Raw genomic sequence first — 287,652 nt, forward strand, 5'->3', positions numbered from 1 at the left:
AATGATAAACAAAAAAAAAATGATGATACAATAATGATGTTTTTTTTTTTTTTTTTTTACCCCCAGGCACTCGCTTCCTTCTCTTTAAAGGCTAATTCAAAAGAATTTGTAAACACAGAGTGGAAAGTGTGTGTGCTTACATGGGCTGCAGGAAACAAAATGTGACATGATATATAGGACTTGGGGGCACTGGTGGGTGAAAAGCTGGACGTGAGCCAACAGTGTGCGCTCACAGCCCAGAAGGCCAACTGCTTCCTGGGCCTCATCAAAAGAAGCATGGCCAGCAGATCCAGAGAGGGGATTCTGCCCCTCTACTCTGCTCTGGTGAGACCCCACCTGGAGTACTGTGTCCAGCTCTGGAGCCCTCACCACAAGAAGGACATGGACCTGTTGGAGCGGGGCCAGGGATGATCTGAGGGCTGGAGCCCCTCTGCTGTGAGGACAGGCTGAGAGAGCTGGTGGGGGTTCAGCCTGGAGAAGAGAAGGCTCCGGGGAGACCTTCCAGCCCCTTCCAGTCCCTGAAGGGGGCCTACAGGAAGGATGGGGAGGGGCTGTTGGCAAGGGCATGTAGCGATAGGACGAGGGGCAATGGTTTTAAACTAGAGCAGGGTGGGTTGAGATGAGACATGAGGAAGAAGTTCTTTCCACTGAGGGTGGTGATCCCCTGGCCCAGGTTGCCCAGAGAGGTGGTGGAGGCCCCATCCCTGGAGACATTCAAGGCCAGGCTGGATGAGGCTCTGAGCAACCTGATCTAGTTGAAGATGCCCCTGCTGACTGCAGGGGGGTTGGACTAGATGGCCTTTAGAGGTCCCTTCCAACCCAACACATTCTATCATTCTATGATAAAACCTACTTAAAATCTCCACTGCTGTGGGCAGGAGGTATCGGAAGCGCACACACCACTCACCCTCCAAGCAGGGCTGGAGGGGCTGGTGCGGCTCCTTGTCCCCAAGAGTGCCATGCTGAAAACAAAACCCATGGAGGAGCAGCCCAGGAGAACGGGGCGCAGGGTGAGTGCCAGCTGGAGTCCTGCTGCTTGAGGAGGACTCATGAGACTTCGCCTTGGACCCAAATGTCCACAGCCCACATCCCCATCCCAGGTGCAATGCCCATCAGAGGGTACAGTGGGGCACCATCCATCCCACAGCAGGGATGCGCTGCGGGGCTGAGCAATGCTCTTCCACAAGGAGAACAGGCAGCCCTTGCCCGTGTCCCTCCCAAACAGCAAATTCTTTGTGCTTCACTCCATCCTGCCTGGCTGTTATAGTTTGAGGAACCCACAACAATTTATTGTCGTTCAGACAATTATTCTTTCCCCGATGAGCCCTCCCCACCCGGGAAGGGGAATCAGAGAAAACAGGGAAACTGGAGGACTGAAATATAAACAGATTTAATAGAATACGACTAAATACTTAACACTAGAGAACCACTATTGATCCTGGTACCAATATAAAATAGACAAGGACTGTACCCAGCCCATTCCACCACCAGAAGCTGTGCACTCCCCGCTGTGGCTTCAGGAGGAAGGGAAGGGCTCAGGGCTCTGGCACCGGGGCAAGGAGTTCTCAGGATCCCAGATATCAAGGGAGAGAGAAAGAGAACTCCTCAGCAAACTTTCTCATTTCTATTGAATGTGCCGTTCATGGTATGAAATAACCCCGTTGGCAGCTTGGGGCAAGTGCTCCTCCTCGTCCCCGCACCTGGGGAGCTCGGAAACACTGAGACCTTGAAACCCGCACACCATAGCTGGCAATAAAGTAAATAGAGTCTTCTAAAAGTGCAGTTTTCCCAAGGATTGGAAGAGACCTTACTGAAAAGTAAAATTACCGAAAGAGAAATGAGTCCTGTGTTGCTCAAACCAGGCCACTGCCCGAGAGGCCGGGGCAGCACGCGAGCTGCCAGCCGCTCATGGTTATATCGCTGCTGCTTGCAATCCTTTTTTTTTCTTTTAATCTTCTTTTTCATTCCCCTCCGCTCTCGCCCCTCACCCCCCGTGGTTTAAAGTTTTCAAATGAAAATATGCGAGTTGTGACTTGCGGGTAGCGAGTCGGGGCTTGCGAGGAAAGCCGGGAGGGAGGAGGGAGGAAAAGAAAGAGCGGTCTGCTCCGAGTGCCAGCAATTGTTTTTATCCTTTCCAGATGAAGGAAAAAGATCATGTTATTTGTTCGGCGTAAAGTTCCAGATTTTCAGGAATGAAATCTGAGAGCAATATGTCAACAGTCTGTCTTGAGAGCCGGGGTGGATGGCGGCCTTTGTGCTCCCAAACACCAGCGGGGCCGGTACGCTCGGCTGCGAAAAAAAAAGGCTCCATTCTCACACTCTGAAGTGGTGGCATTAGATATCAGCAAGATAATGGGCCCAGGGCCTAGCCCTGTTTCTGCTCCCAACCCAACGGCCCCAGGCAGCTGGCTTTGATGTGCTCATTTATTTGCCTTTTCTTTTCACAGATGATATTTTTGACCGATATTGCGGTTTGGGCATAGATTGGGGAGAAAGCCGGGGCAAAAAAATGAAAGTCATTTTATTGCAAGAGTTGATCAGGAGGGAGGGAAAAGGCCAAAAAAAAAAAAAAGGGGAAAAAAATCAGCCATTTGTTAGCCTGCGGGTCGATGTTTCCTGCTGTAAATCAGCCAGGACCCGTGGTCTCGCAGCCGGAGGGAGATCCCGCATCCGCCAGGGCGAACCTGGAGGTGCTGGGGGCTGTAGAACCTGCCACCCCCCAGTATTTGCACTTGAATCCCAGGGGAAAAGCAGGGAGATAGCAGGGTCAGGGAGGTGGCCAGTGGCGAGATTCAGCCGGGGCTGATTGATGTGCGGGGCGGCATGGGTGGTCCCGTGCCACGGGTCCGGGAGCGTGCCCCACACGAGATGGGGACGGTGGGAGCAGCCACTGCCCCTTTGATGTGCTGCCCCAGCTGTCCTTGTCGCAAAGGGATGCGTGGCCAGGCTGGCCATCCTGCACGCTCCTGTCCCCTGGAAATCCAGCCCGTGAGTTGGGAGAGCCCATGGCCCCCAGCCACAGCCAGGACAGGATGGAGGAAAAAAAAAAAGGAAAAGGAAAAGGAAAAGGAAAAGGAAAAGGAAAAGGAAAAGGAAAAGGAAAAGGAAAAGGAAAAGGAAAAGGAAAAGGAAAAGGAAAAGGAAAAAGAAAAAGGGAAAGGAAAAGAAAAAAGAAAAAGAAAAAGAAAAAGAAAAAGAAAAAGAAAAAGAAAAAGAAAAAGAAAAAGAGAAGGGAAAAAGAGAAGGGAAAGAGAGAGGGAAGGGGAAGGGGAAGGGGAAGGGAAGGGAAGGGAAGGGAAGGGAAGGGAAGGGAAGGGAAGGGAAGGGAAGGGAAGGGAAGGGAAGGGAAGGGAAGGAAAGGCAAAAAAAGAGAAAAGAAAAGAAAAGAAAAGAAAAGAAAAGAAAAGAAAAGAAAAGAAAAGAAAAGAAAAGAAAAGAAAAGAAAAGAAAAGAAAAGAAAAGAAAAGAAAAGAAAAGAAAAGAAAAGAAAAGAAAAGAAAAGAAAAGAAAAGAAAAGAAAAGAAAAGAAAAGAGAAAAGAAAAGGAAAAGAACTTTTCTTGCCTCCTCTTTCCACTTCCCAGAGCCCATGCAGGAGCAGAGCTCAGCATCCCTGGTGCAGAGGCTGGGAGCCCCCGGATGAGCAGTGCAGGCTGGGCACCCCCACATCCCTGTCCCCCGGGAGTAACCTGAGAGGTGATGGGTCTGTGAAAGAGCACCTGCGCATCCCTCCGCTGGGGGACATGGCATCCCCATGGCGGTTACTGCCACGATTTGAATCCCTTTGGCTCCACCTCGGTCCAAAACGGCGGGTCCAGGGATGTCACCTCTGTGCTGCGCTCATGCCTCGCCTCTGAGACTGCCCGCATGCAGAACCCGCTCTCCTCCCATCCTCCCAGCACAGCCAGCCCCCCTGGAGCCCGCCGGACGGATGCTCAGCCACAGGCTCTTGTACAAGGGGGAAAAAAACACAACCAACCCATTCAGCAGGTTTTGGTATTAATAACCAAGCAAACGTTCCCCGTGGAAAATTTCATTCTGACTCACAGCATCCTTGTTTTGGTTGAGAAAGCGAAGCATCAGGTAGCTGTGTGCTCGCTCCTCTTCTTCCACACAGGTCTGAAAATAACTGGCAGCGGTGCTGAGCTCTCGCAATTCAGGTTTCACAATACTTAATGTCAGTGCCCAGCACTTGGAATTGTTGTCTCAGCTCTTTAAAGAGTTGGTTCTTTGTATTTTTTTCCAAGTCCCACGGCTGTAGTGGGAAAACTGAAAACTCACACCCAAAACATGTAAAACCAGATGGCAGGAATGGAACTCCAAATCAATTATTTCTTAATTTAAAAATTCTTTTTAATTTAATTCGGTTTCTAAGGCAGGCCTGGCTGCCTTGGAGCCCCATTCACCAGCTCATACGCTGCTGGGATGACGATACCGTGACATTTACAATGACACTGGCTCCTATGGGTGGTTTTTTCCAGAGCCTGTAAGCCGGCACACATGTTCCAGAGACCGGAGGCAGCCTGCTCCCAAAACAGGCTTGCCGAAGGTGAGGTGAAGCCAGGCAGCTTCCCCAGCCACCTTTCCTGCCTCGGCACTCGCCCGTTGTTTGGAGCTATGAGCCGTTTTCCCCCCGGAAAGATGCCCTCTGTGATAGGAACGCTGGGGCTGGGGGATGGTCTCAGCCCCCAACAGAAGCGGGCTTCAAAAGGAAAAAACATCTAGCCCTGCTCAGGGTGGCACTTCCTAAGTGGAGAAAATATAAAAATGAAGGTTTTGGTTCATTCATTGGAAAGCAATGTTGGTGCGGACCTGCCCAGGGCCCCGCAGAGAGGAGGAGGCTGATGGGAAAGAGAGGGCTGAAACACGACGGGGGGTGAAGCATTAGCACCTTCCGCGCTGGGTGAGCACCTCGGTGCTCATCACACTCGGGAAAGGGAGCAAATTATTTTTTATTTAACACTTTGGCTAACCGTGACCACTTGGGGACGGAGCACCACAAACTGCGCAAATCCCTTGGCCAAACGCTCCCCGGGGACGAGCAGCACTCATGGTGGAAACCCCCCCCAAAAGGGGCAGAGCAGGTTTGGCTGGGCTGGAAGCAGCATCCCCTCATCCCTCCGCCGGGCACCAGCCACCCTCCGAAAAACACGCTGGCAATGGCTCACTCTGACCTTTCCTTGCACCCCAAGTAGCAGCGATTTTATTGCCTGAGCCGCGGCTGCCCCTGCTTGCGCAGCCGCCTCTCCCTTGGGCGATAACGGAGACAACGTGGGGGGTTCGGGAGCACGTCCCTCACAGGCAGCCCAGAGCCCGGCCAGGCGTTCCCCCGCAGCCCCGCAAACCATCCACACGCCCATCCCATGCTGTCGGGAACAAAATCAAGAGCAAACAGCAGAGCATTAACCAAAATGCCATGTGAGGCCTGTGTAAAAGAGGCGGTAAAAGCTGTCTAAACAGCGGTCCCAGAATCCACTTATCCCGGAGTCATTGGACTGAGGACTATGAGTTACTCCTTTAGAGATTGCATTAGCAGGTCAAGGTCACGATGACCAGGGGCTCCTGCCAGACAGTTGCCAGAGGTGGAGTCTGGCAGCCCGTCAGGCAGCGGGATCAAGCAGTCTCCTTGAAAATAATTAAATGATCTGTATCTTGCCTAAAACGATCATCCTTTAAAGGCTGTAAAAAAACCTTTCAGGCGAGTGGCGCAGGAAGCGCAACAAGGTTTGAGTGATCACGCAGGATGAGCTACAGAGCAGTTATTGGTGGTGGTGGTATTATTATTATTATTATTACTATTACTATTAGCAGTAGTAGTGTTATAATTGTGGTCACCACATACCAGGCCTCCCTTCCTCCCCAGGAGTGAGTGACCGTTGTGGCGGTCTCAGCAGAGGGAAGTGACACCGATGCCATCTGACAGCCAGGCACAGAGCAGCTCGGGCCCCCCCCCTTTCCCTCGGCCTCGCACCCTGCCTGCACCCTGTGCCGAGACCCCCCCAGCCCGCTCCCACTTCTCTTTCCCCCCCCTGCTCTGCCCCACAAAACCAGGGACATCAGCCCGTGCCGCCTGCGGCGGCCGTTGTCATCTTCCCGCTGTGTCTGTCACCTGCACCCCCTGAGCGGTGGCCCCACAGGGGGACGAGTTAGCCCCCAACTTCAGTGGGCTCTGCCGTTTGTCCCTGGGAAAGGCATAAATTATTAGTGGTGAAATCCTTCAGCAGCAACAGCACGAGGGGAAGCGGGCGGGCTGGCAATAGTTTCCCCTTGAGCACGACCGCAGAGCTGGAGCTGGGCCTCCGCTTCTCTGCCTTCTTTTTTTTTTCTTTTTTGTTTTGTGTGTCCCCCCCCCCCTTTTCTTTTGCCCTTTTATTTTTAACCTTTTTTTTTTTTCCCCCCCGCCGCGGTTGCACATTCGCTGTCTGTCGGGCGGTTTCCGTAAACGCGGCACAGCTTAGATAATACTAAATAAAGCAGCATGCAAATCCCATCCCCGCATTCGCAGTCCGCAGACATGCAGTGTTTAGAAGGTGCAAGAGCCACGTCTCTATTTATTCTTTCACCAGCAAATAGGCGGCTGCTAAACATTGGTCTCCAAGCTGTGAGACGCAGCTACCCCACGCAGCTCGGAGGATTTTTCTTCCCAAAGCAGCCTTTCTTTATGGACCCCTGGACTGATCCAGCCCCCCAGCAGCATCACTGTGGGCTGGAGCAGAGGCTGGAGCCGTGGCTTTCCTCTCCCCCATGCCTTTCAAAGGGATGGTACCTCTGCCATGGCTTACAAAGGGGGGGTCACCACTTCCTACCCCAGGCCTTGGTCTCCCTTGCTCTCTGCAGGAGCATCTGGAGGTGGTGAGAGGGCAAGGACAGCCCCCTACTCCCCCACCAGTGCCCCAGCTTCACAGGAGACGGTGGTTCCTCCCCACGTGAGTGACCCTCCACACGTTCCCACACAACTACAGCCAGGCCAGGAAGCAGCAGCAGCTGTGGGCAGGGGACAATTTATGGAGGTGCCAGCTACCAAAAAGCCAACCGCTGGGCTTGAGCTCCCACAGGCAAATCATAGAATCCTAGAATGTGCTGGGTTGGAAGGGACCTCTAAAGGCCATCTAGTCCAACCCCCCTGCAGTCAGCAGGGACATCTTCAACTAGATCAGGTTGCTCAGAGCCTCATCCAGCCTGGCCTTGAATGTCTCCAGGGATGGGGCCTCCACCACCTCTCTGGGCAACCTGGGCCAGGGGATCACCACCCTCAGTGGAAAGAACTTCTTCCTAATGTCTCATCTAAACCCACCCTGCTCTAGTTTAAAACCATTGCCCCTCGTCCTATCGCTACATGCCCTTGCCAACAGCCCCTCCCCAGCTTTCCTGCAGGCCCCCTTCAGGGACTGGAAGGGGCTCGAAGGTCTCCCCAGAGCCTTCTCCAGGCTGAACCCCCCCAACTCTCTCAGCCTGCGCTCACAGCAGAGGGGCTCCAGCCCTCGGATCATCTTCGTGGCCTCCTCTGGCCCCGCTCCAACAGGTCCATGTCCTGTGGGAAGGTGTAGCCAGCAACGGTGCGGACCAGCCCAGCCGCCTCTTCCAAATGGGCGAGCGGGAGTTAGCCGGTGCCGGCGGCAGGAGAGCGTGACTCTGACGGAGACACTCACCCCTCCCTGCAAGGGTTTTTCTCACACCTCTAACCAAAAAAGGCTCTAGTGTGGCTCTTACTGCAAGGTGTGAACCAGCCTCCTGGAGACGGAGGGTTTCCACCGTGCCGGGCTGGAGCGCGGGGCGTCGGGCAGGCGGGCTGGCCGCGGCAGGCAACGCAGCAGAGCGTCTGGGGCAGCACCGAAATCCTCCCACTGCTGCGATGGAGGTACGGCCAAAGGCACTTGTCGCCTATCCAGAAGTCACGTGGCTCTGTGCTTTGCGATAGGAAAATATGCAAGAAGTGGGATTGAAAAGCGAAGGTTCCTGTATTTCCAGGTTTAGGAAAGATTTCTGTTTTTCCAGGCTCCGTAACTACAACAGAGCGCCCACAGACCCCCTGCAAAGCACCCACAGCTCCCCCCTGGCTGCCAGGCTCCCCGCACCTTCACCGCTGAGCGGGCGCCGCAGCGCCCTGCCCCACACCTCGCCACTCTGCCAAGTGACACTGGAGTCAGATCCTGTCCCAGGATGTTGCATCCCAAGCCCACGCAGCAGACACTGCCCCTCAATCCGGTGCCACGGGGGAGCGGGACAAGGATCACGGCATACCTGGGCCCTTAGCGCCCAAATGCGTCAGGCCGTGCCCCCGTGCCTCTGCGTCACTGGCTCCCCAAAACAAGGCCAGGTGGCTGGCGGCCATCGCAGGCCTCCACCACCCTGTCATCCTTCCCTTGCTGTAAGTTGATAAGAGGCAGCAATTAAGGAAAGAGCTCCTGGCCACAGGCACAGAGCGACCCCCTCGCTGCCATCAGTCATTCATTACCAAACCCGCAGACTCTGACCCTCTCTGCAATTATCCAGGCTAATTAGCGCCTTGGCCAGATAGCATCTCCCTGCTCCGTGCTTCCCAGCCTGGTCCTCCCAGCCGCCAGCATCTGCTGGAAGCGCTGGCAAGGGCTTCCATGAGCCACTTTGGTTGCAGCGCCCAGCCTGGGCTTGCTCCAATGTGCAGCAAGTCCTTTGCTGGGGACTGCACGTCACGCAGGCTGGGGATACTGGTGTGAAAGCTCTTCTTCCCTTCCCCTCCTGCTTTATCAGCCTTCCCAGGGGCAGAACAGCGAAGAACCGGCTGGTCGTGTGTTCGGCCCACGCCAACCTGCAGCAAGGGTCCTGCTAGAAGGGCTGCAAGGAAGCAAGAACTTGTTGGACTGGAAATAGCATCCTTCTCCTCTGACACTGTTGTAGGAGGTGGTGCAGGGCAAAGCCGGCCCTGACGCCTCTGTGGCACTGCCACAGTGAAGTGACTGCACTGGCTACCAGACAAAGTGCCTGCGCTGGCTACCACGCTCCGGGGATGTTTCTCACACACACATTGACAGGCAATAGCGGTGACTCACGCCATGGGTCTGGCACCCTGGGCCAAATCCTGGATCCTTCTGCAGGTTTCAGCTCAACATTATGAGTCACTTACTTATGCCACCATCCTCCCTTTACTTGTTTTTCTTTTCTGGAAAACATTGTTTTTCCTTCAAATGGGAACAAATACACCCAATACCGGGAATTTTGCTAGACAGAGTCCAGATGACAAGTTCTCAGAAAACGCGGTCAGCTGCTGAGATTCAGCTTCGAGAGACATCATCCAACGTTAACCATAAACAACGGGGGCAACAAAAATGTCTGGCAGATCTTGAAGTGACACGAGATGCCTGCATTCCACAACAAACCCCTTTCACACCACGGGAAAGGTCACCACTTTAATCCACTTCTGGGCAGAATGTACACACACGTCATTCTTCTTAACATCTGTAATTAAACAGCCTCTTGCTTTGCTATCCAGCCCGTGTTTATTTTCCCGTTTGCGAACATGGTGGATGGTAATATAATATGACACTGAGGGGATGCAGGCTGCTACAGGCGGGCTTTCCACTTCTTTTTAGCGATTTGCCTGCAAAGGGATGGATGCAAAGGGGTGGTTGTGCTGCTTGGATCCAGCAGTGACTTCCTTTCTGGATGTGCAGCATCTTTGCGCGCTGAAATAATGCCAGCAAAGAAGACAGCGAAAGCAAACAGAAACGGCTGACAAACTCGTTGCAAGTTGGCGAGGTCTCTGCTGGGTTCCTACGAAGGAGGTGACAGCCACCAAACTGGGAGGTTGAGGCTAGGTCGATACTTCTGCTATGGAAAAGTCTGATTTTCAGCACTGGGAAATGTGCCGGAACATTCAGGAGAAGCTTTCTGCGTCCCTGCGGCCACCAAGAAGCATCTGAAATAACCCTGAACGGTCCCTAATGGGGCCCTTCCTTTCCCATGAAGCGCTCCCGGGTACCAGCGCCAGCTCCCACCCCACCGCCCAGGAGGAAAAACCCCTCAGCAGCAAGCATGGGTTGTTTTTTTTTTTCCCCCAAACCTTTTGGGCAGCAGGGCTGGCACACGCTTCGCCGGGAGCCTCGCCGGGAGCTGGGCACGATGGCTTTTGCGGGAAGAGCGTTAGGTGTCGGGAAGGGTTGTGGGATACGGCGCTTTGCAGCCCAGAGGCATGGATGTGTACTTCAGATCCTAGCATGCTCTCAGCAAAACAACACCAAGATGTTTATTTTCAAAAGGATACAATGTTTGACAAAATAAACTATATTTGATTAATAGTGACTGCTTTTCTGGGTTGGTTTTTTTTTTTTTGAAGGCAGTAAATTTGCTGACTGTATAAACATGCCAGGGCCGCTTCATCTGCCTGTATCAAAATTTCAGTTACCTCATCTCTGGGGAATGTCCTTCGGTAACATTTTGACAAGCTTATTTAGGGGGTTGTTTGTGGATTTGGGTTGAGGCTTTTTTTCCCCACTTTTACTTCTTAGTGAAGTCTCCCATGAAGAAGCTGCAGGCTGGAGACGAACAAAACCCACCACTTGTCTTCACATGGAGAGTTTCACCATGTCCCGAATAGAAAACCCAAATTCCCACACTGAGGACCAGCGAGCATCTTCCAATGTGATGGTTTCACCTCATTCCCCTCCGGCTGCGGATTTCATCCCCCTGACACCTCCATACCTGGCTCCTTGCTCAAGCAACAACTGCAGCACAAGGCGGATTTGTGAACTGGCTGATGGCCAGCTGAGTCACCCCCGGCTGCGGAGCCCACACTGAAAAAATCCCTGGATTTCTGGGAACGGACACCTGCTTCTGGGGCGCGTGGCTCGTGACCTGGTAAAGCTTTAGCAGCGTTTGTCGATCATTAAGCTGCGGTGCTGCTGGCAAGGTCAGGGAAATTCCCACCGAGGCACCCAAGTCCTTGGGAACCAAATGGTATTTCTGAGCTGCTTTAGCTCAAGTGAGCTAGAGAGCCAGCGGGCTTGGCCGTGGCTGGTTCCACCACCGAGCTACGTGCTCCGAGGTGGGAAAGAGGTGTCTCAACAGCACACGTGGCTCCGTTTGGAGCATTTCGAGGTCTTTCTGTGGTTTCCTGTGCTTTACTTTAGAGACTGATGCAACGTCTTGGGTCTGGTCCCCACCAGCAGCCCGCTCGTCCCCCTGCTTCCCGCGCCTCTTCCACCCCAGGACTGCTCCCCGCCACCGCCTTCCACGGGGCTGCGAAGGTATCACCATGGACCCGCAGCTGCTGAGGAAACAGGGCAGGAGGCAGTGCGAGGCACTCACCTCCTCCCCATCCGACACAGCGGTCCCCAGAGTGCCACCTCGCCAGGAGCCTGCCCTGTGCCCCAACCGAGAGCCCTCCGAGGCTGGGACCTGCCCTCGCGGTTGCTGGCGCCGTACCCACAGCTCTGTGCACACCGATTTTGTCCCAAAAGCAAATCAAAACACCTGACAGCACAGGATCACATGCGTTCCCCTTACACAAACCCGCAGGAACTCCCCCGCCCCATGTCCGGCTGCCACGTTTGCAGGCACGGCTGGTGCTCTCTGCATCCTCCGTGCAAGCCGGACTTGGTTTCAGTTGGAAGTCCCAGTGAGTCCAGTCCCACGTCCCCGCTGGATCCCTGCTCCAGCGCGCTTGAGGGCTTTGCTCATGGAGATGAACAAGCAACTCTAAAAAACTCCCCGCAAAACAAAACTGAGACACTCTAGATTTCACTTCCCAAAACAGCATGAGCTGTAAGCACCAGCTGTTTCAAGCAGCTGTTAAGCGCCTTAGATTATACCATTCCAGCGCTAAACTATTAGTCAATTGATTAATGAACTGGGACTTCCCATCCAACAAAAATATTTTGGTTTTAAATTATAATTTGATGCATGGTTAGCACAGAAATACATTACACATGCTAAGCACATGTTTGCATCTCATCACCATCCTCAGACATGGGGAAAGGTACCGGCTTCCCCACCTGGCTTTGTGCGCGGGGTGATGCTGCTTGCTCCTGCCCATTCACGGGATGTCCACGGGGGTGGCAGGTTCCCGGCCACCCCGCTGCTGCCACCAGGGTTTAACGAGAGCTGTAAAACCAGCTGGGAAGTGTTAAGGTTAAGTGGCAGGGGGTAAGGGCTCAACCACCTGAGACTGGAAACCTTCCCCAAGGTCGTTGACTCTTTAGCTGGCAGCGGCACAAAGCGCCGAGCCTGCAAGGACGCGGCGGTGGCAGACGGAGGGCAGCCACGCCGCCCCGAGGAGCCCACGGCTCTGCACGGGGAGACGCGGTGATCAGAGTCTGCAACAGCTCCGGACCAGCCCTGGGTTTCACGTCAGGGCTGGAAATTATCTAGAAAAGTGGGTTTTTTTCTGATTCCACCACCACCCCCCCCCACCCCCCCCCCCGCTGAAGCACCTCCGTGACATAAACTCCTCTGATCGGCTGCTTTTCCCGCCGGCAGAAAACCAGACAGATATTTACTCTGGCCACATGCCTCGCTGTCCGGACGCGGCCACCGCCGGTGCCGGAGCCACATCGCCGCGTTATCACGGTGCTGTGAGCGCAGCCAAGACCCGGCCCCGGCATCTAGTGTTGTTAGCCCCACACCTCCTATATTATTGCATATATGATACATATACCCATTACTGATATATATACTAAAAAATGTAAATACACTAGTAATAATGAAGAAAAATTGAAATATATCTTGACCATCTGTTAGCGGTTAAACCCGTAAGCCCTGGGACAAGGCATGGAGCTCCGGGTACACACGGGCAGGGGAGGTGACAGTGCCCCCTCTCCTGATGCAGATGTCCCATCCCATGGCAACACAGGTCACACAGTAAGCAGCGGTAATGTGGAGAATCAAACAAGGACCAATTATTCCTTATTTCTCATGACATGGGAACGGAACACTGCCCAAAACTGAACACCAGCTTTACTTCACCTTGGTGGCCAAGGCATCCCTTGCAAAACCCCATGTTAAAACATGTGCACAAAACCACTACAGGGTAAAAGTCAGCAGCTTTTTTTTTCAAGTTATAATGCGTTATTTTATAAACTTGGCAGGTAGCAGGCTCAGAGGCTGCTTTTTTGTGATCTCTTATCACAACAAAGTCTCCAACAAGCCTAGCTTTGCTAAACAGCATGTGCGTGCAACGGGAAACCGGGCTCAGCGTGCTACAGAGGGGTCTGCTGAGAAGCGCCGGTGTTGTGCTGTGGGGGCTTGGTGATGCGCAGGGGGGGAAACCGGGGGGCTTTGTGAGACACACGGCGAGGCACAGCCTGTGCCGTCCCCCTGAGAGAGAAAGCAAGCACCCTGGACTCACGCTGCAGAGGAGCCGGTGTCACCATCCCATCCTGCTGCTTATCTAAGGAAGGCGCACACAGAATATTTCTGACACGACGTTAGAGGAGAGAAGGTCCCTGCGCTGGTACTGGGGATACCTGGCAAGGCAGCAGCAGCACGTCATCTCCAAACAAACCCAGCGGCCCGCTCCCACCCCCAGTGCTCCAGGGGGATGAAAGGAAACGATCAGAAGGGAAGGAGTGATGGGATTTCAAGTGGCGCTAATAAAATATTCCCTTTGGTGGAGCAGAGGCTCATGGGCAGAGCCAGCTGCGGTGCGGGGAGTGGGAATGATGGGGAGAGCTGGGCCAACGTGGGAGCCAAGTATCAGGAGGGTTAAGAAATGCCTCCGCCAGCAACGCCGACGGCTCTCCCCGCGTCACCCCTTCGACCCGAGGGCTCCCCGGCAAGCAGCAATCCCGAGAGACAGAGAGGATTGCAATATGGTTTGCGAACACGCAAAATACAAACACGCGTTTACAAATACGCATCACATGGGCACGCGTGTAAAAAACCAGCACTTACAGGAAAACCTGCACAGCGCCAGCGCTGCCCACGCGTCCCCGGCGCTCACCACGATGCAGATGGGACACGAGGGGGCTGAAAACCCAGAGGTTAAGCGCTCCGACCATTAACCAGTGGGTCATGCCAGGGCTTAGCACAGAGGAGCGGAGCGAGCAGCCAGCTCTCCCCCTGCCACAGCTCCTGACACCCCTCACGCAGTCCCAACGCCCCAAATCAGGGTCAGCCAGATGAGCCCCACCACGGAGACCGGGCACAGATTCTGCTCTCCAAACCATCTGATCGCACGGTTCGGATTTATCTACTTTCTCCCACGCATAAAGCTGCTTTTAAAAAGGTCCGAGGCACACGAGTATTTAAAGCATGCATTTGCACGTGTGCGTGCACGCGTACGTGCGCACACTGCGGCTTAAGATACTGCAGACATAATCGCTCTAATAAAGGCAGTGTCTTAAACAGCAATATGTAACCATTTTGGCCAGGAACCAAACCAAACACTGCCTGGCCCCGGCCCGTCCGTTTAATCAGACTAAGCCAAGCCTTCCCCTGGCGCCCCCGCGCCGGGCACCGATGGCCTTTCCAGGCTGCCCACTCCTGGCACAAGGCAGAGCATCGCCTCGCACGCACGGGAGGCTACTTCCAGTGCACCGTTTATAGAACAACCGACCTTTATTTTAGAGATAGCTTAAGTAAAGTAACATGCAAAGAAACATGTGAGTAAGAATTTCATCTGCCTCAGGCTCCTGCAAATCCTTTTCTTTTCTCTCTCATAGCACAATGTGTTGAACGCCCGTTATTCATTCCCGTAAAACACGGCATGTACATCCACGCCGTCTGTCCTTTGGCTGGAGCCGCGTTTGCAGATTTCCCGTGGGAAAGGAGGTGCTTCACTTCTGAAGAATAAAACCAGAGCATTGCATGGGCCATGGGGATGCCGGAGGGGACCAGACGCTTGCACCGAAGGGCTTCACAGGACCTGGCTGGGAGGCGAGCAGCAAAATCACCTGCAACTTGCCACAATGCAAGTGTGCTTTGTGCCCGCGGCAGCACATCTCCACGACAATCCCGGCGCACCACAACTCCTCTCGCACAGCGTCTTTCCTCCCGCCTTATGGCGGAGCTTCTCTCTTCTGTCTTCACACACCCTCCATATTATGTGCCTGGCCAGACTCCTAGGGTGAGCCTTGAATTTGAAGTAAGTACAAAACCTGCTTGAACTGCAGACAAAAGCTGTATTAAGTCATCTAGGATCAGGGTTCTGATATTTGCTGAGAGTATTTTATAAATCGTAGGTGCTCTGTACCCCATGCATATTCGAGCAACTCAAGGTGAAATATGGTCTTCAGCTTAACAGCAATGGAGACCTCAGTCTTCAAAAACTGCAAGGAACACAATTTAATATCAACCTTCTTATATGAAACAGGATTATCTTTAAAAAGGGCTGTTACGTATTTACTAGTTTACCATGAAAAAAGGCTTTTTTAGGGGGTGAGGCCGTGTGAAGATACCGTACTCTTTTATAAAACCGACTCCAGTCATTTGCCCTGTCTTTGGAAACGTGTATATATTTCAGGAGAGGTTCCGAATGTCTTCCTCATTCAAAAAAAGGCATGGAGAGACACCGAGCGATGCCACCGGCACCGCTCAGGGCTGGTGGCCCAGCAGCAGCGGCAGGACCAGGGTGACGGCGACGGCAGGGCCAAGGCGGGGGGCTGCGCTCCCGGGGTCACTGCTGGGGACCGCGGCGCCGTCTTTGCTTTGCTGATTCAGAAGCTGCTTGTTTGCAGAGGCATCATCCATATCCAGGTCGTACGCCAGCTCTGAAAGCAGAAGGAGAGAGGTGGTTCATAAGAAGTGATGTGTGCCGACATCCCGACACGCGGCACGTCCAGCCCCCACCAAGCACCAGGGCCCCCGGGGCAGCCCGTGCTGGCAGTCGGGGACAGCTGGGTCCGTGCATGGTTGAGGGCATCCCAGCAGGGGTGGATGGGCAAGAAGAGCTTAGCAAACATCTTGTCAGTCCCGCATCCCGCCCCAGTCCCAGAGCAAAGAAAGACCAAAAAAATCACAACTGTAAGGTGCCCCAGTAAGAAAACAAAGAGAGAAGGGGATCTGGCTTGCTGGAGACCTACTCCCAAAGAACATCAGCTGAGCTTTGGAGTGGGCGTTTAGCAATGCAAACTGTGTCCGCTCGCCAGACACCGCGAGGCTGCGTGCAGGAGTGAGGAAATCCAGGCGAGCGCAAAGAAGTCCTCCCAAACCCCAAGGCACCACAAGGCCTTGCTCACCAAATACCTCCGGGTTGGAGGACCTGAGGAGCGCTCGGCGTTTCTGCATTTCCGTAGTCTTACGTAAGTATGTGCAAAATATGCTCCTTACAGCATTTTCAACATATCCATCCCATCCCCTGTCCACCTCATCAAAGCGCTGGAGAGCGAGGAATGTGAAGGGATCACGCACCCCGGGCGTGCTGGTGTTGCAACATGGGGACTTTGAGATGAAGCACATGGGAGCTGCAACCCAAGACAATGCCTAGGATAAAAGTTTTGATAGTCCCGGCAGAGGAGCATGATATTAATGGAGAAAAGCTTGTGACAATCCATCACTGGCTGCAAGGGACGTGCTGAGCAGTAAGTCACAGTTGCCCTCGTCTCCCTGAGACAGAGAGGAATAAAAAAGTCCAAACAGACAACGTGGAAAGGCAAGAAAGCAGCGATTCTCAGGGCCAAGAACAAAAAGCCTAAGGTGTTTTACGATGCCATCAGCCAGATCTACCCAGAGCATTTGTACCCGCTGAGCATTTGGACCAAGAGGGTGCACCAGTGCTTGACTTCAGGCAGCGGGTTCCTCACTCCCCATCTCGTGCTGCTGCCATCTCCTTCTGGGGCCCAGGTTTCTTGCCTGGATGGGAGTCAGTTAAGCCTGGCCTTTGGAAGTGGAGGAAGCCAGTGGTTTCCATCAGAAGAGACCCTGGCTCAAGCCTTTCACAAGTCCTCGTGGATCACCAGCATACTGATGGGTTTGGATCATCCCACCCCACCCCTGAGAAAGAATCCAAGAGGCTGAATAAACACTCCAGCTAAAAAAGCGCCGCATCAATCCGACGAGCACCACCGCCAAAGCAAACAGGCAGTATTTCTTAATCAAAAATACCCAAACACTACAAAACAAAAGCATAACCATGTTAGTGCAACAACTGAGTCAGCCCAGGCCATCAAAGAGGGTCAGAAATGGCTGAAAGGGAGCAGATATCCTCCCGCACAAACAGCGCAGTGCAACCAAAACCCGCCTGGTAAACACTGACTTCTCCAGGAGATAGCCACAAATGCTGGGATTCCTCTTCTCCACAGCTTTCCTGCTTTTCCTCTTAATAGTGCAGACATGCTGCTGTCCTCCGGAGCTGCAGACCCCTGGGCAGAGCAGGAAAAGGTGCCACCCTGAAAGGGATGCGCCCAGAGGCCACCTCTGCCCGTCTTGTGCTGCCTTCCAAGCACAGGAACAAAAAGTCTCTCTGGCACAAGGGATGCTCGGGCTCTGGGGCATTTTGGGAGCAGCCTGGCTGCACCACCTTATTTTCCCAAGCTTATTTTCTGCAGAATAAGTGAAGGGATTTTATGTTAAGAAAATCACAGCAGGTTATTTTGCAGTTGGTTGTTTTACACAAGACTCCTCAGCTGGTACAATGTCCCATCAGGGCAATGATCATAGAATGTGTTGGGTTGGAAGGGACCTCTAAAGGCCATCTAGTCCAACCCCCCTGCAGTCAGCAGGGGCATCTTCAACTAGATCAGGTTGCTCAGAGCCTCATCCAGCCTGGTCTTGGATGTCTCCAGGGATGGGGCCTACACCACCTCTCTGGGCAACCTGGGCCAGGGGATCACCACCCTCAGTGGAAAGAACTTCTTCCTAATGCCTCATCTGAACCCACCCTGCTCTAGTTTAAAACCATTGCCCCTCGTCCTATCGCTACATGCCCTTGCCAACAGCCCCTCCCCAGCTTTCCTGTAGGCCCCCTTCAGGGACTGGAAGGGGCTCGAAGGTCTCCCCGGAGCCTTCTCTTCTCCAGGCTGAACCCCCCCAACTCTCTCAGCCTGTCCTCACAGCAGAGGGGCTCCAGCCCTCCCAGCATCTCCGTGGCCTCCTCTGGCCCCGCTCCAACAGGTCCATGTCCTTCTTGTGCTGAGGGCTCCAGAGCTGGACACAGTACTCCAGGTGACCTGCCCTGGTGCGTTTTGGAAGGTGTTTCCACACACTCCAAAGACTCCTAAACCCTAAAAGATGCCCCACAGGGTCACTGTACTGTCAGGCACCCACGTGCTCCCAGGCCAGAGATCTGCAGCTGGTGGGCAGAGCTTTTGGGGTAGAATATTCTCTTATGGGACATCCAGCAAAACTAAGAAAAACCATGGGAATTGAGTAACTACTCTTGCCTTCAGTTTAGAAGAGAAATTTGAAACAAAAGAGTGTTTCAGCAAGGTTCTTAACAGCACGAAGGGTTTTTTATGTTCCCATTTAAAATCTCACTGTAATTTATGAAACGCGAGTTCCCGCACGGTGTGCAATACCGCAGCTGAATCGCGTTGGATACATTCAGCCAAAGTGTATCAAAATGATCATTTCAGACATATTCTTTTACACGAGAAATCTTCAAATTCTGGGATTTCACCTGAACTGGAGTAAGGGCAATTTTTAAATCACGGCATTTCACCCAAATGGGAATGGCGATTCTCTCATTCATCCTCTTTGACCAAATTTACGAGAAGAGAACAGAAACCCTCTTGTCTTCAGGGATCGGAGAGCTATTTTCCCAACCTTGTTCAACTGCTTCAGAAGTTTAGTGCTTGGGTGTGCTGTTTGTTTTTGCTGTTCCTTCCATTGTTTCCTTCTCTGGGCTTATTCGTGCCCAATTGTAATTTTAGGCTTGATGGATTTAGCCATACATCTTTTATTTTGTATTAATAATGGGCCCGTAACTCTTGCAAATCCCTTTCACTTAACTTCTCCTGACCTTTGGTACATAGGAGGGAAGGAAAATAAAAAGTATTAGCTTCTAACAGACCTGAGGCAGCTGTCAGCCAGGTCCGGGCAATAACAACGTTAAAAATATGTAATAATCATCATCATATTTCAAATCCAGGAACCCAAATTAGCAAGTGTTCCTAACCAGGTACTTCCTGAGGGTGCTCCGTTATGGTTTCCAGCCTTTGTTAGGATCCCCCATGAGTCCAGGCCACTGCCGCATCCCTGCACCTCCTCCTCCCCGAGCCGCCGGGAGAGACGGAGCCCCGGCACCAGGGATGGAGCTGCAGGATGGGTGGTGGGGTGGCAGAGACTAACCTCCCACATATGCCGTTTCGGGCACTTCCACCCAAAACTCTGCCTTTATGCTGCAAAATAACCCAAGAGAAGCTGCTCCTCTGCCGGCCTGCCTGCCCCCAGCCATCTTCTGCATTAAACATCTCCCCTGCCCCAGCTCTGATCACCCACTTAATTTGCCACAGTTTCTACTACAAAGCTTTGGCTTTTTTTTTTTTCCCCCCACTTTGGCCTGCAAAGGCTTTTTTGGCAGGGGAGAGGGGGGTGGGGGGGGTGTGTGCGCAAACTGGGAAAATCTGTTTCTGTTTATAATCAGTTAGAATCCAGAGGGTATTACCAAAAATCTGTGCTAATCACGGGTTCAATCTTCACTCATTTTGGCCCCTCTTGTCCTCTGGGCTGCGGATTAGATAATCCCCTTAAAATAATAGTCAATCATTAGCTCTGCTTTTTTTTTTTTTTTTTTCCCTGTGTGCAAGCCGAGCGTGCCGTGCCGTTTCCCAGAGCCCTTACGCAGCTGGCGAAAGGTCTCCAGCCCAACACAAGCCGGTGCCTCCGGAAGCATCTTTTGTAAGAAAAGCCCCTCTAACACCAAGCTGCTGCGCTGTGCCCTCCCAGGACGGCAAAAGCTGCTGTGGTCTCGCAGCATGGGTGACAAAACCTGCCGCCAGCCCTACAGCACGCGCGTTCCCCACCCGCGAAATGAAGCCGGCGGTATTTTTCCGTGGATTGGGAGGAGAATTAGGCGTACAGACTCTGTGCGGGATTATCGGGCAGGAAGGGTTAAAAAGCTCTCCTTGCTGAACCACGCTAGCTTTGGAGCCGGCTACAAAAGGCAGGCGAAGCAGGAGGAGATTGGGTTTGAGTTGGTATAAGTCGTCCCACGGCAGCTGGCGCAGAAGAAGCCAGGAGGATGAGTACTGGCACGCAGGCAGCGCTACGGCAGGCAGTCCTGTGCCAAATCCACCCCTGCCTCCCGAAACACCCCTTTTCACCCCTAAAAGGACACCACAGCCTTAAGCAAAGTGCTGCTAGCAAATGCCACTCTGGCAAATGACCTCCAAGAGGACGGTGCCCGGCTCCTGCGGGCTGGCTCGGCTGCTGTCAGAGCTCGGAGCCAGGGAATGTCGTCTCGCAGGCAGGCATCCGTGCTGCCCGCCTGCCAAGCCTGCCCCGGCAGATGGCTCCAGCGATGGACCTAATATAGTAACAGAGTCGTAACGGATGGCCACGCATGACAACCGCCCGGCGGTGTCACTTGATAGCTCCGCTGGTGGCAGTGGCAACGGGTGCGACGGGGTTCCCCCCCCCCAGGCAAAACCAACGCAGCGTGTTCAGGGAAGGAGGCTGCCGAGTGGGCCAAAGCACTCGCGGGGACGTGGTGATGGCCCTCATTTGCAAATGATGGAAGGAGCTTGGTGGTGTGAAGGGACTAGGGAATGGATCATGACCATGTGTTTCCAATAAAGCGCAAAACACATCGAGGAGAAATGTCCGAGACGAGCAGGGCAGCTTGGCAAGCTCCTGCAGCTCTCGTGGTCAGTTGTGAACATCTGCCTGCGCACATCCTTCAGGATTTGTCTAGGAAAGCGCATGCTACCATCGCCAATGAGAATTACAGTCTCTGGGGTGGATTGCTTTGTTTAATTTTTTTAAGCAGCAAGCCTCATCAGCGTGAAGAACAAATTGCCAGACCCCAAAGCAAGACTAGATTTCTTAAAGGGCAAGATGTTTGAGTCAAGCCCAAGCTGTTGACTCATTACAAGGTGAAGCATAAGAGCCTGTGATCCCACAGACCAGACTGCCTGACCCTGGCTGCCAACTCTCTCCTTCTCTACACCTCCGACCACTTCACTCTCACAGGTGTTTGCACCTGAAAGCTAGATTTCATTTCATTTTTGTCGATTTTAATCCCAAACTCTTCCTGTTGGAACACCAAAAGCTCTGCTCGCCTCAGTCTCCAGTCACCTGCCTTTCTCACGCAAACAGCTCATACTACAAACACATCTCTGCTCCACAAAGACAACGTCTGAGCCCGTCCATGGAGTTACATGGCACACACGGCTATGACAGCGTGGAGACAGCCGGGATCCCCAACCCTCTGCTTCTCCAAAGCACCTTAAACTCTTCCAAATGCCTAGCCAAGCACGGTTTCATCTCACCAGGGATGTTTTGCCCTCTGGCTTATTACCACTAAAATCCTGGAGCACCAACAGGTTTGCCAGTTGTCTTCTTGCACAACGAGCTGCAACAGCCCAGCCATAGGTGCGGCCGCGCCGGCGCGTAATTAAAGTGCTGAGCCGGGACTGGCCATGATGCTTGTGTTGGCACAGCTGCAAGATCACCAAGATGGATGCGCAGCATGTGCATGGTCTTGTGCCTCTGCTTTTCCACCTCCTCCGCAGCAATTTAGGGGGTGCGGCTCTTGGCAATACAGATTTGGAAAAAAAAAAAGAAGAAAAAATCCAGCTCAACACCGTCCCGCTGCCGTTGGCAATGCGGCCGAGGGAGCCTGGCACGGCTCAGCAGCGAGCGGTAAAACCAACTTCCTGGGCAGAAACCCAAGGGAATCAGGTTTGGGATTGCTGATTTGCAAACCCAGACTTTTCCCCCACTTGCTCTTCGACACATCCCGGCTGCCGGCGTGCCGCTGATGGCCTGCAGCCTGCATTCGTGAGCGACCCAAAGACCGCAGGCACCGCCACAAAACCAGCACCAATTTGGGGGAAATTCACCCGGGACTGAAGCAACCCGGAGGGTGGCCGCCAGGTTGATTTGGTCATCCAGCACAGAGATATGAAGAAGCTTCAGCTCAGCCCCATACCAGGGGTGCAATCAGGTGCTGCTCAGGGTACACGGGGCAATTGGCCATGAGCTCTGCAAGGCAGCCAGTACACACACCCTGTCTCCCCAACCTCCAGCATTACCACAAAAGTCTCATCCACGGATGTCCTCAAGCTTTCAATGGGTCAAAGGGACAAAACACCCCCAAAAACGCAACACATGCACCATAACCTCAATTCAAGCGACTGCTCCTCCACCCTGCCTTGCCCAGAGGCTGGTGGCGAGGAAAGGCTATCATTTATGACCTGGGCCTATGTTTACTTTGAAAACATACTCATTAAATTCTTCTTTGCTCCTTGGTGTGCTCTAGATTTGCCCCGAAGAGAATCTGGCGTCTGCAATTGCATTAATCGTTTTCCCTTTGGCAGCAAGTGAAAGAGTTTCTGAACTGTACGCGCAGAGCGGAGCCACAAAAACGTGTTTAGCAAAACGCGCTCATGTAATCTATTAAAAATTAACAAATCTCATTAGCATTATTAATTGGAAGTGCCGGAGTCCTTGTACTTTGTTGATGAAGCAGCACGCCCTGGTCTGATATCCAGCTGTACCATCCAGAAAAAGAGCTGCTATCTAAAGGAACTTAGGACAGAAGGACTGAAAAATAGGGAGCTAAACATGGACAGGCAAAAGCATCTACAAAGGCAGGAGTCAAGAAAGAAAAAGAGCAAAAGCTGGAAACAGAAGAGTATGAATAGAAATGAAGTGATGTATGAGGCAGCAATACAGGACTGGGTCAAGCAATGCCCCTGCAGATCCCCCACGTACCTTAGCCCACCCAGACGTGGAGGCAACCTCTCCCACTTCGGAGACCTTCAAAGTCTAAACCCACAAAGCGATCCCTGCGTAAGACACAGGTTGACAGAGTCCTCTGGGAGGCAGTCCTGAAGGGCAAAGGAGTCCAGGAAGGCTGGACATTCTTCAAGAAGGAAATCCTGAAGGTGCAGGAGCTGGCCATCCCCACGTGCCAAAAGATGAGCTGGCGGGGATGAAGACTGGCCTGACTGAACAGAGAACTTTGGCTGGAACTCAGGGGAAAAAAGAGAGTTTACGACATTTGGAAGAAGGCGCAGGCCATTCAGGAGGACTACAAGGACGTTGTGAGGTTACGCAGGGAGCAAATTAGAAGGGCCAAAGCTCAACTAGAACTTAATCTGGCTACAGCTATAAAAGACAATAAAAAATGCTTCTATAAATACATTAGCGACAAAAGGAGGGCTAAGGAGAATCTCCATCCTCTATTGGATGCAGGGGGAAACATAGTGACCAGGCATGAGGAAAAGGCTGGGGTACTTAATGCTTTCTTTGCTTCAGTCTTTAATAGTAAGACCAGCTGTTCTCCAGGTACCCAGCCCCCTGAGCTGGAAGACAGGGATGGGGAACAAACCGAAGCCCCCGTAATCCAAGGGGAAATGGTGAGGGACCTGCTACACCACTTAGACACACACAAGTCTATGGGGCCAGATGGGATCTACCCGAGGGTACTGAGGGAGCTGTTGGGAGTGCTCATCAAGCCACTTGCCATCATTTCATGGACTCACAGAATTTCAGAGCTGGAAGGGACCTCTAGAGATCATCTAGTCCAACTCCCCTGCTAAAGCAGGATTGCCCAGAGCACATCACTCAGGGCTGCATCCAGGTGGGTCCTGAAAGTCTCCAGAGAAAGGACTCCACAACCTCCCTGGGCAGCCTGGTCCAGTGCTCTGTCACCCTCACCATAAAGAAGTTTTTCCTCGTATTTGATCAGAACTTCCTATGTTCCACCTTGTGCCCATTACCCCTCGTCCTGTTACTGGGAACCACTGAAAAGAGTCTGGCTCCATTCTCCTTAAACCCACCCTTTAGATACTTGTAAATGTTACTAAGGTCTCCCCTCAGCCTTCTGTTCTCCAGGCTAAAGAGTCCCAGCTGTCTCAGCCTTTCCTCATAAGGGAGATGCTCCAATGCCTCGGTCATCTTTGTTGCCCTATGCTGGACTCTCTCCAGTAGTTCCCTGTCTCTCTTGGACTGGGGAGCCCAGAACTGGACACAGTATTCCAGTTGTGGCCTCACCAAGGCAGAGTAGAGGGGGAGAATAACCTCCCTTGACCTGCTGCCCACACTCTTCCCTATGCGGCCCAGAATTCCGTTGGCCTTCTTGGCCACAAGGGCACATTGCTTGTTCATGGATAATTTACTGTCTACCCAGACCCCCAGATCCTTTTCTTCAGAGCTGCTTTCCAGTAGGTCCACCCCTAATCTATCCTGGTGCCTGACATTCTTCCTCCCTTTTGTCAGCGGTCCTGGCTAACCAGGGAGGTCCCAGTCAACTGGAGGCTAGCAAACGTGATGCCCATCTACAAGAAGGGCTGGAAGGAGGACCCAGGGAACTACAGGCCTGTCAGTCTGACCTCGGTGCCTGGGAAGGTTACGGAGCAGATCCTCTCAAGGGCCATCATGTGGCATCTACAGGACAAGCAGGTGATCAGGCCCAGTCAGCATGGGTTCATGAAAGGCAGGTCCTGCTTGACTAACCTGATCTCCTTCTATGACAAGGTGACCCGCTTAGTTGATGAGGGAACGGCTGTGGTTGTTGTCTACCTAGACTTTGGTAAAGCCTTTGACACCATTTCCCACTGCATTCTCACAGAGAAGCCGATCACTGCTTGGACGGGCATACCCTTCGCTGGCTGAAAAACTGGTGGGATGGCCAAGCCCGAAAAGTTGTGGTCAATGGAGTTAACTCCAGTTGGTGGCTGGTCACAAGCGCTGTGTTCAGCTCGGTACTGGGGGAATGTTTTGTTTAATATCTTTATCAATGACTTGGATGAAGTGATTGAGTGCACCCTCAGCAAGTCTGCAGACAACAAGTTGGGTGGGAGTGTCGATCTGCTGGAGGGTAGGAAGGCTCTGAAGAGGGATCTGGACAGGCTGGATTGATTGCCTGGGGCAAGTGGTAAGAGCTTTCAGGAAAAGGACCTGGGGGTGTTGGTTGACAGCCATTTGAATATGAGCCAGCAGTGTGCCCAGGTGGCCAAGAAGGCCAACAACATCCTGGCCTGTGTCAGGAACAGTGTGGCCAGCAGGGCTGGGGCAGTGATGGTCCCCCTGTACTAGGCACTGGTGAGGCCTCACCTTCAATACTGTGTTCAATTTTGGGCCCCTCATGACAAGAGAGACACTGAGGGGCTGGAGCGTGTCCAGAGAAGGGCAACAGAGCTGGTGAGGGGTCTGGAGCACAAGTCCTGTGAGGAGCGTCTGAGGGAGCTGGGGGTGTTCAGCCTGGAGAAAAGGGGGCTGAGGGGAGACCTTCTCGCTCTCTGCAACTCCCTGAAAGGCGGGGGAAGCCAGGGGGGGTCGGGCTCTTCTCCCAAGGAACCGGCCATGGGACAAGAGGAAATGGCCTCAAGTTGCACCAGGGGAGGTTTAGGATGGGTATTAGGAAACATTTCTTCACTGAAAGGGTTGTCAAGCGCTGGAACAGGCTGCTGAGGGAAGTGGTTGAGTCGCCATCCCTGGAGGGATTTAAAAGACGTGTAGATGTGGTGCTGAGGGACATGGTTAAGTCCAACTTAACAGTTGGACCTGATGATCTTAAAGGTCTTTTCCAACCCAAACAAAATCATTCTATGATTCTGATCACTCTGCTATCACATGAGGCACCTCAGGGCAGCCTTGATTTTGGGAGCTAATGTTCACAGTGGCGGCAGAGCAAAATGAAATGCTTCATATTTCCTCTAATGACTGAAAACAACATAATCATATCAAACTGAAATTTTCTCCCTCATCTTTCCTCCTCCAGAAGCCTTTGTATATGACCAGGACAGGCAGCTCTTGCTTGCTACCTGCTGGCCTTCAACTCTCCAAGCTCAGGACACTTAAGGACATTCATATACTAGCAAGACCCAACAAGATGCAGTCCTAAGGGGAACAACAATGGTTCCCGCCTTCCAGATGCCAGCTCCTAAAAGCAGCCCTCGAGGCAGAAGGATGTTTCTCAATGCATGATCAGAAAACCCATGGTGGTGTTACGGCACCCAGGAACATCTGACATCTTCCTTTGTGACTCACTGCATGTGGAAACCAGACTTGAACGGGACCCAGGCCACTGCATTCATGCTCCAAATAGGCAACCAGAAATGTGCCTCTTCAATCAGAAGGGTCCAGGACTTTGCGCAATGTCCACACTGGGTCAAAAGTCCCTGCACATCCATCATTGCCTTACGCTTGTAAGGAAAAGAAAAATCAAAGGCGGTTGATGTTTCGCTCCTTGAGCACGCACGTAAAGGACGCACCTGAGCAGCACTCCCAGCCCGGGGATCAAAACTGACAGAGGCTCCAGCAGGATACAACTCATGGTGCCAAGGAAAATAATCTGGAATGAGATTTCGGGCCATAACCCTAGATTTCAGGTTGGGCATGAATATACCAGCTCAGCGCACAAGTAGAGCCTGCAGGTAGGCTCAGGCATGGCACTACGCAGGCATCTGCTCAGCCTGCCTCTGCTCCTGGAGAAACTCCCCAAGGTTTTCTCCACTTGCATTGTCCAGCATTACCGGCATGGATGGAGAGCCAGCTCCCCCTGCCCGTGCTGGGGAAGCCAGCCGGCCCCAGATCGTTTGCACGGAGCACGGGTTGAGGTGAGAGCACTGCCAAGGGAAGGGAGCTGAGAGGCTACAGCACCACCCGGCTTTTTTAATTGCGTTAAGCTGCTAAAATAAATAAATAAATAAATAAATTAAACTCTGGCTCTGCATTAAAACAACATTACAGTGACTTCAGACTATAAAAACGGGGTAATGCGGGAGGCCCTGGGAAACATCACCATACCCAACTTTCCCACTTTATATAGAAAAAGAAAGGTTGGGTTCATAGGCTGGAATTTTTTAACAGTTTCAGGTCATGTTCCCTGCACTGGAAGGAGCCCCGGGAACAGCCACTGAAGTCTGAAACCAGGACCTGGCTTTGCACTACCTTCTGCATGACTGCAGAGAAAGACTCAAATTAAACCCAGCTGCTTACCTGGTGCACGTAACATCTGACATAAAAATGGGGCTGATTCCTGCTCCCTGCCTCCCTCCTGGACCGAGAGCAAACCCTGGTCCCAGAGCACCAGTGGAACGATGGCGCTGAAAGCTAGAGCTGGGTGGCGGTGGCAGCTCTGATGGGAAACCCAGTGCTGCCCCAGCTGAGCACAGGACACCGCGGTGTCGGTGCTCAGGGTACGGCAGATCCATCTCATCTCACTTGCTTTTTCCTGGGGGCCAAGGGTCTCCCCATCATGATTGAGGACCTGCAGCTGGGACCTCGTCAAACCAGCGCTCCTGACTGGGACCATGGTGGAGCTCAAGAAGACCACCATAGCTGTCCCTACCAGAGGAGGAGGGAGCAAGGGAGGGAGGGGATCGGCCCACCACCTCCCTAGGTCAGCTTGCACGTGCAGCCATGGAGGGTATCGGGGACAGGGACGAGCAGCTCACATGGGAGCATCCAAATTTCTCTGGGGACACATACATCAGCACAGTGAGCAGGTATCGGCCGAGCAGTGAAACAAGGAGATGACAACACAAGAGGACCCTGAGGTCCAAGTCTAGGAATGCCTCCCGCTCCATTCTATCTGCAGCACTCACGGCTCAGTCTCAGGAATGTCACAACTGCAGTGGAAAATCAAAATAAAAAGGCTATGTAATCCAGTTTGTAAATCCCTTGAAAAATACAAAATCCTCTCTAAAACGGATTACAGAGATTAGAGATAAAAGTTTCCTGGAAATCAAGAATTGCGTTTCAGCCTCCCTCCTCTCCCATCCTCCCAGAAAAGAGAAAAGAGACAGGCTCAAGCCCTGCTCCACCCCACCGCACTCCTCCCTGGCCATCACCCTGGCCTCGGGGAGCAGCAGCAGCTCTCTCCTGCCCCTGAAAACAGCACAGCTCTTTCTACCTGATTTTGCCCTAAACGCTATTTTGCGGCATTATCATAGAATGATAGAATGTGTTGGGTTGGAAGGGACCTCTAAAGGACATCTAGTCCAACCCCCCTGCAGTCAGCAGGGACATCTTCAACTAGATCAGGTTGCTCAGAGCCTCATCCAGCCTGGCCTTGAATGTCTCCAGGGATGGGGCCTCCACCACCTCTCTGGGCAACCTGGGCCAGTGTCTCACCACCCTCATTGGAAAGAACTTCTTCCTAATGCCTCATCTAAACCCCCCCTGCTCTAGTTTAAAACCATTGCCCCTCGTCCTATCGCTACATGCCCTTGCCAACAGCCCCTCCCCATCCTTCCTGTAGGCCCCCTTTAGGGACTGGAAGGGGCTCGAAGGTCTCCCTGGAGCCTTCTCTTCTCCCGGCTGAACCCCCCCAACTCTCTCAGCCTGTCCTCACAGCAGAGGGGCTCCAGCCCTCGGATCATCTCCATGGCCTCCTCTGGCCCCGCTCCAACAGGTCCATGTCCTTCTTGTGCTGAGGGCTCCAGAGCTGGACACAGTACTCCGGGTGGGGTCTCAGGAGAGCAGAGCAGAGGGGCAGAATCCCCCCTCTGGATCTGCTGGCCACGCTTCTTTTGATGCAGGCCAGGATGTGATTGGCCTTCTGGGCATCATCTGCTGCATTTACCTGAGCCCATGGGCAACATTCACTGGTGCTGGGAAATTCCCCTGCATCAGGGAGAGGAGGAGATGCCTGCCAGCATCCTGCAGGCTTTTTGGTCCATCCCTTTCCCGAACGAGCTCCTTGGGACCATGCAATGCGCTGCCATGGTTTTGGGAGCTGCACTCAGCCCTGCGGGTGCCCCTTAGAAGAACATCACATGGCTATCACGATTGAATTGAGTCTGATGTCTCAAATATTTGTGCTAATTTTAGATACCCCTCACGTTGTTCAGATGGACACATACTTTTTTGAGAGCTCCCTGAGTCTATAACATCCTTTTAAATCAGGGTGGTCTACCTAAAAATTCTAAAAATGAAGATGTTTCACTTGGTTGCGCCCACGGTGACAGTGTTATCAATGGGAGAAAGGTCAAACACTCATGTGCTGATGATATCAAAATATTCAGCGGCCATGCCATTATTATTCTGATAGATTAAAATCAGCGCTCTGTTTGATATCTTGACTCAAGCATCCACAGTCAATGGAGGCAGAACAATTTTCTGCTGGCAATTTTTATTTCGTGAGAGTTTTGGTGCTTCCATTCTTATTTGGAACAACAAAAAAAAAAAAGGAGAAAAAAAAAAAAGGAGAAGAAAAAAAAAAAAAGATGGCAATATTAGCATTCCCTGCAGAGCACCCATTCACGTTCCTGACCTGTTATTGCTCAAGGACTTCTGCAGCTGCAGATGCCTGTTTGGAGCTATAGTGAGGTCACTTTGAACGATGCTCATAGAATAAGGATCAAAACACTTTCAGCTCGATCAAAAGGACATTTTATGAACACTGCAGCCCGAGTTAAGTGCTGATGGGAATACTTAACGTTCGCCCTTCTATTAGCTCAGCTCGGTTCTAATAAAATTAACACCCTTTTAACTAATGTGCTCGATTTTTATTTGTTTCGTGGGTTTGCGCTTATGGCTTTGAAAACATATCCTCCAAACCTTTGCATCGCTCTGGAAACGTCTGGCTGTGTTAGGATCTGGAAATCCACTGCTTCTCCAGAGGAATAAGGGGGGTTGCTGCTTTGTATCATCGCTCCACCTGCTCTAACCTGAATTTATCCACCAAAGGCTGGTTTTTCCCCCCCACAAAAGAGCCTAACACAGTCAGACTTCCCCCCCCCCCGCCCCCCAGTAGGAATTACTACTTGTAAATAAACAACTAACAACTGAACTACAAGCACCAGCGGCTTTCAATGCTCGTTTGAAAAGAGACAACAGAAAAAACAAAGCAGGGAAAAATCCGGTCCCTTTTCTGCATTTCACTTGCGCATTAGAGGCAAAATGAACTTACCAGTCCAGGCCAGGGGACGTCTTATGGGCGCAATACCGCCGGTGAACTGTTCTTTAGAGATATTCATCTCAAAAGCCAGAACAGAAAGAGCATTTTCCCCTCTTTTATTTATTTATCTTTTTTTTTTTTTTTTGTGCCAACTCACCTTAGCTGAAAAGCACATTGAGATTGTAATTATGGGAAGGCCTCATCTAGTAGATTTGTAAACTCAGCTATCGGCTTGAATTACGGGAATTAGCAAGGCTAATTTAATGTCACTGTTCAAAATAGCTCAGATTTGGAATTTCTTAATGGCCTTAGGAGAAGGAGCCTTTATGTATACTGCAATCTAGGCTTCATTCTTAGACTAAATTCCTTCTCATAGATTTTGTGAATGCCCTGTTTTGTAGCCAACACAAACTCTGTCCAGTAAAATAATGTAAGGACTCAGAATGAAAAGAGATTAGCTGTTCCCTGCTCCTGTTATTTTAAAGCAGAAATAACTTTGGCTTCGACTGATTCATAGACAAAGCTTGAAATGCAAAGCATGCTCAACTCCAGATTCAGCATGAAAAGGACCTTAAAATATTCCCGAGTGCAAGTAATGGACTTATTAGAGGGATGAAAAGAGGCACTTTTCACAGAATCCCAAGCTCTTTAGTCCTGTCATATCAATAATCTTGCTAAAGAATTTCATTCTATTTACATTTCTTTCCCTTCCAAATATTCTGCCTGACTCCTCTGAAATGCAACATTTACGCTTTTAAAGCGTTAATTTCTTTCTGTTAATGCCCGGTGGCAAACGGCGTAAAATGTCTGCAGATCACCCGAAGTGCAAGCGGGCGCGATGGCATCAGGGCGGCGCGGGACAGGCAACGGTTCTGTACGACGTCCAGTTTTACACCCGGCAATCGATAATTGAGGAGGTAGTTTTAAAGGCTTGGTTAAAAGCGTCTTCTTTAAATAATGACAGCTGATTGTGCCGGAGCTCAACGTACCTGCAATCTGTTCTCCTCTCCTTTATGTTTAACACCCACAAAAACAACGCTGAGAGTGAGAAAAAAAGGCTTTATAGATATCAGGAAGGAAATCTGCCTGGCTGCCATTAAGCTACCAAAATATACCCATTTTTTTTTACCCAGTTTGCTTAGTCTTTACAGGATGGATTAATCTAAACCCAGCATTAAGCAACTAGTGGCTATTTTGCCTCTTTGTTTGAAGAAATGGCTGAAAACCAAAGGTATTCCAGGAACAAATTACACAAGCCTGTGTAGAAACACCAGGAAAGCAGATGGAGATGTCCCTGATTGCTCCTTTTTAAGAGAGGGGACATTTTTTTCTCCACTCAGCTCCACGTCCCCATGACAATTTGCACCAGTTGGGAGCGTCGTAACATGGAGGGGACAGAAGATGCGTAGGGCTACACCTGCCCACGGACCTCCCCGAGATGGCAAAGACCAAAAGACCCCAGAAGACCTCAAAACACCAAGACATGATGAGCATCCAGCCCAGGACGATGATGCACGGCGCGTGGTACCCGTCAGTGATGGTTTTCACAGACCCAACCGTGCAGTTTTGGTCTGGAAAGGCAAAGCACAGCAACTGCACGCTACCTGTCACCCAAGGGTCTCAAAGCCCGCTGCAGGCATTAATTACACCCTGTGCTTTGCAGAGATTAATTAAGCACTGGAGCCTCACAGTCCCTGAGAGCTGAAGCACAAGCCTCCATTCACGAGCACTGATGGGCAAGCGGGGCCAAGCACCCCGAGTGCCCCGAGTCGCTCTGCAGCGGTGGCCGCCTCCTCCTGGGATGCTTTTAATACCTCTGGACGCGTCCCCCTTGCGAAGGTAGCCATTCGAGACTTTGCTCTGAAGACACTCTTTATGGCAAGGCAGGGAAGCCAGAGAAACACCAGGGAGGGCGAGGAGCCGTCCCTTCCCACTGCCATCCTTCAGTGCATCCGCTCGGCTTTTATTTTTAAGGACCCCCAGCAGGTCTCCGACATTAGCAGCCATTTTTCCTAGCGATGAACTTGACAGCCCTGATGAGACATCCTGCATCCGTGAGCCAAGAAGCAACAGAAGCTCCTCAGATTGTTTCTTCCTTGTGTGCCGCTGGCTGCCGGGCTGCTGTGTCACCCCTCCCCAGGTGGGACAGGCTGCAGAAGACCACCCAGCTGCCGCCTTCTGCCCATTCCCAACCCCTGTGGCCACGGGAGGCATTCCCAGCATCTCTGCCAGCGGAGCCACGGGAATGCACCCTGACCAGGGTCCTTTGAGATGCTCCAGGAACCGCCTTCGCTGCATCCTTCGCCGGGCCAAACCCGCACGCATCTCGCCTTGGGCTCTTCGGAGGCCTCTCCTGCAATGCTTTAGCAAAGCAGCGAAACCCTCTCTGCCCCCTGATCCCCTCCCGTTTTGTTGGGTTCGGGCTTGCTGGCTGCCTCCCCACTTTTACATCTGTCTGGATGGCTCTGTGTCTTTTCAGAAGGTGGCCGAGCCGTTTGCCCAGGGCACAGGTGCCAAGCAATGATGGATGTAGACGAGCAGCCTGCCGACCCACAAACATCCACCGTCACCGTTTCTTTAGCAACAAATACCTGGCTGAAATAGGTGGCAAGTGCATTAAAAAAATATGATACCTGTGCAGCAGAGAGCTGGAAGGCAAAGGGGGACTGCCGGCCCCTGCAGCTAACAAAAAGTGCTGGCCGTGCTGCAGCTGCAGCCTGGGAAACCCATTAAGACCACATGGGGTGTCAAATTGTATGTAACATGAGTGCCGGGCCTGCAGGCACTGCGTGACAGCAGCCCCGCAACGGAGCCGGGCGGAAAGTGGGACCGAAGAGACCGGAGACGACAAGAGTTTCTCAGCACACGCCTGCCTGTGCGTCCCAAAAACTGGGAGGAGCGGGTGGACGGGCACAGCCCTGCACAGCCCCCCCCGAGGAAACGCAGAGACGTGACGGGTTTGCACGGCCCCGGAAAGCCTGAGCTTTATTCAAAGTCAAGGTAGAGAAAAGATCCCCCTGTGCATCCCATCCTGCGGTGGGATGCAGAGGGGGATCCCTCGGAGCAGGGCTTGCTGTAGGGGCTGCATCTGTTTGCTTTGCTTTAGGGTTAGTGCAATCCCGCAGCCATCCAGTCCCCCGCTGTTGGCTTCAATGGGATGGAAAGGATTTAGGAACCTCCGGGCAATCCCACACAGTGGTCCCGGTTACCTCGTATCCTACATAACAGGAGCTGGTTAAGTATTTTTACAGACAGGTTTCTGCTCCTTAATGTATGTAACTGGTCAGGGTTAGTCTTACTGCTATTAGCAACCAAAATCACTCTTAAGCCAATTTCTTTCCAACCCAAGCACAGCAGATCTTTTTGTTCAACATGTAGAAATACCTCCTTGCTACGTCCGTATTTTTGGATTTTATCTCTTTTTGTTGGTACTCAGAGCCATTTTTCTTTTTTTCCACATTTTCTAAGGAGTTCTGGTGGCGGGAAGTTGTTTGTAAATCACCCAACTATTTATTTTACTGGAAACATCTGCTTTAACACATTTGTCTTGAAAAAACATTTTTTTTTTTTTTTTTTTAAACAAAGGTATTAAGCTGCAATGTAAATTGGGCACATCTGTTCATGAGTCACTGCAATAGCGCTGCCTCCAATGCACCAGATCGCACAGATCTCCAGGGGCCTGATCCAGCAGAAATTGGAAACTTACAGCTCGCTCTGCTCCCTTTTCCGGCACTACTTTTCCGAGAGCATTGCTGCCTGATTTAATAAATTGAAGCCACTAAATAAGAAGGACCTATTTAGCGTCTGCTAATAGCATTAAGTGCCTGGCCCAGCAGATGCTTAAGCATCAGCAAGATACTGGAGCTGGTGCCTCGCTCCACGCGCACCCCAGGACCGAGTTCAGCGGAATGAGTTGTGCGTGGGGCACTCGGGGATGTACCAGACCTACCTCTGCCCGCTGTGCCGTACCACTTCTGCTGCCTTCAGCCGCTCAGTCCCGCCATTAAGAACATTTAGAGAAGCAAACTTGGTGGAAAGACATCAGCTGAACCTCCCAGATCAAAACCCGACCCACCAGCTGGTACTCGCTCACTGGAAACACAAGGGTCAGCAAGCCTGGGGGCCCAGGAGAAACCATTCAGCTTCGTTGCTTCACAAACACCCCCCCAATGTGACATCTGCCACTGGCCCCACGTTTGGAAAAACTGCTCCATTGGCAAATGCACCCACAGACAGACCACGCAGCAGCCATGCGGAGGTGGCCGTGCACAGCCACGTGTCAGCTGCACAACACTGGGCACACCTTATGGAATCACAGAATGGTTTGGGTTGGAAGGGACCTTAAAGACCACGCAGTGCCACCCCCTGCCCTGGGCAGGGACACCTCCCACCAGACCAGGTTGCTCCAAGCCCCGTCCAGCCTGGCCTTGAACCCCTCCAGGGATGGGGCAGCCACAGCTTCTCTGGGCCACCTGGGCCAGGGGCTCACCACCCTCACAGCCAAGAATTTCTTCCGCATATCTAAATCTACCCTCTTCCAGTTTAAAACCGTTCCCTGTCATCCTATGGCTCCACTCTCATAAAAACTCCCTCCCCAGCTTTCCTGTAGGCCCCCTTCAGGGACTGGAAGGGGCTCAAAGGTCTCCCCGGAGCCTTCTCTTCTCCAGGCTGAACCCCCCCAACTCTCTCAGCCTGTCCTCACAGCAGAGGGGCTCCAGCCCTCCCAGCATCTCCGGGGCCTCCTCTGGCCCTTGAGTCTCTTTTAGCCTTTGCAAAGGCAGAAATAAAGCTCCAAGTGCCAGGAAGGGAAGCGGAAGGTGACCGCACTCCAGATGCTCCCTGCCAACAGACAGTGGGGAAGTTTGCCCTTAGAGGGAAGGGGAGCACAGAGCATTTTTGGTGTAAATGCATTTTTTCCCACTCTCTGCGCTTGCCTCAGCGGATGATTTATGTTGACAACGGAAGAGGAAGAGATATTGCAGGCTGTGCTCTGCAATGACTTTGGGGAGCACACGACTTTTTTTTTTTTATTTTATTTGCTTTTTACTGGAATGATCTACCCAGAACCCAACCAGGATGAGCCAACGTAGCGGAGCTGCAGAGCAGCCCGCGGCGAGTTATCAGGGAGGCAAAGGATATTACTCAGCCTCTGATAATAACCACCGTCTCCCACCTGCCAACTGCAGCCTGCCTAACACAAAAAAGTCCGAAAACAGGCTGCAGCAGATGTCTACCGCCCCGTGCAGGAAGCGTCTCCAGTATCCCTGGAACACAAGCAACTCCAAAATAGCTTCGAGTACAACAATTTTACAGAGACTCAAGATACTGAATTAAAACAGGAAGGAGGGTGGCGGGGCTGGGGGGGTGGAGAAGAAAAAGGATGTGTATCATGTTGCAGTTGTGATTTACATTTTAGAAATCCTGCTGGGACTCCTGCGCTGGCCTGAGACGGTGACAGACACCCTGGCAGTCTGTCCAGCCACCAAACCCGATGCAATGGGTCCCACAGCAGCCAGCAGGACCTGCCACCACTATACATGTGTCCCTGCCCATCATGGCATAAAACCAGAGGTGGTGGAGTCTCTGTCTCTGGAGTCTCCATCTCTGGAGTCTCCGTCTCTGGAGTCTCTGGAGACATTCCAAACCCATCTGGAGGCGTTCCTGTGCAACCTGCTCTGGGTGACCCTGCTCTGGCAGGGGGTTGGACTAGATGACCTCCAGAGGTCCCTTCCAACCTCTGCCAGCCTGGGATTCTGTGTAATCACCACGGGAGCAGCCGGCCAAGGGATGCAGCAGCACCCTGGTCAGGCAGCAGTACCCTGGTCAGGCAGCAGTGCACAGGGGCCTTCAGCATCCAGAAATGGGTCAGCCCCAAGGCAGCGCTTTGGGCACCAGCTCCCGGCTGCTCGGAGATGGGATACACAGAAAGGACCGTCGGAAGAAGGAAGGTGTGGGAAAGGAAAGGCGCCGCTGGGTTTGCACACAAGATCCACGCTGGGCGCAGACCCAGCCTCCCATGGGAGGGAAGGGCAGAGCATCATCCCAGGGAGCGTCATGTCCCACGGGAAGCAAAGAGGGAACAAAGAGCAGGAACCGACAGCAAGACGTTGTCGAGAGCCCCAAATACCATTGAAGACATTTTCTGAAACAGCAGAAGCTGGTCAAAACGCCAGATTTCCATTCCCACAGAAAACGGGGAATGTGCTACTGCTCCAAAGCAGAACAAAGGCAAAACGCGGCCAAATTTTTTGTTGCTTAAAAAAAAAAAAAAAAAAAAAAAGTCAAGTTGACATACCACTCCAACAAAGTCTAATCAATGCGTTTGGATTTCATTTTTTCCTGAGGTATAATTAAAAGCGTAATCTCAAGCAGACTTTTAAACAAGAAGTCGCTCTGGAGTGAAAGCTGACGGCATTACCTGGCGGCATGGAGAAGCAGGCTGGCGCTGCATTTCCCCGCTGCAGGAGCGGAGAAAGACGTTTCAATTTATTTCCAGAACAACAACGAAAAAAAAGCCCATCCAAAACCCCAACATGCTTCAGTGCATCCTGGTTCCAGCAGAGAGGCATTTTCCAACACCGAGTCTTCCCATCAGAAAGTTTCCAACCTGCCCTAAAAGCAACATGGTGGTGGTGGGGGGGTAAACTTTGGGGTCAAGTCGCTTTTGCCCCACGTGAGATGCACCATAGACCCAGAAAAGCTGGCAAGGATGCCGAAATTCAGAAGAACTGAAATACGTTGATATGGCAGAAGCCATCTGGGTTCTCCTCAGAGCCGCCAAAGCCCCAGGGCCGGGGATGGATGGCGAAGGCAAAGGTACCAGCGGACGGGAGGGAGGACATCTCCTCTCCAGTTCACAGCTCATCCATCCCAGCTGCACGAGGGGTCGGGGATCTGCTGGGGGCCACCTGGGAACCGAGGGAGCCAGCGCCGGGGCAGACGCACCTGGTTCAGTTCATGTTACTCCTGGTGTCGGCCCCAGCAGATGTGCACGCTCAGGTCAGGACTAATGCGCACCAGCCGAGAAGAGCTTCTGCCTGACGGATGATGAATCCCTCGTTTCTGAAGCGCACGGAGCAGCGTTGACTCAGTAACCGACCGTGTGTCCTGGTAATACACTGGCTGATGAGTGATTTGCAGGCCAGACCCAAACGCACACTATTTTCACTTGCAAAGCAAGGGGTGGGGAAAAGAGGGAAAGAAATGCGGATTAAAAATGCCGAGTCCCGAGAGATTTGTCTGGAGGAGCATCCCTTTCCCTCTTTCTGATATCTTTTTGGCAAGGACTAAAACGATAGGCTGCTTTCTGGGCAGGTCTGTGTTTCCTTGTGCTGGAGACCATCGACCACCAGCACCACCCGCCAGGATCGGTCCCGTGCACGAGTCCAGCGTGGTCTCTCCGTCGATTCCATTTTGAGAGCCTCAGCTCAGGCAACGCCTTTTCCTCCCCCGTGCTGCAACCCGTGACCTTCCAGGGAGCACCGCTGTTTGGAAAGATCCAGACATCTTCCAGGTATTTAACTCACAGCTTCATTTAATCAGGCTTTAGTAGTTCATAGATATATATGCTTATATTTATGGAAAGACGTAAAAACTAATTTTCCAGAATGCGATGCTCCTGTCTGCAGCAAGTAAGAACCTGTTGGATCCCGGGTAAGGAGAGCGCTGCCATGGAGGCTTTCGCTCAACCACATCCAAATAAACACCAGCTCCCCAGAGCCTTCGGTTGCTGCCATAATGCGATGCTGCAACTCGCAACGCTAGGTCGTTGCCACCATATCCTATATAAAAACAAACACATTTGTTCAAATTTGAAGAGGGGGAACCGAGAGGTCGGGATTTTTAAGGCAGTCTGGAGAATTGCAGCGTTTCCCAACTTCTTCCCTTTAGGGTGCTCTGAATGCCATACCCAAAAGTTTTCCCGCAAGCGGTGGCTTCCACGATCCATCTGAAACATCGTCTGTCCTCTTGGGACATCTCTCAGGGCACAATGACTGACACCAATGCAGCAGCCGCAGCCGAGAGCCCAGGACCCTCTCCCAGACCCTTTCAATGAGACAGGACCACCTGGCCCAATGCTCATTGTGTTTGCGTTTTTTCACACAGCTGTATTTCCCCAAGATACTTTCTGGGCAGACACATATGGTTGGACTCAATGATCTCAAAGGTCCTTTCCAACCGTGAAGATTCTATGTCGAGCTCATCCAGAGCCAAGCAGTGTTTAATAGTCCTTGATGGACCTCAGTTCCGTGAATTTGTCTTCTTGTGTCTTTGACTCCATGTAACCTCTGGGTGTTCGTGCTGCCTGACGCTCCTCCTGTTCAGTCCTTGTCATTGCCCGCAGCACCATGGCAGTGTGCGCCAAAGGATCCCAGCCTTGCTGACCCCAGTCTCGTCTTTCAGCTGGTGGCTGTTGTTTCTGCGTGCCACCGTTCTGCAGTAATTCGGCTGTCCTGTGTCTACTCCCCTTCGGTGGTCAAAGACACATGAAGTAGAAGAAGATATGACGAATTGCAGCCTGATGCCAAGGACCATGAGCCAATACGGGCACTCAGCACCCACCCGTCTCGCTCTGCATCAGGGCTAAAGACAACGCAGTGAGGTGCTCTGATCCAGCAGTCCGCGAGGAAGGGATCTCAGCTGGACCAGCCCATCCCGGACCGCAGAGTGGCAATGAGTAGCCACTTCTACAGCCCTTCTTCATACAGGGCACATCCCCCCTTTTCTGAGACCAGGGGGCACGGCAGCCATGGGGCAAGAGAGGAATGGCCTGGCCCAGCCCCGTGCCCGCGGGACGTCCCCGGGATGTTTTGCAGCTGAGTGACGGCAGACTGACATGGGTGCTGGGCACCGCGTCGGCTGGCACGGCTGGGACAGGCTGCGGGGCCGGAGCCCTCTCCTGCCACACCAAGAAGCGCTGTGCCCTACAGCCGCATTTATTACATGCCCCTAATCGCTCCGATCAGCTTCCCTGCAGCAAGGCATTAGTAAAAGCCAAGCCACTCATGAAAGGGGCACCCTCTCCCACGTGAAAACTCAATCAGCATCTTATACTGTTATCAGGCCGGCAGACAAACCTCTCTTTGTCCGACAAACTGCGCAGATACGATGCCCCGACTATCGGCGTAAGGTTTTCTTGTCGGTCCATTAGCAAGTAGCACCTGGTCTGCTTTTGGCTGAAATATTCCTTTATTGTCGTCCCTTAAAAAGAACTCCAATGAAGCTATTTTGTCTCCCCCCGCAAATGAAAAACGGCACAAAAAGAAAAGCAAGTTGGTATCTGAGTCAGGAATTCTGTTTCGGAAGAATTCAAGTGTTTTCAGCCACAGAAAAACAGATTCATCACCCTTTAAAGATAAATATGACTGTCACTATTGCAACCGGGCAGATTTTTGCATACTTGAAATTGTTTTGATGCGTTCAGTCATGTAAAATGCTGCACTTGGTAACGATACGTTAGCTCCCAAATTACACTGTTGAAAACTATCTCCTTAGACGCTCTGGCATAATACAAGCTGTTATTCAAACTTGCAACCCGAATCGAGGGTAAACCTTTTGCCAGCAGACTGGCATCACAAACTGGTCAGCAATCACAGATTCTCAAAGACTTTTGTGCATTTGTACAGCGTGAGAGCAGAAGCGTCAGCTCATCAGTCCTTCAGTGCGTCTCCATCCCTTCAACCTCAACGAGCCCAAGAACCAGCCTCATCTGCACTGGTCTGGGCTTCCGAAAGAACGATTGAGGCCAACGTCTGCTCACGTTGGGAATGGGATACATGCGATTTATGGATATGAGGATATCAGGGATTTACACGCCCTCCGCTCACCCTGCTTTAAAAATCCTGGTCCCTCGTTCTTTGCTTTAGGTCAGAACGGACCGAGGCACTGGAAGTCCCCTTCTAAAAATATCGGATGCAAATTGCTCAGCCAGACTTAGATCTGCAGTCTGTAACCATAACACGGGAAAGTTAAAAGAAATTTTAAAATTGAAGAAAAATTGAAACCAGAAAACAGGAGCATGGGATTAATATCTCCAGTAGATTTGCTTGCTGGTTTTTGTAGATGTTTTTGCGCATATGCAGCTTTTCTCAGAGTGCAAACTTATTCTGATGGATGAATTTCTAGTTCTTCAGCTGGGGACTTACTGTTTCTTCGGAGGAACTCGCAGCACAAAAGTTAAAAGAACCCTTCAAAATGTACACTTTATGTACAGTGCGAGGCCTGGAAGGGCCACACAACTGAACACACAGCCAACTGAAGGATGCTATAAACAAACTCATCTCCGAAAGCCACCAATAATTTTCCCGGTCTGTCAATAAAAAAAAAAAAAACAAACCCAAATCATTTTTGCTGACGTCAAAAGTGAATTAATGAACTTGCCACTCAATTAGAGCTTCAGCCAACTGCTACATGTGACTCCCTCTCCATCTTCTAGCTTGTTTTTGGACAGTGACAAGAAATTCTTGACTTCCAACCAAATCTTCATTAAAAGGAGAAATTTCAACAAACACAAACACTCGAAACAGAAAAGCAATAATCAAGCTATTGCACTGTTTTGGTTGGTACGATTCCAGCTCTTCCATCAGGATAATCTAGCTGACATTTGGTCTTGTCATTTTTTTTTGCCCTGGGACAGGATGAATGTCTTGTAAAACAGTATGTTTCTATCCTTGCTGCAGTCAAGCATTCAACAGCATCCTCTTTGGGGGGAAAAAAGAAAAAAAAAAAAAAAAGGTTTCTGCTGTGAAAAATAGAGTTGAAAGCCCCAAAGCTTTTAGCAGAATAGAAAAGACCAACGGAAGGATGCTGCGTCAAACCGCCAGGGCTCACCCCGCCGCGCGAGCCAAGGACAGGGCACCTCTGCCGAAGTCGAGCAGACCCACGCACAATAAATATTGATATTGTACCCGTGATATTTTGCAGCAGGACAATCCAAGCCTGCAGGCTGTACCGCGGGAAGGCACGACAGCCACGTGGCCCCGCGCTGTCAGCAAAATCCACACAGATGGGGACATTTTCCAGCTGCGGAAGGAGTATTTTACAAGTCAATCAGGTATTTGAAAACGTCTTTCCCAGCAGACAGATAAAACATCCCAATGACCGGCTCTCCAGAGCCAGCACTAAATGGAGCAGAGCGGTATCAGCAGACACTAGCCGCTCAGATACGGGCACCCTGCAGGCATTTGCAGCGAAGCAATCACCGCGATAAAGGGTGGGAAGACACGATCTTGTAAATATTTTAACTACTGCTAGTCTGTCTCCCAGCACAAGCAGGGAGTGAGCCCGGGAAGATGCCTGAGCACTCCCAGGTTGGGAGCATCCCCTTTTCCCACACGAATACCCCCTTCCAAGGAAGCTTTCCCGCAGGAACGGGCTGCAGAAACCAGGAGGGCTGTGACCAAAGGGACCCTGCCTGGCCTCCAGCACCGCCATGCACAGCCACCGCCTCGGCGGGGAAACCCTCCGGGAGCCGTTGGCTCCCCAAAATGAGCAGCCTTTTGCACCCCATGGAAAAGCAATTCAAACGTCATCCCAGCAGCAGCATCTCCTGTTCCCTGCCACGGCGGCGGGGGGGGCGGGGAGGGGGGATGGAAGGCGCTCGAATTGATGGCACCTCCAGAAATAAACGCGGGAGAAAATGGGGTGACGAGAGGAAGGTTACCAAAATGCTGAGCTGTAGGAATGACATCTCGGCACCCAGACCTCAAAAATATGGAATGGTTTACTGGGACATTTGGAGACGTTTAAAAGCAGAATAGGATGAAAGTTGCAACTCACGGGGGTTCAGAGCAGAACCAAAAAAAAGTTGTGGTTTTTTTTTTTTTGGAAAAATTCCAAAAACCGCGGCGCAAGGCAGAAAACACAGCAGTCCTGCCCCGTGCCCAGGCACAGCGTGGCCACGCAACCACAGCAGCCCCTTCTCTCCGGGAAGGGGGCTGCCAAAAACATCACCCGCTCCACAATGTGCTGATATTCTCCTTTGGATGCAACACCCCCTTTGTGCCATGTATAAAGGGGTTACCAACAAAGGGCTTTTCCACCTGGGAAGAGACTGCGCTCGGCCGGCCCAGACAGTGACGTTCAAGCCTGCGATTTGACGAGAGCTCTCGAAACAACCCTGCTGAGAGGTAAACCAGTGGCAAAGCAAGCCCAAAGCTTTGAAAGAGTTACAGATCTGGGTAAACCGAGGGACACACTGTGCTCATCCCGACTTTCATCCAGTGCCTAGGTATGGCGTGGATTGCTGGCATCCCGCGCAGAGGTCCCGCACGCCCGGCTGGTCTGGCCACACACGGGCAGGGTGCGGGAAAACTCGGGGCTCCCTCTGGGGCTCGAACTACAACCCCCCCCTCCAAAATAACCAAAAGAGAGCAGAAAGGCAAAACTAACTGCAGGTTCTGCAGCGGGAACAGCCAGGCAGGGGAGCTGTTTTACACACGCAAACTTGCAGAGCCATCTTTATATATCTTTATTGCACACATCTATCCTTACATATCTCATGGGATGAGGCCAACTTCCCTTCCCAGGACAAACTATTTCGACTTAATTCTGCCAAATCCATCTGTTCCCAAGACAACTTTTGTTACTGCCTAACACAGATATTTTGGAAGGGTAAATCTTCCCCTCATCCTCCCACACACCACACACCCCCCTCCCCAGTTGCTGGATCGCTCACAACATTCCCTGGGTGATGCTCCGGCCACTAAAAGGGATTTTTTTGTTTCCTCCTGTGTGAAGCTTGTGAGATGCTCTGTGGCACAGCAACCCCGCACAGGTGAACTGGACCACACCACCTTTTCCAACATCCCCCCCGAAAAGCATCCACCTCCTCTCCCCCAGCGCCTGCTAAAGCCGCCCGCCCGGCGCGGGAGCCTCTCCAGCACCCATGTTTTATTTTCAGGCTTCCTGGCAACGAGCTCGTCGGTTATAAGTGGCATCTCGAGTGAGAACGCCAGAGGTGAGCTAATTAGTGGGTGGCTGTCTGGAACGGCAGCGAAGCGCCAGCCAACCCGGGCTCTGTTTGCTTTGGGTGCCCCATGGAGGACGACGAATTCCAGCAGGGTGCGAGCGCATGTTTGTGTCCTACAGCCTGGAAGACATCTGCACCGCCACGTAATTTAAGGGGAAAATACTGTAATTTATTCACAGGCGGGATTTGCCATCGGTGTGGCATAAATATATGTGTGTTTATGTACACAGCTCTATTTTGAGAGCTGCACGGCCAGGGGGCCGGCTCCACGGTACTCCATTGACAAACAGGATGCGCCCTTCTCTGAGCTGGGAGGTTTGCAGTCCTCCCCCTTATTGTAAACATTATCTGCCTTCAAAATCCTTAATGTGTTGCAGATGTGACAAACAATAAAAGACCTATCATAAAAAAAAAAAAAGCCTGCCATCCCCTTGTTTCCCACTGGGGCAACATAATAATGAATTTATTAGCATATAGCGCTCACCAACATATGTTTATAGTCACTCACAAACTTTTGACTTGACAGTTTACAAGTATGTTTAAATCATTAAAGTTTAAGTTGACTGTCCAGTTATTACAGGCTCATTAGAAATAGGAAACAAAGGTTACATTTTATACAACAGGCGATAAATCAAAACTAGTCTGTATTCAGGACCGACTTGTTGGGTTGGGTTTTTTTTCCCCTTTTGCTCTTTTTTTCCCCTTTTGCTCTTTTTTTGTCTCCATGCTTTCAAGACCTTCTGAGGGACACCTTGGTGAGGCCAGTACTGAGCAGCTGGTTGCAGTTAGCCACTAGGACCAGCGGCACCCACGGCGGTGAGGAGGAGAAACTCCAACTGCATCCAAGAGATGCAAAGACCTCGGAGGTGGCAAACTCTGCCAATGCAACTCAACCAATGGCCAAACCCAGCACCAGTCCCAGGCGCCCACCTCTCCTCATCCTCAAGGCATGGCCAAATCCATCTGCAAGGCTTGGGAAACCCTCCGCAAGGGAGGAGATCTCCGCTGCCACCACGGGGCCAAGGGAATTTCCTCCTCAGATGAACAAAGACTCGAAGAAAAGGAAAGCAAAGCACCTAAGCTGTGTTCCCCAACTGCGGGGTCAGCAGAGGCACTCAAACACCCTCAAAGGAGGTTTTGGGTTTGAACCCACTGCTACGACACACGTCTTCCCCCGGCCATCCATCCGCTTTCCTGCCCTAACACTGCAGAGCATCCAGCGCAGGATAAAACCAGAGCCAGTAACTCAGACCCAGTCCTTTCTGCCTCTATTACAGGGTAACCACCTTGGGAAGGAGAGAGATAAAGCCATGCTAAATGTAAAAGTTCATTTTGCAAAGTATTTCCAGATTTTAAAGCCTGGCATTATTTCAAATCGGCACGCTAACCTAAAATTTAGGATTTGTGGAAAGCGGGGAGGGGGGGGGCGGGGCGCGGCGCGGGAAATGTGGAATGGTTTCTGGTCCCTTTTATTTTGTGCTATGTACATGTGATATGATATGATATGATGGAAAAAAAAAATTAATTGAAAAATACCCTTTCAAAGTAAAAAGAAATATCATTCTCAAAAATGTTGAAAGTGAGTATTTCCACACCATCAGCAACTTTTCCTGGGCTTGTTTCCAACATAAAACTCGAACAGAGTCACAGCTTATATCCAATACCAACCAAATAGGATTCTGTCACTGTCAGATCAGCTCTGCCTTTCTGCTCGAAAGCAAAATACAATAAAGGAGCGTTATGGCGTGGGCAAGTGAGGAAGCACCAGAAAGTCTCCCGCGGCCACCGTGATGGCACAGCTCGTGTCCTCCGAGGCCAGACGGTGCCTGAAAGATGCGTTGGACGCCATCAGCAACCTCAAAGACTTAACCTACGGGGAGCACAATGCCCCACCGCTGCTTTAAAGTTAATATTTTCCCATGCTTCCCATGCCTTTCCCATGTAGCAAAGGCAGCCGCGAACACCCTCCAGCAGAGCAGCCCAGGGAGGACAAGTCCTCTTTTTCTATTCCATGTTGACGTACCGCGGTGACAAGGGAGGTCTAAACTGCTAGACAGAGGGGCTGTCGGGGAGATCAATACCATGATTAAACTAGCCTAGAGAGACGGAGAAAGCCAGCAAGGATTATACGCCCGGCTTCAGAGATCACTGATGATATTACGGGGGAGGCTATAAGAGGAAATTAGAAACACATTAAAAATAGCATGAAGGTGTGACACAAAGATCACGGAAAATGAAACACGTATCTCTGCTCTCGACTCAGGACGATGTGGATCACCTGTATTTCTTTAACGTACACTTTGATATTTAGTTCTTGGATGAAATAAAGTACATTTTATCCTTCTACGAATTCTGTATTCCTCTTTCGGACTTGGATTGGAGGACTTTAAAAGTCTTTTCTTTCCCTTACCCAATATTTGAATACATGTATTTTATGTATTTTACATAATGTGTCAATAATCTTTGATATGAAACTGGCATTTAATATTTCAGCTCTCACTTCATTAAGGATATTTTAATTATCCCAGACCAATGGAAGGGAATTTATAAACATCTGTGCTTCGTTTAAGAGCCCAAATTTGCCTCTTAAACTTCAAAGCTGTAAAGCTGATTTTATCCAGGTTCAGTTGTCTGGTCTCTCAAAGAGCAACGCGTAGCATTGGAACCAGCATTAATTGGGCCAAGGCTCCAGCCCGCAGACTCACGGCCAGCGGACACCGCTCAGCCACGACGGACACGGCCTCCAACAGCCTGGTCTTGCTGACAGGAGCAGAACAGACGCTGCTGCTGAGCTCCACGGAGACAGGAGGAGGACAACAGTGGCTAGCAGGTCAGGGTCACACACCAACGGCCTTTGCGACTGCCCAAGTCACAATCGGTCCTTGGCTTTCTCCTCCCGATGGGTGACAAGGGACCACCTTATTAACAACGTAGCCTTGAAGCACTAGGAGTGCCTCCTGGCTGTTTTCAAAGCAACTGAAAACATGACTCATGCAGGCAAGCAACGCAATTTTAGGCTCCTGAGCACCTACGTCACCTCTGACAAATGAGCCCAAGTTATTTGTAAAAAATTACCACAGGTCTCTAAACACTAGATCAGAAATAACCAGTGTTTGCTGCAGTCAAACAAACCTTACCGACTTTTTGATGTCCTCTGGAAAGCAGAAAAGCTCATCTGTAAGGTCATGAGTGTGGGCAGCATTGGGAAGGAGAGAAGAGGGTGACTCTTGGACCTACAGCGGGTTTCCAACCTGTCTCGAGCCTTCTCCCATAGGTTTCCCTCAACACACCTCTGCAAAACTGACCTGGAAAAGCAGTAGCATTTCTTCTCCAGCTGTACCGAGGCCAACCAGCACAATGCTAAGCGTGACCAGCCTCTGAGCATCAGTGGTGCCTGCAGCGAGCGGAGCTGAGCAAACCCCAGAGAGCAGCTCCGCACACCATCACCAAGACCTACAACCCCCAGCAGTGCACAGCCCGTGGGACCACCATTCCCATCACCTGCTAAGAACCGGAGCTGGTTCCTCACTCGTAGTTCTCCATCTCCGGAGCCTCCACCGCAGTCATCTTCATCGTCGCAGTCTCCGCTCTCCTCCTCCTCCTCCTCTGTGGTTTTGCCTGGAGTTTTTCGGCGGGGCAAAGCCATCCCTTTGAGTAGCTGAAAGACACGAGGTGCCACAGTCATTCAACAGCTTCCCTCCAGCCTTCCTACCTCTTCATCCCAAGCTCACAGGGGGACTGGGTGACAAGAGGGGGACAGGGCTCAATGTAGCCAGGGCAGTGGGACAGGACCCCACCGCACTCCTCATGACAAAGCACTGACCAGCTCCGGTTCATTCATGGCCAAAGCCACACACAAAACCTCAATGGAAGAAATAAAAGGAGGTGGAAAAAACACATTGAGTAACTCTGCCCTTCAGCTTCTGCCTGGCAAGCATCGCAGGAGCTGGAGCACCTCTACCAGCCCTGCGAGACCTCGGTGCCACCAAAGCTCTGGAGCTGGCTACAAAACACATGTCCAGATGGGGCAAAAACCGGCAGCAAGAGGAAACTCTGTTCAGGGATTCTCACTGTTTCCAGGGTCTCTCTCCCATCTGAGAAGTAACACGGGTGAAAGGGACTGGCAGATCTCTCGGGTCCGTATGGCGCCCCAAAAAATTTCATTCCTCACTCTTGAAGTATGGAGGATGCTACTTGAATTTTTTTGGGATAGCCAAGCAACACGATGAAAGGATCATTTAAAGGATGTTTTAAATCACAGATTCACAGAATGGTTTGGGTTGGAAGGGACCTTAAAGCCCACCCAGTGCCACCCCCTGCCCTGGGCAGGGACACCTCCCACCAGACCAGGTTGCCCCAAGCCCCGTCCAGCCTGGCCTTGAACCCCTCCAGGGATGGGGCAGCCACAGCTTCTCTGGGCAACCTGGGCCAGGGGCTCACCACCCTCACAGCCAAGAATTTCTTCCTGATATCCAATCTAAATCTACCCTCCTTCAGTTTGAAGCTGTTACCCCGTGTCCTGTCATTACACTCCCTGATCCAGAGTCCCTCCCCATCCTTCCTGTAGGCCCCCTTCAGGGACTGGAAGGGGCTCTAAGGTCTCCCCGGAGCCTTCTCTTCTCCAGGCTGAACCCCCCCAACTCTCTCAGCCTGTCCTCACAGCAGAGGGGCTCCAGCCCTCGCATCATCCAGTCCTGACTAACTTAAAGCCGAGCCCTAATGAACGGTGACGGGTTGCACACCCCTGAGACGGGGATTCAAACACCTGCACCGAGCGTGGGGTCAGGGCTGGTTTCCAAACACGGGTGGGAGCTCCCCACGCCGTCCCCCCCCGCAGCCCACGGAGGGATGAGACACATTTTAAGCTCTCGGCTTTCTCTTCCCGCTGACTTTTCTGATTCTGCTGTTGCTGAAAGCAGCCAGCTATTTCATCATAAACCCAGATCCACTTTGAAAAAGTGTGAGTCAGCTGGTTAATATACGCTGAAAATTTCTATCACTACCACTCTGCTGTTAAAAGCCTTCTTGAATTTAATCTCAGCACCAAAAAAAGAAAAAAAATAATGAAAAGGATAAGTAACAGAGAAGATATTGCAAAATGGGAGCTTTCCGCATACTTCAGGGGTTTAGTTAGTTCCATCTATTGCAGCAATATGCGTGCCTTTCAAGGCATTTTTTAATATCTGGAATCTAGGTTATATTTTTAAACTATTAAGCGAGCCTTAGAAAACAGTTTCTAAAATATTTAGCTGCTGAAGTTTATACAGCCTTGGAGGAATGCTTTCGGCATCTGGCTCGCTCTGTCCACGGCAATGTCCACATACCTTAGTGTTTATATTAGAGGAGCATAACATAATGAAAAACAAATGGCTCGACGTGAGACCCCTTCGGGTTCCCGGCTGCATCAAACAACGCGGCAAACCTCTCCTTGGCACGTGCAAAATTCCAGCCGGCGTGACGGTGTGCCGGGTCCCACATCCACCCTAGGAACCAAAAGGCAGCTCGTCTCCCCAAAAACCCAGGGGATGCTTTTCCTTGGCCTTCGGCAGGCTTTGGTTCTGATCAGTTAAGTTCACTTTTCAGGAGTTTTATTCGGACATTTACAGGCCTTTCCCAGAATATGGCGTAAGCACAAAAAACCCAACAAACGATAAAAAAAAAACAAAAAAAGGCAAACGCAGCGCTGGGGGCAGCATGGGGCAGACCTCACCAAGGAACCAAACACGCCAACTCCTCAAGCCTTTAAGCCATCACTTGTATTTCTCTCCTCCAAACGAAGCCCACAGCTACCAGCGGTCCTCGGAACAGAGTCTATCACCCCAACGTGTAACGAGGGCCTCCCACGCACAGCAACTAATTACAACACACATCAGTTCGAACCCATTGCTAAAAAACCCAAGCCCACCACGGTGGAAGGTGCCTGCGACCGCCCCGAGGCGGGATGCTCACTCCTGATCGGCAGGATGCTGACTCCACTGCATCCAAGGGATGGAGCGAGCCAGCCGGGAGGGATCCCGCCGCGCAGCTCAGAGGCGCAACTTTCATTACTTACCCAAAAAAGCAGAGGAACTTTCTGGCAGAGAGAATTAAGCTTTAGGATATTTTCAGATTTAATAAGCTCAGCATGGGGCAGGGGAAAATCAGGATTTTTCAATTGTACGTTTTCAAACACTAAAATTACTGAGCATTCCTTGTATTACTACTTTTTTTCTTGGCACATCATAAATTAGCAGCTTAATTTCTCCGCCTTTGTAGTCACAATAAAACGGGAACTTTCTGAGAAAGGCCACGCGGGCCCCGGCTTCGGATGGAGCGAACGTGACATCCCTGCGCCATGCTGCTCCATCCTTTGCCAGGACAAAAGCTCCGTCCTTGGCCACGCACTCCCCAGCTGCTGAGAACCACGGGGAGGTTCCATCGCTCACATTTCACAGATAGCGCCGGGAGAAACGAAGCCTGCGACGCAAAGCCTAGTGGCACCGTTAGAAGAAATCCCACCCCGCTCCATCGGTGTAGCCAGACCCGGGAACACTGTCGGATGCCTCGGCTTCAGCCGGAGCAGTGGCCACAGTCCTGCTCGTCGACCATTACACAACCTCCCCGATGGTCTGCGCTCTTTATGAAATTATACTTGGTGGACTGAACATAGATTCCCCATCCTTAAATAGCAAGTGGAGCCGACTGTACCCTAACATTACAGTTTATTCGTGTCCTGTGGTTTAAAGCCTACGGTAAGAGGCAGGAAAATACATAGTTCGGCAATCGCTAAAGTAGTATGTAACAGTGACACAGCTTTAACTTAATCACAATTCATCCAGCCGTAAGAGTTTACAGTTGTACCCGCTCTTCTTTGCTAAACCATAATGGCAAAAATACACTGTAATGTACCCAGTGTAAACTAAGGCACTAATTGTGGGAGGCCGAGCACACGCGCACACCTCCGGGGTGTCTGCAGGGCATTCATCTCCCACCTGCGCAGCCGCCATACAATCACTTCGGCTGGAAAAGACCACCGTGGCAGGAAACCCCTGGGCCACAGCCCCTTTGCTCCTGACTACAAGCTCCATCATGCATCGGCTTTGTTTCCAATCTCATCCCTTTTAAATCGCGACCCTCCAAGAGGGGTAGGGCGGGCAGTGCTGCGCTACCTCGGTGTCGTCGCGAGGGACCGCCGGCAGCCCCGGCTGGTCTCCATACGCATCTTGGTTGCTTGGCTTGTCCTGCGGGCTCCCTACATCTTAAAAAAACAAGGCAGACAGGAACGGTGTGCCGAGCCTTTCTGCAAGGAAAGCTCCCCAGGGCATCCCAGCGTGATTTACACAATTATTCATAACCGTACAGTGACCAGAGAAAAACAGATGCAGCAACGCGGGGTAATGACTCAGCTGGATTTGGACGGGCCACCGTATGTTGAAATCTTTATAACTCCTCATTCTTTACAACCACTTTACTCAGAGCTCGCCGTCCCACCAGCCCACTGAGCCACCTGGTCTTGTTTTTCCAATTTTAACGTAAACAGGGAGAGCTGCAACATACTTTTTATCATTAATCTCCCGTCCGCGAAAAGAAATCAGCATTCTGTTCCTCGGACTGTAGTTTCATAGCTGTTTGCTCCTTTTGGAAACTACGCCCACGGTATTGCAAATATCAATTTGAGCAATACCGAAAACTGTGCCCACAAATTCAGATAAAATATCGGCAGCGAGCTACAAGCACTGTGCTCCTTTAGGGCAGAAATCATCCCTTTCAACATACTTCAAAAATATGTAAAGTAAAGAGAACGGCCAAACAGATTATTAAGGGGAACAGAAGGCTTTCAGACAAACATTTAATTCCTTCACGAGTTTAGGGGAGAAGCCTGATTGATATTTGTAATCTTTTGGTGGACAGAGCTGTCATTTAATTTAGCTTGCATGACTGAAAGAATTTAATAAAAGTGTTCCACAGAGTTTTGCTGAAATTCTTTGCATGTTTTTAGTAAGCCTCTGGAATACGATCAAACCTAAAAAGCTGGAGAGGACCGAGACTGAACTTGCAGCTAAAACAATATTCAGGATCGTAATATAGGCTTAATAATCAAGTATTCACATCCAGCAGAAGTGGTGCCCTTGTGCAGAAACTCCTCTGGATCCCCAGCCATGGCCTGGCATCAGGAAGGGCACCCTGGGAACTGGACCCAGCAGCGAAAACCAGTCCCTTGCTCTGCTAGAAACCTTTCAAAACTCAACCAAACCCACCAGCTCAGGACTGGCTGCAGAACTTGGGATGCCTTCCTTCGGTAAGAAACAGTTTTGGAGGAGCAAAGGTGTTATTTCCCTTCGCGTCACACAAGCCGCCTGCTCCTGCCAGGCGCTTTCGGGGTCCCGACGCAGGTCAGATTTTTCTATTTTAAATTCCAGCCTGCTGAAAACATTGTTTTTAGGGAAGAAAAACCAGATCTCATGGCCAATCCTGACCTTGAAATCTGCAATACCGAATAATTTATGGGTGGCTTTTAAATCAGGGCAGCATCATGGGAAACGTGCAGATTTTCACACGATACTGTTCCCTGTTAACAGCTCATTACAACGTACAGAAGTATATTCCCGTTATGAAATACAGCTGGGGTTGTTTTGCTTACGAAGGTCATTATCTGATCGCAGGCAAGAATCGGGGAAAGGAACCCATTTTAAAAGGCTGGGGTTGCAGACTTTTCGAAAACTCATGTGTTTTGAATTTTGTGGCCTGATCATACACAAGCATGCAACGGGAGAATCGATTCTCTCCACTTCCTCTGCTTATTAGCCCTGGAAATAGCATGGAAAAAATTATCTTTTATCAGCAAATACTTTCTATATTATTTAACCAACCCTCACCATGAGATTTCGCTGGTGCCCTCCACTCCACTTTCCTATTTCCCAGATCCATTGGGTTTATCCTGTCTGTGGAACGGGGGCCTTGGTGGCACAAGAGCGTGCACAAGCAGAAACTCCAGGCAACATCAACAGCATCGTTTTCACTTGCTTCTTTCCACCCTCTAGAGAGCTTTCCCCCTCTTGGGTGGCAACGAAATGCAACGCGTATTACAGAAAAACTCAGTGTTCCCTGGCACTGAGCACCAAATGCCATTTAAAAATAAGGACATTTAAAACTCCAAAAATGTCCGTAAAAAAACAGGAGTTGTACTTCTGGCTCGCAAGAGCGAGTGAGCGCGGGTACAGATGGGCATCGTTGCCCTTCCGACCACAACATTAGCCCACGGACTTCTAGAAGAGCCCCTTTTGGCAGGAGGACACCTGAATTGTGGTTTCCTTACGGCCACTCCAGTTGGATGCACCTTGGCAGCACAGACTTGGCAGAGGAGAAACCTGTTCCTAATTGTACTCCTATTTCAAGCTCAGCACAACAAGGAGCGATCGCTAATCGAATGTTAATAAAGTGGAAGCAGGCTTTGGAGCTGGAAAAGTCACTTTCAGTCCTCGGAAAAACAAGGAGTTGGGCACGTCAGCTGTTTTATCAGCTGCTCTAAAAGCAAGTTCTGCACTTCCCCGTGCTGCCTGCCTCGAGATGTCTCGGGATTTGTACCGCTGAAGCAGTACTACTTGGCGGACCAAGGCCCAGGCAGCACGGTGCGCCTGCTCCGGGCATGGGGTGGGCAAGGGACGGCCCCGGGACACCCTCCCCACGCACCGCTCTTGGGTCACTCCTGCTCTGGGGGTCCACCCCAACCCATGGCAGTGGGTGCCAAAAGGGGTGAACGATAGCTCTGAGTTTATGTTGTGGCTCTTCAGCCGTAAAAACGCTTCAGTCTTTGTTTCTAGCACTCAAAATACCATCTCCTGGAAGAGGAAAAATCCCTACCCTGCGTCACTCGGGGTCCACCAGCGCAGCAGGACCCCCTTTACTGTCTTCACAGGCTCCGGAGGAATGGCTCTCAGCTACCAGTAAATCAGTTTTCCTGGTCACTCTCCTGATAGCACAAAGAAGCCGGTGACAGCAGTGACTTATTGGCCGAAGGGTGGCCCTACTTTATGGATCATCAGCTTAATTCCAGCTTAGCTATCAAAACTGACAACATCCCTATGGGTAAAGGAAGACAGATAAAGACCCCTAAGTGCTGGCAGTAATTAAAATGAGTCCACACTGCACAGTAAATCTCTTTCGGCAGCAGAAGGGGCTGCCAAGCCGTTATGAATTGCTCCGGTTTGGTGAGGGCAGGCCGATGCCCAGCACAGGACGCTCCTGTGGACGCAGAGGTTAAGCCCTCGCTGGCACGGTGTCAGGCAGAGGGACCGGCTCCTGCCTGCTCTCCCCCAGGCAGGGGGGTGTCACTTCCCCGACCCGAACAAATGCTCATTCATCACAGGGCACATGCGAAAAAGAGATTACTCCAGCTTTACGATCAGCTCATTCACCTTATATCCAGTTCCTTCCCCTTCCACCCTGCAGCTATTTATGGCTTGTTTTTGTGCAGCGGTAGGAAGGAACAGGACGGTGTGGGTGCCGAGCAGGGCTGCAGAGTCCAGCCCAGCCTGCTGGGGACCTTGGCAGTCCCCGTCTGCTTCTGGCTTGTCCCCTGAGCCCCACATCAATTCCGATACTAGAGAAATGCTGCTTTTCTCTTTGTGAGCTGCTACAGCTCTTTCTCCCCCTGGGCACTTCTGAGACCAAACTATCACCGGTCCTTCAGCATCCCTTCCTACACACCGCCTTCCCACCTCCATCAAACACAGGCATCCCTCAAAACTCCAAAATCCAATTATTAAACCAATCATTGAACACGCGGTTGGTCCAGGCACTTTGATGGAGTCTGCATGGACCTTTTCCTGCCAGGATGAGCCAGAATCCTATGAGCTACCTCTCCTCTAGAAGTGACGTAGGAATGCAGCCATTTACTGCAAACGCCCCCTTCCAGCTCTTCTTTGCTTTGCCCAGGCTGATCTGCATCATCTCCTCAGTCGCAGCCACAGGGCCCGTAACTGCTCCGGATTTGGCGCTGCTTGTGCCAGAACACCTCCTGTTTGGTGCACAACCCAGGAAACCATTTGTGCTTACACCCGTACCTTGATAAAGGGGAGCAGAACACCATGCTAATCCCATGAGTGGACCTTTAAACCCACCTTGGGGAAAGAGCTGGGATTTCAAGATTATTTGGGCTTTCGGACTGCCTGGAAGAATGAAACAAGGATGAGAGTGGTAAAGGCATTGCAAAGACGTCCCCTTCCTTGCTACCTGTAAGGGCTGTCTGCTTCGAACCGTTCCCACACCCTTTCTTCACTGGCATCGTGTACCTGCTCTTTCTCCCCACAAAGTTTCTCAGTTTCCTACCACCAGCCCCAGCTGCCTTCCCCTCTCCTTTCCGCCCACTCTGCATCACTAGACAGGAGAACCTGGACCTATTTCTCCACCTGCCAAGCAGCCACCCCTCGGGGGGTTGGCAACAGAGCAAAGAAGGGGCGTGGGAGTCTACATGGGCCAGGACCCATCACTGCTATTATGCATATTTTCCATATTTTGTTAAGTTATGTTGGAGCAGAACCCCGCTCTGCCATCCAAACCCTGCTCAGGATGGCCCAAAGCGCACGTCACCAGAAGATAAAACATGAGACAACAAGCAAAGTAGGAGCACAAGGAACAGGAAGACGACATGGGTAGAGATGGAGCAATCAACCACCTCATCACCATCACATCCTTCAGGCATCTGAGCAGAGATGGCCTGGTAGGAAGGTGCCCTAGATGCAAAAGCATCTCAGAGGACAGGTAGATATCATACCTACTATGTACCTACTAGGTATCATATCTACTCTGCTCTCGTGAGACCCCACCTGGAGTACTGTGTCCAGCTCTGGAGTCCTCAGCACAAGAAGGACATGGACCTGTTGGAGCGGGGACAGAGGAGGCCATGGAGATGCTGGGAGGGCTGGAGCCCCTCTGCTGTGAGGACAGGCTGAGAGAGTTGGGGGGGTTCAGCCAGGAGAAGAGAAGGCTCCGGGGAGACCTTTGAGCCCCTTCCAGTCCCTGAAGGGGGCCTACAGGAAGGATGGGGAGGGAGTTTTTATGAGAGTGGAGCCATAGGATGAAGGGGAACGGTTTTCAACTGGAAGAGGGGAGATTTAGATGAGATCTGAGGAAGAAATTCTTTGCTGTGAGGGTGGTGAGCCCCTGGCCCAGGTTGCCCAGAGAAGCTGTGGCTGCCCCATCCCTGGAGGGGTTCAAGGCCAGGCTGGACGGGGCTTGGGGCAACCTGGTCTGGTGGGAGGTGTCCCTGCCCAGGGCAGGGGGGTTGTAATGGGATGGTCTTCAAGGTCCCTTCCAACCCAAACCATCCTGTGATTTATAACACCTTAAGCCAGCTGCTAAAAAAGTCCCACGTTTCTGCAGAGGGGCACCCACCGTGCCCACAGCAGGGCTTGCAGCAGCCAGATGGCCGGCCCAGCCCAGCCCAGCCCAGCCCGCCTCGGAGCGGCTCGGAGATTTCCTCTTGGCTCGGGCTGCGGCACACGTGGCCGCTCTCCGGCTGTCAGCGACGTCTGCCGGGGCTGCCTGCGAGACAAACATCTCGTCCTTGGCACCAGGTAGAAAACAGCGAGCCGAGATCTGTGCCGGAAGGATTTTCTTCCTCCTCCCCTCCACCTTCTCCTTCTGCCACGCAAATGAGAGGCAAATCTCTGTCCCAGACACTTCCTTTCTTCCCTAAAAGCTCTCAGTGGAGAGGGACTTCTCAAATTGTGTGTTTTTGCACACACTGTTGTGTTGTACAAAGGTTTCTGCCAGAACACCAGCCCCTCTCCCCCTGGCCACATTCTGCCCTCCCGGGGGCTGCTCTTTCTAGCTATACATTTGCATTCACTGCACCCCAAGGCATAGGAAGCCCAAAAGGCACCTGCAAGCAGCTCTGCTGAATGTCCCCAGCTCCACAGAGCTCTCACGGGGGACTGAACAACAGCCTCATGAGCCAGGTACCTCCTGTCAGACAAGACAATGGCCAATTACCGAGCCTTTGATTTCAGCAGAGACTTAAATCAGGCAGGAGGAGGACGCCACTGTGGCAAACACCCCCCAAACCTGTTAGCCAAGGAGGAGGGAGCCGCTCTGCCCTCCCTGGGGACCCACTGGCCACTGCACTGGGGCAGGTTGTGCCTAGCTGAGGCCTGGACGTGCTCCTTGAGCACTAGGGGGTAGGTGGCCTCCAGCATCCCCTGGCTACCTCTGCCACCCGAGAGGCACCGCTCCGTCCTGCGTGGGGAGCGGAGCAGGGGGTCCGCAGGCAGGATGGGGCTGGTGCCACTGGGGAAGGCACCCAGCTGGAGCAGGGAGCCCCAGGACCTGCTGCCATTAGTATTTATACACTTCACATTCAACAGGCATTCGAGTGAGACAAACCAGACCAGACCTCATCCCGGGAACGGGGTCTCCCCAGCCTCTGTGGTCCCTAATTAACAGCTGATGGCTGGGCTGGTGCCTGGGCAAGGTCACAACTCTCCTCTGCAGTGGGAGCGTCGCTGCTGCTTGCTAAAACCCAAAGAGGAGAAGGTTTGACTTCACAGACACAACTTTCCCAGTGTCAATATTGGCACCTGCCTCCTAGGATCGGTCTACAAACAGGAGGAGGAAACATCCCGGCTCCAGCACGGGCGCTGCTGATACAGCGGGGTGCGACTCATCACCGACGCAGAACGCATCCAACAGAAACGGACCCTGGATGGCTCAGGCCTCCAGAGCTGCAGGCCAGAGCCGCCCGGGGTGAGTCTCCCCCACAGATGCACAGCCACCAGCCGAACAGCTGAAGCAACTCAGCATTTAAATGAGGTTTAAAGCTGGTGACTTTATATCCTCCCCCAGCGAGACCTGACACTCGCAGAGGAAGCCGTGAAACGCACCCTCCACCCTCTCACCCGCAGCGTTCAGGAGCATATGGGCTGCACGGAAAGGTCAGTAAGCTCCTTGCCCGCTGGTAGGCGGAAGGCATTCGAGGGGTCCTGCCAAATGTAAAAAGTAATTTCCTGCCCACCACCATACGTCTTGACGGCTCGGACACCCCTCCTCTGCCAGCTGCCTCCCCGTGTTTCACAAGACAGCATCTTCTCCCAGGTGGCCTCAAAAAGGCCAGCCAAGCACATTCTCTTCTTTTAAATACCATTCCCTTGCAATACAGTCAAGCAAGGCCATAGGCAATAAATATCGCTGCAACCCAAACGTCCCTGTTTGCTCTCAGGAAAACTGAGAGCTGCAGCGGCGACCTCTCACAGCACGTGCTCCAGCAGCAAAGAGCGCTAAAACACAACCTGGCCTTTGCAGTTAGTTACGTGTGAAAACCACGCTAAGAAGTTTAACGAGCACCAGCATTAACTGCAAGAGCCTCCTGAGCCCCAAGGGTTATTTACACCTGCCCCAAAGCAGACAGGTCACAGTGGTCCCACTGGCTGGGGACAGGGTTTGCCAGTGCAAAGACCTGCCTAATTACAAACATCTGCTTCGTCAGCAGGTGTAGCAAAAGGAGCCAGATTACAAATTATTCATCACCTAAAACATACAAAACCTCTTGCGCTTTCTGACAGCAGCACAGCTTGGATGAAAGCTGCAGCGGTCTGTGCCGGCTGCTACCCCCAGGGAGGTGGGACAGAACATCAGGGAAGGTCCCGGCAGCAGCCTCGGCTTCTCCCCAAGCCAACCACTGCTTTGAAGAAGGGACCACCCTTTCCCAGAGGAGGATTCCCAGGTGGGGTGTACGCCCGATGCGTATTCTACTTCAGACCAGGAAAGCTCTGGTGATGTTTGTTTCAAGAACAAAGCTCTTGAGACCAGAAGATGAACTGCTTCAGCTGGCTAACGTATTTTTGCGCACAGTAGTAAGACACATTACACTGCCTTTTCCATCAAGGGGTTGCCAAACCAGTGAGTGCTTTCAGTTCCTTCATAGAACCATTTTGGTTGGAAGAGACCTTGAAGATCATCAAGTCCAACCGTTAACCTAACACTGCCAAGTCCACCACTAAATCATATCCCTCAGCACGACGTCTACACATCTTTTAAATACCTCCAGGGATGGTGACTCAACCACTTCCCTCAGCAGCCTGTTCCAATGCTTGACAACCCTTTCAGTGAAGAAATGTTTCCTAATATCCATCCTAAACTTCTCCTGGCGCAATGTGGGGCCATTTCCTCTTGTCCTATCGCCTGTTCTTTGGGAGAAGAGCCCGACCCCCCCTGGCTACCCCCTCCTTTCAGGGAGTTGCAGAGAGCGAGAAGGTCTCCCCTCAGCCCCCTTTTCTCCGGGCTGAACACCCCCAGCTCCCTCAGACGCTCCTCACAAGACTTGTGCTCCAGACCCCTCACCAGCTCTGTTGCCCTTCTCTGGACACGCTCCAGCACCTCAGTATCTCTCTTGTCGTGAAGGGCTCAAAACTGGACACAGCCCTCGAGGTGGGGCCTCCCCAGTGCTGAGTACATGGAGACGATCCCTGCCCCAGTCCTGCTGGCCACACTGTTCCTGATACAGGCCAGGATGCTGTTGGCCTTCTTGGCCACCTGGGCACGCTGCTGGCTCATATTCAGCTGGCTGTCAACCAACACCCCTAGGTCCTTTTCCCTTGGGCAGCTCTCCAGCCGCTCTGCCCCAAGCCTGTAGCGTTCATGGGGTTGTTGTGACCCAAGTGCAGGACCCGGCACTTGGCCTTGTTGAACCTCATACCACTTGCCCCAGGCCATCGATCCAGCCTGTCCAGATCCCTCTGTAGCGCCTTCCTACCCTCCAGCAGATCAACCCTCCCACCCAACTTGTTGCTGTCTGCAGACTTGCTGTGGATGTGCTCGATCCTCTCGTCCAGATCGTTGATAAAGATGTTAAACAGAACTGGCCCCTGTACTAAGCCCTGGGCAACACCACTTGTGACTGGCCGCCAACTGGAGTTAACTCCGTTCACCACAACTCTGGGCCCAGCCAGTTTTTCACCCAGCAAAGTGTGCACCCATCCAAGCCATGAGCAGACAGTTTCTCCGGGAAAACCAATACAAGACACACGCAAACCCAGAGCAGGCTGAGCAGGCAGGATCTGGAAGGACTCCTCCACCACCCATCCCCAGCCGGCGATGCAGACTAGATACCTCTGGGAGAAAAAAAAAATGCCGTAAGTGCACCCTGTTCCCACTGCGGACAGGGAGGTTTGGCGAAGAGGCAGATTTGCAGTGGGGGAAATCCCCAGCTCCGACTTTCCCAGCGCAGGGAGCAGCCTGGGATGGAGCGGGAATGTCAGGGCAACGCTGCCCGCACACTGTGCCACAGCTGGGCACAAGGCTCCCGAAGCAAAGCCTGGCCCTCCCTGCCCACGGCGGGTCTGACAGCGCTGCTTTTGCCTCCCCTCCCCTGAGAACACCACCACTAAGGGTTACACACCATCGGCCTGGAATCAAAAGTAACATTACTGTTAACAAGCCTTTTTTTCTTGACAACAAAAGCAATCAGATCTGTTCTGCAGCCAAGAAGACCATAGGTTACCTTCCAGGCCTGCTCCGGACAATGCAGATTAGCTCCCCAAATCCCAATCCCGTCTCACTCTGGACCACACTTCAAAAACCTTGACGTCAAGTGAAATTTTTGAGAAAAACACGCAAATGAGAAACCTAGCAATCACCCCACTAACGTCAGAGAGCTGCGTGCTGTGTTACTGGGACCACTGGGGAGGACACCTCCTTCAGACATCTACGGATTAAATTAGCAGGTTGAGTCACAGCACAAGGCGATATCCGATACAATTACCGAGGCCCAGAATAACTGTAATTAACTGTTAATTTGGTATCAACGGCTCCACTTACCCCATGTTTTGCTGCACAAGGATTCCTCCAGGTTTGTTTCCTCCACAACCGGATAAACTCCAGCGCTGGTACAGGATATCTGGTGTTTGTTTTAAAGCACTGCTGTGCATCAGCTGCGTGTTTTGGACACAAAGGCAAATCAATCCCCTTTAAAAGTATATTTTTTCCAGCTGATTTCCACGGCATTGTTTGGAGGCTGGTCCCTGCAGGACACACCTGAGGCACCTGCCTCCCCGTCAGAGCTGAAGCCACGGGGGCAAAGTTGAATCCATAAGGCCATGGCAAGCAGGGAATTCCAGAGAAGGAGAGTGATAAAATGCTATTTAAGTCACCCAAAGGTTAAGAACGCCGAACAATAAACTAGTGTGGAGACCAGCCAAAACTGCCACCCATCCAAGCTCAGCCCCGGCAGCTTCCCGGACTTGCTGAGAAAAACAAGGAGCTGGATTCACCGCCCGGGAAAGTTTTGCTGTTCCTATAGTCTCAACTGAGCTAAACATCTATTCCGATACCAGACAAGTGGTGAAACTCCAGGGATAAATAAAATGACCCTTAAAAAGGCAAGCGGGATTAACAAAAAAGAAACACAGGTGAGGCGTTCATTTTTTATACCGATAAAGGAGATACAGAGCTCCCCACAGGAACACACCTTTCCCAGTCCTCTCCCGTGTATTCCTGAAATTCCCTGCCAGGGGAAGGACAAATGAAAGTAGGAAGGACATGGGAGCAGTGAATCTTGTCTCAAAAATGACAGCTCTGCAGTCCCGCTACTTACCAAAAAGAGGGACACATGGGGATGGACCAAGGGACTTGGGTGCTCTGAGGAAAATCCTACATTGAATTATTATCTCCAAAAACTGGGTGATGTGAGGACTTTGGATAATGACGGGCGTTTTGGCACTACCTTCAACAAAAGCAACCGGTGAGTGAGACAACAGCACACAGGAGATGCCCTGGCCCTCAGCACAGCTCCATGTCTCGGTGTCACTGAGCAGTACCAGAAATGGGCCTATTTACCCCCCCCGCCTTACTGAAAATGGGAAATACCTCACATTCCACGGCAAATGTAACTGCACAAGCAGGAAAACTGCAGGACTTAAGAGCATCGCCCTTACGCTCCTCTGCGTCCTGCAAGACCGTGGCTAAAACAGGTGAGAAACTTCAAGCAAACACAGATTACACCTCTGTTTAAAAACACGCACGCAAACACGCCGGGTCCAATCAATCTCGGACTGTTAAAGAAAACCCGTTTAGGGTGACCTGCGGGCACAGCGTTCCCACAACAAAGCCGATAACGCCGGGACGTTTGCAGATAGGGTCCCGCCGGGCGATAGCTGGCGTGAGCAACCGCCGGCTTTTGCTAAGATGGCAAGGAGGAGTTTGGGTTTCAAAAGCAGCCCAACAAGTCAGATACATACATTCAAATTTAATTATGTTCTCATTACAGAGGGTCACGCTTCCCCTGATTTAACTGGCCTGGCAAAATCCTGTAATTGCCGCTTGCGTATGGAGTCGGAGAGCGTTTACCCGGCGTGTTAACGAGAGCCGAGGCACGGCTCAAACGGAGGACGGCGTTAGACTTTAAACGCCAGGCCTAGACTTGGTGGAGCTATAGATTATTTCACGTAGTAAAAGACGAATTAGCTGATCCATTCCAAAATGCATTTATCATTAAAATAAAAATCTTCTGTCATTTTATTTAATAGCCTTAGTAAGAAATAATTGCCATGTCTGGTTGCTTTCAGCAACATGTGGTTTTAATATTTTAATTGTTACAAACTGTTTAATAATGTTGAACAAAAGGCGTGTCCAAATAATTATTGTGTTTATTAACATTTCTTTTGAGGACTTGATAAACTATATTACACATATACAGCTCTTCAGACATCGTAGTGTTAACTTATTAAATGTAAAAGTGGCAAATTAGCCAAAAGCAACTTGTTTTGGTGCAATTTAAATATTGTATTTCTAAGTGATAAGCATTGTGCATCACTTTATTTAACGATTCAGCAGTTTGCACATTTTTCTAATTATTACGCTGCTTCATCTGGCCGGGGAATTAAAATACAGTGGGAATAATAAACCTCACAAAGCCTAGCAGGCCACAGAGATTCCACCAAATCCGTCAAAGTCACGGACTTTTCTGTAGGGGAAATATGTTCTTGAAAACCTCCTCAGCTCCCCAGGGTCTCCCATAATAGACTTAACAGCTTTCCCCGCTTTGAGGTGGCTCCCCGGGACCCCCCTGTCTCCCCCGAGGTGTCCCGTGCCGGGAGAGCCACCATCGCACCCTCCAGACAGCCCGTTTGCAGGTTCTCCATGATGCCTCAAGTAGGGTCCGGATCTGACCCTTCGCCACCCTGAGCATCATCTCCCTGCCGAGGGGTTAAACCCCCTTCGCCGGTCCCCGATGCTCCGCCATACTCTGGATTTTGGGTCGAGAGAGAGAGACTCGGCACGAGCGCGTCGGGCTGTTCCCAGGCCTATTTTGTTTACATTTGATTCAATCAAGTTGTGGCCTTTTGGCCCCTTTCCAAATTAACTTCTGGGTGACCCCTGCCGTGCCCTCTCCCAGCAGCCAGGCCGCAGGGAAACAGCCCATTAAACCTACAAACAAATATAGGACATATTGGTTGATCAACCCAGCTTCAAACGTGGCTATTGAAACGCCGGGGTAGGCTTTTTTGCAAACTTCAAGTCTATTTTGTCTTCGGTCATTCGCACCTCTGGGCCTCCTTTCCCCCCCCGCCCCCCCCCCTCTTCCTTCCAGCAAGAGCTCTGTGTTTTACTGCCTCGTAAAACTTCTAAATTTTGTTCTCATCCTCCTGTAAAACCCACGAAGAGCAACGCGAGGTGCTTTCACACGGGGCTCGCCGCAGGACCCGGGTCTTTACACCGAGCGCATGGAGAAAGGCGGACGAGATCCTGCTCGGGGGAACAGCTGTAATGCTCCAAGAAATTGTGTGTTCCCCTTATTTCCAAGGAAATAAATCAAAGTGGGTTTCTCAGGGTCTGTGAAAGCATATTGCCTGGATTCCGATCCCCAAAGGGTTCTTTTTTCAAGAGCTTATATGGTAGTTAGATTTCTGGCTAGAGAATATGCAATATGATAAAAACACAGTCCCTATACGGGGCAATAAATTACAGATTGTTTGATGTGGAAACCAAAGAACTGTCAAACTCCAGTATATCTGAAATATTCTAAATGAGCCCTTAACTCCAGTGTCTGGAAATGTACAATATGTTTCCAGGCCCTTCAGTCTTGTAAAGACACATCTCCCCCAGTTAAGTTTCCTTTTATGGATTTCATTCTTCATTTTTGGTGGGTATTTTCCCTCCTTTTCTTCCAATAGTAGAATCATAGAATGTGTTGGGTCGGAAGGGACCTTTAAAGGTCATCTAGTCCAACCCCCCTGCAGTGAGCAGGGACATCTTTAACTAGATGTCTTCCTAACTTCCTTAACTAGACTATTCCTCCTAGAGGTGGCCCTGTGATAAACACCAGGATTTATCTAACCATAAAAAGGGATCGGAACCCGGCACAAGCTTAAGCCAGTAAGTGCAGTAAGATGGGTAAAGCATCCGCTGCGATGGTGTCAGAACCCCATAAGCCCTGCAGAGAGCACAGAAGTCAGGCTGAGGGACAGGAGGGAGGACCAAGGTGTCACATCGGCTGATCTGGTACCCGCAGTCTCCAAACCTGCTGCGTCCTCGCACCAGCATCACGCAGGTCCGCTCTCCAGCGCCTTGCTTGGGAGGAGGTTCAATAGGAGGTCACCAAGGTGGCAGAGCGCCTGGGACGTGGGACACCACGGCTCCCACCTCCATGTATATCTCTTAAAACTTGGAAGGTTATCCCCATCTGTCAGCCATCCAAACATCCCCGTGGGGGGAGGAAAATTGAGTGACCAGAGAAAATAGCTCCCCTTGCACACAGCTTTTTGCCTAGGGATGCTACCAAGTCACCAAAAAAAAATAATAAACGAGCAAGACCTTGTGCTGACACAGAATAACCTTTCAATTTCAATATAGTTTCACGTGTGGGATGAGTGAAAACCCTTCTAGCTAGAAACAGACCCCATCCACTCTGGGAAATAAAAGTTAGGAACCAATTCCAACTCATTTTCCTGAAGGTGACCCTTGGCCTCCCAGCTGAGATAACAATGCTAATATTTATGGATGGGTTGTTCATGCCTCTGGGCACACAGCAAAAATAACTCAAATCAAAACTTGGTAGACATCTAACAGCAACGAAAAAAAAAATAAAAATTAATTCCTTACTTCCAATATGGCAATAAAAAACCATCTCGCCCACCAACGCATGAAAAATAGCACCACCCACAATCACACATTCGGGTGAAACAAGAGTCGTCTGGAGTCTTGATGTGATGAGTAGGCACCACTGAGGGGACTCATCCAGAAAGGACTGCCTTGAGACAGCACACTAAGGCAGGGAGCTTGACTCTTTTATTTATTTTAGCTTGATACCAAGCTAATACAATCTGGCAAACTTTTACTTCCCCTTCTCTCTGGGCTGGGTGTTCTATTCTCCTTTCAGTCCCCATGGATTTCTTTCTAACGCATAAACACCGTTCTCATTTCAAACTGCAAAAGTACGAAGAGAACTTCTCATATTTACCCCGACTCAGTTGGAGAAGACACGAACTAATGGGCGAGCACAATTTCCGCACGCAACGCGTTCGCCAAGCGCAAGCAAGCTCAAAAACGTGGCGTACTGCTCAAAGAACACGGGGTTTTCAGCAGCGTGAGCAGCCTGGAATAAACCGAAGCCAAGTCATTGGCAAATCACAGCCATTAGCAAAAATCTGCAAGGAAAAGTAAAAGCTGTGGAACCCTTAATGACAATTGCACCAAGTAGCATAGCTCCTGAGTCTATCCACATCCACAAAATCCAAGTAGGACTTCCAACACAACGTACGGGGAGAAATTCATCATATGGTACCAGATTCGCAATTTCCTGGTAGTCACATGGGGAATCCACCACAACCTCTTGAAAAGACGCTCTTTCCTCCAAAAGATTCTGGATGTCTGAAAACTCTTAAAAGCCACCTTTGGCTTGAGCTTGGTGGATCAGGAGATTGTCACCCCTCCCCAGCCCGGGAGTCCCCATCGCTTCCCAGATCTGAAGCCAACACCTGAAAAACACAACTGTAATTCATCCAGAGCTGCTCCTTCCGCATTTCCCACTCCTTGGCATTCCAGATGCATTCCAGATGTGAAGGAGAGCACAAAACTTTGGTAGGCCAAGAAAAGAAGTGTGAGGGTGAGCTACGACACCTCAAATCCCATATTTAAGTGATCTCCGCAGTTACTCTCCTAGTATATAAGCGACTTACCACAGACTAAAGACCCTCCGCAGAAATAGCCAGCTTCATAACTAATTTTCACAAGTCACTTCCCATTTTCTCCTGATTTTATTCTCAATCCCCCTCTTTCTCAAACACAACTTTACAAGAGGGTTTGATTTTTTTTTCCCCCCAGACTGTTACATTTACGCCGTTTACACCAAAACAACTCCCCTGCCCACCCCCCCCAACACGTTCCAATCCGGTATCGCAAGCCAAGGAGGGGAAGCGCTGTAAGAGATCCTGATCGAGCTGACCATATTCACCCCCTTACCACTATTTTTCCCCGAGCGGCGCCTGACAAAGGCACTCTGCTGCTGCAAACAGCTGAGATCAGCCCGGCGATGTTTACCCAGGGTCTCTCGTTCCACGAATCTCCGCTCCTCAGCAGCCTGAACTGTTCAGCAAAGACCTAACTTGACCCAATCTGGCAGCCAGCGTTTCACAACCATTTTGTGTCAGCAGTTTCAAGCACACTAATAACCCTGTTTTGTTCGGTGCGACTTTCTCACTGTGAACGGCAAAATATCATTATCACCTGCAGGTTGAAGCCTGTCCTCTACCCCATTTAACAGGGAGCTGATTATGCTATTTTCCGCCCCCCGCCCCCCCCTTTTAATAATTACAGGCTGTTGGCAGATGGCATGGCTGGGCGCGGGGAGGCATGCGGGAAGGCAGAGGGGGCTGCAGCTCGGCTCCCGTGTGCCGGGGACCCCCAATCCCTCGCTGCATCCCGCTCCCAGCCAGCGGCTAACGAGGCGTGCCTGCATGGGAAGGTGCAGGGGTTAAGCTGGGAACTGCTATGAAAACAGTCCCCGGCTGTCGGGGGAGCAGGAAAGCAGAGGTTAGCAGAAAAGTCGCTAAGGCAGCAACTCCAGAGAGAGCAGCCCTCGCAGCCCACCCGGCCAGGGGGCAATGCTGGGCTTAACCCCCGGAACCCGCCGCTGCCCAAAGCCTCACGCCAGAGCGACCCTGAGTAAGGTCCCCACCAGTAAAGAGCTCTCTCGGGAGAGACTGGGCAGCTCAGCTGTATTAACAAACAGCGTTACTGCCTGAGTATTTGCCCCGTGAGGTCCCAGTGCTGGTGGACGAGAAGCTCAACATGAGCAGCCAATGCATGCTGGCAGCCCAGAAAGCCAACCGCAGCCTGGGCTGCATCAAAAGAAGCGTAGCCAGCAGGACGAGGCAGGTGATTCTGCCCCTCTGCTCCGCTCTGGTGAGACCCCACCTGGAGTACTGCGTCCAGCTCTGGAGCCCTCAGCACAAGAAGGACATGGACCTGTTGGAGCGGGGACAGAGGAGGCCATGGAGATGATCCGAGGGCTGGAGCCCCTCTGCTGTGAGGACAGGCTGAGAGAGCTGGGGGGGTTCAGCCTGGAGAAGAGAAGGCTCCGGGGAGACCTTCCAGCCCCTTCCAGTCCCTGAAGGGGGCCTACAGGAAGGATGGGGAGGGACTCTGGATCAGGGAGTGTAATGATAGGACACAGGGTAATGGTTTCAAACTGAAGGAGGGTAGATTTAGATTGGATATCAGGAAGAAATTCTTTACTGTGAGGGTGGCGAGGCAGCAGAACAGGTTGCCCAGGGAAGTTATCGATGCCCCATCCCTGGAGGTGTTCAAGGCCAGGCTGGATGGGGCTTGGAGCAACCTGGTCTGGTGGGAGGTGTCCCTGCCCAGGGCAGGGGGTTGGAACTAGATGAGCTTTAAGGTCTCTTCCAACCCGAATCATTCTATGACTCTACGAATGCTGTGTGTCCCTGGAAAGTACAGAGGTCCAAGCCATCAACCTACTGAAAAACATCCCCTCTACGAGCTACTCAGTGACATGGAGAGAAGAGCAGAGTCCAGAGCTGGATCCCATCCCAGCTGGCCCAAGGCAACGCCGCAGAAGAGCTCTGGGAGGTTAACCATCACAAGCTGAACGCTGCACAGAGGTGCCACCTAATCCCTTGGCAGCAGCGGGGCTTGCTCACAGACCTAACCTGGCCTAGCATGATGGGTAGAGGCAAGATACTGCTTGTCCTGGCGAAGATGCCAGGTCTGAGACCGTGGGAAGGAAGCTCCCTCCCCAGTGGAAAGGGTCTCATCCAGCTCTGCCATTTCCCCATTCAATGGTAACTTGCCCCAGTAGTGACTGGGAGTCGATGCCCAGGCAGATACTGCAAACAAACCTCTCTGCCAGCCGCGAGCAATGCCAAAGGGGACTCCTCTGACCAGAGGGGACATTACGCATGTGCCACGTTGAACTGTGCCAGCACCTTGTGCTCGGAGGCATCATGGCAGCCCTGTCTTTCCTGGTCCTCCACTGCGCAGGGGATGGATGCCCAGCGTACGCACACCACAGGGATGCATCCATGCACCCACTCAGGCGCAGGCTGAACCCTGGAGGGCTGCAATGTGCGTGCCCTGCAGCTCCTGCTTCACCCACGGAGCATCACCCCAGCCTGTATGAATCAGGACCTGCCACACGTGCCCTGCCAGCCTGGCACCGAGCGGGGCCGGGGCGGCACTGGCTCCGCACACGGATGCTGAGGATGGAGATGCCTGGGTTGTCTGGCTGAGCCCAAGGAAAGTGTGGGGGAGGCCAGACTGATTTGGAAACCGCCCACTCTGGAGCCATCCCCGCTGGCATGCCTGCAACAAACCTGGTTGATGTGTTTCAGCTTATCAATAATCTGGCTGATGACTGGCTCGGGACCTTTCATCTTCACCTCATGGTTGCCAGGTTGAGCTTTTGCTCCATTCCTTGTGATTTGGGGACTGTACCTGTGGGAGTGAGAACAGAGGAGACCACGATGTGACGAGGATAAAATAGAGGAGATCTTTAAAGTTCAGTACGAACAAAAGAAATCCCAAGATAAGCACCAGCCCCTTCCAAAATGGAGAGCACAAGACAGTTAATAATGACAGAGAAACGGCAGAAGATTCCCATAAATATTTCTGCTCTGCCTTTGCGAAGCAGCAAGATGATGAACTTGTATCACTTGAGGACGATGAAGTCCTTTCCAGTCCATTAGTAACCAAGGAAGATGTTAAACAGTATACAACAGGGATAAATATTTTCACATAACTTGCACCCAAGAGTCCTAAAAAAGCTGGCTCAGAAATTCTGGCTTGCTCATGTTTGTTTAAAATAAATCTTGGCAGACCACAGAGACTCCAGTACAAGAGCGGTAGTGTTGTGCCCACAGCCAAAAAAAATGAGTGGGATGACCCAGTTAACTGCAAGCTGATTAGCATAACATCAACCCCCTTGCAAAATAATGACTATCACTGATGTGTGATTTCAATAATAAAGAATTAAAGCATCAGAATATAATTAATGCTGTCAACATCGCTAATGGAAAATAGGTGTTGTCAAACAATCCTGATTTTGGTCTTTGATGAGATCCAGCCTTGGGGATCAAAGTAACTGCTTAGACAGAACGTACCTGGACTTTGGTGCGGTGCTGGGCTCTGCACCACGCGATATCCCCATTTACATGGGTACCAGGCAAGGCAGTAAAGCACCCGGAAAGCAGATGAAGAGCTGGCGGAGAGATCTCCAGCTGTAGCTCTCCGCAGGGACCCTCCCAGAGCAGCCAGTGCCAGGGCAGCTCTGCAGAGGAGGGCGGCCAAGCCTGCACTCAGCTCTTTCATCGGCGGTTAGGAAAGAAATATATATTCACTGCTGCAAAATTTAGGGGATGTCAAAGTTTCTCAGAGTGCTAAAAGCGAGGAGAAGAGGGACGGAGGGATCGCTGCATGCTTGCCTTTGGAGGAACGCGTATTTACACTTCGTACCTGGGTAACAGCTCGTGACGCTCAGGGCATGAGACGAGACGGTCCACACCAACCTCAAACTCGGCTTCAGGACCAGAGTGAGCAGTGGCCACCACTGCCTGCTGGCAGCCACAGCAGCGGCACAGCGCACACCGGTGCCTTCTCGAGCTGTGGGCTATTCACCGTAGCCCCAGTGACGGGCCACAGTACTCTACAAGCACAAAACAAGCCCTCATCTCCAAGAACTGACAGCCCGAGCACACGCTGCCAAACCCCAGCACAGCCTACGAAAGCAAGATCACTGAGATAACGCCACGCATCAGTCTGCTTGACTGCACGTCTGTTTTCCCGGTGCCGTGGGTAAACACGATGAATATTCCTTTCTGCGACTCATCTCCTACACATCATGTCCTCACCCAGCTCCCAGCACCAGCCCCCAATGGCTGCCTCCCCGTCTGCCAGCTCCCCGCTCCCCTGCCCACTAATCCTTCATCCCAGTGCTGCCGGGCGAGCTCGGGCGATGACAGTCGGCCCGTTTCGCAGAGGTTTTGGGGAGGAAGCGGGACTCCAGCAGGGAGAGGAGGGAGATGGGAGGGATGGTGGGGCCGGCTCAGGGAGGATGCTTTGCTGGGGGAGAAAGCAAGAGGTCTGGGGACATTCAGCCAGAAGAGCTGTCGGGGCATGCTGAGGGTTTTTGGGGATACGCAGCGGGTTGGCCCCACTTAAACTCTAAATTAGGAATGAGACCAAATCAGACGTGGGGATGCAAAGGCAACCCCAGATTTATACCCGTGTGGCAGGAATCTGCCCCCGAGCCAAAACATCATTTAAAATACAGAACCGAGGCTGATTTCCACTGGAAGGCTTTTTCAGAGCAGGAGTTGTACATCCAAGAGTGCTCTGCGTCCCCAGTCGGGTCCCCAGCGCCGAGGGCTGGCCACCTCACGGGATGCTTCACTGAAGGAGATGACAGATGACAAAGGATGGGAGAAAGGAGCTTGTGCCTCTAACAGAGGAGCACGCACTTGTGTATATTCCTGTTTCCAGACATAAACAGCTTGTCCAGGTAGAGGAGAAGCATCGCTGCAAAGCACAGCCACCAGCTTGGGTCTCCCAAGCCCCCCCAGCTCCTCAGCACAGGGGCGGCAGGCTGCAGAGCCAACCCACCGTGCAGCACGGTGCTGCCCGGGCGCACCGGACCGACTCCAACAGCTCTGTTCTCCACCCAGACACCTTTCCCCAGCACCGGACCGACTCCAACAGCTCTGTTCTCCACCCAGACACCTTTCCCCAGCACCAGACCGACTCCAACAGCTCTGTTCTTCACCCAGACACCTTTCCCCATGCCGGTGCCTCCAGTTAGGACTCAACGTTTTGCAAAATACACACTTTTTTTTTTGGTCTTTTTTTGATAGTCGCATTACCCTGGGAAGTCCAAAACACAGCTATACCTGAGATGTAATAGCTCCCAGCTCAGAAACGCACTTAAGACTTGCAATTAGAGGCTCACCATAGGCTGAAAGCTGTGAGTGGCAGAAGTGGGGCCAGGGAGCGCCAGGCTGGATCCCAGCCTGCGGCAGCCCATGCCCAGGAGAAGGCCTGGCTTCCCGGCACTGGCGGCCGACGGGACCACAAGCTCCCAGCACCATCTCGTGGGAAGATGCTGCTGCCGCAAGCACCGACCTGCCCGGCTCTGCAAACGCTTGGGCTTTACTTTTTGCAGGGGAATAAGGAGCAGCAAACCATTAAACTTGCTGCTGCTTATTTGTCACACAGTCACTTAATGCCACCGCGCCAACCTGACAAACACATCTGGTGGCTGAACATAAACATACGTAAGACGCATGACTTTATAGACGCCAAAGAAATTACCGGTTTTTTTTGGTGTCACTAAATTTAATTTAAAACACTGTTGGAACTTTAAAGCACATTGCCGAAAAGTCTCCCGTGGTTTAAGAGATTTAACTAGCAGGATAAATCTCCCACAGGTTTTAGTAAGAGCAGAACCAAGCCCATTTGGTGCCTACCTAAATTAATACAATCTCTCTCCTAAACAGTTTTATACAAAGAAACTCAATAGCGTGGGTCTGAGTGGGCGAAGCCCCTTCTGAAATCCATGCAACGCCTGCCAGAGAGGGTTTCTGTAGCCTAGGCAGTGTCGTACAGGAGGGAGGAACACAGCTACGGCAGGTCACCATAACTCTGTGTCCAAAGGCTGAAATTGTTCTCCAGAAGACAGGGTCCCTGACCTGATCTCGCTGACTGCAATGGAGCGGCGAGGATACCAGATCACCTCCTCCAGGGGGACGAGCCTACCAAAGAAACCCAACCGGAAAGTGTTTGCAGTGGGGTCTCTCCCTAGAACGGTGATGCTGGGGAAGCGGTGCGCCATCACCTGGTGCATCCCACCTGGCCAGGGACAAGGGTACCTAATAAGCCCAAAAATGAACCATTTGCATCATTACACAAGTCATTTGAAGCAGCAAGGCAGTGGGCTCTGCAAGCTGCACATCTTTGAGAAGCAGACACTCAGGGACACACTACATCCGAAGAGCCAAAGAGGAGCTCCTGCGGGGCTTGGGTGCTTCAGGACACGCTGCCTCTGCAGTGCTGAGCTGAGACCTCCCGGTGCACTTCGGGACACAAGCTCCCCCTCGGCTGTGCCCCTCTCTGCCCACCCCCAGGGCTGGCACACATTCAGGCATGTGGGATGCAGCCAAACAAAGGGTTAAAGACTTTGAAATGTAGCTTCAGTGAGGGATGGACATTCCTGAAATGCCAGAAAAGCTGGAAAAGGCAGCTGGCACCTCTCCCTGCAGCCTGGGCCAAGCAGCCAGGCCTTAATATGGCAGAGAGATGTCTTTGCTGGAGGATGGGGGGCTCCCAGGGCAGTCCCCGTGCAGGCTCCCCCGCGTCCCACTGAGATGCTGCTGGGCTCCCAAGTCCCATTGCAAAGCAAAGCCAACCTGTCACCTTCCTCCCATGTTCCCCAGCCTCAGCTCAGCAAAGACAAGATCTTAGAGCCATCTCTAGCTGCTCTCGACAGATGCCAATGAAACAGCCCCTTCTGCAGGACATTTGTGCCACTCCATGAAAGCCATCACATACCTCTGCCATAGTGATATCAGCATCAAACAGCAAATATGCACAGTGGTTAAAGGCCACCCCATGGTCCCAGGGGGTCCCTGCGCTGAAGGGATATCACTGTTGCAACACGAGCACGGTCTGGCTTCCACTTCATAAGCAAAGCCCAAAATACTTTCTTCTTTGACGTGTCTTGACGTCAGTCAGCAGCATCTCCTTGCCTGGGCTCCCTGGGTATGGGCTCTTGCTGGGGACGTGGTATTTTCCGAAGATAAATGTCACATTGTAAAATGTGCTGATAAGCAGCCCTCGCTAAAAATGGCTTTAAAGATAACCACCTGATGAACACACTGATGATCTGTGGGGATAGCACAACCGCAGACCCTTCCTGCTCCTTCTCGTCCACCAGCCACAAATGTCAAAGCAGGCAGTCAAACTAAGGGATTTTCCCCTTCTTTTCCACAAATGTCTCCTGTGAAGGTTCGGTAATTCCAGCCCCAATGCAGCTCTTTCCAGGCTTTCATTTCACAGCAAGGATGACAAGATGACAAATGCAATTTAAATATACGGCAATGAATGTAAAACGTGTGTTCACCCTGCTTGGCCACGCTAGGCTTAGAGATGAGTTACTGCAGAGCCTGACGTGTGATTTAGAGAAAGCAATCCTATAAGTCAAACATAAAGAATTACACCTTTTAGAAAAAGGAAAGTAAGTTTTTCATTCAAATAACAATTAATTTATGCCTGCCTTCCAGCGGCAAAGTATTTATTCAAATGCAGCTCCACAATTTAAACAGCTCGATATCCCTTGCAGGCTCTTCCTCTGCTGTCTCTGTTCGCTGAATCATACTTCTTTGAGGGAGTGGATGGGGACAAATACAGCACAGGCTGCTACAAGACAGGACTACCATACAAGAGAAGAGGTTTCATTGCACAGAACTTCATCAGCAAGCTTGAGAGAGTGGGGTTTCCAGCACCTGCAATCCCCTGAAGCTCTGTATTTCAAGGCATGACTTACTACAGGCCATGGGGGGCTGGTGACACCGAGTCCTCACCACATAGGAGGCAAAAAGATATGAAAAAAGGGGAGACAAGAAGAAAACATTTCTCCCCCGCCCTCCCGTCAGGATCCCAAGTCTTATCTCCAGCTGGTTTTCATGGGTCAGTAAAGGCAGGCGCAGTGGTGATGCCCACATTTTACTCTCTGGCCCAGCTGCCTTTTGGTTTAGTGTGACAACCTTAGTGTCACATCAGCGGCGCCACTGGCAGGAGCCAAAAGTCTGGAAGAGCTGCTTCCAACGCACCCATCCTGCCCTGCAGCCAGGAGTAACTCTTGGATGAGTCCATAAGCCTCCAGGAAGAGGTGATAACTCTTTCCCTGTTGGTTCCTCTCCAAGAAGAGTCCGTCCAGAGAGGCGTGGTCAATTAAACCAATTACCCCAGCCCAGACACGGTCTGGGTGCGGGCTGCAGGCCAGCCAAGTGCAGGTCCACCCCAGCTGTCCTCTTCCATATAGGGCGCGTGGTCCCACCATCCCTTGATCACATGCAGACACCCGCCATATGGGTGTGCAGGTCGCAGGAAAGAATCGGGGTGTATGGCTCTCAGGTGCCTTCCTGGCTTGCAGTGTGCACTGGGTTGCTTGTCTGCAGTCGTCCCAGAGCCTGCAATGCCGCGGTCAATTTACACCACCAGAGGCTCTAAGCAAGCTTCTTCAAAAGCAGCCAGGAAAGCCCAACACTCTCACTGGGGAACATTTTCACCCAGATAAAAAGGCAACATTTTCTGCTGGATTTCCAAATATCACAGAATCAGACACAGAATGGTTTGGGTTGGAAGGAACCTTGAAGATCATCTAGTTCCAACCCCCTGCCCTGGGCAGGGACACCTCCCACCAGACCAGGCTGCTCAAAGCCCCGTCCAGCCTGGCCTTGAACACCTCCAGGGGTGGGGCATCGATAACTTCCCTGGGCAACCTGTTCTGCTGCCTCACCACCCTCACAGTAAAGAATTTCTTCCTGATATCCAACCTAAATCTACCCTCCTTCAGTTTGAGGCCGTTCCCCTGTGTCATATCGTTACACTCCCTGATCCAGAGTCCCTCCCCAGCTTTCCTGTAGGCCCCCTTCAGGGACTGGAAGGGGCTGGAAGGTCTCCCCGGAGCCTTCTCTTCTCCAGGCTGAACCCTCCCAGCTCTCTCAGCCTGTCCTCACAGCAGAGGCGCTCCAGCCTTCCCAGCATCTCCGGGGCCTCCTCTGTCCCCGCTCCAACAGGTCCATGTCCTTCTTGTGTTGAAGACTCCAGAGCTGGATGCAGTACTCCACCTTGCAGCCTGGTCTCGCTACCACGAGAGCCCTCTGAGATCCTGCTGTATTAGTTCCCTGCCAAAGGGAAGCGCTGCTTCTTCCCACCACCTTATGCAATGCGCTACAGCAGGTAAGCGTGCTGCGGATGTTAATTTGTTTTACAAAACGTGAAGTCTCAGATAACCGCCTGGTTCTGGAAGGTGGGACTTTAAGAACAGCAAAAGCTGTAAAATTCATAGCAAAACTATGGGAGTTCAAAGCATAAAGCCTGAAGTCTCCCTCCATTCTCACTTCAGTTGTGTGAAGTTCAAGACAAATAGATTATGGAAAAATTGGCTAACCCTGAGACCAAGCAGCAGGCTTACTGTAGGAAGATTCATGATCTTCATTTCTGAAATATTCTGGAAACAATTATGGCCACTCAATAACCCACTGAATTTGCCTACTATCCTTTCATTATAGCTCACATTTGCTACAAAGCTGTGTTTTATGTGCTTGAAAAGTTATGCAGCCTCTCTCTTTGGGGACTCCATTGTATCAGATATTTTGCAGCACTGCCAGAAATAACGAAACTCTTCATGAAGTAAAGGGTTATTGCTGGCATGGAATTTCCTTTGTTCCAATTACAGAATCTCATTTTTCTCTCTTGCTTCCAATTGTGCTTTCATTGTTTATGATTTGTATGATTAAAACAAACCACACTACATTGGCAACAGCAGGGAAATCTGAGACTTCTAGCTTGAAGAGGAGAATCTGGCAAGGTGCTAAAAATATATTAATTTGGAATTGGTATAAAGAGAACAAGAGCTATGCGGGTGATTTAGATTAACGTACAAGTTTGTCTTGAGAAATTTGGAAATGGCAATATCTAACAGTAATACTTAACGTGCTTACAAGTTTTGCAGTGGGCAAATGTTGCTGTCATTCTGTTCGGAACATCTTGAAAGGAATATACTCGTGTAAGCAGATTATTAAACTCTGAGAATCTAGGTTTTAATAGGCTTTTAGTATTAAATGCTGCAAAACCCTGATACTATATATAAGGCTCAAATCACCGTTGAGATTCAGAAGCCTAACTCCCATAGAAACTGAGATGAGGTCAAGATCTCAACACCCACTTGACTGAAGTTGAAGTCTTCAAATGAGCTAATTATTCAGTCAGGGCTTCGGTGATAAGAATCACCCTCTGGTTTTTCTCTGCATTGGATGGAGATAAGGCTAAGAGAGGCTGGACAACATATTCTCACCACCCAACACCACCAGCATGGGTGGCAGGTGGGAGGATGGAGCATGAAGACAGAGGTAAGGAAGGGCATGATGGCAACTTAGGCAGGCTTAAGTTGTTGCACACCCACCCTTTCCACGTGTCCAGCCCCCTGCTGTCTCAGGGAAGTGCCTGTCAATTAATTGAGCCCAGGAAAGCTGCAAAGAGGTGCCCAGGGACGCACAGAGACAGAAGGAGATCCAGCAGGTCTGGTCCCCAGCTCCACTAACACCCAAGCACTGCGACCCCTCACAAGCTCTTTGCAAGTGGTGGAGTGTGCCACGTGTGGCTTCTGCTGTGAACCTTTGTGGTGTCACATAAAAGCACAGTATGTTTTTTTGCACACTTTGAAAAGTGTGAAAAGCAGCAATTTCTTGCCTTTTCTTTTTTCTTCCCACTTTGGCTTATGTTCTTCAACGGAGCAACAACAGCACAGCGAAAGACACAGGCACCGCTCAGTGCGTGACCAGAAAAATCAATCTTCCTTGTATGGTTCCCACTGTTTGCAAGCCGTTATTTCTGACAGATCAAGGCACCATGCGCTAAACCCACGTAAGGGATGGTGACCAAGCCTCTGGAAGGAGGATGAACTCTTGCTATTAGATGGTCCAACCCAGAGAAGTAAGTGAGATGGACAAAGGATCACAAAGTAACACTCGGTAAAAGAAAATGAAGGATGACACATACTAAAAATGCCAGAATACACAAAGCAGGATGAGTGATGCTGACCCTTCTGTAGAGCATGTTGCATATTATTCCCACCACAAGTCAAGGTGTAGAAAGCCCTTGGTCAAGAAGGTCCACAGAGCTCTTAATTTCAGGGGGGGTTCAAGGGGCTGCACCCACTGCACGCATAACCCTGCTCCATCAGTGGGAAGTAGTCTCAGAGCCATGGAGGAAACAAGAAACTGGATGAAACAGGGATAAAACAAGAAACAAACTCAACTGGAACTGGACCTCCATCAACACAACCAGCAAAGTAGAGCCTGCACAGGACTGCACTGAAATAGTTGCACCAGGAGAAAAGCACGATAAAATACACAAGCTGGCTGCATTGCATCGGAGTCCCAGATGAACATGCCACGGTCAATCAGGGCAGAGGGAGTTAAGGGCAACGAGGAAACAGGGGACGATGGTTCAAGGCTTAAACTGGGAAATGAGACCCAGTGGAAAGGCACCGAGCACTTCCGGCCCGTGGGGAGGAGGGACGCTCTGCTGATAACAAAGCGCTGGGATAAACAGGACAGAGTAAATACCGATTCAGAAAAACCACAAGAGGAGGAACATAGGGTGCAGACGGGACTGTTTGCGTCAAACAACAGGATATACACATTGTTGGTATTATCTAGTACTTGAACGCATTGGCAAGGGGCTGTGAAGTTGCTATTCCAGGCCTGATTTAACGTGTTATAGGAAAAGGGCTTAGACTATCTAGCAAATTTTGTCATGACAGAGAGGTCAGGAAATGGAGAAACCAGTAGGGCTCCTCTCTAACTTAGCTAACGTTTGTGTACTGCATTAAAGATGTGAGCCGTAAATAGCCACAAGCCCTACAGGAACACCACCAATGCCCAGACATGCCCCTGTGGATCCTCACGCTGAGCTCACTGATACACAGCGATGCCCACACAGCTTTATCCATCCTTTGTGTGACACCAGACATGGAAACACACAGAAACACAGCACCCACCCAACCATCACTCTCCCCTTCAGCAGCTTCAGCAGGTGCTTTTTAACCTGTCCCTAGGGTGGCCTCAGCACAAGAAGGACATGGATCTGTTGGAGCGGGGCCAGAGGAGGCCACGAAGGGGATCCGAGGGCTGGAGCCCCTCTGCTGTGAGGACAGGCTGAGAGAGTTGGGGGGGGTTCAGCCTGGAGAAGAGAAGGCTCCGGGGAGACCTTCCAGCCCCTTCCAGTCCCTGAAGGGGGCCTACAGGAAAGCTGGGGAGGGGCTGTTGGCAAGGGCATGTAGCGATAGGACGAGGGGCAATGGTTTTAAACTAGAGCAGGGCGGGTTCAGATGAGACATTAGGAAGAAGTTCTTTACACTGGAGGTGGTGATCCCCTGGCCCAGGTTGCCCAGAGAGGTGGTGGAGGCCCCATCCCTGGAGACATTCAAGGCCAGGCTGGATGAGGCTCTGAGCAACCTGATCTAGTTGAAGATGTCCCTGCTCCCTGCAGGGGGGTTGGACTAGATGGCCTTTAGAGGTCCCTTCCAACCCAACACATTCTAGGATTCCATGGGAATTGCAAGGTGTCTCCCCCGAGCCCTAGCTGCCACTCCACAGGGCCAGGGGTGGTCTTAGATCTTCCCATGGATGCCCCAGATCCCAAAGGTGCCCACGCTCAGGTAACTCAATCCTGTCCCGAGGTGATACATATCCAGCTAGAGCAACCACCTGCAGCAGGTTAAGTGCAAGGCATGAGCACCTCCTCCTGTCCAGCCTGATGAACTTTCAGTCAGGAAGATCTGCACCAGGAAAAAGTGCACCATTTGCAAAAGCCAATATCCAACAAAGCAAGAGGGAAACGTGAAGATATAAAGTATATTTTATGTGCACAAAATCTAGAAAATCACACCTTCTTTCTAGCAGTTGTTATTAACGTGGGACAACTACCAGGGCAGCATCCTGAAATTAATACTAGAGATTCAAAAAACACCAAGTTTCTTGTAAAAAGCGGCAACCTGGAGTTTGATGACGAATGAGTGCGCAACGATCCAGCAGGAAAATTGCTGTAGCGACGCCAGAAACACTCCAGCACATAATGCACATTCTCAGAGCAGCTTGGGAAAGGGCTCCTACGCCCTGAACAGCTGCTTGGCTCCCTCTTGGGGAAAACACTGAATAAAGAAATGGGTGGTTTGGGGGTACTCGAGCACCATTACCTTAAATGCTCCTGATTTCCAGGAATCCTCACAGACTCTCCGGAAGAGATGCCACGCTGGGAAGTCCGAGCATGTGAAGCAGTCGGTTCTGGCTCCACGTGAAGCAATGCAATTGGCTTTAGAGACCCTCTTAACTGCGTGTTTGCTTCTATTTGAAACATTCTGCAAATGGGTCCTGAGAGAGGAGCACCACGGACCACTATCTTGGTTCAGCTTTATTTAGCTGAGTTCTCCCCTGTACTTCATTGGCAGAAACACCACCACGTGCAACACACTTTTGCAGGCTACGGAGAGGAGAGGGTCACCAGGGAAGCGTTACGGCTGCAGATGCTAAAAACACAAGGTAGGAAGGCAGCTGATGCTATTTAAGAAGCAACAACATCAACGTTGTGCATCCATTTGCCGTCCCTCCTGAACACCCTGCCTTCACGGGGGTGTTCAAGTCTCCTGCAAGCCACCACCTACGCCGCTTTCCTGCCCAGCTAGCAAGGGGTTCCCCCTCCAGGACACCGCTGATGTGTCTGCAAGGGGATGGGGGATGTCACTCTCAGCACCCCTGTCTGCTCGCAGCCAAAAACTCCAATATCTGCCTGCAAGGGAGCTGTTACTAAAATCTCATAGGAGCTGGCGGAGGTGGTGACATCTCTGCGCTAGATCGGAGGGGGCAAGGAGGAGAGGGGTGGGGAGGCATGCTCTCTTCAAGCGCAGCACAGGATTTCATCCTCGACTCAACAGCCAGGCAGTCAGGGGCTGAAACCTCGGCGCCCCCTGCATGCACGTACATTTTACCCTCTCCCTGCCTCGTCTGCACCTACAGAACCTGCCACATTGTGCCACCAACACCACAGCATTGCAGCAGGGGACCTAGGATGACATCTCTGCCTACGATGGTCCACCGGTATCGTCAGATGAAAGCTGGAGAAGGCTATCATCTAAAGTCATGTTTAACCCGCAAATAGCTCAGAACTTACATTTGCAGGAGGATCTGGACTCAGCACCTTTCCATCGCTGCCACTTGGCCCAGCCGTGTGTCAGCTGGACCTGGACCAGGGCCACTGGCCGCGTCCCCAGTGAACTGCCATAAGCAAAGACCTTGCCCTCGGTCCTCCTCTGCAAAGCTGCAGTGTTTATAGCACCGTTTTAAGAAGTTTTAATCAACAACCAGCAAGACGGTATTGAAATAATCTTTTTTTTTTTTTTTTCCAATTGTACTTCTCACTTAGGCATGGAAACTCAGGAATTTACAGAAATAGGTACAGATAGAGGAAACATTTTTCCTTAGGCAAAGTAAGTACATCTTATTAAGTGTGTGATCTTAGATTCTTGAGCAGGTTTTTTTTTTTTCAACATATAGTTTGACGCTATTTTGGTCCCTTCAGTGTTTCAGGTCAGTATTGCAAGTACAGGCTAATTAGCACCTGAGGTTACTGATCAAGAAGTCATAATTAATATCTCAACATTTCACCACTTCCTGATTTTATTTCTATTTCTTCCCTTATTCAAACTACTTAATAGCAAAGGATGCTTTGCAAAGTAGGGTGATTAGAGGTGATTTATGTATAATTATAAAAAACATTTCCAAGTTCTATTTCCACATTCTTTAACGTTCCTGAGGGGCATTTTCTGCAAGAAAAAAAAAAAATATATCTCCATTTCTATTAACACTTCCTTCCCCTTTATGCTATTAATCCTGTACTTGCTTGTCTTCATTAACCTCACTGTTACCACCAGGACATCCCCAGAACGGGTGAGTAGGACAGGGAAAAGCAGCCAGGGCACGAGCAGGACCCTGGCATGAACGGCTCCATCCAGAGCGGAGAGCGAGGGCTCGGTCGTGGGAAGATGGTCAGATGGCAGCAGTGGCACCACCAGACCTCAGTGGTCCTGACCTCCTCCAGTACACAGCCAACAGAGAAACCCAACAAGGTGGCCTTCCTTGTCGCTCCTTGGATGGGGAAGGGGATGCCATCATGCTGTGGGATCAACTGCACCCTCAGCAAGTTTGCCAATGACACCAAGCTGAGTGGTGCGGTCCAGTGTGCCAGAGGGACAGGATGTCATCCAGAGGGACCTGGACGAGCTGGAGAGGTGGGCCCGAGCAAACCTCATGAAGTTCAACAAGGCCAAGTGCAAGGTCCTGCACTTGGGTCGGGAGAATCCTCATTATCCATACAGGCTGGGGGATGACGTGATAGAGAGCAGCCCTGCGGAAAAGGACTTGGGGGCACTGGTGGGTGAAAAGCTGGACATGAGCCAACAACGTGCGCTTGTAGCCCAGAAGGCCAATCGCATCCTGGGCTGCATCAAAAGAAGCATGGCCAGCAGATCCAGAGAGGGGATTCTGCCCCTCTGCTCTGCTCTCCTGAGACCCCACCTGGAGTACTGTGTCCAGCTCTGGAGCCCTCAGCACAAGAAGGACATGGACCTGTTGGAGCAGGCCCAGAGGAGGCCGCGGAGATGATTGGAGGGCTGGAGCCCCTCTGCTGTGAGGACAGGCTGAGAGAGTTGGGGGGGTTCAGCCTGGAGAAGAGAAGGCTCCGGGGAGACCTTCGAGCTCCTTCCAGTCCCTAAAGGGGGCCTACAGGAAAGCTGGGGAGGGGCTGTTGGCAAGGGCATGGTGTGATAGGACGAGGGGCAATGGTTTTAAACTAGAGCAGGGTGGGTTTAGATGAGACATGAGGAAGAAGTTCCTTCCACTGAGGGTGGTGAGACACTGGCCCAGGCTGCCCAGAGAGGTGGTGGAGGCCCCATCCCTGGAGACATTCAAGGCCAGGCTGGATGAGGCTCTGAGCAACCTGATCTAGTTGAAGATGTCCCTGCTGACTGCAGGGGGGTTGGACTAGATGGCCTTTAGAGGTCCCTTCCAAGCCAACGCATTCTAGGATTCTATGCTGTCCTGCTACCACTGCATGGAGCCAGGATGGAGACATCCCCACCACAAGGCAATACATGGGGTCAACTGCCCCCATTGCTACTCCGGAGGAGCTGCCCCTGGCACCTCCACTACCAACCCACCCCGACCGAAAGCCACCGTGGCTGCAGGATTTTCACAGCAGAGTGCAGAAAACTCAGTGGAGGGCAGCACGCAACCACTTCTCCTCTCTGTGCAGACTTCCCACCTGCATCTGAGCTGCAGCGCAGGTGGACACCGGCTCTGTAAAAGGTTTCTTAAGGGAATGAGCAGTGTCTTGGCCACAGACCGCTCCTGCGGTTGATTAACAAAGGATAAGCAGTGCTGGGAAGAGGGAGAGAAGGGAGACATGATTCACCTCTCCACGACATCTTGTCCATTCCAGCAAAGAGTGTCGTTGTGAACAGCAGAGCTGTGGTTGCAGATGTACTCTGGCAAGCTGCTGTAAAAACTGCTGTGGGACTTCAGCTTCATAATGAGTTCCCTGGAAGAAAGAGAGGGAAAAAAATAGTGTTCAGTTCAAAGAGGAAAAGAAGATGGGGTTGGTGCATTTTAACCAGCGAAGGGAGTCGCATAAACACGACAAGAAAGCAGCTGGGTGCAAACAAACCATGAAGCATCAGTCTTATTTCTGACCTCAAGTAGCATTTTGCATCATCCCCTGATGTTACTCAGTGAAGGGCTGAACCCATTGTTTCTTGGGGTAAAGCCACCAGTGACGGGAGGGATGCCGGGGCAGCAGCACCTCAGCCCAACCCCGCAGCACGCCAAAGCCAGACACACGCTCTGCGCCCTCACAGCCCCTCAGGAAAGGTGCATTCATGGGGTCCAAAGCAAGTGCCCAGGCTGCCAGCAGCCCCCTGCGCTTTGCAGAAGGTGATGGAGGCCCTTCGGGAAAGGACAGCCTTGTCACTTTGTCTGCCTTACGTCAGCCATCCACCAGCCCTGCAAGGGCAGGTGGCATTTTTGGTGGCAGGTCAGAGCAGACGCACTCAGCACAGACCTGTACAGACGCGTAATGCTGGGTTTCATGCCGCGCTGTTGAAAATACATGATTTCAGGGTGTACGTTGGGCTGGCTCTGGGGTGACAGTCTGCGTTCAAAGACTTAGGAGAATGGCTCTGCCCCGGGAAGGCAGGAGGAGCCGCAGGAGCAGTGCCTGCACCAGGCAGAGGGGATGTGAACCACATCCACCCTGTGCCCTCGCTTCCCAGCACCAAGGACCTTTGTCCCCAGCAGGTCCCCTCCGGCAGTGGTCCAGGGGTGCCAGGACACAGGCTGACCCCGGGGACTCCGACAGCCGCCAGAACGGGGACAGGGGCTGCGGGAGCAGGATGCGCTTGTCCCCCCCCAGCCCAGGCCGGTCCCCTTGGGACACTCGGCAACTGTCACTGGGAAACACTGGCAGATTTTATCAGGTAAATGGCACAAAAAGTACGATAATATGAATAGCAGGGACGGAAGGAAGTTAGACTTGGCTTCACAGGCTCTGGCTTGGGTTCAGCAGGTTTCCCCTTCAGCAAGGGGTTACTTCTTGGCCTCCTTCCCCGGAAGGGATGGCGAGGGATCAGCACCTCAAGCTGGGAGCACTCCCGGGGGCATCCCTTGGTGGCCGCATCCCTCCATGCCCTGCCAGCTGTGGGGAGCTGCCGAGCTGTCAGACAGAGCAAGCTGGGGTGCAGAGGGGGTGCCCGGCTCCCTCCATCCCTCTTTGCTTGGGGATTTGGCGGCGTTCCCTCTGCAGACAAAGCCCTGGACTGCCAGCTGGGGGCAGGCGAAACAAGAAGATGGAGAAGAGGCCCCAGCGCCAGGGAAGGCAGCCAGCTCTGTTCCACTCTGCTTTTCTGCTACCGAGGAGCCTGTGCCTGCTCCGGTCACACAGACACAGCCGGTGTGGGCAGAGGGCCACCAGGTCCTACCCTGGCAAGCACCAACCATCACTGCCCATGCCAATAAACCTTTGCCTGAGGAGCCAAGCCCCCTCCGAAGGGCAGGGGGCCCACAACCCCCCTGCACAAATTGGAGGGGTTCTTCAGACATTCACCTCCTTCACGAACTACCTCCTACGGCTGTCTCCTGCACTGGGCTTACGGTGGGGCAGGAGGTCCTACCAACACCATTTTGAAAGCCAAAACGATGCAAGACCTGGGGTTTCAGTTACGCCAAACCCCGAGCAGGACAAGCCTTAGGCTGCCCGTCACTCCCAGCTCCTCGCGTCCTCAGCACTGCCTTGTTCCCCATCCCGCAAATCCCAGCAGCGCTGGGGAGACGGATGGAAGAAAACTTTCCTGGGGAGCAGAGCTCCCTGCCAGGCAGGGAGAGGAGGGGAAGGGAGAAACTCCTCCGTATCTGCAGGTATGAGCTCACATAATTCATCGTAGCAGACCTCATTAGACTTCACAGTTCTCCGAGGACATCTCCGGCAGAGCCTGGGCTGTGTAACCCTCCAACGTGTCGAGACAACAGAGGAATGCAAGCCCTGGTGCTATATCTCATGGGAACCGTATCAAGAATGTGGCCCTGTTACTCTTTAAAGAGAAATCCATCCAACTTAGTCTATCTATTCTTCTTGTATCCAAGTCAGTAGTAAAGGCACCGCACATTTCTGGGTGCCCTCTGAGATCCAGAGGGGAGATGCTTCTCCCTGACACACCAGCATGCGCCCACCGAATTACAGCTTCTATTTACAGAGGGAAGGAAGCACAGGGTGCAGTGACAGCAGCGGAGGTACCTGCTTCACTTTGAAAATATTCAATAAAAGGCTGTTAACATTCCTGAACTATCGTAAAAGACTGCACCAAAAAAAAAAGTGAAATGAGTCCCCCTTACCTGCACACACAGTGTTACACGCAGCGTTTTGGGCTAGAGGGACCGTTTCCACCTAAAACTACACCTGTGAGTATTTCTGCCCCGATAGCAGTGCCCAGGAAACCCAGAGGAGGCATTTGGTGTGTGAACCGGGTGCCTGGCGCATTGCAAAAAAGCAAAACAAAGATGAAAAGGACGAGGCAGTTTCACACATTACAAAGAAATAAAAAATAGATGCACTAGGTGAGAAAACACATGTAGGCACCTCGCTGCATTTCAGAGCCAGCCAAAGAGCAGCTCTGATGTTCAGCGGCAGGTTTGCGGATAAGGGAAATAAGGAGCTTTTCCATCCTCTTCCACGGGGCCACGCTGTATGGCAACTGCTCCCGCAGCCCATCCCGCAGGCACCACGCTCAGCCCCAGCGGCCTCACCTCCTCCTGCTCGACAGAGTCTCTTCTTGCTCGATGTGAGTCACCTTCAGGACTTTCCTGTCAACTAAAAGGTCTTCAGGGTAATTAGCTGATCGATACTGCCTCTGCTGAGCGTGGCCGCATAATCGGATGATCTGGAAAACACAAACACAGCAGCATGAGGAAGTGTTGGGGCCAGAAACACTGCAGGAAAATAGCTGAGATGCACACCGTCACCTGCACGTGAGCTGGTCTGTCGTCCCGTCATCCCCACCTCTCCCATAGCTCACGCAAGCACCCGTCCTGGTTTCAGCTGGGATAGAGTTAGATTTTTTTTCTAGTAGCTGCTGTGTTTCGGATTTAGTATGAGAACAAAGTTGATAACACCTTTTAGTTTTAGCTGTTGCTAAGTAACATTTACATTAGCCAAGGGCTTTTTCAGCTCCCCACAGAAGGTGGGAGGGAGAATAGACAGGACAAGCTGGCCAAAGGAATATTCCATCCCATAGACATCATATAAATGGGGGTTGCAGGGGGGGCAGGAATCCGTGATCACTGCTCAGGATGGGCTGGGCAACTGATCATCAAGTGGTGACAAGGACTTGTGTTACAGAATCCCAGACTGGCAGGGGTTGGAAGGGCCCTCTGGAGATGATCCAGTCCAACCCCCTGCCAGAGCAGGGTCACCCACAGCAGGTGGCACAGGAACGCCTCCAGGCGCGTTTGGAATGTCTCCAGAGATGGAGACTCCACCACCTCTCTGGGCAGCCTGTGCCAGGGCTCTGCCACCCTCACAGGAAAGAAGTTCCTCCTCATGTTGAGGTGGAACTTCCCATGGTCAAGTTTGTGCCCGTTACCCCTTGTCCTGTCGCCAGGCACCACTGAAAAGAGCCTGGCCCCATCCTCCTGACACCCACCCTTTCAGTATTTATAAGCGTTGATAAGATCCCCCCTCAGTCGTCTTTTTTCCAGACTGAAGAGACCCAAATCCCTCAGCCTTTCTCCATGAGAGAGGTGTTCCAGTCCCCTCAGCATCTTGGTAGCCCTTTGCTGTCCCCTCTCCAGCAGTTCCCTGTCCTTCTGGAACCGGGGAGCCCAGCACTGGACACAGCACTCCAGATGTGGCCTCACCAGTGTTGTATCACTTTATTTTGTATATTCTTATTATTTTCCTCTTCTGTTACTCTTCTATTAAACTGTCTTTATCTCAACCCAGGAGGTTTTTTTCCCCCATCCTTTTCTCCCTCTTCTCCCTACCCTACTGGGGAGAAGGGAGTGAGCAAGCAGCCGCGTGGTGCTAGTTGCCAGCTGGGGTTAAACCACAACAGCCCGTGAAAGCAAAATGCTGCCCTAAGGATGCAACCTCGCTCTTGTACGAATCCCTGCCCCGCGGGAGGGAAGGCAGGAAACTTCAGTCGAGATTTTTGGGCATCAAAGTGGCTCTGTGGCTATCAAACACCCTGAGCTGCAGGTGTGACCAGCAAATCTCTCTGTGCCGGGTTAAATGCATGCTGGCAGGAAGGGACTTAAGACATTCCTGCTCCTTCCTTGCTGAACACTGCAGCATCTCAAGTCACTTACGCTCCACCTCTCTAGCCAGGCTTTTAGGAAACACCTCCCCTTGGAAAGTAAATCCTGAGACCCCGGTTCTGCATCTCGAGGTATCTCAGCACCCCCATGGGCTGCGCTGCAGGGGCCCAGGGATGAGCACTGTACACAGCGTTACTAATTAAAAAAACTCAGGGCCTAAAATACAGCAAGCGTTGTGGCTACAGCCCAGTCATACCATGGGAGGTCTTGATTAACAGGGCTCTGTTAATGACACAAATTAGCTCATTAGCATACAGACGATTCAGTAACCAGCTGCAGCAGGGGATGGAATCCAAAATGCCTCATTAAAGCTCTCCCGCACAGCCACTGTCCCGAGACTCAGCAGCAGCACTGCGGCCACCGCTGTGGCCAGATTTCATAGAATCACAGAATGGTTCGGGTTGGAAGGGACCTTAAAGATCATCTAGTTCCAACCCCCTGCCCTGGGCAGGGACACCTCCCACCAGACCAGGTTGCTCCAAGCCCCGTCCAGCCTGGCCTTGAACCCCTCCAGGGATGCGGCAGCCACAGCTTCTCTGGGCAACCTGGGCCAGGGGCTCACCACCCTCACAGCAAAGAATTTCTTCCTGATATCCAATCTAAATCTCCCCTTCTTCAGTTTGAAGCCATTGCCCCATGTCCTATCATTACACTCCCTGATCCAGAGTCCCTCCCCATCCTTCCTGTAGGCCCCCTTCGGGGACTGGAAGGGGCTCGAAGGTCTCCCCAGAGCCTTCTCTTCTCCAGGCTGAACCCCCCCAACTCTCTCAGCCTGTCCTCACGGCAGAGGGGCTCCAGCCCTCCCAGCACCTCCGGGGCCTCCTCTGGCCCCGCTCCAACAGGTCCATGTCCTTCTTGTGCTGAGGGCTCCAGAGCTGGACACAGTACTCCAGGTGGGGTCTCACCAGAGCGGAGCAGAGGGGCAGAATCACCTCCCTCTTTGAAATTTGAGCGATTTCCTTCTCTGGGAGACCACCGAGGGACAGCCATCCCCCAGAGGCACTGCTGTCACTCGGAAACATGCCTTTTGAACCACCCTGTGCCGTTCTGCAGGATTCATCCGTGCTGGGTTGTGAAGGGGGCTCGGCCGATTGCCAGGGCCATCAAGGCACCACAGCCAACACTAATCCCTCTTTCCTTCAGCCTCATCCCACCGCCCACAGCCAGGCTTGGGACCAACCACGTACCCATAAAACGCCTCTTCCTTGCAGCCCCTCATTTATCTTCATGCCACACTGAACCAAGGCAACCAGCTCAACTCCCAGTTAGCCACACACCGGAGGCTAAAAGCTCACCCGCCGCCCAAAGCTACAAGCATCTGATGTGTAGAAGAGATTAATTCTGTTCTATCACATCCTGCATTTGGGTGGGCAAATAAATTAGTAATGTCACCTCTTTCGTTACCAAGAGCGGCACAGTTTGTTCAGGCTGCCGTACAATACGGAGTAAAAGAGCAGCCTCCTGGGAGCCGGGCACTGCCATTTCTGGTTCACAGCGTGGTGGGAAGAGATGCTGCCAAGGGTCCCTTCTGCACCTGCAGTTCCTTCCACCAAAGCGGCTCCTCCTGCAGCTGCCAGGGAAGCAGTTTCTGTAGCATCTTACCTGTTGTGGTTTTTTTTCTCTGCTGCCCTCCCTTAGCTGTGTTCCCTGTCTTGCCAAACCCAAGTCTTGCAGAAGAACGTTATCAGCCCTCCCGCCCTCCTCAAATCACGTGGCAGGCTTAAAAACCAGAGGCAGGAAGGGAGTAAGAAAACCAAACGCCACATTTTGGGCTTGTTTTCTTTGCCTTTTGCGTTTTCCTTTAGCACTCATCCCTCTCGTAAAACTCACAGGTAGACCCTGATGCAGGCAGCCAGGACTAGGAGGAAATCATGGGGCAGCACGAGACCTGGACAAGGGTATTTGGGACACCCGAGAGCCCACCGCTGCAGAACGGGTCTGCACGTCCCGTGCTCTTTCTGTGCTGGCTGGTGCCACCGTCCCTGCAACGGGCAGATGGGCAGGAGAGGACAAAGATGCACGGGGGTCTGCAGACTTCACACCCCAAACGTGCCCTCTGAGCCCCCGGGGAGGTCGGAGACGAGCCCTGCCATGAAACCACCCCTGGGAAACACAAGGCGCGCAAACCATAGAATCAGGGACTGGTTAGAGTTGGAAGGGACCTTAAAAGTCATCTAGTCCCAAGCCCCTGCCCTGGGCAGGACACCTCCCACCAGACCAGGTTGCTCCAAGCCCCGTCCAGCCTGGCCTTGAACACCTCCAGGGATGGGGCAGCCATGGCAGGCACCAAAGAACTGATGCCACAAAAGCAGCAGCACTGCACCCACGCTCTGCACGGGCACGTAAAGCCGAGGAGAGAAGCCGGAAAAGGTCGGATGTTTTAAGCTGCCGTTTGTGATGACTCCCTTTGATTCCCCCCAGCTCTGTGAAAAGCCCCCCTCCCTCCCTTTCCAAAGCCCGCCTTTCAGCCAGAGAAGCCTATTGAACCCCCAGAGAAGAGCAAGTCCAGGATCAAGGCTTTTTTCCCCAAGGATGCTGAGACACGCTGAATGCGAGAGGAGGGCCTGAGCGACAGGGGGAACAATGGCACTTCAAACAGCAAAGCGGCCAGGCGGACTGGGGCTGCCTCGTCGTCGTCCCCCCGGCACCCGCGGTCCGGCAGCCCCTCTGCTCCCAGCTCCTGCGCGGGAGCTGCGGATCGGCCGCATCCTCCCAGTCCCGCTCAGCATCTGGGTACCACGGGCTCCTGCGAGGGATGGAACCACGAACAGGACCAATGCTAGCCCAGACATGGGACAGCAGTTGAAATCTTCACAGATAGAAGCTGGAGAGTCTGAGCAGCGCATCCAGTTTTTTAACTTATTTATTTATTCAAGGACCAATTAACCTTTTCCGGGGAAAAAAAAACAAACCCGAAACACCAACCCTGCAGCCCATCTTGCAAAGTCACGGTGAAGTGATTGTCACATATTTTAGTCAAACAAAAACCCGGCTGAGATTTGAACTTTAAATAAAAGTGAGAGAACGGAGAAGTAACAGATTGCCTGCTCATTCGCAGGGGCGGCATCGCGTGTGCTTTTTGGGGGAGGGAAGGATTTCACAAACCATCTGCCAAAGTCTGCTGGGCCACAAGCGGTCCTAGGACAACAGCTCAGAAATCCTGTTTCAATCTTTACCCCTTTTTTGTGTCCCCGTTCCAAGCTCAGGAACACATGAACCCACTTCCCCCGCCTCATCCTAATGACCGCTATTTAAAAGCGACCTCCAAATTTTAAAAAGTCCAGAAAAATGCCGCCGTAGGGCAGAGAAGGGACAACACAAGCCTCAAACCTTGGGGAGGGGGAAAAGGGAGATGCTTCAGCTCTCCAGGCACCGCTTGCTTTGGCAGGAGCAGGGGCAGCGAGATCCCCGGCAAGGTGGGATGCCTGCAAGAGTGAGAGCCGAAGGAAGGCGGCACGTCTAACTGTGCGTGCTCAACTAGCACCGAGGGACAGTGGCAATACGTGGTTGCCTCCTGCCACACAACTATAAATGTGAAATTCAAAGCAAATCGACAGAACGGAACCGCCGGCTCGTCTCCTCGGGCTCTTCACGCCATCAGCAGGATCGTAAATATATACACGAGTCTTTACCTAAAGTAGATTCGGCGCAGGAGCCGAGCAGTCTCTTATTTCATGTCACACGCACACAGAGTCCCAGAACAGGCTGCAGTTTGAAACATCAGGCCGCAAAAAAAGGAATACGCAAATCAAATGGCAGTGCGCTTTTTAGGCAATGGGGGTTGGGGGTTTTTGTTTGTTTTTAAGAGAATCTGCCAGTCCACAAAAAAACTGCCACGACGGGACACGAGGCAAGCAAAACCTTCCCCAAGCCTGAACTTTTACAAGCCCCCAAAGCCACCAATACTGTGACAGCTGAAGCTCAATTTCCCTCCCCCAGCTCATTAACAAACTTGCTAATTACCCAATTTCATTAGCCTCCTCCAACGCGAGCCACGAGGGGAAGCATTTACCTCCTGCCACCCGCTACCCACCGCCCCATTTCTCCATCCCGGCGCAGGGCGAGCCGTGCCACCGGCCGGGCAGAGCTGCTCAGGGACCCCGCGGCTCCCGGGACCCGCTGGCCATCCCCGTGCTGGACGGAGAAGCAGCTGGTTCCCGACACCCCCGGGAGCCGCATGCTGTGTAATGGCTCCGCTCGAGAGGGAACACTGATTTGAGAGGAGCTCAGGGAGGAAGCTAATGGAGCAGCGCTATCAGCCCGCTTTAGTGCTTCCCTATTAATTTAAGGGACGCAGTGCCGGAGGACTGCAGGGAACTTGTTGGAAATGATGCGCCGTGAGCAGCTGGGTACCAGATCTGCCGCCACGGCTCCTTCCAGCCAGGCCGACTGCAAGGGTCTTGCTGGTTTACGAGAGTGACCACAAGCCAATGGAAACTGGGACCACTGGAATAAGGTTAAATTATGTCCAAAAAAAGGGTAGTACCCAGTTCTGTGCAAAGCATCACAGCCTCGACGCAGCTGATGGCGGGCAAAGGCCGCGGGCACCTCCAGCCCGGCCCTGGCAGCCTGGCATTGCTTGCAGCGCCAAGGCCACCGACCGGAGCCGCTCCATTGCCCAGGCACGAGGCAGGGCGGCCGCCTGGGGCAAAAACCTCTCGCCTGACACATCAGCGAGCAAATCCAGACAGGGAAAGATTGGAAAGCAGCACTCGTGTGATCCTCAGCGCCAACATGAGCATCACTTTTAAGAGTAAGAGCATTTTAAAGGTAATTTTCTAGAAGATTTTTTTTTAAAAAAGCTAACCAACTACCCCTTGGAAGAGAAGAGAGAGCATTAGATGCTGGCGAATACCTGCTGCTGCCGCTTCTCATTCAGCCCGTGAGCTCCACTCCGCTGTGAAGGAGAGCTTGCTGTATTTGACCTTTGCTTAAACTTTACACGGAGTTTCCATTTGTCTTCTCTGTGAACTCTTCTGCTTATAGATTCACTCTCCAGGAAGAAATAGGTGGGTTGGTTTTTTTTTTTTCCCCTCAAGGGGATGGCCTCATTTTTGAAGATTTCCTCCCGCAATCTTCTCTGCTCTCTGCAGTTCACGTATGTCATTTTATACCTGTTCCCGAGTTTCCTTGGGGAGAGGCTGCGCGTTAAACCGAAAGGCGATTAACTATTATAATTGATTCGAACACAGCCTCCGAAAGGGCGATTTGCTACGGCACGCGCAGCAGAGACCACCACAGCCCTCAAGAAAACGTGTTGCCTTCAGAGGAACCAACTGGTGCCCACTAAACCCTGCGCATCGTTCAGCCACGGAACCCAGTTTGACCAGTAAGGCTCAGTAACGCAGCTGCTTCTTCCCCTACTGGCGCTTCTTCCCCCTACTTTTTTTCCACGCCCTACTCTGCTGCACATCGCGTGCATTACTAGCATCACAAACGGGGCACAAATGTGTTCTTTATCTTCCAAGTCACCATAAAAGTGAACCTGAAGTCTATTACTCAAGCGCTGCTATAGAAATCCGCTTAATTAACTTCTAAAGGGCTTAAACCAAAAATATACATTTGCGACGATGCAGGATAGAACATAAACTTTTTAACAGTAGTAACCAAGCGCATTTACCATTTCTCCAGGTGCAATAAAAATGCTAATGTATGTTAATGTGTAGTCTGTGGTTAATGTTTTGTCTTGTTAATTTCCCCAGGGCTTTTATTACTGATTTAAATCTGCCACGCCACCCCCAGGGATCGCATCGCCTTCCACAAACTGCGTGCCACGCTCTCCAACGAATGCTGATTAACCCAAGCGAAGAAACACTTAGCTAGGGCAAACACTCTTATATGCTTGTTATCATTATATACATTTTGTCAGGAAGAGGGGAAAGAGACAATTCCCTGCTCCCTCCCTCTTCTCGCAGCGGAAAATATGATTATGGGCATAAAAATGAATTTACAAGCCTTTATTTTAGGAAGAGCATCATTATTAACTAAGTAATGGATTGTTCCTCTGGTTCCAGGCGCTCGAGCAGAAGGAACAAACCGAGTGCGATAACACAGATGTCTTCTACACACATTTCACTGAAATTCCTCATTAATGGAGTACTAAATGTTATTAATCAGCTCCAGAGCATTACGATTGCCATTATTCAGCCATCACCTTGCGAGGATTACATAAGAGACAGCACCCTCACTCGCTCGCGCGGAGCAGCGGGAACCGCGGGAAGTGACCTACTCTCCCTGCCGAGGAGAAGCGCCTTTAATAATGCATTACCTCTAAATAATGCAATGCTATAATGTGTAAAATGCACACAAACACTAATGCTTAGAATAACAGAGCGCCTGCCACACCAGTGCCCGCGGTGACGCCCAACACATGCTGCAAACACGCGCTACAAATGCTCAGGGACCCCGGCAGCTACCAGACCAGGTTACGCTGAAGGCCATCACCACCTGGTTTTGAACACCAGGTCTTCAAACTCCAGGAGACTAAGGAGGCATTTTTAGAAGGAAATGTAACTTCATTTTTATATCCCATCTTTCATGTAGAGCATCACAAGACACTTTGCAGCATCACTTCGGCTGAGAGAGTTGGGGGGGTTCAGCCTGGAGAAGAGAAGGCTCCGGGGAGACCTTATAGAGGCCTTCCAGTCCCTGAAGGGGGCCTACAGGAAGGATGGGGAGGGGCTGTTGGCAAGGGCACGTAGCGATAGGACGAGGGGCAATGGTTTTAAACTAGAGCAGGGTGGGTTTAGATGAGACATTAGGAAGAAGTTCTTTCCAATGAGGGTGGTGAGACACTGGAAGAGGTTGACCAGAGAGGTGGTGGAGGCCCCATCCCTGGAGACATTCAAGGCCAGGCTGGATGAGGCTCTGAGCAACCTGATCTAGTTGAAGATGTCCCTGCTCACTGCAGGGGGGTTGGACTAGATGGCCTTTAGAGGTCCCTTCCAACCCAACACATTCTATGATCATTGCCCTGATGGGACATTGTACCAGCTGAGGAGTCTTGTGTAAAACAACCAACTGTGAAATAACCTGCTGTGGTTTTATTAACATAAAATCCCTTCACTTATTCTGCAGAAAATAAGCTTGGGAAAATAAGGTGGCGTGGACAGGCTGCTCCCAAACTGGGAGGACTAGATGACCTTTAGAGGTCCCTTCCAACCCAACACATTCTATGATTCTATGATCGCAGCAGAAACATGGGGCCTAGGGAAGACCAATGGGTGGCCCCTCCCTGGTCTCATTTCTTGTCTGCAAAGACAGCTCTGACCACTGGTTGAGAGAAGAATAAGGGAAGGCTCAAGACTTGATGGAAGAGGAGACAACAGCACGGCTACCCCCAGGGAACCCAGATGCTGCCCAAGGCCCTCACCATGTCCTGGTACAACCTGAGGACTGACTGGGAAGATGTAGGTTCCTCAGGGCAAGGAGCAGGATGTGTCCCTGTGCAGCCACATGTATTGGTGTGACAGAGGGGACACAAGACCACACGGTTACATGCCGCTCCACCCCACAGCCCGCGGAAGAGCGCAGGCACAGCAGCTCAGAAGAGCAGAGGGGAGAGCAAGAGGTTCAATCCTTGGTGCTAATTGCTGAAGCTGGATGATCCCCATCTGCACTTCTGCTGCTGTGTCAGGATTCAAATAGCTTCAACGAGTTGGAGACCACCCCTGCAGTTTCACCCCTGCTCCCGTTAGGGCATGCCACACCGTCCCCAGGAGGACCAGTGCCGCAGCATCCAAGGCACCTCCACGCCGTGTCCCACCACATCCCGACCCCTGCGCTGACCCAGCTCCTCCCAGCGCAGGATGCCCTTTCCCTCAAAGGAACCGTGACCTCAGCTTGAGTCAAGCCCTTTCAAACCTACATAAAATAATGCAAACAAGATGTTTTTTTCTTTCTGGCGTCCCCAGCATGCAGGGTTTAATCCACCGGAGAAAGCTGCTTTGTGTTTAAGCAAAAGGCTGTTTATTGTTATTTATAGGTAGAGAGGAAGTCGGACTAAATGATCACAGTTGTGCCTTCTGCCTCTATAATCCATGACATATAATTAAAGCCCAGCTCTTCAAGTCAACGTTTCCCTCCAGTGTTTTGTTAATTCCATATTTAACACAAAATTTGGTATTTCGGTTCTTGTGGTCGGCCCTCGGTAGCAAACGGCAGGGCGGGCGGCCGGTGCCCCAGCCAGGGCTGGGACCCAGTACAGCCAGCAACTGGGAGAGGCGAGGGAAAAAACATTTCCTTCCTTTTCAGCACACGCTTGTATCGTTTTCCCAAGCGGAGACATTTCCTGGAACAGGGCCCCGCAGCATACTAATGCACCCACTATGGTTTTAAGTTAGATCTACACAATAGGATGTTTCTTAGAGAACCAAACCACGGCTTTAGTCTTGGAAAGAGAAGACAGCCTTGTCTGAAAGGTGACAACGGACCCAAAGGGAAGATGTGGGAGCAAAATCCAGAAAAGAGCAGGAGCGTGCTAGGCTTGGGAACAAAACACGACAGCACCTGAAAGCCAGCTGCTGGTGACGCCGCGAGCCCCCGCCGTGGCGCCTGGCCGATGCGGGGGCACGGCTGATCCTCACCCCACGCTGCCGTCCTCTCATTCCCTGAGGAGCCTGAAAGGGTTCCAAACCCAACCGGCTGAGTTCAAAATCAGCGCTGAAGACAACTCACTCCCGAGAAAATGCGGACCCCAAGGTAGCAAAGCCCATTCCTGCTAAGGATGCTCAATACATTGCAATTACTCCACTGTGCTTTGCGCATACTATAAAATATATATTACATACTATATATAGTGTGTGTATATATATATGTATAGAGTGTGTATACATATTATATACTGTATATATAATGTATATATATTATATTCTAAATGTATAGTGTATATATATACATCTAGGTATATACACTATTGTATATATAATGTATATATATTATATTCTATATATACATTTATAATGTGTATATATTATATTATATATATTGTGTATATGTACCTATATATGTACATATACATGTATATATACACTATACATATACAGTGTGTATATATGTACACTTTATGTATGTATATAGTGTCTATATATTATATACTCTAGTGTCTATATATTATATACAGTGTCTATATATTATATACTCTCTATATAGTGTCTATATATACACTATATACTATAAAATATATTATATGCTCTAATACCTTCACAATTGCTACCGCAGGCCCCTAGAGGACCCTCCTGGTGCAAGGAATTCCATCTACTCCATCCCCACAGACTGGGAAGCAAAGGAAGGAATTGGCTTGAGAGGTTACCAGTTTCCCCCGAGAACTTACACCAAGAAAAAAGAAAAAAAGAAGAAGAAGAAAAAAATAAATTACTTTCTGCACCTCTGCCTGTCGCAGAGTGCCAATAAGTGAACAATAACCCCTTTGAGAGCACCGATTTCCGCACAGGCTTCGAGCGTGGGCTCTCTTGGAGGGGCGGGCGGGGGGAAGGCTGGGGGTGCCCCGTCCCGTGGCAGCGGGGGGAGCGCAGCCGGGGCAGCCCCAGGCTGGGGCACGGGGAAACAGCCGGGGCAAAGCCCGGCAGGACGACAATAACTCCAGGCGAGCGCCGCGCGCTTGTTATTTTCCTTCCCAGAGTTAATTGGTTTCCTTCGCAGATTTCGGTGGGTTTTAATATCGCACCGCGTTTGTGCCTACGGCGCTACAGAAAGGAACAATCCGAAAGAAATAAATTCCTAGCAGCTTAATTTAGAGAGGAAAAACAGATACCTGCCATCAGCCTGGAACATAAGCCAGCAAGCCGGAGACAGGGCCCGTCACAGGTTATTTAACAGCAGCCGTGTCAGCTGGGTTGCAAATGTGGTCAATACCTACCAGTCCAACTTCCCCCCAACAGCCCCGAGCACAGATTCAATTCTTCTTTGAGAAATACATCGTTAAATAATTAAAAAGTTACTGCATGACTTCCTCCTTTTTTTCTTTTCTTTTTTTTAACCAGACCAATTCAGTTTGGGAAGTATAAAGCCATTATAATGTGTCAGCTAACAATTAGCTACTGTACACTGTTTATTCTTGAAGATAATCTTTTAGTAGAAGGGCAATATTCTTAGAAACGCAGCATTAACTTGTCCCTCAATGACTTTAATACGGCTCTTTTCAAATTACTGCTCATAAAATCGCCGGGAAGAAAAATCTACTGATGATATCCCATCTCCTTAATTAGTTCTCTCTCTCTCTCAATCAGCGATCCAATAGCAAGTGTAATATTTATATAAAATCGAGCACATAAGGCTTACCGCAAACTCTGCTTTAACTGCTGATACCAAAACAAGCAGGTAAACCGCAGTGCCTGGTTTGCAACCTGCGCAGACCACGCGCACTGGTATACGCAGCTTTTCAGATTTACACATTGATAAACCCAAAGGTTTTTACGCCACTAATAGTATTTTTCACTATAAAACGCCCTCGTCCCTTCCTGTGCTTGAGCAGAAAACCCTCCCAACCCCAAAGGGTTCGGTTCCATCCTTCCTCCCCACTCACCCGTCCCTTACGAAGGATCATAATCCCACTTATTTTCACCTCCCCATAGGAATAACGCCCCCAGCATCCACCTTGTGCTCCCTCCACCCACCTCACTCTTTCCAAACACCGCTTTCCACTAAAACAACCATGCTGGAGGCACCAAAGCTCACCAAATCATTTCAACCGTTTTTAAGTTGCTTAGTATCTCCAGCAGAATAATTAACAACCATTTGTTTTCCAGCTCAGCAAGCCCGGGGCGAGCTCCCGGGGCGTTATCCGGCCTCTGGAAGGGGTGCACCAGGCCCTCCCCACGACGATGCCGCGGACCTCCCCAAGCAAAGCCTAAAATAAAAGCTATTATTAAGTTATTAACGGAAAATGGTAAAAATATCTCCGCACAGCAGAGCTTAGCTGCTGGTAGAATTAATCCATTCAAGGCCAACAAAGGGCTCAGGAAGGCCCTGTGTTCTTTTTTTCCCCACTGTTTTTTTTTCCCCTCATTTGTTGATTTTTCTTAATTTTGAAGCTACCAGATCCATATTATTATTTTTTTTTCCCCTGACAGTCAGTTCTAGCCTAATCCAATTAAAGGTCAGCGCCAAGATAACTTACCCAAAACACAGCAGACAAGGTAAAAAGACTCCCATTAGATTTTTGCCCACGATAAAGGAATTACATTCTTCCCAAAGACAAATTCAGGCTTATTGAAAATGTAAATCATTATTTTCCATAAAGATATAAATAACTGCAGGGCTTTTTCGAGACTTTTGTTGTAAGACATCTTGTTTTAACATGTCCTGCGGTTAGTACAATTGAATTACGGAATGTCTCACAGCGCTGGATTAGCTTCCGCTTGATTGAGGATATCTTTAAAATGGAAATCAAGGTGCACTTTTAACCTCGTTACAATGCTATATTATACGTCTGATTAATATATTAAAGTGACTCATTCAACAATAGGCTGTTTGCAGACAGAAATGAAATGAATTCCACTTTATCACACCACCTTTAGCAACGTCGTCGAACCGAGGGCTAGAATTTGATTATGAGAAGAGGATTCCACTAAATTGCTACGCAACAATTCCTCAACGAGGAGGGGTGGGAGCATTAGATGGAGGAAAAAAAAGGAAAGACTAAATAATTTCAATGCATTTTTGTGCATCACCTTTACTTTCTCCTCACCTTACATGTTGTAAGCTGGGCATTGCCACGACTCACTGCAAAGAAAAATCTCCCAACAATAATCTTCAGGTGGAAAGCACTACTGAAGCGCTTTCTGGCTTCTAAGCAGCGAGAACCGCACGGAGCAAGCCTCAGAGACGTCCTGGACATTTTTCAGCATCTGCCATGCAAACCCTTTGGGACCCGTCTGCCCTGAGCCACCGGTGCCATTTTGCCGGTCAGATCCATCCCAGCGCCACCCCGTGTGGTTCCCACTGTTTTTTTCATTCCTGTTTTTTTTTGGGCTGTCCCTCGGGGAGGAGAGAGAGGAAGGATGACTTGAACACCAGCACCACCAGCTGAGGTGCGTACAGAAATTCCTGCTCTCCGGTGCTCCAGAGAGCGGAGTTTATTCGTACAGTGATGCAGATCAATATGTGCAATTGGAGAGTTAATAAGCTTTAGAAAGACATAACGCGGAGCACATCGGTCACCCCCAAGTTATCCTCGCGAACCACCAGGCTTCGCTCGCCCTTGCCAGGTCAGCGCCCGGGAGCATCATCTCCACCGCCGCTGCTGGCACGGAAGAGAATTTTAGGTGCGAAAATTGATTAGGTTAGAAAGATACACCTGCATGAAAAATTGTTAAATTCCCCAACTGCTGGCTTGCTTTTTCTTTTTCTTTTTTTTTTTTCTTTTTAAACAGAAATATCTCTGCCGAAGTAGCTGTAGGCTATCGGCACAGCTTTCTGCAGCCAGCCCGCTCGCGCTCAAATGAGGCTTTGAAAGAATAACGCAGTTAGCGGCAAACTTCGCCCTCCCAGAGCAGGCTCCGTGCCCTCGGGGGTTTATTAGTGGGGGAACACAACAGGTAGGGATGGAAAAAGCCACCGGTTCATTTTGCAGTAACCCGAAGAGGCCGAGAGGACAGCTCGCTCGGGAGCTCTGCCGGCAACCAGGGTGCGTTGCTGCAGCCAACGGCTGAAAAATCCACCTCAATTTTTTTGTTGTAATTTTTTTTACCCCCCCCCCAGCTAAATATATTCATAGATGGCATCTTTCATGCCCAGCACCTTAAAGATGTAAAAATGATATAATTCGCCACACATGGACAGAGAATTCCAAATAAAGCTGAAAGCCCTCATTGCAACCCAGCCCCTCATCCTCGCCAGCGCGAAACAAAACGCCGCCACTCCGCCCGGGCGGCTCTGGGCACAATTTCTGCTTTGCAGAGGGTCGCTTTTAAGTTTCTGGTTTGTTATTGGCTCGTTCATCAGCATCGCTAATGGGGGAGTTAGTCCCAGTTTTAAGGCAGCGACGCTCACGGGGGTTACTGTCACTGGAAGTAAACTCGGTGCAGTGAAGATGAAGGACGGCTGGCGAATGACCCCAGACGGAGGGCTTGCTGCAAACGGCAGGCACGGATAATGAGGCCAAAAGAGGGTTTAGCGTAAAAAAAGCAGAAAAATATCGGTGAGCACGAGTCTGGTGTCGCAAAGCCGCGGGTCTCAGCGAGGATAAAAATCTTGGGGAAAGGAAATGGGCCAGAATACATTTTGCTAATAAGGCATCTATGTTAATAGAGGTTGCGGGAGGCTGCAGCAATCTGCGCGGCAAGCGAGGGAGCCGTCTCTGCCAGGCTGATACTCGGGGAGTTTTATCTCTTTGATAAAACAGTTTTATCTCTTTGATAAAACAGAGACGTGCAGCCAGTTTTGAGAGAGAATCCCAGAGGCAGCTCCCTGATTTCCCAGTAAGCGTAGAGGGCAACGGCTTGTCTGGAGGGACGGTCTGGCCCAACTAAATAAGAAGGAAGGCAGTTCATGCCACGGACAGGACTCCGTGGGCTGGGCTGAAGCCAGGGGAGTCAGCCCAGACCTAAAAACCCTCCCTGGTTCTGCCAGGCACTAGCTTGTAGCATCCTTCAGGTGAACTAAATGTGGATCCCAGTAAGGGCCCTGAGCAGGAGCCTGGTTTAACTCTGCGGGAGGTTCAGCTGTAAGGCTCCAGGTTCACCCCAGCCATAGGGCCATGCCCCAGCGCTCCCTGTTGGGTTCGAAGGGGCAGCTCCCCCCGGCCAGTGCCTCTCCCACGGCTCCCGAGGCAGCAGAAGCCACAAGAGCCAGAGGGAACGCTGTGATCTTTGGTTCAGCCTGAAACTTAAATTTTTTTCTTCTTAAATCCAATCTACTTCAAGACCTCACGTTATGTCCTTGACCATTACAATTTAATACGAAATGAGACGGTTTGAAATTTCAAAGCCCAGACCCCAGGGACCAGACACCCCCCGTCCATCCCCTCCTGCAGTGCGCACAGTCTGCTCTGGATGACGTGATCGCCAGCTCTTTCCTCTCCTACATCCCAAAGCATCCCAGGTCCGGCTGCTAAATACAGCCCTGATAGGAGCCAGGAAAAAAGAAGAGAGATGAGAAAAAAAAAAAAAGAAGAGAGATGAGAAAAAAAAAAAAAGAAGAGAGATGAGAAAAAAAAAAAAGAAGAGAGATGAGGAAAAAAAAAAAGAAGAGAGATGAGGAAAAAAAAAAGAAGATGCAGTGAAGAAAGCTGCACAATATCGCAAAGTTGTGTCCCATCATTTCCAACTGTTAAGACCGCATCCTGCACCGCTGCCTCTGCTAGCTCTTTGTACTAATGCCAGGGCATCTCAGAACCAAATGTCTTTTTAAACGCTTGGGAGCCAGTTGCACAACAACAAATCAGCTCCTCCACTAAAACAAGGAAGGGGCCAAAGCACGGTACGTGCAAAACAGGTAACACATACCAGTAATTAATTTTTCCGCTTGTTCCGACTTCAGCTCGGAAAAGATGCAAGACATCCCACCGCATGCAACCTGCTTGCGCTGGAGCCAGCACATGATCTGAAGTGAGATCAAGCCAGGCTCAGTGGGCGCCGTATGATATTCCCGCCCCTAAAATGCAGCAGCCTTAAAAAGCTCTTTTTAAGCCGCGGAGTAGTGGGGATGAAGTTGCCGCCAGCTGAGTGATCTGCCTCTGACTGAAGTCAAGGAAAAGATTCGCGCAAGCTTCGGTGCAAAGTTGGGTTTGGCATCAAACACGCTGTCAAAGGATGCTCCCTGTGCTGCCGTGTGTGTGCACGGGGAGGAGGAGGCACCCTTAGCAGCTACCTTCTACTTTTAATTAAAAAAAAAAAAAAAAAAAGCATCACTGCAAATTCCACTGAAATGGCACAACATGCCAGAGGCTAGAACACATCAAGTGAAAAGGACAGAGGGAGAGCAAAAAAAGGAGAGGACAATGTAAAAGTTTACATAGAGAAGCAAAAGCAAACGCTATTTTAAATTAACCCCATGTTGATCTTCCACGCCACCTCCTCTGGCTTTGCACGGGCGGGTTTGAGCATCGCTGGCCTCAACCACTGCTTCCACCCGGCAGCTCTGCGCAGCCCCCCGCGCTCCTCAGCACAGCCCCACGCTCTTGCCCAACTTTGTCTGGACCCGATTTGCTGACAATTTGACCCAGCGCCTCCCCGCGCCATTAGGGCAAGCAGGAGGGGAGACCAGGATGCCACTTTGCCCATGCTGGAGCCCAGCAGAAAAAGGGCAAGGCTGATCAAAGCCCATGAAAGCATGCTACCTGTGTCCTCTAGAGGCAAAGCTCTCGTTAGCAGTGAATTAATTAAGTGTGACACCAATGGCCTCCTTCCCCAGGCCAGATAGGTAAAAATTTCACTATAGGCTGAGAATAACCTCTGAGCCTCACTCCCTTGGAGAGGCAAATGACGGTCAAGGGCATCCATGCCAAAGCCCCTTCCAAAAGTGAGATGCAGACCCTTAATTTGCTGCTGTGTATTTGAACCCAAAACCAAAGATTTCAGACCAGCAGCAGCGTGCCAAAGTCACTGGATCAAAACTGTTGATACCGGGTTGCAAAACTGCAGGCATGAATAATTTTTGCCCTTATTCTTGCAGCGCCAGCCAAGCCGCCAGCAACACGGGGATTTCTAGATCAAAATCAATGCCTCACAGTTCAGCGCCTTGCCATATGCTCCCCAACTATCAGAAAGTCTTTAATACCTGAAACCTCTTCAGACAAGTAATCGTAATACTCCCAAGGTATTTTCATGGGAATGGGAAGGTTGCTGATACCGTCCTTGGTGATCAGGTTTATTTTCATCCTGCAGCGGGAACTGACGCTTGCTTTAACACGCTTTATCAGGCACGTTGCACTGCCTGTCACAAAACGCTTAACAAAAAGCACACGATAAACACACCTTGGGATAGCTACGAGTGGGTCTGAGCTCGCTGAAAACCAAAACCTCACCCTTATTTCCAGCTTTAAGTGAAAAATGGAGCTAGCTACCAGCTAGCATTAGAGACCGGCCTGAGGATTAAACTTTGCCGATAAAGAAACTGAGAATACGGAGGCTGTACATCCAGACGAGTATCCCAGGAGTGACGCCAACAGAAAGCAACCCGCATTAAAAAGTACAAAGAAACCGATCTCGGCATCTCAAAGGGAATGACTTCTCGAAAAGCGCTGTAATTTCAAAGCTTGCCTCACAAGTCTCTTGCCAGCTCCAGCCCAGAAAGAAATCCATTAGCAGATAGGAAAACTCACCGGAGCTCCCTGCCGCTGCAACCCACCGAGCAAAGCGGCTTCTGCAGCGCGTCGGCAGGTGAGCCAGCCCCAAAAGCAGCTCCCGCAAATGCACTGAGCCACTGCGCACGGCAAGAGGTGACATTTTCATCCCTGGGTGCCAAAAGTCCCTCTGCTTACATATTCTTGATTTTCATCCCTCTGCATCTGCTGGCACTGCAAATTTTTACACCGATTTGCAAAAGAGCACCGCTGCGCGCTGCGGTGCTACAAGCAAGCAAAGGAGCTTATCTTTTCAGCGTGCCCACGGACTCCCTACCAGGGTTCCCAAAAAAAAACCAACTCAAGCGCAAACGAGGGTCCAGTTTGCCCGACTCCATTCCTCCCCGGGCTCTGCCAGCAGCGTCCCCATGGCCAGCGTGCGAGCTGGGGTGACAGCCCCGCACTCTGCCCGCGCTGGCTGGTGTCAGCGCTCCCATGTTGGGCTAAAACCAAACCCAGCCTGCAGCACAGCTGTCGAACCTCGGTCACCCAGACCTCAGCAGCCTTTTAGAGGTGTTCACAGGGAAGTAAACCATCAGGGCTCGGTTCACAGCGCAAGCACGCCGATAACTGCGCCCTCTTCCCGCGTGGCGCTGGTACCTCTCCTCTGACCTGCTCAGAGCACAGATGGGTTGCGATGGATTGAACTAAGGTCTGGCTACCTTCATTTTGCAACTTAACGGGATTTTCTAGAAATACAGTCATCAGTTCTGACTGAATTAAATCGCTTTGCTGAGCTCCCTGCTCTTTCCTTCCTAGGCAATGCTCTGCAGATAGAGATGCACATCTCTGCCAAGGCCAATGGTGTGAGGTTCAACAAGGCCAAGTGCCGGGTCCTGCACTTGGGTCACAACAACCCCATGAACGCTACAGGCTTGGGGCAGAGCGGCTGGAGAGCTGCCCAGGGGAAAAGGACCTAGGGGTGTTGGTCAACAGCCAGCTGAATATGAGCCAGCAGTGTGCCCAGGTGGCCAAGAAGGCCAACAGCATCCTGGCCTGTATCAGGAACAGCGTGGCCAGCAGGACTGGGGCAGTGACAGTCCCCCTGTACTCAGCACTGGGCAGGCCCCACCTCGAGGGCTGTGTCCAGTTTTGGGCCCCTCACCACAAGAGAGACACTGAGGTGCTGGAGTGTGTCCAGAGAAGGGCAACAGAGCTGGTGAGGGGTCTGGAGCACAAGTCTTGTGAGGAGCGGCTGAGGGAGCTGGGGGTGTTCAGCCTGGAGAAAAGGGGGCTGAGGGGAGACCTTCTCGCTCTCTGCAACTCCCTGAAAGGAGGGGGCAGCCAGGGGGGGTCAGGCTCTTCTCCCAAGGAACAAGCAACAGGACAAGAGGAAATGGCCCCACATTGCGCTAGAGGAGTTTAGGATGGATATTAGGAAACATTTCTTCACTGAAAGGGTTGTCAAGCATTGGAACAGGCTGCTGAGGGAAGTGGTTGAGTCACCATCCCTGGAGGGATTTAAAAGTCATGTAGACGTGGTGCTGAGGGACGTGGGTTAGTGGTAACTTGGCAGTGTTAGGTTGATGGTTGGACTTGGTCTTAAAGGTCTCTTCCAACCAAAATCATTCTATGATTCTGTGTCTGCAAGGGGAGCAGCAGGGGCTGGCAGATCTCTCAGCCCATGTCTTTGCGTTTCTCGCTGGAGACGCAGATGCCCACGCTGGGCACACCTGCCTGACAAGCCTGGACTAACTGAAGTTTCCTGATATGTTTTGTGTTGGTGGTTGCTGGTCTTTTTCATAACTTTTTCTGTGAGACTTGTAAGACTGATCTTGTGTTCCTTTGCAGCCTGCTCTCATTCCCAGATTCGGTCACGTTACAGACACATCAGCTCCACAGCGTCTTCCGCGTCCGAGCCTAATTACGCTAACACGTAGGGGTCCTGCCAAGCAGAGAGTCCCGCTGTGCGAGGCGGGGATCGGCAACGGCAGCTCCACATCCAGACAGAGAGGCACCATGCGACAGCTGAAGGGCAGGAGAAGTCCTGCCACCCCCATCGGGAGCGCTGTGAGGGGACGTGTGCCCTGCTGGGCGTGCGGGACCAAGCAGCGAACACAGCCAAAATCCACATCCCTTTCTCTGACCACCCACACCTGCAGTGCATCCCCCTCCTCACATGCAATACACGGCGACGGCCTCGCCCCAAGCCGCCTTCTTGGTTCGTGTCTCACTACGCTACGAGTTGCCTGTTGTTTCCCGCTCTGTTGGGATGGGTTCAAACCCCTGATGAGTTACGGGGAAGGGGGGAAAGCATTAAGAGAAAAACATTTACATAGATAAATTAAGATCTGTGTCAAATCAACAGGCTTCACCTCAACCCTGCAACCTTTCAAAATAACTTTGCAGTGCTGGCTTAAGGTAGAGAACCCCAGAGAAGATCAACTATTAGCTATGTAAGACAACCAGACCTGTCGTCTCTCTTGTATTTCCAACAGCAGAGAAAGCATTAGCTTCAAGAGGTGTTGGGGCTGAACATTCATTGGAGTTTACTTGTACTGCCTCTCTCCAATTGTCTTTGTTTGTAGCAGAGAGCACAAACAGACTAAAAAATCACTCTTCCCTACATTCGCGATTAAATTATCTACGAGGAGCAGACGTACTAGGCACATTTTCAACCAGGGAAAAAGTAGCAAACAGGAAAATTGATAGTATATAGATATAGCCCTAGAGAGAACGTTTTTTCCCCAGTCCCTCCTGAGACTCAGCCTCCTTGACAAAGTATTTTAATAGCATGTTTTAAGGGTGAAGTTTTTAAACAGACAAATCGTGGAAATAATCAAGCCCTAACGCTACCATCACTGACAAATTAACTGTTGAAGCAAGGCTTGGGATGGAAACTTCTTACTGCTGTAATATTACAGAATTCACTCTTCTGCACTGCTGTCTACACACCAGGAACACCACCAGCGCATAGGCTAACATTTAAATGCACGCCTGGAGGCACAGAGTTTCCAAAAGCAAATTAACAAGAGTATGACTCCTACTCTTGGGGACTGCAGAGCTCCTCAGAAACCTTCCCGGAGGCTCTGCAACACCTCTGGAGCTCAGGTTCGCGTGCCCTTTTGTAGCCAGGTCTGCTGCAAGCTATAAAAAGGGTCCGGGTCCCCGTGCAAACCCTGCACCCAGCCTAGGGGTGGGTGGCAAGGGGCACAGAGGAGCAGCCGCATGGAGGAAGGATGCTCAGTCAGGTAACACACCCCAGGACCTGAATAACTGCCGCAGAAGTGCCACCAATGCCGCGGAAAACCAAAGAAGCCCAAAGGACAGGCAAGGGCAGTAGTGTTGTTATTCAGGCTATAATCACTACGGACATGGAAGATAAGTTTTCCATAATTCCAGGGGATTTTAACGACAATTAAATAACCTGTCATTATCTTTAATAACATCCAGGTGAATTGAACTTTGCCTACAGAAGCAGTGGTGGCCAAGGTCAGTAATAAGAAGCCAGCGTGAGAGCAAAGTCCCACGTTTTCAAAGACAACTCCTGCAGCATTTTATACTTTGATATAACAACAGTGTCTAAAAACAATCATATTTACAGGATAACAGTAAATACAACTGCTTGCTTCCGGGTGTATTCTTTGAAACTCAATATGTGCTGATAAGTTTAACAGAGAAACTTTCATTCCAGCACAGCTGGGAAAAAAAAGTATTCTATCACTTAGGGGCAGAGATATTTACCCCAGCTCCGAGACGCAGAGCGGCTATCAGAGTCAGGCCATCTGCAATGCTGTAGTTAAGACTGTCAGCACTTCCATTACTGCCCTATTCCTCTAAAAAAAAAAAAAGATGCTCTGGGCTGAGGTTTGACATAAGAGCCTGAGCTGAGCAACAGCAATGTTTTAAAAATAAACTAAAAACCCAGTGGCCATTCTCTTTCAGTGACAATTGCCAGACAATTGGCTTGCTTGGCCTGAATTTTTTTTCCTCTGCGTTCCTATAACTCAAAAATGTCTTTAGAGCAAATAAAAGAATCACTCAAGTGTTAAGTAATCAAGAGGAGTTATGTTTAAATAAGTACCTAACTATATATGGCACTAATGAATTCAAACAGCTCTATCAAGTATGAAAGCACTGAATGGTTTTGCAACGCTCAGTGATTTTTTTTTTATTTTAAAGGAAGTCAATTTATGTTCTGGTTTGGCAGCCGATGGGCAGATTATGGCTCTACTGCCATGGCTTGCATTGACTTTAGTGGCACTGCATCTACTCATCCTCCCACACGAACGCGTTCTCTGTAGACAGATCAAGGTCTCAAAATTCCATATGATAACTGACAGCCATGTTCCTTCACTGTATACATGGTTGTCTTCAAGAAAAAGTGCATTTTTACTGTTGTGCCAATAAAAGAAGGGTACAGGAGGAGAAACGCTTAACCTTTCAGGACCATACAGCAATGCACATGTTGTGTGTGCTTGCAAAACCTGGCACAGCCTGCAAGGGCAACGTGTCGGTTCTGCCTTGGCACCTACGAGCACAGCAGGTTTGCTGGTCCAAAACATGAAGGATGCTTTCGCTCACAGCTGAATATGCCAACTGATCTTTTGAGGTCAAATAGGCTCTACTACACGTAGAAGTAAGTTTTGTTTCTTACTGCCTTGGAAATGCCAACTGCCGACTTAGAGTTCAGCTGGGTTTTCCCTCTTGTATACATCACTATCACCTGTAACGCGAATTCTCCATCTCATCTGACCTCAAGCTAACCCTACAGTTACATCTCTGTGCCTTTGTTGTTCTAGAGACGGTTGACAGGTTCTGACCGATTGGAGAAGAGCCTGCCCTGGCTCCACGGCAGCAGAAGTCATGCCCAGCAGAGCTGCTGCCCTTGGACCCCGTCACCTGGAACCTCCCTGCAGTCCTAGGGACACGAGAGACGCTTGGCAGCCTGCTGTAAAACACCAAAACCCAGCCCTCGGCCTCCTCCTGGTCACAGAATCCTAGAATGTGTTGGGTTGGAAGGGACCTCTAAAGGCCATCTAGTCCAACCGCCCTGCAGGGAGCAGGGACATCTTCAACTAGATCAGGTTGCTCAGAGCCTCATCCAGCCTGGCCTTGAATGTCTCCAGGGATGGGGCCTCCACCACGTCTCTGGGCAACCTGGGCCAGTGTCTCACCACTCTCATTGTAAAAAATTTCTTCCTTATATCTAGTCTACATCTTCCCTGTTTTAGTTTAAAGCCTTTACCCCTTGTACTATAACAACAGGCCCCAGTAAAAAGTTCGTCCCCAGCTCAACGCAACACAAGTAACCCAACTAACTGGAGATTTGGTCCCTAAATCCCTTCTAAGCAATGAAGAGAGCCTGCACCACGTGTGCCAAAATGCCCAGGGGGTGTGAAACCGCCCGGGTGCCACCACATTATTTCACAGCCTGCATATGTGTGGTGGCATGTTTCAGGCAATCATAGCACAAAGACGGCACGTGCAACAGCACAGAAGAGTGTTGCTGGCCGAATGCCACATCGCTCCAAACCCATAAGCCGATACATTTCCACAGTCCCCCAAAAAAGATAAGAGTGACTTACAGTGCAAGTACTACAGTGACCTACATAAACACAGCTCTTTTGTAAACAGGAGTCAAGAATGACGGGAACAAGCAGCCAACAGGGAAACGGTGGCAGATTTTAATCTCCCTTGGCTTTAAGCAAACTAGAACAACATTCCCGCGCCTCTGCCCCACATCCCCAACTCGACCCTACCTGCACGGAGCAGCTCAATTGCATCTCAAGAAAAACCTCCTCTGCCAAACAAGTGTTATATTTCCACAGTCCATTTGCCCTTGGCGTTCAAACAGAGCAGCAGGATTTTCTGACCAAGAAAGCCTCAGTTTCTCGGGAGGCTCAGAAACTCACACAATAGGTTTTTTAAAGCGGCAGCTCTCTCCTAACAAATAAGGAATAACCTCATCCCTGGGATTAAATGCAGCCCAGAACTGGAACGAGTTACCAAAAGAGGGAAAATTACATCTCCTTTAGCACCTCAGGAATTAGCGGATGCCACAGTACGTGCCTCCACTTGGTATCTATTTGGAGGTACGCTGCAGTGATGTTAAAGGAGGCAGGGGACACCTGGAGAGCAGGACCAGCCTCTTGGAACTGCCCAAGGTGAGTTCAGCGCCCAGGGAGTACTGAAGATGCTGGGACACCTCAGCTCCTGATCTCACCCCCCGCCCCAGTACAATGCTGATGCCAGGATGACTCCACACCCTTCACCTCTGACCAACCTGAAAAAGGCAAAGCCCTTAACTGAAGGCTATCACCTTCACCTCACAAACACCAGTTTCAAACGCTACCAAAAGTTTTTTAAAAACCAGAAAAGTGGGGGGAGGGAAGGAGAGAGGAGCTGGCAATTGGAGGCATTTGGGGTTTGCTGGCTGGAGGAAAGAGGTCGGTTGGTTTCAACATGTAGAGCTCATGGGACGCAACTGAGCCCTGCCGCGGCAGCGAGCCAGGGGAACTGCAGGAAACGACTCACGGTTGTGGAGAGCTTTCCTTCATTCTTCTGCACGTAGACGATCGCATCCCGCACCAAGGAGAAGAGGTTCAGGAGGACGTGCTCCATGTCATAGATGCCATGCATGCCTTTGGTCAGCCCCTCCAGAGACCCGATGTACTCTCGCCAGTGCTTATCGATCTCTACGACGCCCGCCAAGCACCCTTGCATCACCAGGCCGCAGTAGCCGGCGCAGGGCTTGGCGAGGAGGAGCCCCTGGCAGTGCGAGCAGTACCACATCTTCAGCAGCGCTCGTCCGCAGTCCTTGCTGAATTTTAGGTGGTCAGTAGTGTTTATCACCTCGATCCCCAGGTTGAGCGCCTGCAGAAAGACTCGGGTGGCCTGCAGCGACTTGGACACCTGCGTCATCATCATCTTCGGGTAGTTACCAAAGACTTTGAGGTCTCTCCTGGCTGCCCGCAGGCATTCAGTCATTTCCACGGAGGGATCAGGGAAGCCGGGATTAATCAAGTGAGAGTAAACCAAAGGGAATAAACTGTCAAAAAATTCATTGATCATGTCATTAACCCTGATGTCAGAGCCCAATATGTACAGCGAGACATCTGTGAAAAGTTCTCCAACAAACTTAAGAGCTCTGGGCCCCATGCTCTGGTAGTGGGTCCTAAACATGCTGTTGGTGAAGTTTCTCGCATGCCGTACTACAATTTCAAAGGCTTCTGCAAAACAGAACGAAAAAAATATGAAGTTATTACGAGAGGATGAGCTCGGAAACAGGGAGGATAACATTATACCGCATTACCGCTGCCAAGGCTGGTCCCATCCTGCCCGCTTTGGGTCAAACGCCTGCTGGCAGCCGTGCCCAACGCCACGCTTACCAGCATCAGCAATTTTCAGTGGAAATGCACACATTCTTTAAACACAAGCTGCATTTCAAAACGGCAAAAAAAACCCCTTACGATCCAGTTAACATTTCAGCTTTTAAAGAAAATATTGATTCAAGAAAAGGGCTAGTCTGCAATTTCTTTCTCTCCCCCTTTCGCGTTGATTTGAAATTAACAGGAATTCTTCCTCCAGGCTTAATTTAAGACAGAGACAAATGTTTGACAAACTGTACAGTGTTTAAAATCAGGAAATAGTAATTGCTGACATCCCATTACGAAAAGGAAAATATTTATAGGACCTTAGTCACAGAGGATATGTGGACTCAACCCCCAGCACCCGCCCTGCGCTAAGCGTCCTCAAAGCCATCTAAAAAGCCCCTGCAGTGCTGCAGCTTTCCCAAATGCACCACATCAGCTACAGATCCAACCTTTCATCTGCCCTGGACATCAGCTGCTGACGACACCAAGCTGTGTGTCATGGGCGACTCGCTGGAGGGAAGGGATGCCATCCAGAGGGACCCTGACAGGCTTGAGAGGTGGGCCTGCGCGAACCTCATGAAGTTCAACCAGGCCAAGTGCAAGGTCCTGCACCTGGGTCATGGCAATCCCAGGCACAAATTACAGGTTGGGCGGAGAATGGCTTGAGAGCAGCCCTGAGGAGAAGGGCTTGGGGGTGCTGGTGGACGAGAAGCTCAACATGAGCAGGCAATGTGCGCTTGCAGCCCAGAAAGCCAACCGCATCCTGGGCTGCATCAAAAGAAGCATGGCCAGCAGGGTGAGGGAGGTGATTCTGCCCCTCTGCTCTGCTCTGGTGAGACCCCACCTGGAGTACTGTGTCCAGCTCTGGAGCCCTCAGCACAAGAAGGACATGGACCTGTTGGAGCGGGGCCAGAGGAGGCCACGAAGATGATCCGAAGGCCGGAGCCCCTCTGCTGTGAGGACAGGCTGAGAGAGTTGGGGGGGTTCAGCCCGGAGAAGAGAAGGCTCTGGGGAGACCTTCGAGCCCCTTCCAGTCCCTAAAGGGGGCCTACAGGAAGGATGGGGAGGGACTCTGGATCAGGGTAATGACAGGACACGGGGTAACGGCTTCAAACTGAAGGAGGGTAGATTTAGATTGGATATCAGGAAGAAATTCTTCCCTGTGAGGGTGGTGAGACACTGGAACAGATTGCCCAGGGACGTTATTGATGCCCCATCCCTGGAGGTGTTCAAGGCCAGGCTGGACGGGGCTTGGAGCAACCTGGTCTGGTGGGAGGTGTCCCTGCCCAGGGCAGGGGGCTGGACTGAGATGATCTTGAAGGTCCCTTCCAACCCAAACCATTCTGTGATTCTGTGTGTGATTCTGCTCTGTGGTTCAAAGCGATGCTGAGAGCCAGCGACGCTGTGTCCATCCGTGGGTACCCAGCCAGGACCACTCTCACACACACCAGGTTGTGCCAAACAGCCCCGTGAAGCTCAAGTTTTACACGGAGACCATCAACTTGCTAGGAAAAGCCAGGCTGCATTTTCCCCTCTCCACCTTCAAAGACTTGAGGACCCACATCTTCTCCACGTGGCAAGCAGGAGAGCCTCCAGCAGCAGTCGCTGCGCGGTTATGCCCTTAATTACAGCCCTCCTCACCAGGAGGCTTCCAAAATACCCATACCCAGGTATGTAAAGACAACATACCTACACACACCCCGGTTTGCAAGTTAAAGCAATAGAAAGGAAAGCCACCGGTGCAAATTAAACTCTTTTTCTTCAGCCAACTCTCTCTGCCAGCCTGTGTCCCACCCTCCAGGGTACTATTCATAAAATGCTAAAGATAACGACCAGCCTCTCAGTTCACAGGTCACCAACACCCCACGATGTAACCGCTCTCAACCGTGTCACTCTGGAAACACACATCCTGGCTCAATTTGCATGAAAATTATTCGTATTCAATAATTAAAGGGAGCATTTAATTTTTAAAACCCTAAGTGTTATTTTTCCCTTTTGTTAAGCCTGGGCTGCAGCCGAGCGTGGCCTGATGCCTCTCCACGGGGGTTCGGTATCAACGCTACCACGAGCAACGTCAGGCCTTGCTGCTCGCCCTGCATAACCTCTCACGTTACTCAAGAGCTTTTGGGACCATTGCATCTCCAGGACTTCCGACTCTTTCTTCCCAGCTGCACCCTGTCCCGGCACGCCTGGTGGGGCCGGGACCTGCTGCTGCTGCCTCCCCCCACACCAGCATGCAGAAAGCTATGGTGTAAACTGCGACCAAAGCAGAGATTACCAATATACTTTTGACAACAGTGTCTCCATCGCATCGGGTGCCTGCACACCTCCCAGGGTGTGCCGCTGAAGCGCTTTGTCCGCAGCTCCCAACGCGTGCGCCAAGACTGGCCCAGCAAGCCCAGAGCAACCACCCGCCTTCCCAGAGGACAGCAATCCTTCCCAACGCCACCGACCACAGGATGCCATGGTGCAAGGACACGGCCCCCCTCTCTCCACGCCTCCCTCGCCACGACAGCTGGCATCCCGCTCCTCAGGCCCGTACAGGACACTGCAACACTCCACGCACAGCGGCACATCCGACACAGAGCCGGGTAAACACGCCGGCTGGGGAAGGAAAGCAAGTTGTGGTTGCAATGTTATTAAAAGTTTTAAAAAAAAAAAATAAAGTCTCTTTAAATAGGGCACATGGATTACGAAACTTTTTTTTCCTTCTTTCTCCTCAAGAGCACCAGAACAGCTTTTGCCTCAAAGGGCACAAAGAACTTTTTGGGCCAGTGTTTTTTATTTTTTTTAAAAGCGCTGCAGACGGTGCCGGGATTTTCATGCTGTGCCTCCCCATTCGCCTTTAACCTCTTCTCTGTTAGTTCCCTTAGAAAAAGTCATCCCTCTTCCCTTGCCTCGCTCCTCTGTGCTTTGCAAGTTATCGTCAGAGCCAAGAGACTCTTCGCTGATTAGAAAAATATTCCAAGCTCCTATGCAAACCTCCTACGGCGAGAAATGCTTCAGAAAGGAATGGAGAACAGTGGCGTATCAGAAGAGCATGCACACACAGTCCCACTGCTTTAAAGGTCATGACATGCACATAATTTTTATCATAATAACTGGCTAAGAGTGTCTGTTTTATATGCCTTGGAGCCTTTGCATATATCCGTTAGAGAGAGCAACGGGGACTATAAAAGCATATGGAGCCTCCTGCTGCCCCATTAATAAATGCAAGAAATAATAAAACTTTGTAACAAACAACAACAAAAAAAAAAAAGTCTTGCACATCCAAAAAATCTCTCCCACCCAACTCCCCAAGCAGTTGCTTATTCTGAAATATTTCTCGCCAAGGGCTGGCTGCGAGAATATTAAAGCCCCAGCTGCCCGCAGAAGCAGCGACCCACGGCCAGACGCCCAGCACTTCAAAGAGGAGGGAACGTTGTGGGTCAGCCCCCCAGGAGTGAGCCTCGCCGGGAAACCCAGGGGACGCCGCCTTACAGAAGCAGCACGGGCGTCTGATCCCCCCATAAAAACCCCACAGCCTGGATTTGCCGCTGGTAAAATCTGCCCTGCTCATAACACGGCATTACTGAAACTCCTATTGCTGGAGGACAACTGAATCTTCTTTCTTCTATTTTATTTTTCCATCTTGAGGGTATTTTCAAAACCCGCAGTTTAAGGCAGCTGGTTCGCAGGTCTGGCTGAAGCCGAGTAAATACCTTAACAGCACTGATGAAGCGTAGCATCAGACTTATACCCAACTTCCAGCAGGCAAAGGTACCGCACATCTTTCTGTCTCCATCACCGTAGCTATGCACACACAGCAGAACTCCATCGCGCCACATGGTTATACCTCTGCTTTATAAAATATTTTCTTATGTGATTAGCAGGGGGAAAAAAAAAAAAAAACCAACCAAACACTAAGAAAACCACTTTTGCATGCACTAAGATTTCAAGGGCCCTGATCCATGAGTCTGGCCTGGGCAGATGACAGCCTGAGCTGCTGTGGGCCACCATGCCAGAGAGCCAGTCCTGCCTGGGCAGCTCTTGAGCACATTTCATCCAAAGGCAAATAAAGGTGCAGAACACATAGAATCATAGAATGGTTGGGGTTGGAAGGGACCTGAAAGCCCACCCAGTGCCACCCCCTGCCCTGGGCAGGGACACCTCCCACCAGACCAGGTTGCTCCAAACCCCGTCCAGCCTGGCCTTGAACCCCTCCAGGGATGGGGCAGCCACAGCTTCTCTGGGCAACCTGGGCCAGGGGCTCACCACCCTCACAGCAAAGAATTTCTTCCTCACATCTCATCTAAATCTCCCCTCTTCCAGTTGAAAACTGTCCCCCCTCGTCCTATGGCTCCCCTCCCTGATCCAGAGTCCCTCCCCAGCTTTCCTGTAGGCCCCCTTCAGGGACTGGAAGGGGCTCGAAGGTCTCCCCGGAGCCTTCTCTTCTCCAGGCTGAACCCCCCCAGCTCTCTCAGCCTGTCCTCACAGCAGAGGGGCTCCAGCCAAGTTGTACTCCATAGTCATTTCAGTCAGCACAGGGACAAAACCTTGGGAGCAATTTAACCACGCACAGGACCACGGTGCCATACCCCAGGATGGATGGGAAGAACCACACCATGCCCGGGTGAAACAAAGGGACCGTATGCAGGATGAGAGCCGGAGCACCGTCACCAGCAAAGCACCGCTACCGTACATCTATTGACAGCCTCCGTCAAGCACAGTTTATCAGGGCTCTCCAGGACGCGTGAAATAACTGTTGTCTGGAGTAGAGTTTCAGCTATCAGGCACCAGTTGAAAAGCGTAGGCTATTACTTATTTTTCTGGCAGGACTCTCGCTGAAGTACCTGGAGAGGAATTGCTGCCCAGTTCCGGCGGCCAGGAGGGAAGGACTAAGCTGGTTTCAAAGTGCAAAAGCTCCCCAGAACGCAGTCCAGGGAGAGCTGCACGGCCACTGCAAACCAGCAATTAGAGAAAAGAAAATAAGTTGTAAAAGAACATAACAGTGCCCTAAGTGAGGATTACTGGCAGGAGAAGGAAATCACTGTGTCCTCGGCTCAGATAATAAAAGTCTGCTGCTTAGTAAAAATGCCAGCTTTCCTGAGAAGGGACGTTTGCTCCTGGGCTGCAGCTACTTCAAAGGGGCGATGCTGGGGCCGGAGGAGCTCCGGATTAACCTGCTGGCTCCCCCAGGCTGCGGGAGGCTCCGGACGAATCTTGATAAATAAACCCTTGATGGGTTTATTTAAGAGATGATGTGATGCAGTCGCCTGAACCGCAAGGAGCCGGCGCGAGCGACCTCAGCGAGCCATTCCCACACGGCATCCCCCCGGCGGGGCGAGAGCTGGGGCAGCAACAGAGCCAGCACCCCCTGGTCTGAGCTCAGCGGGTGCAGCTTCCCAAACCAGCGAAGATGTCTGGAAAGCAGCTGCTGCTGCCAGGAACAGGGAGGTCTGTCCTCCCTCTGCCCTCCCGCGCCAGCTCACCCAGAGCCAGCACCACCGCGGCCATGGCTGCAGCCACCTGGAGCCACCTCCCTGTGCCACCATGGGGAGAAGGTGTTGAGCTGTCCCACAGAGGGGAAAGCGGGATCCACCATGGCAGCCAGGCACCAGAACGTGCCGTGGGATTCGTGCCTGCCCCTCTGTTGCTTTGCTGCTGTTGGTTTGCTGCAAACCCAAGCTTCCCACGTGGAACCTGGCCCTAACGCCGCAGTTGCCACATCCCCCTCAGCTCTGGGGTTTCTAAACCTGTAAAAGTCCCGTACACCTGAAAACCAAACACAAGCTGCCCTTCTCGGCGCATCACACAGCACAAGTCCTCTTCAGCAAAGGCGCACCAAAGACGAGGGAGCTGCACGGCAAAATTTGCTGTGTTCGCAGCCCATCTTCCATAGGGCATCGTGTAAGGGAACAAAGGCGGGTGGAAGTGCTGGATTATGACATCCAGTCCCTTGCAGCACATGGACACCAAAGGGGTTAAAACTGCACCGACAACCTTGATTTTACTGTTTCTTGACATCTGGGCACGCAAACCACACAACCGTGAAGCACTCTCTGAGCAGAGCAGCTCCCACCAGGGCTGCTCCCGCTGCCCACCAGGAGAGCTGAGCTCCCAACGCCTATTCACACCTTGGCAAAAGATTCTTTCCTTAAAACCCGGGCAATTGTCTGCCCACATTTAAAGCCTTATCTTGAGCGCATAAAGATAAGCCTTCGCAGTGGAGGAACTACACCATGTTTGTTATTCCACTGCCAAGAGCTAGTAAGGACAAGGCTCGGTTCTATTTTTCGGGAGACAGCCGGGCAAGTAATCCTAGGCAAGGTCACGGTGTCACCATCACGTTGCTGCCTCCAGGTGCAGGGCCATTTTCCCCAGGATTTTGCAGCAGAGAGGTGAATCCTCACAAACTATCCCAAACTGTAAAACAAACCAGAAACTGATTTCCGTGCAGCAGAAACCTCCCTGGAGATCGACACGGATCACTGGCATCCAGCAGTACCCCTGTCTCTGCAGATGATGATGTGTTCTGTGATTCACTACGCCTTTCCCGGGATGCTGCTGCTTGGAAGGGCTGCACACAGCGCTTCCCTGTCCTGCTCACCAGCTCTACGTACAAAAATGCACTTTAAACACCTTTTTGGCAAAATATATGCCCCTTCTCCCTTGATAAATCTCACCTATGGATGTGACCGCTCCAGGGCAGCAAATGAACCAGCTCCTGACGCTTGGTGGATTTGCTGAGGCCCCTCTGTCAGGCTCCAATGGCCCCCCCTGTGTCCCTGTCTGGGGAGCAAACCTTTTCCCCGGAAGGTCCCCGCTCGTGGGACCTGGCACCGAACTCAGCGCAAGGCACAGCAATAACCGCAGGGGCTGGAGAGCCCCCGGCGTGGCCAGACTTCACCCACTGAGCTGCCCCAGCTCCTCCTGCTCTCTGGCACTTCCCTGCTGACACTAAAAGTCTCATTTACTGCCTATGAAATGACCTTCTGATGCAAATCATAGAACCGTTAGAGTTGGAAGGGACATTAAGGACCATCCAGTGCCACCCCCTGCCCTGGGCAGGGACACCTCCCACCAGACCAGGTTGCTCCAAGCCCCGTCCAGCCTGGCCTTGAACCCCTTCAGGGATGGGGCAGCCACAGCTTCTCTGGGCAACCTGGGCCAGGGGCTCACCAGGTTGCCCAGCAAACATCCCTCTCCCTTCACTCATCAGGACACAAATCATGTCAGGAGAGAAGCAGGCACTGGGATCTCTCAGCCCACAGGAATCGTTTCCACCCTAAGGCAAAAGCATCGATCTCCAGGCAGGGCGGTGGAAAACTCATCAACTAATTAACCTGGTCCTAACGCAATTGCTACATCCCCTTTCAGGTCCAGGGTTTCTAAACCTTTAAAAGTCCCATACATCTAGAAACCAAAAACGCTCAGCCCCTCCAAAACCCCCGCCAATGTTCACAGATGGGAATTCAAACGTTCATCAAGGAAACGCTCAAAGTTTTGGGTTTTGTAAGCTCACCAAAATATTTTCTGACGCGGCAACTGCGGCGGTACCGCTAGGAAGCGGTGAAAGGAGCCGCAGGCGTTCACATGTGAGTGGGCTCTAAGGGAAATGCTTCTGTAATACCTCCAATGAATCAGACACCTTCAGACTCATTGCAACAGCCCGTGCTCCTGGAAGACACGCAAAAGATCTCACCGAGAGAGAAACAACTGTTTGCAATAACGGCCCGGCTGCCACGGGCAATACTGGCAAGATGAATCGCGAGTCATTTTTCAAACAGCAGGTAATATTTATGTACAAACTTGGAAAAGGTTTGCAATATATTGAGCAGGAATAAAACAAAATTCAAGAGGTTTTCCCCTGGCAGCAATAAGATTTGTTCCGTTATGATTTACACTACACTGCAAGTTTTTAACAACATTATCTGGAGACAAAAGCTCTTCTAAGCAGCATAATTACTTTTGTCTGTGGCATTACAAAACCCATCAGATGGTGCCACTGCTGCTCTTACAGGGTTCGTTTCTCTGAGCTTATTTGGGTTTAGAGCTTAGGAAATGCTTTTCTACAACTATGACACAGCCTCTTGGATTACTTTTACGATATTGTCACCATAAATATTACGGTCTCAAGCTCCCAAGCTTATGAGATTAGCTTCAAAGCATTAGTAATAAAAATTAGAACAATTCAGTTATTCCATCTTCTAAATTTTAAGCCGTCAAGGTTTATACTTTGTTCCTTTGTTCCGTCACCACCAGCTCAAGAGAGGAAAGATCTCGGACTCTGTCCAACCTTTAAATGAGAGGGGGCTCCTTCCAGCTCCATGCCCACCACCCTCGCTCCCACGGGAGCCAAGTTAAAAGTTTCCAAAGCCAAATCATTAAGCTCTTGTCAGAAAAGTGTCTTCCCCTAATTATCTGTGCCTATCAAAATGCAAAGCTTCAAAGCCATTTATTTTTAATTGTTCATCTTATCTAGTGCCTGAAGTTTCTAATAAAAATACTGTATGCCAGCGTCTCATTATACCCACTCAAAACGCCCTGAAAACACCCTCCTGTTATATTCTAGGTAACAGTCCGGCTGTTAGGCAATTAGTCACACTGTGGTTCATCCATTCATTATTTATATCCTGCGCACAAAGACTTTGTTAATGCAGACAGCAGAGCCCACCATCGCAAGCTGCTACAAGCCCAGAAGGCAGGAGAAACGCTGGTGCCCACAGCTCCGGTCTCTCGTGGTGGTCCATGCCTGGCCCAGACCCTGCCCGCAGGGAGTTCGGTGCGGCGCTTCGTGCCCCGTGCAGCCATCCGCATCTCCCGACAGCAAAAGTCTGGGTTAGGGATGCTGGAAGGGAGCACAGGAAAGCAGCTTAGCTTTTGAGGGGCGCCAGGATGCCTTGAGAGCTCCCTAGAGACCCTTGGGAATACGCACTTTGATGTAGGAAGCCTAGACTCGAAGTGAAATTTCAAAAAAAAAAACCCCAAAAATCTCACAGCAAACGCCTCTCGAGAATGACTCTGCAGTAAAATCTTTTCTGGGGTTTCATGCACGAACACGTGGCTGTGGCGCTTTTCATTAAATATGGGTTGCACATCTATTGTATAATTTGTTTTCCTGAACATCGAGAAATATTCTGCTTTGTGCCATGACAGATGTGTGAATGCTTAAGAGATTCCTGAAAATTTAATAAAGACAAAGTTAAAAATGCAAACAGTCAGGGCTGGCACGAGTGGTGGATGAACATGATTCTTTATCAAAACCAAGGGGAGCGGGAGGAATAAGCCCCGGAGCAGCCGGCTCAACCCGAGCCCTGGGAGTACAAGTAGGAAAAGCAGACACGGAGGGATGCAAGAGGCTTCTGCAGCAAAAAAATAGCTGGTAACCTGTCAGACCAAAGATAAACCTCTCTCCATGCACCCAATGCCCCATCCTGCTGTTGAATCATAGAATCCTAGAATGTGTTGGGTTGGAAGGGACCTCCAAAGGCCATCTAGTCCAACCCCCCTGCAGTCAGCAGGGACATCTTCAACTAGATCAGGTTGCTCAGAGCCTCATCCAGCCTGGCCTTGAATGTCTCCAGGGATGGGGCCTCCACCACCTCTCTGGGCAACCTGGGCCAGGGGATCACCACCCTCAGTGGAAAGAACTTCTTCCTCATGTCTCATCTCAACCCACCCTGCTCTAGTTTAAAACCATTGCCCCTCGTCCTATCGCTACATGCCCTTGCCAACAGCCCCTCCCCATCCTTCCTGCAGGCCCCCTTCAGGGACTGGAAGGGGCTGGAAGGTCTCCCCGGAGCCTTCTCTTCTCCAGGCTGAACCCCCCCAACTCTCTCAGCCTGTCCTTACAGCAGAGGGGCTCCAGCCCTCCCAGCACCTTCGTGGCCTCCTCTGGCCCCGCTCCAACAGGTCCATGTCCTTCTTGTGCTGAGGGCTCCAGAGCTGGACACAGTGCTCCAGGTGGGGTCTCACCAGAGCGGAGCAGAGGGGCAGAATCCCCTCTCTGGATCCACTGGCCACACTTCTTTTGATGCGGCCCAGGATGTGATTCGCCTTTAACCTGTGTTGAAGCCCACATAAGGGTTGGGGTTCAAGTGTCCAGACTCCTCTCCATCACTGGGCACCAGTTTAGGGATGCATCGGGCAGCAGAACCACTGGGAAGAGACAAGGAGTGCCCAAGGATGAGGGGAAACCTTCAGCTTGGGGACTATCAAACTGCACTCACCATTTGTATGGGGTGAACGCTGGCGCTCCTGCAGAAGTGATTTACTGCAAAGGAACTGGGGTGGTTTCATCCTCACCCAGTGCCCTCCAAGGCAGCTGGGAGTTCGCACTGGAGAGAGCAGGAAAGAAACCGCTGCTGCCCAGGGCAGGACCGCGGGGTCCGAGCTGGTGGGAAGGCAGCGGGGAGCAGCGGGCTGGCAGAGCCCGGGGTCAGCCGGCGAGGAGTTCGCTTTCAGCCACACGCAGAGATGCCTACACTCCAAATATTTCATATTTTCCTCTTTCCCTCTAAAGGGGAAAAGTTAATTAAACCAATCCCACAGAACAGAAAATAAATCACTGAAAACGGCACCACCAGGCTTTTGTTATAATTACATCAATAACACACCCAGAACTAATGTCACATCACTGGGCAACTTTCACCTCCGCTTTTTTTTTTTTTTTTTTTTTTTTACCCCAAATATTTACACTCTTTGCTTCTAGTCTCTCTTACCTCTCTCCAATTTGCTGCAGAGACGACAGTCTCCATCTACAACTCCTATCTTGAGCCGGCTGCTCAGCCAGGGAGCACAGCCCGGCGCGGCAGGAACAGCTTCAAAAACCCCACAAAAGGGACATCTCTGCCCTGGGTACGTGAGCAGCCAGAGATGTCACCGACCCAGGCATCGTACCACTGCAGAGCCACAACCGCCTTTGGTTTGGTTTGGTTTTAAACACAAAGTGCATTTCCCAAAGAGAGAAGAGACAAGGAAACCAGCACTTGGCCAATCCCTCCCAGCCGTATTTCGCTAATTGAAGGTTCCGACATCCACCTAATGGGATTATAAAGATCTCGAAAAAGCAGCATGTCTCTTAAAAGACAAACGACGAGGCACGTTTCAAGCAGAGGGCAAGTGATTCCACACACTCCCTTCCGAATGCACAAGCCAAGCATTTCTAAAGGCCAGGACGTCAGTTTGTATAGTTCCTCCATTTACTTTAAACTAAAAGTTATAAGCAATTTCCGAAAAAAAACCACATGCCTAGCAAATTCCTTTATTCATCAGAATAAATGAAGATCAAGGAAGGCACTAGGTCAAGTTGAGCGTGCATTCAAAAATAAGTCTTTGGAAGTGCACTGGTCTTTAAACTTTCGAGCAAGGCAGATCTAAGAAGGGTTTTCCAGGCTCCTTTACATTCCGGCAGGCTTTTATCAGCCTGTTAAGTCTTGAACAATGGAGAGCAGACTATTTATTTAAGAAGCAAATTCCTTCCTTTATAATCTCCCCTGGTCAAATTCTCTTTAAAGTTATCTCAACTGCCTGATGGAAAACAAATGGCAGAAGATCAGTTCTTGATCCCTATAGTAACACGAAGGACTTGCACTTATTTAAGGGCACCTGTTGACTGTTCCTAAGTCCCTCCAGCCCCTTTACTTCTGATTCCAGCTTCCCACCTGTCCTGGCAGAACTCGGGAAAGGCATTTGCTCAGTAACATACAGCAACCAACATCGGTGTAACTCTCTTCCCATCAAGATACAGAACAGCACCCGGGTTCTCAAAAGCAATTTAGTGATTTTTAAGCTGATCTTGTCTCAAGACACCTCAGAGAAGGGACAGGGGTTTCCAACATGGAAATAAGACCGTGGATCATCTCAGCAGCACAAGTGCCACCAGCCCCTCCGATGGTCCCTGGCAGCATTGACTCGCTGGGCGAGTCAGCATCTTGCAGAATCTTGCAGAACATCTTGCAAGCATCTTGCAGAACACGGTACCCATATCCCCGTCCCATACGAGATGCCATGGGGACACAGAGGACACCGTACCCTCACCAGCACCACCACAACAACACATCCCAGACACACAAACCCCAGACACCATCTCCATCCATAAAAGTGAGGACCTCCCCATGGCCCCAGTTTCCAGACTGAGCGCTTTCCAAACACTGGACTCACTTCTTTCCTTCCTTCCTCTGTGGTATCTTGAGCAGAGCTCCCCAAAACACTGGCTGTTTTGCTGGGGGGGGAACGGGGGGGAGTTGGGTATTGGGATTTTTGTATGTTTGTTCCTTTGTGGGGTTTTTTGTGGTTTTTCTTCGTTCGGTTGTTTGGCGGGGGGTTTTGGTTGGGATTTTGGCGTGGGTTTTCTTTGGTTGGTTGGTTGGTTGGTTTTGGTTTTAAGCTGATGCCTGGACAAGTCCTGACCCAGGGAAGAAGCAGAGGGTGAGACATCACCTGGTGGCACCAGCTGAGCCCATGGCTGGGCCATCCCCAGCAGCTCACACGGTTCCTGCATCCCCCTTGCCCTGGCTCAAAGCCCCGTTATGGTTAACGGTCATTTTCAAAGGAAGATGTTTTATCGCCTCCTTACTCCCCCCTGTAAGAGGGAGGCAGCCGCTGTAACGGGAGCGCAAGATGATAATTTGGCTTTGCGGAGCAAGGCTCACAACCACGGCTGCCAGAAATCGATCCGAAGCTCCGCCGCCCGCTCCAGCCGGGCTTTCCTTCAAGAACATGAATAATCCTCTGCAAAGTAATGGCACTATTCATCTCTTGAAAGTTCCTCGCAGGCTTAAATCCCTTGCTGAACCCGCGGGGGAGGCCACGTGTTCGGCCACGTTTCCCAGTAAATTAAAATTCAGCTTGTTCTTTTCCTAAAGAGAAACACGGAGAGTATCGATCGATAAATTTACCAAAAGTTTTACGGCAGCTGGTTTTCTCAGTAACGGAGCAACCACTGCTCAGGGATGGTTTAACACATAATCTCCAGATCAATATGACTTTTGATTTATAAATAACGATAACAAAAGGAGCGAGGACAAATATGCTTGGGAAAAAATAAACACTTTCTCCGAACAATACTTTCAGGGTAATCTTCTCAAAATAAAGACCGTGTATTTCAAAGGCTGAGCGTGGAAACCAACACAGAATATGTTTTCTAACGAAGCTGAAGATTCATTTTCATCAAGACAATGTTCTGACTCATCTATTCTACAACTCTCGGCACATAAGGACGTGACCCTCTTGGCGGCATTTGCTAAGTTATAAGCTTCTCATAACTGCAGAATCCTTTTTTCCAAAGAAAAGTTACCACCCAGAGACACCTCCCTTCTGACCACTTCCACACAAGGTATTTCCTTACTGCAAATGTTATGCTTATTATGGAACTTTCCCTGGGCATGAAAAAACACGGGTCAGAGAGGATTATAAATCCTATCACCTGACATTTTTTTTCAATTACTGTGCATGTTTAAATGATGCTACCACAAATAGGTTGCAAGAGATATGCTGGGGGAAAAAAAAAATATCTATTAACTTACTGTAAATCTATTTGAGTTGGGAATTCACGCCTTGCAGAATTTTACCATTAGTCCTGAGAATTAGTTTATGGCTGGACAGGGAGGGCAGAGCCCATGAGGGTCGTTTTGAAGACATACTGCACCACGGCCTGTCTAAAAAGGCCCCGATCCAGGTATTTAACGTGTTAGCGAGTTATACTCCGCTGAGTAGGAAAAGGCATCACCTTTTTCTAATCCTTCACATTGTTTTTCCTCAGTCTCCTCTTGCAGTGGGAGCACTGACATATTTGAGAGGTTACAACAACGTATCTAAAATTATTCAGTTGCTTTGGGAATCAACGCTTGATTATTTTTTTTTTATATATCCATGGAGAAAAATCAGGGAGGAAAGAGCTCTTCTTCAAATACAGAGATTTCCGGTCCAAAGACAACGGCCTTCCCCACCGCAAGCCCACCACTGCTCCTGCCAGGAAGAATATTTTCCCTGGAAAAGCTATTCTTCGTTGACTTCTTGTCAAGAATCAAAAAATTCATTTCCTCTGAGGTCTGCACTTAACTGACTGGCTCAGGCACGGCAGAGACGGATGCTTCTTGATAAGGGAGTAATGCGAGTTTTTACGGCCTCTGGAGATGGCGAGAAGAGCCAGCCCATTTTCCACTACCTGAATTGATCATTTGCTGTTTGCCCTCTGAAGGCATCGGCAAAGGAGAGCTCACGGACTGTCAGCCACCCCAGAGCCTCCCATGTGAGGGATAGAGGGGAAAAGGACAGGAACGAAACACTGGCAGCCCAGAGTTATGCCTGCAGTCTCACCGCATCTCTGGAAGCCCACAAGACTCTACTGTTTTGATCTGACCTACAGGGCAGTCGAAAGCTCAGGTGTGGGTTCAGACCTCCTTCACCCAAGCTGTAGCCCAGTTTAAGCAGCACGCAGCACCGTGGCATGGAGGAGAGCCTTGGAAAGAGAGAAGGGGAGACCCTGTATGCCCGTGTCTGGCACTAGAAACAGATTTGCTTCTCAGCATGGATGAGGAGGGGCGAGCATCCTCTTTGTAGACAGTACCCCGTTTGTATATCAAAGTACATTTTCCTGCTTGAAGTAAACAGCATTCTTCTACACAGGTCTTAGAATCATAGAACTGTTCGGGTTGGAAGGGACCTTAAAGATCACCTCGTTCCAAACCCCTGCTCGGGGCAGGGACACCTCCCCCCAGCCCGGGTTGCTCAAAGTCCCATCCAGCTTGGCCTTGAACACCTCCAGGTCCTCGCTTTTCTCCAGTGCTTTCAGCTTTTCATACAAGACCCAAGGACCTTCCCCACCACAGCCTCCCCACAGCCAGGACATGAAGTGCTGCCCCAGCTGCCTGGCAGTCTGCGCCCCTTCATCTGGGGACGCCCTGAGCCCCCTTTAGTAAAACCCTCTGCCCATCAGCTAACGCTGGGAACGCTGCAGGCAGGGAAAGAGCTGGGGCCAGGAGAACAGCAAAGATGCTCCATGCCAGCAAGTGGACAGGAACGGGTCCAGCGGAGGCCATGAAGATGATCCGAGGGCTGGAGCCCCTCTGCTGTGAGGACAGGCTGAGAGAGTTGGGGGGGTTCAGCCTGGAGAAGAGAAGGCTCCAGGGAGACCTTGGAGCCCCTTCCAGTCCCTGAAGGGGGCCTACAGGAAAGCTGGGGAGGGACTCTGGATCAGGGAGGGGAACCATGGGACGAGGTGGGGACAGTTTTAAACTGGAAGAGGGGAGATTTAGATATTAGGAAGAAGTTCTTTGCTGTGAGGGCGGTGAGCCCCTGGCCCAGGTTGCCCAGAGAAGCTGTGGCTGCCCCATCCCTGGAGGGGTTCAAGGCCAGGCTGGACGGGGCTTGGAGCAACCTGGTCTGGTGGGAGGTGTCCTGCCCAGGGCAGGGGGTGGCACTGGATGATCTTTAAGGTCTCTTCCAACCCAAATCATTCTGTGACTTGCTGTGTTGCAAAGGCAGACGCTTCTCCCCAGACACCGTCCATTCACCATGACAGACTCTGGAAAAGCTCCTCCTGACGTCCAGAAGCAGCAGGTCCACGTAGCCACGGACCCAGCCCTCCCCTAAAGCACACAAAGTCGGCACAAAGCACTCCTTTCATTTTTCCCCTTGCGCGCAGCAGCCCGCTCTGCTATTGCCAAAGCCGCGGCTGCCCTGCAGACCTCCCCCCTCCTCTTTCTGGTACCAATTTGATGGCATTTTACATGCCCAAGAAATCTAAACTGCAATAAAACCACAGTGAGAAAACCAAAGCTGGCGATGGAAAAAGCCGTTCCTGCCCAGGGTGGCTGTGCGGGGAGCATGTTAAAAGCCGTCTGGAGCAAAAGCCATTAAAATTTGCAAACATGCAGCTCTCTGCTAACTCCCCCCAGCCACCAAACCCCCCTCCTCCGCCCAGACAAACAGCCCACGGACGCCAGGGCTGCAGAATCTCCCCATAAACACTTTCATTTTAAGCCAGTTTAACTGGAAAAAGGTCAAGACCAGGAACAGCACAACATGTGTTATCGGTTAAACAAAGTTAGCAGCTATCAGTTAAACAAAGACCACTTAGACACAAACCAAATCAAAGATCCTCTGTATTTCAGGCGCTCAGTTGAATCTCTAATACCCTGCTAAGCCTCTGTGTTTTATGTGCAGTCTCCAGGAAGTCTGCATTGGGTTTTGGTTTTTTTAATTGTATGTGAATGAATTAAGCATCCAGGTAAATAGACTGCAACTGAAAAAAAAAAAATAAATAATCGGTAACGATATAAAAACCTAGAAGCATCACCTCCATCTCCGCTGCCCAGAGCAACTGCTGTGTTTCTGGTTTCCCATCGTCGAGTACTACCTAAATTATTGCCCGATTTGTATATACAGCTCATAGACGATTTTTCTCCCCTGAAAGCTCAAACAGAGATACCTATTAAACAGGTCTTTAACGAGAAAGCTTGCTCTTCGCATGGTGAATATTTTCATACCGTGTCATCTCAGGTACGGAAATACAGCCAGGATTCAAATCGGAGTACTCCCCACTCCACTAAGCGGTGTTTGTAGCAAAGTTCCACCTTTGAAAAAGGCGGAATCTCTTCCCAACCCCTGGAATTGCTCTCGCGTCTTGCACAATCTGTTGTTTTCCTGAAGGCCCAGCTTTGGCCAGAGCGGATTACACAGAGACCTCAGTTTACAATTAAAAAGCAAAACAATCCAGCCCTCGCTGCTGTGGGAAAAAGCTTGAAAATGTGACCCGCGGTGCTGGAAGACAAGAAGAGCAAATTAAGGAAAACCTCACAATGTATCATTTTTCAAACTTACCAATTTTAATGCCGATCGCATTGTTCTTTGGGCTTTAATCACAATTTCGTAATGCCTTAAGGTTATGGGAACTGGAAACCACATGCTTCCACTCAAACGAGACGGCCAAACATTTTGCACATTCATCTTTCCTACGAAGACACTCATGTTTCATCCTGATCTTTACCACCCCCCGAAAACAAAAGCTCACCAAAGTCTCCCAAAGACTTACTAGCTTAAACTATGGGCGAAGTGCCACGAAAACATCAGCTTTTTTGTTTTGGTTTGGTTGTTCTTAAACAGAAATTGGGGTGGCCCTACCCTGATTTGGGGGGAGCCCCAGCCTTTACCTTTATAAATTAACAAAACCAACCAGTTTTAAAACACGGAGGTCTTACTCTTCCAGGCTGACACGCAATTTATCCCCCAGACCTAGCAAGCGACATGTAAGCACAAGACGCAATTTTGAACGGCCCCAAACCACAAAAATGATTCCTCCCAGATGCGGCACTGGGAATTCAGAGGGGTTTTCCCCCCGGGCTGAGCAGCGCCAGAGCCCCCCGCGATGCCCACCCTCCCCGACAGTGGGATGCGGGTGTCCCTGCCTGAAACAGCCCCATTGCAGCGTTTGCCTGCAGAGCCAGGAAAGGAGAATTAAGGAGAAAAAAAGCTAATTTTCCTTTTGCTCCTGAATGAATTATTAGCCACGTTTCCCGTACTGAACAAAGCATTTCTGCTGGCCTCAGCAGCACGAAAGCGATGCAAACTGGACAGAAAAAAAAAGAAAAAAGAGTTAGCCAGTGGCAGGTTGGTGTTTAGCAATGCCAGGACGTTAGCCTGCAGGCAGCAGGAAAAAAAGGGCGGGGGAGACAGAAATTACAGGAAATATTAAGGGCTCCTCTCTGAGCTTCGCATTTTCTTCTGTCCAATCGGAAGTTACAGCTGAAAATCCCTCATGTGTGCCCAGGGACGCCGCCAAGGTGTCACACCACTTTGTCCTGCCCACGCAAACGCGCCGAGCGGGGCGGGAGAGCCGCAGCTGTAAGCCGAGAGAGCCCAAGCCTCGCAGGGAATATGTATATTTTATAGCACTTCTGTTTTGTACCACAAAAATCCAAATAATTGATTTCATAAAGTGAGGGGTCAGTGACACTCCCTGTAGAAGGTGGCCATTTCTAAAGGCGCTTCGACACGGATTTGACGGCATACAACGCTCATACAAGGCAAAAAGGCTCTGCCTTAAAAACCCAGCCCCGCGAAGCCCCGGCTGGGCGCGGAGGTGATTTGCAGCAGCCACCCAAAGCCACGCACAAAGCGGTCCCAGCCTGGATGGGGAGAGCATCCCCACCGGCACCAGCAGCCCCCAGGCAACCCCGGGGGAGGAAGCGCTGCCGTGGTGGCTCCTGGAGCCACCTCTCTGCCAGAGACCTCCGATGGCCACCACCAGCCAGGGAAAGGCTTGTTTCACTGAAGGCCTTGAGGGTTTTCTTTGTGCTGAGGGCGGACAGCAAGGACTGAAAGTATTTGCAAGTTTACGTAGAATCATAGAATTTTTAGGGTTGGAAGGGACCTTAAAGATCATCTAGTTCCACCCCCCTGCCATGGGCAGGGACACTTCCCACTAGATCAGGTTGCTCAGAGCTCCATCCAGCCTGGCCTTAAAAACATGTAATTTTTGGTGCTTTTTTCAAGCCACATAAATGAATAGAGCATCACTTCCACTCCTCCTGAAAGGAAACTGGGGACTCCCCAGCTGTTTTCTCAGCACGTGCTTCTGCTCTCAAAGGTTTTCTCTCTGTGGAGAAAGTGGACTAAACAGTAACACCAACTAGACGGTAGGAAAAAAGCAAACAAGCAGATGCCAAACTGCTTCCCACCCCTCACATTGCTGCGCAAACCTGCTCCTGCGACACTCCACTCTTCTTCTAGCCCAAGCCTGAAATTTTAAAACCCTGTCTGCCGAGAGAATTAGGCTGGATTTATTGGTAACACCTCCTCTGGACACTTGTAAAGCAATCTGAGAGCACCTAATGGATTTAGGATTTAGCTAAATTGGTGCAACACAATAAAGAGCTTAAGAGCGTGGTCAATCACAAGCAATTGAGTTAGCGCGTCCTTAAAGAGCCACCAGCCATCAGCGAGGCTCAAGAGGAACAACCGAGCAGGGAAAAAGGGGAGCAGAAAACACAGGGCAGAGGTGGGGGTTTCCTCCAGCAGAGCCTGGGGAAAGTCTCTGAGGAGGTCCACGGGTCAGGTGGCACTGCAGGGACACAGAGCTGCCCTCGCCCTCCTGCACCCAGTGCATCCCTTGGGAACGCTGTGGAGAGATCGCATTTCCCACACACGTACCACCAGCATCTGCCTGCAGCAGCTAAGGGTCACAGAATCACAGAATGGGAGGGTTGGAAGGGACCTCTGGAGATCATCTAGTCCAACCCCGCTGGCCAGAGCAGGATGTCCTCTCCATCTTTAGTGTAGGAAGCCTGTAGCACCATGAAGCATTCGGTCCAAGCTCATCTGTACAGGAAAGAAAACTCACTACGTTCTTCTACCACTGGTAATTCAACTTCGGAAAACGTATTCAAAGAGAATAAACAAATTTAAAATAGCACATTGCTGGCTGCAGACCCATTTCCACAGGCGAGAATAAATACCTTCAGGATCCAACCAAGACACTATAGAATCATAGAGTGGTTCGGGTTGGAAGGGACCTTTAAAGATCATCACAGGATCATCTCAAAGCCTCGCCTGACCTCACCACGTAGCCCCACATAGTGTTTTGACTGAGTCCAAGAGTTTCACACCCTCTGAACATGCAGGGTCTTTCTGAAGTTTGGCATGGTAGACTTTTTCTGGCTTTCACCACGTATTTCCATGTGTTTCCCAGAGTACTTGTCCTGAAGTTCTTCCCCTCCAGCTCCTCTTCGGCACACTTTGCCGGGGAACGCAGGGGAGCGGATTACACACCGGGGTCTCTGCCACTGGCAGCTCTCCCCCAGAGACAGGGCCCAGGGAGGTCTCTGGGTATCAGAAAGTGATTCAACCTGGGGAATTTACAGCACCAAATTCCATCAGCACTTAAAAAGCTCAGCACCACTTTGCACCTTCCAGCCTGGTTTCCTTCCATGGGGTCACGAACAGGTTTGTCATCAACTGTTGGTTGTTGTTGCAGTCCTGGTCTTTGTTGCAGTCCAGGAAAAAACGTGCACCACGTTCTGGTTTCATGCTCACAGAGGCTCTACACGAGAGCAGGGCCAGCCTCTTCTTACCGATTCATCAATCGCGCTCCTTCCTGCACCATTTGTTTCTGAGCAAACCAGAAACCCTAATAACCTTCCTCCTCCTAATACACCGAAAGTGCACCTCTTTAGCTCAAAGAAGTCCTACGCTATTTCAATTAGTCCTTACCAACACATAAGCTATCTTCATTTCAGAAGAAGCCATCCGTATTCCACAGTTTCAGAATAATTGTTTTTCAAACACGTCGCAATGAAAGGTTTCCCCTCGTACAGCTCCAGTTCCACATGAGAGCACAAGCATCCAAATATTTTGGTTACTGGAATTATATAATAATAGCCTAGCTTATTGCTTCATTTTGTATCAAACTTAGTGAGGCTTCCAGGCATTTACACCGCCAGCAGTCCTTCCCTTACTGTAAAATCTTTTTTATTGACAATTCAATCATGTCAGGTTTGGAACAGTAGACGCACTGATTTGATCAGCTATCATTGGATTTACAATATATAAATGACAGCACCATATCTGGCCCGCGTCGCAAGCAGCTGCCTTTTATCGATTTATATTCTACTAGCAAGGAAGAAAAATTGCGGCACGATGTAGTGGTATAGTCTCAGATCAATACCAATTTTTTTCTTAATGACACGAAGGCCAAGATAAGGACAGCATAAGTCAAAGCCAGACAGATCAAATTTGCCCGATATCCCTTTCAATTACTGAAGTACATACGCAGGGATATGTAACATTAAAGCTGAGGGGAACATTATCAAAACGCTTTAAAATTACAACAGGCTTACAAGGTTGCCTGACGTCCCCACCATCTCTGGGAATTATGATGGAGAGCCCGGGGCTGCCCAGCTCCATCAGCCCGCACGTTGCCCTGCCAGCCCTTGGTGCCGCAGGCTGAGGCTCCCTGGGGAGCTTCCATGACCAGCTCCACCACCACGAGGCGAGGGACTCTGCTCCGGTACTAACAAAGTCCAGGCTGGACGGGGCTTGGAGCAACCTGGTCTAGTGGGAGGTGTCCCTGCCCAGGGCAGAGGGTTGGAACCAGATGACGTTTAAGGTCCCTTCCAACCCAAACCATTCCATGGTTCTATGAAGTCAGCAACAGTCATGGTTACTGATAGATATTTGCTCCACGGACATGGCTTCGGCAGCGCCCAAAGCACCAGGGTGCTGGGACAGGGTCTCTGATGTGCTGGGTACCACCAAAGCATCACCAATACAAATAAAAGGATGGATCAAAAAAGCGGTAAATAGCATTTGAGTATTCCTCCTACCTCCCCCTCTTTGGGTTTAACCCTTCTCCTCCAACGGCCTGGGGGCAGCCAGTGCCACCTCCCCACCCTCAGCGAATGACACACCTACCCCCAGGCACCATCCCAAGGAGTCCAAAGAGGAGGTGTGCACTTGTTTAGATCCTGCCCCCCGGCTCTGTGCCAACCAGCCTGACCCCACATCACCCGTGGGACGTACGTTTAGCCTGGCAGCAAGAAACACCCCCCTGCAAGTGCTGCGCTCCCCTGCCCAGCACGCTGCACACCCCGGCAGGCACCACGCCGCCAGCCGCCGCATGGAGCACCCGCTTCAGGCTCTTCGAGATAACGCGTCTCTCTCAAGGTCCAACCCATCAATAATAGAAAACTCCGAATTATTCCAGTAGCGCCAACATTTCATAAATTCAGTCCTTGCTTAATGAGAAGTTATGAGCGAGCCCTTTCTTCATGAACTCTTCTGCGAGACACAGGAACACAAACTTCCCAGCCTAAACCCTCCACGCTTAGGCAGCTTAAATTCCCGTTCTTAATTGGCAGCTGGAAAGCAGGGCTGTCATGATTTATACCTCTTCTGTACTCCAAGTTTGGATAATTACGAGTTCTGCGTAGCTCGTGATTAATCTATTTGCACCCTATGAATTACGAACCCAAACACATTTGGGAACGAAAATTCACGCGGTAGCTCAAGCGCGGGCAACGTGACAGCGAAATGGGTGATGAAGTACAAACCCGCCCAAGGCTACAGTCGAAACAACGGGGCCCGAGATCATCCCTGAAATCTAGTTTGGGAGATAAGAAGAAAAAAAAAAAAAAAAAGCAGTTAAGTTTTCCCCCTCCTCACTTCTTTTCTGGAGGCAGAAAAGGGCAAAAGCACTTAGATAATTATTAATTTATACGACCTTGATGTGTATGCATTCCTCATCTCTTTAAAATGCATTTAGAGCAGCTGGTGTAAAAGCACCATTTACCCAAGGTGTGTGCACATGCACGCGGTTAACAAGACGACACGTTTTCAAAAAGCTAAGTGGGAAGGAAATCAAACGACTCTCGCTGATTGCTCCCAGAAAATTAAGTGCCGCTCTCTCCTAACCGGCGCCGTTGCGTGGGTGCCGTGAGCCCGCACGCAGCGCTGCAGGAGCACAGGACCAGCTCCCGGCCACGGACCCCCGAGGTGACCAGCCCTGGGGCACCTGGGTGACACGGATGGGGTCGCAGAGAAGGACAGGGGACCGCTCACCGTGCCGACAGCGGGGACCCCTCAGGTACAAAGGACTCGATAGTCCCACTACGAGACATCCCCACCCAAGCACATGCAGGACGGAGCAACCCCAGCATCTCACAGCTCAACGCGGCCGTCGCCGTTTCGCTCCTCGTCCCATTTCACGCGCCGCGGTGTCCAACACTCGGCTCTCCAGAGACAAATGGGAAACGGGGACTGGCTTCAGCAGGCAGCGACAGCCCTCTCCAAAAACCCCACCAATACCCGGATCAGCCACCTCCCTGACTTGCACCGTAAAATCAGGGTGCGATTTTACGCTACGGACCCAGCCTCGGTGCTCACCCCCAGCCCACCCGGAGATTACAGACCCCATCTCCAACTTCTCTTTCAGAGAACAATTTCACTCTAACGTAAGCAGCATTTGGGCTAACACTGGGGTTTTTTTTCCTCCCCTTCGTTTCAAGATCATTACAATCCATCCTATAAATCAGGGCGTCCTTTTAGTGCAATTACTCTGAGAAAAATGCTATGCAGCGGCGAAACTTTTTATTTGACGGTGGCCACGTTCCAAAAGCGACTGGAAAATGTTACTTCCACTCTGAAAAACAAACAGCGATTTTTAATTGCCCAAAAGGACGAGACAATTTCTAATTCTGTTGAGAGATTACCTCGTTGGAATAAATATTTATTGATACCTATATCCCACCTACTTAGTCATTTACTTTCTTAAAAATATGCACATTTTAAAATGGGTTTACTTTTTCCTCCATCATAAAAAATGCAGGCTACATTTCTCATTCATGAGGGTTTCATTTTTAATCTGCCGCCTCAGACAGGTTTGGTCTGCATTTGCGGCGAGGACAGGCACGAGAAAAATAAAACTTTATTTTAGAAGAAACGCTGAGGAGAAAAAAATAAAAATAAGGAAATAAACTGTGAGTCTCCCCACTGTGTTTGCCTCAGAGAATCCCACAAGTCCCTGTGGCAGCAGATGCAATTTGATGTTTGTACCAGGTCCTTGAATCTCATTGTTCCCACAGCACATTAACTTGACATTTAGAAATATTGTTTTTGAAAGCCGTTCGAACATTAAGAAGTTCCTGGCTATTTCTAATCTGCTGGGCAGCAACAGAAAACGAGGACGGTAATTTCTCCCCCAACTTCAGGGAGAAAAAAAAAAAAAAAAAAGTAGACAACCTCAAATAATAAAAGCTTTCCCTGCAAAATGTATCTCGTGAAGGCAGCAGCAGAGATATACAACAAGCACCGCAGCCACCCTGGGTGAAGCCTGTGCTGGGGGGGGACGGCTCTTTTCCTGGGTGCTGGGGTGCACCCTGCAGCAGAGCTCCCCGGCTCCGAGCTCCTTCCCAACAAACCCAGCTGGAAGCTCTGCTGAGAGGCAGGAGAAGGGAGCGAGCAGGCTCCGGTGAGCTGAGGAGCTCCAGCCACCACCTGCCTGGAGAAGGAAGGAGCTTACCCCAGCCCAGGGCCACGCCAGGGTTTAGTGACACGCCGGAGCCCATTATTTTTAAAGGATTGTCCAGCTCGTGGAACACAGAACACAGAGAAAAGGAGTTAAAAGCCACGTTTCCGACGTGTGAGACGGCAGTCAAGCATCCGCTCCGCCAGCTGAGGGCAAAGCGATGGCTCCCACGGAGCCCGCACTCCTGCACGGAGCAGCCAATTCCCACGGGGGCTGGGAATAACCGCACGGCAGGAAGGGCTGATGGCTTATTAAAAGCTTTCACATGATTGCCCGAGTCTTCCTTTCCTCCCCAGGCACCTCCATGCCAAAGTACTACAGATAAAAATTACAGCTAAACCAACTTATTAACTAATAAAATAGCATTAAAACGACTAATGGCATTTTGCAAGAATCCTGGCTGCCCGATGATAATAATAATAATAATAATTAAAAAAAAAAAATAATTCCCAAGCCTGGAAGGTTGCAAAACAACGCCACAAAGTGCAAGTTGGGACAGTCGCGTGGGGCAGAGCCAGGTCTTGGGCACATCCCCAGTCTCTTCCCCAGCAGAGGACATCATCCCAGTAAACTCAGAGCCCCATTCCCAACCCGCGCAGCCACCACATCGACGGTAGGACATCTGCGGTTGCCAGCTTTAGCACAGGAGACACCAGAAATCGTCCTTCCTGCAGGAAGATCTGCTTGATGCTTCCCAGTTACATCCTTTTCCCCTCCACACCCTGCTTCTCCCTCGCTGGCAGAGTGATCGTCCGCTCGACCCATGCCCAGGATCACCCCCGCTTCCAGCCTTTCCCTGCCCCTCATCCTGCACCGCTCCCCCAAGGGTCAGTTCAGAAGCGACGCAGAAGACTCCCCCATGGGGAATAGAAAGGCAGTGTGTCTCTTATGCTCTGGCAAAAAAAAAAAAAGGAGGAAAAGAATAGTCTGACTCCTGCGTTGCCACAGGTCTGAGGCATCATTCCCCCGGTTTGCTTCGAGTGCATCCTTCTCAGGACGTTTGGAACGGGATGGTGAGCCTAACACTGCAGGACGGCAACTGCAGGTCTATCGCATTTAGAAATAAACTTTTTGCAGCCTCGCAGGGACGCCAGGGGGATTTTTATCACCTACGCACCAAAGACTGCTAAGAGAAATACTGGAAGCTTGCCTCGGCAGGAATCGTTTTCGTCATCTCTCCACAAAGAGCCCATGGATCAAGTGGCAGCCCAGCAGTGCTGTACGTGGAGGTCTAATATACCCTTCTGGTTATATATATATATATACACACACACCCTTCTAATATATATACTCTAATATACCCTTGCTGGTTCTGGCAAAACTGGCCCCCGAGCCGATAAGCTAATACCTCCCCACTCAGCACAGAACGGCTGTAGGGACGTGGAGCCATCCCAGCCAGAGGGACAGGGGCCGTCCCCAAAGGTGTCCGTCCCACCGCTGGGCTCTGAGCCCTGCAGCTGGCAGGAGGACAGCAGGAACGGGGCACAACAGCAGAGCAGCCACAGCCAGCTCGGGAGCACAAAACAGGATGCGCAGAGCGGGATAAAAGCAGCCAGCCAGCAATCTTTAGCCAGTTATTGTTCTCAACAGGGCAATATATTTTTTTAATTTAAAAAAAAAAAAAAAAAAAAAAAACAAAACCACAATTTGTGAGCTCTATTGCTTGGAAGACGCCCAAGGAGATACTGAACAAACTGAATTAACAATCCTGAATTAAAATGCCTGTAGTTCTTCCTGCCTGAAGGTCATGAAGAGACATGAGCTCTGGAGCGCATCGGTCCCCCTGCGGTACCCACGCTCTGACCCCAGCCCTGGGACACCGTCAGGCTAGCAAAGGACCGGGAAGAACTACAGAATCATAGAACGGTTCGAGTTAGAAAGGACCTTAAAGATCATCTAGTTCCAACCGCCCTGCCATGGACAACCATGCCAAGAACAACCAAGGTGGGTCAGGACGCCTTCAACAGAAGGAGGAGGACAAAAGACGAGGAAGAGAGCTATGTACAGGGCTGGGTACAGGGCAGAGGAGAGACAAGACCAGCGGCAGGAGCGCTGTGCTTTCGCTCACCCTCTGCTTCTTCAAGGGAATTAGAAATAATCCCACAGCCACCTTCATCTGCGATGCTGCCCCGTGCTACGTACAGCACTGTGACCCGTAATCGCAACCGATAATTGTTTCCTCTATTTTGAGCGGGAGGCGTACTAGGGACTTTTATACGAGGGTTACTAATTTCTGTCTGGTAGTCACAACTGACAACTGAACCCCAAAAGCCCAGCAAAGCGAGAAGCCCACGCTCTGCTGAGCGCACCCAGCCGAGCCTGGGGAAAGGGGACTTTCTTCCCTTCGCAGAACGAGGCATAAACAGCCTTTTCTCCTGTCCGCACACACCGCTCGGCTCACGGTTTAATGGCAGAACTCTTAATTCAGGCACACGCACGAAGAGCGAAACAGATACCGTGCACAAAAAAGCGGTATTTACTTATGGAGATCATTTCTGCAGCCGATGGACTAGAACTGTTCCCCCTGCGTGCTCCAATGCTGTAAGTACTGACAGAGCAGGCATTTTCCTGCTTTTCCTATATTTCCTCTAAATCCCAAACAGATGGGTTTGCTGGACGGTTAGTCACCCGGATCTGCCCCGTTAGAAGCAACGGGAACCATAGTCCAACCCCAAAATCCACCTCATCCTTTACAAGGCTTCTTTCAACAGCCCCCCGGAACCCACTGCCGATTCGGAGAGGTGAGCGATGCCGAGAGACGAGAGTTGTCCCAGACATCCGCAGGGAAGAGCAAGTCATAAAGAAAATTTGTGTTTTCTTCACTTCAAAAAAGAAAAAAGATGCAGAAAACAGTCGTACCACTCGTTCAGTCCAATAAACCCCCCATGCGCTGAGCTACAGCGGTACCTGCAAGCTCCCACCGACGGATCTTCTCCAAGGTATTTCCACACTTTAGAATTCTTTTCCTATTAGGAAACCAAGGGTTTAGGGCTAAAGCAGAAGTGTGGCTGCCAGCGTTGCCTCTGTGTGCTCCATTATCAGATTCAGACGCATTTGTTCTTAACTGAGCCTAATGATGAACAGACTAGCTGTGATTGCCAATACCCCATCAACCGCCCTCCGCCGCGTACAAACATCCAAAGCCACCCTCCAAAGGAAGATGCCAAAATCTGTCATTCGGCCGAGAAGAAAGCGGGTGGAAAAACGTTATTGAGGGTGAAGAACCCCAGCTCTTTGGAGGTGGGGGGGGCTGAAGTTGATGACTGACAAGCAGCCGGCTACATAAACGCGTCGAATTTATCAAGATGAAATGTGTAATTGCGCACACGCGATGCCACATATGGGGCATTCCAGCGCAGCCAGCCATCTGCAGGAAAAGAATATTTTAATTTCACTCAGAAAAGGAAGAAAAAAAAAAAAACAAAACAAAAAAACCACAACAACCAGGCATTTTATAATTTCCCTTCTCTAATTTTGGTCTCTTGCACTGATTTTTTACTAACAGTTCCAAGACAGACTACACATGCTTTGGTTTGAAAAGCTTTCGTCCTCTTACGGTACTGAAATTAAGCTTTTTTTTTTTTTTTAAAAGGGGAGTTGTGATTTTGGACCAGCGCGGGACAGGAGATGCGAAACAAAGAATAAGCCACAACTCTTCGACAAATATCCTATTCAAAGCTGACAATTAGCAGGGCAGGTTCTCCCTTCTCAATAGTTATTATTAAAATATGCCCAACACAGACGATTCTGTGGTGCAAAAAAAGAAGGGGAGGAAGAGGAGGATGCTGATTTAGCTGACCTCCGGCTAGCGGTCCAGCGGGCAACAGCTGCCTTGCCCAAATTACAGGCTATAATTCTGCTCCCTTACACCAGCCACATGAAGATCAGCCTCAGCGGTATTTTGGGTATAAATCCAGGCAAAGTTTGATGCAAGTTGCCCAAGAATTATTCCACTATAAAGTAACTTTCCTCTCTTAAGACTTTCCACCCTGACCAACCTCAACGCTCCAGAGGGATCCAATTCCATTTCATACCCGCTAGTCAAAAAAATTTCAAACAGACTTGAACAAAACTGCTGTAATTAAGCAGCCTGCTCAGGAAGCACGACTTTGCTAGCACAAGCAGCAAAGGGAGTGCCTGCGGTCCCTGTTAAAATGAGTAATGGCTATCTGAAGAGAAAACGCTGCCCGGGACTGTCGATTCCTTCCCCCACCTCCATCAGCCCCATGGTCCCTGGCAGGCTGTGCTACTGGGAGATTTTTAATTTTTTTTTAATTCTTTTATGCAATACCTCAGTTAAAATGTAACCACAGCGAGTCCCTTCAGCACGTAAAGTGCGAGCATCTGTCAAAGTGACAGCAGAAGCAGCGTAATCCCCTTCGGTCTGGAAAAACCAAGTCATAAAACCTGTGCCTCGCGGCCGCTGCCAGCTCCAACATGGGAGCACCGAGCCAGGGGCTGGAGCCAGCACCGCCGCCACGCTCCAGGAGCTGCTGAGAGCACAGCAATGGGCACATGGTGACACACATCCGGCCATCCCTCCCCTCTCCAGCGCCATCGCGTCCCACAGCACCGTCCCTCCACTCTCCAGTGCCACCACATCCCACGACACCGTCCCTCCGCTCTCCAGTGCCACCACGTCCCATGGCACCGTCCCTCCGCTCTCCAGCGCCATCTCGTCCCACGGCACCGTCCCTCCGCTCTCCAGCGCCATCGCGTCCCACGGCACCGTCCCTCCGCTCTCCAGCGCCATCGCGTCCCATGGCACCGTCCCTCCGCTCCCCAGTGCCACCACATCCCACGGCACCATCCCTCCCCTCTCCAACGCCGTCACGTCCCACGGCACCGTCCCTCTGCTCTCCAACGCAATCACGTCCCATGGCACTGTCCCTCCACTATTCAAGTGCCATCTGTTCCACGGCAATATCCCTCCGCTCTCAAGTGCCGTCACGTCCCACGGCACCATCCCTCCCCTCTCCAATGCCATCATGTCCCACGGCACCGTCCCTCCGCTCTCCAGTGCCATCGCATCACACGGCACAAGGGAGTTCAGCAAGGGGCTCGGTAAGCTGTGATGGCGAGGCAGGGGAGGGTCTGGGGTCCTCCTGGGAGCAGAGCCCTGTCCCAGCGCGCCCCGAGCCCCTCGCCGACAGCATGCACAGGGGACGCTCCCCCAGGCAGCAAAGGTACAAGCAATGCGGGTTGGAGCCTCGCTCAGCAGCGACAAGATCAACCCAAAGGGAGAGAAGAGCCGGGTTCGGGACAGACGGGCACATTGCTCCACAGCGGAGGGTTTATGAGCACCAAAGGCTGTGCTCGCTGCGTGCTCACCCAAAACAGGAAAAAAAAAAAAAAAAAAGGAAAGAAAAGGAATTAGGTTAAAAACCAAGACTATTTAATAAAAACAAGCCAGACTCATTTTATTTGTCTCATGATATCTTCGGCTGTAAGGCAAGACTGGGCTGGGTTTTCAAGCAGTTCCCTGCAGTTCCCCAGGCTAAGCTTCTGTTCGGGGGAAAAAAAAAAAAAAAAAACACCTCTTCCTTCATTAATCGTACAAAACAGGGAGCAAGGACTTGCCTTTAACAGCACACTAAGTGTTGTAAGAAAGCCACCGCTGCTGTTAACCAATAAGCTCTCAAGTGTCCAAATGGAATTAAATGATCTTTTGAACAGCTAAATTCACAACAGCACCTGACTTCATGAACGGCTCACTAATGTCAGGAGAAACGCTCAAACTCGTGCGCCACCGCAGGCTGGAAAAAGCTTCAGCGCTGTTGGGAGGCCAACCGGGACTCGGTACGCAATCTGCATTTTAAGCCACGGGAATGACGAGCTTTGCTAAACCCTGACCTTGACAGCCGTTGCGCCTTCATAAAGGATTTCATCTCAATGTCATTTAATACTCTGTAATTATCACAGCTTTCAACAGCACCCAACTAGTTGCCATGTTTATTTGCAGCCGACAGCAGTGAGAGAACACAAAACGCATTTTATTTTTTTAATCCTTCAAAATTGATAAAGAACCACGCTTCCATCTACCTGCAAACCAGGATAAAAGAGGAGGAGACGGGCATACCTGCAACAAAGCCTCACACCACCCAAAAGAGGTGTTACGCTATTAATGGCATTTCTTTCATACACTTGCCTACGCCCCTTAACTTAAAAGCCTTTCTTTTCATTGCAGAAAATTGTAACAAAAACTCACAATCTTGTGTAGCCAACTCACTCCAGTGTGTCAAATTGCCACTGAAAACACAGCGCTTGGGTCTCTAGAGGATGACGATCAACGTCGTTATCTTCTGCCTCCCCCTAATTCTCCGCAGCACCTCCTTCCCCCGGACAAAAACACATGGAAAGCCCGAAGTGCCGACTGCAGCCACAATAGCAGGGCGAAGGGACGCACTGAACAGCAAGCACGACGGATTTTCGGGAGCTCGGAGCCACGCCTTTGGGTGGCCACCACTCCCTCCGTCCAGCACCAAGCCATTGTTCCACGTAATTAGGTTTAAGTGATATTTATGGGTAGGCATTTTGGGAGTCACCTCCTGGAGCCCACCGGAGGCTGGTGGGAGAGCTGCTGGGGCCCCATGCTCGAGGGTCAGAGCCAGGGCCACACGTGTGCCAGCTTGCTGGTCCTTGCTATGGGCCACCCAGGGTCTCACCCAAGGACAGATATGGGACAAGGAGATGGATTGGACAGGCTTTACTGCCACCAATTCACTTCCTTTCCCCCCCACAAGACGCATATATATTTTTAACACGTTCCTTGCAATACAAGTGAATCACAGAATGGTTTGGGTTGGAAGGGACCTTAAAGCCCATCCAGTGCCACCCCTTGCCCTGGGCAGGGACACCTCCCACCAGACCAGTTTGCTCCAAGCCCCATCCAGCCTAGAATGAGACAAATCAAGTTGCTGTTGGCTTCTTTGCCAATTTTCCACAGCAAAACGCAACTATCCATGAAATAAAATTCATTGTGTGGATTTTGTGCCGTGCCGGGAGGCAACCACAAAGCCAGGTTTCCCTCCTGGCTGTGATCAAAGCCTGTCCGGTGATGAGCCAAGACAGTCCCACAGTTGTTGCGACCTGGGGCTGTGAGGCCATCAAGTTTGAAACCAAGACAAGCAGCAGTATTGAGAAGTCGGATGGTTTTTAAGTTACCATCACGCATACCGCGCTAAGAAGCGAGACAAATATGCGCACTAATATATTTTGATCATGAATTAAACAGAGGAGGAGAAGAGGAGTGTGCTCTTTGGAAGGGAGTGCTACAGGAAAGTAAATAATGAGTCACAGAGCCAGAAACAGGCTGAGATCAAAAAGAGGTTTACAGACAAAGTAGACAGTTCAGTGCAGATAAGTGTAGAGTAATGACGACTTTGATGAGTCTTTATCACACACGCCTCTGTGTCAATGGCTGCAAGAAATAACAAACACGAGAAGAAGGCTCCACTGACACCCGTGTACATCATTAATGAAGAACGAGAAATTGAGCACGCAAACATCCCGACGCTGAGAACTAGCGGGAGGCGGCAGCGTTTGAGGAAACTCTGGGCAGTCCTAATGTAGGAAGACGCACTCCACAAAGCAGACAACACTTGAAATGTTCATAGATCACCCCAAATACCAAACACCTTTGCATTAGAGTCGTGCATGTTCAAGGCATTGCTCACTGGAGGATGGTGTCAGAGGCAGAGATTCATCACATTTAATGGTGTCAGGACGAAGCTTAATATTTCACCGTTATGTGCAGTTGGACATTACTATACCCCGGGAGCCCTACATGCCCTAAATCATTTTTGTTAAGTCACGCATTTCGCACGTGGCATCCGTTAATCATTTCAAGCTGGTTCTATTGGTTTAACTGGTGCCCCCTATAAACTTACTGACCCAAGTTAATTCAGCGAGTTGAACAGAAAAACTCATGCATGCAAACGGCACCAGTTAAATCAATAGCAAATCGCCTCTCCATATAAACCCTGCGACTCCGTGCACGGATCGGAATTGAGGGAGAAGACATCTTTGAACACAGCAACATGCCACGGGAGGAAAAACAGCAACGCTAATAAAGAGAGAGCCCAGCACAGGATAATAAAAGATAATAAAGAGGGAGCCGACCGCAGGAGGCACACACGGCATGAAGCAAAGCTCAAGAGAAGGGAAGAGGCCAGAGCGGGGCTTACGGAGGTAACCCGCAAACTGCAACCCTGCCCTGAGAAGGCAGCCGGGCCGGAGGAGCTCCAGACATCCTTTCCAGCTTCATTTATTCAGTGACCAGACTGGAGAGGTCATACCTAGACAAGAGGCTCCTCAGGGGCAGATTTTTTTCTTCCTCTTATGCCTCTTGTTTAACGCCCCATGAGAATCAGAGGACTCGGTAATTCCGTACTCCTCCTGCAATTCAGCACACTGAATTCTCTTGCACCGGCTCCCACACTTCACATTGTGTATTCACCCTATCAATTTTTTACGGCCTCTCCCACCACTGAATCGCAAAGCCCTGTCCGGGTTGGGCCAGTTTGAATCACATCTTTTATCTGCAGGCGCGAATACCGAAGAGAGGTCTGGCGAGGCACAGCCCCTCCTGAGCCCAAGGCACAGCGCCAGGCACAGCCCTCCTCCTCCTCTTCCTCCCTCTGCACGGACACAGCCCTTCTCAGCATCCCACTGCCTTCCAACACTATGCAGTCTTCTGCGCTTCAAAAATTCCCAAAAGACGCCACGCGCAGGTGTCCGGACAGCAAATTTATGCCAAGTGACAACCGGGTGGTCGCCGTTTCACTGCTCCTTCAGAAGCAGACCCAGCACCCAGCGAGGGACCCGCGGGTTACAACCCACAGCTCTAGAGGGAACAAAGCCAGGGACGACTCTACAGATCGACCGCTATTTCCACGCGAACCGAGGGACAGAGGAAGCCTCAGCAAAAGGCAGCTCACAGATTCCCATGGGAGAGGACCCTGGAGCAGGCTGGGAGCACGCTGGGGGTGCTGCTGGCGAAGGTCGCCCAGCTTGTGTCAGCACGGAGCACACAGCATCCCGGAGTCCCGGCGGGCAAACGGGGCTGGGTCCGAGGACAGCACAGAACCCACGGGCCATTATCCCATACAATTAAACCTCCATCCTTGCTTAACAGCACTAGGAGGAGGAAAGAAAGCAGCCTCGGTGTAAGACAGGATTAAGTGATTTTTTTGCAAATCGTCTTCTCCCTGGTCTTTTGTTTAATGAATAGCAGACGCCAAAACTGCCAAAGAGGGAGGTTGTAAGAGACATGGCCACTTGTAGGAGGCCATCACTCCACCACCCGCACCAAGGGGCCGGGACGCAGCACAGCACCCCAGGCTGCGCTGGGACAATCCCATTAAATCTGCTGGAAGAGGGAATTCTCCCCGGGCTTGAATACTGCTTCACTGGTGAGTGGGGGGAGGCTAAAAAAAAAAAAAAAAAAAAGTCTTAAATTTCTGGAAGACAAGACTAGAATTCAAGATCATCTTGACAAATTGGAGAGAGAATTCAATTAGCTCAGCCGAGAGCCCAGGGATGTCCTCCACCTGGACAGCAGGAGCCACACGGAGCAACACGCACCGGGATGGGCAAGAGCACAGCAGACAAAGCACCCGAGGCTGCTCGCGGGGCCAGAACACGCAGGGACACATGGTGATGCTGAGTGCCATACAGGAGAAAGCTGTTCTGCTCTGCATCGTCAAAAGGCAAAGTATTAACTGAATACCAAATCCACTCTGTCGTGCCAGATGTTAAAGGGAGATGCAAGAGAACTACAAGAAACCCAGAAGAGGGGCTGGTTCAGGAAACAAACTGGTTTCATACTAGTCTAGTTCATACTAGACTCCAGTTTGGCTAAAGTAAAGCTGGTTTGAAGTCTACCGATAGTGTTCACCCCATCCTTTGTACAGCTTTCCATCAAGATGCGGTTTTAAATAAGGTTAAACAGATGCCCCTCGCCCCCAGATCAGCAACACGTGCTTTTCCTTCTTTAAAAAACTCATCCCTAGCAGCTTTGTTTGTGATACACGTTAGGGAGGAAAAAAAAAAAAAAAAAAAAAAAAAGGAAAAAAAAAGGAGATATTAACTCTTCAAGTCTCACTCGTTGAACCAAAACCTACACAATGGGTCTTGTGGTGTAAAGGATGGGGAATTCTGAGGCTAGTGAGTCCAAAGTATCACTTCTGAGACCAGACTACCCCACCAGGCAAAAATAAACAAATAAATAATAATAAAAAAAATCAGTATCTATTCACAGAGCAGCCTGTGAGCATGTCATCCATGAGCAGAGACCTACAAGAAATAATTTTAGTTTTTAAGCTAGCACAAGACACGTGATGCAAAAGCAAAAGACAGTTTAAGTGAAAAATTCGCTTCCCGCTGCATCTCTTCCTTCCTCCCCTCCCTGGAAAAAGCACAGCGAGGAGCAGGCTGGGCTTCCACCTCCCGGGAACTGCCAGCACAATGCTTAACAGTCGTATTTGCTGCCCGGTCTGCGGGAGCGTGTGACTCCTGGGGCCAAGATGCTCATCCATCAGCCCAACTGTTGCCAGGCGGCCCCTGAGGACCACGTCATTCACTGCGCGGAAGCCACTGGAGCATCCTGGCTGCAGCCCCGGCTATCGCTCCTCTCGCAGAACTAGGCAGAAACGTCAAGACGTAAAAATCCACCTCGATACAACCAACACCTTTGGGTCTCTGAAATAAAAGCTTGTTATTAGAAAGCTTGTTACGTGAGCCATGACAACGCAACGTCTGCGTTGCCTTTACACACTGAAGGTTGCTTTCTGGGATTCTTTTTTTTTTTACCTCGTAGGACAGGAAGAAAAAAGTAATAAACCATTTTGGAGCCAAATCCCATACAGCTTCTCCAAACACAAATGGCTATTCCACACGGCTGGGTGATCTGAGCCACGGGACCAGCGCTGGCCCTTGCGCTGGATGGTGCGGACCGGCCTGCACACAGACCCCAGAGCAAGCGTCCCCTCCGGTCCCTGCCTCCAGGAACCATCCGACGCACTGGGAGGGACTGGGAACAAATGAACATACGGGGTGTGAACCGGGGTACCACCAGCCTTATGCAAAAAAAAGTGTCAAACCGCCAGCATAGGAGCACCCACAGCTGCGTTTCACGGGCGGGGAACCCACAGAAACCCGTCAGCAAGGTGAGCACCAAAGGGAGCATCCCAAAACCCAGCAAAGTCAGCTGCAGCGTTAACTCTCACATTTAGAAATGTTATGCAGTTTATTGCATCGCAACTACCCCCCCCCCCCCCGCCCCCATAGCCAGGAGGCGGCGGCCGGGCACGCTCTGCCTCATTGGTTTTACTGTCTTTCTGGTGGAAAATGTCGTTACGTGAAAAGTCTGGGGGTGGTTTTGAGCGCGATGCCAGTAGCTGTCTAAAGTAATTGTTACTTGTCATACAAATTTTATCTAAACAGCGGCAGAGTAGCTTTTACCAGAGACACACACCCCTGGAGATACACAGCGCGCACGTACACGGTACGGGAAAGCGGTCCCCGTCATCTGAGCTCACTTACAAACATTAACATCTTGGTTACAACTCATTTGTCTTCCTTACTGCCCCGCCACACCGGACAAACAAGACAATGACCTCACGTTATGCTGATTTAATCAATGTTTCGTGCAAGTCAGACACAAGCTTAGATGGGCCGTCCGTATGCAAATTTGAAATCTAAAGCAAAGTTGCCCTTAGCGCACAGCCCGGCATCAGCAAGCCATTTCACAGGAAGGGAATTTTCAGTAAATTGCACATTTCATTTCCACGTTATGGGAAGCAGTTTCCCCGAGTTCTTCCAGCAGTCACCTCCTGCTATTAATGACCACGAGCAATGCAGTGACCCTTATAACGTCTGATTTCACAGCAAATATTTTAATTTCTGAAGGTGAAATGCGAGACGTACTCTCCTATAACACTTATCTTTATGGCTCTCTTAATTCTTTAGAATTTATAGGCTCCACTAAAAGCACACAGAACATAATTGAAATAGATTTTCCAAGATATATCTGGATTATTTTAACCCACCTTTCCTCGTTAGCCATTTATATTATCTTATTCTAACATAGGAAAAAAAAAGTATTTTCACGCTAAGAGCTTCACAAGCAGCTTTTTAAAACTAAAAAAAAGCCCTAATGGCTTGTTTTAAAAAAAGGCATCGGTTCTGGCAGCAAAGATTTTCAGAACTCGGGACAAGAGGGAGGGTGTTACAGCCCCAACATTTTCCCATTTCATCCAAACGGATCAGTCTCTCGAATAAAAGGCATTAACGCCTCCTTGAAATTCTGTCCCCAAACAAAGCGTGCAATCTCCGAGATCCCAGAAAGGTATGAACACGCCATCGCAATGAGAGTCTTCGGCGCATGGGGAACGACGGTGGCCCGAGTCAGCCTGGAGGATAAAGCGGCTTTTTCCAAAAAAACTTTCTGCTTCTAGGAGCCCCACTGTGCCCTGGGGAAGACCACCACACCTCCCGGTTTGAGAGCCAAAGGGGACCAAGTGCCCGGCAGAAACGAGGGAGGTGAATTTAGGCTTGCTGTTAGGCAGCGGGGGACCAGAAAGCCCCTCCAGCTCCCTCCACCCTACCACGTCGCATCTGTTAGCAGGCAGTCGCAGCATCACCGAGACGGGCTTTGCAGCCCACTAAACTTCTCTGGTTTCCATTGTTGTTCTATGTGGGTTGTTTTTTTTTTTCCTCCAGGGGAAAAAAAAAAAAAAAAAAAAAACAAACTGAGACAAAAAGAACAGTTTGAAGAATGAACGCTTTTTCCAGTGTTATCACTGCAGCAATAGGCGCATATGGAAACTCAACGAGAGCTCGCTTCTGATTTATGTTTGATATTTCGTTTAATTGAATTTTGCAAGAAAACTGTTTTCATTATTGAGAAATGGACCTCCCATCACGCAAAGAGGGGGGAGCGGAATCAAACGCTTAAACTCTGGCTCATTTAGCAGTGCCACTTTTGGAATGAACAATAGCTTCGTACATAAATTTGCTTGTTTGGCTGCCACAGATATGAATTGTCAGGGCATTTTAGAACAAAAGAAACGACACGTCAAAGCAAATCTATAGTTTAGCTAATCAAAACGCCATGTTTTAAATATTCAGGTTGTTTTACACCAAAAGGCGGCATTTATCAGAAAGCACATAAATTGAGGGAAATCTAAGATGTAAGTGGAACGCAGACAAAATAAGCATTTTCAAGTACACACAAGAAATTTATTTCCCTGTGCACTTTCTCAACCACCACCTCCCCTCCCCCAAAAAAGAAAACCTAACAAAACATCAAAAAAGCATATCCTCCGCCTCTCTTAAGCGATGAAAACATGAAAGCCACCTAAAGCATTTTATCTACCAAAGCTGGCTCGACGTTTTGCATTGCTCGGAATGACAGAGTTGGCCGCGGCACTTTGGAAACACGCCTCGCTAGACCAGCCAAGATCCTTTCCCCAGGCTTTCCACTACGTTTTCTCCGGGTACTGGTTTTCAGCTTCCAGAGCTCCGAGTGGTATTGCTGATAGGGAATGGGAACGTTGGGTACATCTGCAAAGCTTTAACTTCTTTTCTGCAGGCAGTCTGGGGAGCAGGAGTACAAGGGGATGCGCTTGGTGTCTCTTATATATATATATACACACATATATATACATATATAGAGAGAGATATAAAAAACTACATATATATATATATGTATATATATGTGTGTGTACTCTTTACCTGTAAGCAGGTAAAGGCCTTCAAGGTCTTTTCCTTCCTTTCCAAGGTTATTACCTTCAATGGTATTGCAACAGAAACTTACTTAGCTACGAAAACAAAATAAAATAAAGGCATCGGACACAAAAATTCTCATTTTGTGAGCATTTTAAGACTTCTGCTGCTTGCAGCCAGCCTCCTCGCAGCCCTTTGCGCAGGTTTCACCCAGCCCTGCTTCCCCCCGGACCTCTCGGCTCCTGCCAGCCTGCACCGAAGTTACAGTAAAACTTGACAAAGCAAAAACCTTATTATTCGGGCACGACAGCTCACTGTGCTTAGCTGCCCGCAACACAACGACCGGATGTGGAAGCTTAACATTATCTCCTAAAAGTTAAGCCCCCTTTTGTTTATCATCTATTGCCAGAATAATGACTAGGTTGCAAAGAAAACACTCCAAAGGGAGGTTTTTACAGCAGTCGGTCTCTCTCCTGCTTCTCCGTGCTGGGAGGGGCATTAAGTCCATTGCCAGAGTTTCGTCTTTGGAATACAAACATGTTTCAGAGCGCGGAAAATCCCTCTAAGCCCACCGAAGGTATTGGTCCCGTTGTGAATCTCACCCCTGCTTATGTTCTGCACCTTGTAGACCTGCAGATAAGCTTCCTAGAAAAACATCGGCTCTCTTCTACTCTGCCACAGAATGGAAGGCTGCTACATCCTAGAGGCACAAAGAAAAAGCCACAAAAGGTCATACCCAGACTTTCGAAGAAGTTGAGGAGCTGGGCTTCACAGTCCATTAACGAGCTGGGAGCCTTGCAGATTAACCAGAGCTCAGGGAAGTGCAGCTGGGGCCCATCTCCGTACAGAAAGGAGCGGCGTTAACTAGCTGAGGTATCGTTCGCCATAAGGAAAGCATATCATGCCATCAGATATTACGATTATTACAGAATCCCAGATGGCTGGGGTTAGAAGGGACCTCTGGAGATGATCCAGTCCAACCCCTGCCAGAGCAGGGTCACCCACAGCAGGTGGCACAGGAACGCCTCCAGGCGGGTTTGGAATGTCTCCAGAGACGGAGACTCCACCACCTCTCTGGGCAGCCTGTGCCAGGGCTCTGCCACCCTCAAGGGAAAGAAGTTCCTCCTCATGTTGAGGTGGAACTTCCCATGGTCAAGTTTGTGCCCGTTACCCTTTGTCCTGTCCCCGGGCACCACTGAAAAGAGCCTGGCCCCATCCTCCTGACACCCACCCTTTCCGTATTTATAAGCATTGATAAGATCCCCCCTCAGTCGTCTTTTTTCCAGACTGAAGAGACCCAAATCCCTCAGCCTTTCTCCATGAGAGAGGTGTTCCAGTCCCCTCAGCATCTTACAATTTTCTCCTGCATCTGCCACTTTCAGCCCATCTTTCAGTAGGTCTTAAACTAGTCTCCCTACCAAGCTCCCCACTGACTCTTTATCTCACACGAAAAAAAAGTATGAAAACAATTCAGTTTACCCAATTCCCTGCGTAAGACATGTTTTTGTGTACCCAGCCAGGATTTCTGCCCCACAGCAGGTACAGCACCAATGCAGCTGGAGGGGATTTGCACAGAGCACAGTCCCCAGCCTGGGGACCGGTGGACGAGCAAGAAAAGCTGAAGAATGAAGCTTCAGAAGTGACAGGGAGTGTAATGATAGGACGAGGAGGAACGGTTTCAAACTGGAAGAGGGAAGATTTAGATGAGATCTGAGGAAGAAATTCTTTGCTGTGAGGGTGGTGAGCCCCTGGCCCAGGTTGCCCAGAGAAGCTGTGGCTGCCCCATCCCTGAAGGGGTTCAGGGCCAGGCTGGACGGGGCTTGGAGCAACGTGGTCTGGTGGGAGGTGTCCCTGCCCAGGGCAGGGGGTGGCACTGGATGGTCCTTAATGTCCCTTCCAACTCTAACCATTCTATGATTCTATAACAGCAGCCACCTACAGAAGACACACTTTTCGTCAGGCTCAGGGTGTTTTCTATGGGAAGCTTGTGCTTTAGGGTCACCACGTTCTTGATTCAGCAACAATAATTTACGGTACTCTAAACTCACCGACAGCAAAGCGGCTCCAACACCAGAAATGTCTCGCTGACTCTGCCAAAGAGCCCGTGCGCACTGTAGGATCGACGTGGCCGTCGCCACAAACGCCAAGCTGCAACAGCAGCACTGCAGCTGGCCACTGATTCCCCGAGAGACTGAACCCCCGCTGCCCTTCTAGTAAAGTGGCTGCATTGGTAAACACTTAAGCTCAAGACTCAAACACCACCACCTAAAAAAACCCCATAGATATTGCTACATTTAGTGCTGCTAGGCGCTGATGTCAATGGGATTTGAAAATAAATGGTACTAGCAGCTACGTGTACGAGTGTCTTATTTCTCCAATTCCCCAAGAAGCTGTCCTTTAGCAGCCTGACAAACCCAGCAATTCCAAATGACTAAACACTTTTTGATTCCTTCAAGTGACAGCTGAAAAGCAGCCTCTAACACTTTGGGGCTTTCCTTTGGATATAGCTGCAAGAAAAACCATTCGTAAGACCTTTAAGATGCAGCTATGAAGAAAAAAAAAAATAAAAAAAAATCACACCCACACAAACAACTTTTGAAAGTTTTTTTTTTCTCTCAACGATTTGAATTACCAACATTTTGAGAAGAAAACCTACAGCCTCTCCAGTGAGTGCTCAGGCAGATGGCAAAGCCTGCCCAGGAGACGGCTTTCGTTTTCTCCACGTTGAGGGAAGGCAGAGGATGGAGAAAAGCCGTTCCCTGCGACCGGAGCTCTCCTGCCCCAAACCCACACATCTTCCAGTATCCCCATCCAGCCCCAACCCATACATTTTCCAGCATCCAAACCGGGCACCTCTGCCCACAGCAGCGTCCGCGCAAGCAGCGCTATGAGCGCTGCTCCAGTGGGGATGCAAAACAGCGCCTTCGTACTGTAAAATACAGGTTTTCAAGCACTTGCCACGTATATTTTGCAGCATTTCGTTATTTGCCCTGCATGCACGGCAAGAAGGGCACCATGGCCACACGCATTTCACTGGGGTTCCTGATCTCCCACTTTAAATGACTAGAATTTTCTCTATTGTTAAAAAAGAGTACCTTTTTTTTTTTTTTAATTTTGAACCTGTCTCCCCTCGAAGTAGTTAAATAACAAAGACACTGTTGTAAGCGACTGCAGAGATACGATAGTCACACTTCCTAGATTGGACTGGGGTTTGGACAAAAGAACGCCGTCTCCTAAAACAGTGAAGCAATGCTACGTTTGGAAATGTTATTAGACTATTTAGTTCTTTATTAGTAGAGCCATTGAGATTTATAGCCTACAGAAAAGGGTTGTTCAATCAACAGGGAGCAACTGAAGTGAAAAAGCATTAATGTTACCACCGAGGCAATTATTGTAACACGATCGCAGTCCCTATGCATCTTTAATTTTTGCCAACACAACGGATTCTCTATTACGCGGATCCCTGTTTCATTAAGATAATATGATTTGTAATAATAATACGAGAGGGGCGAAACAGAATCCGGTCCCTTAACGCTTGAGCGTTGCTTTCCCTGGGGGGATATCAGCGCACAAAATGGGGTTTCCGGCAAAGCGCTTGTAATCTCAGAAGCCAGTGCACCTATTAAACACTTAGTGGGGCTCCAGCAGAAAGACAATACCAGAGACAACAGCCTCCAGAGAGATAAAAGTCTCAGTCGGACACTGGTTTAGTGCCATTTAACATCTTATCTACCTGGAAATCCAAACAGGCAAGAAAATGTCATCGCCCCCCGAGGAGCGGAGCAGCGATTCTGCGATGCCAGGCAGCTCCGGCACCACAGTCCTGGGGAGGTGACCAGCTTGTCGTGGGGAAACCGATTCCCTGGGGCCGATCCTCCTGCTGCCTCTGCTCCAAGGGTGACTCTTTCCTTTGGCAGTCTTGAAATGCAGACCCAAAGGGATGGGGAAGGCCTTGACTCGGGAAACCAATCCAAACTACTTCTCCAAAATTTTGTGCGGTTTTTTTTTTTTTTTCTTTCTTCTCCTTTTTGGGGTAAAGAGGAGGAAGAGGGGAGCAGGCACCAAGAAAACAAGCTATTCTAACTAGAAGACAAAAAAGAGGAAAATGCAGGAAATTTCTATTAACGCAGAGAAGTCTACTTGTGCTGTAATCATTACTTTACTGAAAGATTGGACCCTACCAAGACGCGGGTTCTCCCTGTTCATCTCCTAATGAAAGCTTATCTGAGGACTACGGAAGAGCTGGTCACGTACCCTAGTCCTACCCACAGCACCAAGTTTTTGACAAACTTTAAAATTTAGAAGATTCTTCACTTAATACTTCACTGGGTTGTGGAAGGCACCGAGCCAGTGCTGCCAGGAGAGACACCAGTTGCAGCAGAGAGAGGGATGCTTGTGCTGGGTACAGCCAGAGCGACAGCGCAAGGGTCCAAGCCACACAGTAAAGCTGAATTTCAGAGAAATATGGAAAAAAAAGGGACTCCCTTTCAGGATCAGCGTTGAGCTCTGGATGGAGATATTCACAGAGGGGAGAAAAAATAATCTCAAAGCCCAATTGTGCTCGTTACGCTTAGGGCTTTAGAGGGAACCTACCAGTTTTCTCGCATCGGGGAGGTGGCAGCTTTGCTGACCCCCTGCGTGCCACAGACCCCCGCCCAACACAGTCCTGTTCCGGGCCAGTTCAGGTCCCCTCTTTGCCAGCCAGACTTTTGACAAGTTCAGACCTCTAACGTGCTGTTCTTGGTCACAGCCACGTGCTCCCCTTAAAACTCGCGCCAGAGTCCTGGCACCTGCCTTGGCTCCCAAAGGAAATGAGGGACGACGTTTCCGCACAACCCCCTGACCGCGGAGGTATGGGATCACCCACACCCGCTTCCAGAGGGTACCATGAATAAAACAAGAAGGGAAAGCAAGAAGCAGGCACAAGGCTCAGCCCTTCCCGTGGAAGCCGCCCGTGGATGCCCTATGGAAAGCCCCAGCTCTGTTCACCAAGCAGATACTCAGGCAAGGGCAGCTCTGTGGACCTCCTCGGTCACGATGGCTGGAAGACAACAGCTTGGCTGTATGAAAAACGGAGGCTGTGACATTTGGGTTTTTGCTGAAACAGATGTTTTTAGCTAACGGGCAATTTTCTGTCCAGCTCTCAAATTGATTTTTTTTTTTTTTTCCCCTGGATTCCCTACACAGTGCCACTGTTGCCATGTTATACACTGAAAATATTTACAAAGGCATCAAAATTAACTCCGGGTAGGACTTTGGCAAGCAGGGGAGGGAGGCCGAAGGAAAGCAATTCCACATGCGGAGAAGAAGCTGTCTCCTTTCACTGCAATCAAAGAAACAGAGCAACTGGAGGACCAGCTCTGAAGTGGAATAAGATGAATGGCAAGTACAGCAAGGGCCATAAAAACACCAATAAAAAGTAAGTTGCCATAAGGGAAATACCCATCTCAACATCTCTCTAGGAAGGTAAGCATAATGAACTCCCTCCTATCACACACATCAGTTTATTTTTTCAGGTGCAAGCTAAGTGCAAAACCAGAGAGAAAGGCAGGAGAAGCCGCACCCACATTAAATTCCATCTGCTGGGTAAATAATCTTGTTTGTTGATGGAATTAGTTGCACGATTGACATAGCGTAATCTGACCTTAAACAATGAAATTACGAGCCAAAAGCCAGTGCTCCCCCTTCCCTGGGGGCTGCAGCAGTTTTTCTCTGCAAAGCCCCTTCTCGGACTCTCAGGGCAGTGATTCCTTCTGCGCCCGTCCGTCTCAGCGCCTCCCCGAGACCAGGTTTTATTCAACTTTGCACCAACGCAAAGAGGTCCTAAATATTCTTGAATGAAAACGATCACAAAACATGAAAGTGCTTATAAGGCATTTCCACGTTCTCCTCGCCTGGCAAGCGAGCGGCTGATTTACAAGCCAGCTGTCAATACAGAACAATTGCTCACCTCATTTTATGGGAAAGCAAAAAAGCACTACAAAACCAAAAATAAATAAATACTCGCGGTGCAAAACACTATGCAGAATTGCTTTTTTTCAACACAGCAATCAGGAGTGTGTGTTCGTCAGCAACCTGTCAAGAAGGATGCCCATTTAGCTTTCAGATGAGCACCCAAGAGCTGGGAGCTGCCAAGCAAACAGCCGGAGACCACCCCGGACCTTCCGCTGCCGCAGAGCAGTGACCAGCACGTCCCTGAGGCTGATGCCCAGCCGCTCCTCTGAGCATCCGCAACTGGGCGCTTACTTGTGTCGACACAAAGCAGGGTCCCACGGGCTCCACGCACCCTTGATGTCAAAGGAAAAATACTCCTCGCGGTTAATGTTTATCTAGGCCAGCACACGAGTGCAACTCTCAAAGGAAGGCGCCGGCTTGAAAGTGTGAAATGTTAATGCCTGTGGAGGGCGGATGGCAAGCGCCTCGCTCCGTTTGGACGCAATCCTTACTAGAAGGGAAAGAGAATACCAAAAAGCTGTCCCGAGCACCCAGGGACACCTCCGCCGTTTTCCTGAGAGAAGGAACCGAAATGGAAGCAGAAGAAAGCGCCAGCGTCTGACCTTACGGCTACCTATTACAGCTGCCCAGGACTCTGCTCGTCAGGCAACAGCAGACGGAATTTCTCTTTCCTGAAAGAAAACATCCACGCTTTAGGGAACCGCATGCGAAAATACTGTTATCAAAACGGGCAAACCTAGCCTTGTGGGAGACAGGGAACTGCATTTCGAGTCAGCATTTTCAAGTTTGAATCCGGTACTTTTCGTACAGGCGTACCTCAAAACTGCCTCCTCACTATCCTCTACACCATGCTATTCGCCGCTCGTCCCGGTGGCCAGCAACACAGCCACCTTTTTGCAAGTCTGGGTAGTACCCCAGGGCAGCCACGAAGACGCGCAAAATATGATGTGGTGGAAGAGCAGCAGACGGATGGCCGAGGTCCACCACGCTGCTCTGGGCAACAGACAGCTACAGCTCATTCCTGCACCACGACAGGTCCCTGCACAGGGTCCTCCCCTCCAGCTGGTCCAAGGGGACACGTGACACCAACCACGTCCTCGTCCCTGGCCACGCACCTGCCCCACAGCAGCTCTCCCCCTGGTTTCTCAGGCTCCTCAGCAGCCCATTTTGGAGCCCCCAGTCCCCGCTGCAGCGTTTTGCGTTTGCTTTCTGAACCGCTGCCCGGCGGACGGTTTTGGCAAGCCCCCCCCACTCAGCCCTCCTCCGCCACTTGTTCTTCCCCCCCACCCAGAAACGCAGTCGGCCACGTGCTGCTCCCCGGTGAAACCTGGATGCTCTCTATTGCTGGGCTGCACGAGGCAGCTGGAAAATCCACGGTTTTCACATCCTTGCCTAGTTCCTCTCCGTTACACAGACAGTTTTACAGCCCCATCTCCAAGAAACATGGGGCAGTTGAGGTGCATCCACCTCCCCAGGCTTCCAGCCCCTGGCTAGTGCTAGCCAGCTCCTGTTTACTGAGCTTAATCTCACAGAATTCTCCACCGACGCTGCTCTGCCTAATACCCCCCAATCTGCTACACCGCCTTGCTTGTTAAATTGCTATTAAGTGATTAAAACAAGACTCTTGCTTGCTCCCCAGGCACCGCATCCAAGATGCGTTAAACTGCTTTTTAAAATTTTAATTATTCAGCTATTGCAATCGTATTGCACACCCCTTATTGTAATCATTCATTAACCTTTGGGTTTAGATAATTAGCAGGCCTCTGCAACAGTAATAGCATTGTGTTTGAGTTTGTGAAGTTCATTAAACAGCACGAAGGAGGATGCAGTGCTGCCCCGTAGGGTGACAGGAGGAGGGACAGGTTGGCACCAGATGCCTTGCTGTTGAAGATACGCAGAAGGACTCTGCAGCTGGCAGAGGAGCAGCCACCGCTACTGCCGAGCCCACCGCCAAAGGGCAACGCCACCGACCTCAGGCAGGGCCCAGAAGGCAGGACTCGTCTCACAGAATGGTGGGGTTGGAAGGGACCTTAATGCCCATCCAGTGCCACCCCCTGCCCTGGGCAGGGACACCTCCCACCAGACCAGGTTGCTCCAAGCCCCGTCCAGCCTGGCCTTGAACCCCTCCAGGGATGGGGCAGCCACAGCTTCTCCGGGCAACCTGGGCCAGGGGCTCACCGCCCTCACAGCAAAGAATTTCTTCCTGATACCCAAGTGTTCAGTTGCACCTATACATGCCATTAATATGCATTGTGTCGGCCAGCAAGTATTACAGTCCCTGCCGTAGTCAATGAACAGCTGTCATCTCCTCCTCTGAGCAGTTAAGAGACACCATGATAATATTACAGGAGGCAGAGAAAGCAAAACCAACAGACTGACGCGCGCAGCAGCAAGCACTGAAAAAAGAAGTCATATGGCCGAGGACCGACGCGCTCCCCAACTATTCCCCCTTTACCTCTTACAACCGGGCCCCAGAGACCTGAAAATGCACACGCTGTAAGGTCCTGGGCAGGAAACCATTCCCACACGGCATCCTCTGTGAGCCTGCGGACTACAGAACACCACACACGGCGAAATAAAGACATGGACACCTGTACGCAGCGTTACATTACAGTAAAGAAGAATTCAGCCCAATAGAACAGCCACCCCTATGCTACAGGGGTCTAAAAGCTTATTAAAACCTGACACAATCCTCCGCAAGACAGTACCATAACGCATAAAAAAAAAAAAACAAAAACAAACCACAATTATGCAGTAAGGACAAGGCAACCACATTTTGAAGGACTCACTCCGACTTAGCCTAAAATATCATTACCAGTAGGAAAATAAACAAACCAAGGACACTCCATTTTATGCCATTAAGCATTTCAAAGTGTCTGGGTGACACCACTGTACTAAGTGTAACAGGCTACTCGCTTTCCCATATAATTTGTTTAATAGGCAGCTGAAAACATTAGAAAGACAAAAGGGAGTTTTTATATTCTGATCGTTTACATTTTATCTATGTGAACAATCAAAAGCATCATAAGCAGTGAAAGGACCGTTGTCAGATATCATTTTAATGATATGCATCCTTTTAAGTGTATCCACTGTTCCTCATATCATTAGAAGCAGGGGAAAATTTAATAGAATACTAATGGCCAAGCAAACTCCGAGTAGAATAATTACTCCTTTTTTCCCTTCTTGTTATCAGCCCATGTTCTAGCTCCATTTCTTCTTTAAGACTGTTTGAAGAAGTAAAACAGAAATCTGAATATACTGGCTGACTACTTAATTTTCTCCCATGCTCTGCTACACCTGAAGGGCTACCAGAAACACGGGTAAAGCTACTTCTTTCTGTGCATTCAGGTTCTTCCTTCCCACCTTTTTTTTTTTTTTTTTTTTTTTGCTGTGATGCTGAGACTGCAGTTTTTCACATGTTCATCGTTACACCCGTGTCTTTGCATCCCCTTTTTGTCTGTACGCAACCGCTGTCACCTCTTTTACCCTGGATTGCAAACCCCAGAGAGACACAACAGCACCACTGCCCCTTGCTGGGGCTGGGAACAAAACAGTTGTGTGTTTATAACCCAAGGGCCGTTGTCAATGAGGGGGACAAGTTGCCCCTAATCCTCAATTTCAGCGAGAACCTACATCATCATTCCCTTATTCCTCAACCGAGGCTCCCTTCCTTTCAAAGGGCAAGAAGAAAACCAACACAGAAAAGGTCAGAAGGGATCAACAGGACAACCCTTTGGTATTTTGCCTCCCCTTGTGCTTTTTACTAAACTAGATCTCCAAAAACTCTTTAAGAAGTGCCCGCGTGCGCAAAAACCTGGCTGCTTTTCCCCCACCTGTAACTCAGTTCATTTATCAGAGCAGCATGTGCCTTGCTGTACCGGGTGTATCTGTGCGTTGCAGAGGAACGGAGAATGCCACTGAAGAGCAGAGAAAGTCATAGCCCGCTAACTGTAATTAGAGGAAAGACTAATTTATGAAGCAGATAAACTTGGGTGTATAAATTAGCTCTATACAGTAAGTGCACAGAAGGTAATGCCTTCTGAAGAGTTTACATCGTTCCCTGATAATCAACGCTTAATTAGATCTTTTTACCTTAATGTAATTTTCTCTCTTGAATGTTACACTGCTGTCCTTTCACCATCTCATCCTTGCCCCCAAACGGTAGTGACTTTGTCCTCTGACAAAAGCCCACCGCAAAGGGGGAAAGTGCCAAGATAATTAATTTTTCAGTAAAAGCCAAGTTGTTGTTTTTCTCCGAAACATTTTACACTTCAGAAAACGTCAGAAATGTCAAAGTACATAAGCAGAAACAAAATCAGAGATCTGCTTCCCTATTAATACCGCATGACCTCCTCAACCATCTCACTCCGGGAGAGGGAGACGGGGCACTCTACGTGGAACAGAGGAGCCAGCAACCGCGGCCGAGGCAGGGAGGGGGCCAGGGAGACAAACAAAGTATTAACCCCTGGCAGGTTTGAAAAACAAATACATTTAAAATATCGGGAGCACGGAATCAAGTATCTCTGCCTTGGGAGAGGACTGAAAAGCTGGATGCTCTTCTGGAGGAGGCGCACGCAAAGCCTGGAGGAGAGCAGGTAAGGCAAGACTTGATCCTCAGGCCCTGGTCAGTCTTAAACTCCGTCTTCAACCCCAAATTGTAGTCTATAGAGAGGCTGGAAGAAAAGCGCTATGGTGACTCTATTTGTCTCAGAGGGATCCCTTAAGCCTCCCTGCAGTGCATCACCCAAGACAAGGCAGGGGGGCCATCTTCAGAAATAACACGTAGGAGTCCTGTTTTCTGTCCCTTTTTACCCTTGAGCTTAGCTGTCGCTGTTTTACTGCGGCCTCCAACACATGCACAAACGCTCCTCCTGCAGCCTTCAATATATCACAGTGAGTTATGGGCACATTCAGACCTCTACAAAAACACAAGAGGAGATATATCTCTGCTTCCCCAGGAGAGCCCTGGCAGAAAGGCTTGGACACAACGGGCATCGGTCATGGAAGACACCAACCCCACTTCCACAAGAGTTTTACAGCCCTAAAGATCTAAGGGTTCAGGTCACCACCTGACTTCATCATTTTGGGTAGCTAACAGCTAGGTTTAGTACCAAAACCTCGTATTAACAGGGCAGATTAGCTCCAACCCAGACTGACTCAAAAGTGTAGTTTTGGTACAACTTAAAAATGAAGCTTTGCTCCAGCCTGCTGGTGGCCTTTCTGCTTGTTATTGCCTCGTGAACCATGATCAGCAATGGTACTCACAGGATTGAGCAGCGCTTCGTCTACTAAAGGGGGACATCAGGCTCAACACGGGCTCCTGCAGCATCTTCTCTCCAGCTCCTGCCACCTATAACAGCCTCAACTCTCGCTACAAATAAAATGGCTTTTTTTTTTTTTTCCTCCTCTTGTTCCATTTCTCCGCCTTTCCTCTGAGCACATTAAGGAACCCTGACCACTTTCTGGCACATTCATAGCGTTTAGAGTCAAGTCCTTGTACAGGTGATCTCTTCTCCCAGGTAACAGGCAATAGGACAAGAGGAAACAGCCTCAAGTTGCGCCAGAGGAGGTTTAGATTGGATATTAGGAAAAATTGTTACACTGAAAGGGTTATCAGTTTTTACACTGAAAGGGTTATAAACAGGCTGCCCAGGGCAGTGGTTGAGTCACCATCCCTGGAGGTATTTAAGAGACAGGTAGACATGGCGCTTAGATATGGTTTTTGTCAGTGTTAGGTTGATGGTTGGACTAGATGATCTGAAAGGTCCCTTCTAACCTAGGTGGTTCTATGATTCTACGATTCTCAGCCCACAAACTAAGTTTTCTTGCTGGATTAGTCCCCAAGGAGTTTAAAAAATGGCATTGAAATGCCTGCCATGCAAGAACATCCAACACATGCTTTAATTCACTCACGCTGACTCCTACGCTATTGCAAACATGAATTAAAAAAAAAAAAAGGCATGGCCATTTACAGGATCAGAACAAAAACTTTCATTATGAATGCATTGGCAAATCAGTAATAAACCCGAACTTATGAAGGATTTGTTTATGAACAAGATTTTTTATGTTCATCATTTTGTGGCCAGCAGGTCGAGGGAGGTGATTCTCCCCCTCTACTCCACTCTCCTGAGACCCCACCTGGAGTCCTGCGTCCAATTCTGGAGCCCCTACTACAAGAGAGATATGGACATGCTGGAATGTGTCCAGAGAAGGGCCACAAGAATGATCTGAGGGATGGAGCACCCCTCCTATGAGGACAGACTGAGAGAGTTGGGGTTGTTCAGTCTGGAGAAAAGGCGGCTCCGAGGAGGCCTTAGAGCGGCCTACCAGCATCTTAAGGAGGCCTACAAGAAAGCTGGGGAGGGACTTTTTAGGATGTCGGGTAACGGTAGGACTAGAGGGAATGGATCAAAACTAGAGATGGGTCGATTCAGACTGGACGTTAGGAAGAAGTTCTTCCCCATGAGGGTGATGAGACACTGGAACAGGTTGCCCAGAGACGGGGTGGCTGCCCCATCCCTGGAAGTTTTTAAGGCCAGGCTGGATGGGGCTCTGAGCAACCTGATCTAGTGGGAGATGTCCCTGCCCATGGCAGGGGGTTGGAACTAGATGATCTTTAAGGTCCCTTCCAACCCTGACAATTCTATGGTTCTATGATCTATTACAAGGACGGACTACAGGAAGAGTAAAAGAGCAACGCCGACACTGGAGAAGGTTCTGCGTGACCACGGCAGGGACTCCTCACGCAGCCCTGGCTGCCCGCGGGTGACACGTTCCTCAACATTGTATACACAGAGGATAAAAAGCCCTCTCGCATTCCGCAAGCAAACTCACTTCAGCTACAGCTTTTGAGTCCCTTCCAAATCTCCGAGTGAATGATCACACTTCAGAACAGCACAACAGCTTTCTGCAGCAGACATTTAGATTAAATATTAGAAGCGATTATAGGCAGAGCCGGTAGCCCTGCGTATTACAGTTGCCTAACGCTTCTGATCTTTAGACCCTATTCCTACTTACCTATAATTTTGCCAGGCTCCAACCATCTGGACTGCAACTTTGCGTGCCTTTTGTCTGCCTCAGGCAAATTTTAATTTCAGCCAAAACTGTTTGACTGCTTCCGAGAACAAGGCAGAGGAGAAAGATTTATCTTTTCATTCTTTTTTTTTTTTTTTTGCCTACAGTTAAAAAAAAAATCCTGCTGACCTTTTCTTTAATTAGCTGAAGCATTTCCCAGACTTTGAAACAGAACTTGACTTTTGACGGGATTTTGTGAGAGTCTGTATAAACATGAACTTTTTTTGTGACAGTTTGGGGGTTAAGTTGAGTTTGGGGTGGGGTTTTTTTGCTCTATCTGAAAGAACGTACCCAGATCCAACTCACTTGCGCTTTGAGGGGAGAGGGAGAGAATAAGAGTTGAAAGGTTTTTTTGGTTTTCAACCTGAAGACCTCCTGCTTTTAAAAAAGGGAGCCCAGGTTTTGGTGCTCCTTTTTATTAACTTAAAGGCAAAACTGAAGTACTTGGAAGTCGGACGCTGCTCCTCCAGCTCCTTGCTTTGCCAGCTCCAGAAATCAGAAGGTGTGGAGCGTACAAAGCCAGCGGGAACCAAACCCAAGACCTACATCTTGAACATACATCGCTACACTGCCGTGAAGGTAGCCAAAAAAGGTCTGAATTAGGCTCCTTTGGAATTTTAGCTTTTCTATCGGCTGACCAAACGTGTTACTACTCAGTGTTGAACATCAAGAAACAGCATGAAAATAAAGTATTCACATGCAATTGAAGATTTTGAAGAATTCTGTCCTTAAGTGTCATTTGAAAGTATTAAGAACCAGGCATCAAACAACAAGGAGAAAGAAAATGGCTCATTAAGGGGCATTCACTTAGTGCCCTTACACAAGGGAAGAAGCTTGTGGAAAAACACACGTGATGCTGTAATTAAAGGCTGTATTCTAATGCACAGGACAAGAAAGCAAATTGAGGTTGCAGAGACCCCCTCATTTGTTCGTAACCTTCATAAAATTTTCACCCTCGATGACGTTCTTCTGATGTAGTTTTCCGAAGCCAATTCCGCGATGTAGCTGTTGGTGTGAGACAAATCCAGGAGAATCGATGTGCATCTGAAGAGGTTACTTTCTCCCAGGTCTGTATCTTCAAGATGCATTTCAGGATCAAATGTTTACTTACTAGTGAGTCTAATTATTTTTCATGCTTATGTCACAGTGAAGCAACACAAGCCAGAGAAATAAATGGTTTTCAACCTCTCACCAGTTCAAAGACTGACTTCTCATTTGATGTGAAGCGTTTGCTTTTATTTAATGCTAGTAATGCAGTGCACTTTACAGTGCATCTTCAAGGTAGAAATCTAAGCGAGCTAGTGAAAAAAAAAAACAAATAGCATTATACTGTCCATTAGTTCAAGAAGTAGATTCTGGACCACATCCCTTCGAAAATGAACCATTTCCCCAAATGTCAAATGTGCTGCTTATTCTTTGCTGGTAGCAAAATGTGACATACAGGGTTACTAATATCATTTCCATGCCGTTATCTAAACAAACGGCCTATGAACAAAGCAAGAGAGAGGGAAAAGCAGCTTATCACCTCCAGCTTTAAAGCTGCTGCAAATTCCAAGGCACGAGTGCCATCTCTCAGCAAACACAGATGAGAAGAGCTATTCTGTATGGAAACGCACCTTTCGTCTTTCTTCAGAAACCGCAAAGCTCATTCCCAAGGACAATAAAGGCCACATCAGCGTGAGTGCTCTTCAAGGCAGACTCTCCCTCCCTTTTCAAGACGACCCATTTAAATGCAGGCACTTTCACAGAATCACAGAACGGTAGGGTTGGAAGGGACCTCTGGAGATCATCTGGTCCCTCACACAACTCGCAAAAAGCCCGTGAGCCCTGGTCACTGCAATGGGTGCTTCCCCTCCGTACCAGCCAATGCAGGAGGGACACAGCTCAGCCCCACCTTGGGTCCCACCCTCAGCGGGGACCTGCCATAGAAACCCAGCAGATGTGAGCCTACAGCAGACCAGGCGCAGTGCTGGGCTCTTCACACACGCACCTAACACCTGCAAAGCCTCCCAGTGCTCAGCCCCCAGCATATCCCAGAGGCCAGTCATCCTCCTCCCATTGTCCCCCAGTCACCAAGCAGCCACGCCACCTCCTGCAGGGCCACAGGCAAGAGTGACCATCCCTTCCCCTAATGTCACCTAAAACCAGCTCGCTGCTTAATCTTGGGCGTCCTGGTTTGAGGTAAAACAGAACCAACTTTCTGTTCAGTGATTTTACTTCTCAGCTAGGCCTCTTCTAACTCTCTGAAATTATGTCGTGCCAAAACATCGGCATGTTGTGCCAAAAATGGTTTGTTCTCAGAGTGATAAGACCAACATTTACGGTTTGTGCCAAGGAATGGTACCCAGAGAGGCTCTTGCTTATACTTATTGCTGTAACAACCCAGGTCAGCTCATTTCGTTATTTGCCCCGTTGAAGGGTGGGAAGCAGAAAAGCGTAGAGGGGTCCCACCTACGGGGAGAAGCGGACAGGACAGGGGACCCAAAACTGACCAACAGGGGTATTCCTTCCCACCTGCCCCACGCTCAGTACAAAAGCTGAGGGATCAAAGGGTCAATGCTCTTTCTTCAATGGCCGACATCTGAGCAGGACCCTGCCTGTTCATCTGCCTTTGATCCCGATCCGTGAGTTCCAGACTCCAGCTGTGGAACCCAGTTCCCACCCGTCGCTGAGTCCAGCCTGGGACTTCCCCAGTGCCTGCCGGTGACGTCATCCTGGGAGCTTAATACGGTTTTGTATACACTGTATCTATTTCATTATTTTCCTTTTTATCTTATTGTTAATATTTCAGTAGTTTAGTTTCTTCTAAGCTTGTAAATCTCTTTATCTCTCCTCCTCCTCCTTTCCGTGTGCAAGAGGTGGGGGGAGAGCATCTGTCACTGGCCATTGGCCAATTTGGCCAAAACCACGACACTGGGACAGCCAGGGGTCACTCACACGTATTGCTCACGCGCACCCGTGGCAGCACTTCTGCGGAGCCATCTGCGGCGCCCCACGCGCCAGAACCACACCGTGCACGGCCTGGTGGTCAGACGTCATTCAACCAGCACACACAACTCTTCTGCAGAGACAGGGAGGACCACCATTTATCAACCCTGCCCTCCACCAGAGGCTGAGCAGACCACCACCACCCAGCGCTGGGCTCTTGCTATTCCCTCAGCCAAAAAAAAAAATGAATATATACATACATTTGTGTGTTTTCAACACTTCTTACTGATACGCCAACAACAGGAGCCAACTCCTCCTTACAGCAAACATTTCCATCATAAGAAATGCTGTGCAAGAGATTCAGCGTTCTCCTGGTTGTTTTTCTCTTTGGACACGACTTTATATTTAATTATTTCTTTTTAATCTCTTTTCTACACAAGAGGAGGCTGAGCTGCAGAACCATTCACCAGCCGCGCATCCTAGCCCTGCTTCTACCCAGCCGAGGGGGGGACAACGCAGCACACCACGCGTGAAAACCCTCTCGGACCATCTCAAAGACCTCCATCTAGCTGTCACTAAGTACATAATAATTCCCAAAGGTTTCATAAGAAGGTCGATCACAGCTGTGGAGCCGGACATCAGAGACCGAGCGCTCCCCTGACAAATGACGGCATAAATAACAATCTTAAAAGCCTCGTCCAGAGGGAAACTCGAGCACCTAAATTAGCCAGTAAAGATTTCTCTAGCATAAATGGTAGTTCTCACCCCACCGTGATCTGGGCTGGCACACCCAGCTGAAGGATCAAGGATACTATTTTTCTTCCATTTAAAGAAGTATTTGGAATTTATGAGCTAATATTTAAGAAGAGTTGATAGCCCACTTACATGGGAGACTCAAGCAGATTGAAGTAATTTTGTAATTAAAAGGCAGTGAACGCATGTGTGTCATTTCAATGTAATTCCTTGGAAATTCAGTAGCAATTTGATTTTATTTTTTTAATGAGATAGATTCAAGAGCGTGCATTGATCTGATAAGCCTTCACATTCTTTCCTCCCCTTTTAGTGTAAGCCAATCTCCTTACGTGGATTACTGGGCCTATTTAATTTCCTTTCCCTTAAAAAAAAAAAAAAAAAAAAAAAAAGGGGACATCGTTTTTCACTGCAATCATAATAGGAATTTGACCAATTCAAATATGCTGCATTACTGCGATCTGTTACTCACCAATTTCCTTCAAAGAGAGTGAATACCAAAGCCGTGAGCTGTAATCCTAGAGGCAGCCTTACTGTTCTCCACCACTTTTAAAATTGCTTCTTTATGGCACTCAATCACAGGTTTTCTGACGCGAAGATGACAAATTTGGGAAGAGCTAATCAGCCACCGAATTCATTTACAATTGATCTACGCTGCCGTTTGTTTTGCCTTGTCTCCGAGGGTTGGGTTTTTTTAATCTTCACTTTCTAACCAACAGGTTAATGTGATTTTTCCCCCACACACACAAGCACACATTCAGATGATTTTTTTTTCCAATTAAGATTTATTTTTTTTTTAACATATTAGCACATTAAATATGCGTTGCTTCCTACATGTCATCTGTCATAGAAGATGCATTGATTCATAGACGCATTACTTCATGGAAATGCATTTTTCACCCCTGAGAGTTTTCCCTCGTCTCCCGTGCAGCACCGACTGCAAACCCTGGTGTCCAGCTCCGCCCCAAGGACATGGGACAAATGGGCCCAATTCAGCATCACATCAAAACCAGGCAAAGACAACTAGATGACCTTTAAAGGTGCCATCCAACCCAACAGATTCTATGATTCTAAGAAAGCCAGCCCATGCGCACGCTGCAGCAGCTACAGATTCAGCCTAAGCACTGCTAAATCCGGCACCAAAAGTTATTTAGCTCATTGCATAAATACACCCTGTATGTTTAGCAGAAGATTTGAGCGTGCCAAGGCATCACCATCCTGCCACCATCACTTCCAGGCACCGCAGCAGAGGGAAGGGCGGGGAGAAAAAAAAAAAAAAAAAAAAAGGAAAAAAAAGGTCATTTCATCACGCTGGTCACCAATTTCTATGTTGTAGCAGTTTTGAATTAATCTACAATGCAAAACAGAGCTGAAAACATTCTTGAGCATGCTGCAACCAACTCCTTAATTCATCGTGGGCCGCCGGGAATCGATTTTGAGTCCAGCCCTCCACGCACGCCCCGGCGGCAGTGGCGCACAGGTCGCACAGGAGCAGTAATCAGCTGCAGCTGATTGAGACTTTTGGATCAAGATTAAGAACAAAAATATTTTCCCTTTGTGAGAATAAATAAAGCCCTGTTAGGCCTATGTTTATGAGAAAGCCAGAAGGGTTTAATCTTCTTATTGGCTTTAAAAAAGAAAAAAAAAAAAAAGAGCCCACCACAAAGAACACAAAAGAACCAGACAGTAACTACTGCATTGCTATTTTCAGCTGGGGAGAGCATTGCCAGCCCTGGGCACTAGCGAGACAAATGCCAACCCTTCTCAAACGTTAATAAGAGTTGGGGCTCCTTCCAGTCTCCTGGTGGGATCTGTCTCCGAGGCGCACTTGGGTCACATTTCTCTGCAGCCAACGTGCAAGAGCTTTAATTTCGAAAGTTAAGCTTCTCATACACCCACGTGATTAGCCTGGAGAAAAGGGAGCTGAGGGGAGACCTTCTCACTCTTTGCAACTCCCTGAAAGGAGGGGGTATCCAGGGGGGGTCAGTCTCTTCTCCCAAGAAACAGACGACAGGACAAGATGAAATGGCATCAAGTTGTGCCAAGGGAGGTTTAGATTGGATATTAGGAAACATTTCTTCACTGAAAGGGTTGTCAAACATTGGAACAGGCTGCCCAGGAAAGCGGTTGAATCGCCATCCCCAGAGGTAATTAAAAGACCTGTAGATGTGGTTCTGAGGAACACGGGTTAGTGGTAGACTTGGCAGTGCTGGGTTAATTGTTGGACTTGATGATCTTGAAGGTGTCTTCCAACCTAGACGATTCTATGGTTTTATGACTCCCATACCTAGGGCCTCGCAGCCCATACCGATGTTTCATCCCCCAAATTGCTCCAGCTGGCAATACCACAGAGGGGCAGCTGGAGGATACAGCCAGGGTGTCACACCATTTTAGCCAAGCTGCCACGATCATGGCTTTCAGACTCCGTGTAGCCCAACCCAGCTATACGCAAGGGAGACAGCAGAGACTCTCCTATCATCTCGGCTCTGTTGTCAGACCTTACCCAGCAGCCAGGTTCAATGCACCCCAGCTGCTGGTCACCAGCCTGTTCCTGTCACCATGCAATGCCATGCTTGCCCCTTCGCTTTGCTGTGTTCCTTTGGGTGTTCCAGGGTGTCCTGGAAGCCACGGCAAGAGCTTTGGTCAGTCTTTGGGAAGCACCAGGCCACATGGAGACTGCCGGCGAGCCCCCACAAACCCCAGAAACTCAGCCATGCCCAAACCTCCCGGGTTCACAGCAGCTTGTGTAATCAAGTTTACAGAAAAAGGACCTGCAGTGAGGCTTTAGCACTCTAAAAATGAGGCATTTCTTCTCCATTAGGCAAGTCTTCTCCCACACACACATGCCCTCAGGGCTCTTCCCCTGCCAGAGCTTTTCCAGCACTGCTGATGTCAGGCAAGTTACCCATCGATGCAAGGAGGCATCCTTCACCCCTCGGGTCACAGCTGACTTGGATGGAGAAACTGCATCACGAGCCCATCAAACGAGCTACATGGTGAAAACAGGGCTGGAGAGCCTTCCAGCAACCCCAGAAGTCAGCACATTTGCAGATGGAGACAGGACACGGGCTCTCGCCTGCTGTGCCGAGAAACGTCCACCATGCAACAACGCAACCATCCTCCAACACCCACAGAGCTCCTGAAAATGAGATCTGATTTTAAGAGGAAGATGAGATGTTTAAAACACAGATCGCTACATTTGTAAAGAAACACTATGTAGGTACTCATCCTTGCTGTCTTACGGTAGCCCATAAAGTTACCAAGGCCCTTCAGAGAAAAGCAGACTTCTTGGCATGCTCTGCTTGGTAGAGTGGAGAAAGGACCTCCAGAGGGACACCACTGCTCTGAGGTGCGCCAAGTATCTACCAACCACCATAAAGCTACAGAGGATCCAAGAAGCTGCCAAAACCAAACCTACCTCAGAGAAACAACGTCCACACAGCAAGAAGTGAGGTCACCCAGAGCAACATCCCTCTGTAATTTTAGAACATTTTAAGGGTAAAGCCCAAAGCCGGAGAACTGGATTGTCGGTGCCTCCAGGGTGTCCAAAAGTTACACAGGCTTCTACATGCCAGATAACCCGAGGGGCATTGCCAGCTGTAGGCACTCGTGTAGAAAGATCTCACTATTTGAGTGGTGTTTTTCACAGATTAATACACTTTCACAGTAAAATGAAAGATTATAAATTGCTAAAATTGATTTCACATCAGTGGTGAAGTTGGAGTGAGTAACACACCTGAGGTGACCCAGTCTGCTCGAGGGAACGTGAAACCACCGCGTATTGACAGTTTAATTGGCTCAGCAAGAGTTCATTTCCCTCAGATGAAATGCACCATTGGCCATTTTATCGCTGTATCTTATTGCCGCTTTAAAAGTAAAGTAGATGACAATTGAGTTAAATGTTTGCTTTACAGAGACAGTCCCTGCCTTTACTGCTAAGTGCTGGTTTCTTTCCCCCTTTCCTCCCCAGCAGACGCAAACCAGCTCTTGTTTGCATTATAAGCACTTTGCACAATGAGAATGCCCCCATTTATCCTTTCAGGCCAAGAGATGGAAGGTGCCACCATGCCCGTTTCTGTACTGGAAATACAAAGGAATAAGCAAAAAAAAAAAAAACACAGCACCAAGCAGTTCTGTAAGCACCACATTCAAGGGTAACATGACATTTATATCATCCTACCGCAAGCGAGGAAAGATGTAATTTGACTGCTTTATAGCGTTAGGAGGCATTTTAAGAATGTTAGTACTTGAACTACCAAAAGATGATAACTTGCAGCTCAAAAGGTAATTACAGAAAACAGCCCACTTGTGGAAGCGGAAGACTCGAAGGAGCACAGGAGCCCTCGGTCCCTGGTGATCTCACCACTCACAGTTCCGACGGAGAAGGCAGGCAGAGGATCGTGTTTTGCCAGCAGGGGTTCAGAGCAGAGGAGGTGGAGGCAGCACCACCACGCATGGAGGAGCTGCAGGAGACACCGTGGGCACCTCAGCCATGATGCTCCTCCAGAGTCCCAGCACACACACCTCCCCAGCCAAAAGGTCCACGTCTCCTGTAGGGGCACCACGGACACAAGGGGACGTGGGTGAAGCATCTGCCATGGTCCTACCCAGGGAGGAGCCCCTGGTGCCCACGGGCAACGCCTCCCTACGCCACTCAGAAGCAGGGGAGCACCATCCCCTTTCACAGCAGAAAAGCAGCTGGCAGGGGACAGTACCCCAGCAGCCAAAGAAAGGCCCATGGGTATCCAGGAATTCCTCCACTCACTCTGCATTAGGGACCATTAAGCCCAGAAACCAAGCACAATGTTCAAAAACTGCTGAAGCAGCATGTAGGCAGTTTGAAAAGCCCCTTATTAACCTCCAAGGCTCATTTCACCGATGAGGGGAAGGACATCAGCAGTATTTAATTGCAGGGGAAAAACAAAGAGAGGCAGGACACGGGGAAGGGACCTCAACCACACGCAACTCCCCATGGCTGCACCCTTCAAGCCCCAAAGACCCCAAAAGCAGGGGCTGGGGACATCTCCCGCCGCACACACTTCACTCCTCCACAGATGTGCCGGGGAGTCACTGCAAACCCTCTGCCAAGGGCACGACGTAGCCTCTTCCTACAGCAGCCAGTCTATGGATACCCAATCCAGGGACCATCTCCACGTGGAAAGGCAGGGGGAAGCATGGGAGGATGTCCCTGTGGGAGCATATTCCAGAGCTCAAAATGGGGACACAGGGAAAGAGCAGCAAAAGGCAGTGAGCGAGCTCCTGCAAGGAGGCACCCAGGGCAGCATGCCGAGCCCTCCATCAGCTGCGAGCAAGGGCTGTGCAAAGCTGTCTGAGATGTTCCAGGACTTTGGAATATCACAGGAAATACAACCACTGTGGTAAGGACTGAAGTAGGGGAATCACAGAATGGTCACAGAACCACAGACTGATAGAGGTTGGAAGGGACCTCTGGAGATCACCCAGTCCAACCCCCTGCCAGAACAGGGTCACCCACAGCAGGTGGCACAGGAACGTCTCCAGGCGCGTTTGGAATGTCTCCAGAGACGGAGACTCCACCACCTCTCTGGGCAGCCTGTGCCAGGGCTCTGCCACCCTCAAGGGAAAGAAGTTTTTCCTCCTGTTTACATGGAACTTCCCACGTTCCAGTTTGTGCCTGTTACCTCTTGTCCTGTCCCTGGGCACCACTGAGAAGGGCCTGGCCCCATCCTCCTGACACCCACCCGTTAGCTATTGTGAGCATCGATGAGATCCCCTCTCAGCCTGCTCTTCTCCAGGCTGAACACTCCCAGGGCTCTCAGACCTTCCCCAGCAGAGAGAGGGACCAGAACACCGAAAGGCGCCTCCGGGGAGCAGCCCCCCACCAGCACACCCGCAGCCTGGCGAGCTGCACGCCAACGCCGGGCTGGTGTTGAAACGCCAGGCAGTGAGAAGAAGAAACAAAAGCAAAATCAAACATCTTTCAAAGTCTCCCTTCCCAGTAGCGTGCACTGTCATGCAATCCTTCCAAAGCCGTGGTTTATGCGGCTCAGGAGGGCAGTTTCATGCCCTAACTCCTGCATGATGGATTTTACAATTTGTTAAAGAAACTCATCAATCCTCAGCAGTCATTTTTAATGCCCTGAGCCTCCACAAACTCCTGCATTTTGCTGATCCCCCAATTTCCAATCATTTGGAACTGCTGCTACTATTGCAGCTCTGCTCCTAAAGTTAAGCATTATAGCACGCTCCAGACTTCCAGCCTCGTATGCCAGTGTAATAAACAGATTAACTGTGATTTATGAACAATAAGTTCTGGTTATTTGAAAGGAAACATTACCTCCCTAGACCAATTCTGACAACCAGAGATCTCTCATTATGCAGACAGCTCTTTCCACCTACCTGTAATCATCGGTTTAGAGCATCGTTATCAGCCTGGGAAACGCATCGCCATAGTTCTCCACTACAAACTTTGTGCATCCAAAGCATCTGGCAGGAACCACTGCCAAAGGCAGAATACCAGCCGGGATTGACCCAAAGGGACAATTCCTATTTTAAATATACATTAACAAAAAAAAAAAAAAAATTAAAACAACAACAAACCAAGAGGCTTTCAGAGCAGAGAACCACCACTGCGGAGACAGGAGCGTCAGAGAGGGACACAGCGAGACTTTAGTTAGCAGAGGACTAATTAGGAACAGGAATTATAAGATGACACAGAGATTTATTTGTGGTGCTTTTTCACTTGTAAGGTCTAATTAGAGTTTTAATATTCTCTTCCAAAAACGAATCCGTTCTTTGAGTCCACTCTAAAATGTCAGCTTAATATTTCACAGGCCCACAAGCAAGAGTTCACATTTTCACATGCACCTTTCACAACACACCCGCGGCTATTAAGCTGACCACCCCACTCGGATCACAGTTGACCACCTGCTAAGAATCTTTCACTTACACTTACTCAGTTAACAATAATCACTTTTCTCCTGCCTAGAAAAGCTGTACAAGAAGCCTGGCGGATGGTCCAAGTTGGACATCCCAGCCCAGCGCAACTGCGCCCCACTGCTCCTCGGGGCAGGGCTGGGGCAGCTCCGAGACTCCCAGCACCTCTCACCTCCACTGCTTTACACGTTCAGAAATAATTATTAACTTTTCAAGCCAGAGACATCTCCTGCTTGCTCCATATCACTTCCTTCTTCCCTGTAAGCATCAGCAGCACAGCCAAAGCCAAAATCCCTAGAAAGCATGGTGTTAAGCCCATCCACCAAGGCTCTTCCTACTGCCGACACCTGAAAGACCCTCCCGCATTATCGGACTTAATTGGCTTAAAGACACCAGAGTACTAAACTATTCCAAACGATAAGACACAGGCTCTGCTGGGCAGCACTGCTATCAGCGGACCCTTCTTGGCAATTAACATCCTCCCACCACACAGCCCATCTCTCCTCACCTAATTGAAGCATCTTGGATTTACCCGTGCAAGGCATAATTAGTAAAGATAAAAGTTTGGGTTTTTTTTTTTTTTTTAAATATACTTAAACCTCTTTAATAGAATAAAAGAAATCTCAGCTCCCTCACCTTGACTCCAAAGTAGTAACAGCAGCTCGTGAAAAATGAAAAGCCTTGAAGGATTCGGAATAAGAAACTTGGAGAGACAATCACTGATCTTTTATCTTCCAGACTTCAAGCAGAATCAAGTTCTTCAAAGAAAACCCAATAAAGCCCAGACATTTTCATCATAACAAAATAAATAATTCAGTCGTGCTTTAGAGGACTCCGACATTAGGATTGGCTATTTGATATATTTGTGGCTTAGGTGCCTCTAAACTGATTAAAGATAACCTGATAGAAGCTTGCAATGTCAAAACCGCCTTCACTCCTGACAGATATGAATGGATAGCGTAAATAACTATGAATAACCAAAATGGCTGCGTTTATGCCTAATGGAGGATTTACAGCCTTCAGAGCCGCCTGGTAGGACTGAGAGTTACAGCTCTGCCTTTGTCCTCTCGCTGCGCGCGAGGGGAGATGAATCGACCTTCTCCCAACGCCGCCGGCTCTGCCAGAACCACCGAGGGCTCGGCTCCGGAGGGGAAAAGAAACAGGAGTCTCCCACAAATCAGAGAACACCATACACCTACAGACAGGTTTATCCGCAATGATTTATCACGGTCCTCCTAGAAGCTACTCTGAAACACACATCCCAACAGTCCCTCAGATCTCCGTAGCCCCTGCAAGCTCCCCTTGGGTACCCGACAGGGCCCCTCTTGTCTCCCAGCTGCCATTTGCAGAAGGTTACACCGCTCAGAAGGAACAGATCAGGTCTTCATTGAAGCCTACAGGCTTTCACCAAGGGGGATTCAGCGGCAGCATCCCAGCCAATTTTCCAGCCCGGGTAATTGCTGGGGAGGCAGGAGCGCGTCCCCCACATTTGCGGCCCCACGGGAGCTGCGTGGGGAGTGGGTGAGAGCAAACCCTGCGCCCAGGTGGCTCGATTCAGGGTCGGAGACGGGCATGGGGTGCATCTCCAGATTTACACCATCGCTACCCCCACTGGCTCCGGCGGCGTCACCGTCACCACCAGGAGATCACGGAGCAGGCACCAACACGCTCCCACAGGCTGGTGGCTGCAGCAGGCAAAGAGCCCCCCCGGGAGCTGACTAACATCAACAGCAGAGGCTGCAGAAGGGCAACGCGAGATCCTGCTGAGAGCTTATTTGAGCAATCACTTAAAATAATGAAAGCAACTTTCTGCGGGGCCACACTGCATCGCTGCTGCCGAAGCAGACCCTGGTAGTCAGCTCTCCCCTTCCCGTGCTTCATGCTGCTGGAAGGGGAAGATTCCCAGCAAGTCCTACACAAAGCAACTTGTGGAGATGCTCCTCTTCCCTCGTAGGATCCTTCTCTGCTTAATTGTGTTGCAGCCTTTCCACTTTTTAAAAAGTACCTTTTCCCTCGGACAAAGAGCTGGGAGGAGCGTACCACGAAAGCTGCGTCTGGGCAGCTGCTAAAGCTTTAATTTTCTGTTACCCACAGCGCAACAGGGCCAATGCGCAGGACAAAAAATTAAGTAATCGCTCAAAAGCAAATTCCCAAACTTAGGAAGCAGGAGGCATCAGGCTGATGAACACACACACAACCCAACCCTGGGGAACAGAGCTCTTTAGCGGGGGGGGGAAGGAGAAAGAAAAAAAAACCACACCAAAAACACACCACCAAAAAACAAGAACAACCTTGATATTTTCCTGTTCAAATTTATCTTTCACAAAGCTGAGATATTCGGATTCAGATGTAATATTTAGGAAATCAGTCGAGTTGGTTGAGGGCTTTTTCGGGTGTTTTAATACGTGGCGGCAGGGCCAGAAACCCTCCACCAAAAAGCCAAGATCTCAGCTCAGGAGAAAGAGGGGGGGGAAAGCCAGCTGCGGGCAGGGCTCTGTCTGCCACAGCAGGTCCGTGGCACTCACTCGGCCGTTAGCCCGGCGACACCCCCAGAGCAATCCCAAACGTTACTTGCAGCGAGACATCTCGGCAAGTTTCGCAGCGCTGCGGTTGAGCCCACCTTCCCGGCACGCCACGGAGCGCCATTGCCTGAGAACCCGACGCGGGAGACGCCAGCACGGATACGCCGCAGGAAAACAGGAAAAAAAAAAACTTGCCCCCAAAGAAATTCTAGAGCAAGATTTTCATGGCAGACAGGGCAGCTACAATCCATTTTAACGCCGTCAAACGCAGCAAGTTTCCAAAGGATTAAATCACTACTTAAATCATCTCCATAATTTTCAAAAATGCCTGTGAGATAAGACCAGAAGCTAATTGTACCATTTAAATTTAGTGAAGGGAGGACTTTTTTTTTTTTTGGTTGGGATTTTTTTCCTTCTTAACTGCAATAAAGAAAAAGCCCAAGGGTCTAAAACTAATAATCTAATAAACTTTGCTAAGTGAACATTGTAACAGATAGGCCTGGATGAGATTTTCTGTAAATGCCAGACAATTTCCCTTGATCTTTATCAGCAGAGATGCGGCTCTAGCTTCAGCAGGAAGAAATTAAATTTGGTGCAAAATAATAACATCTGGGTGAGATTTTGTTTGTCAGACTAGCAGTCCCTTTAGATGCCAGGCTAAAAATACTAAAATTAACTGTGAAGGATTTCACATTTGTGTTTTTAATATGAGCAGTTAGGATATGTTTCCATACCAACATGTTACCCCACTCCAGAGCGTGGTGCAGTCACCCGCCCTCTGTGCGGGATGCCCAACAGACGCTGGGGTCCAACCCAAGGCCAGACACCCCCGGAGAGCCTTCTCCCCTGCCAGAGTTGCTTTGAGCCATCCCACTCCTACGGTCCCAATTCCCAAAGCTTCATCTGTCCCCAGCTTTGCCCGGAGCCACCATGGGGGAGCAGGACCTGCAGGAGATGCTCGGGGAGCACGGGGGCTGTGTCTGACTGCTCCAGCATCCCCTCTGCAGCGGAAGGCAGCCCCAGGAGCACCCCACCATGGGCACCCCGCGCTCCCCAGCTCTGCAGGGCAGCAAGTGTTCTACAAGCAGCCGTCCTAGCTCAACACCACCCAGGTGGGGTTTGATTTCATAGAATCCTAGAATGTGTTGGGTTGGAAGGGACCTCTAAAGGCCATCTAGTCCAACCCCCCTGCAGTCAGCAGGGACATCTTCAACTAGATCAGGTTGCTCAGAGCCTCATCCAGCCTGGCCTTCAATGTCTCCAGGGATGGGGCCTCCACCACCTCTCTGGGCAACCTGGGCCAGGGGATCACCACCCTCAGTGGAAAGAACTTCTTCCTAATGTCTCATCTAAACCCACCCTGCTCTAGTTTAAAACCATTGCCCCTCGTCCTGTCGCTACGTGCCCTTGCCAACAGCCCCTCCCCATCCTTCCTGTAGGCCCCCTTTAGGGACTGGAAGGGGCTCCAAGGTCTCCCCGGAGCCTTCTCTTCTCCAGGCTGAACCCCCCCAGCTCTCTCAGCCTGTCCTCACAGCAGAGGGGCTCCAGCCCTCCCAGCATCTCCGTGGCCTCCTCTGGCCCCGCTCCAAGGGGTCCATGTCCTTCGTGTGCTGAGGGCTCCAGAGCTGGACACAGCTGAGCCACTACACCCCAACACCAGCTCCCTTCGAGATGTCTTGGGATAGAAGCCTGTCCCTACCATGAGCGGTGCCAAGGAAGAAGAAATCAGACTGCCACATGTTGGGTTCAAGCACAATTTCTATAGCTGGAACAGCCTCTGGCACTGCAGCCATCAAAACACTCTTAAACAAGCAGCAATCAAAAGACCTGCCTATTAAAAAAAAGTGTCCTTCTACAGACTTTGAGACTAAATTTAAAGACAGCAAAAATACACAATTTTCAAAAATCTAATGAATTGTCCTTCCAAGTACAAGATGCTTTATTATGAGGTAATTAAAGTGAGCTCCTCACTGGTTCCAGCTACAGTGGGACTGCAAGAGACTTTTAAAATTAGTCATGATCTATTTTATAAGCAGAAGTGGTCAGGAATTCTTCCATTAACTGCTTTTCTTCCCCACCACCAAGAATTCAGCACACCGAGGCTTTTCAGAGTCACGTCAGCTCCAAAACCCCTGCACAGGGGGAAAAAAAAGTGGCTCTCATGGCCAGGATGGAAATTGTAGTAAAAAAAAAAGAAAAAATAAAACTCTGATGTTCCCATGGTTTTGTCGAATGGTAGGGGAGGAGGCAGACACTTTGTATTCTGGCCAGGTTATTCACCATTTCTGAAGCTAGTCTACATTTCCAATGCCTAGGAAACCAATCTCTCATTAGTTTTACTCCATTCTGTTTAATGGTCACTGCATTAAGAAGTACTGGGGGGAAAAAAAAAAATACACTGCTACCTCCTCAGCAATTTATTTGATCTTACGTTGAGAAAAACAACCCATTAGACTTCATCAGTCAGTTGAGGAACAGAACAGAGCTTTGCCATGATCTCACAGGCTTCAGCAGGCTTTGAGTCTTGCTGTTAGTGAGGCATGAACAAAAATAAATCAATTATTCTGCAAAAATATCAGCATCGAGAAAAAAAACCAAAAAACAAACACTTGACTGCTCATGCTTTCTTTTTAAATATAGGCAAAAATGCCATTAATACAGAACGATGGAACCTCAATGTGAGAGCACTCAACAAACAAGCAAACATTTCACCACACATTAAGCACGGATCAAATAAGTTTTGCTTGTGCAAAGGCCCTAAAAGAAAAAAAAAAATGACTGCAGATTTAAGTGACACAAACTGGTGTATATCCACAGTAGAAAATATTTGTCAAAGGCCAGTTTTGCTAAGGAGTCAATACGTGACATCACCGTTAGAACAAGAAGAGAGCTGCCACCACGTAGTGTGGCATCAGCTTACCAAGCACGGGAACAGCCCGTGGCGAGCACGAGGGCAGCGAGGCAGCCTCGACCCACCTTCACATGGAATAACCAACTTTGTTTCACGGTGGATAACAATAATCAATAACACACATTTTAGTCAGATGCTTACCAAGTGTTACACCGGGTTTTGCAAGCAGATCCCGTTGCTGCAACACAGGGCTTGGGACTGGCAGAGTCACACAAGACGGTACTTGCAGAGATATAGGCTGGGCAGTGACTGGCTTGAGAGCAGCCCTGAAGAACAGGACTTGGGGGTCCCGGTGGACGAGAGGCTCCACATGAGCGCCAGTGTGCGCCAGCAGCCCAGAAAGCCAATCATACCCTGGGCTGCATCAAGAGAAGCGTGGCCAGCAGGTCGAGGGAGGTGATTCTCCCCCTCTACTCCACTCTCCTGAGACCCCACCTGGAGTCCTGCGTCCAATTCTGGAGCCCCTGCTACAAGAGAGATATGGACGTGCTGGAATGTGTCCAGAGAAGGGCCACGAGGATGATCTGATGGATGGAGCACCCCTCCTATGAGGACAGACTGAGAGAGTTGGGGTTGTTCAGTCTGGAGAAAAGAAGGCTCCAAGGAGGCCTTAGAGCGGCCTACCAGTATCTTAAGGGGGCCTACAAGAAAGCTGGGGAGGGACTTTTTAGGATGTCAGGTAATGGCAGGACTAGAGGGAATGGATCAAAACTAGAGATGGGTTGATTCAGACCGGACGTTAGGAAGAAGTTCTTCCCCATGAGGGTGATGAGACACTGGAACAGGTTGCCCAGAGAGGGGGTGGAAGCCCCATCCCTGGAAGTTTTTAAGGCCAGGCTGGATGGGGCTCTGAGTAACCTGATCTAGTGGGAGGTGTCCCTGCCCATGGCAGGGGGTTGGAACTAGATGATCTTTAAGGTCCCTTCCAACCCTGACAATTCTATGATTTTAATTCTTGGAGAAGTGGGCTTTTCATTCATTTTTAAATTTGCACTTGAAGAGGTTTAGTCTTTAAATTTACATTTGCTGTTTCAGCTACAGGAATATTTAGGACAAGCCCTGCAGAGCAGCCATATACCAAACCAGGTGTATTATTTATCATAAATAAGCATATATAATACATACAAACATATAAAAAAAAGGCAACATAAAGCTTCCGGCCACCTGCACTTCTGATTGCCACGTGCTGAGGAAGAGGAGCAGAAGCACCTCCTCCTCCCACCACGAGCCTGGACCACCCCTGGCACCCACCTTGGAAGACAGCGGCGTTCTGGATGACGAGGAACTTGAGCTCCATGCTGGCAGACTGCAGAACCTGCTCCATGTTCAGGCGGGCTGTTGCCTGGTACTTCTCCTCCATCTTCCTGGAGCAGCACGTGGAGCCCTTCGGGATACATACTTGCAGATCCGACCCTGGAGAGAGGCACAAGGAGGGCAGAAAATTTGCATTAGGAGGTAGAATTGCTGGGAGTGGAGAGGAAACCAACTCCATACGTTGGCATCGCTGCCATTACTGTTTGGGTAAATTGAGGATGCTTCTGGAATTTGCCCTGAGCAAGGCTCAGCTGAAGGAGGAGACGGATAAGACAGATCCCGGATCGCAGTGGCCCTCAAGAGCTGGGTACTAGTCCTGCTGGCACGCTGAGCTCCCACGCACTCCGTCCGCGGCTGGGCTGGTGGCGAGCAGAGCGACGGAGAGCATCACCCTGCTGCCTCCTGCGAGCCCACCTGCACTTCAGGAAGGAGCTACAGGCACCCGGAGGAGACGGAAAAAAGAGCCAGGATTTGAAGCTGTGGATTTGCAATGAACGGAGCAATGCACGTAGTTCAGCGCGCAGGATATGCTCATAATTTGCGTAAAGACTTAAAACTAGCTTAAAACAAATAACAACTATGTTATTTGCCTGCGATCGCCATCCTTTTGCATCCACAGCAATAACAGTAACAACAGGAGGGCACAACAATAATGACTTTTTTTTTTTTAAAGCACAGATTTCTAAATTGTATACATCCCCCAAGGCCTCCCACCGATTTCACCATCCCACCCTTCCTCTGGTGCACCGGGCAAAGCCCGAGGTCCATCACCTCACCTCCGCGAGCCCCACTGCAGAGGGACAGGTCCCGAGGGCCGCCGCAGGGGCAGCTCCTCACCCATTCACCAGCCCGGTACAAGAGCCGGGGACAGAGGCGAGCGGAGCATCGCTTCCCCCGGCATCCCAAGCTGCAACTCAAAGCACTGGTCAGTGATGCTAAACTTTGGTTTTTGACATTCCCAAAGCGTTCCCAAAGCTCTTGCCCCCAGAGGTAGTAGACTATTTTAGCAAAAGTGTTGTTCGCTGAGAAGTGATAAATAAAATATAGAAAAAATAAATATACTGATCTTTTGGGTTCAGACAGAGGAGAAGACAGAACAGAAGAGCTGGAAGCGGCGGCAACAAGAAAAGTCTCATTCTCAGTCAGCTTTCAGCAGCACACCGTGGCCCTGCCGATGCAAGCCGAGCAGCAAGCTCCTCTCAAAGCAAATACCCCCCCGATCCCCCAAAACACATCTCCTCTGATGCTGCTGGTAGGAACTCAAACAGTACGCAACACCACTAAAAACGGCCGCCCAGGGCCAGACAGCAGCAAGAACCTTCCATTTCAGCGTCCGGCAGCCAAAGGGCAGTGTGCCCGACCAGGAGCAGGTCCCCGTTAGCCCCAGCACCACCAGAAGCAGGGTTAGGAGCAGTCCCCAAGGCAGCCACTGACAGCCCAGTATGGGCTGAAGGCTCCCCGCATCCCTCAGCCCTTGCTCTGCCTTCCCATTTGCTACAGGGCAGGGGATTTCCCCCCCCCTCAATAAAAGCAAGTTTGGTAATTTAGATCTTTGCTCCGGAAGGATTATGCATCCACGTTCCCCTCTCCTCTCAAGAGTCTTTTACCACATCCTTTCTCTCAATAATTACTAGAAAGCATCAAAAGTCACTTTTGTAAGCGTACTGCAGCAGAACAGGATTAATATTAATCCCAGTTCAATCGCGTACCTCCTGAAGAAGAGTCACGCAACGCCGCCAAGGGAAAACCAGCTGCCAGGGCTCGAGAAACCCTCCTCCCCCCAGCCCCATCCCTCCCCCTGGCACAGCCTGGGAAAAACAACATGAAACGCTTCATCCGCAACGTGCGTCTCACGTGCCAAAAGGAGCTTTAAGCAACGCGAGTCCCACCGTTGCTGCAAAACACCACATGGCAAAGGGGGGAGAAGGAGGCACAGCCCAAGGCTGGACCCACGACACCATCCCAGCTCCATCCCCACCTGCTGCCTCAGTTTCCCCTGCTACAGAACAGGGTGCGCAGCGTAAATGCCTTCATCAAGCCGTCCAATGCACAGCCAGCACCACTGACACCTGAAGATCGAGCCTCAGCACTTCGTGACCCACGCCAGAGGAGCAGGGCGACAGCTATGTCACCCATCGGAGAAAAAAAAAATATAACAGGGACCATAAAAGCACATAACAGCGAGACACTGCGTTAATGAGAAAAAGCGCTTACACAACAGCAAGTTAAAGAGGGTTTTTTAAAGTAAAATTCAAGTCAATTTACACCACAGAAAGGCTTAGCGTGGTCCCTTTAACACTAAAATACAGCCATAAATTTTTTGTTAATACAGAGCTTATTTCCTCCTACATTTATTATATTAGGACACTTTTCAAATTAAAAAAAAAAAAAGAAAGCCTTCCACTATTAATGGAAACACCAATATAGAAAAATCTGAGAGTTGGCAATTAAGAGATCTGTGGAAGTTAAAGGCAGGGATAGGAAGCAGCAAGGTCATCTACTCACCTCCCATCCTTCTTTCTAGCAATTAAGCCCATTTCTCCCCTTAAATGGAATTTTAGTTCTGTGAAGTAAGTAAAAAGACAGACACACGCTGTAGCAGAGCAACCACGGAGGAGGAGGAGGAGGAAAAAGCCTGGGAATTAACGCTGACAGCTTAAAATGTTTTACAGAGAGAGCCAACTAACAGCGGCGACCAGAAACATCGTGGTAAGTGCAACACGTCAATGCAGGCAGGACAGGCTCTTATCAGCCCCCGGGGGATGAGGTCCTTCCTGGGGCAGAGCATGGCTACAGAGGGCCAGGGAAGAGGGGCCTGGCTCCCATCTGCCAGCTATTTTCTGGATATGACTCTCCCAGATGGCGAGCAGACCCGAACGCTCCCGTCTGTAAGTCCCAACGGTAAGGACAAGAGGGTTTCAAGTCACCCAGGAGCCACCAACCCACCCCGCTGACCCCAGCGGGCATCGGTGAAGCAGGGACAGCACTTTTTGACCTGTGAGGATGTCTGGAGTTTATCCACGCCATTGCTTGGAGGATGCTCTTCTGCACTCGTGCTGCAGAACCTGGGAGGACCCTGTTCTGCACTCATGGAGCCCCAGACCCTGCACCCCAAGCGCTAGGAGCTGTGCCAGCCGTGCACGCTCCAGAAGCACGGTGGATGGAAAAACACCAATGCCTGGAAACAAACCACAAGCCTACGGATCAGACACTAGCATGAATTAAGCTGCCACACGTTTTTGGCTCCATAAATGCAATGGAAAAGGTCCTGTGAGTCACCAAATCCTACCCCCTGCCTCCCAATCCACCCCCTCGGAGCACTTTACCTATCACAAACACCTCCAGTGACAGCTCCAACCTGTGAGACAGCAAAGCCCATCCCGCTGCCTAACGGCCCTTACTGTTAAGACTGTTTTTATCTCCCAACCTACAAACATACCCCTTTTTCTTAAAGTTTCAAGCCATTTACACCTTGTAACGCCAGCCTCAGCCTCTGCAAACCACCTCCTCCTTTCGCCATAAATCATCACAAATTCATTTTTGGAAAGAAAGAAAGTGTCCCGCCAATTACTCCAGTGGCGCTTGGATGCTCACATCCCAATCCTGGCAAGGTTAGCGACACCCATGCAACGCCGAACACGGGAGCCTGACCCTCTGACACCTGGCTCCCATGGGTCCGAAGGGGCTGGATGCGGCCCTTTCCATGGGCATGATGACGCCTGGCACCCTCAGAGCGCTGTGCCATTTATGCCATCTTGGGGAACAGCAGTGTAAATGCTCCAGTAATTTTTGCATACGCTCCTCACCGACAGAATTAATCTCTAGAGCCGCGGTAACTCCAGCAGCGCCCAGCGTCTGCCTCCTTCTTCCGACACGGGGAATTTTTCATGAAGACCAGGGAGCAGCGAATTTAAAGCATTAAATTTGACTTTGATGTAAAATTATTCCCACAGATAGGCGGTTAGTACAGCAGAAGTGACAATAATTTCAATGGATTAAATGTCAAAAAAAAAAAAAACAAAAACAACCCTTGAGATCATCTGCAGACAGTCGCAAATCCCTCCGTGAGGCTGAAGGGCTGTATTCCAATTTTAAGCATCCCAGGATCGCTCCAGCCCTGTCAGCAGGGCAGACAAGGCACGCAAGCCTGCCCACCCGATCCAACGGCAGCCGAAATCAGATTAACATTCCCCCCAAATTTCCCCCAGGCATGGCCAAAATCAGAACTGCTGCTGAATGTTACCCGGCTGCAGGCTCCTTCGCGAGCGGCGGGGGCTCTGGTACCCCGCGCAGCAGCACCCCTCACCCCCCGCGGTCCAGAAACCTCAGAGGGCTTCGTCCCACCCTCTTTACTCACCCGTTTGTTAATATTACACATAAAAAAAGCTGCTGCATTGTGTTCATTTTCTTTCTCTAATCGTTTCACAGTCAGCATCACGCTTTAAACAGATAAAAGCAGTGATTCAACTTCTAAATGTTGTAGATTTTCCCCCAGCTATTTCAATAGTTGTTTTTTTTTTTTATTTTTATTATTATTAAAGACCTTCTTTTAAATTACGTGACTAGGGGGTCATGCATCTGTCACCGGCTTTTAATGCTCAGCATTTGGGGGCAAAAGGAAGTGCTACCGTTCAAAACCCAGCTTAAGTGCTGATCTTTTTAAAACCTAATTACAGAGATATAAATTATAAACCATCCTCATCCAATAGGTGACTGAAGTTGGAACAGTATGGGTACGACGTGGGATATTTATTACTGCTTAACGATCCTTTATTTTCTGTTCCATCGTGTCTTTCACAAGGCCATCTGACTCTGGATTCTTCCCCAAGTCTTGCAGCGTTGGCCAGAGGATTGCCACGCCAATACAACGCTCTGTAGCGCCGCATCTTTTAAAAGAAGTAGTTAAGGAGAAAATAGAGAGGTTTTACAGACTGAGTTTCTTCCTAACAAACGAATCAACAACACCGTCATCAAAAACATGGAGTTAATTTGTGGGCACCTACCCACCATACGCATTTCTTACAGTCACACGCACGCACCCGACAGCCATTCCCAAGGCTGGGAAGAGCGCTGTTCAGGATGCTGTTAAAATTAACCCCCGGGAAGAAAAGAAAAAAAAAAAAAGGACATTAACGATCTTGCTATAAAACCACTGCCTGGGGAGGTTACTAAATTTTAGGGTTCTGCTCCCGCTCTCTTAACTATCAAGAGAGCAACTTGCAGGCCTGAAATAATTCAGAACAGAAAACTCAATTATCTAGTAAACTAAGATCTTAAAGCACCGCGCTAAGCTAAACGGAAAGGCCGCGCGGGAAGGAGTATCCTTAGTCCCACTCAGGAAACACAGAATAAAAAAAAAGAGCAGGAGTCCAAAGGGAGCCAGCTCGCGAGCAAGAGCGCATGGAGTCCGGCGGGAAGAGTTGGGATTTTTAGTTTTCGAGTTGTATGTTGGCACACACCGGCTGCCAAAAAGAAGAAAAGGACAGATAAGAAAGCTTGACACGCTCAGGCAGCCAGCTGTAAAGCTTTACACCTCCCCTCCGAAAGCAAAAGGTTCATCTCCTCTATTTTCTTCAGGTGAATCCATACGTGCTTCCATCAAAGAGAATGAACAAAAAGCTGGAAACTGCACTCCGCTGTGGGAGGAGGCAGACAGAGCCGCTAGCAGGTATTTCTTCCGAGAAAAATATTCCTCAGCTTCCACATGAGCACGGGCAGAGATATCCATCCCCTCTCCCCGTCTCCGCGAGGCAGCGGCCCGCCCCTTCCCCTCTACCCACACGCACCAGCCCGATTATCTGGCACGTCACCACCGACACAAAGAAATCCGGATGGCAAAGAGGAAAGAGAAACACATCAGGGGAAGAAAAAAAAAAAAAAAAGGAAATTCAAGTTACTGGGTTTACATGACAAATTACGCAGGGAAAAGACAAAAGGAAGACGAAAACCCCAGACAGGCAGCGTAAGAAAAAGAGAATTTAGTTATTAACGAATGTGAGCGGTGGAGGAAGTTACCGCGGCACCAAGTCGCAACTTCAGAGAAGCCTATGAATAGCTCTCCCCCATCACCCTGCCTTCGCCCCTCTCCAGCACGAGGCCTCTCGTCGAGCACAGCTGCTGGCATGGATTACATCCTCCCACCCCTCGGAACAATCAGCCACAGCTGACAGTAGTTAGGTCATGCTGCTCCCCACCTCCGACTGTGCCAAAGCAGGCTCCAGAGCTGCAAAATCCCCCTCCCCAGGTGGCAGGACAGGAGGAGACCAAGTCTCTGCTCGCCGCCTGATGCACGCCTTCAGCTAGAATTACTCCCGGAATGTTAATACCGCTCATGAAACAGCACGACATTTCCCTCACATTTATCAGAATTGCCTTTTTTTTTTTTAATTAAAAATATGGCTGGGCTTCTCCAGAGGGAGCACTGTGCCTGTGTCCCCCCCCAGCCCACGCACCACTGATCCAGTAAGATGGAGCCGTGGGACATTTCTCCTGCCTGCGCTGCAACTCAGCAGCTTTTCCTCTACTTACGCCTTTCAGCCACGACTGCTCATAACGCAGAACGTGGCTTCCAGAACTCATTGTTTTCTGTTTGTGTCAAAAAAAAACAAAACACACTTTAAATAAGTTGTTTAAACCTTTGGTTTCTCCAGGGTGATACGATCTATAGGCAGAGGTTCTCAGAATTGATTCTGTGGTGTTTTGTGGCTGGGAACTCCCAAACTTTTTTTTAATTGACAGATGTACGGAAGGAAGAAAAGCAATAAACAGAAGCCGGGAAAACGGTCCTTGAGTGATGTTCCCCTATTACAGAGATTTATGCAGCTGCTACTAGAAGAAGCGAGTGCTCTGAAGTGTAATTACTACACAGAGTCATGCGAGATGGGCCAGATCCAAGGTATAAGCAAGCAGTCATTGCTTTAATTATGATCAAGTTTATGCACTTAGGCAAATGTAAAATCCACTTTCGATTTGATATGCGGGAACTTTATCATCATAACAAGCTGGAAGCATTCACTTGAAACACCAGCTCTGTTAGGAGGTATTGATCCAGCTACCCATGGGCTCTGCAGAGGGGCAGAGGGCTCCGCACTCCTCCGGAATACCAGGGATGCGGCTGGGGCTCCCAGGGGGGCAGGAGCAAAACGAGCAACTCCAGCAACCTGAACCCTGCCAGGAAAGGAAGACGCACAGGCAACAGCACCCGTGGGAAGCACAGCCCAGGCCAGGATGGAGGATGCCACCGGCTTCTGGGGAAGGACACTGCAACAGGGAGGATTCCAGCTGCCCCCCACCCCTCACAGCACAGCCTGCGGGGACCCGCCAGGAGCACCCCGCTGCCCTCCCCTCCATCACCTCTCCCTGTGAAAATCCACCCCAAGAAAGCTACCTAGGGATCAAAGCAAACATTTCACTGACTTTCACGGAAGCAAGGGAAGACAGTTCTTTGATTACAAACAAACAAAAGGGTCTGGCATTTTAGTGGTGATAAGAGCAGCCCTTTCCCCTCCCTGCAAATATTCCACTGCAGAGTATTTCCAGCGCTACCTCCACGCTGACCAGGGGACCCTGCGGGACGGAGAGAGAAGAGATGCTGCTCCCGCAGCTAGGCTGAAGGGAGCATTAAGAAAAGAGTCAAAAAATTACAGGGGAAGGGGAGGTAAGGATAGGAGGGGAGAGGGGAGGTACTCTCTCACCAGGACTTACACCTAAACCCTCCCTCTAGACCTCACAGCTGCAGTAAGCTGAGGCATTGCTACCATCCTACAGAACAGAGGATTTGGGATTTGCACCAGCAGACCAGCAGCCCTCGGCACCCCTCACTTCTCCCCTTCCCCTCCCGCGCGGCCGCGGATCGCTGCTGAAGCGACTCTTGTATTTCTGGCCTGTGCAATCCCGAATGCGAGAAGCGTAACTCAACACATCATTATTAAAAGCAGCAGCTGCTGGCGATGATCTCATTGTACCTCCCCTGCGTGTCACATTTGCCTGTTATCTCTTCATTTTCATACTTTGATCGTAAGCTTTCCAGGGCAGGCGTTCTCCGCTGCGTGTTTAACCTAACGCAACAGCACCTGACTTCTCCAGGCAGCTCCGTAACGCAGCGATCAAAACCTCTCCCTGCACATACACACGCTCCCAGAGCCGACGCTCCCTACTCACCGAAAAGCTGAAAGAAAAAAAGACCTTTAAAAGGCACAGAATTCAGTTATCTCACTTACAATTTAAAATAGGAAGAAAGCCTATACACTGAAAGCAGCCTTGTGGGATGTAGGTGGTGAGGTTTGGTGCTGTACCACGCAGGCTGTAATTACCACCTGTAATGCTAATTGCACAGCAGAGTAACACCTTGCCCCGCTTCGCAGAGCCTCCCACCTGGGCCATCACTGCCCGACGGCGCCCCTGCAGCGGTGCCCGGTTCCAGCCCCATTTCTGGAGCTGTGGCTGGGGACGAGGGTCGGGACGCTCTTCCGAGCGTCCCGACCCTCGTCCCCAGCCACAGCTCCAGGGATTTACAAAGCGGGACTTCCCTCGGATGGCGGCTTCGCTCCCTGCACCGCTGGCTGCCAGGCACACGACACATGGAGGAAAGACCTCTGGCAGAGACAGAGCCGGCAGGGATGCCGCGGTGCCCGGTGGCAGGGACGCCGCGGTGCCCGGGCACCTCACACCGGTACCCCCTTCCCCGACACCGGCATTGCGAAAACGGCCGGTTCTGCAGACAGCTCCGCCCGGCAGCAGAAGTTTGAAGTACCTCTAGGTAAAAGCCCCCCCCCGCCCCTAAACAAAACGAGAGCCGTAAAGGACCCGGCTCCATCCAGATTTCCACTGCAGGGGCGCACCCGCAGCGCGCACCCGGCAGCCCCGCACCCCAGCTGCCGGGGAAGAGCAGCCCCCCGCGGGCGGCGGGAGAGCGGGCAGCCCGCACCCGGCTCCGCGGCGTCCCGCGGCCGCAGAGCGCAGCCCGCTTCGCCCCGCACCCGAGCGGCCCCCGGAGCCGCCCTCCACACACCGGCGAGCCCGGGGAGGGGGGTAGAAGAGGAAACGGCGACAGGCTAGGGGGCCGGGCAGCCTCACCTGGCACCGGGCTCTCGGGCACCCACTTGGCTCCGGGCTGCAGCACCTGGAAGGCGGCGCGGACCGGGCGGCAGGCGGCTTCCCCCGCCGGCTGCGCGGCCCCCGGGGCACCGAGCAGCGCGGCCAGCAGCAACAGCAGCGCTCCGCCGCTCCCCGACATCCTCCCGGGGCGCCGCTCTACTCCCCGCCGGCAGGCATCCCCGCCGGCACCGGGCTGTGGACGACGGAGCGGAGCTGAGCCCCGCGCCTCGCCCGGCACCCCCGGAGCGCGAGGACCGGCTCCACGCGCCCCGCCCCGCCGCGCCCCCATTGGCCGTCGCCCAGCCGGCCCCGCGAGCTGATTGGTGCCCGCCCCGCCGCCTGGCAAACTCTCCCCGCGCGCGGCACCGCCCCGCCGCTCATTGGCCCACGCCACGCCACGCCCCGCCACGCCCCGCGCTGCAGCCCCGGGGCCCTCCGGTGGCGGTGACCGCCGCCGGCGTCCACTGCCCGGTCCGGGTCCCGGTCCCGATGTCCACTGCCCGGTCTCCGTACCCGGTCCTGGTGCCCGCTGCCAGTGCCCCCTGCCCGGTCCCGGTACCGGTGTCCACTACCCGGTCCCTGTATCCGGTCCCGGTGACCGCTGCTGGCGTCCACTGCCCGGTCCGGGTCCCGGTCCCGATGTCCACTGCCCGGTCCCGATGTCCACTGCCCGGTCCCCGTACCCGGTCCTGGTGCCCGCTGCCGGTGCCCCCTGCCCGGTCCCGGTACTGGTGTTCACTGCCCAGTCCTGGTACCCGATGCCGGTGTCCACTGCCCAGTCCCGCTACCCAGTCCTGGTGCCTGCTGCCAGTGCCCCCTGCCCAGTACCAGTGTCCACTGCCCGGTCCCGGTTACAGTATGCAATGCCGATGTCCACTGGCCAGTCCCCGTACCCGGTCCCAGTGCCTGCTGCCGGTGCCCCCTGCCTGGTCCTGGTACCAGTGTCCACTGCCCGGTCCCGGTACCCAATCCTGATGCCCACTGCAGATGTGGTTCCCCAACGTGGGAACTCTGCGGCGAGCGCAGAGCAATGCCGAGTGCAGGGCTGTCTCAGGAGCCCCACATAACCTGGGCTCTGAGGGGGCCCAGGGGTGCCTAGGGGACCAGGGTGCCATTGGGTGTGCACTGGACAAGCCACCAGAGGGGCTACAGGCAGCCATGAGTGGGCATGCATTGCTCCCCCGAGGCATTTCCCCACCAGTTTCCAGCTGGAGCTGTTGGGAACCCCTCGGTCACCAAGCTGAAGCCCCAACAGAGCCCCTCAAACCCTGAGTCCCCCAGCCAGGGGACACGGGGACCCTCACCAGGTCACCAGCCGGGGTCAGGACAGCCCAGCTGCGTCCCACCAGCAAAGAAAACCCTAAATGCCAGCAATGTGTTCTCACCTGGAAGGGGCCCACGTTGCTCGGCAAGCAGCTGTGTAAAATGGGAGGCGAGCAGGGCAGGGGGAGGGAAGGCTTTATTTAAAAAAAAAAAAAAAAAAAAAAAAAAAAAAAAAAAAACAGGGACCATGTGCAAAAAATTGCCAAAATTGTCTTTGCCCAGGCTGTCTTCTCGCTGCTCGCCCCCAGCCTGCACAATGCTGCTTCTGCAGGGAAAAACAAAGAGAGAAGAAGTATAAGCAGAAAAACGGGAAAAAAATCTATTTAAAATTTCCAGTGCAAATACAGGACCAGATTATCGCGAATGACTCGCTACCAGCGCTTTTTCACTCGGAAATTCTGAAGAGGGATGAAAAATGAAAGTCTGACCTGTGTGTTTGTTCTAAGAAAATGCCTGCCAGGGAGAGATTGTTAAAATATATTATGGATATGAGACTAATAAGCTGGAATGCGCAACATGTCTCGCTGGTTAATGGATTGTCGGAGCCTGTTGCTGTCCGCAGACTGCGCTATTTATTATCCATTTATTGTGTCTAGTAAGCACGGCTGACAAAACTTCCATTAACCGGGCAGCAAAAAGCCCCGCTTTGCAGGAATTCTGAAGGAATCCGGAAATTTCATTTTGCTTAGAGGAGCAGGTGCTCCACGGTGCAAATTGCACCTGGTTTCAGCAGAGTGAAGAGCAGGCGGGCGCTCAGTGATACGGATGAGGATTCATCCTTTCCGCATTTTCGTTTCTCCCCTTTCCTTCCACGAAATACCGGCACCCGTGCTTCGGCTCATGTGAGCCGCATGGCGCTGGATAGATAATGGATCTTTTCTGCATCTCCTTCACTGATTCAGTGATGGATTCGTTATGTTTATGCAACAGTTTGCGTTTCGGGTACAATATTGCTGTAGGTTAGGAATCAATTGGACCGAGTTGCAAAATACAAAGGCTGGTATTTGAAGCGCTCCTTTATATACGCTATTGCAATCTATATTACGTTTATGGGCTGAATTACAGTTGTCTAAAAGGCGTTCAAGCGTCTCCTGTGTTCATCTTCAAACCTGCTGTGTGTATTTCATTTAAGTAGAGGCGGCTTTTACTGTTCCAGGTAAGTACACAGATATTGTCAAGCATGCCATTATAGCAAAGAATTACACACAGCGCCAAATAGGCGGCATTTAGATATCTCTGCTAAGATGAGGGAGTGCTTTAAGATTGGAAACCAAATTAGAAAACAACATTACTGCTCTTTACTGGATCTGGCTTCACAGCGGGATCCGTCATTATCTTGACAATGACTCCCTGCAAAAATAAAGTTTATTTATCAACAAGGAGTTATGTCAGAAGCGAGTTAAAGCTTGCGGAAACACAGAGCAAAACCAAGCGGCAGCTCTTTCTTTCAGTCACTGTTTTAGGTTATAAATCCAGCGGCAGGGAAAAAAAGAACTCACATTTTAACTGAAGAGTTTCCCTAATGGAGCAAGTGATTTTCACTCATTTCTCCCAGTTTCACGCTGGCATTGCTGATTGCCCTGGGGGTAATAAGCCCAAGGATGCAGGCAGAGGGAGATGGGCGGTGAATCCCATCCCATCCATGGCCCAACAATATTGCTGTGCTCTGTAGCACGCCCAGCCCTGTCCCCGAGCCCCAAGGACACTCTCCACCCCGGTGCCTGCAGAAGCGTTCCCCAGGTGACAATCGCAGACCCCCTGACCTCCACCAGGACTTTGGGCAACAGCCCAAAGGAAGCCTGAAGCCATTTTCCTGAGCTCTGCATGCCCATGCGACTTGTCCTTTTAATGTGGAAGGGGAGCAAGCGCAGGTTTGTCCTGGAGGAGAAAGCAGGCGACTTGCTCCAAGATCAGAGGCAAAGTCACCGGGTTAGTTGTCTGCCAGCAGATGTAGTAAGAGCCAAGTCGTTGTCTCATATCCAGGATGATAATTTCCCTTGTTACAACTGCTCACACCGTAAAAATTTCACTTAATCATCTACCTGCCTCAAGCCTGTAAGTAATGAGAGGCAGGATCGTGTGCAGCTGATTTTATCAAATGCTCTTATGAAGTTCTCCACTGGGAAAACCCTGAATCAATTAAAACGCCAAGGAGAGACGTAGGAGAGGGATTCGTATTCCTCAGTAGACACTCGCCAGGTTATCAACGCATTCCACTTACTCTTCCACAGCCGAAGGGATGGCTGAGCTCCGCGGGGACAAGGTCAGCTGAGCCTTGCCTATAGCAGAGGAGATCACCGTGGGGCAGGGGAGAAAAGAAAAACCCTGGAGCATCTGTTGCCACATCTGCATGTTCTCTGCACGTACCCGGCAGCCTACGTGGGCATGTTTTGGCCTGGCTTTCTCATCCCCGCTGTGACCCCGTTGTGCTGAGCACGGCCCAGCTGCAACGCTTGAGATCTCAAGTGTCCTGCTGAAACCAAGAGCTGCAGGCAATGACGGCTTCTCCCTGTCAAAACGACCCTTTCCATCTTGTTCTGCACCCTGCAGGAGTTGCATTTTCAGGCTTTCATAGCCATTTGTGGAGGAGGAGAAGGGAGAAGCTCTTCACTATATAACAGTCCTCGCATACTGTCTGATGGAAAAAAGAAAAGCGCATTTGCCATGGGGCACTGGGAGAAATGATGGATTGCCAGGTAGCAGACATCCCTCCTCTCTTTGGCAGGATATTGTATTCCGTGCGCCATACAGGAATGCTGATAGATCCATAAAGCATTAGCCTTTTCCTCACCCCAAAAAGCGGTGGCTGATAAATCACTACCTCTCTGGAGTTCCTTGGGAGCAGATCACGCAGCAGAGGCAGCGAAGCCTTTAGAGGGATGCATCACTTAAAGACACTGCAGATGCCAATAGAGCTGTACATCAAGAATATCCGGATAAATCACTTCACCTATCCAAAAGTGAGATAATTCAGAACTAGAACTTTTTTTGCAAGTACGTACCAGTTTCAGTCACGTTCACTTCAGAAATACCTCCCAGAGCCGTGGAAAATCTCTGCACTCCAGTGTGCAGAACAAAAAAAACCCCTTTTTTTACAAAGAATTTGAAAAGTCTTCTCTCCCACTAGAGGACACAAAACTTACAGAAATTGCAGAATATTTCATGGCATAAAATCCCAGCCAGACCCAAACCTTTCCAAACTAGCTCTTAACTGTGATTAAGACACAGATTTTGCAGGGGGCAGCTAAATACGCAGCCAACCAACCAGTTCTGTGAAGAGTTTTGCACCCTTTGTAGAACTGAAAATGCAGAGACACAGCAGATGCGGCTCAAAAGCTCTTCCCCGCACCCCCGCACCCCCCCCACCCCCATCTCCGGAGGACCAAAGCACAGCATGAAAGGCTGAAACACGCAGTGTGCCAGAGTTTGGGACATTCTGGTCGTGGGATGCTGCTGCCAGGGAGGAAGGATGCTCGTAGCACTCCTCTCCCCATCAAGCTGCAATAACCATCTCTTCTCCAGCTCGCAGCGAGTGGGGCTGAGCACGAAGGGGGCTCCTGAGCACGAGGGAATCGCATGAGACACAGCTCTACGGACGGAACTGTCGCAGGCGGAGTGATTAACTTCACTTCTAAGAGAGTAGTAGTGAAATATTTATTAACATAAAACAGTGATTTAACAAAGTTAGTAGTGAATGCAACAGTGTTTTACGAGATTCGATGCCAGGGTACACCCGATTATTTACTGCACAGAGGCCAGGGTCAGACGAGCTCTCGGGGAGACCCTCCCGTTGCATCACGAGGCTCAGAAAGGACCCCCTGGCTTTCTAAACTCCTTCTCTGAGAGGAGTCGAGGTGCGGCTGGATCCAATCCTAGTCCCAGACTTGGTCAACAGTTTATATCTAAAGGATTATATATGCACAATCAATCCTTCATATCACTTAGCTAAGATTTCAAAGTTTAACGTGCTATTAGTCACTTACCGAGAATCCGCTGCGGCAAGGAATGTCTCAACCTCGAGGAGCAGAGCCTTAAGCAAGCGTCCCCACTCAAGGGGAGATCCTGGCGTGCAGCCACGGTGGTGCAGGAGAGCCCAAAGGGCACTTGGGCTGTCCGCTATTTATGGAGTGAGATAATTGACCTATAGTCACATTCCCGTGGGAACAAGATACCTAGGTTCCCACTCCAGACAGTGTTTTGATTATGTTGCCAGCCATCCCCCACGGTTCAAGTGCAACTCTTCACACCTCCCGCTGATGGCCATGGCTTGAGCAGGAGCCGGGGCGGGGGGAAAGGGGAGAGCACACGGGAACCAAAGCAGAAGAGATGGGAGAAAACTATTCACCGTGCACTGCTGCCTCTGCTGGGAGTGCGGGGCAGGCATTTCTCAAGCTGATGTTTTCATTTATCATCTCCTGGCGATTAATCAACTGAAGAGGTGCCGCCGGGAGGCAGCCCAGAAGGGTTCAGCCCAGAGCATTCACCTACGAAAATGAAGCGCTGCCAACAGTTACCAACCCCGGGCTGTCACACCGTGGGCATCCTGCTCGCGGTGGGGGCTGGGGGGTAAAATTGCAGGGGCACTGCTGTGAACTAGCCCCGCGCGGAGCCAGCGGGCTGAGAGCTTTGGTGCAGCGAGGGGAAGGCACTCCGCGTTTAACTCCGGAGGGATGCTGCGCTCCCCGCTCCCCGCCACCGGCGCGGGCTCTACAGCTCGTGAGCAGGTCAGGCAGCGGGCGACACGGTGCACGGTCAAAGTGCCACGTGAGGCTGGATCGTGGCAGACCGGGCAGCCCGAGTAAGAGTCGTGTGGCTGCAGACCCTAATGAAGACCCGTCGTATGGCGCAGAGAGCACACAAGCTTCGAGATGGTATTTACGGCAGAACCAACGGAAAGTATATTGAATGTATAAATTGCTCCCACTACAAAGGAGGCCACGCTGTATCCAGGTGCCTTTCCAGGAGTTCCTTTTTTTTCCTGTGCAGTGGCACCACAGTAAAACTTGACTTATTCCCTATTAAATTATTTTAATGCTTAATATTATATGCAAAAACCCTGTGAAGAGATACATTAGAGGAGTATTTCTGCGAGGCTCATGCAGAAGCTGTCTCCCATCGCATGGTAATGAGGCACTTCCAAAGGTATCAGAAACATTAGACTGCTCCTCAAACGCCGCTTTGCGGGTTTGGGTGACTTAGTGGCGACTTTTATACCCAATAATAATTCAAGAAATCATAGGGGACACAGCGTTCCTCTCCCTCACCGACGCAGATCAGGAGTCACTGCTGGAGCCAGTGGGTTTGGAGCAGCCCCAGGAAGGAGGAGACCTTGGAACAAAGCAAAGCGAAGCAGCATGAAGAGCCTCCATCAACGACAAGGTGGCTCTGGGGCCAGCGGTGGGCTACTGCAGTGGTCAGCCACCGTGCAGCAGGATGGACAACATCTCTGTTACTTGCTGTGTCCCCCCCAGCACCTCTTTCCTCCCCCCACTTTCAGGCTTCTCACGCTCTTCTCTCTTGTTAAGGAAAGGTCTGTGCACACGATGGCTAGGAGAAAAAATTGCAAACCGAAGGAGCTTCTGTCATAACAGCTGCTTTCTCCAAGTTCCCACCAAAGCCGGGGGGTTGCTGTGAGCCTCGTCCCGCAGCCGGGGAAGTTGCATGACGTTCACCAGCTGCAGGGTCAGCTTGCACCGGGGCACAGCACCGCTCTGCGCCTCTGCTGCAGACGCCAGCTGCTCCCCAGAGCCTCTCTGGGCCTGTTTGGGCTTTTAACTGCTCCAGGTCTCCCAGCGCAGGCGGTACGCCTGTGCCAGGCATGGCGAGCTATGTCCCAGAGCCCTCCTCTGCCTGGGGGGCAAGGGTGCCACAGGCTGTGCAGAGCTGTCCCTTCCCATCGGCAGCCTCCTCCTCCTTTGTCCCTGCTCCAGCCCATCCCATTGGGGCAAACCAGGACCTTGCACTAATCAGGTTTTTTCCAGCTGCCTTCATGGCCTGATCCTGCAAGCAGCAGCTACGCAAGAAGCCATCTGAGCACTCATCCTGACGTACAGCGAGACCTGGACAGGCTGGAGAGCTGGATGGAGAGGAACCTCATGAAGTTCAAGAAGGGCAAGTGTAGGATGCTGCCCCTGGGGAGGAATAACCCCTGCACCAGGACAGGTTGGGGGTGACCTGCTGGAGAGCAGCTCAGCTGAAAGAGACCTGGGAGTCCTGGGGGACAACAGGATGCCCATGGGCCAGCAATGTGCTCTCATGGCCAAGAAGGCCAATGGCATCCTGGGGGGCATCAAGAAGAGTGTGGCCAGCAGGTGGAGGGAGGTCATCCTCCCCCTCTGCTCTGCCCTGGGGAGGCCACATCTGGAGTGCTGTGTCCAGTGCTGGGCTCCCCGGTTCCAGAAGGACAGGGAACTGCTGGAGAGGGGACAGCAAAGGGCTACCAAGATGCTGAGGGGACTGGAACACCTCTCTCATGGAGAAAGGCTGAGGGATTTGGGTCTCTTCAGTCTGGAAAAAAGACGACTGAGGGGGGATCTTATCAACGCTTATAAATACTGAAAGGGTGGGTGTCAGGAGGATGGGGCCAGACTCTTTTCAGTGGTGCCCGGCGACAGGACAAGGGGTAACGGGCACAAACTTGAGCATGGGAAGTTCCACCTCAACATGAGGAGGAACTTTCCTGTGAGGGTGGCAGAGCCCTGGCACAGGCTGCCCAGAGAGGTGGTGGAGTCTCCGTCTCTGGAGACATTCCAAACCCGCCTGGAGGCGTTCCTGTGCCACCTGCTGTGGGTGACCCTGCTCTGGCAGGGGGTTGGACTGGATCATCTCCAGAGGTCCCTGCCAATCCCCACCATTCTGTGATTCTGTGATTCCTGTCTGGCCGCTCTTGGAGCTCAGCACACATTGGGCTTCTCATTATTAGCATCCTCACTTACGTCTGCGAGGACATTAATAGATCTCAGAGGACTTGGCTGTTGAGATTGCATCCTTCTTGCACAAGCCAAATAATCTAATAGTAAAAAAAAAAAACCAGTAAGATTTAACGCTTGCGCATTTGAAGGCTTTTCCCAAACAGCTGTTAATTATCCTGCTGGACGCTCAGCCAGGTTTCAGGGGAAACTTCACCGCTCCGCGGAGGAGGACGGCAGATCCACGGAAGGGAAGTTTTCTTTTAGCAGGAGCCTCACTAGACGCCCGTGTTTGCCTCATTGCCAATCACTTAGAAGAATCAACCACCTTACAGAGAGAGATTTATTTTGTTTTTAAATGCTAAATCATTCCTGCACACAATGCATAAATGTCAGGCCTCTCAAACAGCTCTTCGGGGGGTTGGGCTTCTATTTGTGTTATTACTATTAAACATTGAGCAGAAATTGAGAAGCAGGTAAGCGTGAAGCAGAGCTAGTTGCTCCTGACTCCCCCAGTCCTTTAAACAAACCTGAAACCCACACCTGAGCTATGGGGGTCTCAAGCAGAAATTCTCCTCAAATGCAGAAATCTCTCTGTGCGTGCCCATTTCGGGGACAGGATGGGAAAGAAAGGGAAAACAAGTCTCTGTGCTCCGTCACCGCTCCATTTTGTGACTCAGGCATAGGGCACTTCAAAGGTTTTCCGTAAACTCAGGGATTAGCACAATTAGGTCAAAACTCCACTTTAACAAAGAAGGAATCAAGCTGTTGACAAATGACTCCAGAGAGTTTGGCCAGCAATGGAGAAAGCAAACAGAAACAAGCCCGAGCTTGTTATTTTCAGTGCTTTGGGGTTGTTAAAATCAGTCTGGTGGTACTGGGCGTGTGGGGGACCCCCAAAGGCGGGACCCAGAGCTTGGAGACGGGGGGAGAAGAGCTGCTGGGACCCAGGCACTGCTCAGTGGCATCTCCAGAGGAACCCAAGCGCAAGTGGCATTTTAGCACTTCATTTTAACCTCAGTCTAAGTGCAAGCATTTAGAAACAACAGTGACCGCGATGTATTATTCAATGGGCTGTTTTAGGAGAAACTGAATAATTTAAATAATACATTCTTAAAGCCAAGTGACTTTTCCTCCCCGTGTCCTCCTTTCTCTGGTGGCACCTTCTCCGAGGCCAGCGCTCAATGTCCTGCTGATTCCGGCAGAGCGGAGCAAGCAGCATTCAGGTCTTACCCACGGCCTTTCAGGGATTTGTCTCCATTTGTGACCTGGGCTACAATAAGGAGGAAGATCTTAGGGAGGAAGAGGTTTGGCTCTACTAGAAGCTGCTCTCACAAACGAGAATTGCTGAGCCATGCATTGAACCCCCCCAGTGCTGACCAGTATTTAGTACCCAGAGGGTGAGTCGGGGGGCGCTTTAGTTTAGCTTCCCCTGGAAAGCAAGACCCGGATTCAACAAGAAAGTGTATTCGGTTTAATCATACAATAGAATTACAGAATGGTTTGGGTTGGAAGGGACCTTAAAGCCCACCCAGTGCCACCCCCTGCCCTGGGCAGGGACACCTTCCACCAGCCCAGGTTGCTCCAAGCCCTGTCCAGCCTGGCCTTGAACCCCTCCAGGGATGGGGCAGCCACAGCTTCTCTGGGCAACCTGGGCCAGGGGCTCACCGCCCTCACAGCCAAGAGTTTCTTCCTCAGATCTCATCTAAATCTCCCCTCCTTCAGTTTTGAAACCATCACGCCTCATCCTATCATTACGCGCCCTGATCCAGAGTCCCTCCCCATCATCCTTCCTGTAGGCCCCCTTCAGGGACTGGAAGGCTGCAAAGTAAGAGCAAAATACCTCATAGTTGCATGATACGAAGCGTTGAACCAATACAAACGTACTCTGCCAGTGCGGGCATCTTAGGAGGTTCGCTTTGTTCTGCAGCCTTTCTGCCAGACGACGAGTGCGGCAGGGGGACGCAGATCCTCCCTGGCAGGACACGGTGCCACACAGAAACCCTGCCATGGCGAGGTGCCGGGGAGCACAGCACTGATGCACCGCACGTTGCCCAGCAGCATCCCACCTTCTGGGGCCCTTTCCGTAAAATGCCTTAACTCCAGACTGCAAAGGCATCCCATTAAAAGCAGGCCTGTGTGCGAACCCCTGGCTGAACCCAGGCAGGAGTCTTAGAAGTGAAAAACTTCAGTGGAAAAGGAGTTAGCAGCAGCCTTGCGTAAGTATATTAAGCACCACGCGGTGTTACGGGAGGGAAGACACAGAAGAAAAGGTGAACATTCAAGTGATGGATTTGGAGCACTGCGGCTCCCTCTCAAACGCCTTCGGACCGGCCGACCTTGGGAGCTCCTTCAGTGCCTTGCTCCCGCGCCCCTGCATTGCCAACACGGGGATAATGGGGTTTCTCCACTTTGCCGGGGTAGCGAGGAGATAAATTAATACGTATGCTGAAGAGGAGCAGGGATTACAGAGCCGAGGTCACCCTCACACCTCCCTCGACGACAGCCCAAATGGACCGTGCAAGAGATGTCCCTGCATCTTCCCGGGATTCGCATCGATTAAATACCACAGAGAAAAAAGCATCGTTTAGCCGCTTCTGACCATTACGAAGACGGTCAGGCCCATACCTTGGAAAAAGACTTCGGCAAAGCTGCCGACGGGAAAGCGGCTAATTCCCGCTGGCTGCAGCTGCAACACCAGAGACCTCCGAGCTCCCAAGAACATGAAGATGCCGTCTTCATTTCCAAATGGATTTCCACATTTATTAGATATTCCTGATAGAAATGTACGAGTGAGGCGGATCCAATTAGTTCGCCTAATAGCCTTGCGTGATGAGATTGGCCTAAGCAGCTGAGCGCAGGATTTCACACAAGTGAAAGAGCATTCCCATAAAACTGAAAATGTAATTTAGCAATTTGGGAAGAAAATCGGCAATCTTTTGAGAAAACTAATAGCTTTTTACTATGTAATATAAGCTCACCTATCTAGTGTGGAAAAAACATATAAAGCGTTAAAGAGACAACCCTACCGCTAAATGTAATAATAATAAAAACCTCCTCAAATTATTTCCTATTACCCGTTTTTATTCATTTTCAGACTCTCCAGAAACAGGGACGTTCTGTGCTTCTGACTGATGATAATCTCCACAATTCCTCGTACAGCTGAAAGTAGCACGCTCCCCGCAAGCTGCCACCCACCCCACCCCCCCCAAAAAAAAGGGTCATTTTCTGCTTTCTCATTTAAAAGGCAGCTCTAGAGCCCAGATCGTGGCAGGTGTGAAGCGGCCGAGCTGCAAACGATTCCATGGCACTGTTGGGCTGAGACCAGCCGAGGAGGTTTGTCTCTTTTCTGGAAGTATTTGTGGCCTTTTTGAGGGAGACATTAACTCAGTCTCCGAGATCAGAAGCACCGGGTGGATCCTCTGCTCTCCTGTACGGCCCAGCTTCAAACTGCCTCCCGTTGCCTCTGCCCCTTCCCCATGTCTATTGGTCTGGGGGCATCTGGATTTAATCTGAAGACGTTACGAGATGGAAACCCCGGGGCTTGTCCACCCGCTTCCTTCCCTCGGTGTCCCCTGCTCCAAACGCAGCCCTCCTTCCTCTGCTGCGCGTCTCCTGCGGATGAAGTGGCTCCGGCCGCGCTCCTGCCGCCCCTCCGCACACCGCGATTCTCTGCACAGAGAGAACTGCATCTTCGTGCTCTCAGGAGCTCGGAGGTTTCGGGTGTTGCGGCCGCAGCCAGCGGGAATTAGCCGCTTTCCCGTCGGCAGCTTTGCCAAAGTCTTTTTCCAAGGTATGAACCTGACCGTCTTCATAACGGTCAGAAGCAGCTAAACGACGCTCTTTTCTCGGTGGTGTTTAATCGATGCGAACCCCGGGAAGATGCAGGGACGTCTCTCGCACGCTCCGTTTGGGCTGTGTCACCCGCATCGCTGCAGCCTGTGAATGCATCGCACCCAGCCCTCGCAGGGCGAGAGCCTGTAACCGCCGCGGAGACCCCAGACCACCCCTCACGGCTTGCAAGAGCTTCGCCTGTGATACAGCAGAACAAACCGAGGCTCGCCCGGTATTTAATTATAGCTCTGAAGTCTTTTACAAAGGTTTATTCAAGGATTCCTAAGGATGCAAAGAGCAGCTCACCCCAGCACAAAACCTTGCCTTTGCCTTTCGGGCTGCCAAACCAGGGGCTACGCACCCCCCGCAGCAGCTAAAGCACCGAGCACAGCGTTAGCATCACCTGGATCTTTGGTCCCCCTAAATCCTGAAGTGCGGTGGCTTTGCCATCGCTGGGGCCACCTGAAACCACGCAGCGTAGCTCCCCTGTCACCAGCACGGTGATGCCGGGGGCGGTATGCGAGAAGAAACGCCCTCCCTCCCGCCCCACCTCCCTGCCGTGTCTCCCCAAATCCCTCACCGGCATTTACTCCTCGGCCAGGCAGCAGGGCAAGATGCTCTGAAAAAATATCCCACAGCTGAGCAAAGAAGAGCTGCCACCCGATGAGACGCTTCGCGGCGCTCGGTACGGGAGGGCCAAGCGCTGAGCAGGCGGCAGCGTCTCAGCTCGGTGACGCACAGAGGTATTTACCCGATCCCAAAGCGCTTCCATAGCCACCAAGAGCACGGGGAAGGGCTTTCAGAGGCACAGCTAGAGAATAAAACAACATGAGCGGCAAGAAGTGGTGCAAAATTCACAGCGGCGCCAGTGTTTCTGCACTGGATTTTGGGTTACGATTTGCTGCGGTATTGGTCCCGTCCGCATCGTCGGCATCCTCCAGCAGCTCTCCTTGAACGCTGCTTCTGTTTTCCGGGTGGCAACAACAGCGGAAACGCAAAAGCTGGTCCCACAATGTGCATAATTACTGATTTCAGAGAAAACCTACCCCTCCAGCTGCCCTGCTTGTATAGGTTATAACGGCTGGAAAGGGAATTAATTAACCTCGGCAGCTCTCTGGTGCACACACGTGAACACATGCAGCCCACGGACAAACCTGCTTAGAAATGCTGGCTTAGCCGGCAGGCAGGCAGCTATAAATCCAGCTGCAGATGGAATCCCTGAACATTTCGATGGCAGTTTTGAACGGGAATAACTTGACATTTAATTCTGGGACAATAGTGAAATGTCAACATCTGTTGCGGAAACACGGAATAGGGATTAAATTAGCACCACTTGCAGCTTTTAAGCACGGGGTAGCGTAACACCACGCCGGGATGGCTGGACAAAACTGGAGCGAGCTTGATGACCGTGTACGTGCGTATCTCAAGTCAAACACTTGGCACTTACTTGTATGCCTCGAATTTTATCTGTAAATTGTTCTTTCTGAAATAGTTTGTGGAAACATTCTCAGTTTCTCCAGTTTTGCAAAGCATAGGCATGGAAATAACTGCTGAAACTTAAAACAAATAAACCCTCTATTAAAACAAATAGTCGAGAAAACAGGTCACTTCTTATTTTTAAACAGGCTGAGATCTGAAGTTTTGCTGTGATTCCCCTTTTTTTTTTTCTCTTGAAAGTACTTTTAGGTGTGTTATCCTTGGATTATTTTTCATTTTACTTTGGGGTTATTTTAGAATTGGAAGCAGTGTGTGGGAAAACAATACATCAAAGGAAAAAATATCAAACTTCTGGATTTCAAAATGCACTTTTACCAGGACTTTTGCCCCTGTGCATGTTCAGTTTTGGACCGTAATATCATCATATTTTCACAATGTCTCATTTACTCCCACGGCCTATTCTTAAATTTTACCCTGTGTCCATCCCTTGTCGTGATTGTGTCCTTAAGTCCTCTCCCTATTCTCATCTTGTGTGGCTTTTTTTTCTACGGCTATGGCTAGAAGTTGCCGTATCCTCTGAGTTGGAAAGAGTCCCTAAATCTACTTACTTCACCTGTCCTGTCGCTTGTATCAGTCCATTTCATCATGTAAAGAGAGCGACTGGGCGGGCTGGAGCTCAGCAGGATCGGGCCCTGCTCTGGGCAACTGCAGTTCAGGGATGGAGAGCCCCAAGCGGCAGCCTTGCCAGAGCTGTGTCACCCGCATCGCTGCAGCCTGTGAATGCATCGCACCCGGCCCTTACAGGGCAAGAGCCTGTAATCTGACAGCCTTCTACGATGGCATGACTGGATGGATAGATGAGGGGAGGGCAGTGGATGTTGCCTACCTCGACTTCAGCAAGGCTTTCAACACGGTCTCCCACAGCATCCTCATAGGGAAACATAGGAAGAGTGGGTTAGATGAATGGACAGCGGGGTGGACTGAAAACTGGTTGAAAGACAGAGCTCAGAGGGTGGTGATTAGGGGCACAGAGTCTAGTTGGAGGTCAGTGACGAGTGATGTTCCCCAGGGGTCAGTACTGGGCCCAGTCCTCTTCAATATATTCATCAGTGACCTGGATGAGGGGATAGAGTGCACCCTCAGCACATTTGCCGATGACACAAAGCTGGGGGGGCGGGGGGTGGCTGACACACCAGAAGGCTGTGCTGCCACACAAAGAGACCTGGACAGGCTGGAGAGTTGGGTGGAGAGGAACCTCATGAAGTTCAAGAAGGGCAAGTGTAGGGTGCTGCCCCTGGGGAGCAATAACCCCTGCACCAGGACAGGTTGGGGGTGACCTGCTGGAGAGCAGCTCAGCTGAAAGAGACCTGGGAGTCCTGGGGGACAACAGGATGCCCGTGGGCCAGCAATGTGCCCTTGTGGCCAAGAAGGCCAATGGCATCCTGGGGGCATCAAGAAGAGCGTGGCCAGCAGGTGGAGGGGGGTCATCCTCCCCCTCTGCTCTGCCCTGGGGAGGCCACATCTGGAGTGCTGTGTCCAGTGCTGGGCTCCCCAGTTCCAGAAGGACAGGGAACTGCTGGAGAGGGGACAGCAAAGGGCTACCAAGATGCTGAGGGGACTGGAACACCTCTCTCATGGAGAAAGGCTGAGGGATTTGGGTCTCTTCAGTGTGGAAAAGAGACGACTGAGGGGGGATCTCATCAGTGCTTATAAATACGGAAAGGGTGGGTGTCAGGAGGATGGGGCCAGGCTCTTTTCAGTGGTGCCCGGCAACAGGACAAGGGGTAACGGGCACAAACTTGACCATAGAAAGTTCCATCTCAACATGAGGAGGAACTTCTTTCCTGTGAGGGTGGCAGAGCCCTGGCACAGGCTGCCCAGAGAGGTGGTGGAGTCTCCGTCTCTGGAGACATTCCAAACCCGCCTGGAGGCGTTCCTGTGCCACCTGCTGTGGGTGACCCTGCTCTGGCAGGGGGTTGGACTGGATCATCTCCAGAGGTCCCTTCCAACCCTACCAGTCTGTGATTCTGCGAACTGACATGGAGACCTCAGACCATCCCTCACAACTTGCAAGAGCTTCGCTGTGACGCAGCAGAACAAACCAAGGCTCGCTCAGTATTTAATTATAGGTCTGAAGAATTTTACAAAGGTTTATTCAAGCATTTCACCTTTTGCTTCCTCTGATTACAAAGCAGGCTGGGCATCCCAGCCTAAAAACTGTTGTGGTCTTGGTCTGATGGCTCCTAAGTGAAGCATCTCCCCGTGTCACAAGGGTATGACGATGGAGACAAGCTGAGACCCCACAGAAGCTGACAGAGCAGCTGGAAATCGAGATTCTCCTGAGGCTCAACACGCAGAGGGGGATCCCAGCAGGAGCTTTGCCATTCACGGCTTCTCCACGCCACCACCAAGCAGCCTCAGGCAAACAGCAGACACGGCAGCCAAAAACAGCCTGGAAAAAAAAAAAAAAGCAAAAAACAGTACATTTTGTGCAAGACACCCAGGAGCAGGGCTGGGCACTCACCCCGGTTCCAGGACTGTGTCCGAGGGGTGCCCAGGGCTCCCCTGTGTCCCCCGCAGCCCCGAGAGGCACCAGCCCGGGCAGCAGCTCCTCTGACCAACGCCACGATACGAGAATTCCTGAAATCTCTTCTACCCATCCTGGGTAAAAAATGCCGAAGCACCACGGACTTGGCACTGAGTAAGTTTGCGAGCTGCGTTTTATGAATCGGTCTGATTCAGCCAGCTCCCGAAGCACTCGAGGACATCGGTTCCGTAGATTTTTTGATCTGAAGGGAAGTTATTGTATTTAACCATTATGGGGCGATGTTAAAAAATGGTCACTGCGCCCTACCACCAAAGGGGCGGCGCATTAGCAATACTAGCCCGTTTGGCAAGCAATAAATACACCAACTGCCCTGGATTTCCCCTCCCCACAGTCACGCATCTTCAGATTTAAAAAATAATAATAATAATAAAAATGCCTAGGTCAGCCGCTCTGTCTCCTCGGACATTTTACGCCATTCTGGAGGAGCCTTGTGTGTTCACAGGGTCGGATCTGGGAAAGTGCTGAGTCGTAACATTTGATTGCGGGTCTTTTAAAGGTGAACTGAATTGCAGCAGAGCATTGCATGTGGCACAGCAGATCCAGGCACTCGGCATCGGGCTTGAGCATCCCAAGCTCAGCCAGGCTGGTGCCGGGCACCGGGAGCCACAGAGAGGGACCCAAAGAGTGGGGGACCCTGCACAGCATCCGATGGCACGTCAGCTCCTGCAGCAGCCACGGCAGCAGACCCCACAGGCAACAAAACAGTTCGATTAAACGTGGCAAAATCCTACTAAAACAGAGGTTAGTCCTCAGGGCTCCAGCGATGGAAATGGGGCGGTGGAGCCGGGCTCAGCATCAGCGCTTTGAGCCTTTAACCCCGCTCCCCCCCCGGCCCAAATCCTGGCCCATCTGAAGTCAGTGGGAATTTTCTCATTGACTTTCAGTCCCGACATCTTCCCAGAGGGCCGGAGAGGCTGGAAAGCTTTCCTCCGCTTCCACAAACCTCACACAACACTGCAAGGAGATTTGCTCCGGATTTCCTTGGATTTGAGCTTGGCATCAGGTCAGAGACCAAGGTACAGTGGAAATGTTGCTGTTATACCATAAACTCTGGGACTGGTACAACATCGACTGCAATCCAGGTGCTACAACCCACCAATTCTGGTGGGCTTTTTCATCCAACTGGCTCATATTTAGCAGAGGAGTTTATTCAATGGGATACTAGTTTTTCAAATTAGTGCACTGCTCCCTGTTTTCTAGGTGACGGGGTGGCCAGGATGTGGGGAGAGAGGGAGCCTTCCTTTGAAGAGCTATTTTAACCCATTACTGTCATTAGCGGCCAAAAAGGGTGAGAAATTTCCTTGGCCAGCTCCAGCCCCGCTGGCAGCCACTGGTGGCAACCTGGCCACAGGGTAATGCACCACTTGGCACATCCCAGTCTGGGCACCAGGACCACCAAGGGACAGGCTGGGAAGTGACCCAAAACGGATTCAAGGCTTTATGTCAACAGCTGGTAACACCCAGCAGAACATCACCTTTTCTTTCCCCCTTGTTATCAGCGGGATAATGACGCTCATGGAGGGGTTGTTTTTCCCACATTCAATCCTTAAACTCCATCGTGACCTGTCAGCTCCTGTAAATCCAGCAGAGAACAAACACTTTAAAAGATAAATAACTTCTCTGACCCCGCTGGGGCTGAGTGGCTGCATCCAGGCCTGGCAGGAGGCATGAAATCTCCTGCCTGGCTGTCTCCTCCCCAGCTGCTCTTCAACTCATCATGTACAACGGCGAGAACAAAGCGACCGAATAAACCATCTCTTTCCATCCTGTAAAAGCCCATCCTTGTAAGAGCCCAACAGTTCAGCAGCAATTACTTATGTCAGTCTGGATGGGGAAAAAAGAGCCTTTTTTAATAAAAAATGCAGGAGGAGATCAGAAAGTGGCCGTGGTCAGGGCACAGGAGCAATGCCATGTCTCCCCGCCAGCACCAGCGTCCCCTCTGGCTCCGGTGACCTCAGCCCCAGGTGTTACTTGTCCCACATCAGTGGTGAATCCGGCACAACCGCGGAGAGACCCAGGCAGGAGGAATCATAGAATCATCATAGGGTTGGAAAGGATCTCTGGAGATGATCCAGTCCAACGCCCTGCCAGAGCAGGGTCACCCACAGCAGGTGGCACAGGAACGCCTCCAGGCGGGTTTGGAATGTCTCCAGAGACGGAGACTCCACCACCTCTCTGGGCAGCCTGTGCCAGGGCTCTGCCACCCTCACAGGAAAGAAGTTCCTCCTCATGTTCAGGTGGAACTTCCCATGGTCAAGTTTGTGCCCGTTACCCCCTGTCCTGTCGCTGGGCACCACTGAAAAGAGCCTGGCCCCATCCTCCTGACATCCGAGGAGGTCAGACTAAGTGTGGATGAGGAAAAGTGGGGGGATGCCCGGAGTGCAGGTCACTGTTGGCTTTCCCCATCCGGCTGGGCCATCCAGCTGTGCCCGGGGACACGTTTCTCCCGCAGAGCTGCAAGAGCTCAACCAGATTGAAGACCCTAGTCAAACCTTTAAGCGGAGCCAAGGCATCCTCCCAAATGCTTCTACACAGGAGGACATGAAAAATTACCTGAGAGAGCAAGCGAGGGAGAAGCACATCTAGGAGGAGTTGACTGGGACAATGTCGGTTGATTTAAAAGCGACAGATGCTGCAGCTCTGCGGGCGCAGGCCTGGCTTTGGGCAGAAATTCGGTTTCCAGCAGCAGGAGCAGGATGGCACAAACTCACTCACAGCAAAGGATGACACAGGCTCCAAAGACCAACGTCTTCTCAGACACTTCTCCAGCAGCCACCTCGAGGCTGCGGGCTGGGGGTGTTTGTTTGTTGGGTTTTTTTCTAAGTGAAGTTTTCAAAAACCTGCAAAAGGCAACAGATTTAGTGGCGCCCCTGGCGAGCAGGACGGAGCCACGCTGAGGGGGTTTCCCATCGTGTCTCCTAACTGAATCGTTCTCAAGACAATGGATAGGGACTTGTGGTTTATTGCAGTCACTATGACATTTCTGATATTTTAAGATTAATAATATCTGGTAGGCTTTTCCCCACCAGCAATCACATCACTCCACTGTGGAGCTTGGGCTTTACTCTCATTTCTTCTTGTTCCGTCACTTCTAATAACATGTTAGCAGACATTTGCTGCTCTAACGCCAGAATGCGAGCAGGAGGGTTTCCTCAGACCCATAAATCGCAGCCTGCCCGCTCCCACTGCCTGCGAGAGCAAAGCATTTGTTAGTGCAACCGAAGAGGGCTTTGGAGAGGAACATAGAATGATAGAATGTGTTGGGTTGGAAGGGACCTCTAAAGGCCATCTAGTCCAACCCCCCTGCAGTCAGCAGGGACATCTTCAACTAGATCAGGTTGCTCAGAGCCTCATCCAGCCTGGCCTTCAATGTCTCCAGGGATGGGGCCTCCACCACCTCTCTGGGCAACCTGGGCCAGGGGATCACCACCCTCAGTGGAAAGAGCTTCTTCCTCATGTCTCATCTGAACCCACACTGCTCTAGTTTAAAACCATTGCCCCTCGTCCTATCGCTACATGCCCTTGCCAACAGCCCCTCCCCATCCTTCCTGTAGGCCCCCTTCAGGGACTGGAAGGGGCTCGAAGGTCTCCCCGGAGCCTTCTCTTCTCCAGGCTGAACCCCCCCAACTCTCTCAGCCTGTCCTCACAGCAGAGGGGCTCCAGCCTGCCCAGCATCTTCATGTCCCTCTGCTGGCCCCGCTCCAACAGGTCCATGTCCTTCTTGTGGTGAGGGCTCCAGAGCTGGACACAGTACTCCAGGTGGGGTCTCACCAGAGCGGAGCAGAGGGGCAGAATCCCCTCTCTGGATCTGCTGGCCACACTTCTTTTGATGCAGCCCAGGATGCGATTGGTCTTCTGGGCTACAAGCGCACACTGTTGGCTCACGTCCAGCTTTTCATCCTCAGGGGATGAAATCAGATCCTTTTACATCTCAGGGGACATTCCTTGCAGCCACGCACGGGGCTGCCCCGGCCCCGCTCTGGCTCCCCGTGCTCCTGCCCAGGGCACGTACCACCCAGCCTCCAGCATCCTCCTCCACGCCCCAGCTGTCCCTGCGTTGGGTTTTAAGTCCATGAGGCTTAAAACCGAGGATATTATTTGCTACACTGACAAATCCATATTGCTTTTTCTTAAAACCGTATATTCCCAACAGGCATTTGCTGTTACATTTCCATCAAAAAAAAAAAAAAAAAGAGAGTTAAGGAGAGGAATAAACTCGAGTCAGAGGCAGAAAGCTTCCAGAGTACCAAATCCTCTGCAGCATTAACAACTATCAGACAAACTCCAGTTAACTCCATCCTCGTTAAAATCCCTGGAAGCTGCATTAAGTTACGGAGCAGGCAGTGGGTAGAAGCCATGAAGCCGGGTGAGACCGCGGCAGTAAATCCTCGTGGGGCCGGGCGACAGTGCCGTGACGCTGCCAGGAGCATCCCTTTGCTCGAGGAGGGGGATGCGGGTCCCCGAGTGAGCAAAGGCCACGAACCTGCGGCTGGAGCAAAGACACTTATTATGCAGAGCTAATGCCATTAGAGTCACCGAAACTGGCCCAGAGGAATAACGAAGCAGGGAGATAGTTACAGCAAACGCCGGAGCGGTTCCCTCGGCCAGGGGGGGATTATGACGGTTGGGTGGATTTTGCACACACAGGCTATGAGCGTGTTCGTCCTCATCCACGGCAGCCCCCTTGGACTGGGCGGGGGGTGGGGGCTGAAACCTGGGGGTTTGGGCTGGAGATTTATGTGCCGCGTGTGCTGGAGGGGATTTCTCACTCTATTTTATTTAGAAACAGCCTGCCCTCATGTGGCGAATGGAAAAGCGGGAGGCTGAAGATTTGGGGACTAAACGCAGCGGGGCAGAGCGCTCACCTGTCACACACAGCTCTGCCTCACTCATTTTTCTACCTATTTCCCTTCCCACCTGCGCAGCACCTGCTTCTCCTTGCAGGGCTGGCAATTAGCCTGCTAATTCCCAGGTAGCCACAGGCAAATCGCCCCGACAGAGCCCGGGGCAGCAGCCGAGCTGTGTCCCCCAAATCCCAGCTGGGTCACAGCACAACATCAAGACAAACCCTCAGCGGCGGCAGGGCTGCGGCCCTGAAATTCGAAAGTTTCAGGAAAAGCCCCATTTGTATGCGGCCGATGGGCAGAACAGTAAAGAGTTTTCCTGGAACGCTTCCCGGAAGGGCTCAGGCTTCGCTCAGAAAGGCCATCGCACCCACCGCACGTACTGGGCGCACCCACCGCATTTCTGGGCAGCCTCAGCTTATTGTGACAGGGGATAAAAGCTTCACCCAGACCCAACGTGATCCAGAATAAGCAAAACCAGGCCGAGTAACAGATCTGAGAAAGTCATTCCTTCCTCACCCAATTTTTTTTTCTTCTTTTAAATGTGCATGAATTTTCCCCATCAGCGCTGAAAAACCAGCTGCGATGCAAGACCAGGCTGCATTGAGGAGCAGAGCGCGCCAGCTGCATTTTGACAGCTGGGACAGTAACGCGACGGGCAGCAGGCGATGCTGCGGGGCCAGGAGCCAGGCGGCCCGTAGCCAGCCCCAACACGAGCACCAGGACGTGGCCACAGCTCGCGGCTCAGAGGTGACCCCTCGGCACGCCATAGAGGACACACCGCAGCGGCTCCTGCCTGGGGCATGCGCAATCCCAAACCCCAACGGGATAATGTACCTGCACGTCGCACCGACAGCCTGCACATCCGCGGTGCCGGCATCCCCAGCTTCCAGTGGGACACAAGCAAAGCAGATCTGGAACAGGCCACCCAGGAAAGCGGTTGAGTCGCCATTCCTGGAGGTGTTTAAAAGACATGCGGATGTGGTGCTGAGGGACAAGGGTGAGTGGTAACTTGGCAGTGCTGGGTTAATGGTTGGACTTGATGATCTTAAAGGTCTTTTCCAACCAAGACAATTCTATGATTCTATGGTTCTGATCACCGATAGCTTCTTACCAGCATGGAAAAAGCAGAACGGGATCCCGCAGCAGGATGCTGAAGCAAAGCAAATCCTGCCTGACACAGGTGCAAAGTTTCTAACCCTGGGACCAGCTCCCGCAAAGACAGGAGGGTCCCCGATGTCCTATGCCACCCCCCGAGCCATGCTAGGGGACAGACGGGTGCCCAGCCAGGCACTGCGGGCTGGCGAGGAGCCACAGAGGAGGCATCTTCCCTCCTTTTTCCAGACTTTTTCCAAACCCCTCCACGTTTAACCCTCCCGTTCGCAAAGCCCCTCGGTTGCCACCAACACAACGCTACCGCGGACCCTCCACCGGGACACCCACTGGTGACAGCCCATTAGAAAAATTCTGAGAGGAAACGCAATAAATGGCATTAGCCTAGATGGCGCTCATGTATTTTTTTTAACAGCGTGAAAAAACAGCAGAGTTTCACCCTAAAACCTCTTTTCCAGCCCGGTTTGGGGCAGCAGAGGGGCCGCTGGGCGCTGCGTTCCCGGGGCATGCCGGGCAGAGCAGCTGCGGGAGGGTGGCATCCCCGGAGCATGATCCTCGCACAGGTCTCATCCACATCCCAGGAGTTCCGAGACCTGCTAATCCCCGTCTCCCGCCGACAACCTTCCAGCAGCCGGAGCGTCAGCATCACAACACAAACCGCCCCAGTGAGAAACCACGAAAGGCAGCGCCGCAGCCCTGCCCGCGCTCCAGCCGAGCCTCTAATTCCATTTTATCTGCTTGCCACCACCTCCGAAAACACGCCAGGCCCGTGTCTTAGCTGGAGAGCGAGGCGTAACTGGGTAAAAGAGATTTTTGGCATCTAAAAAAGAATCCTGGGGAGGTGCTTTTACCCACGCTGCTGCCTCGGGAACGGCCCACCAGCAGAGCGGCGGCGGTGCGACCAGAGTTAACGCGACTGTATTTTGCTATATTTACTGTACTCATAAAACCGCACAGGTAGGCGGCAATGGCAAGCAACGCTCCTTCCCGTGGGAGAACCGCGCTCTGCCCATCCAGTCCTTACTGTTAGTTTTAAACTTATTTTCTTCAAAACTAACCATGGCTTTTACTGCAGATAAAGGACTCGCCCTGAGGCCCCCCCAAAACAAAGGGCAAGCAGCCATCTCGCACTCCTTGCCGTACTGTATCAGGATAAAAGGAACTACAACATTTTTAATCAAACAATTAAGCTCTGTTACACACTGCTTTTGAAGGATAAGGCTCAGACGCAGATTCTTCAGCTGTAGGGCTGGTTTAGTAGGTTTTCATCATTAAATATTTTTATTTTAGTCGAAATTGCTCCTTCTTTGAGCAAAACAAGGCTTTGGGTTTTTGCATCAGCCAAGAGTGCAAAGACTACATTCTTTTCCCATCTTTCTGCATCCTTTTTACTCCGTACCAATGCAAATCCAGATTTTTCACCCGTCAAACCAGAAAACTCCCATCAGCGCCAAAGATCCTTTTTAATAAGGAAAAACAAAGAAGAGGAAAATTAAAAAGAAAGAAAGAAGCCGTGTTGGCCAGTCCCGCCGCCTCCCTGGGCGAGCAGCGACGACCAGGGAACACCAGCAGCACGAACCTCCCGTCTCCCGGGACGGCGCATCCCTGGCAGCGCCTGGATCCCCCCGCATCCCAGCCGGAGAGCTGAAAACTCCGCCACGAGCAGCAGCGGTTCGCAGCAGAGGGCCCATCACCGACACCGACGGGTAACCTCGGCGCCGGGATTTTCAAGCCACTTCCAGGGATTTAAGCGCCCGCTCCCACACCACTAAAAATCCATACGAGTGGATGTTCTGGGAGCAGGTGCTACTTTGAAAAATTGTTGTTTGTTAAAGCACTAAGGGGCATCTAGATGGCTGCTGGGTACGGGAAGGAAGGTGTTCTTTGGGCTTCGCTGCTAACGAAGACAGAGGAGCGGTCCAGCTTTGGAGGAGGGAAGGGGGCTGTGGTTTTAGGGCGGGAAGATCTTAATTTTCCTTTCATTGCCGCGATGAAGCTCCGCGCGGGCAGGCTGGCAAAGCGCGGCCTTTGAAGTCCCAAGGGATTTGTCGCTTCTGTCAAAGGTTTCAATCTGTCCCGCCAGCCATTCGCTATTGCTGCAGGGCACCTGCCGCGGAACCAGGTCTGGTGCCTCCACCGGCACAGAACAGCATAAGAACGGCGCTTTGCACCAAAGAGCCCATTTCCATTTATAAAAAAATTAAAAATAAATAAATAAAAATCACTTTACTCCAGCTCTGTATCACCAGAGTAACAAAACGGTAATTTCCTCTTCTATGTGGTTTTTATGTACATAGTATATAAAAACAGCATTGGTGATTTCCCTTAGGTTCAGTGCTGCAATTCCCTACCTTTTATAAAGTCCTTTGGCAAGCGAAACATATCCTTCACAAGCAACACTTCCAATGGGAAAGGTAATTAGCCAGGTAACCGGTGACTCCTGATCCGGCCGCAGCAGCCGGCATGCTGACTGCAGGAGTACAGTAACTTAGTGAGAAGGTGTAAAAAGTCAAAGAGAACGAATGAGGGGTGTTACCCTGGTGTCTCCTCGCAGGGGAGCTGGTACGGGGGGGAAGCACAGCCGGGGAGGAGACTGAGGATGGATGCGACACGTCATTGCTTTCCCAGGTCAGGATGAGATCCGGCTTGGAGCCGGACAATATTCTATGACAACTCTACATCAAGAGTGATTTAAACCTAGTAACATACGGAAACAACACCCCGATTTTATGGACACGCACTGTAATTACTTTGGAGAAAGTGATTCGGGAGCAGCCGGAGATGAAGGGCAGTGATCACAGAGACACGTCGACTGAAGTGCGTACCCGGGCTCGGCGCTATTAAAAAAAAATACCCTGAAGACCATCAACAGCAGAGGATACTTTAAAAAGAAGTGCTAGTTCAGAAGTATCAAGAATGATTTTAACAAGTTTCCTCTAAGAGAAAAGGAAAGTACCCACTGGATGCTCCGCGAGACAAGCACTGATTACAGCTGGGCATGACCGCGCGCATATTAAATAACAGAAAGTGTCGTGCGGCAGGAAGGAGACTGAAATAATATTAAATATTTCCACTCTACAAAAATAGCCTAGGCACTCCGATGTTAGAAGCCCTCTGAAGTAGCCAGAACAAGAGTTGTCTCTTTCCACGAGAAGCCCTCACGGCTGCGTGTCCTCGTACCCATTTATATACTTCCAGTAAAAAATTACTGGTGCCGACTCCTTTCTGATGTCCTGCTCCCAGAAATAGCCGCTGCGACAGCTCCTGGAGCAGCCTCAGCCCCTCACACCGATGTCTGACAGCCACACTTCTCAGGGATTAAAAAAAAAAAATTAAAAAAAAAAAAATACAAACCAAACTTCCTTGTTTGAAAAGCAGCACAGCAACCCCCATGCTGGCACAGCAAGAACGAAGCCAAATATCGCGCCGGCAATAGCCGAATCTGAGATTTCACCCCTTTGCTGCAGCAAAGCGTCGATGCAGCGCCCGAACGCCCATCCCTGCCCCGCCCCAGGCGCTTCCCATGGGAGGAGAGGCTGCGGAGAGGATCCCCAGACAGACCAGGGAGCCCCTGGACCTCCCCCCGGCTTCAGCTTCCCCAAACAGAGGGTCAGGGAAAGTCAAAAATTCCATCAGATCCCGCAGCTTCCCCCCTCACAGGGAGCCAAACTCCGCAGCCCCTCCGCCCCCACCCTCAGAGCTCACACATCCGAAATACCCAAAACCACGTCTCTTGGGGTTGGGTTTGTTTGTGGGGTTTTTCTCAGCTTTTTTCGTCCTCCCGGGGCTCCACCTGATTATACAGGGCATCCGAAACCTCAGAAAGCACGGGCATCTCCTGAAAAATCTACCAAGTGATGTTCCGTGCTCAAGACAAGACAATTCCGCACAGTGCTGCTAGTATAGAGGCGGGTCGTTCCTTACTTCAAAAGTCAGGTTGAGCATTTTTAGACCTTTGAAAACATCAATTCACAACACAGGGATAGGGGCGGCGTAGAACAGGCGGGAGATGTGACAGAGCTGGAAGCAAGGCTGGGTGGGACAGGGGTGACCTGCTCTGAAAGGGTCTTCGGCAAGCCAGTAGCGTGTCCTTAGGGGTAGGAGAGGACAGCAGACGTGAGACGAGACAGACGCCTCGCTGGGAGATGTGCAGCGAATGAGAGTTCAGAGCCAGCACACTCTGCCATCGCATCAAGCCTCTGCAGCCACGAATCCCAGACTGGCAGGGGTTGGAAGGGCCCTCTGGAGACCATCCAGTCCCACCCCCTGCCAGAGCAGGGTCACCCACAGCAGGTGGCACAGGAACACCTCCAGGCGCGTTTGGAATGTCTCCAGAGACGGAGACTCCACCACCTCTCTGGGCAGCCTGTGCCAGGGCTCTGCCACCCTCACAGGAAAGAAGTTCCTCCTCATGTTCAGGTGGAACTTCCCATGGTCAAGTTTGTGCCCGTTACCCCTTGTCCTGTCCCCAGACACCACTGAAAAGAGCCTGGCCCCATCCTCCTGACACCCACCCTTTCAGTATTTATAAGCGTTGATAAGATCCCCCCTCAGTCGTCTCTTTTCCAGACTGAAGAGACCCAAATCCCTCAGCCTTTCTCCATGAGAGAGGTGTTCCAGTCCCCTCAGCATCTTGGTAGCCCTTTGCTGTCCCCTCTCCAGCAGTTCCCTGTCCTTCTGGAACCGGGGAGCCCAGCACTGGACACAGCACTCCAGATGTGGCCTCCCCAGGGCAGAACAGAGTGGGAGGATGACCTCCCTCCACCTGCTGGCCACACTCTTCTTGATGCCCCCCAGGATGCCATTGGCCTTCTTGGCCTCGAGGGCACATTGCTGGCCCATGGGCATCCTGTTGTCCCCCAGGACTCCCAGGTCTCTTTCCACAGAGCTGCTCTCCAGCAGGTCACCCCCAACCTGTCCTGGTGCAGGCGTTATTCCTCCCCAGGGGCAGCACCCTACACTTGCCCTTCTTGAACTTCAGGAGGTTCCTCTCCACCCAGCTCTCCAGCCTGTCCAGATCTCACTGTGTGGTGGCACAGCCTTCTGGTGTGTCAGCCACCCCTCCTAGTTTGGTGTCATCATCACACCATACACCTCCTCATCAGCCTTAAAGATGGGCACAGGAGCAAATTAGACTTCCAAATCCTGCCATGAGAATACCCTGGGAGTTGGCCCCTCCTCACCATGTCACCAGCACCCTGGAGGAAAACAGATTGCAAGTCCTGGAGATGCACCACCCGCCCCACTCTGCCTGAGCACCCCAGCCTGACAATAAAACCAACTTACTACAGGCATAGGAAGGACACATAGGGCACCGGTTTGCAGAAGCTGCTCCCACGAGAGCGGAGGATCCTGCTTCCTCCCGATGCCCGATCTGGTTTACAACTGCAGGAACATTCAGATCACTTCCAAATTTCAGCGCTTTGAGCAAAGTCAGTAAATTCCACACCAAGCACCCAAACTGCCAGCTTGTCACTCGGAACAGATTATATAGATACTCCCCAGAACGGCAAACACCTACGCTATTAACAGATAGCTTCCACTCACAGGATCAGACAACAACAGCCCCACCTCATCCAGAGAACCTGAAGATGCACCCCGTTTACTGCTGAAGCCATCGGTCACCAGCTCAGCCTTGGTGGGATGGGTTTGGGGTGCCTGTCTTAAGCTCTGGCCCTACCAGGATGCTCAGAAGCCCTCGTTGATGAGGCCTCCTGGGATTACCACACCGGCACCTTGCACCAAACACTGGCCGCTGGTGGCTCCGAATCCCCTCTCCAGCACCCAGCCCACCAACACAAGGTTGATGGCTCACCCAGAAAACACCAGTAAGACCCCACGCAAGAACTGGGTACAGCTCCAGGATCAGCAACAAAAAGCCAGGCTTGGAGCATCTCCCGAGACCACATTAACACGGCAGCAAACTTGGGTTTCGTTCCTGGCGTGACGACAGCCTGACGGCTTCCACTCGGTTGGGGTAAGATGCACTACAGTAAATCACAATTACTACAATCTCCATCCCATTTTTCCTCACTGTCAACAAGTGGGGCAGCCAGAAGGGCTCTACACTCAGGGAACACCTTTGCCTTTTGTTTGCGCAGGGATCTGATGTCCCGGTTACAGCTCTCCAAAGCACAAGGACGGTTACAACCCAGCTGCAGATTAGATTCCAGGGTAGAAAATCACCCAGAGCCACCAGGTGGAGGGAAGACCCCGCAGGAGCTCTGCTGATGTGCTCCAACTAAGCAAGGACCGCTCTGCTTGGCATTTTCTTCCCTGCCGTGCTCAATCCCCCCCAGACCAGGTCTGGGCATGGGACCCTGGGGACAGGACTGCATCAGGGACCCATCCTGCGGCCAGTCCAGCTGCACCAGCTACCGCAAGCCAGACCAGCAAAATGATCCTTTCAGATCTCAAAATGTTTTAGCTGAGGGAAGGAGGGTGTTGTAAAGGCGCGGGCGCTGCCCAGACCACATCTATTTGTGCCGAAGGAATGGCAGCGACCGCAAGCTGCGGCTCTGGAACAAGTCTACAAACAGCTCTGCCACATCAGGCGCGTGGAACCACAGTTTGAAGAGGGCAGACCAGGAAAAAAAAAAAAAACCACAACTGAAGCCTGAGCATCCAAGCAACCCTCTCCCCAAGACACTCAGGGGTTCCCCTTCGCAGGTAGCGCACCCCCCACCCTCCCCCCCCCCCAAAAAAAAACAAACCACAAAGCACAACACAAAAGACACTGCAGCAGCGCAGCTCTCCCCAAGCCCATCGCCGCTCGCCCACCCACAGCAGCAGCTCCCTCCTTCCCCCAGCAGCACCCAGACCCCATCGCTCCAGCAATCAACACCGAGACTCTCCCAGCAGCAACACCCAACATCGGAGCACAAAATTCCAGGCTGCCACATCCAGCCCATGCAGCTGAGCCTCAGCTCCGGCCCCTGCTCCCACAGCGGAGCAGGTGACACCACGCTGGAGCCTCCGAAGCTGGGACAAACCAAGGTCTCCCCGCTCCCAGGGGCAGCAGTTCAAGCTGCAGCTCCACTCCCAACATCAAGGCTCAGCGAGTCAAAGAGCCAAAAAAAAGGAGCGTGACTATTGCTTAAGGGCGAGCACGATTCCTGGAGGATGTCCTTCTCCTGGCCAGGGGGAGAAACATCCCCCTTCCCAGCAAAGGGCCTCCTGGAAGTAGCAGCAGCAAGAGGAGTTTTGCAGCAGATCCACCTTCTTCAAAAACCGAGGGGGAAGAGGCAGGACAAGGCTGTGACGCACAAGGCAGCAAAAAAAGGGTCTCCCAGATTTCTCTTACTCGTCTACCGCAACCACACTTCAGTGAGATACATTATTTAACACAAGTTTTATTTTAAAATCTTTTTATTGGTAAGTCCACCACAGTCGTTTATATGTTATTACAGAAAACAACTCCCAAAATGCCCTTCCCTGGAGCACTGCGACTATTCCAGGGGGTTGGCTTGGTTTTATTTTTTTGGTTTTTTTTTAAATGGTAGACAAACCTTTGTATCTGGAGTTTTCTCTCTTCCCATCCCTTCGAGCTGCGGAGTCACCAGCAAGCCACTACGCACACGTTACCGCGGACTCTGCTCTGAGAACCGACGACTGACAAAAGCCATGTCAGCGATGAAGGTCTTGCGGTTTACAGATGGATACCGTGCAATTTTTCTCCTACTAAACTAATCAAAATTGCATCGTGATCCACCCGACAACAGCAAAACAAGGCTTACCATACCGGCAAGTTTGGGGCAGCGCAGCCTGAAGACAAGTCCTCCTTTCCTCCACAGGCCGGGACAAGTGCAATACTCTACAGACAGCTACAAGTAATGCAACAAATCCCCACCCATGGAGAAACCAGCGCAAGGCATCTTCACGTCTTCCGCGGAAAAAGAAGTGGGGCAGCGGGGGGGGGGGGGAGGGGGGAGGAGGAGGCAGGGAGACAAGCTCCAAAACCCATTATCCACCACAGATTCACCACCACCACAGTCAGTTTTGCATGGATTTGCACAGCAATTTTAGTAAGCTGGGATGCAAACCTGCAAAACTGACTGTAATCAGCACCGTCTTCTCCAGAGGCTGCCATCAGCCGGGATGCACTTTATCTAGCAGTACTGTAAGTGCCCACATTACAGTAGGTCCAATTCCAAGCTACCTGCACTATGAGCACTTTGATACTGCTAGGACAAAACTACTTCCCGAGCCATCGCCTTCAACGAAAAAAGCCGCTTTAACTAACATCATAACGGCTGAGCTAAAGCCAGATGGACGCAAGGGTTTTGTCGGATGTAGAGGCAGCGGCTTGTGCCAGAAGGAGCATTTAGGGCAGTAGATTCTACGCTACTTCACTAACTGCACTAGATGCACCTTAACACAAGAACCATTTGTCACATAGCTCGAACGCAGAAAAAAAAAAAAAAAAACAAAACCCAAACCCACCAATCCTGGTTACATCCGTGCCCTGCCACCGTCACCGAATCGCCACAGTAATGCCAGAAGTGCTTATACTGCAGTAGAACCTAAACTCTACCTGCACTGTAAGCACTTTTGCACAACTCAAGGCCCATCACCGGAGAGAAACTCTTCGACTTTAAAAGGTCTTCTCCTTCTTCCAGCCCAGCTAAAGCATCGCAGAAGCATCTCGAGCGAAGCGCAGGAGCCAGCGGTACCTGCCGAGAGAGAAGACCAATATTAATGTTTGCGTAGCACAGATACGGATTTGCTCCTCCATCGAGCATGGATCTTCTCGTTATTAAAGCACAGAGGGCTCCGAGTTTCGGGAAGGCGGTTTAACCGAGGAAGAGTTTCCAGCTCATTTTCACTTAAATTAAGGTGAAAATGGCTTCCTCCAGTTTTCAACCGTAATAGGTATCAAAACATCCCGGTTTCCTGCTCTCCTGCAGCACGTGAGATGTTTTGCTTGACCTTTCTCCCGGAGCTTCACCGAGTCTCTTGCATCACCCCACGTTTCTCCCCCCAAAAAGAAGCGCAAGAAAAGTTGTGACACATGATCCCGCACCCTCCGTTCCAGATAATGGAGTATCTGTACTCCAGATGATGCCGCGGACCCGCCGCGCAGCACAAAGGCGACCGACCCGCCGCGTAGGAGGGCGGGGGGGGGGGGGGGGGAATTAAAATAAATAAAATATAGTAACAAATTTAAATTTCCCTCCGGAGCCAGGCTGTCAAGACCACGGCCGAGGTGGAGAAGCTTTTGCCGGGGATGCTCGGCGGGGGGCGGGGGGGAAGGAGTGGAGCCCCCCTCCGCTTCCCCCAAGCGGCTTTTACAAAAGTTGAGCCGCTCCAGGGGGTTATGGCGGGGGAAAACGCGGGTTCTCGGGGAGCCCCCTCCCGCCCCCGTCGGGGTATTATCTGCCCCCGGGGCGGCGCAGACCGCCGTTATCTCCCCCGCACTGACCATCTGCTCGGGGGGGCGGGCGGGGATTACTCGGCCGCGCTCGCCACGTGCACGGCGACCACCCCCCCGCTTTCCCCTTTCCCACCCCCCCCGCCCCCCCTCCCCGGGGGGCGCAACCGGAGCATCCCCGAGGGCACCGGGGAGGGGGTGTGGGGGCGCCCCGCCACGTGCTGCCCGCCCCGTCCGGGGGGCGCGCGCTGCCGCCGCCGCGATTAAAGCGCCGGAACAAAGCACGGTGGGAAATGCAGTCCTCCATTCAAAGACCCAAAAACGCGCCAAGCTCCACCGCCCCCCCCCCCCCAAACCGGCCCCGCCGCCCGGTGGGGCCCGGCCCGGCCCCCTCCCGCACCCCCGGGGAAGGGGGAAGCGGCGCAACGGCGCCGAGTTGCGCGGGGGGTGGCGGGGCACGGCGGCCCCTTTGTCCCGGCCCGACGGGGCGGCCCGGCCGCCACCCCCACCTCCGCTCTCCCTCCCTCCCCCCCTCCCTTCCCGCGCCCCCCGGTCTTGCCTGCGCGCGGCGGTGGCGGGGAGGTGGCGGGGCGCGTGGGGGGGGGGTCGGCCCGGTGGGCGCGAGCGCGGCGCCCCGACGGCGGCTCCGCCGAGCGCGTGGTCCGCGGCTCCCGCGCGCCCGCCCGCCCCCTCCGCGCGCGCGCGCGCGCGCACACACACACACACCGCCGCGCGCCGCCTCCCGGCCCGCCCCGCACTACAAGCCCCGGCGCCCTCCGCGCGCCCCGCGCATGCGCCCCGCCGCGCGCGCGCACCCACACACACACCCCCTGCAACCCCGCCGCCATGTGCTCGCCGCGCGCGCGCCCCCCCCCCTCCCCCCACGCGCCAGCCACGCGGGGGCGGCGCGCGAACCCCCCCCGACCCCCACACACAGACCGCGGGAGCGGCGTAACGCGGGGGGGGGGGGGGGCGCGTAACGTCCGCGAACCCCCTCCGGCCGTTCTCCGCGACCCCCCCGTCCCCGGCGCTGGGCGCCCCGAGCCTCGGCCTCCCGCCGCCGCCCCCTCCATTGTTGGTGCCGCGGGAGCCGCCGGCCCGGGGCACCGGGGGGGGAGGGGTGCATCGGGTGGTGCGGGCGGCCCCGGGGCGCGGGAGCCCACGCGTGGGGCAGGGCGAGCCCCGCGCACTCCTACAGGTGGGTGGCGGCCGCGGGGCGCTGCTGTGTCCCCGTGTGTCCCCCTCCCCGGGACGGGATCGGGGGTCGGTGCTGCCCCCCTACCCCCCCTTAGGCAAGCCGCGCCGCCCGGCAGAGATTGCGGCGGAGCCGCGCCGGAGAGGGAGGGAGGGAGGGAAGGGGGGGAAAGCGAAAAGAAAGGGGGGGAAAATGAATAAAAAGGATAAAATAATAAAAAGCGCGGAAGCGGGGGTAGCGCCCCCGGGCCGGCGGCGGGGGCCGGGGCGGGGAGGGGGCCGGGGCCGAGCACGTTACCTTTGAGCCCGAGCGCAGCCCTGCCTGGAATAAAAAGGGTTTTACGAAAGTGGCGCGAAGACAATATCATGTGATCCCAGCCCAGGGCGGCTCCCGCCCGCCCCGACCAGCCAAAAACAGAGAGAAGGATAAAGGGGGGGGAGAAAAGTACATCCGCTCCCCGCGCCATTAGCATAATTAATTGTGTCCTGCAGCTGTAGCCACCGCTCCCCGGCCAATGGCAGCCCCAGCTCCGCGGGCTCCCGCCCGCCCGGGGAGGCTGGCGGTGGCCGGGGACCCCGGGGACCGGCCCCCGGGGCGGGGGGTTCGGGGGTCGCCCCGGCCCGCGAGGGACCGGGGGCCGCGCTCCCTGAGGGGGCCCGGCATGGTGGGGGGCCCCGCCAGCTCCCCGCGCCCTTCCCCTCGTGGAAACGGCCACAGCGGCCCCGCGCCCCCGCCACCCCCACGGCCACGGGTGGCCGCGGTCACTCGGCACCCCCAGCCCCGCAACGGATGGAAACTTGCGGCCGCTTTGGGGTGAAAAACCCCGAAATGGTGTGGCGGTGGGCCCGGCCCGGCCTAGCTTGGCCTACACGGCCCGGCCCGGGGTGCCACTCCGGCGGTGGCGGCTCCCCCTTTCCTACACCTGAGCCCCCAGCGAGGGGTCCCACCGGCCCCCAGCGCCCCTCACCGAGGGGTCCCACCGCGGACCGGGCGGCCCCGGGGACCCCCGGCCCGGAGAGGGGCGGCCGGGCCCGGGGGAGCGGGGTCGGCCTGCCTCGGCGGGCGGCCCTCGCAGGAATGCTAAAAATGTGCTAATTGTGCCCTGCCAGCAGCCGCCGTTCCTCAAGGATTAGAAGTAATCGTCTGTTTTTCCTTAAAAAAAAAGGCGGGGTGGGGGGGACGACGAAAAAGGATCGATAGCGAACAATTTTGCTTCATTCCCCCTCGCGTGCTCCATTGGGTTTGGTGTAAAAAAACCAGGAGGTTCCTGATGGAACCCCAACCATCGGTATCTGGAGTTAAGAACAAAAAGGTCCCCATGGAAACCGGGGAGTAATCTATCAGTATTACGTTCGTTCCACGACGAGAAAAGGGCTTTTGTCCCGCCGGTATTTACTACTGTTTAATTTCTTTTTAAAAAAAAAAAAAAAATCTTTCAGGTTTGAAGGGGCGAGTTTTGCCGAGCTGCCCCGCGTTCCTCCCGCCTGCCCCTGCGAGGCCTCAAACAAAGCCGCCGCCGTATCAAAGCGAGACGGGAGGGCTCTCCGCAGGCCGACCCGCTCCCGAGCCCATTTGTATTATTTGTTCCAGAAACTGCAATTTGTTTCTGCGTTATCAGTGGAAACGCTCGGCCGGGTTGCGCTTTTGCAAACTTTTTAATGTTGCGGTGTCCGGGAGAGATATCGAATGTAGCGACTCCTGATTTGGAGCCGCGGGGAGATTTTTGTGTAATGGAGGACGCGGTAAAATTTGAAATTTTAAATTTTCTCCTCATTAGGAAAAGTGCCTTTGTGAAGTTTCGAGCCCCAAATGCTAAAAGAGAGCAAAATGCTCGACATTAAAGCCAATAATTTAGCATGAGCATGTAAATTTGTTATCAACGCCCCTGCAGAAACGAAACAGTGAATTGACGCAGTGACGAAAAATAGAAAGGTGTCCCAGTAACTCACGTACGCACAACAGGGCAGGAAACCTTCCCAAATTAAAGACACTTCATGTCTAACTCCAGAAAACAAAACTTTTTAAAACTTGCAGCAAATAAGCACTAGACGTGACACGGTACTCAAAAACTTTCTTCTTTATATAGGAACCATGTGCTTTGCGATGATATTTTTGATTATTTAAAATGAAAAGTTGCATCCTAAGCGTTATTCAAATCTTACACATGGATAAAGTTGTGTGTGTCGCAGCTTTTACTCCACACATGCTGCACATCGATTATCTCTCTTCTGTCAGTTGAGAAGTGAATTAGTCTTTCAGCAAAGAGCGCCTGAAGATGGGGAAATAAGTCTACACGACGTGTTGCGCAGATAAGATTAAAAGGTATTTTTACATCCTCCTGCTGACCTTTGACTTGTATTTTTGTGTCTCCTGGAAGGGAATCCTGAGGTCTGCAAATACACCAGTTGCTAAAAAAAGTAATGGTCAAAGGAAAAAGCGCCAGAACATTTCTTAACGGTTTGCAGGGCGCTGTGCGGCTGACGCGGCTGCCTGCCGTGGCGGCTCGGCAGAGCGGTGTCGCGGCGCCGACGGCCTTTTCAACACGCGTGGTTTATAGACGACGGCGGTGCCTGTGGGACACGTTGCTTACGGTGGTAAGGCTTTGTCCCGGGTTAGGAGGAGCATTCGGAAGACGAAGCGAGGCGCAATCCCCATACAGAGATACAAAAAAAAAAAATTTTATATATATATTCCTGAAAATGACTCTCAGAATTTATTGTGAAATTTCTTATACCAGATATGCAGAAATTTGGGTATTTATTGTCTGTAATGGAATCATGTGCAGGCACACATGCTGAGAAGACATTTCTGTTGCCTTCGTAGCACTTTTCTTCTCAGTGCTGCAGCTAATTCCGTTCTCTCTCCTCTTGGTTACTGATTCATCCGTACACTAACGACCCTGTTCTAGGATTGCCTTGGAATGTCTCCTCCACTTCTCTTTCCTTCAGGAATCAGAACGTTTGTCTGAACTTTTTCATGCTGAAGAAGGCGCGGTGGATTGTGCCGAACTCTCCGGATGCAGAAAAGAAATGAAAATCAGGACCAAGTCAGGGGGGATTGCATCTTTGTGAAACGGCAAACGGATTTTCAAAACAAACTGTCCAAAGATGTATTTCGGTCGCTGCATGGGGAGATTTCTGTCAGATTAATAAATTCGATCTTATTTCTCAAAACTCTGGGAACAGTTGAAAGGCTTAAGAAGGTCTTCCACTAAACTTGTAGAAGAGCAGCAGGATATCAATGCCCAGAACCCTGTTTTATAGCCAGCCCTGGAGACTTTCAGACATCGTATTTTATACTTTTGGAAGAAAGCGTACAGAGAAATCAGGTCCTCTTAAAAAAGAAACAAAAAATGCAAAGGAATATTTAAGAGAAAATACTTTAATCGTTAGCTACGGAGTTATTCTGATCCTGAGGAGGCGGCTGACTTCCGCGAGAGCTCACACGGTCACAACTGTGGTAAAGCTTTGCAGGAGTGGAGTTCGAGCCTTAAAGATCTGTCTTCAGTTGTCTTCTGCGCACCTTGGATTTTTCATATAAAGGTGAATTACCTCTCGTCTGCTGCTAAGCTGCCTTTGTATTAAAGCATTCAGCCGAAGAATACGTAGAATGAAAATTATTTTCCTCTTGTGGGGATGGAATAAAAAGAATCCTTTGAGATTACAATTCAAATTTTTCCTCAACTTCAATGAAAAATTTAACTCGAGATTCGTTTTCTGAATAGTCCCTATGTATGTGCACTTCTCTCTGAAAAATGACCGGTAATAGAGGTTCTATTACAAAAGGTCTCACACTTTTGTCATTGTGTTGGTAAAACATGTAAAACTGGCATTCACCTTTTCATTTCTATTTACTTTATTTGTAAAACTATTTCACTACAGAAAAAAGAAGATACAGAGAAGCTACGTTAGTCTGCGTTTTTGTTAGGTGAAATATGCCTAGAAAAACACTAAACCCTCTCCTTAATAAGACGGATCTACATGTAAAATGAGAAACAAATGTATACTAATGGCATGGACATCATGGCTAATTTTAACTTTTTTTTTTTTTTTTTTTTTACAATATTGATTGCTTGTGATAAATAATGTAATGTTTGCTGTATCTCTGGTACGCTGTAAAGCACTGCCGCATACTAATGGCTCAGACTTTTTGAGAGCTCTTTGACCATTTATTACGAACATGTTTATTAAAACAAAATGTAAAGAACGAAAGCTCTCTCTCGTATTTATTTTCATAGTCGCTATGTAAATACGCTAAATTCTGCATTTAACTTTCTAACCCTTTTCGCTTCTTTTGTATTTATTTTATTTTCTAGCAGGCTGAACTGAGATTTCTGTGGAGCTCTTTCATGTGATTTCTATAGGTTTGGGTGCTGGGAGTTGCTTCCATTTTCCTTAACATCCTGGGAAGCTCAATGAACTCATCCCTTCACAGTGCTGAGTTCTTCATCTATTTCTTTCCGGTTTTGGGTGGGTCAAATCCTGGAATCTGGCTATACGTTGCCTAATTGAAGATGTGGTTACGTGCAGGACGGATTGCCCCACGTTGTGTTCTCAGGATGGTGCCCTGTGTAATGCTGACCTGCGCTGTTAGAAATGCTTCCCGTAGCAACTTGCTCCGTTTGCATTTTTCTCATGTCAAAATCAATTCTTTGAAGACGGAGTTTTGACCGCGTAGCCGAGCTGGCCGTATATTTTCTCTTTTGGGCTCATCTTCAGGCGCAGTAGGCATTCTCTTGCCACTTTGAGAAGATCCGGGATTATACCTGCCCAAATTACCTCCGTAAAGTCTCGGTGGTTTGAGATTTGCCTTTCTCATCAGAAGCTTTTTGTTGTATTACAATTCCTCTGCTTCGCTTCAGTCCAAATGTGCATATCCTTCCCACCGACAGGCTGCCAGTTTGGCAAATATCACAGGTGCTTCAATGAGGTTTTTTGTTTGTCTGTATAACCTGACATCTGAATTCATGCATGCAGCCCTGCATGTTCAACATGAAGCACAATTTTCTGTTCTGTAACAGCACCCAACTTCCCCTTTTTGTAAAATTGCTTAATAGATTTTATTTCTCCACAGCTGGCAATCAGAATATGCTGTGAGCTGCCTAGATTTCGGGTAAATCTTATTTTTTTCCGTGAGCCCCATATCTAAATACGTGCTCAAGCCCTGAAAACTGTGTAAATGGCTTAAATGTGTAAGTTGGCAAACCAGGAAAAGAGGAACAGTAAACTTTCCAGTAAAGCGGGGTACGGGGCCAGCTGCCCCGTGAATCTGACCCCTCAAATGCCTTGTCCCCGAGCCAGGTAGCAGGGACGGGAGTGTCCCCACCAGGGTTCAGCCCCGTCCCCGCCTGCGAGGAGTCCGTGGGGACATCCATGGAGGAGAAATAGCTTAAATTTCTTCGCTGTGCGTACATGTAAGAATATGCTCGAGTCATTTCTAGATGAGACATCTCCTTCCAAAATATACGTCCCTTACCCCATGTGACGTTTGATAAATGAGTCAATAAATTACTGTCCGAGTGCAGGTTACACAGAAAATTCATTTTTTCGTTGAGCTCTGTTACTCAGTCACTGTAGGATGCAGCGCAGTATTGCCTGCATTTTTCTCTGCCGTCTCCAGGTATTATCAAGGTTTGGTGTAAGGACGTGATGAGGAGACCCAGAGACCCGGAGCTTGTCCTCGCGTTTCCATCGTGTGACGTGGTCCGTGTGTTGCACTCTGCCCGAATATTCCTTCTCGGGTAAAGGGACCCATTTACCTTTCCCTGTTACCAGCTTGTATGCACTCGAGGGAGTCGAGCAGATACCGGATTTGGAGAATTGTTTCTAAAAGAGGCAGACAGGTGGGTATTTGTGCGTGTTAAGAAACCCAGCAGTGGACACACGCACCGTATTGTCACGCATGAGCCAAAAAAAACAGCTGATAACCTTTTTTTCCACTGTTGAATTCCTCCAGTTGTGTGCAATAGGAAATGCTGGGATTCCTCTCTTTTTTTTTTGCAGAAGAGACAGGAGCACGTTGCTGGCAGCAGCTCCACCAGGTCCCACCAGCACCCACGGCATCCCCGTGGCCCTCTTCTTCTCCCAGAGCGCTGATCGTCAGCGTGCCTTCAGGAGCGCCGACCGCGCGAAAGCAGATGTCCCAGGCAGAAATCAGCGCATGTAGCCCTTAAATTCAAAATCCTGTCAATTAGGATGAGCTCCTCGGAGCAGCGTGGCGCCAAGTATTTTTTACACCCATTTGGGGGAGGCATTTCGTTATGTGGCTCATCAGAGTTTCCCTGCAGCGATTTCTCTCCCAAACCCGTGCGCGGGAGCTGGGCAGCACCAGAGGGTGTGTCGCAGAGAGGCTGTCGCATTTCGGGAATTCAGGGAAGAGCAGAGTTCCCAGAGGAGGTAAAACCCATGGAGACCTCAGGCTGACGGAACACCAGGAGGTCAGCTCCAGCCCCCAGAGCAGCTCGGGATTAGAAGGGCATAAAAACAGCTTAAACCTGCTGTATGTTCCCAGAGCTATGGCTAGAGGCGTAACACAGAACCTCACCTCTCTTCCCGAGGCAGCGCTTTTTCCCAGGGCGCGTGTTCTGCACGCTCCAGCTCCCTCCTAAGAAGATAAAACATATTACCAGCAGTTCAGCGCGTTTTTGGATGGGCGTACCTACAGGATGATCCTGTTATCCCGAGCTCAAAATGTTCGGCTGGAGGAGAAAAGCATGACAGGAGGCAAACAAACCTTAGCGTGAGGAAGAATGTGTAATTTGTCTCAGCGTAGTGGGAAAACATGCTTGCTTTGGGAAAGAAAGTCCCCAGAGGCAGCCCAGCCTGGAAATAAGGCTGAGGGTGGACATGGACTGGAGTTCACACACAAAAATGCAAAGGTGTATTTTTTGTCAAAAATACTCTCCTTTCTAGGAGGGAAGCTCCTTTCTGCCTCAGCGTGCGGTAACTCCGTGTCTGCGGGAGGAAAGAGGGTGGAATTCCTGCTCCGGAGCCTGTCCCAGCTGTGAAAATCTCCAGAAAGCGGCTTTTCCCCGCTGCCAGCGCCAGCCAGTGTGGCTCTGCCCCCAAGCTGCAGACAGCTCGAAGTACAGCACTAAGAAAGGAAAGAAAGGTATCCCCAAGTCCGGAATAATATCCCCCCACTTTAATATCAGAGGGAGCGAGAGGGATATTTGGGGTGAAGCCCCCCCAGCCTGAAGCCCAGGCGCTGCTTCTTGCCGGCTGCGGGACGTTCAGCAGCATCTCTGCGGTGGCAGCCCAGGGTCTGATGGCAGCCCAGGGTCCCATGGTAGCCCAGGGTCTCATGGAAGCCAACAGTCCCATGGAAGCCCAGGGTCTCATGGCAGCCCAGGGTCCCATGGAAGCCCAGGGTCTGATGGCAGACCAGGGTCTGATGGCAGACCAGGGTCCCGTGGAAGCCAACATTCCCATGGCAGCCCAGGGTCTCATGGCAGCCCAGGGTCCCATGGAAGCCCAGGGTATGAAGGCAGCCCAGGGTCTCATGGAAGCCCAGGGTCCCGTGGAAGCCAACAGTCCCATGGAACCCCAGGGTCTGATGGCAGCCCAGGGTCTCATGGAAGCCCAGGGTCCCATGGAAGCCCAGGGTCTGATGGCAGACCAGGGTCCCTTGGAAGCCAACAGTCCCATAGAAGCCCAGGGTCTCATGGAAGCCCAGTGTCCCGTGGCAGCCCAGGGTCTCATGGAAGCCCAGGGTCCCATGGAAGCCCAGGGTATGATGGCAGCCCAGGGTCTCATGGAAGCCCAGGGTCCCGTGGAAGCCAACAGTCCCATGGAAGCCCAGGGTCTCATGGAAGCCCAGGGTCCTGTAGCAGCCCAGGGTCTCATGGAAGCCCAGTGTCCCATGGAAGTCCAGTGTCCCATGGCAGCCCAGTGTCCCATGGAAGTCCAGTGTCCCATGGCAGCCCAGGGTCCCATGGCAGCCCAGTGTCCCGTGGCAGCCCAGGGTCCCGTGGCAGCCCAGGGTCTGGCACTGCAGCAGAAGCCCCTCTGCCCAGCTGATCAGCCTGGCTTCCAGCCCTGGGGATGCGCCAGCAGATGCCATGCCTTCTGTCCTGCCAGTGCTGCCCCTCCTTTGCCCCCCAGCCAGAGGGGCACAAGAGCAGCCCCTGCCCCATCGCATTTGCAAAAGATCACCCCTCCTGGCGTAGTCCTTTTCTAGCGCTTAGAGTTGTTAGTTGTGGGAAGACACCCCCTTCCTCGTGTTTGCATAAATTTACTCCCACTGTATAAACGAACCTATTAAGCCTATTTTAAAAGCAATGCTTCTGCGGTGGGATTTCATTAATCCGAATAGAACATGGAATTAATGTGGAGGAAAGGTGTTATTTCACGGCAATCCCATGTGTCAGGACAGCAAGTTCTGTTAACGTTTAAGACTGGTTTCCCGTGCAGCTCATTACAGTAAATTATTTTCTGGTTAAACATGAGCCATATGCAGCCAGCCGAGGCAGATTTGCAGTTTACATCGCAGAGTTGTCAGCTTCGCAAAAATGAGTGAAAACATTCAGATTTTTGTGATTCAGCCCTTGATACAAGCTTGCAGTGTAGCGTCAATAACGTTCCCCGCTATTTTTTTGCAAGGATAAAAGTTAAAATTACAGCCCATGTGTAGAAATTCTCGTAGGCAGTAGCTCTTAAGAATTTATACTAAACTGAGTTAATAAATAAGTCGTCTAGTTCCCAAGTCCGCCTGTTACATATGCCCTTTAGTTAACTCTTCGAGAAAAAAATCATACATTATTTTCTTTAGATTTTCATGGAAATTATAGGCCGGTTCTTCAGATGCGAGTAGCTTTATTTATGTGAGTAAAGTTACTCGTGCATGTAAATACTTGCAGGATGAGACTTTAAGAGTCTATATCAACTACAAATATTGATATATATAACTTTCCCTCTTTGATTAATTCTTGCCAGCACCGCCTAGCAAGAAGATGGCATTCGGTGACAAAAACGCCACATTTGAGCCACGTAAAATGGTGAAAGATTTGTTGAGTTCTGCCTCCTACAGGTCTGAGAGAGAACAAGGTGAGTTTAGTACAAACAGGCGCTCAGTCTAAAAAGAGACGTTCTGCAAATGACTTCATCAGCGTAGCCACACTTATTTGTCACAAAATGCCCCATTGTGGTATTTGAATCTATCCCAAATATTTTTTTTCTCCCGTACGATCATTAGAGGAAACTGAAGAGACTCAATGAGACAAAAAAAAAGTCACTGAAAAATTAAGTCTTGATAGAGAATTAAAAAGCAAAGTGCAAGATGTAGAGCAAAAATGCATTTGCTATTGATTTTTTTAAAGTTTTGCAGTGGAGCAATGGAAAAACTTGTGAAAAAAGCGCCCGAAATGGAAGGGCGGGCGGGCAGAAAGCCGCCAGCCTGCTGGGGTTCCTGTCGGACCGGCGTGCGTGCTCACGCCCGCCGTGCTGCTGGAGAAATCACGGCGGCGGCGGCGATGGTTAACGCGGAAATCATATCTGTCGGCGAGGAGATAGTCACGGGAGCTTTACGGGCTCGGCAGCGGGGTGAAACTCTCACCGAAATGTATATCATGCAAAACAAATTCCGCGCCATTTCAGCTCCGAAAGGCTTTTGAGGTCCCTTGTGACCAGGCGCTGGGTCGCGACCCAGGTCTTGAGAAGCCCGAGTTCGTCGATGTTAGTTTTCGTTGGGGCTTTGTTTACCGTGGACTTAGACATTTTGCATTATTAAGAATCTGTGGCTTATGAGGACATTCTATTTATCTTACCAGTCTTTTTTGATGGAAATGCCTGAATTTTCTTGGAAACAGGGATTTTATTGTGGATTCTCGGTGCCCCTTGGAGAGGCTTATTTTGCTGGACAATGGTTTTCCTCAGTGTCACTACCCTTTTGATTTCCCAATGGTCACAGGCTCCCAAGGTCGTGCAAAGTGCATCCTTTTGTTATAATGCACCCAGAATTTTGTATAAAAAGGCAGCAAAAAGATCTCTGTTTAGTGATTTAAAGTATATTTTCTGCCATGTACCTCTGCACTAGGTTTTGGCTGCTCTGCTTAAAAAAAAAAACCGACTGTGTAATTTGGAAGATAAAAGGTTTAAAGGCAAATTACAAGAGAATGCTCAGGATATTTTTTTTTTTTTTTTTTAATTTACCACATGTTCCCGAGTAAAACTGAAATGTGGATTCTGGAGCAGGATTTTCTGCGTGAACCTCTGTGTAGTTTAAAGATTTGGCGTATCAGAGATATTGTACCTGACACATACCGTGATGTAAAGCGTTGAAACAACGCCTCTTCCTATTTTGTTTCTTTTGATTTAGCTTGACTTTTCCTTTCCTCCCTAAACTACTCGCTGGGACAGATGCTGTTCTCTTCCCCCCCCTCCTGATGGGGGCTGCCTCAGAACCCCGGGACGGCTGCCACGGCTTGTGGCATTGCTGCCGTTGGGGAGGGCACTTTGCTTGCCTGCGAGATAAGTAGTTCCCCTCTGTCCTAACCAAAAAAAAAAAAGCACAAAACTTCAGGAAGACCAAAGATTCAGTGAGAAAGATCTGAAATCGAACGTGAGTTTTTCCCTTAAGGTTCGTCTGCCGTTGCAATCTCCTGCCGACCTCTGCAACAGCAAGTTTTGATTAGATGTGAAAAAACACGCGTCAGCCTTTAAGAGCGTTTCAGTTCTTTAACTCTTCTTTACTTTTTGGTACAAGATCACACCGAATTCCGTCGAAACCTATTCTCTGCTTTGTAGGAAATATCTGCCATCGCTTCCCAGCCTGTTTGAAAACAGGACCAGGAATAAGCAGGGTTTGTCTTGAAAACGCCGGGGGCCGCGTGCGGTGCCCGAGGGCTCCAGAGGTCACTTGTAGGTTTGGGCTCTCGCCGGCGTTTTCGGCATGCCTGTTAGGCTGCCGCTTTTGTCGCCCTGCTTCTGCCAGCTTTTGCATAATCAGTTTTTAGGAGGATCGTATAATTGATTCCCGCTACCAGATCCGCAACCAAAAATCAGCATTAAAAAGATCACCTGCGTCAGCAGCTTCAAAATCCTCGCTTTCGGGACTGTTGAATTGTTTTTTTTAAAAAGTTGTCATTTTACGCCTTTCTGCAGAGACGACCAACCGCTGCAACGTAAAATGTTTCAGTACTCTTAGCATCCTTCCCCACAAAACAAATTCTCACGACCGTTTTAATTGTAAAATTATGCAATTTAAAACAATCTTTAAAAAAATTACTTCTCCGTTTTCCTGATGTAAATGCAGACTGTTAAATCCACAGCTTTTTGAACTGTTGGTTTTTTTCATAGACTGTTAAATCCCCAGCATTTTGAGCTGTATTTTTTTCCTCCAAATATGCTTTTGCTCACTTTTTTTTTTTTTTTTTTTGGCAAGTCCCTAAGAAGAAATGAGAAAAATCAGTTGATTTCCCTTTTGCTTCCAAGAAGTGTCTGAGCACCGTCGTCGTCTCGCCCTGCAGCACGAGCACAGCACTTCAGCCCCGCTCTGCAAATCTCTGCGACGTTTATACACACACAAAAGTGGCTTGACTGCATATTTTACCTCTGCGCGTTTTTATTAACTGATTTTATTAGAAGAAACTCCACTTACAACGTTTTGCATAAATTACCAGGCAAATTCCCTGATACAAAGCTTATTAAAGTCAATGGAATTTTTTCTCTTCACTGATTTCAAGATGAATTAGAAAAAGTCTTTGAAGAAGACTTTAACAACAATAACTTCTTACTTTTTGTACAACGATACAGGACACAATAGTTTATTTCGAGAGACTGCAACATGAGGCTCACGCATAATTTTATGTGCCTGGATTTTTTAGTTGCGAGATATTTTCCAGGTTTTTCAGTCTTCACTGGAAAAAAAGACTACTGCCTTCAATAGCAGCTTTGCTTAATTAAGAATTTAGGACCAGTCCTCTTTTTTTTTTTTTTTTTCTCTCTCTCTCTTTTTTTTTTCCTTTTTACTCGAAATGTTTTCAGGTCAAAGTAGAGCTGATTCTCTAATTAAGCTCTTACACGCTGCTGCGTTGTAGTAACGATAGAGTTAGGAGGCAGCAAATTCACTAAATCCTCCAGTCCTGACAAATCAGGTTCTTTTCCCATCTGCTCCTACTTGCTGGAATCACTTTTTAAATCCACCTCTCTGATTCCCACCGAGCAGGCTGGAGGATTTTCATTTCCTCAGAGTTAGATATTTAATTTGTAAAGAGATGACGAACTCTTAAAAGGTTCTATTTCACATAGGGGTTGGGCTTGGGGTTGTTTTTTTTTTAGAAGAATATGGAATTTTCTTAGAAACCTTTTTAGTTTAGATCTTTTCTTGAGCTTTGGATGATGCAAGCCGTAGGCATAAACAGCCGCACAAAGGAAACTGGGATTTTATTGTGCATTCCTGGTGCCCCTTGAAGAGCTTATTTTTGTGGACAATAGTTTTCCTTCGTGTCACCACCCTTTTGATTTCCCAGTGGTCACAGGGTTCCAGGGTCGTGAAAAGTGCATCCTTTTGTTCCTCCGAGCCTAAAATTCTGTATAAAAAGGCAGTTAAAGGACCCTAAAGTTGGTGAAGGCACGGAGGGTGTTTTGTGTAGCAGAACTTCAGTCGCGTGCTTTGTTAAATTACAGTGAAGATTGCAGTTTGAGGGAGAAAATAGCATTAAACACATTGTGAGAATATCCAAACATTAATAAATATCTGTTCATAAAGTCACAGAATTCATCCTGGAATATCTCTTCGCATTCAAACAATTAACGGTCACCAGACAACAAAAATGCGACGTTATTTTAATATCTAGTTGTAATTAGAATCGTTTTAATTCATTTTCTAGTGTCTTTCAAAAAGGGCTTTATTATGTGTTTGTAATTTTGTGGCGAAACGCTAACAAATGATCATCTGCTCTCTCAGTTAAATCACGGTTCTTAAGGACTCTCTGCTCTTCCAAAAAGACTATTGAAAACTGAATTTCTGATAGGAAATTTAATAGCCCACCTTGGAAATGCTGCACGAAAGAAAGAAGCCCCTTTCTTAAACACGTGTACTTGATTTTAAAAATAAAATTAACGTAGAGGAAATAAGTGTTGTTGTTTGCGCTCGTCTATCTCTTTACCGTTCCCACCGCGCGCCCCCATGGCTGTTTGGGTTTTTGTAGCCCTCTCTGCTATGGGTGGCTCTTTTAGAGGAGGCGCAGCCCGGCACCTCCTTGTTGGAATTTGTGGCTTGGCAGGATCGTGCCCTGGATACGGTCGGTGCTGGAAAAGAGGAAAGCTGGCATCACCCTCCCCCTCCCGCACCCACGTTTCAGCGGTCTGGAGTAGTTTTAAAGGTCCTGGCAAGAGCAAGGGCGGCTTCGGGGTGGAGAATGGTGGGAGAAGGCAGCGAGGTGCTGGAGCGGGGCCGTGAGGGCTGAGGAAGCCGTCAAACGGCAGGTCGCACCCTGGGGGGAGGCGGGCTGAAGAGAGGAGTCCTTCACTCGGCCCCAAGCCTGAGATAAGAAACACATTTATTTATTTATTGATGCTAAACGCCGGAGCCTCCGTGCGGTGCCAGGCTCCTCTCTGCTTTAGGGGTAAGGCTGGTCGCAGCCTTTAAAGATAGAAAATTCATTATTTCCCGAAGTAAAATGTGGAGAAAAGTGTATTATCCCTGAGCAAATGTTGTTCTGTTTAGTTTCCTAATGAAAAAAAAAAAAAAATTGTGTGCAAAACCTGAAATAGTCTGATTTGGAAAAGCTTCATGGCACTTGTCAGGGGAATGCCTCGTGTTCCCATCTTCCCTTTTTAGCCAAATTCCCACACGGCAGGCAGAGGTTTCTGTGATCCATTCTTGTTTTCCTTTTCTTTTCTTCTCTTTTCTTTTTTTTATTTTTTTCGGAAAAGGGTCCGTCAAGATAAAGACATTTTGCTTACAGAAACAGCAGGATGCATTTCCCAACGTAAGCGCTGCAGCTGGTAAATTAATAAGGTTTGTACTGAAATGTGTACCAAAGCCTTCTAAATCTGCCCCGAAAAACAAGAGAAGAGGGTATTTTTAAAGCTATTTTAGGGATCCCCTGTAGTCTCTCCCCTTTGAAAGAATTCAACCCCGGATTCCCAAGGTGCAATGCTGATTTTTCTCAGAGCAAAAGGAGGGCACCTGGAAATAGGAAGAAGAGACCCTGTGAAGTATTCCATGTCCAGAAGACATTTTCATCCTTATTGTTCAGATATCTTGTTACCTTGGAAATGGAAGGTATTTCTAATTTACCAGAATTAAATTAAACCAATTTATCTATCAGCCGCTGGAAAGCTCAAATCCTGGCTGTATCTAATGCCAGACCGGCGAGGCACCACTAGAACAGCAGACCGGATTCACCGGTGTTTAATATGAGATGTATTTTCTCTGGTTCAACGTACGGATCACGCTCTTCTGTGCTATGAGAAGAAAATTTTCTGCGCAGTTGGTGGCCGCGGCGTTTAGTGAGCAAAGATGTAGGTTGTCATGAAGCCAACTCCCTTGTCTTGTTTGACTGCAGGGTTTTCCTAAACTCGACTTGTCGTTTCCACTGGCCCAGCCCAGCCCAGAATCTCCAGCAGCCTGAAGAATTCCAAGTAGGATCTTATAAAACAAGCAGAAACTAATATCAGAACAAAAAATAGATTTGGGAGCTAAGAATGGTTAATTTCTGTTTCGTTCAGTGCTTCCATTTAATAGAAGGAAAGAAGCTGAAAGAATTCATTATGTCCTTGGCTAAGTAAATGTTGAGGCTGAAACACATAATAATACACGTCACACATTTCCGTGACGTAATATATATGCACAGGATAAACCACGTCCAAGAAAGGCACATATAAGACGCATTTCAAGCCCTATAATTAAATTTTAAATATTATTTCCATAATTTCATATTTAAGCTTTCATATTACCAAAAAAAAAGCACCCTTTATGACATATCCCTGAAATGTATTTCATATGTATACGTATTTCATATACTTATCTCAGAAATGTGTTACGTATCTCAGAAATGAAAAGCGAAATCCATCTAAGCGAGTACAAAGAGGTGTAATTGCTCTCCCCCTCCTCCATTAAGGCTGGGGAAGATCCAGCCGGGCTGTTCTCGGGGAGTTTGGGGTAGAGGACGGAGCAACCCGGCGTCAGACGACCCATACAGCCCACAGAAATCACAGCAAAGCAAGGGCGACGTCTCCAAACTCCTCCGGTGCTCTCAGCAAACTACCCACAGAAGGCTCAGTCTTGATTAAAAGGGATCAAAGAAAATTCTTCTCAATCCACAGTGCTGAACCTGCCGTCGTACCGGGAAATCCGGGAACCGGCACAGCTGTCCCACTCTTCGCAAGCTGGATGTGAGAGGGTGGGATGAGGGATGCTTCCCAAACCAGAACTGCTTCTCCAGCCCGCTCCCAGTTAAAAACACGGGAGACTTCATGGGCAAAAATACATCTGCAGTTTAATGTAACTTGTGGCAAGGCTCGAAAGGGCTAAATTGAGTCCCGAAAAAACGTAAAACGCCTTGTGACTAATGAAATATTGATTAGCAGTGGGAATTGTCAAGTGAGCAGCCGGTTTTCAGAAAGGGGCTGAACCATGTTTTGGTCAGAGATGTCTCGGGTCTCCAGGCCCCCCCCCAGCTCTAGAAAACGTGCCTGTCCCAGACCCGAAGGTAGCATCCAGCCATATGTGTAGTTCCCAGACCTTCAGAGCATTTTTTTTTTTTCAAATATCTACAGCACTCAGATTAAGAACACCAATAGCATCCTGTGAAATAACGTCATTATTTCCTGTACCTTCCTACCCACCATTCCGCTTTCCTAAATGCTTTTTCAGATGTAATTAAGATATCCTAGCTCAGGTGGGTGCAGCTCTGATTCTCAAAGGGAGTGACGGTAAGGCAACATAAACATCTAAATTAGAATAAAAGGTGTTTGAGATGTTTTTGAGTTGCTTTTAATTCTTTTGCAGCATTATCCAGACTACACTGGGGGCCTTTCTGCTGGTGTCTAATATCTACAGTGAAATTCGCCATAATTTGTGTTCTTTAATATTCAAATATCAAATGGAATTTCAATAGAAGTAGCTGTATTATAATGTTTAAAAAAGCTTCCTAACTATGTCTCAAAAGACTGGGACTTGGTAGTTCAGAACGTCTTGCATTTTATCCGGGATAAACTCACGCCATGTGCTACCTAAAGCTGCCGGAGAAACTGGTTGAGATTCAAGTAGTTTTTATTAGTCATACTGGAAACTTTAATTTTCTCTTCTGTTCTTGGCGATAACTCTCAATGTGTCATTTTTTCAAGCCACAGACCCGAGAAGATTCTTGCCGGATGGTTGGAGGAGAAGCTAACGAGTCCCTCCATAGAAACAGCCAGTAGCTCTGATGTCTCTCCAGGAGATTTAGCAGCAGACAGTCTCCTGTTCTGGGGGGGCACTGAGGCCAGGTACATGGTTTGTAATGTCTGAGCACCTCCCGGTAGTACATTAAGCAAAATGAGCAGCGTATCTCATGGTGCGGAGAGAAAATGTGCATGGGGGAAGAGTTAATAAAAGGAAAGCGAAAACCATTAGAAATTTTCTCCGTGTCTTCAGGCAGCGCTGTCCTGTTCCTCCTCCTCCTCCCGCGATATCACTTCATTTTTCTGTGGGTTTGTTGGGGTGGGGTTGTTTGGGGTTTTTTTTGCAGGTTTGACAGTCTCACCCTTCGTGAAATCCAGAAACTGAAATCACGAATGACTTTTCTCTGATGCTTCAGAAGTAAACCGCCAATTTCTCATAAACGCCGTCTACCTGGCAGGTTTCCTCCTCCCTGGGAAGCAGTGCTGCCCCCGGCGCAGCGCGGACTGCGGGGAAGGGAGGGGGGGAAGGTGGATTACAGAGGTTGCTCTCGGTATTCTGAAAAGAAGTTTGTTCAACGTGCACATTTCTCTGCGTTTCCAGACTGTCGGACCATCAGTCTGGGTATTGGCTGATCCTTTCGGACTGGAGGAATGAGAACCCAGCTCCTCCGGCAGGAGCCGGTGCCTTGGCTCCCGAGGTCCCTTTTGCCTGCTGACCTCATTGCCATCTTTTACCCCGTCACTTGGAAACAGAGCTGTGACCTGCCTTAAGTTGGAACTTCAGACGTTTGTTTTTACCGTGTGTTTAGAAATCTCGTGCCATTTACAAATACTCTCCTCCAGATCCAGCAAGGGCGTTTGAAGATATTGCTGCCTCCAGCTTGTTGTCTCTGCCGAAGATCACCGACCCTGTAGATGTAAGGACAGAGGAACTCACATTGCACGCTCTCGAGCCCTCATTGAGAAAAATCGTTAAGTAATGTACATAGATGCGTTCGGTTAATCTGGTTCAGGTGAAAGCTGGGGAGATAAAGGGCCTTGTTTCAAACTGTTGTGCCAGCAGGGATGGCGACAGCGTCTGGTGGGAGAGGGAGGCCGGGGAGTAACGTCAGCCAGAATGTACGCTGGTACCAGTATACTGGCTGTATTTTTACTTTAGCGGTTTTCATCTCAAATGGATTCTGGCTGATCCATGTTTCCAAAGGAGAGCTTTCTGAGGGAGAAAGGTGAATGTCCCAGAAAAGCCACACTAAAATGTCTCCTCCTTTCTCTCGTCTGGCTTGTTAGAGCTGGAAAACAGGGTTACCACGTAGGAAAACAGATGATTAAACACAATGTAATAAGACGGTAAAATCCATGGTTTGCCACCGAGTTCTGTCTGTGGTTTGATTGCTGCTTCTGAATATTTGCGCTTCTCTTCGAACAAAGTTTTGCTCAGTTCGGCGCTGTCGAGCGGGGGTGACTCAGAGCGAGCTGGGGCAGGGCCGTCCCTGCCCACCTAGGGCACCTTCCTGCAAAGAGCTTCTGCGGGGCGCCGTGTGCCGTGGCTGCTCCTCCTCTGCTCGCGGGGAAACGTCGATTTCACGGGTGTCACCCTCAAATTATCAGCCTGTAACTGGAATTGTTTTGTTGTTGGAATTTTCGTTCTGTTGCTAGAAAAGCTGTCTAACCCAAGAAAGCACGCCGTTTGGAATGAGCTTGTGTTGCTTGAAGTATTCGCCTTTTTTTTTTCTTTTTCTTTTTTTTTGTTTTTTGTTTTCTGCCACTGCATCCCCCTGAAATACAACAGTCACTTCAAAAAGCGATCCCTTTGTTCCATACCTGGAGACATTTGACAAGCACTTCTGGAAAAGGAGGAAACATAGAGGGGAAAGCACTGGGGTGGAGAAAGCAAGGGTGGGGAGGGGTGAAGAAATTAAAATTAGGAAAAAGACAAATAAACCTACCTGAGTGCTCCTCTCTTCCTTCATTATGTTCTTAGAGGGTGCCTAGGTCAAATTTACCTAGGTCACAAAGAGTTCCTGCTTGTCAGAGAGGTCTAGACCCTCTCCGTCCCCTTCTGCAATATGCTCGTCGTTAGACTGGAAGGGGAGACTCCACGCACACAGGGCTTGATCGTGGAGGCACCGTGTTCCTGCAAGGTGGTGATGGGCAGTGGCGGATCTGGTGGCTTCTGATTGCTTTGGAGGACTGGCGGCGTTCTTTCCAGCCTTGTTCGGCACCTCTCTTTGCTCGCTCCTACCCAGCTTTTGACTTATCTAAATGGGTCTCTCTCTTGGAGCAAATACCCAGCTGGCTCCTAGGGCTCCCCTGCCCAGGCTGCAGGAAACAACGGCTTCCTCCGAGATCAGGCTGCAGCAGGAAACCTGATGAATTGCTCCTTCCCTCCTCTCCTGTGCCCCTTAGCTCCCAGTTTATCTCAGAGATACGATACATATCATGTAAGAAAGCCCATTTTCAGGGCAAGCCCGAGAGGACAGGCCGCCAGCCCCAGAGGCTAAGACTCTGACCAAAACTCTTGCAATTACAGAGCTGGGGGCATCAGCTTGTTACTGGAGAACTGCCGCTTTGAATACGGGCAGTTCCAAAGGCAGGCAGAGCTCACGTCGGTTGCTTTTAACTCGTATAATTTCCCTCTGTAGTAGAAGAGGACTGAGCTGCACAGAGTACCTCTACCCCTCTAGGAAGAGTGGATTTCAATAACTCTTTCTGTTACTATTTAATTTTCAATTGATGTATCAGGCAATTGATATCGGCACAAAACGTTTTCGAAGACCATGCGGCACACTCTGTCTCGCATACATGCACAGGGGCGATTTACGTGACAGGTATCCACAATTTTGAGCCCCACAGTTGCTGTCCCGTTGAGGTGTCTGTGGCACACTGGCTTGGTAGAGTCAAGCCTGCCTTCCCTCCTCCCTCCCTCCCTCCTTCCTTCCTTCCTTCCTTCCTGCCTCCCTCCCTCCCTCCCTCCCTCCCTCCAGCCCTCCCTTCCTCCCTCCAGCCCTCCCTTCCTCCCTCCTTTCCTCCCTCCCTCCCTCCCTCCCTCCCTCCAGCCCTCCCTTCCTCCCTCCTTTCCTCCCTTCCTCCCTTCCTCCCTTCCTCCCTTCCTCCCTCCCTCCCTCCATTCCTTCCTTCCTCCCTTCCTCCCTTCCTCCCTTCTCCTGTATTTTTTTCTCTTGCTTCCCGTCTTGCTTCCTCTCTTCCTTTTCCCTTTTTTCTTCATGCAGCGGCATTTGTGTTCCCAACCTGTTACGGGAATGTACCACCCTTGCAAATTGCCTTCCAAGAGCCCCAAATGGCTCCTCACTACGCAACCGGCTGCAAACTCCTGTTACGCACACTCTTAGTTCTTGTTCCAGAAGGACAACGTCGGGTGCAGTTGCCACTCTCTAATGATTAATACGATCCTTGCCGGTATGATTTCAGGCTCCTTTCCAGATTAAATTAGCGCCGATCTCTAGGATGGAGGTACCTGTGTGATAGAATCTGGACTGAAAAAACCGCACTACCGGCTAGTAGCTACTCGAATCAGAATCCCACGGAGGAGGAAGACGGGTTCCATGATTATTAATCCTTAGTCAACTGAGAGAGAAATTCGGGACTTCAAACTGCCTTCAATTTACACTGATCCTCCTCTAATGTCACTGAGAGGTTCATATGGAAACCAAAGTAGAAGACACCCTTTCTGCAACACTTGTATTTCGATTTACTCACACTCGTACCATATAGGAGTACCTCGACACCTGATAAAGCATCTCCGAACTCATTACTGTCCAATTGTTTGATTTTGGTTAAGTGAAATATTACCGCTGTCATTTAGTTATTAACTTTCCTCGTGCACAAATACAAAACCCGTGTCAAAAATCTTGTTCACATCTAGTTTATAGTACTTATAATACTTATAAAACTTTAAATTATACTTCGATTATCCAATTCTGAGAACAGACAAACATTTACCATAACCCTTTGTCGAAATATTTCACCTCATGCAGTTGTTCTTATGGGATTTTAATGTAAACACAGATAAACTTTGTTACTTTTCTATTTTTAACAGCAAGTAGACTGGCTTTCGTCTCCTCAGTTCAGCAATTACAGTGCGATGAAGCATACCTGAACAAATAACGCTGAGTAAACAGGATAATAACGTACTCCACATTTTTCACTCCTGGAGGTTTTGATCCGTGTCCTGATTTGGTTTTAAGTGATATGGATTTGGAGATACCCTTGCAGTTCCTACAGAAGTTCGTTTCCCTAGCAAAACTTATGTGATTCTGTACAATTGTGTCTCCGCTCAGTTTGTACGCACAGAATGGACTGTGGCTGGAATATCGGGAATCTTGTAGGTCAGGATTAAAGGGCAATTATCAGGGTTACCAGAGGCAGCAAGTATTGCCTGTCTGTACTGGGTACAGCTTTCTAGTAATTCGGCGTAATGAGGTCTGACACCTCCACGGCTCTTAAATAACACTTAGCGCCTAAATCGCAGCAGTGTTTCATATATTCGGATCCTAATGCAAATGTTAAAACAAAGTAAGTTCCTTTGAAGAGTTTGAGGGGTGACGCGATTAAGTGAAGACGTGAGTTTACAACAGAGTTCGCTATCCTCAGTCCATCAACGTAAACATTTCAAATACAGGTCCTATAAAACTTACTTTATTTGAAAAATAAGGTTTGCTTAATGCATGAGCTAGAGGCATTTATCTGGTTTTAAAAAGTATAGTTCCTAAATGTTTCCTCCCACAAACTAATATCATACCAACAGCTTTAATATCACTCTAAGAGCTAAAATACAGCTGAGCTCCCGTATAGTTCAGCTGGTGTGTAGTAACGTTGCTAAGACCCTTATTTATACTGAATATAATACATATACACCACCCCGGTGTGTGAGTTTCCCACTGCAGCCTTAAACGAGAACTGCTAAGGAAAGGTATTCAAAGTTTTAAATCCTTCTACAAGAAAAATAATCAGCATTCACATCAAAGTGAAAGTATATTGTTTTAACTGTTTGTTTTTTTTCCCTGTGATAGGAAACAAACCTTAGGAATGCAAAGAAAATAACTGGGGAGAGTTATTTTCTCCTGATTTCAGTGCACAGGACTTTTTTTAGCCAAGCCAGTCAATCCAAATCGCTGATGTTTGAAAAATTGCCTTTAGAGAGAGCAGAGACAGTGAAAAAACCTTTACAATACGGCAATTACAAAAATCCTAGAGGAAGCAGGGTTCCAAAGGAAAAGAATGGTTTCCCAAACCCGTTGTTCAAGCATGTGAACCTAGAGTTGGTAGGTGCAAAGGTAAACATTTCCAAGGAGGAAAGAGAAGAGGATTCTGCCTGCTGCGGGGCGGGTGATTTCGATGTTGGAGCCACAGGAAGCTTCCAGGGAACAGAGGGTCATTGTGCCTGGGATGCAAAGGCACTCGCAGCTTTGGGGCGAGAAATGGCATGGGAGCTGCTTGGAGCCCAAAGCCACACGTGGAAATCCAGAAAGGGACCTGGCGAGTGCCGAGCAGGAACAGCAAACCACACAAAAAAAAAAAAACACAAACCAAAAACAAAAGAAAAAAAAAAAGAGATTCCCTGCCGAACTCCCCAGTTACAGCAGTCAAAGGGCAAGATTTGGGAAAGATCTTGTTTAAAACAAGGCTCAGGTGAAAAATCAGCAACTTTAAGATTAAATGAAGAGTTGCTCCAGGCAAGAGAAGCAGCTTTTAATTTAAATTTAAACAGCAAAGATTTACAGCGAGTGTCTGAGTAAAGCTAAAACAGCAGCCTGGGCTGGGGAGGAAGATTTGCACGGAGAAGGTGGAAACGCATCAATGCTCGGGAGAATAAGGAGCGAACGGAAGCTGTTAAAAGTGAGCTAGATGTTGAAGAGTTCTTGCACTCCTGGAATATTAAAGCTTTAGAAATACTTAAAAAAGACGTGTTTTGGCCCAACCATTAAGTGATGCACTGGATGACTTGGGGGTAAATATTTTCTAAAACACCCGAGTGGAAGGAATCCCTGCTGGCTGCAGGGGATAAGAAGGGGTGGGAAAAAAAGGAAAATCCGCAGCCGTGGATTTTGCCGGTGAAACCTGGGCAGGTTTCAGCGGCACCGGCGCCCGCCGAGGCGGGGCTCCCCGCCGTGCCCGGCCGGACGAGGCGATGCCCTGCTGCCGGCCCCGGCTGTACCGCGGCGATGCCCGGCTGTATCGCCACGATACCCGGCTGTATCGCCACGATGCCCGGCTGACCCGAACCCGCCGCGGCGGCAGCCCCGCACGCCCGCCCCGGTAACGGGGGGCGGCGGCGGCGGCGCGTCCGGCCGGCAGGGGGCGCTGTGCCCCCGGGAGCGGCGCCAGGGAGCGGCGCTGGGCTCCGGTAAAGGCTCGTCGGTCCGTGGGAAGGGATCGTGGAAACGCTTTAAAAGCACGAGGAGAAGAGACGTGTCTGGGCGGGGCCGTGTGTCCGCCGGACGCGCCCCGGTGGCACATCCAGCGCGCGGGGCTTCTGCGGGGACAACACGGCACCAAAACCACCCGGGCTCTCGAGTTTGGGCGAAAAGTTTTAGTTTCTAACTGCAAACACCCGGGAAATGCAACCCCCTGGGGGATGGGGAACCCCCAGAGCTGCTCTAAAGCGACAAGGTGAGGTGTCCAGAGCTGCTGGGAGGTGCCCAGAGCTCCTGCGGAGGGGTCCAGAGCTCCTGGGGAGGTGTCCAGAGCTGCTAGAGAGGTGTCTGGAGCTCCTGGGGAGGTATCTAGACCTGGTAGGGAGGTGTCCAGAGCTGCTGGGAGGTGTCCAGAGCTGCAGGGGAGGGGTCCAGAGCTGCAGGGGAGGGGTCCAGAGCTGCTGGGAGGTGTCAAGAGCTCCTGGGGAGGTATCTAGAACTGCTGGGAGATGTCCAGAGATGATGGATTGATTTCAGAGCTCCTGGGGAGGTATCTAGAGCTCCTGGAGAGGTGTCCAGAGCTGATGGGGAGGTGCCCAGAGCTGATGGGAGGTGTCCAGAGCTCCTAGGAGGGCATCCAGATCTGCTGGATTGGTTTCCAGAGCTGCAGGGGAGGTGCCCAGAACTCCTGGGAGGTGTCCAGAGCTGCTGGGAGGTGTCCAGAGCTGCTAGAGAGGTCACTGGAGCTCCTGGGGAGGTATCTAGAGCTGCTGGGAGGTGTCTAGAGCTGCTAGAGAGGTGTCTGGAGCTCCTGGGGAGGTATCTAGAGCTGCTGGGAGGTGTCTAGAGCTGCTAGAGAGGTGTCTGGAGCTCCTGGGAAGGTATCTAGACCTGGTAGAGAGGTGTCCAGAGCTCCTGGGAGGTGTCCAGAGCTGCTAGAGAGGTGTCCGGAGCTCCTGGGGAGGTATCTAGAGCTGCTAGAGAGGTGTCCAGAGCTGCTGGGAGGTGTCCAGAGCTCCTGGGGAGGTATTAGAGGTCCTGGGGAGGTGTCCAGAGCTGATGGGGCAGTGTCCAGAGATGATGGATTGGTTTTCAGAGCTGCAGGGGAGGTATCTAGAGCTCCTGGAGAGATGTCCAGAGCTGCAGGGGAGGTGCCCAGAGCTGCTGGGAGGGTGTCCAGACCTGCTGGATTGGTTTCCAGAGCTGCAGGGGAGGTGCCCACAGCTGCTGGGGAGGTGTCCAAGAGCTGCTGGGGACCTTCTCTGATCCAGGCAGTGCCTTTCTGCAGGTTTCTGCCAACCGTCTCCCTGGCAAAGCCATTATTCCTGTGGAGTTAACCTGTAGCAGGGCAGACCTGGCAGCAGTTGGCTTTTGGGCTAATTTATCAACCCACCTAAGTTTAGTCATCAAGGAGCCATGTGTTTGACTTTGCTTTTTCCCGCCCCCTTGCACTCTGTGAAGAGATGAGCGGTTTAAAGTCTAACAGGGCGCTGTGAGCCTCGGCGATTCGTATTTACATGGGGGGCAAAGAGGGGTGGGATGCATTTAGAAATTACTCAGTTCAAAGGTAGTGGCTGGTCTTTGCCTGTCTGTCAGATCTAAGAGGAGTGAGTGGATTTTCATGGAGGAATTTCATGGAAATTAAATCTCTACTGGAGTGATGCATTCAACTCCCAAAGCTTCAGCCCAGTTTTGTATCCTGGATGAATGCCCTGCTGAATAGCTTGGTGGGGATGCAAAAAGCCACCTTAAACTAGGGATTTTTTTTCTGCTAAATTGACTTCAAAGTAGTAATTAAACAATAGCTAGCTTAAAAAAAAAAAAATCAAGTTATAAGAAGCTATAGGACCAAACTACTCCATAAGTAGAGGCTGCGTTTTAGGGGAGGGGGGCAGGGGGAAGGGATGTTCAAACTGGCAAAGCAACTGGGAAGATGCAAATTGAGAGAACCAAAAACAGGGGTAAGAAAGTAAAAGTAATTGCACAGATTCAAATGTGATGTTGTTTTGGTTTTTTTACAGCTGTACTAGTCGAGTCTGGAGCCGGGTAAGTGGAGGCAGGAGGAGAGACTGCTGAATTGTTTGGGATATTTTAAGCAGAAGCATCCAGTTCAGAGGCTGAAGCAGCTTTCTTTGGCCTTTGTCCTGTCCTATGTTTGAGGCTCGTCTTCTCCAGGCTGCTCTGCATAGAGCTGAGCTCTGCACAGCTCAGTATTCACCTCTTCTTTTGTGAAGCAAAACTGCCTTTGTGGCCAAGGGGAGCCTTGCAGCCGGTCTTCTCCCTCTTCCTCTGCCTCACAAACCCACAGTCACAACTGCATTCGTGTCTCTCTGTTGATGCTTTAGAAGCACGTTTGACTTGAAGCTAAAACAAATGAAAACTAATCTCCCGCCTGACTTCTGTGGCGAACCCCGCCTCACTCTCCCCTCTGCTGCAGTAAAACTCTCTCACTTGCCTTTTACTGATTTCAGTCCTCGGGGTCCTTGCTACCACACGCAGAACGTTTCCCAGCGTTATACCTTCTTCCATCGTACCTGTTCTGGAAGGAGAAGCCTGAAAGTTTATAACCTAATTTCATTTAAAACCTCTTTGGAGTGATCGGTTTGGGGACTTTCCTGGGTTCTTTAAATGTTTTTGTGGCTTTATTGCCAGCTATTTTGTTGTGTAGAGGATGTCACCAAAATAGCTTACAGAGAGAAGGTGAGATAAACACACATTTGCGCTATCGCAGTTGCTAGATTTTGACGGCGTTTAAGGTAAGGCTTACTATTTTAAAGTGAAATGTCCAAGGCTGCACTTAGTCTGATTAACACTTTTTTTTTTTTTCATACTCCCAGGGTATTTATGAGAATTCATGCTCAGGTTCAGTCCACAGAAGCATGGCAGCAAATCTAATACACGGGTCTTTAAAATACTGTCCATCTCTGACTTGTGTCAAGTGAAACCATGTTAAATGGTACCTGAGATGATGACTTTATAGTCTTACTAAAGCTTAGCGCAGTCCTTAGGCTAGACTATCAAGCTTAAATATTCCCAGTCTCCCAAATGTCCTGTTGTTAGTGTGATAGTTACTGCCAGAAGAAGAAAGCTTGTAACATATAATTTGCAACTGTTACATTGCTTTTCAAATACATTTCACGGTTTATTTGCACTGAAAATTGCTTTTCCTTTTTTTAAACTTGAATCTTATAGTTTGCTGATAACTACAGCACAGCACTCCTATGAAGTGGTCGGCTAAAAACTGGCAAAAACTGTTTGATGCCAGCTGTAAAATCCTGGTGAGTTTTAGCCCACACACAGATACTCTTATTGTTACAAGCCTTTGCTATACCTCTGTCAGAGGGCTGGTTTCCTGCCAGGCAGTAGTTCTGTGATGTGATAACTAAATTTCATCCTCTCCAAGATGCTACAGGAGTGCGAAGGCAACACACGTTACTGTCTGACAGCTCTTCGTAAGTCCTGAAAATGGGAAGTCACTTTCCACGATACTTAGATGCTTCTGTGCTGTCAGCCAGGTATTTAACGGCAATCCGTAAAGACTATAAAGTAGTGCTAATGTAATTCACTGGAAAGTCCACAGTTTTGGTTCAGAAAACCATAGATGTTGCAATAAAACACAATGGCAGAACACGTGTTTCATTTACAGCTTTTCCGCACCATTCGAACAGACACGGCTGCTGGAGTGTGAAGTAACCGAGAGCTACGCGGGGTGATTTATACCAGCTCAGCTCAAAGCCAGCAGCGTCTGGGAGAAGATCTGGCAACAAGTCAGTCATGTCCCGTTGTTGTGTGAGAGGCAGTGGCGTGTGGATCGCTGATATTTTCTGAATAATCAGGCATCTCAGCCTTCTCACGGGGAGAGCTTGGGGCTCTCAGAAAGCTACCTTGTGTGGCCAGGTGGGTTTCCGAACAGACTGTCCTGGGTCATAAAGCAAAATCGTCCTATTGTACTTTAAAAAATAGCCTAAAAAAATGCCCTCCCACAGTTGTGTCAGTCCCCGCTAGGACTGTGTTGCCTGTGAAAGAGCGTTCCCTCCCTAACCCCAGCGCCTGGCTCAGGCGGTACCGCTGGCCTGAAATCAGTCAGATCAGGGTGCTGACCTGGTTGAAAACTAAAAACTTCCCCCCCTCACCGCCACCTTCCCCGTTAATAAAGATACAGATGGCCACGCAACTGCACCTCCTCTGGGAGTCAGAAGGATCTAAATTCATCGTGGTAAAGGACATAAACTGCACATACGCAAGAGTCAAGTCCCAAATCATATACACAGAGTATCTACCTCTTTTGAGGGAGCTTGACCAAAACTGTGGACTGTTCTCTGAACGTCTGAGCTCTGAATGTCATTCAAACACCCAAGTTTTACAGAAATTTTGCAGTTTTACTTGCCTAGTGCAGGTATTGCCAGAGGACAGTCTTCAAAGCCATTGTACTCAGCCAGTACTCACAAGCCAGTGTTTTCAGTTACGTTTGACAGCAATTCCTGACATATTAAGAGGTGAACAGTATTTGTTCATCCAGAAAGTGAAGTTTAGAAATTGCTGGTCTAAGAAATCCTTATTGTCTGACTGTAAAGAACATATTCTGGATAGCTCTAGCACTTCAAAAAACACAAGGGTGTATTAAATCCATAGCTGTGAAATCCTTTTCTAGATGGAAAACTGAGGTCTACGATCTGAGACTTGTTTGTTTATTTTTAAGGAAGTGCTGATGGTTTTAACAATATATTGAATACAAATGAGGAGAAGATGTTTTCCGTAAGCCACAGATGGCTTGAAACAATAGCTCTGACAATAGCTCCAAGAACCATCCACTGCTTTTGACTGGTTTAATTCAGAAACTTAAAAGATGGTTATTTAAATGACAGTAGCATTAGTTATTTCTATGTTAGTGTGTTTTTAGCAGAAAAAAATCTTGTTAAAATACTAGAACCCAAATGGTTTTAATGTCCTTCACTTATCTTTAAATTTATCTTACCTCTAGCCTCAACGGCTTGCATGTTCCAGTTACTGATTGTAACCACAAACATCTGTTGTGTATTTAAAACAAGACTGCAGTCTGAATTAACTACATCTTAAATCAAAACAAGTATGATTTGTATTAATCCTCTTCAGATTTGTTTGAAATTGAAATTCTATTACTTTTGGAAATAAAATCCAGTGCTCTTGGTATTAGCAGTAAAGTCCACCTGGATAAGCCATATGTAGAGCATTCACGTTTAATGCAGTTCTCTCCTTCTCAAAAAGAAGAATCTGAACAATGATTTATTATTTCACACCTCATAAATGGTGTAAGACTCTTACTTCTTGTTGGCATTTTATCTTTGTAATTGTAACATAACTGATGTGTAATGATCATCTTCTTTTAAGAATCAGTGGGTGAATTCTGCGGGATCAGGACCGACTTGGTTGTTTGTATATAATCCTTAACTCCACAAGACACCATAATACAGCTAAGAAATCTAGTAATTGAGATGCAGATTTCTATCCGTACGTCTGAAAATATTGTATCTTAAATACTTGTATAACATAGCAGCTAGAGTCCCTAGAAAATATCAGGATGCTATTATGCTAGCTGCTGTCTAAGCCTGTAGAAAGAAGCAGCTCCTGCTTGTAAGCCTTTGCCATCTATATGGACAAGACAGAGGAAAAAGAAAGTAGTGAGATGACGCGACATTCTTCTTGAAGTGACTTGTAGCATGAGATCCTAATGATACGTGTACAATGCATATCATGTGAAACCTCAAGATATATAATTTTTTTTAGTCGCCACAGAAAGACAAACTTGGACTTAGGTCAAGGGAAAGCATCTGTTTACGTATTAGCAGGGCATTTGCCATTGTTTTGTCCCAGAATAACAGGAGAGCAGTATAAACACACAGAACATAGATATATTGAGGCAACTGAACACTAAACCAGTGTCCTTATGTCCCTACATGCACCGTAGTGGACACTGTAATACCTCATAGAGCTAACATTCTGCTGTACTGGAGGGCTGTCTAAAGCAGCGTGCTTTTAACTCAATCAACATGAATTAAGTGAGTAAGGAACCTCTGTATTTCCTAATCCTGGAAGATGAAAGAGCTAGTTTAGGATTGTGAACGCTGTACCTTATGCATATCTTTATGCTAAAATAATCAGTGGTAAAATAATTAAGGTTTCAGTCACTATTGGCAACATTTGTTCTTTTGAAGGGGATTTATGGGGACTTGTTTTGTTTCACTTCGGGTTTAAAGCCTGGACCTTTTGTAGCTGCTTTGAGAATGAAAGGTTCTAAGATTAACAATCTTGTACAAAACCAAGCAAATGCAATTAAGTATCTAACACATATTGGCCGACAATTATTCCAGAGCATAAAACCAAGCTGCTGTTGTACAGTAAAAGCAGAGAAGAGACTTGTTTGCCTGTGGTGTTTTGTGGTAGAGCTCAAAGCTTGCAGGACACAAGTTCCTTTGGCACGGGCCTTTGACGTCCATATTTGCCTACCAACTAGGACACGTGGTCAACGTTACTCATTATCATTTTTAAACTACATTTGAATGGCCATTAATAAAATTATGAGAACTTCTTTATTTTTTTCTCCCCTGATAGCTAAAAATCAGGGTACCTGCAGGATGGCTAAGCAATTCCAGGACACTTTCCCATGTCTCTCTTCCCAGGACATTTCCCATTCACTACCAGTTTTCTTGTTTTATTTTGATTTCTCTCCTGAACCCTTGCAATCAGATTTTTGTGGATCTCCTTAAAGCAAAGTTGGCAGTGCTCGTCTTGAAATCTTATCCTGTAAACATGTTGTCTTTGTTCCTAAGGTTTAAAGCACTGTCCCAACAGAAAGAGTAGCAGGGTTGTTTGAGCAAGTAGCTGGGGTTTTGGTTGAGCGGTTCAGCTGTGCTCTTGAAAGCTGCCAGCACTGAGGAGATGGTGTAGGTCTCACCTTGTTTTATCTCAGCTACATCTTGTACCTAAAACCAGGCTGCTGAAAGGGTAAGATTTGACTGACTGCACTTGTTTGGGTCATACTTAAATCACGTAGCAGAAATACAGCAGCTAAAGAGATTTTGTTTCTTTTAGAGGAGTCAACCCACCTCTAAAATGACTTTTCTTAAATAGCTCCCCCCGCTATGTTCTTACAGACCTTATATAATGTTTGGGTTTTGCTTTAATCAGGCACTGCTTCGTAGGGAATAAATGAGGTTTTATGTCACATCATTTTAACTAAAAAAAATAGCTTCACACACTGAAGTCACTGTAAAATGTACTCCACTACAGCTGGGCTATAGAAAATCGAAAAAAACTGATCACGTCTTTGATGAAAGATGAATAGTTGCTATGTAAGTCTGATGTCTACACAGCAACTGGATTAATGCTGCGTCTGTGAACAAATGACAAGCTCTATTTTGTAATTTCAGTCTTTTTAGATTCTTGATTATGACACTTCTTATTCTCTTGAAATGGAAGAAAGTAAATAATTGAGTCTGTGGGTGACGAGCTCGCCAAACACAAGGCACTGAGAAGTTCTGTAAGCTCCTGTAGTGGTTAATGCTTGCTGGGCTTGCCAACACGGTCAAAATATTTTAGCATAAGGTTAGAATCTCTTTGTGTTGTCATTTGCCCACTGCAATCAGTTGGCTAGACATAACCTGGCATTAGGAATTAAAAACGAACCTGTGATACTACTGCATGTGACCATTATTCGTGGGATCTCTTGCTGTAAAATATCATGATGATAAAACACGAAGTCAGCTGGGTATGCTGTTTTTAAAACTCGTGAATTCTTTTGCCTTGCTGAGCCTCTCAGTGAAACTAAGTATGTAAGAGTTTGGTATTCATGTGAGGTACAGCATCCCTAGAGTGCTCTTAAATGCTGTTCTATGAGAGAATAAAGCAACCGGCTATGTAAATTTTAAGTTCCTTTAGAAAGAAAGGAAAATACACTCGTGCTCGGAAAATCAGAAATAACATAGGACTAAACATCACTATCTGATAATGCACACAAAATACTGCCTTCTCCCTCCACACCTTTGGTTCTCAGCCTTTTACTAGAGCATGAAATCAGTAGGGTCCGCCACAGAAGGCTTTTTCTGCCTAGCCCTGCAGGTGCCAGGGCTACACAGCAACACGCTGCATAGCATATATTTCAACAGGAGCCAAAGCAAACAACGATCACAATTATCTTTACTGCTGTGTGTATTTTTAAATGTTACCCTCTAAAGCTCCTTGTGCTGAAGGAAGACAAAAATATTGCTAGAGGGAAACAAAAATCCTTGGCTTGGGAGGGAAGCACAATCACTGGAAAAGTTTTTTCAAGAAAAGCCCAAAGCAATTGTCTTTGTGGCTTTTTTATTTTTTCCCAATAGTTGATATTTAATAAACATTCACTGAAAAGTAAAAATCAAAGAACACCAAAGAGAAAGGTTTTCCTCAAGACATGCAGTGTTTTCTGGAACTAAATGAAAAGACAGCTTTTTATTAATACACTGCAAAATAAAAAGAATAAAATAACAAGATGGGTGAATAATGTCTGTAGGGCTACGAGTGTAAATCATCTACGTATAAAGACATAAAATGGCAGCAGCTTGAATATTTAAATGCGTATCAGCATCTGAGTTTCTCACTATAGTGTAATGCAGATTCAGTCAACACATTCAATATGATGACAACTTTGTGGAAAAAAAAAGTATAATTTCTGTTACTTATTGTGTTTCAGAAAAATAGGCGATCTCCTGGAATTTGATTCTTGCCTCACATTTTTCTATTTAGTTATTACAGCAATTATAGCTAATAGCTTTTTTCAAACCAAACCTAAATGTTTTAAAATATCTTAGCCACAGGAAAAGTGCTTTATCAGTTTGATTTATTCTTACGCCAGTAGGACATTCAGTTGCAACTCTTCTCCTAACACCGAGTACAGGATCAGTGTTTTAAAATCACCACTACACTGCAAATACAACAAATCATATCAGGCTAAGGAGTTTTCCTGACACAACCATCTACAATATATTTTTTCTCAACACAGAATAGTTATTCCTGTCATGAATTGTGCTTCTCTGTGCTGAAGCACACTGTTGATGCACGATGTGCGTATACTTTGTGTATCTGTTAAGCTGCAGTATACGCTTACAGCTCAGATCACTTTTAATTATTCCTGACATTTTTTTCACCTCGTATCGGTTCAAAGTGACAAGCCATTTTCTGTAAGCATTTCGAATTACTTTGCTGCAGTGTCTACCAAAAAAAAATTCTTGAGAGTTCATCTGAATTAATAGATCTACCCACAAAACTCTTTCAATCCATCCTTCCCAAGGATCCTCTGGGACCAAGATGTTTGTAGACATGAAACCAACTGGAGAAACTAGTATCAAAATGATACCTCTCTGTATCTGTCATATGGTACTAGTAAAAGGCAGGAAGAAAGCATACGATCAGAGCCACTGTAGAAACAAGCAGTGCAATGACAATTTGCTGTGCAATGACAATTCTGCCTTTCAGCTGTGTCTGTGTTTTCAGCATATGGCATCCAGCAGGGATTTGTACTGATCACTGTTTGCTCCAGCAGTTTCTTGTCCTTATCACCTCTTTATCTTAGCTTCTTTCCACACTTGCCTCTCTTACCACCTGTTGTCTTGCTCAGTTCATTTCTTTTCAGTTCAGTCCTACCTCTAACTTAGCCACCATTCCTCCACCCCTTCCCAAACACAACTACCTGGGAAACCTGCTTGGCTGTGGCTGTCTTCTGTGCCTTATACCCTTTCCCACCTCGCTGGTCCATAATCCCTCTGGTTGAGGCCCTCTGCTGCCTCAGCACAACATTTAGCAAAACTGGGCCTTATTTTGGTGGTCCAAAGTCCTGCTCTTATGGCTGTAACCAAGGAGCTATGGCTAGAGTCCTGGTTTCTCTTCCCCTCCCAATGTAAGCCTGAAGACAGCGCGAGCTCTCAGTTGGGCAGCTGAGGGAACCGTGACTCCTCTCACTTCCTCCTCAGACAGGTTGAGACACCGCCACGAGCTGCTGACAGACAGCACAGCCCTCTATGGCCACCTCCACGCTGCCCTAGCCCCGCATTAGCGCAGGGCCTTGGGCTATACCATGCTTTTGACGCCTGGGTGAGGTAACCCAACCTCCCACCACCCTGTAACTCGCTACCACCAGCCGCTGCACTAACACCAACAACGTGTGTACTGGCTTAGCCAGCAAGGCAAGGGCAAGGGCAAGGGCAAGGGCAAGGGCAAGGCTGCCCGCTGGTGTCACATCCATAAGGCTGGACCCGCATCCACAAGGCTTGAGCGACCCAGGCCAGGGCCGCCCCTGAAGCGCTGTGAGAGCCCGCCCTCGGGGCCGCACCGCCCGCGCGCACTGCGCATGCGTCACCACCCCCCCGCGCTTCCGCAGCACTGCCACCCGCCTGCGCGCGCTCTGCGCATGCGCACGCCGCCTGTGGGGGCACTGCGCCTGCGAGGTCCAGGCAGTCAGGCCCCCCCCCCCCCCCCCCCGCCTCCAACGGCTGCGGCTGGCAACTGCGCGTGCGCAGATCTCCCCCCTCCAATTCCGTTTCCCGCCTCCGGACCTCGCGGAGGAGCGAGGGGGGGGGGGGGGGGGGGGAGGGCGCGCGGCGGCGCGCGTGCGCAGGAGAGGCGGCCAGGCTCCGGCCCGCTCCCGCCGCGCCGCCTCGCGCGCCAATCGAGCGCCGCCCCGCAGCGTCGCGCCGTCGCGGCCCGAGCGCGCCGTGCGTGCCGTGCGTGCGTGCGTGCGTCCGCTCGTGCGTGCGTGCGTGCGTGCGTGCTTGCGCTCGGCGGCGGCGGCGGCGGCGGCGGCGCAGCGTCCCCTGCCCCGAATGAAAGGGACGGTCCCGGCGAGCGAGCGGCCGTGAGCGACCGGCGGCGACGGGGGGGTGGGGGTGTGCCCGAGCTGCTCCTCTCCCCGGCGCCCCACCCGCCGCACGGGTGAGTGACTGAGTGACCGACCCAGCGCCCAACCGCCTCGTTGCCCGCCCAACCGCCTCTTTGCCGCGCGCCCGGGGGCAGGCACGGCGCCCCCCGGCCCGCCCGCCCGCAGCCCCCCGCCCGGGGAGCCCGCCGGGCCCTCCCGCCGCCCCGCCGCCGTTCCCCGGGCCTCAGCGAGCCGCCCGCCCCGGGAGGGTCCCGGCACCCAGCGCTGCCGCCTCGGGGGGCGCCCCCGGTGCCGTTACCCGCCCCCCCTTTCCCCTCCCCGCGCCGACGGCAGCCGCTCGCTCCGCCCGCCTCGGCCCGCTCCCTCCTTCCCTGGAGGATCCGCCCCCCCTTGTCTCCGAGTCCCGTTTCCCCCCAAAATTTGGTGAGGAACGCGGGGGGAATCGCCCTCCCCGGGAGCCCCGCGTCCCGCCGAGTCCCCCTCGGTAGGCCCTCCGTCGGGGAGGGGTCAGGCCCCGCCGGTGCTGGTGGCCGAGCCCCTGCGGGGGAGATGGCGGCCGTCCCTCCCCGAGGGGGTGCCGTGCCGTGCCCCATCGGTCCCCCCGGGGAGGCGAGCGGCGGAGGTGCCGGTATCGGCTCATCTCCCGCTCCCCGTGGGTGTGTGTAAACTTTCCTGAAGATCGGTCTGTGCCGCCTGCCAGATCTTCCTAACCGCAGGGTCTTTTTGTGTAATTTTTAGTTACCTGCTTTATTCTTATTGTTTAGACTTTCCAGGGCTGGGCCCCACCCCCCGCCTTTGCCCCCTTTTGGTTTCTTTTTTTTTTAAGGAAGTTGCACAGATAAGTTCCTATCCTACTTTTTATAATGGCTGTAGGATGCTGTGCGACCGTAGCTCTTGGATAAAGATTTCTGTGGGACTTGTGACTTTGGGTTCTCCCCTGTGCACACCTACAGGATACCACCCCTCTCCCTAGCTTCACCCCCTGCCTTCTCCAAAATAATGCCCCCAGATCTACCCTAGAAACTAGAAAGCACTTGATAGTTTCTTGAACAGAGAATCAAGTATCTCTAGTGAGCATCTTGAAAAATTGACGCAAATGTTTTCTGTAGCGTTTTCTGAGAGTCCAAACCACTTCAGCACGTTTAATGAAATTTTACGAAACTCGTATACTTCTCTTGTAGGTTTTCCTTGGTTGTCTGAAGTTTTCTTGACATATAAATTTAAATCCTAAATAATTTTGTGTCATTTTGTAATCATACAGGCCACAGAGCAAAACAAACTGTACATGAGAGGGTGTAGCATGTAGATCACTGTCCTTTGTTGGAAATACAAGTGAGGCCTTAACCCCTATAAACAGGCAGTAGCTCTTGAAACATATTCAGGCAGTAAATAGAAATTGGAATCCAGGTTACTTTCCGTTCTTCAGTGCTGAACAATGTCTCATACACGGAGAGCATTTTTCTTTGCCTGAGAGTCATTGAACTTGCACTTTTCTTTTACATTTGAAAAATCTGTTGTCTAGAAGAACTCGGTAAAACAGTGTGCAAGCCATATGAGTTTGTAAAACATGCTGCTTTAAAGATTAAATAAAAGTGCTATTAGGGGAAGCACCATGTTGAGTACCTTAGTGGACGTTAAGAAACGTGAATGCAAATGAACCCCAATTTTTGAGTGAAAAATCACCGAATGAGTTTCTTCTTTTGTGATTTTAGAATAGATGTAACTTTTTTATTTTTTTGGACCAAGCGTGTGGAAAACGTATCTATATGTAATAATCTATGTTTTGTAGTGCACGTGTTCCGTTTTGGTAGAGATAGTGTATAATCTCATAGTCAGTGATTCCATAGTACATCGCTTTCTGTGATCCAATCTGTAAGACTTTCTCTGACAAAGCTGACAAGCAAGATGCTGTCAACAGTATATTTAAACACTATTTTATAAGTCTTGTTCATTTGTTAGGTTTTTTAATGTGGAAAACAGAAATATCGAGCTGGTTTTAAGTTGCATTATTTTTCTTGTTCCATTGAAAAGTAGCTTGATACTTGGCAAACTGGATTAGTTGCTTTTAGGCAATTTAACTCGAGAGATGAAAGCAGAAAATGAGTGTTTGCATTCAGAATTCCGGGTCTATGGCATAGCTGCATAACTTCGTTCATATTTTTCAGAAAATGGATATTTTTAAATGGACTGAGTAAGACGTGCATTTTGGCACAAAGAAAACTGATCCCCGGGTAGCATTTTTTCACATTTGTGAGAAAGCAAATATAATTTAGGGAGAGGTCTACAGGCGAAATGCTTCTGAAATATTTCTCGGGCTCAGGGTTTCTTCCACAGCCTTTAAAAATGTATAAATAGTGTTAATGCCTAGTGATACAGAAAACATAAATGCAAAGAACGCAGGGGTGGGAAGAAAACTTTTAGATATCCTTGTAAAATGCTTTCAGAGTAATTTAATCTGATGGTGAAAAAAATGTGAGTTTCCTTTCTGGCATACCCTGATGCTTTTTGGTCTGTTGACGTTTCAAGTAATTTTTCAAGTGTTAAATTATTTATGATTGAATAAGTATTTCAAAACATAGTATTTGCTAATTTAATTTTTTTGTTGTTGTTATAACATCAACATCCATGCATCATCAAGTAAATATTGGCATTACTTTTAACTTCACCGTGAGCCTTAAAAAATTAATTATGCAAAAGTACTTCAAGAAGTCAGGTTCTAGTCTTGCTGTCATGACGTGCCTTCTCGTGTCTGTTAGTGCGCTGGAAAGCATAAAGCAGTGGGAAGACTTTTTTATAATCTTGTTTCTTGGAAAGTTACTGTTCCTATAAATTAAAGATGATGAGAGTCAATAAATTTTTATGTGTTCTATAAATTATTTGCATTTTCTAAAATATGAATTTGCTTGTTAAATTGAGGGATAGCTGTTTTTTATAGCAGTAATTCTCATTTTTGCAAGTCAGTAGAACCTATGCAAGTGTTCAAGGAAATACCCGATCTTCCTTTTAAGAACTACTATCATTGCTACCAATATAGTGATAGTATGACCTGAATATAAAATGAAACAGGTAGAACCAAATGAATGTATGTGTGTATCAAAGTATTTATACCAAAGCAGAACTTCTTGCATTTTAAATTATTTTCGTAATATATTTCTAACCCATCACTGTTGTGATTTATGTTGAGCTATTGAATGTGACCTGAAAACAAGAAATCTTTGTGTTATTATTTCCTACTTCTCTTTTTGTAGGTCTTTTTCCTGCTCCCAAATATTTTTAATTTTTTTTAAGTTTAAAAAATTATTAAAAAAAAAAAAAAAAAAGGTGAAAATCTGTGTATCTTTCCTTCAGGACCCATTCCTCCTTTCTACTCAGAAGGGATTACAGAATGGTCTTGTTTTGTTTTTTCTTTAGAAGAATACAGTATAGTAATTCTTTTGTGTTTAACACTTAAGGACTCTCTATTGCCACTGCAAAAGGGTGTGACTAGTTTATCCAGATTGGCACATTTTTTGTGCAAATCAGCAAGATCTGAAATCTATGCATTCTTCTTATGAGTATGCGTCACCGGCTAGTAAACTGCTTTCCAGTTATAAAAGAAAGCAAATGAAGCTGTTGGTAAAGCAGAGGCAATAGATCCAGGACAGACACCTTTTGCTGCAGGAGTTTTGCAGCAAACATTGCAAGTTAAAACTCAGTCCGTGAAAATCTGTCAAAACGGAAGCGTGAGAATCTAAAAAGGTTGTCTTTTAGCAGTAGCGTGTGCTGGCAGGAACTTAATGACATTCCTCTGCTTTCGATGAGAAAAATAGTGAGTGATATTGGTATTATGAGAGTGTGACAGCACTGAGGAGCAGGCAGGTTTGCCTATGCAAATTCCGGCAAACAGTCGTGCATTTTTGTCCCGATCACCATTGTAGCTCAGTCCAGATGTACTGCAACTCCGCTATTCTTATGGATGGATTATTTTTTTCAACAGAAATATCAAACTATGTGGTGGCTTTTCTTATTTAGATGAGTCCAATGCAGACAAAGGCTGAGGAGGATGCTTTTATTGCGGTTGTGGCCAATTCTGACAGCAAGGCTCAGATCTCCAAAGTAAAAAGCTCTGAGCGGGTCTATTTGAAGAGGACAGTATTTTATTTTGTGAGAGATGTAGAAACAAATGGACATGAATTACTTAATACCAGGCCAAGATGCACATATGCTCACTGCATATTTTCACTTTTGAAATCGCAGTGTCTGCCCGATTAGGGGATCCGGACCACAATGTTATATTTTAAAATGTGTTGCTGATACCGCATGAAAAGTTTTTGATTCATTTTGAGTTTAATTTTAAGTTACTTTTCTTAGATGAGAATAGCAGCTCTCGTGTACTTACTGAAAACTAGTGTGGTACTGCTAAATTAAGTGTGGGTCTCGCAAAGGTTTCCATTGCAGCGCCTTAGTCATACCTAGATCCTTCTACAATTTTGTTCCTGGTGCAGTTTGAGTAGCCACAGAGTATCTGTGTGATACCGAAAATGGTAACGTTTTATCTTCTCATCTCTGCCCTCATGAAGGGTACTTACTCATCTGCCACGCTACTTTGTGAGCTTGTACACGCAAAACCTGGTCTGGCTGCTCTGCTGGACTCTTGGGGTTTTTCTTTGCTTCTGTTTCCGAAGAAGTTCAGCAGCGTGAATGTTATTGTATGCACAGGTGGTGCGTTTCCTACAAATTCTTTTGCTGTAATAAATAAGAATGGGATGAAAGAGTTGCAGTAACTTTTCCCCTGACGATTGCTGTACTTCTTGTATTTTCCACTTATTTCTACTTTCCCCGTAAAGTTTTATATTAGTATCTGAAGCTTTATATTAATGTTCAAATGTTTTTGCCTAAAGAACTAATTCTTGCTGATACAATTTAATAAGAAGTTGCTAAAATACTGCCTCTGTGTGTTTATTTGGATATATTGAAGTAAAGAAAAGGGTAGAGAGGGACAGATCACTTTCAAGCAACTAATACTATATTTATAAAACTGTAAGATAAATTGCCTTTTTTTGAAGTTAACATGCTGATTGCACCTTTTTTTCCCGTAGCATTGAGAGGATTGAAGTGGCATTCTAAGGTCATTTAAAATCATGACAAGCTCAGTCGGACAGAAAAAAGTCTCTTCAAGACAAAGGAAGTGTGGTTTTTGTAGATCTAATAAAGATAATGAATGTGGACAATTGTTGATGTCAGAAAACCAGAAGGTGGCAGCACATCACAAATGTATGGTAAGTAACCCATAGGAAAAAGGAAACGAATGTACTCAGCTAGTAACAGACTACAAACAAATGAAAAATTCAACCAGCTGTGGCATGGGCACAAATCCTTAATCACTCTAATTTCAAATTTTTGTGGGTTTCAAATATATAAATGTTCTATATCATTTATACCCTTAAAACTTAAAAAATAAGTTTTGTTTTTATAATTTTAGCTGTTCTCATCTGCACTGGTATCTTCACACACTGATAATGAGAGTCTTGGTGGATTCTCTATTGAAGATATTCAGAAAGAAATAAAGAGAGGCACTAAACTGGTAAGTCTCTATTTTTGGCTCTTGAAAATGGAAGACAATATTTTCTTACCTTTTATAGAGTTTACCATGAAGTTGTTCAGTGTATTATATATTTGGTTGGGTTTTTTTAAAGTGCTACCTTGCGTGAGCTCTAAGGTAATAGGTAACTTATAGAAGAAGATGTTGAAGTAAAATTGGTCTTGGATTTACAAAAAGAAAACCTCAGTAGATATGCTTATACTTATATTGAAATGAAATTGAAATGTCAGTTAACCAACCCTTGAAGTTGGATAAAACGTAGTTTGTTGATTTCAGTCAAGTTCTGCTCTAGTGCAAACATGTTGTTTTAAGAATTGTAGCTTACTCGTGGAATTATTAAAAAATAATTCCAGAATTATTACTTTTACAGTCACTTCTTTCTTATTGGCAAATGTAGATGGTTGTAGGAGGTATGCATTTTTTCCAAGCAAATTTGAATACTTACAGACTATGCCCGTGTTTCTGTTTGATGGACTGCATATAAACAATAGCATTTCCCAAATTTATGTTTCTAATCCAGTAATTTCTATTTAATATTTTCTGTTAGATTTCAGAATGAAACCTACGTTTTAGGGACTTGGCAAGGGTATTATTGTACCTTTACCAGTATTTGGTTTTGCTGCCAAAATCTGGTTGTAACTACCAAAAGTACTTTATTGCTTCTTTTTATATTGATTTAGTAGATGACTGTGAATATAGGCATCTTATGAGGTACGTGGGTACAATAGTGATTACAGCTCTATCGAATTTCGAATTCATGAGAATTAAGCAGCAATGACTTGTTTTTAATACCTGAGAAGCTAATCTCAGAAATTTCTTTTTTTTTTTTTTTTTTTTTTTTTAGAAATAATTGTTTTTCTTTTGGGAAGTGACTAGGACTTTTTCAAAACATTTTTGACAAACGATCAATTTCCTCCTCACATGAAAATTTTTCAGCTTCGTTATTTAAAGCACGCTTACCTCTTTAGCAGTTCTTGGACGACTAAGAGTAGTCTGAAGTATTATTGTAGAGCTACGATTATATAATAATAGGCCAATTTTTCATCCAGTGTTTCATTTGAACCTTTTCCAATGCAGGGAGCTTTACTTGCTCTAATTAGCTAAGCAGAAAGAAATAACTATTCACAAGTCATTTGTGTTGTGATTAAGACTTTCCAAAAAACATGTTAGTAAGTGGAACTACAGATCGCAAAGAAACTTTTTGCTTTTTGGGTTTCTTAAATGTTTCTTGAAGGTTATTTCTTTTTATGTCGTTGGCGATTTCTGTCTTGCTCTGCTTCTGAATGTTTTTATGTTCCTTTACTGATGCCACAGCTGGATATATTCCTGGAGCTCGCTAGCTGTACGTATCAGGCACTACGTTCAGCTTTTTGCAGAAAACCTGGATCTGCTTAACTTAGTAGATTCATAGTCCTGAGATGTTTCCTATTTGGAGAGAATTTACAATAAAATTTTAGATCTTAACTTAAGTGCCTTATCTCTGTCTGTAGCTGTCAGAAAACTACAGCTCTGAATCACCCTCTGGAGGAATCTCTTTTTCTGCCTTGACTTGTACAGGAAGCTTAAAGCTAGATGTTTACAGTCAGCCCACATACCCCTTTCTATGGTCTGCTTTCTGTTCTAGCCTCTTCTTTTATGTGGGAACACATTGAGCAAAAATATCTCAGCGTGGTGCACTGGGCGAAGTAATTATATTGATAGCTTGGACTAAATTTGTCTGCTGATAGAATTTACGCAGCTGCCCTCCTTCAGGAGGTGCTGCTGCTGGCCAGGCATGCACTGAAAACTGAGGCCCGTGGTGTGTAAAGCCTTTCTGGTGATAATATGGTTTAGTTCTGTCTGAGAAAAGTTTGTAGATTGAAATCTTAGTAGGGCAGTCATAAAAACTTATGAATCTAAATATTTGGGAGTGCAAGACGCTGATATTATTATTTCTGTTAGCTGTGCGTAGGAGGATTTTTTTCCAAAGCACTTACCTATTTTGCAGCTTGTCAAACTTCACATATACCTGATATAGCTTGGGAATTAATTAATCCGTTGACAGTGATGATTTGGACAGCAGGAATTGTACCAATGGAATAAATATTTTATTGTTGTTAGGAAACATAGACCAGTAAATCAATTTAAAAATTCCTGCGGTCTGTTTTGTTCATAGAGGTACATCATGGTGTTCGTAAAAAGAAAGTTTTCTTTGAGTCATTTCTGGCTTTCAAAATACTGAAGTACTGACTAAAATTGATTGGATGGATATGATTTCAACCTAGGCTTTTGTAAAGAGCTTTGATCAGCCATTATTATATATTAAACTGTAACGTATAATAAATTTATGAGATAAAATGCTCATACAAATTAGATAACAACCAGGGAACAGCATATAACTATACCCTTTCAGAGCTTGCAGAGGAGTAAATGGAGATGATCCAAGGCTTTGACATTTTTACTGTTCAGTTAACTTTGTTAAAATTGAAAAACAGGATGGTGATACATAACTTTGGTGGTATATTTATTTGACATATTGGAGAGTAACAAGAAGAACTTGACTAAGCTAGTGCAGTGGACGCAAAGTGTATTCCACAAAGATTGGAGTTTAATGGGAAATTCTGAGATTTTGGGGTACTATTATGTCAGTAAAAAAATAATACAGAGAAAAATATTGTGATGCTATCAATCACTTCCTTTTCTAACATATTCTAAGAAGGGCAGCGATCAGTTTAGAAGCATGATGGCTGGTGTATCCTAAGCAATGATGAGTCTAATGTGAGAAGAACTAATTATTGGGAAAGAAGACTAAAGCATCAGGCTCCCATTTAAACCTTTTCTGCAGTAGAAGTATAAAGAGCAAAATTTAGTCTAATTGAAATAAATTCATTCTATTTAACAAATATTTCGGTAAATTCAGTGGTTTGGAAATTACTTTAGGAAAAATATGTATAGAAAAAAGAAGTAAAGTTAGCTGTTGAGACTACGGTAAATTTGCAGGTGATTGGTATTTCTGACTGCAAGATTCATTGCCAAATGGGTGTCTTTTTTTTCTCCTACCTTCATAATGTGATTGGGAATTAAACAGATACAATTCATGATTTTAACTTTTCTGAAATGGTTGGTACAAACGGACTGTCCTCGGGAGTCGGATATTTCGGTGAATAGCTGTGTCACCTTCATCAAACACCTTTCACAGAAGTAAATTGCTTGTTTTCTTCGTTGAATTGATAATCAATGTATGATGGTTATTATACTGTTGCGTAACTGCAACAAGCTGCTTCTTGATTTTAAAATAAATTATGAAAACCACCTGAGAGCAGGAAGACCAATGCCCAGTGCATAACTCCATTTATTTTGTCACCAGGAGTGGTAACTATATTCTTTTTGAACTTGGAAATACTAAGCCAACAGTAACATGAATCGTGCTTCCTTTTCTTTACAGATGTGCTCTTTATGCCATTGTCCTGGAGCGACCATTGGCTGTGATGTGAAAACCTGTCACAAGACATATCACTACTACTGTGCTTTGCATGATAAAGCTCAGATAAGAGAGAAACCCTCACAAGGCATTTACATGTAACTATTATTTATTTGCTATGTTTACTTTTGTATTTATATTTCACATTCTTTGTTTAAAAAAAAAAAAACAGCATCAAAGCAAAACAAAAAAATACCCCACTTTGAAATCTAAACAAGACTGTTGCAAAAAAATCTAATGATGATTGTGGCATTCAAAATAGTGATGTGCTAGAAAAGCATATTTTCACTGCAAGATTTGTATATCAGTGAGTCTTACAAGTGGGAGAAAAATGTACTGGCATTTAAATTTAAAAGATGAGTAAATAATCTGTGAATCGTGACTGACTTGACAGTTTTCAACTACTTTGTTTATAGGATTTTATGTCGAAAACACAAGAAAACTACGCATAACTCTGAAGGTAAAATTAATTATTCAATATAAATTTTTCCCATTGTAGAAAGATACTTGGTTAAATTTAATTTTTCTGGAGAATATAAATGTTTTCAGTAAAAATTAGAACTACATTTTTTGGAGAAACACTGAGTTTGGAAGCCCATCTGATTTCTGTATTTTCTCTAAAAATTATTGGTTGAGGTGGAGAAAAACCCAAGCCATAAATTTTAGGATGTTCGAAGGATTTGATGTTCTGTCAAAACAAAGTTTGGATAGAAGTAATGCATTCCCTTCTGGGAAGAAGCTGCCTTATATTTGTAGTTAAATATTCACATCTAAAATATTATGTCAGGTAACATCTGATTTTTGCTATTGCTAATGTTCCTAAATATTCACTGGTTTTATTTGAACTATTAAGTAGAGTTTAACCCTTCAAATAAGAAGGACCCAATAGTAGAAGAAAAGGTTTGTGATCAGATCATTCGTTGATATATTTCTGAGTCATTTTGATAAACAAAAAAACTCTGTATGGATACATTTATGAAAGCTGTGCGTCTCTGCAGAGATTAGTGAAATGCATGTGGGGTGATATGCCACAAAAGTAGATTAATTGTGTGGTCTGTTAAAATTCCAAACTAGTTGTGCTACTGTGTATTTCTGCGGGGATTTTTTTCTTTTTCCTTTTTCCTACTGTATCTGAATTTGGGTAAGCGAGCAGTTGTTAGTTTACTTTTTGCATTGCTTTCAACTGAGATGTCATCAGATTTAACTAATAAGGAGTATGCGGCTCTTTATTTAGTAAAGATGAAATTTCATAAATTAATTCAGTCTCTTTCTGCCAAATGTATTTTTAAGGTAATATCCTACTTTTTATGCTATGGGTAGTAAATACATTCATGGTAAGGTTTGGATGTTACTTCAATGTTCAGAAAGATATTGAAGGCAGTAGAAAATCCCAAATAAAAATGGGTATTTTTTTTTTTAGTCTATTTAAATAATTATTGTCACGTGCTTTGTATAAAACACTCTCTCTGATTTTGCTCTTACTAGGTTTAAACAGGAAGAGCAATATACGTGTTATATTAATTCCCTAAAGAGACTGGGCCACATTGTCTTGTTGTTTGGCACTTTGTTTCTTTGGTTTGGGGTTTGTTTTGCTCGTTAGCAGAAACTGAATATGAAAGACATCTGAGTCCAGACAGAGATTAATCACTTTAACTGATATTTAAACATAATTTTTTCTACTTATTCACAAATGGCTCAGTGTTTGACATCTATTGAGAAATGCCTCCCAATTCTGCATGGAGCCCAATGCCAATGGGCGACTTTTTCTGCTTGGAATTCCTTGCAGGCTTTTCTTTAAGAGTTTTCAGAAACCATTATCTCCAATTCTACAATCTCATTCTCTAACAGCAAAGGCTTTTAAATTTTATATGGATATATTTGTCTGAGGAGACACGGGAAAAATTACTAGAGGCATAGTGGATTTTTTCTTAAATGTTGATGATGGCAGTTTACTAAAACATTAAACTAGATGCATCCAAAGAGACTCTGGGATTGAGGGTAGGAGAGGGAGGAATAAACAACATCACTCAGAAAAACTGAGGCCAGAGAGCCCAATAGCATCTTACTTAGCATTTAACTCGGCCCACGTTTTTTTTTTTGTTTAAAATATTTAGTTCTGTTATGCTTTACACTTCTAGAAGTATATGCAGCTATACATATACAATTTGTATTCTGGGTTTTGTTCAATATTTGACTGAAATTTTACCAGTGCTCTGGTAGAATATGTTCTCTTTTTAGTCCATGCTATTTAGGGAACTATACCTAGTGAATATTATTACTTACAGTTATGGATTTGATAATGCCAGAAGCTGGGGCTCTTCTTACTCAAAGAAAGTAAAAATACATATTGCATTTGTCTTAGGGAAATGACTTGCAGCATTGTATAGCAACGTTATTTTGCTATGTTGAAAACTAATTACCTTTAGAAGACAGACATAAACAGGGTGGATTTCAGGCTTTAAGGAAGGGACTTTGGAGGGTTTGTTTCTTAACATTTAAGTGCTGAAATTTGTGCAGTGAAACGAGAACTGCAAGATGTTGGATGGTGAGATTAAGCTTTATATATGTATTTTGTTGGCTCTTTCTTGAGGAAAATGTGAATATCAAAGAGGACTTTAAATGTGAAAGAATGGTGGTGTGTGAAACCAGAAAGGGCTTGCAGAGAAGAGTGAACAGACGAGCTAGGCATACTAGATGCTAACGTAGCAGCCTTTTTTTTCTTTCTTGTTTTTGTTTCATTTTTGTGAATCCTTGCTCTCAGCAGTGTTTTCATAACAGAATAGTTAAAGCTTATCTGTGGTTATGTCACTCAATGGAGGTTGCACAGAGGCACTGGAATTATCGGTCCTTTTAATGGAAACTCACTGCTCCTGCTCAGGGATGCTGCTTTGGTTTTTTCCTTGGTCGGTGTAGAACATCTGGGTTTTTTATCCTTTGTTCTCTGTATCCAGATTTAATTGTTGCAATCCAAATATTTTTATTATGTCACTTCTATTAGTGGATGTTGGAAGAGTTTTTAGGAGTGTTTGGGTTGGTGCAGTCCAAAACAGTTTATTTTCTGTAGGCAGAACTGCTGCGTAATAGTGAGATTTTTCCTTCCCTTCCCTAGAAAATGGATGGGTTTTGGGGGCATATCTCTTCAAGTCTGAGATTGGGCTAATGTACCTTTTGTTAGAAATTGTAGTTTAAAAAGAATATCTGTTAACCATTTACTAACAGCTAAAGAAAATTTCTTGAGGCTGCATGGAAATGTGGTTGAAAGACCTACGTTGGAATTAAAGTTACCCAGTTCAAACCTAATAAAAGGACCTCTTAGATGTTATTTATTGCTGTCATGAAGTTCAAGTGGTGCAAGAATTCATCAGACTAAGTATCTCTCTACTCATCAAGACAAAATTAATGAGTGATGGGAGTTCATTTTCCTTTAATTGACAAGAGTTGCTGAACTACTTCCTGTTTTCTTTGAATACAGATATATGAGACATGGCAGCAGAGTATTGTGCTCTTAAATTCATTACCTGTTTCAGCACATTGTTGGGTTTGTCTAATTTATCTGTATGGCCTGGCCTTCAGGTGACCTACAATAGGGAATTTGTATGTCTCCTGTATTTCCTTTGTGTATATATATTTCAGAGCGATTCTTCTGTGCTATTACTGAAAGCTTCACGTCTAGATTTTTGTCCTGCTGGTTACAAATCTAACAAAATGACCTGACCTGAACTTCAAGTAATAGTTTAATTCATAATTTAGGCAAGCCATCTTAAGTTTTCAGTACCTAATAGGTTCCAGGAATTGGTGCCAGTGCTTTCAAACTATCACAGCTGACTATTACTGGAATTACTGTTCAGTTTGATACAATTGCATTTATTCTTTTTGAAGAATAGAGTATTGTTGAACTAAGATTTTGGAACTATTTACTGGAATTTATTCCAATGTACTGGAAATAATTGTTGAAAAATGTAAAATCTGGTATCTTTCAGTTCCCTGCAGGTGGGGCTGCCCTGGCCCCTCTGTTGTATTTAAAACAAATTCAGCTGATCAGGAGTATACTTTAATATAAACTAAGATAAGAACGTAATTTCATTTTTCTGTTACATAGGAGTAAAACAAAGAATAACGAAGACAGCCATGTGATCATCTATTGTTAATGTTTAAAACAGATGCTTGGGAACTGTGGGGTCAGAAAATAAAGTGTCCATAATTCCTATTGTAGCTGTACTCAAAGCCTTGGAGAATTATGTTTCCACAGCAGAAATAAGGACATTCCCTCTCTCAGCATCCTTTTCATGTTATTCTACAGATCAAACATGAAATCTATGCTTCTCGTAGTGCTCAGCAAGTTGAGTCAGGATAATATTTCTCCGTGAGACCTATTTTGGGATGCTGCAGTCTGTATCAAACCGAATACTTTTTCAAAGCACTGTGTAAACCAGAGGCTGGCAGGAAAAACATCCGAAACTTTTTGGCATTATAGTTAGGTAACATCTTGATTCATCTTTGGATTCTTTAATCGGTGTTTGTTCATAGTTGCATTTTGTGTAACGCTATTGACAGCACAGGCTTGCCTAACATTGCATGCCTTAATGCAGCCGGGTATAAAAGTTTCTGTAACGCTGCAGTCGGGTGTCAGCACAGTTCTGCTGGTGGACGGGAACAAATCCTTCCTGGGCTCTGCCCCTCAGCCTTCTCATTGTCTGTCTCGTGGAGAATGCTGCTCTGAACGTGGCATCGAATGTATACGTAGCGTTACGACAAAACTGGTTGCTCCAGGCAGTAAGTCAGCAATCTCCTATGCAGTCCATTACAGACTAGCGAGGGATTCTCCAGAAGAATCACAATGGTGTTTTCTTAGGGAAAAGGAAAAAAATATAAAAGTAATGTGGCAAACGGTTTGTCCTGTCCAAGGAGGTGTCCTGTGGTGTTCATGTTCTAATTCTCCTTCCTCTCTAGGCAAGACGTTATACAACTAGAAACTTGGTCAGCTAACTCATACTTAATGGGTTTATCATACCAGTTTGTCATAAGCTTTCTGATTATGCAGATAAGCTAAGTGTATTGTCTGCCTTCAGTCTTTGCCAACAATTGTTTGCATGTAAAAGTATTTAGACTGTATAGTTATGAAGGACTATTTTATTCATTTTCTATGTTAAATGTACTTCATTAAAGAAATAATCTCACGTTCTTCATAACGTAGCTACTACTCAGTCAAAAACAGCTTTTGGACAAGAGTCATCAGTTCCTTGAGGTATCTGATACTCTTGGAAAACATAGTAGTGACGGGACCTAAGGGGTAATTTAATTTTTTTCCTCTCCACTCTTACTTTCTTCAGTTCAGATATTTCATGTAACTTAGTCTTTTTCCATTAAAAAACAAACAAGCAAACTAAAAATTACATTCAGCATTTTGATTGTTAATTTCACATCATTTGCTGATAAAAGCTACTATTGTTTCATGATAGGTTTACCTTATTCTGTATTTGCTTGCAAGGGCTTTTATGCAAATCTCTGATTCTTATTAATTCTTAAATATGCTTTCCCATTTTTATTATTGACTACTGGGACAATAAGGTTTTCTGGGTTTTTTGACATTTCTTTTCAATTTAAGATAATTATGTTGCCACACATGGATCATTGGGTTTCAGCCATATTTTAAGGACATCTTACTTTAACATGCTAAAGTGCTTTTTTCTTTCTCTGTTATATTCCGTTTCTCTTCTAAAAATGTAGTAAGGTTGATTTTGTTCTTTGTAGTTTTTAGTTTCTCTTTTATCCCAAACACATTGTAAAAATTTAAATACTTATGTGTGATTTCAGATTTACGTAGCAGCATGTCTAAACCACTTCCACCTTCTACATTTTGCCTTCTTTTTATGTACAATCCTACTTGCAAATATATTTTGCCAGTCAGTTTTATTTATTATCTTCCTCACACAGACTTAGCCCCCTTTGCTTCTGGCTCACTTAGTCCATTGTTTAAGGTAATGTAGGAGGTGGATACAGAGAGCAGTAGTGGCCTTTATTGTACACATCCTCTTTTTATTTGTTCTTTCACAACCTTTAAATCACTTAGTTCTTTTATTACTTTGCTTTAACCTAGCTTTTGGAGAAGGGTGATTCCCTGTATATTTCAAGCTGATGCAATATAGAATAGAACAGTGATATCTCAGCCTCTTCTCTGCCAAGCCTTATTTTAAACAGCCAAACATCTCGATCCTTTTCCTTCTGGTCGTGATCAAAGGAGAATTTTTAGATTTCTCTCTAAAGCTGAGTCTCCCTGTTAACAGCTTATGTAATACAGCATTTTGCCAGTCTTCTTTTTGTGGTACTTTGTACTGCTCAGGGATTTCTAAAATGCAAATTTGGGGCTTGTTGCTGCTCATCTTCCCGCTCATCTGAATTTACAATATCATGTTCATAGGTGCTTTTTAAAATGTAGAATGTTTCCTCTTGATTTCTATCCCCACCCCTCCTTCTCACACCATGTTGCGTATTAAGCTCGTTTTTTCAGATACAGCATTTAGAGCCTTCTGAAGAAAGCTCATAAGATACCTCCTTTGAAGACTTTAGACAAAGTTATGTTGAGAATATTGTGGTGCTTCTAACGATCGATGCAGTAATGGGGTATGGGATGGGGGGCAGTTGAAGAATATGTAGGGAATCTCAGGGGATTCAGTGTAGGGGTGATATCCATGATAAAACGTCATCTGGTCAGGGAGGAGTTGAACAACTTTTTGTGTTTTCCTTAGTTCAAGCTGACATGAGAAGTTGGAAACACCCAACCATCAGATGCCAGGGAAACAGGGTAAGCTGGCAGTGGGCTCGAGGGGAGGGATAGGGCACAAACCAAATTGTATATTAAACAGTAAAGACCATCCAGGGCAGGTGTATTTTAAAGCTGGTTACAATCTCTCTCTTCCTATACTGTTACGCTAGTTCATAGTGCTGTTAAAAATGAGCGAAACTTTCTTGTTTTGAGGTATCAATCTTGCAGACAGATGTGGTAGAGCAGATCCTCGCATCTCGGTGGTATTAATCTCTAGGTCCATGTCACTTGGAGGACATCTAAATCTGCAAGGAATTTTATTTTGATGAAGGAGTCAGGTAGCGTCTAGATTTCAATGAACTACTAGTTTTGAGCACAGAAAAGGGGGGTTCCTTTGAGGAAAGCTGTGCAATCTTGGTATTTTTTATCTTACACTGAAACCATCTTTTAAAAATATAGCATTTTTACTTTTCAAATCTTAAATATTCTAATAGTTGTAGACTAAAAAAATAACACTTTAGAACTAGGCTGTGACATTTCTTACAAAAAGTTGGTTTTCATAATGTGCGCTTGGGTTTTAGCAATTATGATTCACTTCCAGTTTTGAAAGTGTGACTGTAAAGAGCTCAGGATCTGTTTTAATGTTATTTAGAAAATAAGGATGGACTAAAGGTGGAAAGCATTATGGTTGACAGAACCGATAAAAACTTTGGAAAAAATAAGGAATGTTGGTGAATGGACTACGTTTTGCTTCATCAGATACAGTAGGGAAATCTGTGGAATGGTTTTGAAAGAAATATTTTTAACTTCTTAGTGATGTTATTTAAAGGGTCACGAATTCAATAGTCACATTTTTGTAAGATTTTTTTCTAGAATAACCATCTCTGATTTCTGTAAATGTAAAAGTAGAGACAAAGATTCACAAATGTCTTTTAATAATTTGGTGGAGAGTTCATATGATGAGGGATAAGATGAAAGAGAATTCTTTTCTTTGAAATAAGTTTTCGGTTGTAATAAAATTTGCTATGTGCAACCTGAGAGGTATGATAACCTAAATTGCATAATCTTGCTTGGGGAATTCAGCAAGTAATCATAAATGAAAAATAACGTTAGACAGTAAATTCTGAGAAGAAAATGTAAAACGTATTGTTTCATTAGATAATCCATGTCATCCTGTATGTTCTTATATTTTTTCGAAGTGAATTAAATGGTGCTTTTTTCATCTAATAACAAAAGGGTAGTATATATATTAAACCATAGGAATGTTGTGGTAAATAGACTGACGTATTTCAGTAGCAATTTGGGAATATCTGTATATAACTGAATAATCTCTCAGTTAAAGCCAAAATAATTTGCAGATTTGTATTAATCTATTCTCAATTTTTTGCCTCTTTCTATCTGTACAACAGAGTAAAGCTTTGGGGGAATTATGTTTCAGTATAACCTGTTGGTGCTGCATTTGGATTAGTTTTCTGTCCTTCATTAATAAATGTGCAAGAAGCTGTAGCGTTCTCGGGGATTAGTGCCAGAGACGATAGACCTTAATAGGATACACTTGTGCGCAAGGCTTCGGGCCAGGAGTCGAGTTATCTCCTGCTCCAAGTTGGTGGCTGTAGAATATGTTCAAGTCTTTGACTTCAAACTCTTGCGCAGTTGAGTCGCTGTTGATCATGAGATAGAAACGTGATTCGATTTTTATGTGAAAATAGATAAGAAAGGTGAGTTCTGGCAGAGCAGCATTTAGTCGCAAAGTAAGATGTCCTCTCTGGCTAGCGAGACCACGATATAATGGCGATAAGTGCCATAGCAATGCTTAAATAACAATAATAATTATACCACAGCGGTTAAGTGTCCCATTAATGTATAAAGTAGATGTTCTGAATCTTCTGATTAAGATTTCCTTCCGTTTGGGGGCTCGTAGTGATGTTTGTGGTTTGGATTTTGAGAAGCAGGTTCTTCAGTGGTGTGCATGTGTGTGTTTGTTTAAGCAAGTCTGCTGAAACGTCTTTGCCATTTGGGCAGGGGTGGCTGTTACATATTAAAAGTAAAAAGAAAGACGTTCCTGTGAGCAGCTGATGGTGAGGAAAGTTGTTAGTGACTGAACAGAGCCGGTTAGTCAGTATCAAATAGAATTTAAGATCGCTTCCAATACGATCTAGTTGAGTTTGCAGAATTGATCCATATTAATTGCAGAGCTTTGAGCAATCAAAAGGAGACTCTGCTAGAATACGGGACTGCAGTTCTACGTAGCGTTCACCACCTGAGCTGACACTTTCGCGGGAACTTGTCAGACCTCTTTGGTATATCTGTATTAAAAAGATACATTCTTATATTCCTAATGGTCTATAAATACTTTTTCTGGGATATTATCAGTGTGGGTGGTTTTCTGTAAACTGGCAGCCTTTTTTAGCTGTAGATGTAAAAATATACTGTGGCTAAAATGAAATTTTAGGTTTGTTTCATAGAGGCAAAATACATTTCAGTTTTAAAACTTGATGTTAATGTTATAGGCAAAATGGGTGAATTTTTTTTCTTCAGTCAAAAGGCATTGATTAATAAAGCAAGGAGAGGTGTTATTTAGAAACACTGGCATAAATCAAGGACAATTTACATTGGAGTTATGCATCTTAAAAAAAAATTTAAAAAAATTAAAAGCTTATTTCATGGTTGAAAACACTTTCTGGTTTCAGTGTAGTTTAAATGAGTCTTATTTTCCGTGGAGGTGAATATATGTATCTGAGGAGACATTTTGGGTCTGAAAGTAGAAGTTGTAAGAAATGCTAAACCTTCTTCATATATTATATTATAAAGATGCAAAGCTGTGTGATATGTATAAAGAAGTAAATAATGTTTTCAGGATCTGCAGTTGCATGTTTGTAATAAATGGGGGAAAGCTGCTATTTTTATTTCTGACCAAAATACAGAGAATACAGGTTATGTTTTTTCTTGTCTGGTTTGGGGGTTTTTTGTTGGGTTTTTTTTTTGGTTGGTTGGTTTGTTTTGCCTAAAATTTTTGAGAATGTTATTTGATGATGTTTTCTAACTTCTAAAGCAGATTTAGAAGAAAGTATCAATGAACACGAGTTGGAGCCTTCACCTCCCAAAGGAAAAAGGAGGGGTCGTAAGGGAAAGCCGAGAAAAACAAATCTAAAGGGGCAATCAGAAGACACTAGATCTACGTCCTCACATGGCACAGATGAAATAGAAAGCAGTTCCTATGTAAGCAGTAAATATGCTAAACTTCTTAGAAGACAGAATTGCATATTTCTTCTCTGCAAATATCATTTTTATTAAAATTTGCATTTGTCTGAGCCTCCAGCTGGTGGCCACAGGCTTTTAAAATTACAACCTTATTTGTGACCCAGCAGTATATTTTAGTAAAATGTTTTTCTTTCAGAGAGACAGGTCTCCCCACAGAAGCAGCCCCAGTGATACAAAACCTAAATGTGGATTCTGTCATGCAGGTGAAGAAGAAAATGAAGCTAGAGGAAAGCTTCATATATTTAATGCCAAAAAGGCTGCAGCACACTATAAGTGCATGGTGAGTAACAGTGGTGTTGTTAGCCAGTCTATTGTGTGAATTTTGTCTGAATTGCTTATTTTAGATTTTAATACAGTACCCTCACATGTAATTATGCATGAGTATTGTCTGTGTGCTGATGATCTCTTTAAGCGCTGAAGTGTTGCAAAGTGAGCAATTCGTTTATTTTCACTGCGGGCAATATGGATAAAAGTTGGCTACGTGCTAAGAGACGGAATTAGCTCAGGGAGACTCTTTAGCTTATTAAAAATGCTCCCTTAGCGTCTAAATGCATACACAATATTTAAAAAGGAAAACAGGAAACAGTTTTAAGGAAAAGAATCCACTCCAAAAATAAAATACCTTTACTCCACAGACATTCAGACAAAATCTGGGAAGAATCCATGCACTTCATTAGTTTTCTGAGCAGTGGGTTCGGGCTGTGTGACTCGTAGAGTGGGATATGGAAGGTCTAGAAAACCCTTGCCTTTAGATGATCACATTTACAGAACCATCTGCCTGAAAAGAATCTGCTCGTTTCAATGAACATGAGCAGATAGCGCTATCTTTCATGTAACTCGTTCTGTGACTGAGGTAGGGCTTTGAGTAACAAACCTCAGTGGTTCCTGTTGTACCTCAAAATGAATAAATAGTCCAGGTAATCTGTGGAGTATTAATTGTTTTTCTATACCTAGCCTCGCTAAACGGAGAGCTGGTGTGTGCCAGCAGCCTTGAGTCTTAGTCTACTCTTCAGTACTTTGCGTACCCGAGCTTGAATTTTAAAACAGTTTAAACTGAATATACCAGGATGATGATGGTAGGGATGGTGTTTATGTGCTCTGTTGATAATCCCTCAGGGCTTTTCAGGTATGTCGACATCAGCTGAATTGTATATATGTCACAGGGAAGGAAATGGAATATTCGTAAAAAGTTCAGTGGTGTAATTGGTAATATTCCCCATTTATTACTCTGTGCTTTCATCATGTCATATTTCTTGTCTACTCCTTTGTCATTTAAAATACATTTCTCCAAGGCAACAGGTGTAATAAAGCAGTCAGGTGGGTATCAGAAGGAATACTCACCATACTAACTACTCATTTAGGATGTTGGGTTTTTCCTAGTTTGTTGGCAGAGCACATGCTGTCTGAGATCGCAGAAGGGGATGTTCAATGCTCAGATATTCCTGCACATAAAAAAAGTTCTAATCATGTTGGTGACCTGAAATTCTTTTGACTTGCTTGTTTTACAGTTGTTCTCTTCTGGCACTGTCCAGCTAACAACAACTTCAAGGGCAGAGTTTGGTGATTTTGATATCAAAACTGTACTTCAAGAAATCAAGAGAGGAAAAAGAATGGTATGTATCTGCAGAATGCGATGAACGTGTCACTGATTCTACTAAGGTGTATATAGCTCTGCCTCCTTCCTTTTGTGAAAAAAGCTTTTCCATCTGCTTCTAAAACCAAAATTTGAATGTATTGTTACTTTTGGGACAGGTAGCGGGCTAGAAATCACCTTAAAATTAATGGAGTTTGGGCATGTGGTATTTAGTGTTCTTTATGACAGTGTACATAGTAAATTATTGTTAACCTTCCTGTAACAGCTTTGGATCCTGTGTTACTAAAAGCACAAAGTGTAAAACTACAAATAAACTTAGAGAATATGTTCTTGCAGAGACGGGTTTCCAACTATTTTGGTGTTTTAATATGAAAACATATTAAGGCCTCAGAGGTGGGGATGTTGGTAAAACGTCACATTGTATTTTATTAAAATTCAGGATGTTTTTAAAGTGGTAAGAAATTTGGAGGGGCAGAGAAAACAAACAACTTACAATATTGTTCCCTGAAAAATAATCATTTAAAATTCTTTATATATTAACATACTAACTTCAGTGGCAATACAGTGATCTTGGAAATGCAGTAATACGTGCAATCATGTTGCAATAGTCAATGCAATGGACAGGTAAATCCTAGTGTTCATATTTTAATAGGTTAGTATTATATAGTTTCTGTTTTACAGTATCTTTGATTAACTTTTCATTGGAAGGATGATCTGCCAGAGAAATTACTCTGTTCCGAAATGATAGCTATAAATATGAGGAACGCTAAACTGAATACTAAGAGGCAAGAGACTGAACAGTGCCCTTCTCTTCTTTCCCCTGCCCAGAAATGCACGCTTTGCAGCCAGCCTGGTGCTACTATCGGGTGTGAAATTAAAGCCTGCATAAAAACATACCATTACCACTGTGGAGTAGAAGACAAAGCTAAATACATTGAGAATATGTCACGAGGAATTTATAAGTAAGGACCTATGTAATTCTTGAATCTATTATGAGAGTGAAGATATTTCATGGCACTTTTTCTGCCTAACTTGACTAGTCAAGTATGTTATTAAAAAAGAGACTATTATTTATTTTAAATGTTATTTTTAAGTAGTTGTTGACTTTGCAAAATATTTCAGTTACTCTGCTAACTTAAGATTTATCGAGTAGTGTTGTAATAAGAGAAATGAGAAAATTAATTGACCTATGTTATCTTTTCCTCCTCGATTAATTGTAATTTATATTGAGGAAATCCTGGATAATATGTTTTGTAGCTTATTTTCACGTTTTTTGGACCCTGTAACATTCCATGTTTGCTTGCTGAACGTTGAGTTGCCAGTGTGGCTGTGCCCACAAGAGGGCATTCTCTGAGCAGTGTAGTAGCAGTTCCTGGAAACTAGAATTGATCCAAGTTTTGTTGCCTGGTCTTCAACCTTGTTTTATTTCTCAGTTTTACTGATGCCTGACTGAAAACCATGAATGAGTTAAAAGAGGTAGCAATTGACTTGTAGCACTTCTCAAAACTAATTGAGAGGAGGGTCTGGTTCTGATAGATATTTTCAGTAAAAGTCCTCACTCTTTCTTTTATTGTGCTAGACTCTATTGTAAAAACCATAGTGGAAATGATGAAAGAGATGAAGAGGATGAAGAAAGAGAAAGCAAAAGCCGTGGCAAATCAGGCACTGACCATAATGACATTCCTCAGCAGCAGCTCAATGGAAACTAGGTATGGAAGTTACTCCTGACAGATCTGTTACCGAGACTGAAACGCAATATACATTTAATGTAGTTTATTGCAGTGAAGTATTTAAATCTAGTGTATGCAGATAAGTACTTTTTATTGGCATACTGTAGAAAAATGGGGAGGAATTGTTGTTTTTTAAATCCAGCTGACTTTGTAACAGTGTAAGAAGGGAGGCCCTCGTTTCTATCGCTAAATATAGATGTAATGTCAGAGCTGCTAAATGCTTTCCTGTATGATTTTAAATTTACTATTGTTTTCATCGTTTTTTAAACAGGTTCAAGGGACAGAGTTATAGAAGTGGGAATGGCTAAGACATCATAACTACTAATTCTTTTAAATTGTTTTCTAAAATCAGAAAAGGGCTAGTAAGTCTTTACTGCCCGACTCTGTTAGAAATTTCATTGAACTGCCTGAAACGTTCATGTGTGTGAGCCTTCAGTAAGTGGCAGAGTTTTACATGTCAATATTATGTAGTTTGTAGTCTGCAGTGTCTGGAAAAAATGAAACACTATATAAATGATATGTAATATGTACAGTGTCAAAAGTTAAGGCAGACATTGAAATGAAGTAAGATCTATATTTCTGGACTGAATAAAAACCTTAAGATTTGGAATGTGTAAGTTGTTTAGTGGATTCATGCAACGAGGGAAAGGTCTTAGCTAGTTTAATTAACAACATGGACAAGTTCGTGGTGGCAACAAGCTGGTACTTTGTGAATTTTGCATTTTCTTCATACACAAGTTACGGAGGCTATACATGGGAAAGCCGCTCTCTGTTTTTTGCTTGCAAAGCACACAGTAGAAAAGGACTCAGTGTACACCGAAGCACGCTTGAACATTTCAGGTTGTTCCTGTTGTGATTGCTCATTCCGCCCAGCATTGTTTGCGGGAGATTGACTTGAGCAGCTGTTGGTTCTGAGCTGTGAGCTTTAGAACTCATGCCAAAGGGCTGTAGTTCATTCTTTCCCCGAGGACCCACCTCTTTCTGTGTCCCTGATTTACAAAGAACACTTCACTAAGTGTGATTAAAACCTTACCCTACAAATGTTTGGACTCTGCAGCCCAATCTCTTTTACTTCAGAGAGTTACAACTCTTCACTCACTATGGAATTTAGCCACCATATCTGACGTCCATACCTCAAGTGTTCCGTCGTGTGTGGAACACTTCATCTTTTGTCCAGAATATGCATAAAGGTCCCATATTCTGCAAGAAGAAAGAGGAAACAACCTGTTTTGCTAGATTGGTATTTATTTTTTAGTCTTATGACCACTATATGAGAAACTCTGCTTATCATCCTTATTGTTTTAGCGATTATTTTTTTTCCTCTTTCTGTCAAGTCAGCAATCACGTCATGGAATTCTACTTGCTAGAGTCCAATGTTCCTTTAGGGAATAATCGGATCTAGGCTATACCAAACCTAACAGCTCAGTCCTCTGACTGCTTTCAAAACGCCTTGTTGTTTCTAATGGCTACTAGCTTCTTCAATTGGTCTGTTAAAGCACATTCTCAGACTTACTTAAATAAAACCAAAAAGCTGAATCTAGTCCATATGTTTGTTGCTATCGCATCACTTTATTGTTTGTTTAGGGGTTTGACTTGTTTCACTCTGAATTCCCAACAAAACTTCTGGATTTGAAGGAAGGAAACAAGCAAAATACACTGATTTGACTATAAACTGCTACAGTTCTTCTGTGATTGGTATTGCAAAAACAGTTCATTTGTAACATGAGTTTCTGTAGCATTTTTTACTTGTATTTTTAAGAGATTTAATGTGTGTCATTTGTCTTCTTATGCATTCCCTTAATGTCTTGAGGGACTCAATTACTGTATATTGGAGTTTCTAACATTTTACCTGTTAGAACTCAATCAATTCTGTTTGCTTTCCTGGAGAATAATGCCGTTTTGGAAAGAAATATTGCTGTGTACAGAACATATTCAGTTACTGCTCTAAACATGATGCCATTGATCATTTTTATTTTGTATTTGTAACTTTCAAAATTAAAAGCGTGACTTGAATTGCAATGACAGATCGGTTATTGAAATTGTCTATCAAGGTGTTTTGTTTCTCCTAGAATATGAACATTTTTCAGCCACTCAGAACAGTTTTAGGATGCAAAACGACATCCTTCGATGTTTAAATGACTTCTAGATTTGTGCCTCAGACATGGCCCTCCCATGGAAGAAAGGCACTTTGTTTGCAGCTACTGTATTTTAACTAAGGTTGCATGGGGTAGATCTGCCAGCATACTGATTGTATTTGAGACTGAGCTCTAATTCATAGTGTGTCAGTTGCTTAGTATAATATTCAGTCCAACGATTCATCTGTTAGGAAATAAATTACCCCATTCCATGCCTCGAAGAACCACAGCAGCACTTTACCTTCGGGTAGCAGAAAAGTAAGTGGCTGGTTTACCTGTTACCTCTCTGTGCTGAGGTGGCCTGACTACGCTGCCATTAATTCAGAATTCATGGAAACAAAGTCAAAAGCAAAAATCTTTTCTTACGAGCCTCAAATTTGTCATAACTGACTTCAACTCATGTATGCTGGGTAAAAGTGCCTTACAATGTAAAAATTGTATTTATATGTTCCCAAGTAGCATCACCTGCTGGGGAGTAATTCTGTTGTGGTGTTAATATTTAGAAGAAATGTACCTCAGCAGTGTATTTACTGTACATCTCTTACATCCTTAATTGTAGTTTTAAAAAGCATGACGATGTATGATACTATACAACATTTACATCATTTTTTTAAAGACAAAATACTGCCATTACTGTCTTTTTATGTGTATTTTAGCTTGGAATTTCAGACAGTCTGAATATTTTTTATTTTTTTTTTTTTTTTTTTTTTGGTAAAGCAATGTAATCTTTGCAAGCATATACTGAAGATTATTCTGGAGCATCTACTGCCTTCCCAGAAATGTTAGAAGTAATGAAAGTGCTCTATAGGTGAAATAGGTATGTTTAAACTAGCTAGTTAAATTAATGCAGTCTATTTGTTACTGAGGGGTTTGGTTTTTTTTAATAGGCACCTTCTGCTTTCATCTCACAATCAGAGAACTCATGAATTTAACAAAACTTGTCTTATGAAACTGGTTTCACTTTATTTAAAATTTTTTTTTTTTTGTCCTTTGGGCATTTCTTTTGCTCGCAAGAGTAATGTGTGCTGTTTGAGGCGCCTGGAACCCTCTGAGAAGGGAGGTTTCTCCCCACCTCAATGTATCCCTGTATTAACAGACCTCCCCAACTCACTGTATCTCTATATTAACAGATCTGCGATTGTGCTAGACCAAGAAAGGACTGTACCAAGGAAGGACAGGCATCAGAAGGATATTGTTCAAATAACTTGAGGATACAGCTGGTGTAATGCCAGAGTCTCGAGGCGTGATCAAACACTCTAGCAGTAAGCTGTGCTATCACTCCGTTTCAAGGAAGGGTGAAAGGCCGGTGCAGTGCCAGCGTCAGTGCAGCTAGCTAGGATGAAACAGATTAGGTAGGTGAGCAAAAGGTCTACTCCTTCACCAGGTGTTGATCCACAGGAGGTTCTGGGATAAGGCTCTAGTAGGAGTTACACCTACACTCCCCACAGTCTGATCTTTTACGTACAAAGAGCTGTGCTGATCTAGAATGTATGGTTATACTGAATCTGTCCCTAAAATGTCATGGAAAGGAAGAGAGCTTGCTGTGTACCGCTGCCTATATGAAAAATAACTTTGTGCTAAGCCAGAGTGAAAGATGAAGAGGTGATAATCTATTTGAAGTATCAGACTTCTCTGGCAGCTGATAATCAGTGCGTTCCAAAAATATTAATATGCTGCATCAGATTGACAAGAAAATTAATCCTCATTAGATGAAATTAATCTTAAGAGAACTGAAAGTACTTTATAGCAAATAGTAACTCTTCTTCCATGTCACCTGAAAGAGATTCCACTGTGTTAGTGATGGAGGTTAAAAAACAGAACACAGCTCTTGATTCCTATACTTGTCGAAGCATTTTCTATATATGCATATGTATGCACATTCATTAGTCAACAGTGACATCTCAACCCTTAAAGGATCCTGGAGAACTGTTGCTTGTCAAAAAGCACTCAGGTTAGGCTAACGTTTGCAGCTTTTGCTCTAGCATACATTTACATTAGGTGTAAAGACAAGGAATGTATGGAAGAGGGTAAATGCATTCCTATCTACAATGTTATGTATATTTTGTTCCTGTTATATTGGCTTTACTTCCAAAGTTGTAGTTTGCAGTATTAGTTTCTTTTTATTGGTATCCTTGCATATATATATTCAATAAATGAGTTATGAATTTCATATTTGCATATCTGTCCTTTTTCTGAAAGTATAACTTAAAATTGTCGTTTTAATGCATAAATGCAGTATTTCCCGTTGAGGTTACAGGCCCGTGAAAATTTTACCAGGAGAGAAGCGAGAATGCATATTGACAGTATGCCACTTGCTCAGAGGTAACTCTGCATATTTGTGTTTTTTTTTTTTTAACTTTGTGATTAATAATGTGAAGTGACTGACTCACTGAAGGGTCCCATTCTCACCTTTCGAGAACTTTATTTTTTTCTTTTTCAAGAGCAAATTAGTGTAGACAGAGATACCAAGGGAATGAGGAGTGTAATACAGTTACACTTCAGAAGAGCAGTTGCATCCAGAATGCACTTTAGAACTGTGTAAATGTAGCTGAAGAGATTAACAAAACAAAAGATAAGGAAGATGCTGGATTTGTCCAAATATGTAACTGCCTAGTTGTGTTTTTGAACTATCAAGAAATGTGATGGAAAAACTCTGTAGGAGGAAGAGTGCTATTAACCTATTGATGAAGATTTTATTTTCTAAAAACAAGTACGTGCTTTTATGTCATCACCTTCAACGAGTCAATTTAATGAGCATAGCAGGTATTTACTGTGACTTGAGAAAAATCATATCCCCAGTCAGCACAGACTTACGTGGCAGGAAAAAATTGTCAGGCACTGTCTGCAAATAGGAGTTGCCAAATGATCGGGTCTTGTTGATGAAGTGTAGTTATTGATGCTGTGATTCCACATCCATCTTTGCAAAGGTTTCCTGAAGAGGTTAATTTAAGACTTTTATTTTCAAAATCAGTATTGGGAGTGCTTTTACCACATGGCTTTTGATGCCAGGGAAATAATTACTGGATGCATGTTTACTTTATTTGCTGTATGTTTTTTGTGTTTAATTCAGTCCGCTGGGATCTTTGAAGGAAGTGCAGGATATTGTTGCGGAGTTCCATGGATGTGACTTCTCACTGGAATAGCTGGTCACTGAAACCTTGGAGCAATGGAGGAGGGACCCACAGACACAGGAGCAAGAGATTTTGATCATCCTCGCTTTGTGTGACGTTAGGGCAGAGTAGTGAGTACTTCAAGGGCTCTCATGCCCTCACTTGGCCAAGCTCTATTTATTCTGCCCTGTGTAAGAGGATGCAGCACAAGCACGACAACCGTAGTTATCCTCATGCCTAGATCAGACACTCCATATGGTAAATGACTTTCATGCATGAGAGACAAAGAGGGATGCTGTAAACTGAAGGCTCAGCTTGTCTCTGCTCCCAGAAGTGGGGGTCAATGGTTTAAACTGGAAAATTAATGGAAAAGGGAAACTATTGGTGAGCTGCTAAAAGAAAGAAAGATCAAGTTGTGTTAAATTAATGTTGCTCCGTCTACACCAAGCTTCTCAAAGAGCAGAGAAGCAGCGGGCATAGCTTTACTTTAACTGACTCTAATGACTTTCCGTAAGAAAATAGGAGAATGTGGTCTGACACCAATTTAAAAGTGAGGTTATAAAAACCAGTTTGGAAAACTCCTCTCAGAGTAATTATTAATCATTCATAGTCAGACTGCAAGGATGTATTGAGTGGGATTTTCTGGTTCTGCTCTGATTTTATGTTATTTGGTATTTTCATTAACAATTTAGATGGCATACGCTGATTAAATTGTAGGGAGCACCAGACTTGAGCCAACTACTGACTGAGTAGAAGACATATACAATTCAAAGTGAACTTGATAAATTCTAAAGGGTTAGAATGTGATTCAGTAAATCCAGCAATGGGTTTAACAAATGTGTATTTGTACACTTCGGCAGAAGCAACAATCAGCTGAACAAATACAGGATGGGACAGGACAGGGTAACAGTTGTACAGAAACGTTCTCCTGGGGTTAAGGCCAGTCACCAGCTGAATGTGATTCAACAGCATCCTGTTCCTGGAGAAAAAAACCAAATGTTATGGAATGTACGATCAGGAACATAGTCTGTAAGATACATGACGTGGTCCTCCTCCCTCATGTGGTAGTAGCAAACCTTTCTTGGAACATGGTATCCCGCTGTAGGCACCACGCTTCATGGAAAATGTGGAGCAGCTGGAGACAACCAGAGCAAAGCAATGAGAGGGATGGCAGGATGGAAGATTGGGCTTCTTTCAAGGTGATGGGAGAGACTTGTTTTCAAATCACTAAGAGGTAGCGGCAAAGGAGGAGGAAATAAACACTTTCGCTCACTGCTGCAGGTAGGACAAGAAAAAACGATTACATTGCAGCAGGAGACATTTAGCTTAGACATCAGAATGGGTAGTTGGCCCTGACAGCAGGGAGAGTTAGGCTCTGGAGTACCTTTCCTGGGCAGGTTGTGGAATTTCTGGAGTTTGGGGTTTTAAAGGAAAATTTAGTGGGCATTTTACAGGGCTGGTGCAAATGTGGGTTGGAGGTGCTGGGGATAAGGCTAGCTGAAGTGCCTCCCAGCTTGTATTTCTCTTACATTTTTTACACTAAGGCCTTCTGCGAGGGAGTGGGAGAACTGTTCGGGAGCAAAATGCTGCGCTGGCAGAGCTACTGAGCTTGACCTCAAGGCTCACAGCCATGCGTTTCCTTTTTCATCTTGTCTTTTAAAATAGCGCTTGTGGTAATAACAACATCTGTGGGGAGACTTGCCCACGTCTGCGTAGTTAGTATGAACTTTCCGACACCACCCAGCGTAAGGCGCACTCTGCTCTCCATTTCCCATTTTTGGGAGTACTTCAGCGCTCCAACTTCTGGAGTAATGTGTCCCGCACCTTGAGCGTACGTTTCTATTGTATAAGAATAAGTGAAGTGAGAGCAGTATTTCATATGAACGTATGTGTGGCAGTAGAGCACACAACTCCTTGATGCTTCTTAATTGCGTGCGTACGTGCACTGGGATGATCCAGAGTTTGGAGCGACTGATCTCTTACCCAGTTATTGTGGCAGGAATCTTAAACCTTTCTCTGAATTTTTGCCAGAAATGGTTTCTCTGGCACTTTGTTTAAACAGAGTTCTCTGCTTTTATTTTTCCTAAAACAACATTCCAGCTGAGAAGAGAGCAACCAGGGCTGGTGCCGCCCCTGTGCTTTATTCCTCGGATAGACGTGCAGGTTGCTTGGCACACGTGCAATACCCTATTTCACGCTGCTGGCCAAAAAAATCCCATATTCCTGGGTAAGTAAGCTCCATCAAGCTCCTGCCTGCCAGCGGAGGGCTTTATGGAGGCTTGGGGCAGAGGGAGGAAGACACTGGCTCCCTAACCGTACACTAAAAATAGGCTGATGCTGTGCAAACAGCTTTGCTGTGAACTTCCTTCTGGCAGGCAGCCATGCAGCTGCCTTCACGTTTTAAGCCTAGATACCTCTCCAAAACAAGAAGTCACCAAAGTTAAACGCAGTCAGCAATGCTTTTAATCTTATTACTCCCTGCTGTGTTGTATCAGTTTTAGCTTCTTCCAGAGTGCAGGTAGCTTACTGGGATCTTAAGTTCAAATTTTTTATTTTTTTTTTTTCACTTAAAGCATGGTTAAGACTGGTGCTGGCAGTCCCTGGAGTCTGCAAAGTTCAAAGGAGGGAGGAGGCCTTTAATCTAAAACTGAAATACTCAGGTGACGCATCCAAAAAAGTGCTTTCCTGCAGAGTAAGAACGGCAGTAGCTGGGCTGCAAAAGGTTTTTAAACTCTCCAAATTGCCATTAAATAAACATCCTTAAATCCTGATGTGATGATATGAAATTGGAAAGTCAGTTCCTTAAATGAAACCAGTATAAAAAGAATAAACACAAGACTCTCCAGGCAGTTGGACTGAATGACAGAAGTGATTCATTCAGGCCTTGAAGCCTAGGAGTTATTTGGTTTTGCCATATTTTCCAGTGATTTTTACCTACTTATTAGTGCCAACATTTTGCTCTAAAGTAAATCATGTCCCGTGCTTCCGTACGTTTTGACTATGAAGACTGATGTGGCAATTGAAGTATTAAGCTTCCTTGTTCTTTGTTTCAATGGTTGTTCATTGTTTAGACATAAGAAGATTCACATTCTCCTTTATCATGATTTCTTATTTGTAGCAAGAGTATTTTCCAAGACAGTAATTAAATCTCGGGATCATTTTCAGCTATTTCACAGGAATCACTGAAAACGCAGTAATTTTGCATAGCTGTTTTTTCCCTCCTGATATTTTATTGTCAAATACCCAGCTTTTATTTGAATCCTCTGTATCCAATTATCTGATTTGTGCGGCAATTAAACAGAAGATCAGTGTCATTGTACTTTACCTTTTTAAACTCTCATCAATAGCAGAGCCACACTAATCTCTAAATTTGTAATTTAAGATGGGCTTGGCGGGGGTTCAAAGGGACAGGAGCTCTAGTCTGTCCCAATTCCCCTTGGAAAGCCTCGCTGGTGCTGCCGGACAATATTTACACCAGAAGGGAACGGAGTTTTGGAAAACTTTTCCAGACTCAGAGGAAACCAAGCAACCTGAGACTTAGATAAGCCTTGGTGAATTTAAAAACTCTTGATGCTATCACTGTGTAAAACTTGGATTAGCCCATCAGATATCACAGATTTACAATTTGGGGAGTGGATTTCAGTTAATAGATAAAATTAAGAGCAGAGGTTTGGCAAAAATAATGTTATTTGAAGCAAAATTCTCCAATTGTCATCTCCGTTGAGCACTTTATGATATCTTACATTTCTGCAATTACAGGTACAGGTTCTCTGTTCCGCAATTAACTGAACGCATGGTTTGCTAAATAGGGTTAGTGTCTGGAGCCAGAGAGGTTCAAGAAGCATCAAGCTTATTTCTTTTTCCAGGGCCTTCGGCTTTCTAGCTGTCTGGAGAGAGGGTTCAGATGAGGTCCTGTCTTCTCCCTTGCCGTGGGGCCTGGCAGTCCTTTTGAGAACAGTTCTCCCGCTTCCCATCCCTGCAGGGTTTTTGAGGACCGATCTCTGAGGGGGCTTTCCACTGGGTCACACAGGATTCTGGGTGGCCAACAGATAGCACCCAGGAATTCTAGCTCCCTGCTGCCTGGTTGTTTCTCTTCAGACCCTATATATTCACTTATTTCCCCTTTTAAATATAAACTGAATTCTAAAAGCACTCTTCCACTGAACTATCTGCCTCTGTCCTCACCGGGCACCTCATCCAGTCCTGCACCCTTAACCCAGATCCAGAGGCAGGGTCTGCTGTTACTCCTAGAACAGCGTTTAATATTTGAGGATGCGAATGGTGATTTTGCTAGCTTGTACCATACAACACAAAAGGTCTCGCAAAGGGAAAGGGAGTCCTGAAGCGCAGTTCCCTCCCGGCCTGCCACATGCTTTGTCTCTGCTTCCCTTGCAATCTGCCCAGGGAAGATTTCTGAGATACTTGAACGGCTGCCAGGGTCTGGATGGAGGCAGAGGCCGTGGTATGTGAGCACTGCCACCTGAACCTAGGCTGACTTGAGACGGTGCCAGCTGGATCTGCTCGGCAAATACAGCCTCTATCAGCAAGTTATCTGATCATGTTGCTGCCTTGTGGTCTCTTGGTGGTCTTCCTCATTCTCCCCTGTTGCTGCAACCACCTTCTTTTGCCTCCTCTCCAGTTTCTGTCCACACGTGGCAGCCCGTTCGGCGCATTTGTCCATGCTGTTATCGACAGGTACCAGATTTATTTTTTTATAAACAATCCTTGCGTCTGGCTCGCCTGCGTGTAGCTGTACGGACACCTCTTCTGAGACATGCGACACAGCTAGTCTTCTACAGCTTTTTAGAAATGCTTCCTGGGGTTCGCAGACAGGTCCTGTGCTCAGGTGCCTGCTGGGAGCAGATGACCCTGTTCATTCCTCAGAAAGCAACCGAGCAAGGGGGGAAACCCCACATCTGTCCCTCACTCCCCCTTCCCCAGTGGGAAGACCGGCTGGTGCCAACCGCCTGCGTTTGGAGTCTTCCAGCCTTCTCTCAGGCTGCAGCTGAAGGTACGCTACAAGCGAGCGTCCAGCGCAGATACCCTGGGCTGAAGCCCTGCTGCAGGGTGCCTGTGGTTTCTTGCTAGCGTGCTTTCATCTAAACGGTGCCTGAAAAAATGGAGGCCATGTTAACTACGTTTTTGGCTAAAATAAGCCGCTCAGCTTCAGTGAGAGCACTTCCCGTGCACAGCCCATCTCCCAGACATCCTTTTATGCCTGTGTAGTCCTAGGAGTTTGCCGCACATGCATGTCGCAGTGTGGACATCTGTCCACTCCTCTGCTCCCAGAGACCACTTAATTTCCAGTAAGCCAGTAAGGTCACTGCCATCAGTCGTGGTAATTTTGGTGGGGTTTGCCCTGAAATGTGTCACCCGGAAGCTTCTGGGTCACCCAGGTATCTTGCTGATGCAAGTGCTGCTGAATGAGGGGAGCAGAAGAGTTTTCCTTGTTACTGGCATGGGGAAAACATGCCGCTCACTGATGCTTGCCGCCCAGTGAAGGAAGGGATCTGGTCTTCTTAACTGGCCTCGGCCCTGCTCTTTGTTCTGCTTTGGGGTTGCTGGGGACCTTGGATGACCGCTGCAGCATGAGGGGAGCAATGGGTGCAGCCAAAGGAGACGTGGGAGGAGTGAGAGGAGGTCAGCCCAGGCTTTACCGTGTCCTTGGCGCGGGGTTTTTGCTGCCACGTGACCACGTCTCTGATAAACGCTGGTGGTTCCCCTCGTGCAGCGGGAGGGGTGGGTGGTGTAGCAGCTCTGAGGGCAGCTCTGCAGCAAGCACAGGGCTATCGTCTTAAAACAAACTCCTGGGTTTTTACTTTTTGCTGTGTGAAAAGTCAGCAACTCCGTCAGGCCGCGTTGTTCAAGTTGAGCTTGAAAAACTGCTGTTTCAAACTAAAAAAAATAAGAAAAATACCTTCCTGGTAGTTACATTGCTCAGGCTTCAACCTTTCTGTCAGGACAGGTTCAAACAAAAACAATGTCCTTTGGGCGGGTCTCTGGATTTCAGCTGTGCCATCCTCCCCATCCCAGCCGCTTCCCACAGCTCTCCCGTGCCCAGGGAGCGAGTTCCCTGGAGAGCGGGAAGAGGAGCCAGCCCAGGGCTCTGAGCTGGGGGGGGAAGGTGGGACCCCCCACGTGCTGGGTCATGGCAATGGGGCTTGAGCTACTCAAAGCCTTGGGTGTCTCCAAGGGCATCGGGCCCCACGGCATGGGGTTGTGCTTCAGGTCTAGCAGCACTGAGCCCACGCCAGCTGCTCTGCTTCGGTGACAGGATATGGCCTTTGCTTGTTTTCTGCCATTTTAAGATAATCCCTGTTTAAATTTCTGCAGGCCCTTAGGCTGGGCGGACCTTGGCAGCATGCTGGCACTCCGTAAATCCTGTTGGGCAGGACTTGGGTGCGCCTTTAGGGATGCGCAGTGCCAAGCGCAAGCCTCTCCACTGTGTTGTGATGGACGCCATCGCCTGTCTGGTCCTGCTGAACCGGGACCACTGGGATAATTCTTAACAGGTGTTGGCAAACGAAAGCCAAAAAATGCCATAAATACCAGCACGGCATTGTCTGCAGCAATCCAGGTTGGCGTCTCCGAGGCTGGTTGACATTTTGCGATAAGCCAACACTGAGTGTTCTGTAGTAATTGTTTAATTCTTGTGTCAGTGACCATTTCTTGCGCTACTGAATAGAGCAAAATGTCTGTAATTCCTCCAACCCCCCTGCCTAGAGTGTGGAAACCTTTTTCCTAAAAAGGTTGGCAGAGGCAAAGATGTATGTGAAAAAGGAAGTCACCTACAGATCCAGAGGAGTGCACCGGGTCAGAGGTTTTGCTTATTTTCATTTTGATAAGTAAATCTTCATTTATTAGCTGAGCAGAGAGAGAAATCTTGGTAAACTCTCATCATCCAGGAA

The 287,652-nt window shown here is 49.0% G+C and overlaps 2 protein-coding genes across 7 annotated transcripts; one reads left to right on the forward strand and one right to left on the reverse strand.

Annotated features, from left to right (window-relative positions):
• Positions 1-14,505: 14,505 nt before the first annotated feature.
• Positions 14,506-187,161, reverse strand: GPC3 (glypican 3). Of its 3 annotated transcripts, XR_012589033.1 has the most exons (9): positions 180,301-180,330; positions 177,733-177,894; positions 108,856-109,550; positions 84,507-84,640; positions 81,625-81,750; positions 67,698-67,818; positions 46,396-46,552; positions 15,326-15,681; positions 14,516-15,240 (listed from the first exon to the last, which is right to left on the reverse strand). XR_012589033.1 is itself a non-coding variant. In XM_074600861.1 (8 exons), the coding sequence occupies exons 1-8, from the start codon at positions 187,028-187,030 to the stop codon at positions 15,506-15,508; spliced, it is 1,731 nt and encodes a 576-aa protein (XP_074456962.1). In that variant the 5' UTR covers positions 187,031-187,161; the 3' UTR covers positions 14,506-15,505. The 3 variants fall into 3 exon arrangements, 2 of the variants coding, with proteins under 2 accessions (XP_074456962.1, XP_074456963.1); XM_074600861.1 differs by lacking the exon at positions 180,301-180,330 and adding an exon at positions 186,871-187,161 and having other exon boundaries at positions 14,506-15,681; XM_074600862.1 differs by having other exon boundaries at positions 14,506-15,681; positions 180,301-180,362.
• Positions 187,162-252,829: 65,668 nt separating this feature from the next.
• On the forward strand, positions 252,830-279,812 carry PHF6 (PHD finger protein 6). 4 transcript variants are annotated; one of them, XM_074601804.1, is made up of 11 exons: positions 252,830-253,163; positions 258,189-258,368; positions 258,572-258,673; positions 262,116-262,249; positions 262,568-262,611; positions 271,967-272,133; positions 272,312-272,455; positions 273,684-273,788; positions 274,598-274,731; positions 275,349-275,478; positions 275,771-277,512. In XM_074601804.1, the coding sequence occupies exons 2-10, from the start codon at positions 258,231-258,233 to the stop codon at positions 275,476-275,478; spliced, it is 1,098 nt and encodes a 365-aa protein (XP_074457905.1). In that variant the 5' UTR covers positions 252,830-253,163; positions 258,189-258,230; the 3' UTR covers positions 275,771-277,512. The 4 variants fall into 4 exon arrangements, with proteins under 4 accessions (XP_074457905.1, XP_074457907.1, XP_074457906.1 ...); XM_074601806.1 differs by having other exon boundaries at positions 252,852-253,163; positions 271,970-272,133; XM_074601805.1 differs by lacking the exon at positions 275,771-277,512 and adding an exon at positions 278,765-279,812 and having other exon boundaries at positions 252,970-253,163.
• The last annotated feature ends 7,840 nt before the right edge of the window (positions 279,813-287,652 follow it).

This window comes from Larus michahellis, chromosome 9, assembly GCF_964199755.1.
Source record: "Larus michahellis chromosome 9, bLarMic1.1, whole genome shotgun sequence".
Lineage (NCBI taxonomy): Eukaryota > Metazoa > Chordata > Aves > Charadriiformes > Laridae > Larus > Larus michahellis.

What these genes read in the sequence shown, in the direction of transcription:
- GPC3 (XM_074600861.1), bottom strand. Translation starts at nt 187,030, where the DNA reads ATGTCGGGGAGCGGCGGAGCGCTGCTGTTGCTGCTGGCCGCGCTGCTC. An exon ending in GCCCGAGAGCCCGGTGCCAG is followed by an intron (nt 177,895 to 186,870) that starts GTGAGGCTGCCC and finishes GCCTCTCTCCAG; the next exon opens with GGTCGGATCTGCAAGTATGT. An exon ending in AGCTGAAACACATCAACCAG is followed by an intron (nt 46,553 to 67,697) that starts GTTTGTTGCAGG and finishes CGTGTCTTTCAG; the next exon opens with CTACTCAAAGGGATGGCTTT.
- PHF6 (XM_074601804.1), top strand. Translation starts at nt 258,231, where the DNA reads ATGACAAGCTCAGTCGGACAGAAAAAAGTCTCTTCAAGACAAAGGAAG. An exon ending in TAAAGAGAGGCACTAAACTG is followed by an intron (nt 258,674 to 262,115) that starts GTAAGTCTCTAT and finishes TTTTCTTTACAG; the next exon opens with ATGTGCTCTTTATGCCATTG. An exon ending in AACTACGCATAACTCTGAAG is followed by an intron (nt 262,612 to 271,966) that starts GTAAAATTAATT and finishes TAACTTCTAAAG; the next exon opens with CAGATTTAGAAGAAAGTATC.